Source organism: Sarcophilus harrisii, chromosome 1, assembly GCF_902635505.1.
Source record: "Sarcophilus harrisii chromosome 1, mSarHar1.11, whole genome shotgun sequence".
Lineage (NCBI taxonomy): Eukaryota > Metazoa > Chordata > Mammalia > Dasyuromorphia > Dasyuridae > Sarcophilus > Sarcophilus harrisii.
This window is the reverse complement of record NC_045426.1, coordinates 312,569,434-312,799,489: the sequence shown is the minus strand read 5'-3', so window position 1 is coordinate 312,799,489 and position 230,056 is coordinate 312,569,434. Positions and strand designations below refer to the sequence as shown.

General features: G+C 36.6%; 5 protein-coding genes and 1 long non-coding RNA gene across 18 annotated transcripts; 3 read left to right on the top strand and 3 right to left on the bottom strand.

Moving 5' to 3' along the window:
- Positions 1–8,485: 8,485 nt before the first annotated feature.
- On the top strand, positions 8,486–112,648 carry MGRN1 (mahogunin ring finger 1). 5 transcript variants are annotated; one of them, XM_012542997.3, is made up of 18 exons: positions 8,486–8,774; positions 41,884–42,002; positions 45,286–45,374; positions 46,955–47,101; positions 57,926–58,043; positions 68,956–69,022; positions 70,119–70,168; positions 73,813–73,860; positions 77,026–77,094; positions 78,552–78,711; positions 94,160–94,269; positions 95,880–95,945; positions 97,864–98,087; positions 98,273–98,396; positions 98,705–98,750; positions 102,257–102,361; positions 104,555–104,599; positions 109,501–109,635. In XM_012542997.3, exons 1-17 carry the CDS (start codon positions 8,687–8,689, stop codon positions 104,593–104,595), a joined length of 1,671 nt encoding a protein of 556 aa, XP_012398451.1. In that variant the 5' UTR covers positions 8,486–8,686; the 3' UTR covers positions 104,596–104,599; positions 109,501–109,635. The 5 variants fall into 5 exon arrangements, with proteins under 5 accessions (XP_012398451.1, XP_012398449.1, XP_003761779.1 ...); XM_012542995.3 differs by lacking the exon at positions 104,555–104,599 and having other exon boundaries at positions 109,501–112,648; XM_003761731.4 differs by lacking the exon at positions 95,880–95,945.
- A 3,477-nt stretch (positions 112,649–116,125) lies between these two features.
- LOC116420388 lies at positions 116,126–122,150 on the bottom strand. The gene is made up of 3 exons (XR_004230691.1): positions 122,062–122,150; positions 121,216–121,294; positions 116,126–116,714 (listed from the first exon to the last, which is right to left on the bottom strand). It is a non-coding gene; the product is annotated as an uncharacterized LOC116420388 (long non-coding RNA).
- NUDT16L1 (nudix hydrolase 16 like 1) lies at positions 121,329–124,506 on the top strand. Its single transcript, XM_031945204.1, has 3 exons — positions 121,329–121,702; positions 122,064–122,324; positions 123,356–124,506. The coding sequence occupies exons 1-3, from the start codon at positions 121,430–121,432 to the stop codon at positions 123,575–123,577; spliced, it is 756 nt and encodes a 251-aa protein (XP_031801064.1). The 5' UTR covers positions 121,329–121,429; the 3' UTR covers positions 123,578–124,506.
- A 2,596-nt stretch (positions 124,507–127,102) lies between these two features.
- On the bottom strand, positions 127,103–165,260 carry ANKS3 (ankyrin repeat and sterile alpha motif domain containing 3). 2 transcript variants are annotated; one of them, XM_003761738.4, is made up of 17 exons: positions 164,931–165,260; positions 162,204–162,375; positions 156,515–156,713; positions 156,221–156,342; positions 153,232–153,313; positions 150,267–150,402; positions 147,948–148,109; positions 145,916–146,044; positions 144,754–144,866; positions 143,541–143,714; positions 140,809–140,933; positions 139,397–139,538; positions 135,108–135,280; positions 132,530–132,615; positions 129,262–129,345; positions 127,890–127,978; positions 127,103–127,573 (listed from the first exon to the last, which is right to left on the bottom strand). In XM_003761738.4, exons 2-16 carry the CDS (start codon positions 162,371–162,373, stop codon positions 127,899–127,901), a joined length of 1,977 nt encoding a protein of 658 aa, XP_003761786.1. In that variant the 5' UTR covers positions 162,374–162,375; positions 164,931–165,260; the 3' UTR covers positions 127,103–127,573; positions 127,890–127,898. The 2 variants fall into 2 exon arrangements, with proteins under 2 accessions (XP_003761786.1, XP_023353373.1); XM_023497605.2 differs by lacking the exons at positions 162,204–162,375; positions 164,931–165,260 and having other exon boundaries at positions 156,221–156,338; positions 156,515–156,601.
- Positions 165,261–165,437: 177 nt separating this feature from the next.
- Positions 165,438–206,001, top strand: C1H16orf71 (chromosome 1 C16orf71 homolog). Of its 8 annotated transcripts, none has more exons than XM_031945190.1 (10): positions 165,438–165,714; positions 170,631–170,820; positions 174,171–174,269; positions 176,752–177,348; positions 180,193–180,310; positions 181,759–181,891; positions 188,054–188,245; positions 190,726–190,815; positions 192,695–192,933; positions 204,113–206,001. In XM_031945190.1, exons 2-10 carry the CDS (start codon positions 170,686–170,688, stop codon positions 204,148–204,150), a joined length of 1,641 nt encoding a protein of 546 aa, XP_031801050.1. In that variant the 5' UTR covers positions 165,438–165,714; positions 170,631–170,685; the 3' UTR covers positions 204,151–206,001. The 8 variants fall into 8 exon arrangements, with proteins under 8 accessions (XP_031801050.1, XP_031801048.1, XP_023353374.1 ...); XM_031945188.1 differs by having other exon boundaries at positions 192,695–193,034; XM_023497606.2 differs by lacking the exon at positions 204,113–206,001 and adding an exon at positions 198,062–199,134 and having other exon boundaries at positions 176,755–177,348.
- ZNF500 (zinc finger protein 500) lies at positions 201,166–213,586 on the bottom strand. The gene is made up of 6 exons (XM_012542984.3): positions 213,118–213,586; positions 211,358–211,853; positions 209,398–209,515; positions 208,707–208,798; positions 207,069–207,177; positions 201,166–203,044 (listed from the first exon to the last, which is right to left on the bottom strand). Exons 2-6 carry the CDS (start codon positions 211,757–211,759, stop codon positions 202,293–202,295), a joined length of 1,473 nt encoding a protein of 490 aa, XP_012398438.1. The 5' UTR covers positions 211,760–211,853; positions 213,118–213,586; the 3' UTR covers positions 201,166–202,292.
- Between the last annotated feature and the right edge of the window lie 16,470 nt (positions 213,587–230,056).

Below are 230,056 nucleotides of genomic sequence, written 5' to 3'. Positions count from 1 at the left end.
ATGGGTATGTGTGTATACACACATCCTTCCTCTTAGTCAATTGCCATTTCCATCTTACCACTCAGAGCAAATACTATCAAACTTGCTACAATACAGAGCACAGGTACAAAAGTTACCCATTCAACCCTGTGATCTATATATTGAACATCTTACACTATCCTCTAGGATGGGATGTAAACAATGTAAGAGAGTTTAGTTGGGGAGACAAAACTAAAAAAGATAATAATAATATGAGGCAATATCTGATCACAGCTGCTAAAGTGCTATAATTATCATGGTAGAATAGTCAGGACTCTATAGAAAAAGAGATACAAAAAGCCAGTCCTCAAAGAAGGGGTAGCATTCTGAAGGTGGGACAAGAAGGTCTTTTTAAACAAGAAAAGCAATGAAGGCAAAAATGAAGAGACAGGAAATCCAATTTATTTCAATAAATATTTTCTAAGCACTTACTAATTGTACCTATGCTTTATATTGTAGCGAGTTTGGCAATATTTGCTCTGAGTGGTAAGACAGGTCATTACAATGGGATGGAAATGGCAATTGATTAAGAGGAAGGATGTGTGTATACACACATATACAGACCCACATATGCACATACATATATTACATTTGTATAGCATACTACCGGTTAGAAAATTCTTTAAGGATCTAAGGCCTGGGGATATGGAGACCAAATTAAGACAGTTATTGCCTTTAGAGAGCTGCATTCTAAATGGGGGCCTGGAGAAGAAGTGGTAATAAAATGTGCTTAAGCAACTAAAACCAACATATGTACAAAACAGTACAAATTCATTTCAGAGGGGGTATAGAATTGTGGAATGCTAACAGCTTGAGGGGAGGAATCTGGAAAGATCTGTAAGAAGTGGTATTTTAGCTGCTCTTTGATGGAACTCAGGGATGGGATTGAGGAAGTGTATTTCATATCTGGAGGGTCACTTTACAAGGTAACCTGCAGGGAATGATGAATTTTTTACTTAATTATCCTGTTCATATTAGCTAAAGACAAGTCTAAGACATCTTTAAATAAAATAATCCATAGTGATTTTTTTTTTTTTTAGAGAAATTAGATGATGTTTGGGACACATCTTTGAGGTTTTTGTCAAGGAGAGCAGTTTTGCTGTTATTAATAAGAAACCTGTCTCTTGATGTATCATTTAGACTCCTCCGCAAGATAATCAAAGAGTTAGCCTAAGGGAAGTGAAGGAAAGGTGGTTCTCCCTTTCCAAGCCTGAGTGTTCCAGCAGAACAATGGAAAGAGCTTTGGCTCTGGGTTCAAATCTACCCTTTGTTCCTACCTATATAGTTTTGGGGGAAATTATTTAACTCTACACAAGCTTTAGTTTCCTCATTTCTAAAAGGAGATTAGGGTTTAGGTAGCTTCTGAGATCACTTTCAGTTTCAGATCCATGGATTTTAGAGTGGCTAAATTACCTCCTTAGTCCACTAAAAACTGTGTGTGTGTCATGATAATAATGGTGCTTATTGCTGTTCAGTTACTCCAGTAGTTTTCAAGTCCTTTTGGGGTTTTCTTGGCAAAGATACTGGAGTGGTTTTCCATTTCCTTCTCCAGCTCATTTTACAGATGAGGAATTGAGGCAAATAGGATTCACATATCTGTAGTGAGTGCTACACTAAAATCTTAACCCTGATGCCTTAACTGTTGCAACGAGATGACCTTGGTTTATCAAAAACTATGCCAGTGAAGTATACGCTTCACAATGGCAGGTCACCCACAGGTGGAAGAGTTTTGAATACTGGGTCTGGGGATCATCGAGGGACCAGCCTTGGTAAATGGAACATGACTCAGAAAGGTGATAGATTTTTTTAGCCATGAGACCTCATAATCTAAGGTGTAAAGAAAAGAGTTGTGATTGGTATCAGTAGAAAGGGTTAGTGTGCTAATATCAGTGTAGTCCTGGATTCTTGAAATATAGAAGTAAACAAACGGGCATCCGTGAAGGGCTGCTCAAAAGCATCAAGGTGCCAATCAATGATCCCCATCTCAAACTCTACAGATAGGAGTCAGACCCCAGGGATCAGACTCCCAACGGCACTGGACTTGGAATTAAGAGAGAACAGATTCTATCATCTACTGCTTTTTCACTTTTCCTTTTTGAGTTTCAATTTCTTTATCTGTAAAATATGAATAACAATATCTGTCATGTCTACCTTTTGACTGTTGGGAGAAAAAAATTACACAACAAACATATGAAATAGTTTTGTGAATTAAAGCACTATATACTCTATGATAGAGATGTCAAACAGGCTGCCACTAGGTTAAAATGTAATTCGGAAATAACAAAATCAATAAAAATACAATAAAACATGGATCATATATTTTTAAATCAAGGCAGTATGTTACCTGCAGGGGTCCTTAAGTAAAGATTAGTAGTGGCTTATGATTGACTCATGAATCTTCTGTAACTACCTATTTGTAAGATAACAATAGAAATTTCTCAGCTTGGCATTTAAGTTCCTTAACAAACTATTTCCAGCTTGCTTATTTCCCATTATTCATTATTAAATCATAGGCAGGAAAATCAATCTAGATCTAGAAGAAACCTCAGTAGCCATTGCCTCCAACACCCTCTTGTTACAGAGGAAAAATCAAAAATATCAGCCCCCAGGGACACTAGCTTGCCCAAGTTCACACAGGAGATAAGCATCAAAATAACGATTTGAACCCAGATCTTCTAGCTGCTCGATCAATACTCTACTACCTGCATCAACTCTAAATTCCAGCCAAACGGGTTTGTCTGCTATCCCCAGTGGCATTCAGTCTTCTGCTTCTGTGGCTTTGCATAAGCCATCATTTCACCCCATGCCTAAAATGCACTTTGACCTCATTTCTGCTTTTTTAGAGTCCCCAAGATTATTCAAGGTGCAGTTTATGGTGATATCTCTTTCAAAAAACCTTTTCTGATGCCCTTGATTTTAATGCACTTTCCTTCCTCCTAAAATTATTTTATCACTTGTTCCCTGAATAGAGCACTAGTTCCTTGAGGACAGCTCCTGATTTGTCCTTCTTTTATTATCACCAGTACCTAGCTCACTGCCTGACAGATAGTAAATGTTTAATAAATGCTTGTTGATTGATCAATTTATTTGTTGTCAGTATAACTCAACTACCTAGAGGTAGGCCCCTCTAAAATATGCCAGCTGAGAAGCTCCTTCCTCATCTAAGAAGTGGAAGAGCTATGAATATGGAATGTGATAATGTTTTTAGCTTCAATCACTATATTTTGCATAGTTGTTTTTCTTTTCTCTTTGGAAGAAATCAGTTGTTTGGGGGATATGGCTTTGAGGGGAAATAACTGATGTAAAAATTATAATGTGTTAAATGTTTGTTAAATTGGGTTATATTATAATTATTTTGATTATTATTACCTTCTGGGGTTTCATAGGCAACTCTTACCTGGGAGTTCTCATGTTACAACTCCCACAAGTTTATTCCTGAAAAGTAACTGATTGACTGGACAGGAGACATAGAAGAGGCAGGGTGGCTAGACTTTGAAAGGTCTCCGGACAATGAGAAACGATGTTTTGGCACACCTTCAGCATTCTGGATTCAAGGAGAAATCTGCCAGTCATTGTGGGCTGACTGGGTTGGAAAGCTAGGCATATAATGGGGTTGCTAAGCAGCAACAGATGACAAGCAGATATGAATCTCTTGATTCTGGAAACTCCAAAAGCAGGGTTCAGGAATAGGGAGCAAAGGCTTAAGAGGCTTCCAAAAGGCTGAGGCTATCTGTCATATGGAACTGCCAGGTATAATGAGCATAATCCTGCTTATACAAGAATTTGAGGGTTTTTTTTTTTTTAACTGTCTCTGTCATCATTTGATGAGATAGCACCACCAAGGAATGCTTTGCCTCTTCGTGGTATTGTGATGGCATGGGAATTTGGACCAGATTTCCCTAAGATACTGGACCACAGCTTTATATGCAGGAGACCTGGAAATGAAAGCCTCAGCAGCGTCTGAGAACAAAGAATGAATTCAGTGAGCTCTGGCGAGCTACAGAGAGGCCTCTGCCAGGCAAGAATCTGGTGTAGGGAATTAAAGGGCAGCCAGTCCTCCTGGCAAAGCTGGTGGGGAAAGGGTGGGAGAAAGTCGATCACCAGGCTACCACAGGGTAAGAATGAGGGCCAGGGAGGCAAGCAGGCCAACAAGATGCTTTTCTTCTCAAAGGAGGCAGAACCCTTCTTCATAATTTGTTTTTCTTTCTTGAAGGGGCAACACAAGGTGCCAGGCAAATGGATGCCAGCAATGAGAAAAGGAAATTCTCCCAGGCTGTGAGTCAGCCCTCATTCTGGGTGGTATTTATTGAAATAAAGTTCATAAGCCTGGGTCCTACTCTAGGGCTCGCCTCTGTGCTAGGCTGTTTTCCCACTGGACTCAGTGGTAACCAACATGACAGCAAAAACATGGGGGCCCTAAGGGAGGGGGTATGACAGGAAAGGAAAACAAAATTGTTTTCAGCAAGTAATGATTTGCCCTGGAGACTGGACTTTGGATTCCTCAGTCAGCTAAGCAGGGGCCTGACAGAGGGGCCTTGGGTTTCACTGGTTGAGTGTGCCCTTCTCTATGGCTGATTTTGTCATGATGGTAGCAGACTGTGGGCACCATTAACTGTTTCCTGGCACCGACAACTCCCTTCTCTCTCCTTCAGCCCCGTTAAGTGGGCTGTACAAGCACAAACTGCTCAAGGAAATTCAGGCATTGGTTTATGTTATTTTGTTATGAATAACACTAAACCCACATTACCACTCCTTTTTATTTTCCTAGAGACCAGCATTTTTATTCATTTAAAATACTCTCTACATTTTGGTGCTGCATATTGTTCAGCTTTGTCCTTTACCTCATCCAGACCTTTAAAGCAGTATGTAGGAGGACTTCTTTGTCTAAGAGACTTTTATTTATTTTTCAGATTTTCTGAAGATTTTCTAAAGATCACATAAAAGGGCAGATAAGTTAGAATTAAAACACAAGGAAAATGGTCTCCTACTTTGGTATATTTCTTATATGGCTGTTTTTTCCTACCCCTCTGAATATCTGAAATAGTTAAAATTTTGCCTTTAATATGGGCAGAATACCCTGCTAACCCATTCTCTTTACTGATTCAGTTGATATCTTTTTTTTTTTTATGCCTTTCCTAGAACTCCATTTTTCATTAAAGATGGTTTGAATGCTGTGGATAAATTCTTCTACCTTGACATTATACTTGACATTATACCTTGACAGTATACAGTATACTTTCCAAGGATGTCCACATTGATAATGAGACTGAACTATGCATTGCCAGAGCTAGCACAGGGTTTGGGAGGCTCTGAAGGAAAGTGTGGAAGAGCAAAGGTGTTAGATTGACTGAAGGTCTACAGAGCCATTGTGCTGACCTCATTGTTGTATGCCTGTGAAACCTGGACTGCAGATCAGCATCATACCAGGAAGCTGAATTGCTTCCATTTGAATTGTCTTAGGAAGATTCTAAAGATCACCTGGCAGGATAAGATACCAGACACTGAGGCCCTTTCTTCAACGAAACTGCCAAGCATTCCAACTCTAATTCAGAAAATACAACTTTGTTGGGCTGGCCACATTGTTCAAATGCCTAAGCTACAGCTTGTCATATATATTTTGACTATATATATATATATATGTATATATATATATATATATTATGGAGAACTCACATAAATGCAAGTGCTCTCAAAGTGGTCAGAAAAAGCAATAAAGACACACTCAAAGTATCTCTTAAGAACTTTAGAATCGACATGGGAAACACTAGAACAGGACTGCCAAGTGTGGCATGCCCTCATCAGAAAAGGTGCTATGCTTTATGAGCAAAGTAGAATTGAATTAACTCAGAAGAAATTCGAGATGCACAAAATTAGAGAAGCCACCCCAAATGTATCTGTATCTGATCTGTGGCAGAGCACTGAGCTCATATTGGTCTGAGCAGCCACAGTCAAACACATTGTAACTGATGTCATTTTGGTCCTCTTCAAGAACAAAGGATAACAAGGAAAGGATGAAGATAATTAGCGTTCCATTTCTCCTTCATAGCATTGGCAGGTCTGCAATCATCTCTGCCTTCTAAGATTTTCATCACCATAATCCTACATTTTTTTCAAGATTCAGTTCAAGATTTTACCTTTTTGAGTCAAGAAATCAAATCAATAAGGATTTAAGCACCTATTATATACCAAGCACTTCTATGTTGCTTACTTAGCCTAACTTTATTCCATAATAATCTTTCCTTTATACATTAAATTATTATTTGATACAAATTTTTTCCTTCACTACTAAGATCAAAAACTCCTTAAAGAGAGATTGCTACTCCATATCCTGCTATTGGATATTTAATTTTAATAAAGATTCTTTAAAAGCAAATGTTCATGAAAAGTTGCATGCTGTTTGGCAAATCAATCGCTGGGGCATATAAAGGAAATCCAGTCCTTGGAACTACAAGTCCCAGAAATCCCCGCCTCCGGGGCCTTCTGTAAAAATGTAAGGAACTTTGTAAAAATGAAAGGAACTGACTAGATAGCTGCTTGATGTTTCTTTCAGCTTTAATATTCTGAATCTACCTGTTTATATTATTGTATTCTAATCATTGATTATCTTTAACCTTAATGAAAGCTGTTACAAATGAAGTATATAAAGTGCTTTGCAAACTTTAAAGTGCTATATAAGTGCTGTTATTTTTCTAGAGAGAAATCTGGAGATTTCTGGCTGTTTGGAAATAGATCTTATACAATCTATAAGTAAATTCCATCTGTATTGCCTCCAGGAGTAAATACAAGATGCTCGGTTTAGCATTCAAAACCTTTCATAACCTAGCTTCCTCCTGCTTTTCCAGTCTCTTTAAACCATACTTGTCACCATGTACTCTTTCATTCAGTAACACTGCCTTTCTGACGTCCCATCAATAAGACATTTCATCTTTTGGCTCTGAGCATTCTTTCTGGCTGTCTTCCATGCCTGGAAGGCTCTCTTCCCTCAGCTTTTATTACTGACCTCTCTGACTTCCTTGAAGTCTCAACTGAAATGCCATCAGTCCTTCTTAATTTCAGTACTTTCCCTCTTAATAATTTCCAATTTATCCTCTATGTAGCTTGTTTTGTTTATAGATGTTTGCTTGTCTCTATTCGATTTTAAGCTCCTTGAGAGTAGGGACTGTGTTTTGCAGCTTTTTGTATAGTTCCTGGCACATAGTAAGTATTAGTAAATATTTTTTGAATGATTGAAGAACACACCAAATTAGTTCTATGAATATTGCAGTTCCAATGTAATTTCTATGGGTGCTTTTGACCCAGATTGGATTATCAATACAGTCATAGCACCAGTGTAATTTTTTTCAGGAATGAAGTTCTATTTCAATGTTTTATTGCAAGGTAGAGGCAATAATGGGCTCCTAAATATTATGGCAGTTCAGTAACAAACCCTGGCTGTTAACCAAGCTGGAAAGATTCCCAGTATGATGTGGTTGGTGGACTGGGTCTCTTTGTCACAGAACCAGCCTAAGAAAATCGAAGAATCTGCTCTAATTAGTTTTAAGCCACAACAATTGTAGAACTCTTACATGGGCTCATCTGCATGCACTTGTGGAGGGAATGCCCACATATAGGACATTAACCATCCAATATAATGTGAACTCTTTCCAAGCCTTCCCCAGCATTGTGCATAATACGTAGGCGGAGATACTGATTGCAGATCGTAGAATGCCAAGGTAAAAGATAATTCAAGTTAATTTCAAATTAGTAGAGCTTGCGTCTAGCTCCAGTTCTGCTAGTGCAACATGATGTCTTCTGTGCCTCATTTTGTTTACCAGTAAATTGAGAACCGCTGCCTTTCCCGGGTTGCAAAAGCACAGCTCCACATTTCCCTGGCCGTGTATCAGAGCAGCTCAAAGTTGTTCTGAATACTGACGCACGTCAGCGCGGTCCCTCCAAGCCGTATTTATTGGAGTTTCCGCAGGGCATCTTGAAAACTTCAGCCTTGGCTCTATCTTTCTTCATTCACATACAAGGTGAAAAGTGCCGAAGCACCCTCTGCTGGTCCTCGCCAGCAGAGCTGGGGCCCTGGCGAGCGGAGGGAACCATTGGTGAAACGGGGGTGGGATTTTCCATTGCAGGGAAGGAGGTAAGCGGAAGGGCTAGATTTAATTAGTTTCCCTCACAGGGAAGAGAGCACTATGTAATATTGCATAGAATGCCGATGTGTTCGAACTGAAGCAGGAAGGAAGAGTAACAGACTAAAGGGTAAGGAAAGACTTCATCCCCTTCGTGTTTTAGTTCCTCTAGTATAGCCCTGAGGGAATGTCAACAGTCTGTAAGGCCCCGGAGGCGGGGATTTCTGGGACTTGTAGTTCCAAGGACTGGATTTCCGTGTTGTGAGCCGGTTCACTCAGCAGCTAGAAAACTTTATTTCCCATAGCTCTCTGGGGCAGGGAGCGGGAGGGGAGAGGGCAGTGGCGTAGGGGCCAGCCTTGGAGATGGGGGTGGGGAGAAGGGGGCCGAGCCGCCGCCGCCGTCGCCGCCGCCGCCGCTGTCGCCGCAGTTGCGGTGGGTGTTTGTGTTTGGGGCCGGGCAGCTTGGACCTCGGCCGTATTATGTCCGTGTGAGGATCCCCCAGGGTCCCTCGACAGTCCGGAGCCTCCTCCGATTCCCCCCCACCCCTGGCGCCATGGGGTCCATCCTAAGCCGCCGGATCGCCGGGGTGGAGGACATCGACATTCAGGCGAACTCGGCCTATCGGTACCCTCCCAAGTCCGGTGAGAAGCTAGCTCTTCCTTCCCGAGCCCCGGCCGGCCCGCGGAGAGCCGCTCTTTGTCAGCCTTTCTCGCGCTCCCCACCCCACCCTCATAAGTAGCCTTTGCTGGGCCGGCTGTCCCCTCCCCCGCAGCCTCTGCTCCTGTCCCCGCCGCCCCCGTCGGGGCCAGTCCCGTCCCGGGGACAGCTGCTTCCTTGTCCAGGAATCTGGACGCGTGCACCTCGAGCAGGCAGGCTCCTCCGTGGGGCTCTCGTGAGGCAACTTCTGCCCCCCTGTCCTCAGACGAGACGCTTGCAGGGTTTGGGCACCAAACTGGATACAAGAAACCCACTGATTGACGCAGAACCCAAATATTCACCTTCTCCCGAGACTGGAGCCGAGGCAGAGAAAGACTCTCTCTTTTGGCCCCTTTAAATAAACAAAGCCCAGTTGGAAGCATATTCCTAAAATCATAGTTAAGTTGGTACCAAACTGGAAGATAGAGATAGTATTTGAACCAAATCCAGGTTCTCCGTTATGGTTGGGTTTCCTGATTCTTTTACCGGGAATTGGCACTGGAGTTCTCTAATCCTTGAGAAATCAGGGATCACAGGATCATAGATTTTGATATCCACGGGAACTATGAGGTGTAGCTTTCTATTGATGGTAAACTAAAGTCCATAGTAAAGTGGCTATTTGCTCAAGGTCACCCAATTCAAGATTTCAGTTAGATTCTTAATTCAGTGTTTTGTTCTGTTTTTTTTCCTACTTGGAAGGTGTCTTTATCTAATCCCTGCCATGTCAATGAAAACTTCTTTGACATTATTAAAGGGGTGTCACCTCTATTTGGCCTTTGGCTTGGGACCATTACTTTTTCTGCTTATCATACCTTGAAGTACTACTTAATTATGGTCATTTTTCCATCCATCCTACCACTTAATTTCCTTTAAGTCTAAGCCCATAGTCTTACCCATTTCCCCCTTCAGCCAGTTTATCAATAAGCCCAAAATATTTTTCTTGCTCAGATTTCTTTAATCTGCCATTTTGAGGTTTCCCCAACTGCAGGGTACTTCCTTCTGATGGAATGCCAAATTGGCAAAATTTGGGTATCATTTCCTGATCTTTTTCGAATTTGCTAGGGCTCACAAAAGTATCAGTAGAGGTGAGTGGGCCTATTCTCATTGCTACTGACAAAAACTAGGCAGTTTTTGTCTCTAATAGAACAAGGTTGTGCTGTGTTGAAGGCCCTTTGGGAGGAATATTTTTGATTATGCTAAGAGAAAGAAAGGAAGACTTGGGGGCCATGGAAGAGCTCAGATCAGGTGCCCCAAATCTTCCATGCTTTATATAACTCCCAGGAACTGTTTGTAGGGGAGAGGCTGGAATTGTGGGGAAAGCTTGGTTTTCCCCAACATATTGCTGTGATCTTCAGACACAGAGAGAATATTGACTCACCTGGTTATTGACCTTTGAAATTCATCAGACAGTATTTTAGTGCCTTGTGTCCCTAAGCGGTGATGCTAAAGGATAGTGGATTATATTCTTGTATTTATATTCTCTTACCATAGACAATGCCAGAGAAACAATTGAAAGTGGAAACTTCTTTTACCACATTCAGTAGGGTTCATTGCAACCGATTAGTAGTTTCCTAACTTGAGAAGCACAAAATACTTCTTACATAAAATAGAATTGTTCTCCCCCCCCCACTTTTTTTTTTACTTTGTTAGAATATTTTATTTTGTTTTTAAAAAGTTTTTTGTTTTCAAAACATATGCATAGTTTTCAACATTCACCTTTGCAAAACCTTGTGTAGAACATTGTTTAAAAGAAAATCTATCTCAGAATTTTAAGGTGGATAAAAGGTATTTGGGGAAAGTGGTTTTTGATTGTTGCTTTTTCACACTGGACAAAGCTAAAAGAGTATTGACTCATTGTAACCTCTGGGACTAGTTGCTCTTTTCCTTATCAGGTAGTTAGTTCTTCCACATGGTATAAGTGATTTTAAGCATTCAAAATGGTCATTTGGAGATTCATTGCAATTTTCAAGTAATTTTCTCTACTGATCTGTTTCCTGTTACAGAGAGTTTCTGTAATTGTTCTCCTTCCCAGACCTTTTATTTCTTATGTGAGTCTCATAGTTCCTAACATGAAAGATAGATGAATGGCTGGATGGATAGATCGATAGATAATAGATAGATAGCTCATTAATTGCACTAAGCATTAGGAATTCATGTACAAGCAGGAAAGATGATCTTTGACTTCAAGGGACTTATATTCTATTAGGTGAAGATGACACATAAATGGGAGCTAAAAAATAAGAGATAATACACTAGTATGGAGATGACTAAAAAGTGTTTGTGGAGGCCTGCTTCCTAGTAAGATAAAGCAAAAACTCTCCTTTCAGAACCAGAGGATTCAGGAGGGGAGTCCAAATATGCAATGGGATTAAGATGAGAATGATGGCTATAACATAGGCAGCTTGATGAGGAATTGTTTGAGAAGTGGGTTTCCAAATTCTACAAGAGAATTTTCAGTAGCTGCAAATCTAAGTTGAATGAATGATAAAGTAGTTGAGTATGGTTAGTCCAGAAACTTAGGACCCTTTTCTTCAGATGTCCTCAATTTTCCTCTATTTGGGGGGTTAAGAAATCATTTGGGTCTTGACTGATCCTTCTTTTAGTCTTACAAATGAGTACTAAAAAACTGAATTGCCTATTCAAATTTTTCACAGATCATTCTTTGAAGATTTGAGATGGCCAGAAAATTAAAATCAACTCTTTCTCTCTCACTCCTTTGATCTAATGTGATTACTTGCCTTATACTAGTGGATGAATGTCCATGGGACATTTTTCTGGAGACTTGACACACTTTTTTCCTGAGTGATTAGAAGGAGTAATATTGACCTGAAATTCTGGGAATCTGGCCTTTTTTGTGAAATTCCTCACAACAACTGCTTGTTGTGTTTCTTGTTAAGTGTTTTGACCACATACCAGTTAGGGGTATGATATAAAGATATATAAAGAATTATATAATATATACACATGCATATACATATATAATTATTACATTTTATATGTATCTATACACACATGCACATATAACCCATCTTTTGCTTGAAACTATAATTTAAAGTAGGTCTAAAGAAAGACAGGTGTGTTTAGTGGAAACTTGTAATGTGGTGTGCTCAATTTAAAAAAAACAGAGACTACATTACACTTTTCAAAATTCTTTCTTTGGTTATATTATCCCATCATAGCATTCTTGTGTGATAGATGAGGAAGGTGCTATTCCCCTTGGAAAGAAAATTAAGGCTCAGATGAGGTGATTTGCCTATGGTCATACAGCTAGTGATAGTTCCAGTGTATGTTCTTCTGTTCAGTAGACATTACTTCTTTATAGTTATTTTGATGCCTGAACAAGCTATGGCTTGTTGAGTTTCTTGAATTTAAAGCGATGTTTAGTCTCAGATGATTTTATATGGCAGTGAAAGATTATAACCATGACTTCAGACTTTGAACTCATTATGGTTTTTATTGCTAGTTTTCTTATAGTAAAACATCTCTGAACTCCTCATATGATTTACTCTGTTGTAAGTATACATGTGAGTTGTGCTTGGGTGACTGGAAAAACCTGTAGGATATTTTTGGGAATAGAAAAAGATGTTTTAAATTGATCACAAAATCACTTGATCAGTAAAGGCTTCATATTTCTTTTAATTTGTTGAATTTTTCAACATTACTTAAGTTTTACAAACTCTACAATATTACTATTCCCAAGCCAGACTGTTCTGAGCTTTTGCGGTTAAGACCAGGATTATTTGTTTTTTATTTTTTTTATTTTTTTATTTTTTATTTTTTTTATTTACAGGATATATGCATGGGTAACTTTACAGCATTATCAATTGCCAAACCTCTTGTTCCAATTTTTCACCTCTTACCCCCCCACCCCCTCCCCTAGATGGCAGGATGACCAGTATGTTAAATATATTAAAATATAAAAGATACATAATAAGTATACATGACCAAAACGTTATTTTGCTGTACAAAAAGAATCAGACTCTGAAATATTGTACAATTAGCTTGTGAAGGAAATCAAAAATGCAGGTGTGCATAAATATAGGGATTGGGAATTCAATGTAATGGTTTTTAGTCATCTCCCAGAGTTCTTTTTCTGGGCATAGCTGGTTCAGTTCATTACTGCTCCATTGGAAATGATTTGGTTGATCTCGTTGCTGAGGATGGCCTGGTCCATCAGAACTGGCCATCATATAGTATTGTTGTTGAAGTATATAATGATCTCCTGGTCCTGCTCATTTCACTCAGCATCAGTTCTGGTCATTTCTTACAGAACAATAATATTCCATAATATTCATATGCCACAATTTATTCAGCCATTCTCCAACTGATGGGAATCCATTCAGTTTCCAGTTTCTAGCCACTACAAAAAGGGCTGCCACAAACATTTTGGCACATACAGGTCCCTTTCCCTTCTTTAAGATCTCTTTGGGATATAATCCCAGTAGTAACACTGCTGGATCAAAGGGTATGCACAGTTTGATAACTTTTTGAGCATAGTACCAGGATTATTTGTTAAGCACAATGTGTGTTTACCTAACTCTGGATTTTTCTTGGTCAGTAATCGATCAACAAACATTTAAGAAAACAAATATAAAAAATGTGAAAAAAAAATCTTAGAGACACATATGGAATAAAAGAATATATATATATATGTATATAGAATAAAAGAAATAAATGTAGAGGAATTAAGTATAAGGTAATTTGGGAGACAAAAATATTAGTAACTGGGGTTATCAGGAAAGGCTTTGTATAGAAGTTGATATTTGAGCTGCATTTTGAAATTGAGGGATTCTGTGTGGCAAAAGTGAATAGGGAATACACCAAGGATATAAAGGCATGGGAAATGGAGTAACAGAGAGAAGGCCAGTTTGACTGAACAGTATAGTGCAGGAGGTGAATAATATTTAATGAGATTGGACAGGGAGAATCAGGTCAGGTTGTGAAGAGCTTTAAAAACTAACAGTTTATGTTTTGTCCTTGATGTAACAGAGATCCATTAGAGTTTATTGAGTAAGGAAGTAATAAAGTCAGATATACTTGAAGAAAATGTCTTTGGCAGATATTTGGAGACTGGGTTGGAATGAGGTGAAAACTTGAAACAATGAGGAGAATTAAGGACATTGGAATTTTATTGAAGAAAGAGAGAAGTGTTGAGGGATGTGTATATGTGTTTTGGATGTTGGGGGGAAAAGGATGTAGAAGAAAAACAGTTTGTATTTTAAAAATATTTGAGAAGCTCTTAAAGTTTACTTTTATATTCCTGCATGTTTAGATTTTTTTTTTTTCCATTTTACTGGAATTAGTAGCATATAGTAAGGGCCTTCTATGTGCTGAGCAGTGTGTTATATGAAAAAGGATTGCAAAAGAAAGGAAAGATCTTGGCCCTCAGGGATCCTCTTTACCTTCTTTCTAGTTCTCATCTCAGAGGTGGTTTAGGTTCAGTTCCATTTTTCCTTGCCCTCTTTCTCTTTTTTTAAAAATGGCAAAAAAAAACAAAAAAACAAAAAAAAAAAGGCAGCAGCAGAGCAAGAAAGGTAGAAATTTTGCTTTTTGGGGCAAGAAACAGAAGGAAACAGAAGCTGTCCAGAGCCAGAACTAGGAATTTTCAGCATAAAATCTGACTTTAGGTGGGTATCACATGTTGAAGACAGGCAGCCTGCAAACTATGAATGGAAGCCAGCATTACCTTGAAGGCATAATTAAGGAAGCCACATCACAGGCTAAGTAGGGATAAGAGGAAATCTGTTATCAGGAAATATCAGCTCAGAAATATTAGTTGATAGATGGATGATAGTCGATAAGGAGCTGACTAAACCTCAAGTGAAATTGTATAGAAACAAATGAATAGAGGATCCACAACAAAACCTTGAGGGACATACTTGGTTAATGGGCGTGACACAGATAAAGATCCTCCTGTAGAGTACTGAGAAAAGGAAGTTAGATCTGTAGGAGGATACTCAAGATATCTTAAACCCAGAAAGGAAAGAGCATCTAGGAGTTGACCAATAGTGTCATATGTTGCAGAAAGGTCAAGAATGAAGATTAAAAAAAGACCACAATAGATACCATTCTGTCATGATACGTATATAAGGGTTCTGGAGGGCTTAGCTTTAAGCCATTTCAATAAATGAATCCATTTGCTTTTGGGGTTCTTTATTGTCTTGACTCTTGCCTTCTTTTTTCGAAAGCATAGATCTGACCATATTAACATCTTACTTAGTAAATTATGCTATACTATGCTATGCTTATGTATAAACTTCTGTGGAATTTAAAGCTATTTATAACCCGTCCCCTTTATAGATTTCCACTTTTGTTATACTCTCCTTACTCTAATGCAGGGGTCCTCAAATTATGGTCCACGGGCCAGATGCTGCAGCTGAGGATGATTATCCCCCTCACCCAGGGCATGAAGTTTCTTTATTTAAAGGCCCACAAAACAAAGTTTTTGTTTTTACTATAGTCCGGTCCTCCAACAGTCTGAGGGACAGTGAACTGACCCCCTATTTAAAAAGTTCGAGGACTCCTGCAGTTAAACTGGTCTACTTGCTGTTCCTTACCCAGGATACTAAATCTTTTATCTTCATATCTTTGTATTAGCTATTTCCTATGCTGAGAATACTTTTCCTTCTCACTTCTACCTTTTAGATTTCTGGTTATTTTCAAGATTCAACTAAATCATTATCTTATGCAGGAGGCCTCTTTACTTCTAAAGTTTTTTTTTTCCTTTTTCTTTTCACCTTTTCTTGTAAGTTTATTTTTTTCCTCAATAGTATTTTATTTTTCCAATTACCTGTAAAGATAGTTTTTGACACTCATTTTTGTAAGATTTTGAGTTCCATATTTTTTCTCCTTCCCTTCTTATCTCTTCCCTCTGCAAGATAGCTAGCAATCTGATATAAGTTATACATGTACAGTCATTTTTAAACATATTTCCATATTTGTCATTTTGTGAAAGAAAAATCAGAACAAAAAGGAAAAACCATGAGAAAGAAAAAAGCAAAAAAACAAACAAAAAAGGTGAGAATTGTATACTTTAATCTGTATTTGGCTCCATAGTTCTCCTGAATGCAGATGCCATTTTCCATCCCAGATCTGTTGGAATTGTCTTGGGTCACCTGCATTGCTGAGAAAAACTGAGTGTATTATAGTTGATCATTATATAATTTTGCTGTTACTGTGTATAATGCTCACTCACTTCATTCAACATCAGTTCATTAACTCTTTCTAGTTTTTTGATCATTATTTCTTATAGAATAATAATATTCCATTACATTCATATAATATACCTTATTTAGCCATTCCCCAATTGACAAGCATCCACTCAATTTCTAATTCCTTGCTAATTCCACAAAAAGAGCTGCTACAAACATTTTTGCACATTTGCCTCTTTTTCCCTCTTTTATCATTGCTTTGGGATACAGACCCAGTAGTGAGACTGCTGGATCAAAGGATATGTATGTACAGTTTTATAGATTTTTGGGCATAGTTCCAAATTGCTTGTTAGTATGGTTGGATCTGTTCACAACTCCACCAATAATGCATTAGTGTTCCAGTTTTCCCATATCCCCTCCAACTTTTATTATTATCATTTCCTTTCATCTTAGCCAATCTGAGAAGTGTGAAGTGGTACCTCAGAGTTGTTTTGATTTGTATTTCTGTAATCCATCTTTCTAAAAATGCTTTTCAGCTACCTGGAATATATCTATACTTATTTATATATTATCTGTCTCATTAGAATGTAAATAAACGTCTGACTGGGACTGGTTTCACCTTTCTTTGAATTATCTTCTGAGATGTTCATCTCCTCATGGAGATTCACCATGTTTTCAAATAAGTAAAAACCGGATTTTGCAAAATAGATATCTAATAAATGGGGAGGTGGAGTAAAGTAATCACTTGGTTAAACATGAAGGGCTTTTTAAAGAAGATGGCACTTGAACTGATCCTTGGAGGGATCTTGGAAGGGCTCCAAAAGGTACAGATGAAGAGGGAAAGCACTAGGCATGGAGTATGGCATAGAAACCACAGATGCTATGTATTGAGGAATAGTACTTATTCCACTTTGGAGTGTAGAGGAGGAGTGCAGTTAATCTGGAAAGATGAGCAGCAGCCAAACAGAGGAGTTATCCTAGAGGTGCTGGGGAACTAAGGTTTTTTGGGCAGAAGAGTAATGTATGCTCCAGGAATATCATTTTGGCAGTTGTGTGGACAATGTGGCTTAGAAAGGGAAAAGGCTAGTTTAGAGGTCTGTTATAGTAATCTTGTCAAAAGATGATGAGGATTTGAACTAGAGTATTTGTAGTATGAACAGAAAAAGGGGACAGATTTGAGAGATATTGATAAAAATAAAATTGATAATACTTGGCAATTGATGAGCTATGTGGGATAGGGAGGGGACTATCTTGTCCATCCCTCTTAATTTACAAATTAAGAAACAGAGTCCCAGACTTAGTTAGTTTGGGTGCAGGAACTGTAAATCAGGTATTTTTTTCTCTGACCCATTGCCAGAGAGGCTGAAATGTGAGAAATTTGATAAACGTTAATTATGGAACATTATCCATTCTTAGCACCATTGGTTTCCCAACTCAGAACTGGAAGTGGGGATCTCTTGAATAAATGTAATGAATAAATTAATGAATAAATAAATAAGTAAGGGCTTACTATGTGCAAATGAAATCTATATACATAGATAACTACATATTTATTGATATATCTATCACTATAGATAGTGAAGAAAGGAAGTCCCTACTCTGAAGTTTACATTCTTTTTATGTGTATGGTGTGTGTTTGTAGTTTGAATGTTTATTTAATAGAAATAAAAGTGTGCAAAGATTTTTACTCATTTTCTTCACTCCTTAGTCTAACATTTGGAGTAGGGATGTTGATGGCTAGCTAAATTGTTCTTTCAACAAGGACTTTGGTTCTTAGAGGAAACATTGTGAGCACTCTCAGCACAGTAAGATTTGTTGCACATCAGGAGCACTTCCGGCTTTTTGACATTGTGCACCAAAACCTTCCTAATCCATTTCTTACTGTTTCATAACCAATATTGGGCATCAACATCTGTCCCTTGATTCTTCTTTGTACTCTGTTGTCAGTGACTTTTGGTTTATACCAGTTTTTCTTGATCTTGACATATCCGTCTGAGTGGGATCAGATGAACTTTTTGGTCTTCTTGAAGATTTTGGCTTCTTCGGGGTTAGAGAGCAGACATGATGCCAGTTAAGAAATATCAACCCCTCCATGGGAAGCTCCAAGGGAAGGAGATCAGAAGTTTACATTCCTATGGGAAAAACAATTTAGAGCACAGTGGCAAAGCAGATAGCAAGGGATTTTTTGTAATATTATTTCTGCTGATAATCAATAACCCTTGCTAATATTGAACCATTTGAGCACCAGCGATTTTGAAGTAAGGACTTTATTTTTCTGAGAAGGCAGGGGCTGCAGCATCTGCAGCAGTAATTGACAAGTCTTATTTCCACAGGCTTGCTTTCCGGGGTAATGGTTACATTTGAGATTGGTGGGGCAAAGGAAACTTGGCCTTTAGTAGGCAAACTATAGCCCTAAACACATTCACGTCAGTGGGATAGTTTATAGCCTTCTCAAGAGGAAACAAGACCATGACCAGTTATTCTAATCTGGGGTAGGATATTTGTACACCTACTGCCCCTACTTGTATTCTCTGCCCCATTGCTTGGGAAGCTGTCCTCTTGCTCTTAGCTTTAAGAATGTTGGCTCAAGTCCGTACTTTTTCCACAATAGCTGGGATAGAACTGGGATTAACCCCACCTCACTAAAACCTCAATCCTTCCTCCTGTGTCCCCAATGGAATTCTCTGAAATGGACAGTTGTTAAACCATTACCCCACTTGACAATATTTATAATCTTGTCAACAACCTACCCAAGTTCTACTCCATTAATCTTGTTTTCCTTCTTCCATAGAGGAGTAGTACAGTAAGTGCCTTCTCAATTTCCTAATCCTAGGCCAAACTCCAGTCACCCTCCTTTGATTCCAGGCTTTGAAGCTATATCCTTAATCCGTAAAATAGAATCTGAGTATATGAGTAAAGAGAACACATTTTTTTTTAAAGTCAAAAGGTTTTTTTTTTTTTAACCTCTAGATACAATATTTCTAATAGCTGAGTTTTAGTTATGTATAGAATAACACATGGCTTTTGTTATCTACTAATAGACAAGTTGTAATGGGTTGTTCCATCTGGCATGTGTTCTGTAGGCTACTTACTGTTTGGTTGCTGCCTACTGTACTCTGAAAGCATTGTTTTTCTTATGGTTGTCTGCCAGGCTACCTCTTTAATTTGCTTCTGCCCAGATGGTAGAGGCACCATGGAAGAAGTGATTAAAACACTGAGGTATAGACATTAAAAAAAGCTCATTTAACAAATTTTACAAAGTATTATGCATAAAAACTGAGGACTTAATATAAATAAGATTCAGTCCCTGTCCTCAGGGATCTTATAAAATAAGGTAGATATAGGTAGATAAAGACAAAGATAAGGTAGATAAATACTTACAAAATTACTATAATATAAAGTAGAAAATAAACACATAGCAAAGTGCTATGAGTTCTGAATTCTGAAAAGGAAGAGCTTATTTCCAAAGAGGAATCAAGGAAAGCTTCATAAGGAAAGTTTATTTGAACAGAACCTTGAAACTTTAAGTAGGATTTCAAGTGGCAGAAAAGGACAGGAAGGTGATTTTAATGATAAGGAATATCATCAGGGTGCCAGAAGTTGGGAAGAATTCCTGAAAGAAGTTTGGCCAAAACTAGGCTCTGAAAAGGGGAAGTAATATTAGAAACAAAGGTTGCATTCAGTTAACTAACAAGGAATTATTATGTGCCTTTTATATATCAAGGTTTAGTGCCTAGACAAAGTGAGGCAGTTTTAGTCCTTAATCAACTCCCATTCTGGAGGGGAAGAAGGTAGAGGAGGGAAAGTAACAACATCCTCAGAGAGATGGAAAGACAAAATGATTTTGTAGTTCTAGGGAACTCCTCCAGAGGATGCACATTCTACAATTTATAACAGTGATCTTAAAACTTTTGTACTCATGATCTTTATGCTATTAAAAATTATTGAGGACCTGTCCAAAGAGTTTTTATTTATGTGGGTTATATTTATCAGTATTTATCATATTAGAAATAAAAACTAATTTCGAATTTGTCAATCCTTGGAAAGGGTTTCAAAGGCCCCCAGGATTCTCTGAACACATTTTGAGAACAGAGGAATACCTGCTTTGCAGCTTATGGCCTTAAGAGTTTTCTGGAACCCTGAGAATTGAAGTGATTTGCCTACGGTCACATAGCCAGGAGTACTCACAAGCCTTGAATACAGGTCTTCTTGACCCTAAGGCAGGTTCTCAGCTATCATATTCCTTTGGCTCTTAAAAATACAAAATCGATATAAGGTAAATTCTATGGGAGAAAGTACTGGCAGTTGGGAAGCTCAAAAAAGGCCTGTAGAAAGTGGCCCTCCAACTTATTTTGAAGGAAATTAGGGATTCTAAGAGGCAGAATTAAGGAGGGAAGGCATTCCAGGACTGGGATCAACCAGTGCAGTGGCACAGATTGTAGATGAAGTATGATGCTTATGGAATGCTAAGAAAGCCATTGAACTAGACCATTAGAATGTGTCCAAGGTCATATAGGTAATAAGTACTTGAGCTAAGATTTGAACCTAGTTCTACAGACTCCAAATGTTATACTTTTTTGTATATACTGCAAATTACTGTGGGAAATTTCATTTATAGTCAAATATCAGGGAAATCTTCACAAAGGAGTTAGTATTTGAACTAGGTTTTGAAGAATGTGTAACATTTCAACACACAGAAAAGGGCATGATGAAGTCCAGAATAGGTTGGTAGGCAGTGAATAATCCGGTTTGAATAGAACAGAGCAATGTGAAATAAGGCTAGTTTGGCAGGACCTCAAAAGTGGGATTTAAAAGTTGAAGGGTAACTTGTAGTAATATTGGTTTTACGTCTATAAAAATTCAAAAATTGACAAAAATAATAAAGCAGAGATAGAATAAACTAGAGATGCTCAATCCTTGTGGCTCTTTTAATTAGTTTTGTTGTCAGTGAACAAAATTGTTGCTTAAGTGAAAATGAAATTCATAAAGAAGTTGGAAATTTATCTTTTTTCCCCCCTAAACCTATGCTACCATATTGCTAGAGGGATAGTATTGTGTTTAATCTCTCTAGAAATACATAGATTTAGTATTTGTCTTCCTCTGTAGGGTACAAAGTGCCCTACCTCAATGCCTCATGAAAGTTACCCTGATTTCTGAAAGGCTTTGAAACCAGAAGATAAGCTCTGTAGATCCTACCATTCTAAGAAAAAAAGGCTTTGAGTATACCTCTTAAGACAGACCAAGTTAGCTTTTGGAAGGCTAAGAGGCTCATCACCAGTTAGTTGGGTACTGATGGTTTCTTTGACCATGAGGATACATAAAACAATTTTAATTGCCCTGTAGTCGTGTTGAGTCCCATTTCATTTTCAAAGTAATGATGGTGATAGTAAAATGTTAGAAAAGAGGACAGAGGGTATTAAGATTCAAAGTTTATAGACTTATATAAACAATTGTAGGTGAATTGTTATGAATTTAACCATATCAGTATAAACTGGAAAGAAAACTGAAAAGGAAGCAGCATACTGTATTAGATTTAAAGTCAGGAGCTTTGCTTTCTTTGGTGTTGGGCAATTCGGTTCTGTGATGTTCTCTTCTTTTCTAATATAATATGATGGTTCTCTGTGAGAGCAGGTTTCTTGGGGGGCTTCTGGAGGCAGCCTTAGTTTCAGTTCCAGGTCATAATCACTTCAAATACAGCCAGCAGTTAAAATCCAATCTTTTATTGTCTCTTCCAAAATTAACCCAGTTAGCTTTCTTTAGTTCCTGAGAGCTCTCATTGCTAGTCTTTTGCCTTTTCCAGCTTCTGCCTCTAGCTCAACTCTGACTCCTGGCAATCTTCCGAACTGAACTGACTCCACTTACTCAGCTACTTTTTATACTCCTTTAGAGGTGTAGACTCAAAGGTTGATTCCTCCTCTGAGAGTGGGATTATGGGAGGTATGAATCTCATTCTTGTGAATCTCATACTGAATTCTGACTTGTGAATTGCCCAAACTTGTGAACTAATGTGTGTGAGCTAATGTGTGAATTCTCAAAGGTTCAAACCCAAGCCCACAAGCATTGCTTCCATCAATTCCAATTCCAATCAACAAATTAAACATTTATTTAGCACTTAATATATGCACATCATTTTTCTGGACTCTGAGGAAACAAGAACATAAACAAGTCTTGCTTGGGTTGGAGATGGGCATGGAGATAAGATTTTACATACAGAGAAATAAATGCAAAAATATATATATAGTAATTTCAAGAGTGGAGAGTCCCTTAATTTATCTTGAGTTGTCTTTAAAATGAAAATATTAGGTTGAAACCTTCTAAATCTATGAACATAGGATCCAATGAATAATCTTAATATTTCTGGAAAATTCTAGCTTCATGTAGGAATGCTAACCAATGCTGATTTTTGCTTTCTTGGTCACCATGGTATTTATTAGTTGTATTGTATGTATTGGCACTTATTTGAATTCAGTTTAGCATTTTATTATCCTTCTAATTCTCTTATATTGTTTTTTCTAGTTATTCCACATGAGTTCTTGATGTAATGGTTCTTGATAGTTACTTCAAATATAGGAAGTACATATATATTTTCTTTAGAATTGCCACCAATTGAGGATATCATGAGAGTTTATGTGCTCTCACTCTGCTGGTTCAGGGTATAACTCATTTATACCTTCTCATCCTGTATAATTCTAATCCATAAATCCAATTCTTTCAATGTACTTAGGGCAAGGATCTGTTCTGTATTGAACCTGACTTTCTCTTTTTCAGGGCCTAAGGTAGGAAAGGAAACAAAAGTGAGTGTTCAGAAGTATTTTAAAAACTGCATTATTGAACTCAGGGAACTCCCTAAAGTTTGGGTTTGATACTTTTAGATATCTTTAATTTTAGAGTTTTTTCAGCCTTCAGGATTGTATTGGAAATATGATACTAGGAAATTCAGAACTTTATGACTTTAACAGTACTTTTAGAAAATCCCCATTTTATGGCAAGAGAAATTAATAGGGGAAATGTCTAAGACATCTAATCTGTAAGAACAATTTTGTGTATTGATTTTTTTATAGCGTAAAGTGGAAAAAGGAGAAGTTTGGGGAATAACTCTTGGTGAGCTTGCTGGCTCCCATAGGAACAATTTTTGTGTCTGCATATGACTCCCTAGGTTGTCTTGTACTCTGATTTCTCTGCTGAACTCTTATTTTCATTACCAACTGCCTCCTGGAAATCTTCACCAACATATATCATCAGTATTTCAAACTCATATCTAAAACAACTCATGATCTCCACTCCATCTCATCTTTTTGACCCTTGCTCAAACAAATTTTCTTATTTCTATTGAGGACACCAATCACTTAAGTTCAAAACCTTGGTGTCATCCTTAATAGTTCTCTTCCTCACTCATTTTGTTGCCAGATCTTTTCATTTTCTCTCTATAATACCTTTTTTTTTCTTTTTTTTAAATCTTTTTTTAAAATTTTCTGTAATACCTTTTATTTGTGTCCTATTTTCCATTTGTAGAACCACAACTGTAGTCAAGCCATTTAAAAACTAATCTACACTAGAAAAGGCCATCATTTATCACATATTTCTTTTTTTTTTCTTTATTAAAACTTTTTATTTTTCAAAGCATATACATAGACAATTCTTCAACATTAGCTCTTGTAAAACCTCTGTTCCAATTCCCTCCTTCTTCCCCCATGATGCAGATTTCTAAATATATGTAAAAACCATAGTGTGCGTAATTCTTTTTATCAGTTCTTTAGTGATGGCTAGCATCTTCCTTCATAGTTCCTTTTTGGTTGATTTTAATATTTATAATACTCAGAATAACTTGGTTTTCACATTATTCTTTGAACAATATTGCTGTTACTATATATAACATTCTCTTGGTTCTCTGCTCATTTCACTTTTTATTATTTCATGCAGAGCTTTCCATATTTTTCTAAAATCAATCAGTTCATCATTTCTTATAGCACAGTACTATTCCATCTAAAATATTATCCAGTACCTACTTCCTTGAGCTGCCACATAACAGGACCATTTTTTTTTCTGGCAAGATTGCTTTTGAAGTAGAATCTTATAACCCCTTTCATATGTACAACAAATTTTATTTTGTGGCATTCTGTTAACTAGAATAGAACCCTATTAACCAGCATTTATGTCTTCATATTGACATTATGTGATATCTATGGTATAAAATGCTTATCCTTAAGTACCAAGAAATTCTGTGGTATCTTCTGAGACATCAGAGAAAACTAAAATTGTTTTCAGCTTAGTTTTAGTGTTAAATGTGATCTGTGGTATTTTTTTTTTAAATTTTTAAAAATCTGTTTTATTAAATTGTGGTATCTATTAACCCAAAAGTTTGATTAATCAGAATTTTTCTCCCTAATCCCCACCCCTTGCTGAGAATGATTTTTTTATATTTCCCCACCCCTTACTGAGAATGATTTTTTGTATTTACATACAGTACAAGGGAATAACTTGTATTTACATTGGGAAAGAGATTGTTGATGTCTTCCTTTCTGGTATCATCAAGTCATAGGACTTTGAACTGAAGTGGGCCCTGGAGATCATTAGTTCAGTCCCCTCATGTGGGAAATGAAGAAACATAGGTCCAGAGAGGAAAATGACTTGCTTGAAGTCATTCTATATTGTATATAAATCCAAATCCATGGATGATGTTTTTATATAAGGACCTAGATACTCAACTTGAGCTTCCTGATCAAGAGTTGTGCTTTTTTGGATTAGTTTCTTTAGCAAAAATTAACACAGAACTGCTGCTTCTGATGCCAAGTGCCATAACTTGAGATATTCAAGTTAATCATCAAATTACTTCTCTTTTACTCTTCTTCTTTGTTTTGGAGTCTAGAATCATGGATTTTTATTATTTGTTGAGGCAGTTAGACTTGATGATTAATATGCTTTATTGCTAGTGAGTTTATTTGAAAGAGTATTTTAACAATCAGAACATGTCTCCTGATTATTTAGAAAAAATTTCTGAATGAAAAAAAAAAGTGTTTTCTTGGTGATAGGCACTCAGCTAAATGATAGGGATAAGTTCACAGGTATAAAAGAAGCATAGCTGTTTTAAAGTAAGACTTTCTTACTTGTCTTTTAACATATATGGAGGATGTGATGTTTAATGAAGAGCATTTTGGTTAGGGGTGTCACAGGATAATGAGTGGAATATAAGACAATTGATTGGTGGACTCTTTAATGTATCTTTTATTTTAATTTTTTTCAGTTAACAAGCATTTATTTTCTTTGTAAAAATTTTTATTATTATTAAAGCTTTTTATTTTCAAAGCATATGCATAGATAATTTTCAACATTCACTCTTGCAAAACCTTGTGTTGAATATTTTTTTTTTCCTTTCTTTCCTCCCACCCCCTCTCCTATTTGGCAAGTAATCCAATATAAGTTAAACATGTGCAATTCTTCTGTACATATTTCCATATTTATCATGCTGCAGAACAAAAATCAGATCAAAAAGGAAAAAAATGAGAAAGAAAATAAAATGCAAGCAAACAACAACAAAAAAAAAAGAGTGAAAATACTATGTTATGATCCACATTTAGCCTCCACAGTTCTCTCTCTGGGTGCAGATGGCTCTCTTCATCATAGATCTTTTGGAATTGACCTTAATCACCTCATTGTTGAAAAGAGCCATGTGCATCACAGTTGATCATCACATAATCTTGTTGCTGTGTACAGTATTTTCTTGGTTCTACACACTTCACTTAGCATCAGTTCATGTAAGTTTCTCCAGGCCTTTCTGAAATCATCTTGTTGATCATTTCTTGTAGAACAATAATATTCCATAACATTCATATACCATAGCTTATTTGGCCATTTGCCAACTGATGGGCATCCACTTAGTTTCCAGTTTCTTGCCATTACAAAAGGGCTGCCACAAACATTTTTGCACATATGGGTCCCTTTCCCTTCTTTATGATCTCTTAGTATACAGGCCCAGTAAAGACATTGCTGGATCAAAGAGTATGCATAGTTTGATAGCTGTTTGGACATAATTCTAAATTGCTCTCCAGAATGGTTGGATCAATTCACAGTTCCACTAACAATGCATCAGTGTCCCAGTTTTACTACATCCCCTCCAATATTCATCATCTTTTCCTGTCATGTTAGCCAATCTGAGAGGTATGTGTGGTACCTCAGAGCTGTCTTAATTTGCATTTCTCTGATTAGTAGTGATTTAGAGCACTTTTTCATATGACTAGAAATGGTTTCAATTTTTTCATCTGAAAATTGTTTGTTCATATCCTTTGACCATTCAGTATTGGAGAATAGCTTGAATTCTTATAAATTTCAATCAGTTCTCTATATATTTTAGAAATGAGGCCTTTATCAGAATTCTTGAATGTAAATTCCCTTCCCATTTTATTGCTTCTCTTCTAATCTTGTCTGCACTGATTTTGTTTGTACAAAAACTTTTTAACTTAATGTAGTCAAAATTGTCCATTTTTCATTGCATATAATGTACTCCAGTGTTTCTTTGGTCATAAATTCCTACTCCACAGATCTGAGAGGTAGATTCTTCTTTGTTCTTCTAATTTGTTTATAATATCACTATGTCTAAATCATGAACCCATTTCGACCTTATTTTGGTATATGGTGTTAAGTGTGAGTCAGTGACTAGTTTATGCCATACTAGTTTCCAATTTTTCCAGCGATTTTGTCAAGTACTGAGTTTTTATCCCAGAAACTAGTTTCTTTGAGTTTATCAAACACTAGATTACTGTAGTCATTGAATATTGTGTCTTGTGAGCCTAATTATTTGACTAATTGACAGCCAGTACCAAATGGTTTTGATTTCTGCTGCTTTATAATATAGTTTTAAGTCTAGTACAGCTAGGTCATCTTCATTTGCATTTTTTTTTCATTAATTCCCTTGAAATTTTTGACCTTTTGTTCTTCCAGATGAACTTTATTATTTTCTCTAGCTCTGTAAAATAATTTCTTGGGAGTTTTATTGGTATGGTAATGAATAAGTAGATTAATTTAAATAGTATTGTTATTTTATTGAATTAGTTTGGCCTACCCATGTATACTTGGTATTTTTCTAATTGATTAGATCTGACTTTATTTGTGTGGAAAGTATTTTGTAATTGTGTTCATTTAGTTCCTGACTTTGCTTTGGCAGATAGACTCTCAAATATTTTATATTATCTACAATTATTTTAGATGGAATTTCTCTTTGTATCTCTTGCTGCTGGACTTTGTTGATAATATATATTTTCCCTTCCCCTCTAACCCTCAATGGAAAAAAGAAAAAAAAATTTCTGTAACAAATAAGCATAGTAAAGTAAAATAAAATCTTACAATGGCTGTGTATAAAAATATGTCTTATTTTAGATCTTGAATCTCTCTTCCCTTTGATAGGAGGTAGATAACATGGTTTATTGTCAATATTCTAGATTCATGATTAGTCATTGTGTTGATTAAAGTTGTTGATGCAGCCTAAATACTTAAAACTGCCATTCTGGAGTTGTAGACACATTTTATTATTGAGTATCTTATACCTAAGACGGGGCTTGAGTTTACTGATACTTGATTCCCTTTCTTTTTTTCCTCCCTCTTCCTTCTCTGTCTCCCTCTATCTGAAGCTAGCTTATTACTGACTCTCCCTGAGAGCTTTTTGAGTCAACCCACTTGTATGTAATCAGGGCTGCCAGTACTCATATTGAATATAAAACATATTTATTACAAAAATACACTAAGGGTTTATGATTTTATCAGTGGAGCACTGAGCAGATTTTAACCCTTCTGTGGTAGTCCTACTACTACTATAATAGCAACTCTAGTAAATGGTTATCAAGTATTTTGTAGATAGATATTCTAGATTATATAGAGATTAATTTGTCTGTGGACAAAAGACAGGTATACCAGAAGCAAAATTTGAACTGTCTTCTGATTTGAAGTCCAGCACTCTGTCCACTACAGCACACTGCTTCTCTTATTAAAAGCATATAATGACACAAATGAGACTTGACTCTAAATCTAGTAGTGAATAATAAAACCGTCCTCTTCCCTCCTTCACTTGCTCCCTCCTCTCTTCTTTCCTTCCTCCCTCCTTTCCTCCTCCTTTTCCTCCTTCCTTCCCTCCCTCCCTGCCTAGCTTCCCCCCCCATATTCCTTCCTTCTTTCCTTTCCTTCTTCCTTCTTCCCTCCTTTCTTCCTCCCTCCCTTCTTCCTTCTCTCCCTCCCTCCTTCCCTCTCTCCTCCCTCTCTCCTTTCTTCCCTCCCCCCTCTCTTCCTCTTTCCCTCCCTTTCTCCCTCCTTCTTTCCCTCCCTCTTTCCCTTCCTCTCTATTTCCCTCCCTCTTTCCTTTCCTCCCTTCCTCCCTCCCTTCCTCCCTTCCTTCTTCCCTTCCTCCCGCTCTTCTTCCCTTCCTCCTCCCTTCCTCCTTCCTTCCCTCTCTTACTCCCTCTATCTCTCCCTCTTTCTCTTCCTTCCTTCCTTCCTTTCCTCCATTTCATATTTATTTCTATATAAAGAAACTTAGCTCCAGTGAGCACAATCTCATTAGCCTTCTGAATAGGGTTTACCTCAGCCATTCTGATACACATGATACTAGTGGGTGTCATGTGTTAGATGAGTGGCAAGCTTCTAAAGGAACTAATCTAGGAATGCCTGATTCAGCTGCTGTTTTCCTGTCCTCGCCTTTCATGAAAAAAGTGGTTAACTTCAATGAAGATACATTTTCATACTGTATCATGGTTTACTTAAGTTCTGCAGACTGTTCTTTTGCACTCACTTTTATAAATAACATCCACCTTTATCCCGGTTCCGGTCCTTCCAGTCTCAAACTGTACCCCAGTCATTGTTACCTCTGTTTACTGCCATAACCTTGGATGACTTTCCTTAAGAATCTGCTTTCTTGATGTCAGCAGTCAGTCAATCAGCAATGCTTTATTAAACGTCTTCTATGTGATGAATAAAGAAAAAAAAAACTATCCCTTCTCCAAAGGAGCTAAGCAACCTGTTTCAATAGGTGTCTGGGTCTTGGACCCAAGGCATTAGGAGAGCTTTTTCTGTAGTACTCTGCCATAGACCTGTGGCATTATAGAAAAATGAGGTTTTTCCTGCTCCCTTCCTTCATTATGCATAATCATTACCTTTAATTGAATTATTGGTTAAAGTGAGAGATTTTAGGAAACCAAATTACTGGCTCCCATTATAATCTATTAAATAAGTATATGTTAGGATTTGAAATTAACACCAGACTAAATGTTTGAGGATGAAAAAAATTGTTATCATTAATGCTAAGTTTCTTAACAATTCAGAGTTTGAGTTTGAGGTCTTAAGTAAATGTCAATTTTTTTTTGACATTTTAAATGTCAAAACATTGCCCTGGTCAGTAAGATGGAGCTTATGGAAAGAGAAAGGAAGGACCTCCTACTCTATCTTTAAGTAACTATGTATCACCAGATTTGTTGTCCTTGTGTTATTTCAGTTGTGCCTGATTCTTTCTGTCTCCATTTGGGATTTTCTTGGCAAAAACCATTACAGTGGTTTGCCATTTTCCTTCTCATTTTACAGATTAATTGAAGCAGAGTTAAGTGCCTTGCCCAGGGTCACACAGTGACACACAGTGTCTGAGGCCAGATTTGAACCCAGGAAGATGAGTCTTTCTGATTCTAAGCTTAGTGCATCATCATCTAAGCTTAGTGCATAAGCATTAGCACCTTACCTTCCTGTGTTACCCAATAAATAACTCAAGCTTACTAAATTTTAATTTTTCCATTTGTAAAATGGCTATATCATTTTGTGCTTACATTGGCCATAAGCCAGAAGGTAATTGTGGCATATGCACTCACTTCTGTCTGTCATAGACAATAAAGAAATAAAGAGATACTTTGAAAAAATTGACAGGACTTCCCCATTAAGTCATCATTTCCTTGGATACTCAGAGACTTCATCATAAAGGTAGGAACAGGGAATAATTTTGATTAAGTATTTTGGAAAATAGAGATCTGCATCTCTCTCTTTTGTGACTTTGCAGTCTGCCTAAAATTATGTGTGAAAGCTTGCTTGCTCTCTTCTGTTTTTATCAAAGACTTCGTTGCACAAGTGTGTTGCCTCCAGAACAAATTTCTCCTTCATGTCCTTGATTTAGTCCAGCCATTCCTCATAATTTTTCTTAGATACTATTTCTACTTCCACATGGGACTGAAGTGTTAGAATCCAAATGTAGTGATTATATTTCCATTGATAAGGAAAAGGATATTGATATAGAAACACCTTTTCTTTTTTCTCTCTAGTCATTCTCATTTTGGCTTACTTAACTTTGTCTCGTGCTAATTTTACTGCAGATTTATACTGCTATTTTTTGTTTCCTGGGGGCAATGAAGAGATGTATGGTGGCTCTAAGAAGGCCACAGCATGTTTCAAATACTAACCAGGTATAAAAAATGACATTAAGATTATCATTCAGGAAAAAAGGATCAGTTTGGAAACAAGATATGGATAGCCAGATGTTGCACTGGTACCAGTAGAATGTATAAGACCCAGAGGAAGGCCTTTAGAATGTCATGTAGGTTTTTAGAAGATCTGTGGAAGAATGTGGGTGGTAGATTTTTTTAAAGAGAGTATCCACATTGATAAGGTCACAGATAACACTGAAGTATTTTGTTTTTTGTGTGCACATTGTTTTATTTTTAAAAGTTGAGACAACATGCTAGAAGTATTTTGAATTCCTTAAAGAAAAGGATTACTCAAAATATTTTTTTTCACTATTGTAAAATAGGCACCAGAGGTGGTAAATAGAACATTTTGGGAGAGCAGTAAATTGAAAAAAAAAAGGTTATTAAGTGAAAAATCATAATGGAGATTCTGTTTGCGACACGGACATCCATGACAAGACATCCATCAGAGATTACAAGATTATGCTATTTTGTGAACTCATAATTAACCAGCAGGAAGGAGACATTGGGGAAAGACAACATGAGGTGGAGATCGCCTCATAGCAGGTTTAATCCTGGAAAGGATTCAGCAAAAATCTTCATGATTATTATTTTTAAAAAAATCATTATCCAGGCCAGTTGAAAATAAGTAAGTTAAATATTTTCAAGATACATCAGGAGAATTATTGAATGGAAAGGAATAGCATTCTGAGCTGCCAATTCTCTTAGCCATTGATTTTCTAATTTCTTTCAAATCACAACCAGCATGATTTTCTGATAGCATTGGAATTAGATTGATTGTTCTGCTGTGATTTCCAGAACAAATTCCATATCCAATTAGATCAAATCACAAACTACAGGATCATTTCTAAGTGTCTCATTAGCTGTTTTGGTTAGAAAAGTTTTTTTTGTATAGTCTAATGTGCTTACATAAACTTGTATTCTTTATTTTTATGAAAGGACATTACTGCCTCTTTTCTATTTGTGACTATAAAGACCAGTGTCAAAAGAGCATTCCATTCTATGCTTCTCCCCCTTCCTCACAGTATTGTTTAGTGATTCATGGCTAGGTCTTTGTTTATAGAGCCTGGCACAGTTTATGTTGCTGCCTCTTAGACTAGCTGTTGACTCAAAGCCTTCATTTTGAAGATTGAGATTAATAAACTTGGGATCCATTGTTAGCCTATAAGAGGATTTTAGTTTTGTGTCTGGAGCTGGGATTTCTTTTGTTTGGAAAGTTGCAGGTGGGGAACTCCTTCTAACTCTTCTCCCCATCCCTCATTTGGTAGTCTTTGGTGCTTTAGGGCTTTGAAATGTTAAGTGACTTGCCTAAGGTCACACTGCTGGTATAGCCTAGGCTGAACCCCTACCCCACTTTGGTTCCTGTGCTGCCTCTGATGTGACAGAGATGTCCCCCAAGTTTAAGACCAAGATTCTAGGGAGTATCTACATTTACTACAGCTTGGCACCAAGGAATCCAGGTGGGAGGCCCACGTCTGTGGCACCCTTATCCCATGATCTTTTTCTTAAGCTTTTCTTCCTCTCTTCTTAACTATGTCCAAACATAGAGATGAGTAGGTGAGTAAAATCAGTTTTTATTTGCAGTAAGTTACAGGTGTAAATTACTTAAACCAAAATGATGTTATTAGGCTTTGGATTTATACAGAATGATCAGTTAGAAATTGGTTTTTGGTATTATAGGAGGATTCACCCAGAAGATACGTTTAAATAAAAAAATCAAACTATTATGACTCAAATATGATTGAAGTTGTACACCTTCTAGGTTAAGTTGAAGATATTTTATATATTCAGGAAATACCCAGAACAGATTCTAGTACTAGCTTTTTTTTTTTCCCTCTCAAGGAATTCTATGTAAATTTGCAGTGCTCAAACAAGTCGTTGATAAGGTTTAGGTTTTGGGGTTCCCTTTCATGGAACCAAATGATGAGGTCTAGATTTAGGGAACCAAAATGAGATTGGGTTTCTGGTGGTCAAGGAGTTAAGTGATAAGGTCTAGTGGCAGGTTTGGGGTTCAGGGAACCAAATGGAGAGGTTTGGCTTGCCTATACCTCCTTGGGATTCAGCACAAGAGTAGGGAATTTTGGGGATTCCCTTCTGGTGGCTCAGAGGTTCTCTGTAAAGGAATTTACAAACCCTAAAAGGCTACACTGATAAAAGAGGTTTATTATTGGCATTGGGAAGTCAGCCTTAACTATGCAAGAATAGAAAGGCTGAATTCCTTAGAGGCAAAGTCTGACAGAGAAGTAAAACTTCTAGTAGAGAGATCCCCACAGAAGGACATAAGTCTCATTAGGGAAATAGGTGAGGATAAAGAGAGGGTAACACTGGAAGAGAATATTATTCCATTGGGTAGAGGTTTCCTTGGCATATCATGTCATAGACTGGCATGTCAGGTCCTCTGCAAAGAAATGAGTTTTTAATCTCAATTTTTATAAGGAAGTCTTTGGCTACAGTTCAACCCAGCTCCATGGGGGCTGGGCTAGTGGGTGACGTTCCAACTTGCCTCTTTTTATCTATAAACTGGATTTCAGCTTGAGTTGGTCAATTAGTTTAAAAAAAAAAAAAGGTATTTGTCAGGCACTTACTATGCACCAAGGATATACTATTTTATTGTCTTTGTTCTTTAGAACCCAACTTCTTAAATCATGGTTCTTGACTCCATATGAAGCCCTTTTTTTTTTTTTTTTTTAATTTAGTAGCCTTTTATTTACAGGATATATGCATGGGTAACTCTACAGCATTAACAATTGCCAAACCTCTTGTTCCAATTTTTCACCTCTTACCCCCCACCCCCTCCCCCAGATGGCAGGATGACTGGTAGATGTTAAATACATTAAAATATAAATTAGATACACAATAAGTTTACATGACCAAAACGTTATTTTGCTATACAAAAAGAATCAGACTCTGAAATATTGTACAATTAGCTTGTGAAGGAAATCAAAAATGCATGTGGGCATAAATTCCATATGAAGTCTCATAAATGAATGAGTTGTGAAATTATGATTTATTATCACTAAATGAGTGACTTATATACCTGTTTTATATACCTATAAAACTGGGATTATATAAAAATTTCTTGGAGGAAAAGATGTTTCAGTGGAAAAAGTTTAAGATCCCTGCTTGAATCTCCCTTTAGTCACTCCAGAAATGCTGGAGGGGGAAGGTGGAGGGTAAGAGGTTAGACACTATGATCCATATTTTTCCTTGTTCATAGGCTGAATTGGGGGGAGGAGGAAGTAGATAATCCTGTGGGTAACTGTTCATTAGGAATGACCCCCAAAGACTGGCTTCTTAGGATATGAGATGCTGTTATATTCCTCTGGATACAGGTATTATTTTTTCAGAGGATAATTGATGTTTGGATAAGGCTGGAATTTATTATAGGTGTCTGGTATGGCTAAGTAAGAATTGAATTCCCCTAAGAGATCATCAACTTCTTGAGGGCAGTATTTGTATATTATTTATCTTTCTAAATTCCCTAATAGCACAATTGCTTTGCATATAGTAGGCTTTTAATAAATATTAATTGAATGAATAAATCATTTACCAGAACTCAGAAAGTACATACTAGAGACCAGTCAATGAAACAGGAATATATAATGAATAAAACGACTTGTTGAACTTTTTAGTTTTCTGCTACCAGTACTCATACAGAAAGACTCTCGACTGTTCTAGAGATAAAGAGTAAGAGGCTAATCAAAAACCAAGCCAAAGAAACAGTTGATAGCCCATCTCTGGGGAGGTTGAACTAAATGGCAGGGTTTTAGTTGAATATCTTCTAGAATGTCAGTCAGATGAGAGAATATGTTTTAGTAGAGCCGAGGAAGGCATCTGGCTTGCCCGCCACTCAACTCAAACCAGAAACTTTTAATAATAGTAATTCATACTTAGAGAGTGACTTACAATTTATGAAAAGCTTCCAGAAACAGCTGAGTTTTTTTTTTTTTTCTTCCTCCCTTCAACAATGGAAAGTATGGGAAGAATAGATCAGGGCCAGACATCAGAGAGGAGTGACATTTTTAATTGTCTGAGTTCCTCCCCTCCCCCCCAAATATTGTTAACGGTCATGACTACTTGGAATCCTTGAGGACTAAGAGTTCCAGATATCCATTTTAAAAATATATATATAGCTTTAAACAAATATTTTATAATTTTCACCATTTTAGATAGGTGAAATTTCAGGGTAGCTTTACATAAGTAAGGTGTTACTAAGTTACAAAAGCCAGTTTTCAAAAATTTTAAAACAGATTTTCTGATTCTACTTATCACTTAAAACTGCTGTTTTCAAATTCCCTGGGTCTAGTTATTAGCATTTAGAAATAAGAGACTTGGGAGGAGGAAGATTTACATAACACTACTGAATTGAAATTTTAGTATTCTATTTTATTCCCGAAGTGAATAGATGTTTAATGGCCGTTTCCACTTTGTGTCAATTAATTTGTCAGCAAACATTAACTTAAAATCTACAAGCTTGCTAGGATTGTGTTGGGTGCTTGGGGGTAGAATGAAATCAATGTAATCTGCTCTCAAGAAGTTTATATTCTTGTCAAAGAGTGTGGGAGAAAAATGGGAACCACAGTGATTTTATAGTATCTTTTTTTCTTAATAGTATTTTATTTTTATTTTTTAAAATACATATAAAAAGTTTTCAACATTCAATTTTGTACCACTTTGTGTTGCAGATTTTCCACCTTTTCTTTTTTATCTCCCCTCATATTACAACAAGTAGTATGATATAGGTTAAATATGTACAGTTCTCTTAAGCATATCTCCATGTTTGTCATATAGTACAAGAAAAATAAGACGGGGGCGGGGGGGAGGGGAGGGGGGGAAGGGAACCATGAGGAAGAAAAAGCATGCAAACAACAACAAAAAAAAAAGGGTAGAGTTGTAGTTGCGAACTGGGAGACTTAGAAGGGTGATAGTGACCTGAACAGAAGAGAAGTTAGGAAAAGTTTTGGGAGAAAAATAATAGTTTTGAGGTATTTATAAAACATCCAATTTGAAATGTTACATATGCATTCAGTGATGGGGGAACTAATATTAAGAAGAGAGGCTGAGTCTGAATATAAAGGTGAAACTCATTTGCATGGAGATGATCATTAAACCCAAAAGAGCTGAGATAAGAAAGTGTAGAGAGAGAAGAGATCCAGAATATATACACATACACACACACTTAGAGGACATAATATGGATGGCAGTTGAGACTGAGAAAGAGCATTAAGATAGGTAGCAGAAGAACCTAGAGAGTAGTATCATTAAAACCAGAGAAAAGTGGGTTATCCAAGAAGAGATGGGCCAATAGTACCAAATGCTATAAAGAAGACAAGAAATATGAGGACTGAAAAACCATCAGAATTGGCAGTTAGATCATTTGGTAATTAGGAAAGTGTAACTTCAATTGAGTGATAAAGTCAGAAGCCTGAATGATGAATGAGAGGAAAGGAAGTGGGAACATCCAGCACAGAACAGCTCTTTTTGGAACTTTGACTGAGAAAGTGAAGAGGAAGACTAGGTGATAGTTTGAGGGGATGGTGAGGTCTAATGAAGGTTTTTGGTTTTTTTTTTTTAAGATAAGGAAGACGTGGAAATACTTGTAGGCAGCAAAGAAGGAAAAAACCAGTAGATAAGGAGAGACTTAAGATTAGATAATGATAATTTAGGGGGCAGTCTACTGGAGATGAGAGCAAACATACACAGAAAGGAATAAGGTAAGGCTATCTTATTGTTAGAGAATGGAACAAAGGAAGGGAGTGCTGCCAAGGGATTTTCATATAACCAGATGGACCCTTATTTTTCAATAATGTATAAGGTGAAGTTCTCATCTAAGAGAGTGGGAGGAATGCAGTTTATGAAATCAGAAAAAGTTTAGGAATAGTCCCTGTGGAGAATGAAAATAGAATTAAGGAGGACTAAAAAGATTCTTAGAGAATGAACAAATTGAAGCTAGAAATCAAAACATAGATTTTTACGGTCCTGATTAGGTGCAGGAAAAGTAGATGACTAAAGAAATTTAGAGTTGGAGTTTGGCAAGTAATAAGACAAGTGTAAAGAGCAGAACTCTGAAGAAGTATACTTGAAAGATGTTAACTCAGTGGAATTGATAAGACAATGGTTATCTAGTTTAGCATGATGATTAATAGTTCTCTAGTTCAGTATGATTGATTTAATCTTACAACAAGGTATTAACTCAGTGGAATTAATATAATGATTCTCTAGTTTATATGTACTTAGTATAGTTAACACCTATTCTACAAGATTGACACCTACGATGATGTACTTATAATAGAGTATATAAGAGCCAACAAGGACTGGGAGAGAGACATTCCATCTCCCACCATATGATGGCTGACCTGTCCTTCATTTCTCCACTGAGACCAAGGCCCATCTAAAGGCTAGTCCTCCAGAAAGCTAGCTGGGCCCTAGTCAAAGGAGACAGATTGTGAAGGAGATAATAAAGATTTTGAACTTTATTCCTGACTATTCTTATGGTAATTATTCTGCTGAAACCAAGACTAGTCCCAAGACCTCCAGAAAGCTAACCAGGGCATTATAGGCAAGGGGTAAAAGAATTGAAAGTGTGAAAAGAATATGGTGTCCTAGAGAGAAACAGCCATCACGAACCCCTAGACATTCAGGCCTGAAAAATCTGGCTTGAGATAATTTAGAGGGGGATAATAGTACCTTTCTCATACGGTTGATTGTGAGGATAAAATGAGATAGTATATGTAAAGTGGTTTGCAAACCATAAAGTGCTGTATAAATGTAAATTATTATTTTTATTGAGTATGTCTGATTTCCAGGTACTGCCCACCCATTTCTCTATAAAAAGGTTGCCGAGACATTTTTCGTGAGCTAAATCAAGCCACAACGTCTGAATCAGCAAAGGCAGAAAGCCAAAAAAGGTGATAGTAACAGTCTATAGACAGTCTGATCTTTAGCCAATTTAAATTGTACTTTGGTTCCAAGCTTCCCTTGTAAATTTGTTGTGACTTATAGATCTGTAAGTTAGGCAGACTGTGTACTTTAAGTGGCTATGCTAAATGTACTAATACAAAATATATTAAAAAGTACTGAACAGACATTTTTAGAGGAAAAATTAAAAAAAAATCAGCATCTAAGAATTTCAGGAAATGATTGATGATGTTTTGAGAGTAGGAACCAAGAATCATTTCTGCCCTCTACATATGTGGGTAATTAATGACTTTGATCAGAAGTTTCCTGGCTTAATGAAAAAAAGACTAAAATTGAATATTCATATTTTCATTACAATTTCTCTTAGGTAACTTAATTTCCACAATTGTGTAATTGGCTTTTCCTCTCTGAATTGCTTTTTGTTGAAATTTAATATTTTATTTTTCCCCAATTATATGTAAAAACAATTTCTAACAATTATTTAAAACATTTTTTCCCAAATTCTCTTCTTCTCCCTTAAAGTAAACAATTCAATATAGATTTTATGTGCAATCATATGAAATATATAGTCATTTTGTGAAAGAAACAGACAAAAAATCCGGGAAAAATTTTTTTAAAAGCATGCTTTGGTCTGCATTCAGACTCCTTCAGTTCTTTCGCTCTGGATGAACAACATTTTTCATCATAAGTCTTTCAGAATTGTCTTAAAACATTGTTATGCCTGAGAAGGGCCAAGGCATTCACAGTTGATTATAATACAGTATTGCTGTTACTATATACAGTGTTCTCCTTGTTGTGGTCATTCCACTTTGCATCAGTTCATGTAACTCTTTACAGGTTTTTCTGAGAGCATCCTGCTCATCATTTCATATAGCATAATAGTATTCTATTATAATCATATCAAACAAGTTATCTCAGCCATTCTCCAATTTATGGCCATCTCCCGAATTTCCAATTCTTTGCCACAATTAAAAGAGCTGCCATAAATATTTTTGTGTATATAGGTCATTTTCCTTTTTGTTTTTTCTCTTTTGGATACAGCTTTCATAGTGGTATTACTAGGTCAAAGGGTATACATGCTTTTATGATACTTTTGGCATAGTTTCACATCCCTTCTAATGTTTATCATTTTCCTTTTCTGTCATATTAGCCAATTTGATAGGTAGGGGTGGTAGTTCAGCATTGTTTTAATTTTCATTTCTTTAATCAATAATGATTTAGAGCATTTTTTATATGACCTTGAAGAGTTTTGATTATTGAATGATTTAGAGCATTTTTTTCATATGACCTTGAAGAGTTTTGATTATTTTGTCTGACAACTATCTATTCATATCTTTTGACCATTTATCAATTGAGGAATGGGTCTCATTTTTATAAATATGACTCAGGTCTCTGTATATTTGAGAAATGATATCTTTATAACAGAAACTTGTATTTTTTTTAAAAATTTTTTATTATAGCTTTTTATTTACAAGATATATGCATGGGTAATTTTTCAGCACTGACCCTTACAAAACCTTCTATTCCAACTTTTCCTCTCCTTCCCCCCACCCCCTTCCCTAGATGGCAGGTAAACCAATACATCTTAAATATGTTAAAGTATATATATAACAGAAACTTGTAAAAAAAAATTCAGTTATGATTACTATGTACTTCCATCCATCCTATTTTCTGTTTGTCCTATTCTCTCTCCTTTCACCTATTTATTCTTTTTTTTTTAATTAAAGCTTTTTATTTTTCAAAACATATGCATTGAAATTTCTTTAAGATTAGCCCTTGCAAAACCTTGTGTTCCAGTTTTCCCTCCCTTCCCCTACACCCTCCCCTAGATGGCAAATAGTCCAGTATATGTTAAACATGGTAGAAATATATATTAAATCCAATATATACATATATATTTATATAATTATTGTGTTCACAAGAAAAACCAAATCAAACCAGTTTAAAAAAAAAGCAGAATAAAATGCAAGCAAGCAACAACAAAAAGAGTGAAAATGCTATGTTGTGAATATACAACAGTGTGGGAACCATTCAGTTCCCATAGTCCTTTCTTTGAGTGTAGATGGTCTCTACATCACTGAACAGTTGGAACTTGTTTGAAACATTTCATTATTGAAGAGAGCCACGTCCATCAGAATTGATCATCATATAATCTTGTTGTTGCTATGTATAATGATCTCCTGGTTCTGCTCATTTCACTCAGCATCAGTTTTTGTAAGTCTCTCCAGGTCTCTCTGAAATCATCCTTCTGGTCGTTCCTTACAGAACAATAATATTCCATAACATTCATATACCATAATTTATTCAGCTATTTTCCAACTGATGAGCATCCACTCAGTTTCCAGTTTCTTGCCACTACAAAAAGGGTTACTACAAACATTTTTGCACATGTGGGTCCCTTTCCCTCCTTTAAGATCTCTTTGGGACAAGCCCAGTAGAAACACTGCTGGGTCAAAGGTATGCACAGTTTGATAACTTTTTGAGCATCACCCTATTTATTCGAAAAGTGTTCTGCTTCTGACTTTCCTCTCATCTTATCCCTTCTCTTCCCCAAACTGAATATGCCATATGCTTCACCTCCATTTTCCCCTCCACTATAAAAGTCCTTTCTCTCCTTTATGTCAGATAATTTATCCCATTCTACCCTTCCCTTTTTGCTTCTTTCTCCCAGTGCATTCTTATTTCTCTCCCTTAAATTTTTTTTTTTTATATATAATTATCTTGTCACATGCATTTCACACCTGTGCCCTGTCTGTGTGCACTTCTAACTACTCTAATAATGAGAAAGTTTTTAGGTATAATCAGTTATTTGGAGGGGTGTAGAGGAGAACTCAGATAATTCCCTTGCCATTTCTCCACCATCTTCTCTGGGTTTTATTTTTAAAATGCTTTCCCTCTTATAATTACAAGTCAGAACAGTGTCATGGACATAATAATATGAATTTTTGTTTTTCAACTTAGTTAATTGTTTCAGCATTTCAATCTTTTAACATATATTGAGAACCTACTTTGTGTGAAGTGCTGTATATCTTGTTTTCTCAATTATATTGATAATTTTGAAAATTCCAGGAAAGTGGACCTCTTGCCTTACCTTCTTTTGGTAGCTAGCAGAGGTCTTATACACATAGTAGGCATTCAGTAAAGATTTTCTAAATGAATGAATGAATGATTGATTGATGGGATTATTCAGGGAAGGCCAATGAGCAGTTGGTGATGGGGGCTGGAAGGAAGCTCAGGAAGCAAACCTAGAGTTGCATATGTAGATCTGGAAGTTAATTGCATAAAAATGATAATTGAACCCATGAGTGCTGATGAGGTCATCAGGAGATGGGAAAATCTCCTGATTTAGGGCCCTAGGGAGAACTTTAGGTTATACTTATAAGTAGTGGGTGTGATGTGAAGATATCCAACAAAAGAGACTAAGAATGAATGATCTAACAAGAAGAAAGCCAGAAGAGAGCAATGTCATTAAAACCAGAGAATGAGAATATAGTCGTCAGTGTCAGATGTGTAGTCCAGTGATACAAAAAGATCAAGATTGAGAACAAACATTAGATAGATCAATTAAAATCATTGTTAACTTTGGAGAGAGCATCTTAGTTGAGTTTAATATGGAGCCAGATTATAGAAGGTTTAGAGGAGAGTGAGTGGAAAGAAAATGGAGTTACCAAGTATAAAAAACTTTTTCAGTGACAAAAAGAGGAAAAATATAGGACTGTATAGTTAATAGGCATAGTAGTATATTATATTTTATTTATTTAAACATTTTTAGGATGTTTGAAGGGAATGTTAGTAGATAGGGAAAAGTTGGAAATTGAAAAAAGGGGAAGGATGATTAAGCAATCTGATGGAGAAGATGAGATGGATCAAGGGAACAAACACATAGAGTGACTTTAAAAAGGAAAAGGTCTGTGTTTTGAAATTAAGCTATAAATCATATTAACTTTGACAGTCTTGTCCAAGGAGTCCCTTGGATGTTTGAATAATCTTTCATTTCCAGGTATTGGCTTATGTGTATCCCAAAAAAGTCAAAAAGGTAGAGGTGAGACAATAATGAGCCAAGCTGTACCTTCCACCAAATTGTATCAAAACTTGGCTGTACTAGCCTACGTGTAGTTCCAGAAATTGGCCTTGAAGTATAATTGATATTTTAGGGAAAAAAGAAATTTATATAACTTGTTTAAAAGGGATAGAAATTTATACATAGTAGATTTGTAGTTTCATGTGCAATCATCCTCTTTAAAAAATTATGTTATGGAAAAGCTTGTTTTATTCCATTAATTAAAAAGAAAATAATTTTTTAAAAAAGAAATGATTAACAAAGGTACCCTATTCAATTCTTTCTTTACTGGTCATGAAAGAAGGATAAAAAGGAGGAGGTTGTCAGAAGGGTCTAAAGAAGCAGCCGATCTAGAGAAGTTGTTCATTGTCTATGTTCTCCCAAAGTTTTTTGGGCTTTGGATTGGGCTCATTTTATCTCTGACACATTCCTGTCATACTCTGATGACCTGCATGATCTGAAGTTGTGTTTTTGTCTTTTTTAGGAAACTACTTTGCCACCCACTTTTTCATGGGAGGTGAGAAATTCGACACCCCTCACCCTGAGGGTTACCTCTTTGGAGAGAACATGGATCTGAACTTCCTGGGCAACAGACCAGTGCAGGTAAGTCCTTGACCTTGGGACGACATTACTGAATTCAGAGGGCTAGTTTGTCTTTTAAGATTTCATATATTGGTACACATAGAATTCTATTGTAATGAGAATTGTTGGAGATAAGGCTTGGCTTCTTGGCATGAAAGTAAGTTGTTATGACTGTCTTTTGCTGTGGCTTAGTAAGTTCCCTGAGTTTCCAGAAGCCTCATAATTAACCAGTGAAATTGAGGTAAATTGATATCTGCCTCCTTTCATGGATTCAATTATGACATCCTCCCATTTAATAAACTAATAATTTAATAAATAATAATAATGATTTAATAAGCTTCAGTATCACATCTAGGATGAAACATTAAATCTCCGGCATTCAAAACCCTTTATAACCTTTCTTCCTCTCACTTTTCCAGGCTTCTTTATACTCTCTCATGTATTCTTCAATCCAATGACACTACCTTCCTTGCTGATACTTCATCTCTAAAGCTCTAAGAATTTTCACTGTCTCTCCTGCATGCTTTGAATGCTCTCCTTCCTCATCTCTGCCTCCTGGTGTCCTTCAAATCTCAGAAAAAATCCTGCTGTATACAGGAAGGTTTTTCACATCCCTCTCAATTCTAGTGTCTAAGTCAGTTATTTCCTATTTGTTCTGTATATAGCTTGTTTGTACATAAATTGTTTGCTTGTTATCTTCCCAATTGGATGGTGAGTTCTTCAAGATTAGGGGCTATCTTTTGTCTTTCTTTGTATCTCCTGTGCCTGACACATGGTAGATGTTTAACAAATAGTTATTGACTCACTGACCACATTGAACTATTATATCAGAAGGAATGGGATAGGGGTAAAAGGGTGAAGGGTTAGCTGCAAAAATGATAGTCTTCCCTCAAGCTCCAATTAGTGCTTATTACATTATTTCAACTCAAGAACTGGGGTGGTTTTTTTCTTTGTTAGTTGATGTTTTTGTTTTGAGAGAAAAGTTGAGCAGCCCTTGATAATGGGAGTTTAATTTGAATCAGGCCTCTTGGATTTCATACTAGCTCCACTACTGACTGCCCATTATTCCCAATATAAAAATCTTTGTGATATGTTTCACCTTCTTATTCTTTAATTTTGTTTTCCCTTTTTATATCATTCATGATTTAACTGTCCTCTTCTGCTTCCAATTGAAATAGAAGGAATTGCTCACTTTTGTCAGTAAATAGTTTTCAAGTCTGTCATTTCTACCTTTGTAAGATCTCTCCTGTATATCCCCTTCTCTTCTCTGATACTGCAACCATTCTGGTGAAGAGACTAATCATATCATCCTTTGCCTGAATCATTTAAAATAGCCTTTCTGCCTCAAGTTTCTTCTCCACTTTAATTCACTTTTCATTCAGCTGTTAAAGTGATTTTCCTAAAATGCAAGTCTGATAATATTCTCTCTCTTTCTGTCCCTCCATCTTCCCCTTACCTCTCCCCACCAATTCAGTAAACTCCAATGGATCCCTCTTAGCCTCCAGAATCAAATAGAAAATCCTCTTTTTGATTTTTAAAGCCTTATTCACAATAAGGCCTTTTCTTACCTTTTCAGTCTTAGACCTTCCCTCCTTGTTCTCGGCAGTCCGATGACATTGGCATCCTTTCTGTTCCTAGAACATAGCATTTTCATTCCATGACTCAAGGTATTGTCACTGCCTATCCCTCAAGCCTGTGTCACTCTCTTCTCATTTCTACTTCCTAACTTCTCTAGCTTCAATTAGATCTCAACTAAAGTTCCACTGTTTGCAAGAATCAAATTCTCCTGAATCTTAGAGTCTTCCCTCTGAGTACTTGCATGTTGTCACCCCTGTTAAAATGTGAATTCCATGAGATCAGGGACTAATTTTTGCCTTTTTTATATACCCAGTATTTAGCACGAAGTAGGTGTTTTAATAAATGTTAGTTAACTGATTGACTAATTTTTGTGATTGAAAGAGAATTTGAATAAAGGAGAGCTTTCACTGAAATCACTCCCATTTTCAAAGCTTTCTTTTCTGACTTCAAGGCTTGTTAAGAGTAACATACTTTATTCTGCTGGAATAACTTTTGCTTGTTATCTAAATTTCTTTGAAATTTAGAATACTGCTATAATCCTTGGCCTAAATTATTCTTTATGGTGTTTGAACATTTTGGAAGGGAGGTCTATTGTTTCTTCAGAAGGGTGAAAATAAATTTTTGAAAATGAAGAACAAAATAATAAAAATAATGAAAAAGTCACATATTTCCAGGACTTCAGTAACTGTATAATTTTAAATCGGGTAAAATGCCAAGGGAGTCCATCTTTAAGAATTGAGTATGGAAATGGGATTTGATCATTTTTAATTCTAAGTCTTACTTAACTACTTTGTCTTTTTTCTTCCATTTGTAAGATAATCCTTCACTCTTTGGATTCTTGGTAGAATATGGTATTGATGGCCAGATGGAAAGTACAAAATACTAAATTGTTGTATTATGTGTTATACACTGAATGAAGTTCCTTCCCAGGAATCATATTGATGAGATTTAGGGTTCCTGGTGGTCAGGGAGTTAAATGAAGAGGTATGGCTCCCCTAAATCTCCCTAGGATTCGGCAGGGTAGGGAGTTGTGGGAGGCACAGAGGTCCTTCATAAAAGGATTTGCAAACCTGAAAAGCTAGACTGGTAAAAGAAGTTTGTTATTGGCATTGGAAAGTTAGCCCTTGCTCTTAATGAATAGAAAGACTGAATTCCTTGGTGGAAAGGTAAAGTTTCTAGTGGAGGAGTCCTGGCAGAGTAATAGAGAATTTCTAGCAGAGAAATCCCAAGAGAGGTATAAAGTCTTGTTAAGGAAATAGGTAAGAAAGAACCTTAAGTTGGCTCATTTTATTACAGAAACCTAGGCTAGCAGCTCTTGATGGGGGCTGGGTGTGATTTGAGCTGGAATCAGAGAAAATCTTGGAAATTGAGTGAGTCTCTGGGCTAATCTTCAATTCAATAGGGTTGGAATTCTCTAGCTCTGGACTCAACTAGCCCCACCTAGATAACAGAATGACTTTAGTTTGATTCCCTGGAGCCAGTCTTTCAGGGGAGAACTTCTCTGAGGGAGTTCCCAAATTTTCTCCCCAAAGTCCAAGAGAGAGAGAGAGAGAGTTTCAGGAATGCCCTCATCATTATGATTAAGCTGATTATATCTAGATGTGACTTTGGCTAGATGCAGTGAGACTTGTATACTTGTATTTGAGGATAGTCTAGCACAACATTTACCCACTATTCAGTATCTTTAGATACTTATTTCAGATTGGTTTTGATTTTTGCCTTCTAGTTTCCCTATGTGACTCCTGCTCCCCATGAACCTGTGAAGACCCTAAGAAGCTTGGTGAATATTCGCAAAGACTCCTTACGACTTGTGAGGTAATTCTTTTGAACATTGTCTTCTTTGAATACCAGACAGTGGTGAGAAGAGACAGTTGGACCCAGTGTTTATGAAGAATGAGCTATGTGAATGTGTGGTCAAATTCTCTACTAAATGGAAGGAGGCTTGCTATTCTAAATGATTCAGAAGAAAGGAAGGACAGAGTCTAAAGGGATTTTAAGCAATTTCCTTGATGATTCCATTATGATTTTTTTTTTTTTTTGTCCTTTCTTTCATATGAGCTGAACAGAAGGCTTTGAAAACTAGATGCAATTTCCACTGATTATTTGAGGGAGCAGTGTTTTTTATTCATTAATGTGAAACTCTGAAATTAGTTGTTTTGAAGACTTATAGTATCTAGAAGCTTCTCTCTGCTGAGAAGGAGGCACTTTTATTTCTTGAGAGAAAGGAAGGTGGGACAGGAGAGTCTTGATTTAATAGGAAAAAAGGAATTAGGAGTCCATTGAAAAGAGAGTGGTGTATCAAAATGTCAAACCCAGTCAGAGCTCAAAGATCTGATTATTTTTTGAAGAGGGGAAAAAAATTCTTCTTTTTATTCTGGGGTAAATAATAGCACTTCTGGGCAATGAAGTCATCCCATAACTTTTACCTCAGGATATGTTTGGAGCCGTATGTGGTTGAACCAAAATAATCACAAGAATCCTTTATCTACTTGAGACTTCAGATAAGACTATAACTGTTTTATAACCTACGTTAAAATCCACCAAGAAAGCCCTAAGACCTGCTTGCCCAAGGGTTATCTGAACTCTTGTAAACTATCCAGGCTTGGAGAAGAATTTCTTTGATAGCTCTGGACCTCTATAGGTTCTTCTTAGAGAACTAAATTCATCTAAATTTACACTCTTGGAAGAGTCTTCACAAAGATATAGCCATTTTATGGGCACAAAATAGAGTCTACCCTTGACTACTTAGTAAGGAGAAGGTCAATAATCAGTAAGCATTTAACAAAGGCTTACTGATTGACTTACTCTTCATCATTTAAACTAATGACCCTCTTTTTTACTGTATGCTAGTTTTGGAGACACAATTAAAGCAAAAAATAATTCTATTCCACTAAGGAATTCAGTTTAATGGATGATGAATGCCAAACTGGAGATTTTTTAGATAGGTGTGTTTTGTTTAAGTAGATGACAATAATCTAGTTCCAGTGTATCACTAATTCAGACATAGATATCTATTAAAAGATAATGTGACTTCAACAGTGACATACATTCAAGCTTACATTTAGGCCAGCCTTTGAGAGAAGACCTATTTAGAAAGAGACTTTTGGCCCAGAGATCATGCAGGATGATGTATTTCCTTTTCATATGAGCATGTTTCAGGCATTGGGGGAAGGGAAGCAAGTGAATGAAAAGTGGACTATAAATCTATTTGGAGGAAATAAGCAGTTTGTTTTTGAATCGGATGGTAACTACAGGGTGAAGTTTTGGTTTCCTTTCTTTTTCCTGGCATCCTGATAATTTGATAATTCTAAATTTGGCAAGTTTTCTTGTTTGGGATAGAATCTGTTTGTTGAAGGATTTAACTTTGCTATTCCTTTTGTCTCTTCTTTGTCTAGGTACAAAGATGATGCTGACAGTCCAACAGAAGAGAATGAGAAGCCAAGAGTCATGTATAGCTTGGAGTTCACTTTTGATGCTGATGCACGAGTGGCTATCACAATATATTGCCAGGCAGTGGAGGAGTTCATGAATGGGATGGCAGTGTGAGTCTCTGCTGGACTTGTGTGTGTGTTCAGGGACTAAAAGCTCTCTTGTTCTCATTGTTCTATTAGTCCTCCTGGGCCTAAATACTAGAATAGAAGACTGAGGTGATGTCTTAACACAGCTGTCAAATTTCAGGGTTAGACATGATTAAAGATATATTCCTTTCCCATAAGGGGAACCAACTTGAGAAATGAAATTTAAATCAGAAAAATATTTGATAAATAGATTCAAGGCAGAGGAAGATTTATATAATTTCTTAGATTAAGTTTGCAAGCTATCTGATAGTCACTCTAATTAGTCACTCTTCCTTGCTTGCCACATTAAATTAGAATTCATATCATTATCTTTTAAATCTAGAACTGGAACCAATTGTAGTGTATTTTCTCTTGAACTATATGGGAAACAAGAACAAATTCATATTTTCTATAATCCTTTTTTGAGATTTCTTGTGACTGACTCAGACAGTTAAAATTTTCAAATTTCTAATTTAAATCTAGCCAATCAATGAGGAAGAATTTATTTATTTATTTAAAGAGTGTTATTTTTCCAAATACATGCAAAGATAGTTTTTAATATTCACCTTTGCAAAACATTATGTTCCAAATTTTTCTTTCTCTCTTCCCTCCATCCCTCTCCAAGACAGCAAGCAATCTCATATAGGTTAAACATATGTAGTTCTTCTCAACATATTTCCATATTCATGATGCTGTGCAGGAAAAATCAGATCAAAAGGGGAAGGGGGGCAATGAGAAAAAAAAGCACAAGCAAACAAATAACAACAACAACAAAAGAAATGAAAATGCTATGCTTTGATCCATATTCAGATCCATAGTTCTCTCTCTGTATTCGAATGGCATTTTTCATCGCAAGGAATTGCCTTGAAGTACTGCATTATTGAAAAGAGCCATTTCCATCACAGATGATCATCACATAATCTTGTTACTGTGTACAATGTTCTCTTGGTAATACTTACTTCACTTAGCATCAGTGCATGTCAATCTTTCCAGGCTTTTCTGAAATCAGCCTGCTCATCATTTCTTATAGAACAATAATATTCCATTATATTCATATTCCATATTCAGCCATTCTCCAAATGATGGGTATCCACTCAATTTCCAGTTCCTTGCCACTACAAAAAGTGCTGCTATAAACATTTTTACACATGTGGATTCTTTTCCCTCTTTTATGATCTCTTTGGGATACAGACCCAGTAGAGACACAGTTTTATAGCCTTTTGGGCATATGAACAAGAATTTATTAAAAACTTGTTTTCTGTAAAGCACTGTGCTAAGCATTAAGACCACAAAGAGAAACCAGAAAAAGCCTCAAATGGAAAACACTGTCTGTGTCCAGAGAGAGAACTATGGAGTCTGAATATGGATTGAAGCATATAGTATGTTCGCTTTTTATTTGTTGTTTTCTTTGCTTTCTCATTTTTTTCCCTTTTAGTCTGATGTTTTTTTGTTTTTTTTTTTTACATGACAAATAATGGAAATATGTTTAAAAGAATTGCACATATTTAAACTATATCAGATTACTTGCTATCTTGGGGAGGGGAAAAGCAGGAGAAGAAATTGGAACACAAAATCTTATAAAAACAAATGTTGAAAACTATCTTTAAATGTTTTTGGAAAATAAAATACTATTGAAAATTAAAAAAAAAAAAAAGGCCCCAAACCTTCAAGGAACACACATTCTAATGGTGATATAACATGTTTATGGCTAGATATATACATACTGAATACATGGAGTGGAAAAGACCTCCAGTGAAGGTAGAATTAAAGTTGAGTCTTTTTTTTTTTTTTTTAAATAACTTTTTATTTGACAGAACCCATGCCAGGGTAATTTTTTACAACATTATCCCTTGCACTCACTTCTGTTCCGATTTTTTCCCTCCCTCCCTCCCTCCACCCCTTCCCCCAGGTGGCAAACAGTCCTATACATGTTAAATATGTCACAGCATATCCTAGATACAATATATGTGTGCAGAACCGAACAGTTCTCTTGTTGAACAAGGAGAATTGGATTCAGAAGGTAGAAATAACCCAGGAAGAAAAACAAAAATGCAAACAGTTTACATTCATTTCCCAGTGTTCCTTCTTTGGGTGTAGCTGCTTCTGTCCATCATTGATCAATTGAAACAGATCTTCTCTTTGTCAAAGAAATCCACTTCCATCAGAATACATCCTCATATAGTATCGTTGTTGAAGTATATAATGATCTCCTGGTTCTGCTCATTTCACTTAGCATCAGTTCATGTAAGACTCTCCAAGACACTCTGTATTCATCCTGCTAGTCATTTCTTACAGAACAATAATATTCCATAACAATCATATACCACAATTTACCCAACCATTCTCCAATTGATGGGAATCCATTCATTTTCCAGTTTCTAGCCATTGAGTTGAGTCTTTAAGAAAGCTAGAAAAACTAAAAAGATAGAGGTGAAGGAGCAGAATATTCCAGACATGGGACTGTTAGTGTAGAGGTACAGGTAGAAAGATCAGGTAGTGTTATAAGTTATAAGTTGTCTGGTATAACTAGGTCATAGCGTGCCTGGAGGATTGTAAGGTATAAGGAGGATAGAAAGGTAGGAGGGGCCAAATTATGAAGCACTTTGAAAGCCAAATGGATTTATATTTGATCTTGGTGGTAATGAGGAACTAAGTGAACTTTATCGAGCAGGGGAATGTCATGGTCTGATCTGAACTTTTAGCCTTTTGCACTAACCTGTTAATTCTCTTTCCAAGTCTTTCTTCCAAGGTGCTCATTTCTTTTCCAATTCGTTCCTTTCTTTTAGCATTTTCATTTCATTTACAAATTAATTTTTAATTCTTCAATGATTTCTTCCAGGAATTCTAGTTGAACCTTGTTTCCATTCTGTTTCCTTTGGGTTTTTAAGAGTTTTGCTGTCTTTTCTTTTAGCTTTACGTCTTGGGCATCCCAATCACCATGGTAGCTTTTTATGATAGGAACCTTTTACTTATTTTTCCAGTGTTATTCCTAAATTGGGGTCTTTTTTAAACTTATTTTTCTAGTCTTATGCCTAAATTGATACTTTGTGTTAGGGATAGGTTCTGCTTTGCACATTTCTGGAGAGACTATTTGGACTTTGTTTAGGCTGCTTTCTCTGAACATTAAGTGTTTTTTTTCTTCAAGGATTTCAGAGGCATCTCAAGCCAGGGATCTGTTAAGTATCAATATGCCTGACAGGATTTGGTTCAAGTTGAAGTCTCATTGTTGCCTGAATGATTTGAATTTTTCAAGTTGTGTTTTTTTTTTTTTTTTTTTTTTTCTGAAGCAATTGGGATTAAGTGACTTGCCCAGGGTCACACAGTTAGGAAATATTGTGTCTGAGAACAGATTTGAACTCAGGTCCTCCTGACTTCAGAATTGGTGCTCTATCTACTGTGCCACTTAGTTGCCCAATTTTTCAAGCTTTTGACTTAGATTTGAGTCTAGGCAATAAATATAGACCTGCTTTTGTTTGGAATTCTAAAGACTGGTAAAGGTCTTAGCTCTCTATTAGCTAGCTGGAAGGCTCTGAAGATTCAGAGTAAATCCATCTTGGTCAGAGCTCCTTGCCCTCATTATCCAGCTATAGGTCTCAGACTGTGGTGGGGGCTGAAACTAAGGGCTCCTACCCCTTCCAACCCTCTACCCATAAGTCAGAGGTACACAACTCCTGCATGTTTCTCTTTTTGCTTCTTGTCTAGTACACAGTCTGAAACCCATGATCATTTCTTGCTGTAAGTGCAATTCCCTTCCTCAGTCTATATTGGATCTGCAACTCATCTTTGAGATACAATTCTACATTACTGCCATTTGTCTCCTATTCTTGTCCTGCATGGTGTCAGGTGCATTCCTATGAAATCTTGGACTGCCTCATCCTATAAAACAGAACCATAGACCTCAATTTATTCCTTTTGCTGGAAGGCTCCCTGTTCCCAGTGTCCTCAAGCTTCAGTCTTTCTTCTATGCTGTCTGATCTGATTTGGAAAAATGACTCACTATGATTTTTTCTTAGATGTTCTGATCATAGCTCAAACTGGTGGTCTCTTTATTAGAGTAATTGTTTCTTCCTACTCTGCCATCTTTACTGGTCTTCCTTAGACCTGTATTTTAGAAAATAATCACTTTGGCAGTTGAATGAGTATGGATTGGTGTGGGAGAAGAGACTTGTGACAGGGAGGTCGGTCAGAGGTATTGCAGTAGCCCAATTGTGAGATAATTAGGACCTGAACTAGAGTGGTAATTGTGCCAGTAAAGAGGAGACCTATTTGAGAAATGTAGATGTTGAAACAAGATTTGGCAACTGATTGGTTATCAGGGATAAGAACAAGTGAGGAGTCACAGAAGATACTGAAATTTTGAGCTTGAAGGATGGTAGTGCCTTTGACAGTAATAGAGAAACATGGAAGAGAGGAGGGTATGAATTTGTTCTAAACATATTAAGTTTGGAATTTCTACAGGACATGTAGTTAGAGATATCCAAGGTGTAGGAATAGAGAAAGATTAAGGCTGGTTATATAAATCTGAGAATCATCTGCAAAGAGATGGCAATTGAACCCATAGGAGCTCTTAGATTACTAGGTACTATTACGAATAAAATTCCAGGAGACAAGTTTCCAGGTATTAATAATCAGTTTATTAACTAAGTTAGTCAGTAATCAGTAGATTGATGATCAGTGGTTTCTCTACATAACCAAAGATGGAGGTCTTGAATCATCTTAAATGCTTTTGCTCTCTTCCTGGAAGCACATTATTGGACCGTCTCCTGTCAAGTGAACAGCAACCCTAATTGGTGGATACTTAATAAGAAGGTAGACTAAGAGCTCTTCAGCCCTTCCAGTGACATTGTTGTTCGGGGGATGAAGGAGTGTCCACTGAGAATATGACCTGGCCATATTCTCCTAACTCATAACTCAATTGTTATGAGGTTTGAGTCCCCTCTCACAATTTGGGCACTCTAATCAGGTTCTCTCTGGTTTAATTCTCCTTCACAAGCCAAGCTCCAATGAAGAGACAAAGAACACACACATTTCTTTGGGTAGCAGCTCAGTTTGGCCTCAGTTTAAGAGTAAACAAAAGTCAGTGTCCTATTAGGGTGAGTCGCAGCCCAAGCTAGCTAATGAGCAGATGCTTTAGGGGCTAGGAGTGATCATGTTTGTGTTCAGGCTGTTCAGAAACAAATTGGTCTTTTCAGGAGTAGGGTCTTGACAAAAATAGGAGGAAAAAAGATTAATCACAAATTAATAATTGGTTATTACTATAATATTAATTTCCCTTTAGTCTTTTTCCCAGAATAGAATTGGGGGTGGATATCCAAATTTAGTGGGTATGACATGAATGAAAGAAGGACCAACAATGAAAATTGAGATTTGATAGATAGGAAGGAGAACCAAGAAAGAAGAGTGTCATGTAAACCTAAAGGAGTGTTTGCAGGAGAAGATGCCAGATGGTGGAATCAGCATGGAGAAAAGAGCATTAGATTTATCAATTGAGATATTTTCAGTTGAATGATGAGATCTAAAGCCAGATTGCAGAAAGTTAAGATTAAGAGAAAAAAGGAGGTCATGGAGTATAGATGGCTTTCTCAAGTGGGTTGTAGAAAGGATGATAGCTAGTATGGCTAGTTAGGTAAAATGAGGGTTTTCTAAGGATGGGGGAGAAAAGGGCATGTAGTAGATAGGGAGAGATGGAAGATAAGAGAAAGAGCAGAATTGTTAGTCCAAAGTCAGAAAGATTTGGGATCTAAGACAAATGTAGAAGGCTTTGTCTTGGGAAGGGGAAGGGCTGCCTTTATTACAATGGAATAGAGAAAGTAAGTAGCTACATTCAGATAACAATGTATTTAACAATTCATGTGGTTACAGAAACAAAGCTCTAAGACTGTCAGTAGCCAAGGACATTGACCAGTTTTTTACAGTTAATGTACAATTTGGAAGGATTAAAAAAGCAGGATTATAGGGATTGAGACACCCTCTTACTGGTGGAGTAGATCTGAGAGAGAATAGGATAGTTTTGAGATTGATGGAGGGGATTAGGAGACATGGGGGTGAAAGAGAAGGGTGATTTTTGTGATATTTGTTAAGTCAATGACATTTGGCAGAAGGAATACTCTTGTGACTTCTAAAACAGATGACTTCAAAAAAAGCTGAAACTTGGCTTCACAAAATGATAAAGACAAAATGGAGTCACTAATGCTATTTTTAATGTAACGTCTTCATGGAAATAGAAATGGAGGAGACGGTGGCAGAAGGCATCTAGGTGATATAGGATGAAGAGAAAGGGAATGAGAGTGGAGTTCTCAGGAAATGGTTTCATTTTGTAGAGTGAAATATAAGATGAAATCTTCATTTGAGAATGTGAAGATTTATCCTTGTCCATTGTTCCCTGCCCTTGCCAAATCTCCTGTACACTTTGGCTGTCTTTGAATTTTTGTTCCATCTATTGGGAAACAGTTCTTGAAAATTTGACCTTTGTTAAATTGGCCCTTTCCTATTTTTAACATCAGTCTTAAGTCTGGCTTTACTTTACTTTGGCTACTATCTTTCTGCTACAACATCTCCTGAAATTGTAATACATTCTTTTCAGTTATTGGGGAGAAATAATAACTACTTCTCAAAATAAAGTTTTTTGGATGAAGACTATATTTATTCTTTAAGTACTTTCATTCTAATTTTATATCTTTTATTCTTTGTTTCAGTTTTGGGAGTGACTCCCAAACTCTCTTCACCTTACTTGCTCACTTCTTACACTTGTAGAAATATCTACTATCCAAACCAGGCATTTCCTTTTGTCACTTTCTATCTATTGTTCCTAGTTTTGTCCTCTGGAGTGAAGCAGAACAAGTCTAATTACTATTCCATGTGACAGCCCTTCAAATACTTGAAAACAACTATCATGTATCTCCTAAATTTTTTTTTTCACCAGTCTACATATACTTGGTACCTTCAACTGATCTTGATCATGAAGCCCTTAATTATTCTGATTGACTACCTTTAGATACTATTTTCCTAAAATTTGGGACCCAGAACTGAACATTATATAGTAGACATGGTATGGAATTAGGGTAGAATATAGTGGAATTATTCCTCTGTACTATCCCTGTGTTTGAATATCAGATCTCCTTTAATGAAGGCAAAGCTCATATGACCTTTTTGGCTTCCATATCACCATGTCTAATCATATTAAGCTTGTGTTCCACTAAAATCTCCAGTTCTTTTTTAGATGATCTAATATCTAGTCACATTTCCTGTATTTTATGCTAATTTTTGAATCTAATAAAGGATTTTACATTTATCTCCATTATATTTATCATTCTTATATTTCATCTTATGAGATTGAGCACATTGTTGTGTCCATCTGTGTCTTCATGGGTCTACAAATGAGCTGACCCTTTGTTTTCTTTTCAGTTGGTTGGCTTTGTGGATTTTATTTTTTTAAAAAGCCAAAAATTACTAAAATTTGCATATATGCTAATGAAACACTCACCCACTCTTAACAGTACCTCTATCTCAGTTCCCCACAGCCACCAGTTTGACCAAATACCACCCTGCTAACTTCTTTCGCCTCACCTGATTTTTATGGCAGATATTGGTACATCATCCCTGACATGATTTTTATGGCAGGTATTGGTACATCAATTTGGCTCTCCATATAACTATATAGTTAATGTTTTAAGGCTTACTTAGACTTTAAAACACAGACTAGCTAGATGGTGCAATGAATGAAAACACTGGGCTTGAGTTGAAATCTGGCTTCAGACACTTAGGAGCAAGGTGACTCTGGGTAAGTCACCCAATTTTTTTCTTTCAGTTTCCTTATCTGTAAAATGGGGATGAAATAGTATATATCTTCCAAGGTTATTGTGAGGACCAAGTGAGATAATAATTATGAAATCTTTAACACAGTGCCTGGCATATAATAAGCATTTTATAAATGTTAGCTATTAGTATTAGCTAATATAAAATTATTAAATTGCCTCCTTTGGCTCTTGCTTTTGGATATCCCAGCACTTAGTTTGTATCTATGTTCTTTCCTGAGGTTAATTTAAGTATTAAATTAGGTAAATTAGGTTAAGCTCTAGAAAATCTGATCTGAGCAAGAAATATGAATAACAGTTCTGGAACATGCTGATCCTTTTATTGAACTTTTATAATATACCAAATAACAATTGGTTTGGAAAAGAACATCTCAGAAGTTAAAATTGAATAGCCAGGATGGTAAGGAGACTCAGAACCATTTCTTTGTGATGGTTTGTTGAAGAGATTGGGTATATTTAGACCTAGGGAAAGAGAGAAGAGAAAACTTGGGGTATAATGGCTGTCTTCAACTATTTGAAATGTTGTTGTGTGGAAGAAGAATTATACTTGTTCTGCTTTGTTCCACAAAACAGAATTAGAATTTAGGGGTTGAAAGTTTTAGGGAGACATATTTTAGCTGCAATAATCTAATCTGTGCAAAAATGAAAAGAGCTGCCTTGAGAAGTTACAGGTTGTGAGTGCCCCATCTCTGAAGACCTTTAAGGAAAGACTAGATGACCAGGGAGCAGAGCCATGAGTTTATGATATTATCTACTCTGACAAAGTTTCACTGTGCATACAAAACTGATTATATTAAAAATATAGGTATGATTTTTTTCTTATTCAAGTTCACAAAGACCTCTACACACAGACTTTTAGGTGTCACAGATTCTCACAGATCTTCAACAAAGGTAACTGAACTGGCAGGTCAGCCACTTTATAGTCCAGGTGTCATTATTCAGGTTTGGGCTATTGGCTCAGTTACAATCTTGAGTCCTTTCTTAAACTCCCAACTCTCTACTGCCACTAGATTGCCCATGCTCCTCCTAGATCTTTTCTCTTTCTGCACTTCCACATGTGAAATAATTTGAGCTTTAAGCAAGAGTAGTTATTTACAGGGGAAGAACAAATTCATAATTGATACACACTCACTTCCATAATTTAAGGACCTATGATTTCGGATAGATACTTCCACCAATCTATATCATAACCACACTGATTAAGAAGTTGTTAAAGTGTTTATTTGAAAGGATGTAGGTGAAAATTTTTTTACCCTGCTTTGGTGGGCCTCTCTGAATTTAATTTTACTGATTCTCAGCAGAGACGTCACCAGACTGGTGCTTGAAACTTTTCCAGCTTGGCAAGAGCTTGTGTTCCACTTCAAGTACATAGCCTTTAAGTACTCATACCACACTGAGATATTAGAATGGGATGTTACTGGAAGTCTAGTAAACATGTAAGAGAATAGTTAGAAAAATACCGACACTGATCTCCTGTGTAGCTCTTAATTTTCCTAAATCTATGTTTGTTTCCCCTAGCTATTAATGTTAGCCATGTCCATCTTATCAGGACTTCAAAATAATAATAATAACTAACATTTATATAGTAAAAAAAAAAGTACTGCAAGTCAGTGTGTTTTCTCTTCCTCTAGAATCAGCATAGCCACCTGACATAATTCCTTTAGTTCTGGGATACTGCTTGTGTGCTTTGGCTATATTCTGCTTCCTCTTCTTTAGGTGTAGCCAACTGGTGGATTTTTAATTAGTTCTGTAGGTTCAGAAAATTGGACATGATTCCTGCCACCAGCTTTGTCTTTATGCTATGGTTTACATACACACTTATGGGACCACTAACCTTTACCTAAAGTATGTGTGACACAAGGATTAACATAATTTATCAGTATTATCTCCTAAAATTCATAAAGATATCCCTGTACTAGAATAGAGAAACACTGGGAAATATAATTGGAGGAATCATTCTGGTAGCTACTATATACAGTAGAGAAAATGAATGCTCCTGTGTTTGAATGTCTTCTTGAATTCCCCTAAATTGGTTTCAATAATAAGTATTAAACATTTAGCACAGAACCCTTTGAGTAGTAAGTACTTAATGAATATTTACTAAGTTGACTTAAGGAGGGCAGAACAAAGAAAAATAATAAAGGTATAAGATGTTCCATTCTGTTTAAGATATGACCCTGCTTCCTATTTTTGCATAGAACTTGATACTAGGTCTTGTTGGGCTGCAGGGAAGCAAATGCTTGTCCCTCATTGTATATTTTTTGTATTCCGTGCATCCAGACCTTGAGCCTAGATTCCATCTACCAGGATACTTAGTAGTATTCAGGAAGGAAAAGGTTAGAAGAGGGAACATTTCAGATTTCAAAATGGTGAATTCTGCCTTTGAATCATTGACAAATATCACCTTGTTTTTTGTTTTCTTCCTGGTGACACCACTTAGTTCAGGCCATTAATGAAACAAGAAAAAAAAAAAAAGCTTATATAAGAAAGAGGAAGTGATTTCTTTAGTTCAAAAATTACCAGTTCACTTCTTAGGAACACTGAGCTCCAGAAAGGGAGATGTGAAGTAAGAGAAATGTAAGTTATTTTTTAGTGGTAAGAAATGAGCAGCCTGAATAAAGAAATAATAGCACAGTTATTTAATATTTGAATGTTTAAAAAGAGTATAAACTCTATGCATATTTGTGTGAATGATAATTTAAAATATATCATAAAAACTTGGGGAAAGTCTTTTGAAATGATGCTCCAAGTATTTGCTTATATTAGTTCAATAGAAGGAATTTAGAAACTACTGACCTTAATAAAATTTCACAGTGATAGATTATGAATTTGTGTCTGGAAGAAAATGGCTGTAGTTCAGGCTTTCTAATCTGTCATATGTGATTCCTGGAAGGCAAATAATCATCAATGACATACTACAAATTGGATTTAGAAGAGGCATTTGTTGCTGAAAATTTCACCTTTTCTTCCTTTCCCATCTCCACTGCCTTTTCAGATACAGCACAAAGAATCCTTCTTTGCAGTCCGAGACAGTCCATTATAAGAGAGGGGTGAGCCAGCAATTTTCCCTTCCTTCCTTCAAGATTGATTTCTCAGAATGGAAAGATGATGAGGTAATTCTCTTGTCCACTTTTTCTACTCCTTCCCAACAACATTGCTTAAATACCTTTGTGTTCATAAAATACCAAGGTTATTTAATCTGCATCTTAATAACTTGTTGTTGGAAAAAATCATTTAGGACAACTGATATGCTTTATTCACAAAAGGTGGCTGAAGAGTTGTGGAAAGTCATTGGTTGGGTTTTAAAGTGATTAATTAAATGAGAATGAAAGAAAAATGGAAGAAGTATGTTTCAGGAGGTACAAAGGTCCTGGTTTCTGGAATTGGCTAGAATCATGGAAGAAGGAAACAACGATTTCTTTGGTGAGTGCCCTTGTGGCATAAAGCTATGTTGTGGGTTGAGATTGAACTTCACTGTGGTTACCTCTGCTCAGGTCATACCATTCAGTCTTCTGAATAGAAAAACTGTTGTTAGTTTCCCTAGGAATAAACTGAGTCATGCAGTGAAATATCTATTGGTTTGATTTGTATATTAGGAAACCATTTTGTAACTGCTTAACATAAGGATGTACTTGGTGAATAAGTCAGAATACTCATGTTTGGTTATATGGGACACTATTTCTGGGATCATTGTATTTAGTAATTAAATTAATTAACAGAAAGTTGCTTGGTAAGCATGGAGTCAGAGAGAAGGATAATTGATTAGTTTTTAATAGATGTTTGTCCAGCCCATGGTTACTGTTGATTCATCCTTCCCTTCCCTTAATATTCATCTTCTAAATAGTCTATTGTTGTATATTTCCAAACTGGATGCTCCTTACCTTTGCATAGCATACTCAAGTCCTTCTGATTTCTAAGAGTATTAAGTCTTGTCTTATTTCAGGATTCAGGAACAGCTCAGACTGTTGATCTGTAATTTTCAGTGCTTTCAAAGTGGTCTGATTCAGGGTAAATCTGCTCATTATCCTCCTACTCTGAGCTTTGTAAATTCCTGTCCTTGGTTTGGGTCTGAGCAGTATACCTATGGTCTTGTTTCTGATTGGAGTACCAATAGTCTCCATAACCCTGGGGATTAGCTACTATTCTCCATCTGGAAATTTTTGCTGGTTTAGAGTAACAAGACTTTAAATTTCCCTTTATTCTGGATTCCTGTCCTGATTATTCTCCTGAAGATTTCAAATTGGCTGATGATTGGAACTCAGACCCTCATGTCAGAGCACATAGCTGATGTTTGTTTCTGAACCTGCTTTTTGCCTCACTGCTTAGCCAGGGATCTTTGACAGCTCATCATACAACACCACTCCTTAGAACAAGTCCTCTTCTTAGTCTCCTTTGGATATGTGTCCCAGAACTGGTAACAAGCAGTAGAGCTACCAGTGAGCAGCTTACTTACTGTGGGTCTAGGACTTGCTCCCTTGACTTTAACTTTAATTCTCCTTCAGTGCCTGTGCTGGAATGATCTGTTGGTCTGTTGCTAACAAGTCCCTGTTCCCAATGACCACAGGCATCTCTGCCTACTTTTTCTGTCAGCTTGGGTTGGGGAAATGAATCACTGTGAATTTCTTCTTGGCTATCACAGTCAGGACTAAATGGAGTTCATTTTTCAGATCTTTGTGGAGGAGTTGAGGGGAGGGACTTGGGGCCTGGCTGTACTTTCCCAGCTACTCTGCCTTCTTGGCCCGATCTCTTTCATTATATTCCGTGCAATATTGCCAGAACAGTCTTCTTAAACCAAAATGACCTTTTTTTATCATGTTATTTCCTTGCTCAAAAGCTTTAAAATATTGGCTTCCTATTTTTATAGGATAAAAAAGGATAAACTCCATAGTATTCATTTAATTTATTCCATATATATTCAACAAGAATTTATTAAACCCTTATTATATTCTAGTTCCTGTTCTAGGCTTTGGACATACAGCAAAAATCAAACAGTCCCTTGTTTCAAGAAGCTTACATTCTATTGGGGAATCAACATGTACATAGATAAAAATAAAATATAGAGTAAACATAATGCTTAGGTGTGTAGATAAGAGAGTACTAGTGCTAAGGGATTCAGAATAGGTCATAAGGCCTATTGGTAACAAGTGACATTTGAGATGAGTCTAGAAAGAAGCTAAGGATTATGAGAGGTGAAAAGAGAGTATTACAGTTGTGGAAGGTAGCTTGTGCAAAGGTATGCAGGCAAGAGATGGGATATTGTGTACGGAATAGTTGGTGGGATAATTTAGAATATAGAGTACATGAAAGGAACTGTCCATAATCAGCCTGGAAATAATAAATTAAACTTGCATTTCCCAGGAGCTTTAAGGGGTGTTTGCCTTTTATTCCAGTAGCAATATGATCATAATAAAAAAAAAAAAGAATTTTAAAAAGAATAACAATTGGATTAAACATGTCCAACCTATAATAAACTGCTTACCATTTGTCATTTTAGATTGTTTTTTAAATTTTTTTAAATTAAAGCTTTTTATTTTCAAAATATATACGTGGATAATTTTTGACATTCACTCCTATAAAACCCTATCTTCTAATTTTTTCCTTCCCTTCTCTCCCCTCCCGCCCAGTCAACAAGTGATCCAAAATGTTAAACATATGCAGTTCCTCTATACATATTTCCACAAATATCATGTTGCACAAGAAAAATCATATCAAAAAGGGAAAAAAAGGAGAAAGAAAACAAAATGCAATCAAACAACAACAAAAAGAGTGAAAATACAGTTCCTAATGTCCTCTCTTTGGGTGCAGATGACTTTCATCATCACAAGACCATTGGAACTGGTCTGAATCACTCATTGTTGACAAGAGCCATCTCTATCAGAATTAATCATTGTATAATCTTGCTGTTGCCATGTACAATGATTTCCTGGTTCTGCTCATTTCACTTAGCATCAGTTCATGTAAGTCTCTCCAGGCCTTTCTGAAATCATCCTGTTGGTCATTTCTTACAGAACAATAATATTCCATAACATTCATATACCTTAACTTATTCAGCCATTTTCAAACTGATGGGCATCCACTCAGTTTCCAATTTCTTGCCACCACAGAAAGGGCTGCCACAGACATTTTTGCCCATGTGGGTCCCTTTTCCTCTTTTTGATCTCTTTGCGATATAAGCTCAGGAGAAACACTGCTGAAACAGAATCTAGATTGTTTTGCATACATTATCTTATTTGATTCTGATATAATCCTGTGAGGCTAATAGTAGATATATGATCATATCCATTTTGCAGATAAGAAAACAGGCAAAGAAATTAGAAAGGATTTACAGGTCTCAGGGATAGAACTGAGTTTAAAACCAAAATATGCCCTTCTTGCTACCTTGCTTTTGAGAAGATCCTGCTTTGGGATTCATTTGATATTGTTAAAAGATAGTGATTGCATTTATTGAGGAATTTTTTATAACTTTAGCATTCACATAATGGAAATTTCATTGGAGGAGAACCCTGTATATTATTCTACTCAAAAGAAGATTTTTTTTTTATGATTGACAAGAGCAGTAAGATGAATTAATACACCTTTCAAGCAATTATGTGTTAAAAAAGCATATGGTCATTAGTTAGTGATTCCTCCTTGGCCATATTTTTTGGACTTACATAAATATCATTCTTACAGATAGCTTGAAAGCCCGTTTCTCAGTACTTTCAAAATTGTTTATATACAGCATGGATTTTTTTGTCTGTTTGTTTGTTTTGAGGCAATTGGGATTAAGTGACTTGCCCAGAGTCACATAGTTAGAAGTATTAAGTCTGAGACTGACTCTGAACTCAAGTCCTCCTAAATTCAGGGTCACTGCTCTATTCACTGTGCCATCTAGCTAACCCCTACAGCAAAGATTTTTAATTGATCTACTCAACTTGATTTGCCTAGCTTAATTTTCTTTCTTTTTTTCCCCTTTCTTTTCTTAAATATGTTGTATTGGTGCATTTTGTTATTCATCACAATCATTTCTGCAGTAAAAACCTTTTCTCCTACACCTGATAAAGTATACAACTCTCTGTCCTGTTAGTCTCCTATTTCTCTCCTAGAAAAAGGTATTTTTCATTACCTAATCTCTAAGGTAATCATTATCTTAAAAAAATTTTCCCCCAGTTACATGCAAAGATAATTTTTAATATATATTTTTTTTATTTTGAGTTCCAAATTTTCTCCCTCCCTTACCCCTCTTCCTTGAAATGGTAAGCAGTTTGTTATAGGTTGACTGTGTTCAATCCAATCATTATCCTTTTTAAATTTCTTTTTTTATTATGGCCTTATTATGTTTCTTTCTTTCTTTCTTTCTTTCTTTCTTTCTTTCTTTCTTTCTTTCATTTAATAGCCTTTTATTTACAGGTTATATGCATGGGTAACTTTACAGCATTAACAATTGCCAAACCTCTTGTTCCAATTTTTCACCTCTTACCCCCCACCCCCTCCCCTAGATGGCAGGATGACCAGTAGATGTTAAATATATTAAAATATAAATTAGATACACAATAAGTATACATGACCAAAACGTTATTTTGCTGTACAAAAAGAATCAGACTCTGAAATATTGTACAATTAGCTTGTGAAGGAAATCAAAAATGCAGGTGTGCATAAATATAGGGATTGGGAGTTCAATGTAATGGTTTTTAGTCATCTCCCAGAGTTCTTTTTCTGGGCATAGCTGGTTCAGTTCATTACTGCTCCATTGGAAATGATTTGGTTGATCTCGTTGCTGAGGATGGCCTGGTCCATCAGAACTGGTCATCATATAGTATTGTTGTTGAAGTATATAATGATCTCCTGGTCCTGCTCATTTCACTCAGCATCAGTTCGTGTAAGTCTCTCCAGGGCCTTTCTGAAATCATCCTGTTGGTCATTTCTTACAGAACAATAATATTCCATAATATTCATATACCACAATTTATTCATCCATTCTCCAACTGATGGACATCCATTCAGTTTCCAGTTTCTAGCCACTACAAAGAGGGCTGTATGGCCTTATTATGAACAGATATGTTCCATACACAAAGAAGAGAAAAGAAATATTGTATAAGAAGCTGTGAATTTCTATAATGTGCAGCTTGTTTGTTAAGTATGTTATACTTGTATTGTAAGTATACAATAGTACCAAACACACCTCTATTTGACTGTCCCGTTCTGAATTTCTTTCTCTTTACTCCTTTGTGTCTTTTTATGTCTCACTGATGCTTTTTTTTTTCTTTTCTCATCTCTTGGATCACTGTCCTTGCCCTATTCTTCTGCACAGTTCTCCCATAATACCCCCCCACATACACACAAGTAAAAGTTACCCTTTCTAACAAATAAGCATATTAAGGTAGTCAGTGCCCATTTATTAAGTGCTTACAATGTTCCACTGCATCCAGGGCCATCTCCAGTTGTCTTGATCTATAGCTGGCCACTGGACCCAGTGGTGGCTCTGGAAGAGAAAGTGAGGCAGATGAGTTTGTTCAGCCTTTCCTCATTTAAATCCATATCATTTGCATATCATGGAAAGGCCTTTCTGACATTGATAACAAGGACAAAATAGCAACAACAATGTGCCAGTCACTGTACTTTCTGTACTTTGGATGAGACCAAAAGATACAAAAGGCAGTCTTTGCTCTCAAAAAGCTTACAGTCTAACAAGGGAGACAACATGGAAACAGCTGTGCACAAATAAGATATAAGATTAAATTGGAAGTCACTAGGATTAAGGAGGATAAGAAAGGACTTCTTACAGAAGATGCGATTTTAATTTAGACTTGAAGGAAGCCAGGAGGCAGAGATGATAAGGGAGAGAATTCTAGGCATAGGGAACAGCCAATAAAAATGTAATCAAGATATAATGTATGTACGAAGTATCAAAGAACTTTGATATAGGTTAAATGGGTACTCAGAATTTCAGTGATTTACCTGTAGTCATATGGGTAAATATATTAAATCATATATTAAGTATCAGAGGATGATTTCCTAACTCATAGTCCAGGACTCTGTCCATTATGCAGTGTTGTTGATATATAGGTGAGAGGCTTCTAAATATGCTATAAGTCTTTGGCTTTTTTAATTTCTTAGCCTACAATCATTTTTTCCAACTTTTTTTTTTTCTATTGTCTTCAGGGACCATATTTAACATTGAAATCATCATGTATGAAAGTATGTGTTGATTTGGTTTGGAGACTCTTAACCATGTTTTTCATAGGATTTCTTCTTTGTTATCCTCTAAAACAGATGCTAAAGTATCAACTGAAATTATTTTCATTAGTCTTTTTTCATATGCTTATTATGTGAAGTGCATTACAAGATGACTAAATGTCCTATGAAATGATGTTTCTTATTATTTTTTGCTACATAACAAAACCAGCTTTTCCATCTCCCTTGAAGGGAGAACCTGTTAGCCATCTTTCCATTTAGCTGTATCTTTGTTATATCTTCTTGTTTTATTTATAACAAGAGTGACTATAGTTATATAGGTCAGTGTCTCCAGGCATATATTGATTCACTGGTTGTTGAACAAGAATCTCACATTTAGACCATTAGTTGTTAAGTTAATTTTATAAATGCTCTAAAACCAGTTCTGTTGTATATTCCTGCCTTGTTTTCTGCCACTTTGACAGTGTTGCTCCAGAAGAAGGGGTCTGTTTATGTGACATTTTATGATATTTTTCTCTATTCTTTGGGATTCCTTATTCATCCCTTTATGGTTAATGCCAGAACCAAATTCAAAATTTTGCCCATGTGGTAGAATCTTCGAGAGCACTTGGTCTTCTGGCATAGCCTTTAAGAACTCAGGGTCACTTGCATTCTATGAGATATTGGAATTTAATTTGAAATTGTCTTTGCCTCTTTCTTTCATACCTCTGGGCTTTTCAGTAGTTCATGTTAAAAAACTGAAGTGTTGAAACTAGGCCTTAGAGCAAAATCTGAGCATTATTGCTGAAAACTCTGAAAATCAGCTATTTCTTATGGCAAATGAATATTCTATCTTTGGTTCATTCCATTTGGTTTCTTCACAGGACCATTGAGAAGTCTAATCTTATATAAGTTAGTGGTGAAATAAAGTTTTTGGTGTGGAGCAGTCTTTTGTGGGGAGTAAGCTTACTATAAGAATAGACTTCCCAGAGTTTCCTTAGTTAGTTTTCATGATTTCTTCTGGCTCTCTCATATTTTCTGTACTCCAGATCTCAAGAGAGGTCATATAAACAGGGAATCTGAAAAGTGAATCATTGGAAGAGAGTTTATTACAGGAGAAAGAAGACTATAGGCTTTTTTTTTTTTTTTAAGGGAGGATAGGAGTTAGGAAAAGCCAGACCACAGAAAAGGCAACTGTCAGATGATGAAAGAGTTCCAGGGGTGATACGTTGCATTTGTGTAGCACTTAATGTTTATCAAAGACTTTTTCAGCCACCATATAGTTTGATCTTCACAATAGCTTTGTGATATAGGCAGCGCAGGGATTATTGGCACCATTTTAGAGCTCAGGAAATTGAGACTTTGAAAAATTAAGTGATTATAATAGGAAAATACACAGATTGATGGTGGAACTCAGTCTTCTGACTTAGCCATGAGTGAATGACTTTAGGAGACAGCATTATGGAATTTAAAGCTAAAAGGAATCTTAGAGATTATCTAGTCCAATTCCCTCATTGGACAGATGCAGAAACCAAGGCCCAGAAATTAGTTAAATTGCTCAAAAGATTGGCTTTACCCTAAGACTTGAACCAGCTTTTTTAACTCCAGATCTAGTATTCATTTTAGGAATACAGATTGGGAGAGAGGACCCATAATAGTTGCTCCTTTCTTTATCATATACTAAATTGCCATATATGTTTGTGCCAAACGTAATAAAAGCTTTGAACTGAGTTTTTCTACTCTATATTTTATCCAAAGCTATCAGGGCAAGAGACTTTTTGTTTTCACTATTCTCTTCCCTTCCCTCCCTACCCCCAAATGTATGAATATTGATTGCTCTTACTAATTACCTTCCTAAAGTTATTGCTCTTCTAAAGGCTTGATTCAATGCGTTAATTGCTCAGATATGCCCTTTACATGCTATATAATTAAGTGCAGGAAGCTAAAGTTAATGCGATATTAGATTTGGCATTTAAATGCCAGAGTCAGGACAAGTGAAAGTGAAGGTTCAACTAGTGAACTCGCCTACACTGCCTGAATTTCTAGTTTCTAATAATTTGAATTTTGGAATGAGATCTCCTAATGTATCTTGTTTCCATTGTGCCTGACTTCAGGTTTTTGCAGACTAGTTTACAGGGTATGGCTTTACCTATATGTTTTTCTTTGTCTACATATTAGTATACATGCATTCTAAGAAATGCTTATGTTTCTTGCTGTGTTTTAAAATTTGTATTGTGATATTTTTCATAGTTCCACTCCTACCTTAGATTCTTTGTCTCAAGTTCTTAGATTCTTAATTTGTGTAACATTTTGGGGTACTGTGGTCTGTCTGTTGACTACCTGTTACTTAAAAACATTTTTACTTTTATTTGCCTTAAAATGACTTTCTTCCTTATAGGAATAGCACACTAAGTCTTGATATTCTCAGATTTGTTCAATTTGCTCAAGTTTTCTTGTATTTTTTGTAAGTCCTAAGTATAGTATAGTAAGCTAATTCCCAGATATTTTACAAAATTTATATTTATTTTTAATGGAAATGCTGTAGAGTTCTTTTGTATCCTTCTACTTTATTAGTGGTATTAATTACCTTATTTAGTTTGTTGATTCCTTGGAATACTTTGCAAAGAGGGTTAATTTTGTCCTTTCTTTTCCATTGTTTATACCTTTAATTTTGTCATATTATTGTCATAGCTAGCATTTCTAGAATTATTGAAGAGTAACAAGGGATATTCTAGTGAGCTTATCAGCTCCAGTGAACTTATCTTTATAAACTCCCAAGTTTGTATATTCAACTTCCATCTCTCTCCTGAGCTTCAGTCCATTATTATCGCCTGCTTATTAGGCGTTTCATATTGCATGTTCCATAGGCACCTTAAACTCAGTATGTCCCAAATAAAATGTATTGTTTTTCCCTACAAACCCACCTCTCTTCTGAACTTCCCTATTTCTGTCATGTATACTTCCAGGTTCACCACTGTTGGTATCCTCCTCAACTCACCCCACATATCAAGTCAGTTGCACAATTACTCTTGCATCCACCCCCTTTTCTTTACCTATATTCACCAATTGGTTCAGGTTACCTTTCTGTCCTCCTGCCTGGCCTTGAAATAGTCTCCTTATCAATTTCCTAGATTCAAGTTACTAATGACTTTAATCCAACCTTCATCTAGCTGCCAGAGTGATTTTCCTAAAGCACAAGTTTGATATGTCAGTCGCCTTAGTAATTGTGGGTTGCTCATCTCTAGGATCAAATATAAATTCCTGTTTGGCATTTAAAGCTCTTCACAGCCCAGCCCCAACTTACTTTTTCTGCAATATTACATAATTATTTCTCTTCACACTCATGATGTTCAAATGGAACCAACCTCCTCAATATCCCTTCAACACAACACTTCATTTTCCTTCTCTGTGTCTTTGCAAGAGATGCCCTGATAAAAGATAAACCCCTTTAGGGGAAAGTCTGTTTTGTTTCTGGCTTTGTGTTCCTAGCACTTAGTACGATGCCTGGAATATAGTAAATACTTAAATAAAATACTTGTTGATTGATATTATCATTTGAAGGTTTAACTATTAATATATCACTTCCTTATCTAGCTAGTACTTTTGTACATGACTTTGTTTTATTTTTACAGTGACTTTTCTTAGAGATGATAATGTCTTTAGGATAGAGATTATTCTTCTTTCCCATTCCACAGTGCCTATTGTAAGAACTTAGTAAAAATGGTCATTTATCTTTTTTTCCAAGAGAACAAAGTTATTTATTGTTACACAGCTATGTATTGTTAAATAGTAGTTAGTGTTCTTTATTGTTCCTCTGCACATTTTTTATTTATAAAACATTAACAAAACTCCAAGGCCAAGGTTTCTTGCAGAATAGTGCAAGCAATTCCCACTGATTGTCCAAGGCTCAGCTTAAAACAGTCCCCTTTTACTTCTGAAGGGATGTAGATAAAAACAGTGCCAAATTTCATTTCCCTCACTGGTAAGTTTGATATTATCTGTTGCAAGATTTCACTGTGTGCATGATGAAAATGCACCCCTCCAGGAGTTTTCTTTTTACCATATGGTTCTAAGAAATAAGAATTTCGAACACTCAACCTCTAATTCCAAGAAATAATGCTTGATTACATTTCATTTAGATTTCAAAGTAACAATCAAAGTTTGAAGGAGGAACAAGTCTAAATCTTGAGAATTAAAAAAAGTCATCCTTTGACTTCTGAAAAGGGTATGTAAATGAAGTTAAGGTAACAAATCACAACACACACATACACACACACCAAGGATTTGGCAAGTGTAGTATATGCATTACTTTTTGCCAGTTTTTTTTTTTTACTGAAATGTTTTTCAGTGCTTAAAAAGAGAGGATGATCTGATAGATAGCCAGCCTTAAAAAATGTCAGATAGTAAACTGGAAATCTAGTTTTAAAGCCAACTCTCTTTCCTATAATCACAAATAATATCTGAGGATCTGTTTATCTTCTCATGAATCCATGTAATTTTGCCCAAATGGTCATTTTTTCATGATGATAACTCCTTAGGATATTATCTAGGTTTTTGTTTTATTGTAGCAATGGAGACCAGAGACCTGATTTGATTTGTGCTTCAGAGAATGTGATAAGAAATAAAATAAAAATAAAAATGTATGTTAAACTGTCCTATTGCCGTCCTGAGCTTTCATTGCAAGAAAGAAGACTGATAGCAGCTCAGTTAATCCATTTCTTTTACTCATTTGTCTCTTGAGCAATCATACTACATTCTCCTTTTTGTTTTGCTTTCTGCTTTTAAATTAATGCCAAATTTTCATTTAATTGGGCTAATCTTCCTACTGATTGAATTGAAGCTTGACATATTTCTTTTTCTTTACACCTCTAGTTGAACTTTGATCTGGACCGGGGTGTATTCCCAGTAGTGATCCAAGCTGTTGTAGATGAAGGAGATGGTAAGAAATATTTTTAAATTCACTTCTCCCTTAAATAATTCTCTTCCTAAGAGGCTCTTCAGGAAAGATTTTCTGTTTCAAGTTTCCCCTAACAGTGATAGTTTTTTCCCCCCAAATAATCAAAGTAAGTTTTATAAGCCTCTTTTTGTTATTTTTTTGCACTAGAATTATATATTTTTCTTTTTCATGGATAACTTAATTGATACAGGAAACAAGTTGAGATGAACCAATTTGCAGTTTGAAGTTTTGAACTACATTAGCCAGGCCATCAGAAAGAAAGAAGGGCAATATGGCTAAGAAATTTGCTGAACATAGAGGTAGAAAGACTGTACTAAGTCTGCTCCCCTGTGATTGTACATTTTACCAGTGTCCTAGATAATTATGTAAGGTTCAAATACAGAGCCAGTACTGGTCTGCATTAATAGAAGGAATTACTATACTAAAAGTTTCTTATGCTGATGAAATCACATATTTAGAATCTTTCCCCCCCAAAATTACTTAGACAACATTATTCCCTTTGGACATCAATTCATATCCAATTATCTGACCAATATTTTTGAGTATATTACTTTTTTTGTGATTGGGAATCTTAAATGGGGACAGCAGCAATTCCCCCAGACCTTAGGGGGAGAATCTTGAATCCAGCTTAATAGCCCAAGATAGTATGGTTGTAAGTTCTTGTCTATGATATTTGGTAAACTACATCTGGGCTGAATTCCAGGATCCCATATTCCCTGGCTCCCATGAATTTGTATCATAAAGACTTTTCATGAGCAAAGTGAGGAAACAGATATGATGTCAACCATAGGCAATTATGTATAAGCAACCTTTTAGGACAGGTGAAGTTTGGTCATTGGAGAAGGACCAGTAGAACACTCTGGTTGAAGGGGTCCCAAATCATGCCAGACCCACAACAAATTCCGCTTCTGATCTGAGAATCTGGAAAGGAATGAACTTTAAAAATGAGTGTGGAAAGAGCCAAAGATGGAAGAACAACCTCTTCTGCAATAGGAAACTAACCTGGTGCTTGTCATATTCTTGGATAGGAGAGTTGGACTGATGCCAACTGTGACTTCTCTCTTTTTCCTCCTGGTAGTTGTGGAAGTGACTGGTCATGCCCATGTATTATTAGCTGCTTTTGAGAAGGTAAGTGTTATTTCCATTTCCCTGGGGCTATCAGTATATGTATATAGTAAGCATTTAATAAATTTGGTAGAACTTAAAGAGTAGTCTTTGATTAAATTTAGGTTCAAGTCTGGAATGGGGTGGGGTGGGGTGGAGGTGAGAAGATCAGGGGTTTAGGATAGGCAACTGTCAGTCAGTCAATAAGCATTTACTAAGCTCCCATCATGTGCTAGGTACTGAGCTTATACACTGGAGAAGCACAGACAAAAGTAAGATAGTTTCTGCCTTCAAGGAGCTTATATAGGAGAAGACAGCATGTCTACAGATAGTTTGGAGGAGTGAGGAAAGGAGAGTCTCTAGAGGGTAATGATATTGGAAAAGGCTTCATGTGGTAGAAGGGGGTATTTGGACTAACCCTTGAAAGAAACAGAATTCTAAAAAGGTGGAGGTGAGGAGAGGCTATACAAGTGTGATGGAACATTATGGGTTAAGAACAATAAAAAAAGATAAATTTAGCTGGCCTGGATAATGTGTGAAGGGTAATGAGCTTGAAAAAAGTTTGAAAGGTAGGTTGGGGCCTGGTTGTGTAAAAACTAAATAAAAGAGTTTACATTTTATGTTAAAGATAATAGAGAGCCATTGGAGTTTATTGAGTAGAGAATGATGTGGAAATAAGAAAAATAACTTTGGCTGTTCTATGGAGGATGGATTGGTGAAGGAAGAGATCTAAAGTATGGAGGCCAGTTTGGTGGCTAATGTGGTGGTCAAAGCAAGAGCCGATGAGGGCCTAAACTAGCGTACTAACCATGAGATGGATAGAAGGGGATGTTTATGAGGGATATTTCAGAAATAAAATTATCAGGATCTAGCAGCTGATTAGATATGTGGAGCAAAGAAGAGAAAGTCAAGGATGAGTCCTCGGTTGCAAAGAACAGTGGTACACCAAATGGGGGGATTCAAAAGGACTGGGTTTGGGCAAAAATAGAACAAATTCTGTTTTGGATATGTATATGGAATACTTATGTAGACGATCCTTTAGGAATTTAAAATTTAAGGGCATGTGTATGAGTTCACAGAGTCAAATGAAGACATGATAATAGGCCAGAAAATAATTGCATTTTGTATATTTTATATGTGGGAAGCCAGACAGAGTAAGAAAGTTTAGTTAACTAAACACATAATTAGAAGAGAAATTCATGGAGTTTATTTTCTGAGTTTCATGAGTGAACTGAGCAAAGGAAAGGGATTATAGTCAGCTCTTATATCATCTATCTAAAAAAGAGTTTGCAGAATAGGTAGATTTTCAGAAGCTGTTTGATTGAAAAGAAAAAAAAAAGATACTACTTAGGCTGCAGGTAGGAATGGTATATGGTCCTGCTTTGGAAAAGATTCAAAGGCATTATTCTTATTGGAGAGAGAATAAGTCATTCTGAATTGGTAAAAAGCCTGTTTGTAGAGTATCTTTTTTTATTTGTTTATTTCAAAGTTTTCTAATTTTCTGAAAAAAAATTTTTTAAGAAATCTTTTTGGTTTTATTTTTATTTTATTTTTACATATTTCCATATGAATCAGGTTGGGAGAGAAAAATCAAAACAAAAGGGAATAACTACAAGGAAAAAAAACAAGAAAAAAAAAGTGAACATAGCATATATTGATTTACATTCAGTTTTCTCTCTGGATGTGGATAGTGTTTTCCATCCAAAGTTTATTGAGATTGCCTTGGATCAGTGAACCACCGAGAAGATTCATGTCTATCATAGTTGACTACTGCACAATGTTGCTATTGCTGTGTACAATGTTTTCCTAATTCTGCTTATTTCACTCAGCATCAATTCATGTAAATCTTTACAAGCCTTTCTAAAATCAGCTTGTTCATCATTTTTTTATAGAATAATAATTTTCCATTACTTTCATATACCATTACTTATTCAGCTATTCCCCCAATTGATGAGTATCCACTCAATTTCCAATTCTTTGCCCCCACAAAAAGAGCTACTACAAACATTTTTGCACATGTAGGTACTTTTTCTTCTTTTATGATTTTTTTTGGGATACAGCATCTCTTTTTAGAGAGAGATAATTTTGCTATTTTAAAGTGCTATGAATGCGTAAGTATTTGCAAAGACATATTATTTTTACTTTAACTTTGTAATCACCATGTTCCTAAAATATGTCAGTCCCTTTCTAAATTGTGTTTGTTATATCAGTAGGAATTCATTTTATAGTTTGGTTTTGCTAATGGTAAATGCCCCCATTATGCAACCCAGGGACTTTTAAGAGAAAGTTGTAGTTGCTTAGTAACCGAGACTCATTTGCTGGACATTGTAGTTCATTTTCTAATCATTATTTCCCATCCACTTATTAAACAAACATAAAACCTATAATGGGTACCTCTCTTTACTCTGCCCCTTCTAGGAACTCTATAATGGGCTTCCTGTGTGTTTGAAAATGGTTTACTTAATCATTCTCAATATTATCTCCATGTTATAGATGAAGAAACAGAGAATTAAAGATGTTAAGTGTTTTGTCCATGGTCACAACTTGGGCAAAACTATGACTAGAACTCAAGTCTTCTGAACCTAAGCCAATGTGTTCTCCTTTGTAGCAAATTGCATTTGTTTTTTCCAGTACTGTAGTGGGGATAGATTTATTTTTTTGTGTCATGCCTTAATGCTTCTTCTGTCTGTGAAAGGAGAATGAAGGCTTTACAAGACATCTGGCTGGGATTGAGAGATTTTTGTTATTATTCAGTTGTGTCCAACTCTTTGCCATGGACCATACTTACTCTCCATGGGGTTTACTTGACTAAGATACAGGAATAGTTTACCATTTCCTTCTCCAGTAGATTAAGGCAATCAGAGATTAAGTGACTTGTCAGAGCTAGTAAGTGTCTGAGGTTGGAACTAAACTGAGATCATCCTGACTTCAGGCCCAGCACTTTGTCGACTGAGCCATCTAGCTGCCTGAAGAGATTTAGTCTTTGGTAAAGCAAATTCCTGACCTTTACATGACAGTTATTGACTAGGCTCACCAACAAAGTTGGTGGAAATGTTAAATAATTATACTTCGATATTCACTTATCAGAGTAGATTATAATCTCTGACTTTCTCAAGACTTCTGCATTATTTTAAAACACAACATGACTTTAATTACATAATCTACTATCTAGAATCCAGTAGCCTTTACTAAATTCTTAAGTGCAGGTTCTAAATTAATTCTGAAAAAAATAAGTGGAGATTTCATAGAGCTAATACCTTGCCTTGTCTTTAGCCAAAAAAAATCCTTTGCTTTATCTTTGGTTCTTCTGAACAGCTTAAACTCTTTCTTCACTCAGAAATTTCCTTGTGTTTTTAAGTGTCTTTTAGTTCTATCCCTAACTATATTATGTTTCTTAAGAGCAGCAACTAGACCTTCACATTTTGTCTTCCACAGAACTGAACACAGTGCCCATTTACATAGTAGTCACTCAATGTTCTTGACTCGGGGATCATTCTTGGTAAACCAGAGAAAAGGCCAACGAACATTCTTAATCATTATAGGGGAAAAGGAAAAAGAGATTCGGTTCCTTTTCTAAAAATTCTCCCAGAAAACCATTATTAAAAAATGACGATAGTTGACCTACAGTATATTAGTCTTTCCATTTACAGATCTTTTCTCCTCTACAGCACGTTGATGGCAGCTTCTCTGTGAAACCTTTAAAACAGAAGCAGATTGTAAGTGTGTTATCTTTTTTTTAAATTTAAAAAATTTTAAATGTATTTGGTTAAAGAAAATATAATTTTATTACTGAAGTTCTTAGAACATAATATCTTTTTTTGCTTAAATTTCTAGAATGAGTTTACCTTAAATATTCATAAAAGGAGATGGAGGATACAAGTTCCTCTTCTGTTATTATCCCTATTATAGAGGATTACAAATGCTGAAACTACAAATCACAGATATTGTGATATCGTTTACCACAGACATGTTGCAATTGAGAATAGAAAAGATGAAAGTGTGGAAGAAGTAGGTTGCACAATCCCAACCAAATGGACCAAACCCAGCCTTTTCCAGAGGAAATTAGACAGTTGTCTTTACTGAAGTCAACAGTTCTTATGGAACTGGCTGTGTCATTTGAAGCCTGAAGCTGTGTTTTATCAGACCTCTGGCAGGTTCCCCTATCTTGAATCAGAAGGGACTACCTTATGTCAGGAGGACAATCATAAAACAAGCTCTTTCAGTTAATAGTCAGTTTTAGGACCTAGGGAAGAGTGTGTTTAAGGTGAGCCACCTTTGATTGACATATTTCAATATCCACAAATGTAGATGCCATCAGAAAGTGATCTTAACAAAATTAGAGCAAAATAAACAGAACCAGAACAACTATGACTGTAGCAATATAAATGAAAAAAAATTACTAAAAATAATCCCAAGTCTGAATTTAATGAAACTAATCTGTTTCTTTTTTTACAGAGAAGGGTACTCCTAGAGCAGAATGTTGTCAGATACAGTCACTGTGTTGAATGTTTTTGCATAACTCTTTTTCTTTTCTATATGGATGAAAATGTTTTAGGAAGTCATTATGATGTAAAACAAAGTACATCTATAAAATGTATTTTTTAAATGTATTTCTTTAAAAAAAATTATTTGTGGAAAGGAGCAAGAACTGTGATTTTACTGCTAAAGGCAACTTTTAATAAGGAAACTGCCTCTACTAATGGATATCAGTGACACTATAAATTTTAGTCTCAAATAGTTGCCTGGGATGAATCACGGCCAAAATGAAACATAGGACTGGAACCCAAGAGTTCCTGACTTAAGGCCCCAGTGTTATAATAGACCACACTGCTTCTCAATACACTTATCTTTTTTAAAGCAAATTATAAAAAATGTGTTTCCAATACTTCCATTTTTTAGATATTTAATGGTTGACTTTCTTGCATTTGGTACCTGGCTATTTGTAGGAGTCCAGTTTTCCATTGACACTTCATCTTCAGAATAGCACTGAGAAAATATTATTTTGGTAAAAAAAAAAAAAACAAGGTGGAGGCTAGGTATCAAAGATACATACCCACAATGCTCAGGCAACAAAGGCTTTGTCAAAGGCACTGAGATAGAGAATTCCAGAAATTCTGGAGGACATAGAAAGAGAAAAACAAAAACAAAAACTGAAGTACCAATGGATCTTTAATATTTTAAATTGGGATCTGACAGGGCAATTCAGCAAAGTTGCAAGTGTAAATCAGAAAAATTTCTGTAGGGAAGCATGGAAATATAGAAATTTAGTCTCAAATTTCACAATCTTTGAAAATGGTTATTGTGAAAAGTATAAATCAAATATATATTAAAAATTATAATAATATAAATAAACATAAAATAAAAAAATTAAAAATAATAAAATAGGAACAGCAGTTCATCAAAGCTAATAACATCAGCTAAATTCATTAATGTAAGTGAAGAAAATTTTCATAAAATTGTTTACTATGTTTCTTTTTTTGTTTGTTTGTTTACTATGTTTCAATCAGTTTCTTGGAAATGAGGGAATGAATGGTGTCCAGAGAAGGATATTTTAGATTATGGAGTAATCCTCTCATATCTTTCCAAGATTTTCCTTCAGCAACCTAAAATGGGGTTAATCTCTTTCATCTTCTCTCCTGAACCTAGAAGCTAATTCGATGCTCAAAGAAGTCTCTTGGAGAGTCTGAAGAGAGATTCCCCATTCAAGAATCTCCAAAGGGGTTAAGAACAGAAACTATATCTTGACAATTCTGCCCTGCCCCTCACTTAGGGCAGGATATTCATATACACCAAGAAGGAAAATCCCATATCAATGGGCTTTCAGACATCTTCTTATAGTCTTTGTTCCTTTACATTCTGTAGAACCATTTATTTAGACATTCCAATTAATGAGCATCTGCTCTGTTTTTAAGTACTATAGAAAGTGTTATAGATATTTTGATGTATGTTGGACCTTTCTTTCTATCTTTGACCTTCCTCTTGTCATATATGCTTAATAGTAAGAACTCTAGGTCAAAGGCTATGCCATTTTTATCACTTAACATAATTCCATATTGCTTTCTGAAATGACTGATACATTTTACAAATCAAGTATATTAGTGTGCCTGTCTTTCCACAATTCTGCCAATATTAACTATTCCCATATCTTGTCATGTTTGCCAATTTGCTAGGTTTGAGGTGAAACCTCAGAGTTGCTTTGTTTTGCATTTCTCTTACTAATAGTGATTGGAATCATTCTTTCTTATGGTTCTTAATAGTTTGTAATTCTTCTGAAAACTTTTTTCAAATTCTTTAATCTTTTATCCTTTGAAGATGACTTTAAATAGTATTTAGTTTTGTGGTCTTCAACCTGGAAATTGCTTCAAAAAAGATAAGAAGATATTATCTTATATATTACATAAGAAAGAGATGATGAAAAAATAACACATTTCATCTGTATCTCTTGAAAAGCCCAAGCCAAGAATAAAAAAAACTCCTAACTAGGTATATGTCCTACTAATAAGAGAAAATATTCTGGTGCCTAATGAGCCAGAGATATTTATCTTAAGGCAATATTTGAAAATTTTAGAGACTATCATTAGAGACCACACAAAAAAAATTTTAGGTTATTTATAGAAATTGGGATGAATTTGCATTTGCACTGTCACATTTGGTTCCTCTTATGAGCAACAATAATTTGTTCCTGAGATGCCTAGTTTAGTCTGTGAAATCATCTGTGCCTGTGAAATAGAGTGAAACTAATTGGATCATAGCTTATTTATCTAGACCAACATCTAATGCCAATTGGTATTGAGAAGCTCTCTACAATAACTCTTTCCTCTATAAAATAATTCAGTTAAGGCAGAGTGGTATAGAAACAAAGTATTTTTTTTTTTTTCTAGGTGGATCGAGTCAGCTACCTCCTCCAGGAAATCTATGGTATTGAGAACAAAAACAACCAGGAAACCAAGGTAGGTTTGTGAGTTAGTAACTGTTTATTGAGTATTACTTGTAACTAGGTTTTGAGTGATGAGACTTTTTTTGAGGGAGAAGGAAGTAGATTCAGATAGCTCCTGTCTATATAACACAATTACTCCAAGACTCACTTTTCTCTTGCCACCTTAGCCTCTCAAGGAAAGTAGACATTTCTTTTGTGTATGGACTGAGTACCTACTGTTAGTTCTAGGCCTTTTTACTGTTTTCTATCCCACCTGAGACAGAAATAGGGAATACAGCAGTAAAGGTTTCTGAGATCTTTTCCTGTCAAACAGTTGAGTAATCTAGCAAATTACTTCTCTCCTCTGCCTAATGAGTTTTCCCCATCATATAAGAAAGTTTTATGCCGTCTCTACCATTCAGGAATATGCTTAGGTGTAAAAGACTTTGAGCTCCTCTAAAGTATCTTAGTAAGTGGGAACTTTGCAAAACGTGTCTTTCCACAAAACAGAATTAAGTACAAAACAGATCTATATTTGACCCCATTTGGGGGTATAAGGATTGCTAAGAGGATTTCATTGTAAGGTAATATAACACATGAAATGGTCTCATAGCCCACCATGATATTAAACAGTTGTATAGTGAGTTACTAGCTAAAAGCACTTTGCAGGCTCTCTTAAAGATCATTGTTGTGCATTGTATGAGGATTTGCTTTGTCTGTTTCCTCTCACAACCCCTACTTTCCCCTCTCCTCAGAAAGATAGAGAGTGTCAGGATGGCAGAAGTTTTTTTTTAAATACTCCTGAATGTACCTGCTCAGCAGGTCACTTTGTCCTGGCCAGGGTTCAATGCTTCTCGTGCTTAGATCCTACCAAGGATGTTCCCCCTTGCTTGAGTAAAGAACATTTGATAGAATGGCAAGAGCAGGGTTTCCATGTTGGTTCCCAGGATTGATGGTTTGCATGGGTTAATGATTCATTTAGTAGTTTGATTTTGCCACTTCAGCAAAGAAAATTTAAATCTGAAAATTGGTTTTAGCTAAGAGAGAACAGGTAAATTATATTTCAAATTTTAAACGCAGCTAGATGGCATAGTAGATAGAGCACCAGCCCTGAAGTCAAGAGGTCATGAGTCCAAATGTGACCACAGACCCTTAATATTTACTAGCTGTGTAAAAAAAAAGCTAGTAAACCCCACTTGCCTTATCAACAAAAACAAAAACAAACAAATAAAAAAAATTTTTTTTAATACCTAACTTCAAACTTTTGGTCAGGCTTGAATGATTCAAAATTTGTCTTGCACAAAGTAAATAAGACTGAAGCTTAGTTTGTTGTCTAGCCCCAAAACTGCAGATCAGAAGATCTTGCTCTGGCTGGAAAGAATCTGCCTTCTCTATGGTTTTTTTCTCCTTGTTGCATTGTATTCATCTGCTGCCTCCTATTTTCCCTAGAATCTTATAAAAAGCTAATTTGGAAATTATTTGTTGTTACAGCCCTCTGATGATGAGAACAGCGATAATAGCAACGAATGTGTTGTGTGTCTATCTGATCTGCGAGACACCCTGATCCTTCCCTGCCGACACCTTTGCCTTTGTAACTCATGTGCTGATACTCTACGCTATCAAGCAAATAATTGTCCCATCTGCAGGCTACGTGAGTATTCTGGGAAAAAATGTGGTCTCCAATTCTTATTGAAACCCAAATACTAATTCTCAAAGAAACAAGAGTACTAGTTCTGCCTTTGTATGTAGGCCCTAAGATTGCCCTGTATTTGATCTGTATGTGTATTTTTGTTTTTACTCATCTTTGCATTTTTATGTTGCTATAGTTCCTGGGTGTTTGGGGGATGGTATGATACAAGATCATTGTGTCTTTAGGGTAATAATGAAATAATCTTCTATTATAAGTAAGTTCAATGCTGAAGGATGAGTTTCTACTTGAAAGTTTGTTTCTCTTGTTTACGACTAAGAATGTAACATTCCAGTCTTGAACATCACATACATAAATATTAATTCTGATTCCACCATTGCCATGGCCTGTGAATTTGAACAATTTGTCTCATCTATAGACACTTGGATAAAACTCTCCAGTGGCTCACTGAAGCTCTATTTATGCTGCTTCTCTGAGAGTGGGATTGTGGGATATCTCCCAGCTGTGCTCTCTAGCCCTAAGAGCTTCAAGGGAGGTGTGAATTCAGATATCTCATACTAAACCTTGAAATCTCCCAAATGTGTGAACTCCAATGAGTACTTAAATACTTCTTGCTTATAAGAGCTCTCTAAAGGTGTGAACACAAGCATTATTGTCTATCAGTATTAGCAACTTATCACCTTGTAAGGATTCACTCTAAGGTGTGAACCAATAAGCATTGTATCTAGTCCATTGAGTTAACACTAGGATTCTGACATCTCCCTTGAGTTTTCACCTTGTTTCAAGTTGAGTTGACACTAGGATTCCAACAGTACTTAGTACCTTGTTTCAAGTTCTGGCCCATAACATCTCCTTGTAAGATCAAATCAATCATATTGAACCATACTAAATTAGATAATTATTGTCTCTATCAACTCTAATGACTTAACAGTTTGTAAAGATTCCAGCGTATATCTCCTCTCCTTTGATACTGCTACCACTTGGTTCAGGACCCTACTGTCTCACACCTGGACTATTGCAGTAGCCATGTTCTGCCAAGTCTCTCCTCACTACATTATACCCATCAGCTATCACCTCTAGGACCAAATATAAAATCCTCTCTTTGGCATTCAAAGTCCTTTCCTTTCCTTTCCTACCTTTCTAGCTGTATAGTTCTTCACACAATTTGATCTACTGACACTGGCTTCCTTATTGTTCCTGGAATAAGATTCCAAATCCTGACTCTCATATTCATTAGATTTCCTCCATGCATGGACTTCTCTTTGTTCATCTTCATTTCTTGCTTTCCCAGCTTTCTTCAAGTCCCAGCTAAAACTACTACCTTCTGCAAGAAGGTTTTCCCAAATCCCTTTATTCTAGTGCCTTCCCTTTCTTGACTATTTAAAACTTATCCTGTATATAGATTGTTTGTGCATAGTTGTTTGCATTTTTGTCTTCCCATTAATCTGAGTCCTTGTTTTTTGCCTTTCTTTGCAATTCCAACATCTAGCATACTGCCGGATACATAGTAGGTGCTTAATAAATGTTTATAATCGGATTTTTCAAATATTTGAAGGTTGTCACATGGAACAAGTGTCATACTTGTTATGTTTGACCCAGGGTGTAGAAATAGGAACCAGAGGTAGAAGTTGCTTTGAAGTAAAGAGGAAAATCCCATTTTTGTTGAGAATACCACCATTTTTCTGGTCACCCAGATGACTTTATTTCCAATCAGGTACCAAATCTTGTTGATTTTCTCTACAAGACCCTTCACCTTCCTTGTTTTCTCTCCTTATATAAGTAGAATAGGTCCTCTAAATCTTTCAACAGAACTATTACAATAGCTTTATAATCTTTCAGAATTTTGTCTCTTCCATCACTGAGTTCTTCACATATTTACTAAATTGGTATTTCTAAAGCACCAAGTCTTGCTCAAGAAGCTCCAAATTTGAAACACTTATAAACCAATTATATACATTTATATATTCTAGTTCTTAGAGAAAACTGTTCCTGTTCCTTTTTCAAAATTTAGTACCCCGTTTAACTTGAAAACTTTTATATTACATCTTTGTCTGCAAACTTTTGTCTAATTTCTAAGAGAATCTTCATATCATAACTACTAGCAAAGGTGTGGCAAACCCAAGAATTCATTTACTTATTAGTTGCTTAGGATATGAAATTGCCTAATTCAGACTGAGATTGGTAATATCTTTTATATTTATATACTGTTATTGTAACTCAGAAATGTTTTGGCATTAATCTTTTAATTAATAGATTTAGTATTGGAACAACAAAAATTCTGCAATTCACCTGCTTTGAACACAAAAATGTTCTATGAAAAGGAGTGACATGGTTATAACTGCATTAAGACTAGTCCTCACTATGCTCAAAAAGCTATCAAACTGTGCATACCCTTTGACCCAGCAATGATACTATTGGGCTTATATCCCAAAGAGATCATAAAGAAGGGAAAGAGACCCACATGTGCAAGAATGTTTGTGGCAGCCCTCTTTGTAGTGGCCAGAAACTGGAAACTGAATGGATGCCCATCAATTGGAGAATGGTTGGGTAAATTGTGGTATATGAATATTGTGGAATATTATTGTTCTGTAAGAAATGACCAGCAGGATGATTTCAGAAAGGCCTGGAGGAGTTACATGGACTGATGCTGAGTGAAATGAGCAGGACCAGGAGATCATTATATACTTCCAACAACAATAGTATATGATGATCAATTCTGATGGACATGGCCATCTTCAACAATGAGATGAACCAAATCAGTTCTAATAGATTAATAATGAACAGAACCAGCTACATTCATCGAAAGAACTCTGGGAGATGACTATGAACCACTACATAGAATTCCCAATCCCTCTATTTTTGTCCACCTGCATTTTTGATTTCCTTCACAGGCTAATTGTACACTATTTCAAAGTCTGATTCTTTTTATACAGCAAAATAACTGCTTGGACATGTATACATATATTGTATTTAACTTATACTTAACATATTTAACATTTAACATATATTGGTCAACCTGCCATCTGGGGGAAGGAGGGAAAAATTGGAACAAAAGGATTTGCAATTGTCAATGCTGAAAAATTACCCATGCATATATCTTGTAAATAAACCCCCCCCCCCCAAAAAAAAAAGACTAGTCCTCCAAGCCTAAGCTTCTGAACACAGAATGACTCAACATAAAATGTCATTTGTTCTGTTTCATTTCAGGTAAGGTTGTAGTTATTATCTGGAATGCCAATTATTCAGCAAAGTTTTACATTACTCACATTCCTGTTCCAAAAAAAAAATTAGTACAATGGGGAAACAAATGGAGTCAAGAGGATCCTAACTCTGGCCATGCCAAAAGCCATCGCCCCAACTTTTACCAGGGACAGATATCCACCTGTGATCTCAGATCACATTCTCTTTTGATTAGCTCATAATATTACTCTCACATGGTGGATTACTGACTTAATAATCATGCACACATTTATACCCAAATTTAAAACTCAGATATTATCAAATATTATAATACCAAGAGATTTTTATCTCAAATATCAAGTTTCACTAATCACAGTTTAGAGCTAGATATAGTTATTATTTCTCTCATGTTGTTTCAATAACAGTTAGCAATAAAACACAGTTACCAGATCTTGCAAAATAAAATTACTCAGCATTCTTTTCTTTTTCTTGTTTTTCTTTTTGAATTAAAATTCATCATGGTGTAAAAATCAGTAATTAAAAATCAAGAAAATAATTATATTCTGGAATTCTATATAGAGAATATATGAAAAAAAATCCGTATTTTTGACATAAATCTCCAGAGTAACAGATATCAATCTCTTCAGGTGTTGTATATTAACCCCTGAAGGCAAAAATAAAGTATTAATTTTGTAATCTATTGAGTTTAAGTTGGCCCAAGATGTAACTTTAGTATATACTATGATCATAAATCATTAAATCATTTCTTTTTTTAAAGAGTCAGAAAGACTTGAGTTTATTTATTTTTGCTCTATATACATAGGTATTTATTGTACATGATATATAAATTACATGTTTATATGCTAGGAGTGTGTATATGAATGTTCTGTATATATGTATGTCTTACAACATTGATTTAATGTAATGGTTTTTTCCATCAGTGTAGACAACTCCTTGCATGGAATCTCTTTTTTTTTTTTTTTAATTATAGCTTTTTATTTACAAGATATATGCTTGTGTAATTTTTCAGCATTGACAATTGCAAAACCTTTTGTTCCAACTTTTCCCCTCCTTCCCACCCTCTCCCCGAGATGTCAGGTAGACCAATACATGTTAAATATGTTTAAAGTATAAGTTAAATACAATATATGTATACATGTCCAGTTATTTTGCTGTACAAAAAGAATCGGACTCTGAAATAGTGTAGTTATCCTGTGAAGGAAATCAAAAATGCAGGTGGACAAAAATAGAGGGATTGAGAATTCTATGTAGTGGTTTATAGTCATCTCCCAGCATTCTTTCGCTGGGTGTAGCTGGTTCAATTCATTCCTGCTCTATTGGAACTGATTTGGTTCATCTCATTGCTGAAGAGGGCCACATCCATCAGAATTGATCATCATATAGTATTGTTGTTGAAGTATATAATGATCTTCTGGTCCTGCTCATTTCACTAAGATTCAGTTCATGTAAGTCTCTCCAAGGCTTTCTGAAATCCTCCTGCTGGTCATTTCTTACAGAACAATAATATTCCATAATATTCATATACCACAGTTTATTTAGCCATTCTCCAATTGATGGGCATCCACTCAATTTCCAGTTTCTGGCCACTACAAAGAGGGCTGCCACAAACATTCTTGCACATTCTTTCTTTAAGATCTTTAAGATCTCTTTGGGATATAATCCCAGTAGTAACCCTGCTGGATCAAAGAGTATGCACAGTTTGATAGCTTTTTGAGCATAGTTCCAAATTGCTCTCCAGAATGGCTAGATGTAGACACAATTCCACCAACAATGTATCATCAGTGTCCCAGTTTTCCCACATCCCCTCCAACATTGCGCATTATTCATTCTAGCCAACCTAACAGGTGTGTAGTGGTACCTCAGAGTTATCTTAATTTGCATTTCTCTGATTAATAATGACTTGGAGCATCTTTTCATATGGCTAGAAATAGTTTCAATTTCTTCATTTGAGAATTGTCTGTTCATGTCCTTTGACCATTTATCAATTAGAGAATGGCTTGATTTCTTATAAATTAGAGTCAGTTTTCTATATATTTTGGAAATGAGGCCTTTATTAGAACCTTTGACTGGAAAAAATGTTTTCCCAGTTTATTGCTTCCCTTCTAATCTTGTCTACAGTAGTTTTGTTTGTACAAAAACTTTTCAATTTGATATAATCAAAATTTTTTTATTTTGTGATCAATAATGATCTCTAGTTCTTCTTTGGTCATAAATTTCTTCCTCTTCCACAGGTCTGAGAGGTAAACTATCCTATGTTCTTCTAATTTATTTATAATCTCATTCTTTATGCCTAGGTCATGAACCCATTTTGACCTTATATGGTACGGTGTTAAATGTGGGTCAATGCCTATTTCTGCCATACTAATTTCCAATTTTCCCAATGATTTTTGTCAAACAGTGAGTTCTTATCCCAAAAACTGGGCCCAGTCTTTGGGTTTGTCAAAGACTAGATTATTAAAGTTATTGACCATCAAATCATTTCTACACTGTAAACAAACTTATAAGTCTTCCCTCTTCCTTTGGCAAGGGGTGTTTGGATCCCATTTTCTTATTAAACTAATTCATTGTTTTGGAATTGAACAATATTTAATAAGTTCTTTTACAGGACTGATAAGAGTTTATGATCTTGCCAAGCAAATGATTCCAAAGAACCAATATACTCAAATACTAAGCAGGTTTTAACATCATGAAGTGGCCTCTATTGAAGTTTATTATATACATATTGTAAATTAAATTTTCTAACAGTATAATTTCATTATCTCCTTAATAAGTGGATTCCCCAAAATCATAATACAAGAAAAGTTAGAAACACAATAATAACATATATACAGTGTCTTGTATTTGAAACATGAAACAAAACTTATTACCAGTTAAATGATATCATTTCAGTCAAATGCCATTTCCAAGTTATAAAATATTACTGAGGGGAGAAAAAGAAAATTATTCATTTTTATTGCCTTTAGCATTTTATACTAATTTTATTTAAAATTCAATGTAGAATTACCCAGTGTGGAATAATTATTCAGTTAAGGAAGTAATAACAACAGTTAACATTCACATAGTGATTACTGTATGCCAGGCACTATTTAGCATTTCATAATCATTACATCATGTTGATCTTTAAAATAATCCCAAGAGATGAGTCATCATTCATAATACCAGGAACTGAAATAAGCAGAGGTAAGGTAACTTGCTTAAGGTCATTAGACTAACAGATCTGACATAAGGTTTTACTGATCTGTGATCATCTTCATGCTACATAATAATTATAGTTTGTATTAGGTTCTAATTTTCCACAGTTATCCTATTTAGTTTCAAAACAAAATTCCATCCAAATCAAATCTGAATTTGTAAATAATAATGGTAATAATTTAAATTTCAACAACAAAAAATCTTTCCCCCAAAGGGCCATTAGTTGGCAATACTTCAAAATTTAGAGCCTGTTTTCAATTAGATCAGTTTCAAAGATTTGTGGTGACATTCCTAGTTTCTCAGAACTTTCTTTTAAAGTTCCTTTTAAATTGCCCAAAGACCCAAGTCAATTATTTCTGTTTTTTCAACCTAAACATACCCAAGTACTTAAAGAGGGTAGTGGCATCTTTTCCAGAGGCATCTACTATTCTCTCGATATATTTTTTTTAAACTGAAAGGGCTTTATGTGACAACTTCATATCTCCATACCTCCACTTTTAGGAGCTATGAGGATTTTATATTCCTCACAAAATAAATAAAATATGCTCGTCTAAGGGTCCTTTGAGAACAGAATCTTAGTATACTATCTTTATGTAATTTCATTTTGCAAATATATTATTACAGTCTCTGTATCATAAAGGATAACCACATAATTCTCATATCCTTCTTATCTCAGGAAATCAAAAACTTCTCCCAAATCTCTTTTCAAAATTCCAACCCCTTTTACTTTCAAATTCTATTTGTCTAAATTTCCTCTTTTCTTTTCTCTTGATATGTTTCCACTGGACTTTGATTAAATCCCTGCAAAACTGGACCTTTCTTATTTTTATCTGATATCTCTTCCACTTTCTCAGTTCCTGCACTGTTCATTTCCCAGTCGTATTCTGTACTAGCTGTACAACCCATCTTTACTCCACTGTATTTCTCCTTTGTAACTTGGCCCACAATTTTTTTCTTATATAACTCTTTAATTATAATACTGTTGTCTTTAGGGTTCTTTAGAACTTACAAGAAATTAATGGTGATCACAAGGAAACACTCTTCCAAATTAGATTTTATTTACTTTTAAGTAGCTCCCTGATTTAAAGGCAGCTTTTCTCTTTCTCTAATCAGTGATTGTGACTTCCCCTATTAGCACTACAACAATAAATCTGCTACTCTCCAAGGAAAGAGTAATAAAGGTCTAAATATTGTTTTCATGTATCTTTCACAAAGTTATTCTTGTTTTTCCTTAAAACAAATCTTACAAAATATTTACCTAAAATTCACTAAAGGATTTCGGTATTTATAAAAACATTATACCACATTTTAAGAATTCACAGCAATTACAAATTTAGTCTTGAATTAATTTAAAATGCCATAAATTTCTGCAAACTAGCCAACAAAGATTCCCACGTGGAACTTTTCTTCTATATCTTGGTTCAGTTTGGGCAAGGGTATGCTGGGGTGATGGTTATAGAGACTTTTTTTTATCATTCCACCCAATCATCAGTGGCTCTAAGTTATTCCCTTCTGGCTGGAAAGTGTTTCTATTTTCAGACTTAAGTTATTCCCCAGTCTTTTTCTGAATAAGAAGTGTCACTTCCTTCTCACCAGTTATATCAAGAACCCCAGAATTTCCTTCTCCAGCTCATTTTACTGATGAAGAAACTGAGGCAGACAAACATAAGTGACTTGCTCCAGGTTCACTCAGCTAACAAACATGATGCCAGATTTGAACTCAGAAAGATGAGTATTTCTGACTGCGGGCTCATTGCTCCAAATACTGTGCCACCAAACTGCTCAAAATCTCTGATGATTCTGAAGTACCTTCCTACTATACTGATGTGGTGCAGCCTTTGGGAATGATGTAATCACCTTGGGAATGTCGCTATTGAGAGTGATATGGCACAACTTTGGAGAATGTGCATGAGAGAAAGGAAATTGGCCCTGATATCTTTATTCTACTAAACCATCCTTCAAGATGTCTGGTTTGTCATACAGAAGTCTAAGCTGTTACCTTGCACCTGGACACAAATAATGAGCACTTTTTAGTTTTAAGGACTTTGTATTTGAGGGAGTTTCCTTCCTCCTAAGCAGGCACACTAGATTACACAGTTGAGTTCACTCTTTCTCCAATTCTCCCTAAATTTCTAGACCTCACCGTTGCTGTCCCTCTTCCTCTCTGCCTCTGACTTTTAAGTAGAGTCTCTTTATTCTCAGTCCGTTAAACCCTTTTTGATTAGCCTATGTGCCTTTCATGAAATAAAGTGCTCTTTTTGGCTAGGAGAACATGCTGTCAGTTTTTCACATTCCAAAGCAATGTCCTAAACTAGTGCTTCATCCATACCATATATATTTTTAAAAACCTTATCACTTCCATATTTATTACTGCACCTATCAACATAATACATAAAAACAGAAGAGACTTATGTTCCTCATCAAGTTTCTGAATCTTAACAAACACTTACAAAAAGGTAGGACAATAGCTTGGCGAGGTAACTAGATTTAGTATGGCATAAATTCATATGTCATCTAATTGGCAGTTCTTAACAAGTTGAGCTTGGCCTGTCTCTTCTTTGAGATGTACCAGATCTTACTGTTAATGAAGAAGCAATGGGATTAGCTTTAGCCCTTGCCTTATACCCTGTCCTGTGGGAAATTTTGGCTGTTTTGGGAGATAAACATGACTGACCTTATTTACTGACATTTTTGAAACATGTAGCACAACCCAAGTGCCCTGACCTGGCTAAATGGGCAACTGCATCCCCATTTCTTTGTTCTTGGCAGTTACTTGTCCCCATAAGAACTAACTCAGCCTGAGACACCGGGCCAAGAAACTTCTATAAATATGAGACCCTTTCCTTAGCTTGTTACTTGTCCTCTAAGGACTAAGCCTTCTCACTGTTTCCAATAAAATATGTCTTAGCTGAAAATTGACTTGCTCTCTGAAATTCTTTTTCCTCGAGATACAACTGAACCTAACTGATCCTCATCAGAAGTTTAGTGAAGTTCACTTTCCCATCTTGTTCTGTCTTTATAGTACATAGTATAACATCATTTTATGAGAACCTTGTCAGCTTAATCTGTATACTGGTATGAAATCCTTTAAAACATTCTTTTCAAAGGCTTAACTCTTTCTAAAACGAAGTCCAAATTCAGAGTAATACTGACATTTTGTGTAACTTTCCTAAATCATGTTTCTTTTTCTCCAAGTTAAATTCAGCAGATCATAGGTTCAGAAGTTGAGTTTTCCTCTCTGAGTTAAGCTTGAAAGTTCAGTTTCCCCTAGAAATCATTTAAAAATAAACCTATTACCTTTATACCTAGTGTCCTTGACCAATTAAAGTAAATGTATTATCTAAATAACATTAGTTATTCTTGCAGGTGGTAAAAAAAGAATGCCTAGTGACACTACTGATTGGAGAAATGCAACTTAAGACAACCTCTCAGGTTGGCTAAAATCACAACATAATGATAAATGTTGGAGGGGATGTGGGAAAATCGGAACACTAATATATAGAGTTGTGAAATGATCAATTATTCTGGAGAGCAATGTGGAAATCCCAAAGGGCTATAAAACTGTGCACATCCGATCCAGTAGTCTTACTACTGGGATCCAAAGAGATAATAAAAAGGAAAAAGGACCCATACATGCAAAAATGTTTGTAGCAGCTCTTTTTGTAATGGCAAGGAACTAGAAATTGAGTGGATACCCATCAGTTGGAGAATGGATGAATAAGTTATGGTTATATAAAGGTAGAAGGATATTATTGTTCTACAAGAAATGATAAAGAGGCTGAATTTAGAAAAGCCTGGAAAGACCTACATGGTCTAATGTTGAGTGAAGAGAACAGAACCAGGAGAATATTGTATATAGTAACAAGATTATGTGATGATCAGCTGTGATCTCTTGTCAACAATGCAATGATTCAAGGCAATTCCAATAGACTTGGGATAAAAAATGCTAATCACTGGCTAAGATGACAGGAAAGGATAATGATAAATGTTAGAAGAGAAGTGGGAAAACTGAGACACTAATGCATTGTTGGTGGAGTTGTGAAATGGTCAAACATTCTGGAGAGCAATTTGGAACTAGCCCAAAGGGTTATAAAACTGTGCATCCCCTTCAACCCAGCAGTGCCATTACTGGGTCTATATCCCCAGGAAATCATAAAGGAGGGAAAAGGACTCCCATGTACAAAAATGTTTGTAGTGCCTCTTTTTGTGGTAGCAAAGAATTAGAAAAGGAGTGGATACCTATCAATGGGGGAATGGCTGAACAAATTGTGGTACATGAAGGTAATGGATTATTATTGTTCTATAAAAAATGATGAACAAGCTATTATAGAAAGGCCTGGAAAGATTTACATGAAGCAAAACAAGCACAATCAGGATTATATTGTACACAATAACAGCAAGAATGTGTGATGATCAATTATGAAAGGCTTGGTTCTTCTCAATAGTTCAATAATCCAAAGCAATCCCAATAGATTTTGCACAGAAAAGGCCATCTGCCTCCCAAAAAAGAACTATAATGTAAATCAACACATGCTATGTTCACTTCTTTTTTCTGTTTTTTTTTTTTTTTTTTATCTCTCCCAGGGTTTTTCCCTTTTGCGCTGATTTTTCTCTCCCAACATGATTCATAAAGTAATGTGTATTAAAAATAAATAAAGTTACTATAATTAAAAAGAAAGAAAGAAAGAAAGAAAATGCCAATTACATCCAGAGAGAGAACTATGGAGACTGATTGTGGATTGAAGAATAGTATTTTCACCTTTTTTTTGTTTGGTTGTTTTTTCTTTCTTTCTCATAGATTTTCTTCCCTTTTGGTCTAATTTTTCTTGCACAACATGACAAATATGGAAATAGTTTAAAAACATTGCACATATTTAATCTATATCACAGTGCTTGCTATCTTGGAGATGAGAAAAATTTGGAACATAAAGTTTTACAAAAATGAATGTTGAAGACTATCTTTACATGTATTTGAAAAAATAAAATACTATTTAAAAAAAAAAAGAATACCTAGTGACAAAATGAAGTGAGAAGTTGTTAGCCACAAATTCCTGATTTCCATCCAATCATATTTTTTCTCACGCCTATGTTAGTTTATTCCAGGGGTCCTCAAACTATGGCCTGCGGGCCAGATGCGGCAGCTGAGGACGATTATCCTCCTCACCCAGGGCTATGAAGTTTCTTTATTTAAAGGCCCACAAAACAAAGTTTTTGTTTTACTATAGTCCGGCCCTCCAACAGTCTGAGGGACAGTGAACTGGCCCTCTATTTAAAAAGTTTGAGGACACCTGGTTTAGGCTTTGTAACTAATCATATTGTTTCCCTATCTATAGTACCGCCTTTTTTTTTTTTTTTTTTTTTTTTTTTGTCTACTTCTTTTCTCTCTAAAAATGATCTGTACACTTTCATTCAGAATTTTTGGCATGCTGAGGAGTTAAAAATTTTTATTGGTAACTGCTAGCCTAACCAATAAACTGAATGAATTGCAACTGTTGGCAAGCCAGCCAGGAGGCTAAAAAAGAGACCCCCAACTCTGGGATTCCCTAGAATGCTCCCACTGAGGGACAGAGGGATTTCTCTGCATAGGATTGTCCTGGAGGCCAGATTCCACCTTGGTCAAAACGCTTCTAAATCAACCGCCTTCTCCCTCCCCCCCCATTCCAGAAATTGTAACTTTGCTTTTATGTCTTGGTATCATGTTTGTGTTTAGTGTATTTGGCAAGAACTGGCAAATAAAAACCTAGAAAACTCCCCAAATTGATAAGCTCCTCAAAAAACAAAAACCAAAAAAAAACTTTTCTCTAAAAGAGGCTTCCTTTAAGTCAGAGGAGTGATCAAAAGATGTCTATCAATGGAACCACTTTAATGAAATCATAAACTAGATCCCAGACCCCTCACTACCACTGACAAAAAAATAGGTTAAATTCTGGAGTTCTTGATATAATTGGTGAGAAGGAAGTGACACTTCTTATTCAGAAAAAGACTGGGGAATAACTTAAGTCTGAAAATAGAAACACTTTCCAGCCAGAAGGGAATAACTTAGAGCCACTGAAGATTGGGTGGAATGATAAAAAAAAGTCTCTATAACCATCACCCCAGAATACCCTTGCCCAAACTGAACCAAGATATAGAAGAAAAGTTCCATGTGGGAATCTTTGTTGGCTAGTTTGCAGAAATTTATGGCATTTTAAATTAATTCAAGACTAAATTTGTAATTGCTGTGAATTCTTAAAATGTGGTATAATGTTTTTATAAATACCGAAATCCTTTAGTGAATTTTAGGTAAATATTTTGTAAGATTTGTTTTAAGGAAAAACAAGAATAACTTTGTGAAAGATACATGAAAACAATATTTAGACCTTTATTACTCTTTCCTTGGAGAGTAGCAGATTTATTGTTGTAGTGCTAATAGGGGAAGTCACAATCACTGATTAGAGAAAGAGAAAAGCTGCCTTTAAATCAGGGAGCTACTTAAAAGTAAATAAAATCTAATTTGGAAGAGTGTTTCCTTGTGATCACCATTAATTTCTTGTAAGTTCTAAAGAACTCTAAAGACAACAGTATTATAATTAAAGAGTTATATAAGAAAAAAATTGTGTGCCAAGTTACAAAGGAGAAATACAGTGGAGTAAAGATGGATTGTACCGCTAGTACAGAATACGACTGGGAAATGAACAGTGCAGGAACTGAGAAAGTGGAAGAGATATCAGATAAAAATAAGAAAGGTCCAGTTTTGCAGGGATTTAATCAAAGTCCAGTGGAAACATATCAAGAGAAAAGAAAAGAGGAAATTTAGACAAATAGAATTTGAAAGTAAAAGGGGTTGGAATTTTGAAAAGAGATTTGGGAGAAGTTTTTGATTTCCTGAGATAAGAAGGAAACTTATTCCAGTAAATTTGCCAAAAAAAAACCCAAATGGGGTCACAAAGAATCAGACATGATTCTTTCAGTCATATCTGACTGAAAGGATTAAGCAACAGCCATTATATTATTCTTAATAAATGCAGGGAGTATGTTAGGATTTAAAGACTTTCTTCAAAGAGCTGAGGTAGATGAGCAGAAAAACTCTTGCCAAGGCCTGATTGCATTGTACTTCCTGATAACATGAATCTAGAGTGAATCAATTTAAAATCTAGGACTTTAATTTTTTTTTTTTTGCTACACCTATAGAAACAGAGACAACTGATTAGATGGGGACTGTTAACATGAGAAATTGGCAAAGTGAGTTTCTTCTAGCCAAAGACTTATTTGAGAGTTTAAAAGGAGAGGTCAGTGAATCATTCACTGGATCACGAGTCATTGAATATCATTCAAACATTGATCCATATGTAACTTAATGTAACTGACACAGAATTACCGACAACTTTGATGTTAGCTTGTGGGGCAATGTGCTGAGAACTGTAGTGTTAGGTCCTGCCAGAAACTCATCAGTCACTGCAAAGTCTTTCAAGTAAGTCTTCCTGTTTCTGTTGGAATACAGACAGTTGTTACTTTATGTAAGCGTGCTGTTCTTCAGACTCCTGTGTAAAGTAACTTTTAGGTAATGCAAATTTGCCCTTACCTACCACTTCACTTAGCCTATATAGAAGAGGCATACACTGCATAACATCTTCGTGCAAGTCATTGGTGTCTGGAGAAGAGAGGAAACTGTTGGAAAACATCCAAATATACTGATCTTTGGGCCTCAAACAAATGATGCAGGCCGAGAACTTGTCTTTTTATTTCCATTTCTCCTGTCTGAGAACCTTCCTGTGGAAGAGCCAGGGAGAAGATTCAGCTGAAGATTCAGCTAATTTTAATTGTTAAACAAACAAATCATTGTTTAATGATCTTCCTTGATCTTTTATGACTTTAACATGTAACATGTAACTTCTATAATTTATTTCTGATCCTTAACCATACAGGATCAGCATGTATCTGTCCTCATTTTCTTTCTTTTTCGCTTGCAAATAAATATGTGTGTATGTGCCTATGATGACATATATGTAATACATATTAATAATTTAAAACATCCCTAACTTTATAGGGTGGATTATTGGGATAGATAATATTTTCCATTTACAGACTTGAGAATTGAGGTCATAGAGAACTTCACTTAACTGTAGTAACAAAGGAAGTCATCAGCAAAGCCAGAAACAAGAGTTTGGGCTTTCTGATTTCCTGTCTGAGAGCCCTCCAAAATCCCCATAGCATCTCAGCATTGTTTTTCATCTTTTGTTCTCAAAGAGGGTCAATGACCTCATGAGAGTATCTTGACTTGCACGTGAATTGGATTTAAGTGAGGCATCAGCTCTACTCTATGTCAGAGTCACTGAAGTCCAGTGTCAAGCTGACTGACAATGGCCTGGGGAACTCAGAAGCCATCAACTCCAGCCCATTCTGAACAGGAATGTACAGCAGACTCAACAAGTTGTCATCCAGCGTTTGCTTAAAGACTTCCAATGAGAGGGGACCCATCATTTCCTGAAAAAATCCATTTTAATTAGCTTGAATTAGAAAGGGTTTGGGTTTTTTATTTGTTTTTGCATCAAGACTCTCTTTGCAGCTTCCAATCATTGCTCATAGTTCTGACCTAATGCACCAACTAGAGCAAATCTAATCCCTCTACCACACAATATTAATTCTTCAAATGCTAGACTTCATGTTGCCTACCTCTGACCCTCCCAAGTACTCTCTTCTCCAGCCTAAACAGCCCTCATTCTTTCAACTGAATTTCATATGGCATGGACTGGAGGCCCTTCACTATGTCCTCCTGGGTGCTCTGGATGTTTGGGTTTGATCATCTATAAACACATGCTAAATATTAGGCATTTAGTCCTAGGCACATTCCAGCAAGCTAAAGAAATCTGACCAGTAAATTTATAGATCAGTTCTTTTTTAGAACAACATAAAGATCAGCTAATAGACCTACTCAGTCAGTCTCTGACTCTAAAATACTTGTTGGTGGGAGTCATGGTGATGGATTGCATATTTGGTACCACAGACTGTGGTGCACATTCTAAATAGTAGCAGGAGCAGTTGTTACCATGATTGATATATTTTACCTCTTCTTCTTTAGCTTTTCGGGCCCTCCTACAGATCCGGGCAGTGAGGAAGAAGCCAGGAGCACTGTCCCCTGTCTCATTCAGTCCTGTTTTAGCACAGAGCATGGATCACGATGAACACTCTGTAAGTGACTCATATTTGGCTGAGCCATCAGAAGGAGAAGTTTCTTGGCCAAAATGGCTTGTGGCTTTAAGGCTTAAGAATGAGGAGCAAGAACTACACTTAAGAGACTGGCTCACTACTCAGAAACCTAGGACCGTCTACTTATGTCATGCCAAAATATCCAGGTTATCATCCAAATGTTTCTAAATAATCAGCTGTTTGGCATAGGAAAAGCAGAGTCTCTTAAGTTGTATGGGGCCTCAGTTTCTTTGTTAGGACAGGTATTTGAGCATCAGCTGGGATGAAGTAGTAAATAACTGCTTGGAAGAAGCTTTCCTTCCATTGTATCTGGCAAATAATGAATACCTGTTGCAGCACTTCACTTCATAATACAATCTGAGGGACTGAGCCTTCTGACAGAACTCCCTTCCCATTCTCAAACAAATTAAGTAGATGCCTATAAGTCTTGTAATAAGATGTCTCATTTCTTCCCTGTGAATGACAAGTAGTTAAGGTCTATGATTCCCTCTCTTCTCCTCAGTCCTGAGTATTTCCGAATATAGGGAAATAGTTACTGCTGATTGCATCAATCCAAGTGCTCTTAATATTGATAATGCAGGTGTCCCTCACTTAAATCAGATCCTGAAAATCCACTCTAAATTGAAGAAATTCCTCTCTAAAATGAAGAGTTTGAAACAGGTTAAAGCTCAGAAGTGCTATGAATTAGGAAGGCTAATAATTGCTTCACCCAAGTATTCTTTGTTTTACAAAGCATACTGATGTACCATAACATAGCAAGCCATTCTAGTACAGTAAATAGGCTGTGATTATTTTCAGACTTGGATTGTATACAACTCTCCAGAAACATATGTTAACATAAAATGAAACACATTTGTATGATTAGTTTTTTTAAATGTAATTTTTTTTTTTAAAGATCTTTGATATTTAACCGAAGGACTCGGTGACCATATTGTCTTTTATAACAACCCAGTGTTTCTGCTGCATGTAGTTGAATGTTTGTTCCATGGCTTGATGTCCTGCTACTTGAGTGCAGGGATGGGCACCTTCCCATAAAGGTGATAAATTAAAGGGACACTGTCAAGCAATGCAGGCCTCAAATTTAGATTGTATATATTTAAAAAAACTCTTCGTATTCTTCAGTGTTCAAAGCTTCCCTTCCCACCTACTTTTCCTTACAGAGATTCTGATAGCTTAATAAATAAAATCCATATCCTTTACCACTCATCTGGCATAGATTATTTGGACTTCAGACTTGGGACAAATGGCTCTTTATAAAAACTGCTCTCAGATAACCTAATATGAGCAGAAATTAGTACCTTTCTCAAGTGGTCAGTAATGAGAATGTAGGGTGGTGGGATTGTGCTTAAGATTGTTTTTGTATTTAACAATTACTCTTACGTCATAAACTCCCTGGCTCAAAGAACTGATGAAAATGGACTAGTTGTGTGTTGTCATTCAGTGCCCAGAAAGTGGGTGGGGGATGTGTGGGGGTGGGTAAGAATCTATCACATAAATAGTCATCAGAAAATTGGGAAATTCCCTTTCAGAAAACTCTAGCATTGTTTGAGGGATGTTAGTTATTGTAAAATATATGATTTTTATCTTGACAGTGTCCCTTTAAAAAATCAAAGTCGAACCCTGTCTCTTTGGCCAGCAAGAAACCTAAAAGGGAAACAGTAAGTGTATTTGGTCTATATGGCTACGTTATTGCCCCATCCCCCAACCAGAAAACAGATTCCTTTGGAAAGTCATTCTCTTCCCCAAACATTAGGATTTACTTCCATAGTATGTTTCATTTACTTAATCCATTAAAGCAGGATCAGTTCCCTGGTAGTCACTCTGTGCAGGTACAGGAAGAGAGCTTTCTGAACCAAGCTGCTCCTTCGAAAGATGAGACCGATGGCCTGTAGGCAAAGGAGCTCCTTCCTGCTAAGAGTCAGTTTGCCAAGCCATGAGCTACAAGTTCTCTTGCCAGCTTTGCTAAGCTTCTTTTGTTTCTTTTAAATGCTCTTGTTCACCTATTTTTTTTCCTTGCTGGCAAGCGGAACTAATGTTGAAGGTGGAATTAATGTTGTTGCTTTTTTTTTTTTTTTAATTGCAAATGGCATTTCTTATAAGTGTGTGTTTTTCATTACCCTGCTTTCTGCACTTGGTATTTGGATTTACTGGTTTTTGTCTCAGGACCTGAATTTTCCCAGAAGTCCTTTGTAACTTGAAGAACAGGATAGGGCAGCCCAGACATATAAATGGCACTTAGAGATAAGTCTCATTGAAATGTCACTCGAATTGCTGTGTCTCCTAGTGGTCACTGATTAGATGGGAGGATAACTCCACATTGGCTTTTTGAAAGGAATCTTAACTTCAAAAGTTGTAATTGTTAAAATAAGAAAATACCTGTAGGAGTTATTAGGAGAGTAAGTATCTACCTTTAAAGATTAAATCACATATGAAAGAGAGGATTGCCAAAACAAAACATATTACAGGAAAAAATATAAAAGAATTTTTTTGATTCACCAAATGCTAAACTGAATCTGACATTGATTAATAGAAATGTTACCCAAGCAGGAAGGGTAACCCTAACCCTAAATTCGCGCTCCCCATCAATTGCCTCCCTTTTTTATTTCCATTTTCCACACCATGCCTCACCTTGGTTCCTTCTTTTCATCTCATTGAAAGAGCTACTCTGTTTCTGAAAGAGAATACTTGTTATATCCTACCCCAAATCCCTACCATCATAGCCTCATCAGCCTACCACAAGAGCTTTTTGCTCTCTCTTTCAGAAGGTGTAGAGTAGGTAGTATGCTCCGATCCCAAGCGTTTGACTGAAACACAAGAGTTTCAGATGTATTTCAGATCCATTTGATATGTATGAGAATCTCTTGCTTTGCCCTTCTAGCTCTCCTGTTTTCCATTTTTCTACTAACTCACTAGCTCTCCATTCTTTCTTTGATTATAGATACAGAAAGCTAGGAAGGAGCTCTTAGCCCTAGCCTGAGGATGAATTTTCATATATTCTTCAGTAAATCTTCCTTTTTTCCTCCCCTATCTAGCTTGATGCCATATAGCATGGCCTCTGTCTCTGCTTAGATGCAGGCAGCCTCAGGGAGGGTTAAAGTTAGGGCTAGTGATATAATGATCTTCTCAGAGAACAAGAGAGAATAAAGAGAAGCCTTTCCTTGACAGTGTAGATAGTCAAAAAACCCTAGAACACATTCTCTCTTCTTTCAGGTAGAGGAGGAAGTATTGGCTTTCTCCTTCACCTTGCTCCTCTATTTATTGTGCTTTTCATAGGTACTTGCCTTTTTTTCCCCCTTAGCAACTAAAGGACTTGTTTTTCAGCAGCATTTGAAAGGGATCTGCAAGGAGGGTGGTTTCCATATTAGTGAAAACAGTTCAAGGGTGATGTCACATATTAGAAAGCCCCCAATAAGGAGTACTTTCCAGCTAGAATTAGATAGTTCCTTAGAGAACAGATTCTCAGAAGTACAGAGCTATTTTAAGACAGGAATCTCATTTTGGGCCCCATGTCTTAAGGGCTGCATGGTTTTCTAAAAAAAGGCCAGTTTTATTCTGAACTCTTCCTATAATTCACAGAACTCTGACAACATCCCACCTGGATATGAACCCATCTCTTTGCTGGAAGCTCTGAATGGCCTTCGCTCCATCTCTCCTGCTATTCCTTCAGCTCCTCTTTATGAAGAAATCACTTATTCAGGGGTTTCTGATGGGCTCCCTCAAGCTGGTTGTCCTCTTGCTGGGCTCGATAGAGCCTTGGAGAGCAGCCTTCAAAAAAACAAGCCAAACAAGTCTCCAGACAGGTCAGTATCTCTGGGTGTGTGTAGTGTTCCAGATACCTTAAAGGGCTGGACCCTCCCCAGATCTTCTGCTCAGTGAGGACCATGGGAGAAGGAGTAATGTGTGCCCATCATCAGAAGAGATGGATCTGTGATATCCAAGCATCTAACACTGGTTTTGTTTTTTTGTCATCCTTACACCACTCTAGCACATTGCGTTCTCCATCATCTCCTATCCATGAAGAAGATGAAGAGAAACTGTCTGAAGACTCAGACTCACCTCCCCCGCTAAGTGGGGCTGAGCTCGCCCTTCGGGAGAGCAGTTCACCAGAGGTATGCTCAGTCACTGTGAATCTGTCAGCCTAGTTCTGGGAAGCTTACCTTAAGATTTTCTCTGACACGGTACACTAAGGGGCATTTACTTAGAAGAAAAAGCAAGAAATGGTTATTTGTTAATCATTATTTAAAGTGGGGGTGGAACACAATAATTCTTGACCTTATGTGCCCATTGTTCTTTTTTACCCTGGTAGCTTGTGGACTTGGTTAAGATGTAATTTTGTTCTAGGCCCTTGGCCATGATAGCAACTCACGTATACAGGCAAATGAGGTGGATTTTTCTTTTCTTCTCCTTTTTTTTAAAGAGCTTCATAACTGAAGAAATTGAAGAAGTGCCATCTCTAAAGCAAGGTAAGCTATCTTCTACTTCCTTTAGAATTGGAGCATGCACGGGTTCTAAATAAGATTCTTTTAGTGCTAGCACTTCTGTTGTCCTTATTTATACCCTCTGTTTGGAAAGGTTTCTAGTCTCACTGTGGTCTGTTACCCCCGGAAATACATCTGGCTGAGCCGACTTTTGGTGTTTTTCCTTATTACTCTGCTCATTAGCAAAAGTGTATCTAATGGGAAAGGGCTGCCTGAGACATCATCTTTTATTGAACCAGACTCAATCCTAGTGAATTACCTAGGGTTTTCTCTGCCTTACTGTGAGAGAAAAGGTACCATCTCACTTGATATCCGTATCAACCTGGCCCTGTAGAAATAATACACTCTTGGCTTATATTAATTGATACTCCTTTGGGGAGTATTCAGACTGTTACCTTGGGTTTTCAGCCATAATTCTCTGATAGTTGTGAAGTCTTGTTGATTCTTTTTCTTCAGCATCCTTTATACTTCTCTTTACCTCTCTACTCACATCATAGCTCAAATCCAGACCGATATCACCTCTTACTTGGATTGCTGAAATAGCCTCCTAATTGTTCACCCTGGGTGCTAGGATGTACCCTTCAATCCATGTTCCACTCGCTCAACAAATGTATATTGACTAATTCAGCTACCAGATTTATATTGTTATAAGTCTGATGGGACTCTCACTTTCATGCTTGGACAGTTATCCTTACTCACTTCTGCATCTGGGAGTCCCTACATCCTTATGAAACTCAGTTCAAATGCTGCCACATCCTGAATTATGTAAAAATGATGTGTGCCTCCCTAGCAGAATATAAACTTGAGGGCAAGGAATGTCTTGCTTTTATATTATGATCCCTAGGACCTAGCCCAACAGCATGGCAATAATAGCATGGCAAAGCATGGCAATTACTTGTTGATTGATAATAGTATGTCAGAAAATAAATTTGTGCTTTAGGAACTCTTGCGTATTATCTCAGACTGCATATGGTGTCAGATAGTGTTAATACATAGATTGGTTTTATTGAACTAATTTTTTTCTTCTTTGTTATGAGGAAAGGCTCACCCTTGGGGATAAGGGGAAAGGGTATATATTTGGGAGTGACTATGACATAAAAACAAAAGGCATCTTTTAAAACTTGAAAAAGAAATAAAAAGAAATCTTCTCCTAGATTTTGAAAGCCATTGGGCATCCTAACTTTAGTGAGTTAAGATAAGGAAGGGAACATTGTTTGTGGGCTTATATTTAAAGACTCAGATTACAAAGGAATGTCCAGTTAGATACTTAAGTGAACAGTTTATCCTATAATGAGGAATGTTACATTGACTATTTAACAAAACACAGAAATAATCACTTTTAATATCTTTACACTCAGATTTCTCCTTCCATATTTATTTTGTTTGGCAGTGATATCTGCATTCAGACCCTGGCTTTGCCACTAACTGGGCCTGTTTACTTTGGGCAAGATATCTCTGGGCATAATGGAGAAGGAATTGTGCCAGATGATCCCCAAAATCATTTGAAACCCTAATATCCTCCTGGTCTAAACATCTGATGCTCATTTTCATTTCCTGAATTGCTCTGGTTTTGCATAAAAGTGTACATTGACCCTTCCTGACCACCAGAGGGCCAGTAGAGACTACCATTACCCCAGTGAGATAAACCAGCAAATGTTCCATATGCTCATAGTCTTGACCTCTCTCTGGAGGCTTATCACCCTCTGGCTATAAATTGGACCCTACATGCTTCTTTTCCTTTGTAACCCCCAGGATGGGCCAGGTCCCATAGTGCTCACAATTCAGGAATTAGAGCTGTTTCCCATGCTCTTGTCACCATGATGCTTGCTATCTATTGAAGATGGGCTTGACCTCCTTTGCTTTGGCTATGTGTGAAGTAGTGTCCAGTCTCACTTTCTTTGGTTTCTTAGTAGTCTCCTCCACCTCCAAACTGGTACTATTTTATAGAGAAACCAAATATAGTTCAATTAAATTATTTTCCATTTAAGTCTGTGGCCTTTCTATAAAAATATTAACTCACATTCATGTTTGTTAATACATCCATCATATCCCATTTCAGTTAGACAATTACCCTATAAAGGAGGTAAGGTAAACTTAATTTTAATATTTTCATTTCACAGATGAGTAAACTGAGGTTTAGAGAAATAAAGGGATTGGTCCAAAATTCTATGTCTATTAAATAATGAGGCTGGGCCTTGAGCCCAGCACTTACCACCCAGAGCTCTTCTGAGGATTAAATGTAATAATACTTGTAAAGTACTTAGCACAGGACAAGTCTAGGGCTTTTTCACTTAATATTCTGCCTCTTTATATGCTAAATTCAAATCCAGTTCTAAAATATTTTTTTGAGATAGTCTTTAATGAAAATTCAAGGGAAAAGCAAAAGTAGTTCAATATAATACCATCGTTTGAGTACAAGAATACATTTGGGAACTGTTGTCAAAGTGCAAAAACATATTTTGTAGTCGACAGCAAAAAGAATAAAGACGTGCTAAACCCTTTTCTTTAGTTTTAGTCAAAGTTTACTATACAGTAAGAGTTCAATAAATGATAATTTATTTTTTGGTTTTTTTATGTTTTTTTAATTTTTTTAATGTTCTCTCTTTTCCTGCTCAGGGACAGTTAGGTGGCACAATGGATAGAGTGCTAGACCTGGAGTTGGGAACACTCATCTTCCTGAGTTCAAATCCAGCTTCAGGCACTTAGTAGTTGTGTGACCCTGGGTAAATCACTTGTGTTTGCCACAGTTTCCTCATCTATCAAATAAGCTGGAAAAGGAAATGGCAAACCATACCATTATTTTTGCCAAAAAAAAACCCAAAAGGGATCACGAAAAGTCAAATGTGACTGGAAACCTTTTTTCTCTGTTCTTCCTATTGCAATATACCATCACCATATCAGCCTTTATTCAGACCCCCATTTTTTACCAATCTTCCCTTGATTTAATAGGGGCATTCTGACATTTGATAGTAAAGTGTCCTCTTTTCCATCCAAAGCAAGGACAGGAGAGTGAGGAATAAGCTGTTCTTTCTACTAATACCCAAATAAGCAGTCTTCCTACCTTAAAATATCTGGTGATGACTTGCTTTTTGCAGAATTGTTATGAGCACTGTCACTATTCATCTAATGTAATCCTAATAACTCATTTCTTTCTCCAAACACTCTCCCATCAAGACTAGGTTTCTAAACAAGGTTGGAGAGGAAGTGGATTTTTTGCCTTTTTATATAGAAACCATAGTCCCTTTTTAATCTTGCGATCATTATGGATCTCTAACCATTATTTCACAAATAGTCTTTGTGTTAGGCTTTGTAAATAATATGGAGAATAGTCTAGCTCCTTCCCCAGTGATGAAAGTCATGCTATTTCCATGGAAATAGACAAAGAAGAATTGTTCTGTCTCAATCAGGAGAAAAGGGGGGGAGATGAGAAGGGAAACTGTTGGCAATCATGAAGACTAGTCCCTAATTTGATTCCTTTCCATTTGAATTAGAGAGCCAAGCCCCATCTATAGAGGACGTCTTACAAGACAGCAGCACTGAGCATAGAAGCCTTAATCAACCTGGGATTGATCCTCCAGCTGACATATACTTACCAGGTAACAAACAACCAGCTTTCCCCTTTACCATATGGCTAGGGAATGGGAGATACATAGTGGAGCACAGGACTTAGAAAAATAGCAAAAAGTTGGACCAAGCCAAAGTACTGTATCTCTGGTTCAAGAACAATTTCAGCACTCAAGATATAGAATAAGGCTTTAGAAATCCAAGGAATCTCTCCAGATTTACAGGGATTAAACTTGGATTGGGGGGGGGGGGCGGAGCTTTAGCACAGGCAGATTTCAATTATCAGCCCTCATTTGAGAGCTTAATTTTCAAGTTGGAGACCACAGCTGGAGAAACAACCCTCCATAAAATCCTCTTCCAAGGATAATGCTTCTTCCTTAACTAGGATTTTAGCTATGTATATCATTTCCAGAAATGTAAATAATGAAGCCATACTATGAAGACAATTTAGAATGAACTATAAGAAATTTCAATTTGGCCATTTTTTCCTAATGTTAAAAAAACTTCATTTCAGAGAATGGAGAGCATGTCTCACACTGTTATATGAAATCTCAATCAGAATTCTAAATTCATTTTAGGAATTGGGAAAATTGCCAGATTTTTATATAATACCTGGAGGTAGTTAAGTGATTGAATTTTAAAATTGCTTCCCTTTACCACTGTCTTGATTAGAGTCAACAATGATCAACAAAAGACTTAATTAGCTAATATTAGTTAATAATAGTTAATATTAGTATCTAAAGACAAAATAATAATTTATTGCTAAAAGAAAATCTGACCCTCAAAGCAAAAGCATTATGTTGAAAAAATGCAATATTGCTAAATTTTATAGTAAGATAAAATGGGACAATTCAGGTTGAGTTCATTGTAGCTTTGAAAACATTTTTTAAATGGGCAAAACAACTTTTTAAAAAAAAACCTAAGGGGGCAGCTAGGTGATGCAGTGGATAGAGCACCAGCCCTGAAGTCAGGAGGATCTGAATTCAAATTTGTCTATGTGACCCTGGGTAAAGTCACTTAACCCCACTTGCCTCAGGAAAAAAAAGTAAACAATTTATAATTAACATTTATTACTATTAAATATTTATTATTTATGAATAAACATTTTACTGTGTGTCAGGCACTATGCTAAGCACTAAAATATAAAGTGAGGTAATAGCCCCTGCTCTCAAGGAGTTCACTATCTAATAGAGGAGTTAACATGCAATTAACTATGTACAGACAAGCTATTTATAGGGTTAAATGGAAAAAATCAATGGAGGGAATGCATTAAAATTATGAAGATTGGGAAAAAGACTCCTTTCTGTGGAAGATAGGGTTTTCCCTGGGACTTGAAAGAAGCCAGAAAACAGAGTAGGAAGAAAAAACATTCCAAGCATGAGGGACAGTCAGAGAAAATAGCAGGAGGCAGTGTCTTGGAGGAGTAACAGCTAGAGTCAATAAGGAGAGTAGGCACTAATTATATGCTCTTTCCCTGAAGCATATCTATAAAGGAGACCTCTTCTTGCCAGAGGTCAGAGACGTTCAAGATACTGATTTGGCGAAGTATGACCTAGGTAGAATTCTAGAAACACTTGCCCTGAATTTTCTCATCTGTCTGCTGATTTCTCTGTTCCTCTTCCTGACTTTAAACAATAGTCTGATTAGACAGTATCATCTAACAGGCTCAGTTCACCTGATAGATCCATAAGAATCATTAGAGAGGCTCATTTACATGAACAGTAATGAGAGAAAGCAAAAGTTCATTATTTAATAAAGAGTAAGAGAGTTACGTTTCTCATAATGAGGTACTTAAAATAATAGGAACCTGAGCTTGGATTTCCAAAAGCTATTTTCCCTTTTTTTCTATAGCTCATAGTATAATAATAAATATCTAGATCTTTGGGAGTATCTCTTAATAAACTCTCTGACTGTAGTTTATTTGTCCCCTTTTAAGCATAGAAGTAAGAAACCAAGAATTTTATTTTGACTTATATGCATAAAATTTGTCCTAGGATCCATCCCTTTTTTTTGGCAGATAAGGGAAGAGAAAATTATGATTTTGCTTTTTCTTCTTTGCTTCTACAAATCAGTATGTTCAGACTGAGTACATTGTTTTCATACCTCACATCCCTTTCATTTTATTCTAACTTTATTCTAGTTGCTACAAAATTTACAAGACTATTCTAAGTGCTTTTCTAATAATTCCTTCATTTTCTGTCTCTCCTGCCCTCCTATCTGGATAGCACTGGGTCCTGATTCCTGCTCTATTGGTATAGAGGAATAAGATGGTATGTTTTCTCCTTTCATATGCCTAATTGGGTTTTTGTCTTGTCTGATGAATTCAGTCTAGTTGAATATTAAGTTCCTGCTCCATGTAAAACACTATGTTTTTTGGGTAGTTTATTTGGGTGGCTAAAAAGTTGAGATAAGTTGCTGAGAATATAAAATTATCTAAATAGTTTGATCCATTAGATAGGAGTTTCAATCATTTCTTCTATTCCTTGTCCTGTATACAGTCCTGATTTCACGACTTTTACATCCAGATCTTTTCCATGTAATATAAGTTTTAACTCACTGGTTAAAGGTCTGGTCCTCAGGAGCTCTTAATCTTATTGTGTCCTTGACTCCCTTGGTAGTCTGTTCAAGCCTGTGGACCACTTCTCAGAACACTGTTTTTTAAATGTATAAAATAAAATACTGAGAATTACAGAGAAAACCAATTATATGGATACATAGGCATAATTTTTTCCCATCTAAATTGGCCATCTTCCATCTATCTATAGGTCCCAGGTAAAGAATCCTTGTTGTAAAGGGAACCCCATTTGAGGAAAGCCCAAGTGACAGTTTACAGGAAAAATAGGGTCAGATGATAGAATCAAAAGCCAGCTTTTTTTCTCTCCTATCTGAACGAGAGTAGTTCAGTTTTATGCTTTTCGGGTCTCAAAAAAGAATGACTCAGCTAACTGTGTCACCTCATGTGACTAGGAACAACAGAACCACCCACAGTGACTTGAAGCAATGAAAAGAAAAGGAATGAAATTAGCAGAGCTCATAGTTGCCTCCTAAAAAGAGATTTGGAATCCAGCAACTTATTGTATACATTTTTGTGTTTTTGTTGGACGTTACTGACTGAGTCATCCAAGTGGACAAAGCTCCAATGTAAATGAACATGTGGCTTTTCTCAGCTTTTTTCTTTCTATCAGTATCAGAGCAGGAAAAGTTTTACTGTTTGTCCACTATTCTTGTTATACTTTATAAATGCTCTCCTTTCTCCTCAATCTTGATGTCCTTGTTTGAACTGAGACATTTTCTCACCAGCTTCCAGTGCTGAGAATATTGGGATTTATAGTTGGAAAAGAACTTAGAAATATTTTAGATTTAATCTGTTACTATGAATATGATGAAAAGGAGACCCCAAAAGGCAAGGTGACCTCCTTAAGATCACAGAAATAATAGCTAGCAAATCCAGGATCCAAACCCCAATTCTCTGACTTTTACATTTAACATTGTAGTCACCAAACCACAGCTGCCCCACTGGTTCCTCTCTGGGCCCATTTGACTTTTCTGTCATTAGGAATCTGCCCATAGACTAATCCTTAGATAGAGATTTTCATATATACATTAGAAAGCAATTTTAAAGACAACAGGACCAGCCTTAAAACAGACTGTGCCAAATAGAATATTTATTGAGCCTCCTTAGTTCCTAAGGCCAGTGAGAGGCCAAGTTATCCTGTCTGTATTGAGAACTAGCTTGTGTTTGAAAAGAAAATAACTCCACTCAGAAATTCAGCACAGTAGAAAACTCCATTATAACATAAATATAAGAAAAATTGCCAGTTTTACAGTTTTCTGTTATGCAAACCTTAAAAAACTAAATAAATGTAATATAATAATAAAGCTAAGGACTTAGAAGTGGGAGAAATATAAGTGGTTTAGGCAGATTTAGGCAGATACACATTTGTGTGCTCATATAAACTCCTTCCTCCTAGCTACTTTCTTTTTTTTTTTTTCTACATTATTTAATTTTTTATTTCTTTGAAACTTACTTCACAATTGTGTTCTTGATGCACTTTATTTATTTATTTATTTTTAAATAACTTTTTATTGACAGAACCCATGCCACCTCCTAGCTCCTTTCACTCTAGTCACTCAAATGTTGGACCTAATTAGATATGAAATATGATAGCCTTCAATTTTTCTTCTGGAAACTAAACCACCAGAAAGCCAAAATATCTTCCAAGGAAATGGAAGAAGATATATTTATACCTCCATAAAAGTTTGAGGAAAATAGTCTCAACTAATTTTGTAGATTTTCATGCCCCTCAAGATAGCAAGAAAAAGAAAGTTTCGGACTTGAAAATGTATAATTTCCTGGTTTCTTCTGGCTACTAAAGAGTATGATCATTTTTAGAATTAGTGGTGTCTCTCTCTCTCTCTCTCTCTCTCTCTCTCTCTCTCTCTCTCTCTCTCTCCCCCTCCCTCCCTCCCTCCCTCCCTCTTTCCCTCTCCCTCCCTCCCTTTGTGCTTTGTTCCAATATAGGTAGACCCTGCTTTTATAGTCCTGAGGGAGTAAAATCTGACTGATTCAGATAGTATTATTATCTAAGATCATGGGATTTAGCCCTAGAAGGAACCTTAGTGATCGCTCAGTCCAGTGGTTCCCAACTTATGTAACCCAGAGTTATTATAAGGGGGCAATATCCAGCCAAGATAGTAAGGAATAGGACTGGAATTTGAATCCAGATCCCCTAACACTAAATTTAGGGCTCCTCTATTCAAGGAATCTGGTGGTCAAAATAGGTGACTGGAAGTCTGTATTCATATCAAATGCTCATGTACTTGACTCTTATGTTGAGAAATAGTTTATGTTTCAAGTCAGAATTACTCCTGTTTGGAATTGAATAGAAAATGGGTAGCAGGGAGCGAGGGTGTATTCTTGTCACCCAGAGCTTCTTTACACTTATTTTGGCCCAGTTCTAACAAGCTTGATTATGTGACCTCCCAGCCCACAGAGGATGGGAACTAACAAAGCTGAATTTGGGAAGGATTGGGGCAACTAAGAGTGGCAGAATTGGTGAAAGATAGCAGTCTGATCATAGAGAAAGGGGCAGAAGGAACTGCATAAATTAGACCCAAGGATAAAAAGAATGAGAATAGTCTAATTGGGGAAAATAACTCCAGACGGCAAGGACATCAGCTCACACAATACTGCAGTTTATCTGTCTGCCCAGTGAGTGACCCAGGGCGTGGGGGAAAAAGTAGTAGAGCAGGGAAAAATATGAGCATTTTGGAAGAATTTTTAAGTAAACGAGGAGTAAAGATGAGTTATTTATTGTGGATTGTCCAGATTTACACAGAAATAAACTGGGGTTGATTCTCTACTTTATAGAGGGATTTGTCGTGTTTCCTTTTTAGGTAGTGGCTTCCTTAGTACTTTTATCAGATGGTATAACTAATGGACAGAAATCTGATTTATGGCTAAAATCTGTAACATAAAATGTTGCAATAATAGTATCTGGCTTGGAAGAAGAGTGTCAGTATATCACTGTCCTCCCCCATGCCCTGAAGCATATCTTTTCTGCTTGGAACCCCGGCTGTAGACACTTTTCCTCTGCCAGCTCCTGAAGCCTCATACTCTCTCTGCAGAAGGAAGGCCTTTTCTCTTTTCATCTCTGAAACTTCCAGAATAGGGGTGAATGCCTTACACTACAGGTGAACAGTTGCTAGACCTTCACACTTACCTCAAATATTTTTCCAGCTCTTATTTGATATGAAGTATTGGTGACAAACCAAATAGAAACCATTTCTGTAACTTGGGAAACTATTTTATTTTATAACTTTGAGGTGTTAACAAGAAAAAGGTTTATACTCCATGTAGTTGTTGGTGCTAATTATAAAACTTTGCTTTGGAATGGAAACACAAGCCCCATATGTGTTTGTATGCCTTCCAAAAAATAGAATTAAATTGGCCTTCCTTGGGTTATGGACCATGTGTCTTTAAAGCAAAGAATCAAATCTGATTTATCCTTTTGTGAATCTAGTTTTTCTGCCATGAAATGAATTTTCCAAATAGCTCTTGTTTATTCCTTGAAGTACCAAGGTTTTTGTTTGTTTTTTTTTAAATAAATTATTTTTCTAATAATTATAAATTAATCAATTCTTGTAACTTGGATGCTTTTACTGAAACTTGTTCCCCACAACTGGATGTTAATGATAGGAGCATGATTTTTCCCTGTCCATAAGAGCTCTTTAATTAGATGCTGATTTGGTCATCTTTTGGACATATTTTCACTTTAGATTTGTAGTTCTTCTGGTCTTTGCCACTGGTCCTAGATCTGTGGTTTCATCACTGTGGAAGAAACTCCTAGTATATAAACTCCCTTTATTGCTGTCGATGAGCTGCTTGTTTGTAATTTATATTAAAGAGTTACCTGGGAGATTGTCACACTCACCTATGTTCTCGTAGTCATTATATGTCAAATTTGAATCCGGATCTTCTTGACTGCAAACCTAGCCCTTTATCAATAAATGTTATATTTCATCTCATTTTCTATTATTAGGATATTATATTAGCTTAATTCTGATCTGGTTATAAATTTTCATAAACGTTTCTTATTCATAGTCAATAAAATTTAAACTAGAGGAAAGGCCAAATGTTCTGTGACATAAATGGGCCATTTTCATATCATATAAGAAAGCCTACAAATAGATCTGGGAGTTGTGTTCTCTACTCCAAAAGAGCTTTCTCATCGAGAAAACCAACAAATACAAGGTAGTTTATACTTTGTTCCCGTGTTCAAGTTGACTCTTTGATGTTCTCTCTGCGCCCTTCTATCCAGAGTCTCAGTGGTCCAGTAAATACTGCTGTTGTCTTATTGAGCCCCACACAGTGCCCCTCACCTGCCTCACCACCATTACATTCTGCTTTGGCTTTTTTCTCAACATTTGACTTCACATTTTGCTGATGGACGGAATTTTAAAGTATTTGTTTGCCTGGGACCCATATATGAGAACCAAAGAGTCAGTCCTAGGGGAATCTGTATTCTCACTCTGACAAAGATAAATATGAGAAAGCTATTATTGTTATCTTCCCCACATTATAGACATTTTATATTTATCATAAAAATGCAGTAACTGGTATTTTCTCCTTTGCTTACATTTTTTACCTTGTTTTCTCTTCCTCTTTTAGGAAGTTCAGCCTCAATGGAAACTCCCCAAAGCCACAGTGTGAATGGTTCTACTCGGCCTCCAGTCTGTGACCCCAGCCCTGAGTATCGGGAGGCTGAACTGACTTCTCTCTAAGATCTCAACCAGGGAGTGGTTTGGAACCTTCAGCTCATTAGGCCTTTGTGAAAGGGCCTTTCGATCTGGACACCAAAATACACGCACAGACTCTTCTTTCTCTCCATCCTCTGTGGGAATACTAGGCTCTGAGATGCCACACAGACTTTGACCAAAAGAGCACAGCTAACCTTACACTCTGATTACTTCCCTTTTTGTATGTTAAATTTATTTGTAAATGGTACACGATGAAGGACAGCAGCTTTTATCATGCAGCCATTGAGGGCTTTTTTTTTTCCCTGTAGGACCCCATTGTTTGGGGTAAGCAGGACTCACGAGGTAGTTCCTTCTCCTAGAGCAGAAATAACTGCTTAAAAGGCCAGCCTGGAGTTGGCACAATTTGCATTTTTAAAGCCTGGAATATATCTGAAACTTGGGGTTCAGGACTGGTAAGCTCCCTATGGTGGCATTTATGTCCACAGCAGAGATTTTAGGGGGTAGGTGAGATATTTTCTTCTAAGGTGGTTTTGAGAGGGAGATTTTAAATTTGTTTTTTGTGGGAGGGAGGAAGAAGAAACTTACAAAAGAAGGAGGGGAATCAAATCAAAAGTGTATGAAGGAAAATATAGTGTATATTTTGTAACACCCAGTGGCTCATGATAGCCTTTTGCTGTTGCTGGTGTTTGCTTGACAACATGCTTGTTTGCCACAAACATGATCCTCCTGCAGCAGCACCTGTCCATGTAGTGTCTTCTTATTCATGCCTCTTTATGATGTGACTGCTCTCTTTGCTTTGTATTTCAGCAGTTGGCCATTTGGGTTTAAAGCAATTAATCCTGTCCTCCAAGGGGATTCTAAGATCATTTTTTTTCTTCACCAAGACTTTTCAGGGTGAGATTTCATCTAATTGAAGGATGCTGATTTTAGAAGCAAAACAGACTCTACCAGGTCTACTTAATGAGCTCCAAGCTTGAATCAAAATAGCACCCTCTTCTCTGGGAAAATAGTTAAGACTACACGAATCTGAGTTGAGATCTACCAGGAAAGTCTAGAGATGTTACGTTCACTTGGTGTAGCCTCCCTTGCAAGTGCCCGGAAAAGGGAACTGCAGTTTGAGAATGGATTTTGGTTAAGATTCAAAAGCACAGAAAAGGAAGATTTGGGTTTTAAACAAAGTCCGCACTTTGCCTGCCATATGCATTTCCTAGTTAGGTGCCTTTCTCTGAGTGCTGAGCTTCATAGAAGTTTCCAGAGTGTCTAATTCATATAGTGGATTAGGAACTCCTTTGACGTCAGTAGCTGCCAAATTGGCATGGCCAGCCCTGAAACAGAGCTTCTCTTTCCCATGGAGAGAGTACCCGATACGCCTCCTGTCCTGATAGTCTAAAATTGCCCCCTGGGTTGGTTTGGGGTTTATTAGGGGAATTTGTTTGAGACAGATGACTCCTCCTCTCCCATAGTTAACACGGGCTGCCTAGGATTTCATTATCCTCATGATCTCACCCTCCAGATGGTATTCCATCTTCCAAGATAACCTTTCCTGCATTACCATTTAAAAGGAAATGTCTTGACCAAAAGGAAAAATTCTGGGAGGCTGGTACTCATTGCGAGGTTTTCAGTTTATTGTTCAACAGCAGCCAAACAAGAATGCAGTCAATCGCCTCTAACAAAAAAGCAGTGGCCTCAGCAGTGGCCCTCTTATCCATGGGTAAATTTGGTTCTATTTTAGTAAAATGTGAGACCTAACCCATTAGTGGTTGGAATGGATAAACTCTTGTCTAAAATATAATAGTTTTTGCTCACCAACTCCCTCTCCTGGACCCTCAGAATCTGGAGTCTTTAGGCAACTGATTTTCAGAACGCGATTGGACTTGGCAAAGACAGCTCAGAAAGAGACCAAGCCTCATGCATGGGGCCCTTTCTTTGACCTCACGTAACAAAATGTCTGGCATTTCTTGCCAGAAGTTGGGCCCCTCCCATGACTTGTCTCAAGTATTCATTTGGAACTTGATAGACATCCTGAGGCACAAGTCATATGCCACAAGTTGAAGTAACCGTCCAAGGTTGTTTTCCTGAACTAGGCTTTTTCAGAAGGTCATTAAATGTTTATGCTGAAACTGACACAAAGATCCTGCCTGAAATATGAAGACCCTTCAGTGGGAGGCATCCCAGCATTCCTCATAAACCAAGCCCACCTAAAGGCAAGCAGGTCTAAGGAGGTGGGGAGAGGCCTGGCCTTCCTTTTTAAGCCTCAGTTAACAATAAACCTGAGGAATTGCACTCTAGTTAATGCTACTGGGTTAAGACAGACAATAGTTATGTTCCAACTGAACTGCAGGTACAGATTTCCGGCTGAGAAAACAGGCTATCAGAGTCCAGATGGAGAGCCAGAGTAATTGGCTTCTGGAAGTGGCCTTCTCACAGCATGTTTGTGTGTGTTGTCAGTAAACAGGCAATATTTTTTCCCTCTATCCATCCTTATCAATGCATATAGTTTTGTCCAGAGACCTTGTATAGGGTGCCTTGTTTTTTGCACAGTGGGACAAACTGGAGTAGAGTTGTATAATTGAAGACACTAATTTTTTTTCTGTAATTGCCACTTGTGAATTTTGTCATGTGGCTCCTACTCATGACTCTTTCCTGCCTCTGGAGACAGGTTACTTTGTGCACATAGCTTTGTTCACAGCACCCCGGGGTTTTCCCAAATCCCAATCCTTTCTATCCAAGCTCCCCATAGACATAGTCTGGCTTTCTCCTTCCTGCACGCTGCTTCCCTTTTTTCCCATCAAGCCCCTTTAAGACCTTTTCTCTTTCATTTCGGTGCCAGTACTTTGTTTAAACAATGGAACGAAGATTTGTTCATTCTGGAAACATGCTATTATTTGATGTAGTCTGATTGGGTAGTTTTTTGTTTATATATTTATAGTAATAAATTCATGCAGCAATATACCATGTGTTTATCATTTCCTCTGAATAGGAATCAGATGAATTGTGACTGGATCTCTAGTTGAATGTTAACTAATCAGTTTTCATTAAATTTTTACCATTCTATAAGATTTTTATTGTTTAAGAGCCTCACTTATTAAAATGGCTACCCCCTCCCAAAAATAAAAAACAACTCACTCCTCCTTTTTTCCTTCCAAAGGTCAGAGCAAGCTGTGGCAAAGAAACTAAAACTTTTACTAAACCCCACTTTAGTTTGTTTTAGAAAATAAAGCTTTGATTTCCAGGTTGGAAGAAAAAATAACTGAGGTGTTAGTCTAAAAGAATCAGAATTCTACCCAAGTCAGGAAAAACTTCCCCTCCTTCACCTTTCCAGACAACATAGACAATGTTTTCATTTATAACTTTGCTAGGACAAATGAACATTTTCCTGTACTGAGATATGACAATTCATTTTCTTGGCTCTCAACTCCAGCATTTTATATCTATTCCAACGTAATCATATCAAAAAAAAAGTTTCAATTAAATGGAAATTTATCTTCTTTTTAAAAAGTATCTTCTTGCTTTGTCTTTTTTCTTTTTTAATGTGAGAAACTTGCCTCTGGACACTGCCCTTTAGGGTCACTGGAGAGGGTTACATTCCTTCATCCTCTTTTGCCCAGAATAGACATTCATTAACTCTCTCATTTTTCTTCCTCTCCCTCCCTCCCATTTCTTTTATTCACACACACAATACTATCTAGACTCATAAAGGTGACTGTGAGTTTGCTATCTGGGTCTAATAGGTTTATTTCATTAGTGTAGTTATCATAAGTGCCTACTACTGAAGCTATAAAAAAAAGTAAAATGGCTCAGGGTACACAAAATAAATTTGAGAGGTGCAGGCAGCTGCAGGCATCAGGAAAGACCTTATGTAGAAGTTGACAAGTAGAATTTTAGGGATTGAAGAGAATCTATGGGTATGTGTGTTTGTGTGCCATTCCCAAATCTTTCTGGAATTATGCCCTAGAATTACTAAAATGTGCAAACCCCTTGTTTGCCTGGGGCTTGGGAGTAAGTGATGGACAATACACCAAAGAGATCAAAGAAGAGAAAAGAAATTTATATGAACAAAAATAGCAACTCTTTTGGAAATAGCCCCAAACTGGATACAGAGGGGCTGTCCTTTGATGATTGGAGAAGGGCTAATTTGTAGTATAGAAATGTGATGGAATACTATGTGATAAGATGTGCCAAAAGAGGCAGTGTCAAAGGAAGTTGGAAAGATTCCTTTGAACTGACGCAGAGCAAATGGAGCACAACAATCACGTGGTGATAGCAACATAATAGAAAAAAATAATTTTGAAGGCCTTTAGACCTCTAGTCAGTACAATATTTTGAAATCAGAGGATGCGAAGATGTAACAGCATTCACTTTCAACTAGAGAAAAGATTAGACTTAAAAATCAGAGAGAATAAGTTTTTGGACATGGCCAATGTGTATATTTGTTTTATTAGATTGTACATGCTAAAGAAAAGTTTTGTTTTTCTTTGCCTTTTTGTTGTTGTTCCAAAGGCGGGGGTTATGGAAGGGACAATTATAAATGCATATGAAATTTTTTTTAACATTGGTCCAGTAATTCTAATAGATTTTGGATAAAAATGCTATCTGCCACTAAGAGGGACACTATGGAGACTGAATGTGGATTGAAGCATATTTTCACTTTTTTTTTTTTTTTTGCTTTTTCTTTTGGTCTGATTTTTTTTTATTAAAGCTTTTTATTTACAAAACATATGCATGGGTAATTAATTTTTCAATACTGATCCTTGCAAAATCTTGTGTTCCAAATTTTCCCCTCCTTTCTCCCACCCCTCCCCTAGATGGCATGTAATCCAATACATGTTAAATATGTTAAAATATATGTTAAATCCAATATATGTATACACATTTATACAGTTATCTTGCTACACAAGAAAAATCAAAAAGGGAAAAAAAAACAAAATGCAAGCAAACAACAACAGAAAGAGTAATGCTATGTTGTGTTCCACACTCAGATCTCACAGTCCTCTCTCTAGGTGTATATGGCTTTCTTCATCACAAGATCAATGGAATTGTCCTGAATCATCTCATTATTGAAGAGAGCCCTGTCCATCAGAATTGATCTTCATATAATTTTGTTGTTGCCATGTACAACGATCTCCTGGTTCTGCTAATTTCACTCAGCATCAGTTCATGTAAGTCTCTCCAGGCCTTTCTGAAATCATTCTGCTGGTCGTTTCTTATAGAACAATATTATTCCATAACATTCATATACCATAACATATTGCCATTCTCCAACTGATGAGCATCCACTCAGTTTCCAGTTTCTGGCCACTACAAAAAGGGCTGCCACAAACACTTTTGTACATGTGGGTCCCTTTCTCTCCTTTAAGATCTCTTTGGAATATAATCCCAGTAGAGATAGTACTGGATCAAAGGGCACGCACAGTTTGATAACTTTTTGAGCATAGTTCCAAATTGTTTTCCAGAATGGCTGGATCCATTCACAATTGCACTAACAATATATGAGTATCTCAGTTTTCCCACATCCTCTTCAAAATTTGTCATCTTTTCCTGACATCTTAGCCAATCTGAGAGTGTGTAGTGGTATCTCAGAGTTGTCTTAATTTGCATTTCTTTGATCAATAGTGATTTAGAACACCTTTTCATATGATTAGGACTGGTTTTAATTTCTTTATCTGAAAATTGTTCATATCCTTTGTTGGTCTGATTTTTTTTTTTTAACACAACATGACAGATATGAAGTATGTTTAAAGGGATTGCATATATAAAACCTATATCAGATTATTGCTGTTTTGGGCAGGAAGGGAGAAAAAAAATTGGAAACACCAAACTTCCAAAAATGAATGTTGAAAGCTATCTTTACATGTATTTGGAAAAATAAAATACCACTGAGAAAATAGTTCAGACAAAAGGTAATAAAAACGAATTCGAGTAGTAATTATGTGAAAAAAGAGGGGAGATTTAATTGTGGAAGTAAAAGATTTATTAATTGGATATATGGCATGCAGGAGAGTGAAAAGACAAAGTGTGCTATCTAGTTGCCCTTTTGCCAAGAACCCTCTTTCCCCAAGAGGGGAGGAGTCATAAAGAGTTGGACATGACTAAAAACTACTAAAACAACAACAACAACAACAACAACAACAAAAAAACGCATGGCATTGTGTGTGAGACTCTGAGAGATATAATGATTAAAAATAATACTTCTTACTTATAGAATGCATACATTTCACTGGGGAGAGGCAGCAAAATGTTATACAGATAAATATAATCTAAGGTAGTCTGTGTGGGTAAAGGAAGAATCTCCTCAGTTTCCTAAGAATATTTGAGAAAGAATAAAAATATCTTTGAGAAAGAAGAGAAGAATCAGGGAAGTCTTCATGGAAGAGGCAACTTCTTTTTTTTTTAAATTATTATTATAGCTTTTTATTTACAAGATATATGCATGGGTAATTTTTCAGCATTGACCCCTGCAAAACCTTCTGTTCCAACTTTTCCCTCCTTCCCCCCCATCCCCTCCCCTTGGAACAAGGAAACAAAGATGGACAGCTTTGAACACAACATGTAGTATTTATTATATAGGATTTCTTAAAATGGAAATTTCTTTAACTATTTTGAATCCTCTCGTGTTCTGCTGTACCCATGGCCATTTTTTTCTATTTTCTATTTAAGTTTTTAATTTTTAAAAAAGAAAAAAAAGTGAGGAAACACTTCCAAGCCAAAGTCTACCTTGCTGAGAAAGAAGGAAGGCTTATTAGCTTATATCAGATTGATTTACGGCAGGATTAGGATATTTAATCCTGAGAACCACAAGAAGGCAGCACCTAACCCAGTCATTCTTAGATCACGAATAAACAGTTCCCACTTGTAGGTGCTTGTGTGAATATTTTTCGGACAGTAGTCCCGTGGGAACAGCCCTTAAGGCGTTAGAATTTTTGCATAAGAGTTGATGAGCTTTGTGATACTTTGAGTACAAAACCAGAGTTAGTGTGGTAGGAACCGGAATGAAACACCTGATTTGGTTCCTTTAGTCGTTACAAGCACAGGGGATTCAGGAATTGTTAGCATGTCAGGAGATTTTGATTGATCACTTTCTGCTGCAACATGTAGGCTGCTTCTGGCTCTCAGGTCTCTGGGAACCTAGGATCAAAGCAATATACAAATTATGTGATTTTGCTAAAGAGTGAGATCATCCAGAGATTGAAAGCAAAGGAATGTTTTGTGCCAAACTCGGGACTTTGCTTGCTTTCTGGGCCTTAGCTTTGGAAAACACGGTGTTTCCTAATATCTTGATAGGTAGCAGATTCACTTTTAGAAATAGTCTAGTTTTACTGGAATGTAAAATGAGTCAACAAAAATAATGCAAAGTTAAGTTGGAAATATAGGTTGGAGACAGTTAACTTTGGTTTTAAATCCCAAACTGAGGAGTAGCTTTGTGGAACAGCGGATTGCACAGGGCTTACAGTCAGGAAGAACAAAGTTGAAAGAACCTTAGATATCTTACTGTGTGACCATGAGTAAATCACTTAACCTCTGTGCCTCAGTTTACCAATAAAATAGAGATTAACACATGGTTCCAGGGTTGTTGTGAGAACCTAAGGAGATAACATGTGTGAAGCATTTTGCAAACCTTAAATGTTTTTGTTCAGTAATATCAGTCATGTCTGACTCTTCATGACCCCCTTTTAGGTTTTCTTGGTAGAAATACTGGACTAGTTTGCCAACTCATTTTATAGATGAGAAACTAAGGCAAACAGGGTTAAGTGATTTACCCAGGCTCTCACAGTTGATGTGATTTAGGAGAGCTAGTTCTAAATAATGTGTCTGAGGATTTGATCATGTAAAGAATTCATAATGGCCATTCTTTTTGGCAAAAAAGTAGGTTTATTTAGGAGAAGAGGATACAGACAAAATGAAAAAATACAATAGACATCAGGAATGGTAAATATGAAATAGAGTGGGAGAGCATATAGTTAGCAAGATAGAGGTCTTAACAATTAATGAAGGAAAGGGCAAGTTCCTAGTGAAACTCACAAGTAACCAGGAGAAAGGGAGCATCCCATGAGGATGGAGTATGCCCTTAGTTGGCAGGCTAAATCCATAGAGCAGTTTAGCACCCTTAAAGAGCTAACTATAAGGAGGAGGAGGATACCATGAGGCATGGGGAGTGATGAGAGGAAAGATACATGGTATGGTGGGAGGGTAAGAGGAAAGACCCCATGAGGCCGACGGCCATGGCAGCCTTAACCCAAAGGGTGAACGTTCAGCAAGGATGGCGTGAGTGAGCTGTGGAAAATTTATAGAGGACATTTAATCTCAGGAGTTTGACATAACTCAGTTATCTGACTGGACTTGGGAAGATAATGCTACCCATGATCTCCACAGAAGGTGGGACCATAAAGTTAAACTGATTCCTATCAGTGTCCTTTCCTGCTTGGCTAATGAAGTAATTTTATCAGTATTTCAGTCTCAGGGAATCTTATCAGTACTTCAGGCTTTCTCTTCCAACCCCATCTAGTTATCCAGGATCCACCATGTGGTAAGACACTTTGCCTTGAGCTCTGGGGATATACAAAGGCAAAAAAGACTTATGCTCTCAAGGAGCTCAGTCTAATAGATAACATGTGAACTACTAAGCACAAGTTATTGACAGAATAAATTTGAAATCCTCATCAGAGGGAAGGCAAAATTAAGGGGGATTAGGAGAAGCTTCCTGCAGAAGGTGGGATTTTAGCAGAGATTTGAAAGTAGCCAGGAGGCTGAAATGAAAATAGGAAAGCATTCCCTACATGGGGGGCAGCCAATAGAAATGCTGAGAATCTGCAGCTGCAGTGTCTTGTTCAAGGAATTTGGTGTCACTGGATTACAGAGTTTGTGAGTGGGTGCAAAGTATAAGGAGACTGGAAAGGTCCAAGTATGAAGGGCTATCAACACCAAATAGGAATTTGGTTTTGATCCTAGAGGCAATAGGGAGCCCCTCGAGTTTATTGAGGAGATGTTAGGGTTGGACTTGCATGATAGAAGATCACTTTGGCAGAAGTGAGGAGGTATTGGAGTGGATGAAAAACCTGAAGCAGGGAGACACACTGACTGTTGCAGTAGTCCAGGTGTGACATGATAAGGTCTAACATATAGGAAGCACTGTCAAGAGAAAAGGAAAGGGCAGAGGTGAGAACTGTTATCAAAGTAAAAGCAACAGGCTGTGGCAACGGATTGAGTGTGAAAAGTGAAAAGAGTTGATAGCACTTAGATTGCAAACCTGGGTGATAAAGAGGATGATAGTGTCCTAAATGATAATAAAAAGGTTTGGATAGGTTTGGAGAGAAAGACAATTTCAGCTCTGGGCAGGTTTTTTTTCTATGTCTGTGGTTCAAGATGTCCAATAGGTAGTTGGAAATTTGAGCATCTAAGGCCAGCAGAGAGGTCAGGGCTAGATATTGAGACAGCTAGGTGGTACAGGGGATAGAGTGCTGAGCCTAGAGCCAGGAGGACCAGAGTTCAAATCCTCCCTCACACTTAGATCTGTCTCAGAGCAAGTTACTTGACTCAGTTTCCTCAGCTGTAAAAATAATGATAACAGCAGCTTATCCTTCCAGGACTATTGTGAGGATCAAATAAATATTTTTAAAGCACTTAGTACAGTGCCTGGTACATAGTAGATGCTATATAAAAGCTATTATTACAGTTTTTAAATATAAGATTTAATGAATCCAGTGTAACTGATTTCAAGGGAAATAGTATGGAGAAGAGACCAGGACCCAGGACAGAACATTGTGGGACTCTCATGATAATCAAGCATAACCTGGATGAATATTCAGCAAAGACCATGACTCTGCAACTTTGTGGAGTAGAGGTAACCCTATGGATGAGGAGAAGGGAATAAAAGAGGTGTGTCATCAACTAGACTTGGCAGTTGGATGGGGAGTGTGGCATGAGGGAACAAGAGTGAAGAATGAGGTCGTGCACGAATCCAGGTCATTCTGATAGTAACTGGTTTGAGGAGACAAGAATGAGTTGTTTGGAACATGTTTAATTGAGAAAGCCTGCATCTAATGGCTATTACCCGATGCAAGTCTGAAGCTGAGAAGCATAAGATGAGCCTTGGTGCTGGTGGGTATGGCCTGAGGGATAATAGAAAACTTACTCCTTTTTTCTAAGGGCCTTTTAGGTTGAATCACCAGAGGAGAGAACAGTCGTTAGAATAATTTTTGTTGTTAGAATTTATTAGAGTTGTTAAAAATAATCTCATTTTAACAGGCATTTATTGAGGACCTCCTACATCCCAAGCATTGACCTCGAGTCTAAACCAAACTAGGAGTTCACTTTCTATTGGAGGAAAATGACCTTCATATTTGCTTTAATTCCAGAAGACACTAGCAACCGAGTAGGAAGTAGGGGGAGAGGGAGAGATCCCTGTATGGGAGTTTTCTATGGACTAATATTTGAGCTGAATTTTGAAAGGAGGTGTGTACTCCTTTTTTGCTGCAGCTTGTTCAGTCGCGTTTGACTCTTGACCCCGTTTGGGGTTTTCTTGGTACAGATATTGGAGTGGTTCACCATTTTCTTTTCTAGCTTATTTTTACAAATAAAGAAACTCCAGACAGAGAGTTAAGTGACTTTTCCAGGGTCACACAGTCAAGAATCTTTAGACAGATTTGAACTCATGAAGCTAAGTCCAAGTCCAGTGGTCTATTCTTTGTGCCAGCTTCCTGCCCTAATGGCCGTGATAATTTAAAAAATATATATTATCTTTATTTTTATAGAATCATCAATTTTTTAATACAGGGTGTCCCAAAAGACTTTGTGCAGCTTTAAATATTAATAGATTAAAAGTCACGGTATTAATGCCTAAAGTTACACTAAGATTTTCAGGAAAACTCTACCCTCTCAGCTTTACCCTAATAATTGAGTTATTCTTTGTAATAAATAAATGGGGGAATGAGGATTCTTAAACAACTTTGGGAGATGAAAAAAAAAAAAAAAAAAAGTATCGGTTTTAGCAAAACAATGAGTTTGACAGCGCGCTCAGGTCAACACCCGCAAGTCCACCACTTGTAAACGAAGGCGAGAAATGAAATTTTCACGGCTTCTCCCCCCACCCCCCTTTGTTGTTCTTCCTCTTAACGTGGTTGGAATCCTTCTCGGGTACAGCCAGCCATTCTCAATCCCGACGCAGTTTCTCTGAAGCCCCTTTTCCCGGGAGAGTCGCAGCCTTGGGGGGGGGGGGGGGGGGGGGGGGGCCCGGGGGGGGGGGGGGGGGGGGGAGGGGAGGACCCGAGGGCCCTTACGCCCTTGGCTTAGCTGAGGGGGCAAAACTGGCGGACGAGCAGGCTCCGACCCCGCAGCGTTTCGGGTCGGAGACAACGGGCACGACCTCGCTGGCAGAAACGCTATGCGCCCCGCACCAACACCGGGGGAAAGGTTACGGGGAAAGCGCTGGGAGAACGACGAGGTTCACTACCGCGACGACCCAGGACCTGCGCCCCCTCGGTTAAACTGCCCAACTGGAAACGGAATCTTTGGGCGGCGGAGAAGCCGCGTCCAAAATACAAACATTCCATTGGCTTCCGCCGGCAGGTAGGTGGGGCTAGGGGCGTTGTATTTTGGCAATCATAGTCTCGGAATCCTCCCTGAGACCAACCTCCAGAATCTTCCACGACGATTGGCCTGAGAATGAGTCAATCATCTAGACAACACGCCTCCCTCCGCTCTGTCCCCGCCTGCAAATGACAAACACCGAGGAGAAGACTGGAATGCGATTGGCTACTTTTTAGGACAAAAGCAAACCAAAAGCAAGATCAAGCCTATCGATTGGCCACGGTCTAGCAACGTGTTCCAGCACTTGGCGAGATTAGATGCGGGGGGGAGGGAGAGAGCTTGGGCTCTCTTCCGGGGATTGGTGGGAACACGAGGGAGGGGGGCGGGAACGCGCCTACTTCTCCGCTGCCTGGGCGTGCTGCATCCTGGCGGGCAAGATGTCGGCTTCGCGAGTGCCGGAGCTGAAGCAGATCAGCCGCGGGGAGGCTATGCGTCTCGGGCCCGGCTGGAGCCACTCTTGCCACGCCATGCTGTACGCAGCCAATCCCGGACAGTTGTTCGGGCGGATCCCTATGCGCTTTTCGGTGCTGGTGAGGGCGGAGGGGGAGTGAGGCCGGACTGCCGGGCGGAGGGTGGGCGGGGCCGGGCCGAGCTGAGGGAGCTGGGAGCCGCAGGCTGAGGCGCCGGGAACGTGTGGGGGGAGCGGGATGCGGGGCCGGGAGAGGGGGAGGGGCGATGCCGGGGACGACCCGGGAAAGGAGCCCGAAGTGGGCGAGGTCGCGGGGCCGAGTTCTCCTGGCCCCGGACAGCGAGAGGCGGAGCGAGTACCGGTCGGCCTGGAGGAGGGAGAGCCGAGGCCGAGGCCGGCCGGCTTGGGGCACTCTGCCCGCGCCCGCCCCGAAGCCGGGTGCCCGCGCTCGGGCCCACTTAACCCGTGCGGTTCTCTTACAGATGCAGATGCGCTTTGATGGGCTCCTTGGCTTCCCTGGGGGGTTTGTGGATCGTCGGTACTGGTCCTTGGAAGACGGGCTAAACCGGGTGCTGGGCTTAGGCTTGGGCTACCTGCGCCTGACGGAAGCCGACTACCTGAGCTCGCACCTGACGGAGGGGCCCCACCGCGTCGTGGCCCACCTCTACGCCCGGCAGCTCACCCTGGAGGAGCTGCACGCGGTGGAGATCAGTGCAGTGCACTCCCGGGATCACGGGCTGGAGGTGGGGAATCCTGGGGCGGGAGGCTCGGATCCCCACCCCCCACCCAGGGACTTGGCACTGGCCATTCGGCACCGTTGGGGTAACACAGCCCTCCCTGGCGGCTCCCGGGGCGCCTTCTGTTTGGAGCGGGGCAGTTGAGGGGGAGGGGCGGCTTTCTGGTTCCGTAGCTTGGAGGGGCGCCCAGGCATTTCTAGCTGCGGGGCCGTGGTTGCAGAAGAGGGGAGGGCTGGGATCGGGGCGTGCGGGCCCGGAGCGGGACTCGGAGTGGGGCAGCGGGACCCGATCTTTGGGGGCTCTCTCTGGGCTAAGTGTGTTACAACTGCTTTGCTTCTTGCCACTGCCAATCCCGGGGGTGGGGAATAGGTGGGGTGGGGTGGGACCAGATGTACTCAAGTAGTTTATTTGGGTTGGGGCACGGGGCATTTCCCATTCGGACTCCGGGAGGGAAATGGAGGAGTGGGATTTGGGAAGGTTGGGATTTTATGGGATCGAGAATGGCTGAGGGACATGGGAAGTAAAGAGGGGGAGAAAGGAGTGTTGAATTTGGGTGTGTTTGGAGCTTTGGCCGGGGAAAGGGGAATGATCAGGTTTTAGGACCGTGGGGGTTTGTAGGCTAGGAAAAGAGGGAAAGCAAGGGCTTGGAAGCTTCCTAGACCAGAGCCTGTATAACCAAAACTTGGAATTGAGGAAGCTGTGGATTTGCAAATTGATGTGTAAACTGATCCCCTTAGCTAAGATTCATTTATATAAGAAGGCTCGAAATGACTTTCTGTAAAATGTTTCTCAAGGGGTAATTGGAACCTTGAATTCAAGCCTTGGTGTCTATAAGTGGTGAACCAACTTGTGTTTCATCAGACTGATGCCTTATGTCTCCCTCTGGGCTTCTGGCATACATGACTGCTTTTTCACTGCCTTGGAAACTTGATGTGACTTCCAAGTTTTAAGAGTTCCAGGCCCCCCTCTCAGCAGGAGGGGGCCCAGCCCTAGTTTTCCAGCTGGGTTCCTGATTGCCCTATCTGCTCTTGTTGCAGGTGCTGGGCCTGGTCCGGGTTCCCCTGTACACCCAGAAGGATCGAGTTGGTGGGTTCCCCAACTTCCTTAGCAATGCCTTCATCAGCACTGCCAAGCACCAGCTGCTCTTTGCCCTGAAGGTGCTGAACATGATGCCTGAGGATAAGCTGGCTGAGGCCTTGGCTGCTGCTACTGAAAAACAGAAAAAAGCCTTGGAGCAACAGCAGACAGCTTCATCATGAAGCTATACAGTCTCCATCCCTTAGGCTGAGTTTTCTCTCCCTATTTCTTCTCCTTGCCCTTTCTTTTCCTCCCCACATTTTGTATGCCCCAGGGGCTGAGAAAAGACTTGAGACAATTCATCATTATTCCTTAGAGGTATGGGTTTTTTCCCATTTTCCCCCTTATGACTGAAAAGGAGTGCATTTCATTCCTGTCTTCAACCTATGCGTAGTCTTTCTTTTCTTTGGCCTCCTTGCAAAGCAGCAGCAGCAGCCCAGGCTGGCACTTCAGGTTTGTTGTATAAAGGGGTAGATAAAAGTCACAGGGTAAGGAGCAGCACTTGTCGGAGGTTTTGAGTGACCCATTTATTAGCACTAGCTTCAATGTTTGGCCTTTGGGGTCAAGATCAAGACCTTTCCATTTTTCTGCATGAATCTTTTGTTTAAGGGGCAGTTGTCAGTTTGGTTCAGGCCCCAGATATGAGGGTGTTCTGGTTTAAAAAGGTTCCTTAGTTCTCAAGGATGCTTTTGGTTACATTGACATATTCCTGCTGTGTTCCATTTCCTCAGCCCAAAGAAACAAGAGAAGGAATCAAGGTTTTGGTGGGATATGGCTGGGGGTTTTTGGGTTCTCTCTCCTTATTTTGGAATTGTTAGGTTTTATACTTATGTGGAATATGAGATTTTAAAGTAACTTTTACCTTGCCTTTGCCTATTTTGAAAGAGCTTGGGCAATTTAGCCTGAGTAAGGTTGAAAAAGGGATGATTCCTTCCCCAAAAGCCAGGGAATTTGGGGAAAGGGACTAGGGCTTGGCTGTGTGTGCTGTGTGTGGTGTGTGTGAGTGTGCAAGTGTGCGTCTGCACGCGCCTGTGTTGGTTCATTCTTGAGCTTGAGTGCTCATTGGAGCACCAATCTGAGAAGGAAAGAAAAATAAAGTAGCTTGACAGCTTTTTGGTGTGGCCCTCCTTTTATCTCTAGCAGAGGGGATGCTAGAGTCCCTATCCCTGGGATCCTGATACTATTCCTAGCTGAGAGCACCAAAGGTTAGGGATAAGTCTATGAAGATGCTGTTTTCTTGGGAGCGGACTAGGTAGTCATCACTGAGCCATCCACATCCTTTCAAATCCCTGGAATCGTGTGTTTTGAAGAAAGATGACTAGAACTATGGGGACAGTGTAGCTGGGGACTTTTTCTTTGTTCACAGCTCACTTTATCAAACTTGTGACCTTGGACTTATTAATACCATACTCTAATCAGGTGAAATAATGTTTTGACCCTGGGATACTTGACAGGGAGAAAACTTAGGTCACAAAGAAAGGCTACCTTGTCTTAGTTTTGAGTAAGAAGAGATGGAAATTGGGTTATGATGATAGATTGAGAAGTTGAAGGTGCAGGGTTCAGGATATTTTAAGAAGGTAATTGTATAGATTTGATCTCTTGCATACTTGACTGCAATCTGAAGGATTTCTGTACTGGACTTTAAAGGCATCTGTTAAAAGTAAATCTCAAGCTTCCTTTCCTCATAGTGACCAAGCTGAAAAGAGAGGGACTAGCTTGAACTATATTGTGGCTGATGTCTCTTATATTATTAGGCCAGTGACCATCAGCTTTTCTGTAGTTATAACACTCGTTTAGTTTTAGAACATTTCTTCTACCCCGTTCCCCATTTACACCAAACAAAATCCAAATTCTACAAAGTATTCTGTACCATATTTCTTTTTTAAGTTAGAGAAAATTTAATTCTATGAAAACTCTGGAATGAATGAAATGGGGAGTGACTGGGCTTGCAAAAAGTGTCTTAAGGCATCAATGCACTGGGCAAATGCCCAATAAGGTGAGAAGAACACTGCACTTTAGAACAGTGGTTCTCAAAAACTTTTGTTCTCAGTATCTTTATACTATTAGAAATTATTGAGGATCTCACCAAACAGTTTTTAGGTGGGCTCTATTCATAGATATGTACCACATTTGAAATAAAAACTAATTTTGAATCTGTAGACCCCCTGAAAGGATTTCATGTCCCCCCTAAATCTCCCCCTCCCCCCCCGGTCCCCCCCCCCAGAATTCTTTGGACCACTCCTTGAGAACCACTGACTTAAAGAAGCCTGAGCCACAGCTCAGGTAGTTCAGAATGCACAAGTAGGAGAATTTACATCCTTTTCTCATTTATTAGTTAATGTGACCTAGATTAAAAGAAAAGTCAAACAGCCCCAATAGAGCAACCATTTTGTTCTTCTATCTTGTAAAGAAAGATGCTGACTTTCCCTATATGCTGCTGGCTAGACATCTTATAACTCGGGAATTTCCTTTGCTAGGGAAGGGTAAATCTAAAGTGATATGACAGCTAAGATGATGGTAGACCCAACAGAGAGAAATACTGGTTTTATATAACTAAGTACCCCAAATGGGAGCTAACCTATGTTAACATAAGGGCAGAAAGTGGTTGTGATGGTTTTCACATAATAAAGAATAAGAGGGGGTAGATGGCATACATGGGATGCCAATTATCACAAGAATAAAAGGACAGGCGCTAGGATTGGGTTAATAGGTTCACAGAGACTTGGGGTTACGTAGTAGTTTCTAGTTTATTGTGACTGGGTAACTTTGAAGCCAAAGGACTCTGAATGTAGCTTCAGGTTCACATCTTGCTTCACTATTCTCTGTAAAAGATTGGCATTCAGTTTTGGAGAGATCAATTTTGGGAGACCCTGAACATGCCCTTAGAATTTGGTTTAGCTCACAGCTTGGGTTGTATGGTCGTCACTATGAAAAGGTGGGTGAATGCAGCCTCCATCTGAGGATGGGGGCTGAGGAATCTGAGCCAAGGAGAGAAAAAACCTCAAAGGCTTGATAGAAGTTTTGTTTTAAAAAAAAACAAAACAAAAAAAACCTGCTGACTTAATATACAAAATAATTCTCCTTGGACACCTGCATGTTATCAGCCTAATGAAGCCAGATTGTTATTAGTGATTAAAAAGCAGTCTCTTGTACAGGTTAGCCCAGTGAAAGGATTTTCCTTTATGCTTCTAGTGGGCAAGCTGGTTAACAAAACTTTGTAGGGGTTCATCTTGGGCTCTGAGATTGAAGACACTTATTTGCAAGAGAGACTAGGGCCTAAATATGGACAAAACTAATGCTTTGAATGTGTCTTGATTTTTTTTTTTCTCTCCCATTCAGTCTCCCCTCAAAATATACTCATTTCACTTCTCAATCTGGCTTGGGAGATCTTTCCGCTTGGAAGAGTATCCTCATTCTTGAATACCCAATTCCATACCAGCTCTAAAAGAGGGCTGTGGCCCCTGCAGCAGCATCTGTCTAAAGGGGACCATTAAAAACCTGGTGTAGTAGTTGGTCAACACAATATTTGGTGGTTAGCAGCAATAAACTGAAACGATGTAAACAGGGTTGGGGTAAGGAGAGATTGGGAAAAAGCGAAAAGGTTTAGTGTGTGATAAGCCCTACCTGAAAGCCAGCAGTTCCCCATAGGGAATTTTCTCTGGAAAATCTGTTCTTAAAAACCAAGATGAAACAATGACTCCCATAAATTGCTGACAAATTCAAGTTTTATTTTACAGAAAACAAAGGAAAATCCAGATCTGGTCCCTGTGTTAGTATCCCAACTAAAGCCCAAGTAGCCACCTGCTGTGGGAAAATAAATGCTTTATAGCAGCCATCTGCATCTAGGATTTGTCTTTGTGCTGCAGGAATGTATTTGGACTCTTTAATCTGAGAAGGAAGCCCACAACTAACACAGACATTCACATGCCATTTGATAGGCTCTCCTTCACTTGCTGCACCTTCTTGTTCTTCATTGCTCACAACTGATACGCCCTCCCTCAGTGGATGGGGCCTGCTCTCTGGCCTGAGGATGGCCTTGTTTCCTGGGCTCCTGGCAGCCTCACTCCACCACCCCCCTCAGGGTGTTGCAAATAGAGAGGGATGAAACTCTTGGCCCCAACCCACTTATTCTTCCAGGCACACAGTTTCAGGGTGGAATGGTCACCCGACGTCAATTTCTGGAAAGCAAGTTTATGATGATATAGGTCTATGCCAAACAAAAATAATTAGCACATGTCTATATACATTTAAGTTCTTGACCTAACTTGTACTATTCTCTCCCCTTACAGTACAATTTGGCTCTTTGAAGGGGCCCCTAAAAGTAGAGGGCCCCCTTTTACAACTGGCTTGCTAATTAAAAACAAAAACAAAAAACTTGTCAGTTGAATGAATTAACACCCTCAAAAACAGTTTAACTTCATATCTCCCTGCTCCAGTATAAAGAAAAGACCTATCTGTATTTTACTTGGAGTTCAATGCTTCTTCAACACTCACCATATTTGGTTATGGTTCTCTCCAATTCTGCTTTCCATTTAGGACTTGCAGCTTTTCTAAGCTCTGGCTCATGGAACATAGAGCTTTCCCTAGGGAGAAAATATCCCCCAAAAAGTTTATTCCTTAAACCAATTAAATTCTTAAAGAAGAATCAGCAAAATTTTTAGCAGAGAATAGTGGCCCCACTTCTAACCTTCTAGATGAAAAGCTAAAATGTGATACTATATAAAATAGTAACTTCCAATTTTGTAGTGGGAAGTTAGTGTTCAATTCTATATACTAGAATTACAAAAGGGAGAAATGCCTCTTAGATCTTCCTCAGATTCTTAGGTGCTCTTAGAGGAATATGTCCACGACAACACTGAAGTCCAGGTACTTCCACGGATTACATCACTAGGTAAAGTATTCTACAATACAATTTCTGAAGATCAGCCAAGTCTCCAGAATTGCTCTTCCTAATAGAACTATGTCAATAATAGATCTAGGGTCTCTTATCTCTGGACACAAGTGGTGTTACACTTAGAGCAATAACAATACATGGAGGGTTGTTATGAGATCAAAGAGAACAATTTGTAAATGTTAAGGTGCTATACAGATTATACCTCTACTATATAAACCCTGATAGGTTGAAATGATTTGGCTACTGCCCATCATTCAGTAAAATGTACCATATAAATTATAATCAATTTTTTATGTACTCAACTATAATAAACAAAATATATTAAATATTGGAACAAAAGAACCCCATTATTGTGACACTCCTTTTATATAGAATTGATTTTTGTGTGGACTTATAACTACGGATGTTAGTCTCTACACCTTGTTTAAAGAATCCAGGATTCCACAATATCCAGCTATATATGACAAAGGAGCATGGTAGCCTTGGAGTAGTATTTGTCTACAGGGGGCTATTAGGTACCTACTGTGCTATTTGGTCAACACCAATAAATTGGAACCTTGGTTTGTGAAACATGCTGTCTGCAAAACCTTCAAGTACCAACTGATCATCTGCTACATAAAGTATTCCTTTCAACACTTGAAGAATTAAGCCTCTCAATTTCCTTTGTCAACTTTAGGATTAAGTTTTTCATACAAATGCCTGCTTTGTGCAAAGTATTATCAGATGTAGAAAATACAAAGACAGATGGACCAGTTCTTGCTCTTAAGGAGCTGAATGCTAGTGGGTTCTTTTAATAATAATAAAAAAAAAAAAAAAAAAAAAAACTGCCTGCCTATCCAGTTCTTTTTACTGTTTTGTCGAATTTCATTTTCTTAAAAACCCATTTTAGATAAGGTTTTGTACTAAGTTTGATGTGTGCTCTGAGAAAAACAAAATCGCAAGAAACTCTTCCCCACTGTATATGAATCTCACCCATGTTGCTGACACAGTCCTCTAGGGCTCCTGATAACTCAGACAGACTCATGGACTTCAGAGAAGCCTGCCATCCTTTGAAACCTGAAAGACAAAAGACCAGTATTGGTTCTGGGTACCCTGTCACCTACACAGCATTAAGTCAGATAACAACTAGCTACATTAAGAAGGAAAAAAACTTTCATATTAGATCAAATATAAAGCCAAGTCTGCAGCAAACTGGCACCATTAGTGAATGGATTCCAAACTTCACAGTCAAGAAATTACTCCAGATGATTGAGAAGCTCCCTTGCTCTGGGGGTCCCAGCACCAAAGATTTTTCAGGTTAAGCCATTCCCTCAACATTCCTTATTGAGTTCAGTTCTTGGAACCTCTGCTGCACTTCCTTCTCAACACAGCAACTGGATACAGCTGGACAATGCAATTCAGCTCTTGCAAACTACCTCCTTGATAATGGGTAGAACAAGGCTATGTTATTAAATAAGTTATGCTTAGTGCATCTTATTTCAGCTATCAAAGTCCCTTCCTCAGAGGTCAGTCTTCTGAATGTGAACTTTCAAGGAAACTGGTTTCTTGGGTTACAAAAGTATCTGAGTACTAATTAACACATCATGACTTGGCTGGCAGAGTAAAAGGGAGCTTAGGAGGAGGGTAGATGGAATGGGATTGATGCAAGGGAACTAGGTATAGATAATTCTACCAGAGGTGATGCATGACTTATGATAGCAAGCAGAGTTACCAATTGTGGGCTGCTTAGTTCTAGTGGTCTGAGAGTACTGAAGGTCCCTCTAAAACAGGCAAAAGGTTTAAAAGTTCTATAATTAGAAAAAATGTGACATGCCAGCTAACTTAAAAGCTACTTCAAAACTGAACATGCATTGGTTTATCAGCCCTAAATCTTTTAAGAGGAACGAGGTTATGGATATTTCAATGAAGAAACCTAATCATGACAGATTCTGAGAGCCTAAAGAACGTATGATTTGGCATAAAGATGACACATGGAAGAATTGTAAAAATTAAGTTTTGCCTTGGGTCCCTTTCCCTAGAACATGTATTTGCTCTTGGTGTCTACAAATCTTCTAGCAATTGTTATCAAAGATTCAGCTGTAACCGAATAGATCTTTTTCTCTTTGTCCCTAATCTTTCTCAGATGTGGACTTTGTTATATACCAATTTTTCCTAACTGATAAGCTTTTACAGCAAGGATTACACTGAGAGGATGAGTTTGGTTAGGGAGATTATTTTGCTGAAAGCAGCAGTTAACTGCTCACAGATTTAATAAATTAAAAAATAATATAGAGTACAGAAGGCACCAGTATTCTAGAATTCAGTTGGCTTTGGACAATAATTCAAAACTTTTAGTTATTTACACTGGCATATTTTGTCTTATAACAAATAATTTGAAGAGTACAGGGCACATGCCAAAGGATAATTCAACAACAGGAAGAGTACTAGTATAATTATGTAAATAATCACCACATGATTACTTTAATGGATCCATGATTTGACAAAATACTCATTTATAAGAACCTAAAAGTACCTACATGAGTCCTTCTATATCATCAAAATCATATTTAAAATTAGATTTATAAGCACCAGAAACTTTTCCAGTTCTAGATTTCATGGCTGTAACAATAAGATCAATATTAAAAGTAACCAGTGATTCAAGGCAATTCCAATAGATTTGGGATAGAAAATGCCAATCCCATCTAGAGAGAGAACTATGGATTTTGAATGTGGATGGAAACAATACTATTTTCACCTTTTTGGTTTTTTTCTCATTTTCCCCCACTTGAGTTCTTGCACAATGTGACAAATATGGAAATATGTTTAAAAAGATTACACATATTTAACCTATATCAGATTGTTTGCTATCTTGGAGAGGGGAGAAGTAAGGAAAGGAGGGGGGAAAAGTTAGACACAGTTTTACAAAAAAGTAAATGTCGAAAACTATCTTTACATGTATTTGGAAAAATTAAATATTATTGAGGGAAAAAAGCGACCAGCACGAAGAAACAAATTTATTCCTATTTGCAGATGGCATAAAATGCTTTACTTAAAAAAATCCCAAGAAATCAAACTAAATTTAAATGCTCTGTAGCTCCAGTAAAGGCTTCAAAATAAATCCATAAAAATCATTAGCATTTGTATGGGGTATAACAAACAGTAACACAAAATGAGAATAAGAAAAATTCTATTTGGCATAACTGCAAAATACCTAAAATATCTGAGTTAGTCTACTAAGACAATTTTATAGTAATATAACTACAAAATATTTCCTATCCTGAGAGAAATAAAAGAGTTAAATATAGTGATTCACTATTCATACTGGAGCTATTCCAAGAAGATAAAAATTATATTTTATATTAACCTACAGATTTACTCCTATTACAAAATTATCAAGAGGCTACTTTAGAAAAAAAAAGTAACTTCATTTGGAAGAATAAAAATAGTTCAAATGTCATTATAAAATAGTAATAAAACCTTTTTGATGCCAGAAAAGCAGTTCCATGAAACAGCATCAATCAAAAAATAGCCTAGTGTTTGATTAACCCAAGAATATACTTTATTGTGGGAAGGACTTTCCTTTCTGCTGTGAAAAGTAGAAATCAGTTTGGCAAAAATGGATATCTTTACCCAAATGTTAAAAGTAACATATCAATTTTACCAAGCTGATTTCTATTTTTAATTAAACCAATTTAGATTTTTTAAAAAATCATATAAATCTGATTAAAGAGAATTCTTAACCAATGGATAGAGACCATAAAAAGCAAAAAAAAAAAAACAAAACAAAACATTAAACTGAAAATTTTTTCTACTGATTAAAGAATATTTGTATCAAACATCGAGATGTATAATGAACTGACCCACATGAGGCCAAAAAGGATTTTCCTGTAATAAATAAGGAGTTAAAAAATTTAAACATTTAAAGAAAATTGCAAACTATCAATGACCATTGAAAATATGCTCTAGTAAATCACTAACAGAAATGTAAATTAAAATTGAAGTTTTTATCTCACATCATTCAAATTGGCAAAGGTAAAAAATTATGGTTAGTGTTGAAGGGATGTGGGAAGAGAAATCTACTAATACACTATTGGTGAAATATTAGTTTCAGATATTCTGAAAGTCAATTTGGAATATGAGGGGAAAAAAGACAGTGTTCATATGCTTTGGCCCTGTTCCAACTAGTAAAGTTTTCCTCTTTTAGATGACCAGCAATCTCATTCTCTCAGATTCCAAAGGAATCCTTGAGCATTTCACTTACCAGCTCCCATGTGTGCTTTTGTCGATGGTACCCGACCTAAGGCATCTTCCTCTTTTACCCGAGAAGACAGCTCAATCTGACAGGCTCTATCAAGAAAACCAAGCCCCATTAAATGAATAACCCACACAATCTAAAAAAAGAACTGCTCAGCCAAGAAGAGCAAGAAGGCCAACTTTTCATCCATTCAGGCAAACATTTTCTTATGAAGAAGGCAGATTACATTGGGTCTAAAAACTAACTTAAAGCAAATGAAAAAACAAAGCATAAAGATTAAAAAACAACCAGCACCCCAACTAAGTAAATAGCTAAAAGTACCACCCCAAGATACTATACCCCTGATATTGAGTATTTCTGAGTAAATCCTGCCTTACCCAGCCATGGTAGAGAGTCCTAGAGCTTCTGTGGAGGAACAGAATCGATCTCCATTGCTTTTGCATTAACTGAGCAATATCTTCAAATTCTTAACATACCAAACCCCAGTCTAATTTAACTATAGTGAAACTCCACAGGTTTCTCAGCTACTTGGAGAACCAATAGCTGTAACCTTCATCCTAATAACAGGTTTTCAAGCTAAGTGTTTTACTCAAAAGCAGGACATCAATTATGACAAGATAGTAATATGAACAGACACATGACAAAAAATTTCACAATTCAGTTAGCAAATCTATTCAGGTCCTCTCAGCCCTGGTCGTCTTTGATATGCTAAAGACAAATGTTTGAAAGAGAGGTGCCCAGGCAACTATAGAAATGTACTGCCAAATACTTCAGTGGCAAGATTTCTAACATTTATTTGACTTGAAGTATAATTATAAACCAAAAAAAAAAAAAAAAAAAAAAAAAAAAAAGATCAAGCAACTGGAATATTTTCATGGTAGAATCCATCTGAATTAAACTGAGTGTTAGTTACATACTTAACAAGTAATGCTAATCCTGTTCTTCCAGTACTTCTTGTATATAATGCAAGGACTGAAAGAATGGGAGGAAGATGGTGGCTTCACTGGATGAAGGCATCTAAAGGCAGTGGTTCTAGGAGCTAACATCTATCCAACTTTTTTTTTTTTTTTTAATAGTATATATTTAGGGTCACTTAATGAAGGCACTTTTGAACTGCTATATTCTGTCTTTGTTCACAGACCAGTTAGTCTCCAGTAGATAGAGGAACTGCTGCTGGAAACTAACCCAACTTGCTTTCTCTGGCTGAAGACTTGTTCAGAATTTTCTGATATGTTGTTTTTTTGAAATTTTCTTTCTTTTAAAAAATTCTTTATTATTATGGATAACTCTCTGGAAGGGGTGGAGGAGGGATACAATAGGAAATATAACTGATATAAAAACAAAGCTCTCCAATGATGGACAGAAGCAGCTACACCCAAAGAAAGAACACTGGGAAATGAATGTAAACTGTTTGCATTTTTGTTTTTCTTCATGAGTTATTTTTACCTTCTGAATCCAATTCTTCCTGTGCAACAAGAGAACTGTTCGGTTATGCACACATATATTATTATCTAGGATATACTGTGACATATTTAACATGTACAGGACTGCTTGCCATCTGGGGGAGAGGGTGGAGGGAAGGAGGGGAAAAGTCGGAACAGAAGTGAGTGCAAGGGATAATGTAAAAAATTACCCAGGCATGGGTTCTGTCAATAAAAAGTTATAATTATGTTTAAAAAAAAAAAAAGATATCAATAAAAACTTATTTTAAAAAGTCATTTGGGCCAGATATACATCATACTTATGATCTTATTTCCTAATATAAGAGAAGCAATTTAATTTATACAACCCATCACGTAATTAATGTGCCTTCTTTACTTTTCTTGGAAGTCCACCTACTTTAAGGTGTTCATGTGGTCTTAGCTGCTACATTAGACCTAACCTTTTCTTTCCCTACAATTTTCTGCACAAGATATTTCTGGCAAACATGAAGTTTCTATGATATTTGCTAATTAAGATTTATTTAACATAAGAACTCAAAGAAAGATCAAGACGGTAGTCCTTCTAACCCAATGTTTTCCAATCTTTTCCAGGCTGACATATCTATGAACTTGCTAAATCACAGTAAGAGAACCATACTCCTCCCTCTCACCTCTTTAGTTTTTTTTTTTTTTTATCAATCATCTACTACGCCACCTTGTTTTCTATTCCCAAGCAGGACCAATAATTCTCCAGACCTCCACCATGTTCTCTCCTGTGTTTTAGAATTACAAAACTTAAATAATCAAAAATTGAAATTATCTTTCCCAAGTAGCAGTACTGGATCTAGAACCATTATATCCTAACTCCCCACCTAGTATTTCTTCCACTATAATATTTTGCCTTTCCACCTTCTACCTCCACCGTCTGAAATCTTTACAAAGTACCACAAGATTCTACACTTTAGATCTGGCACACCAATGAGTAGTTAAAACCTGCCTGGGACATTAATTTAGCTACCTCTTTCTTCACTGAGGTCAACAGAATTTTGTGTGTTCATGTTCAAAAAGCAATCTTTTACAGTAACATCAACTTTACTGGACATTCATTCCACTGGGGACACCCAGGTTATAGGCAGAGATTACCCAAGGGATTCTTTACTTACTTAAGTTGATCCAAGATCAGCCCAAAATCTCTTGTGACAGTCTGGGTTTCCTCAAGCTGGGTCTGAACACCTTTCATGGCTATGTTTTGTTCCATTAGACAGCTTTCCACAATAGCCCGCAGCTCTTGTTCTTGGGATACCTGACCCTTCAACATTTCCAGTTCCTCATATCTCTAAAGAAGAGATCAGTGCTTAAAATGGGGGAGGAGTATGGAAATAGATAAGAAGATCTGCTTGTTAAAAAACTCAAGTTTAATATGTAACTATTTTTAAACAGGCTAACAATTGGCAATTTTGGTTCTCTCACTTCTCTCACAGTGGGGATCGGTTAAAAAAAGAAGACACAGATATGATAGCACTTTAAATGATGATGACAGGAAAAGACTCGATATATACTTGGTTGACATGCCATTACTACAGCCACAATTAAGTCAATTCTGAATAGAAATTAGCACTTATGCTACCATATTATATACTATAGTACTTCTGTACCAAATCAGCAATTTGGATATTTCTATCGTTATTATAATCCTCAGATTGAAATTACCCAAATCTCATGCTGTAGGTACATTAGCATTAATTCTTGGATAAATGAGTATTTCCCAAAACTATACATTTTCAGAAGGAAGGCCAAAAGCCAAAAAATGTTGGCTTCAACTGTCTTCACTATATCAAGACTAACCTGTTTTCCATATAATCTTGCAGTTCCATTTTAGATAGTTAATGCTGATCTTATCCCTTGGCTAATGATAAGGCCACATGTAAATAAACACACCATTCCTCATGTACAATTATATAGAAAAACATTTTTTTTCTTATATTCTCTTCTAATAAAATAGTGTGGTAGAGCAAATAATAGTGCTAGACTTGGAGTAAGGAAGATGGAGTTCAAACCTTATCCCTGATAACCAGTATAATGACTACTAAAGGCAAGAAATTTAACCTCTCTGAGCCTTAGTTTCCTTAGAGAATCTGTCTCAAAGGGTTACTTGTGAGGATCAAATAAGATAATATATTTTATATGCATTATTAGAAACCTTTAAAGCACTAAGCATCAGACGTTACTATTTTTGACATGTAGCCTATGTAATAGAATTTTTAAACCACAATCCACAGAAAATTTGATTACTTTATAAAGCTTTTATTACTGAGTGGTCCCTTTTTTTTTTTTTTTTGAAAACCTATAAAATTTTTTTAAAAGCTGACTTTTTTTTTACAGAAGAGCAAGCCAAAGGAAGAATATTAGCAGAGAAGATCAATGATTCACAAAAGACAACGTCCAGGATGATTCGCAGCAATAAAATCCATTGCCTGGTATCTTTACACAAATATTTAACAATATGAAGAATGAGATCTATTATTTTGTATTAATAAAAGGAAGTAAATTTGACCTCATAGCAGTGAATCTTGATGGATTGTGACTTATAATTGAAATATGGCAGTGGAAGGATATCCCTAATTTTAAAAGAACATGATAAAAATAGATTAATAATAAATAAAGACCATATACTCATGTAAAGAAATCTGTGATCTTGAAGGGAGATAAAAAAAAACATTTGATTGAATATAAATGGAAGAAGGAAGAGAAATTATATGTTATGATAATATATCATATACATCCCTCAATCTGAAAAAGAATATGGACAATAAGGTCCATATTGGCAAGGAAATAGAGTAGTAATGGAGGACTTCAAGTAATAAACATCTGCTAGAGTGTTCTTCCAGATAAGAGCCACTAAGCTGATCAATTTTTGACTTCTTTAATGACATGCTTTCAAAAAGCAGAATAAGTGATGAAAAGGAGTGCATTTTGGACCTGATTGGTATAACAAGAAGGGACTACAAATCACTATTGATCAGAGAAATGCAAATTAAGACAACTCTGAGATACCACTACACATCTGTCAGATTGGCTATGATGACAGGAAAAGATAATGATGAATGTTGGAGGGGATATAGGAAAACTGGGACACTGATACATTGTTGGTGGGACTGTGAATGGATCCAAACATTTTGGAGAGTGATTTGGAACTATGCTCAAAAAGTTATCAAACTGTGCATACCTTTTGATTCAGCAGTGTTACTATTGGGATTATATCCCAAAGAGATCCTAAAAGAGGGTAAGGGACCCAAAAATGTTTGTGGCAGCCCTCTTTACATGAACTGATATGAAATGAACTAAGCTAAGTGTGAAAGCTAATGTGAAAAGCTAAGTGAAATGAACAGAATCAAGGGATCATCATTCATGGCAACAAGAAGACTATACAATGATCAATTCTGATGGAAATGGCTCTCTTCAACAATGAGATGATTCAAACCAATTCCAATTGTTCAATAATGAAGAGAAATCAGCTACACCCAGAGGGAGAACTATAGGAAATGAGTGTGGACGTTAACCCAGCATTTCCACTCTTTCTGTTATTGTTTGCTTGCATTTTGTTTTCTTTCTAAGGTTTTTTTTTTCCAGATCCGATTTTTCTTGTGCAACTAGATAACTGTATAAATATGTATACATATATTGGATTTAATATATACTTTAACATATTTAACATGTAGCCATCTAGGGAAGGGGGTGGGAAGGAGGGAAAAAATTGGAACAGAAGGTTTTGCAAGGGTCAATGTTGAAAAATTACCCATGCATATATTTTGCAAAAATTAATTATTTTGGGGGGGAAAAAAGAAAAATGTTTTGTATGATTATAGAGTCTAATGTATATAAAAAAATAAAATTATATTTTAAAAATACATAAATACCAATATAGCTGTGTATAATTATTTAAATAATTGTCAAAGAGGATGCTGGAATGAATAATGTAAGGTAAGCTGGGTAAGATTAAAAAGTTTGCTTCAAGAGAAGATTCTATAGCAGTTTTTAGGGGAAAAAAATTACCCAAACCAGTAATGGTGATGAAAGAATACCATGGAGCTATATAGCTATCAAGCACAAGTAGCTATGAAGAGAAGATAGGCAGGTACTTAGTGGGTCAATTGAAGATACAAGCCTAAAGGCACATTTTCCCAAGCCTGAAAAGTATTTACTTGGTTTTCTTACAAAAACAAACAATAGCAACTTGGAGGGACCTTAGAAATGTCTTTTCTTTCATTTTATAATTTGAGAAAATTGAGGCCTTAAAAGAGGTACTTGCCCAAAGTCACACAGGTATGATGTAGCAAAGCCAGTTCACCTGACTCTAAAGCCATCATTTATCACTCTACATAATGCTTCTCTCAGTTTGGATTTTAGTTAGGACCCACTAATCCATTTAATTCTCACTGACAAGTTCGGAGTGATTTGAAACCCATATTCTCTTTTTTGGGCAAGTTCATATGTTCACTACATGTATTATGAGAAATAGCTGTCATATTCCAGAGAGCACCTGCTCAGAGAAAACTGGCTGAATTATTCATTGAATGACTGATTAACAATAATTCCTTGCCTTGCTGAGAAGAAAATAAACAGCAACATTCTGCATCAAGAGCAAAAGAGGCAACCCAAGAATTTCAACTCTAATTGCCTCTATTAATAAGGTCAGAACTAAATTTTCCAAATGTTCTCATTTAGCAGCACAATGGAGCTAGAAGACGATCTTGGCCCCACATTTTCTGTTCTCTAATTCTAAACCTCTGAAATGCCACTACGAAATGATCATAGCCATTCCTGAATTTAACCTTTATTCCTATAAGAATGAACAGCTGTTCTGGGCAAATCACTTAAACCCAATTGCCTCGCCAAAAAAAATTAAAAAATGAATGAACTGAAGGACAGAATAGGGCTACACAATGAATGCTCAAATACCTCTGAGAAAGCTACAATTAAACCAATCTCAGTGGATGGGTATCTATTTTATTCTACAAAACTTTTAGGTATAACTATTCCATAATTTCTTTGGTGATCTATTTCTAATCCAGTCAGATGTTTTCCTTCTATTCAATTTAAATAACTTCTATGACCATATAAATACTTTTTTTTGATAGAAATATGATCTTCCTTAGTTCTTCATCATGACCTTTCTTCATCAGGTTAAATAACCTCAACTCTACTAATCTATAACCCTATTTAAAAAAACCCCAAACCTTCCTAATCTCTCTTAAAACCTTCTCCGTATTTTGCATCTCCCTCTTAATTATGAGCCCCAAATTAGGCCTAATATCTTGATAAGGCAATGACTATTTATTATCTATATGTATAAGCTAATATGGAGCTCTTATGTTTTGTGGTGTTTTTCCTTTTAAAAGACAGTAATACTATACTGTACCTAACTACATTTCTTTATCATACTCACACATACTTTGTGTAGCTGAATGGCCAGTTCCTGCATTTCAGCTTCAAGTCGATCTGCATAGGCCAGCTCCAGAGCATCACTGGGTGGGCGGGCATTACTGTGCCATCGAGCAATGGCAGAAGTCATCTTGCGCTTGGGCCCAAACAAACTGCAGATGTAGAATAAGAGGTAAACAAATCATAATAAAATATAAAATATATTATGATACAAAAATATTTAAAATAAATAAATCATATCAGCATGTGTCCCTATCCCTTTGGAAATATCTTTCCCTACTTGGTTTTTTATGGCAGTCCCCACAATACATGATCACCTATGCATGAATCCAATTATCTTGAACTGAAGTGAAAAATAAACATATATAAAAAAGTAACAATTGTTTCTAAAAATATATTTTTATTAATATGCTGTTTTTATGTTATCTATATTCCCAATGTATCTTCCCCCACACCTCCCAGAGAATCATATCTTATAACAGAGAAGAAAAAAAAAAAACAATTTCAGCAAAAGTAGTCAACAAATCAAAACAATTTAACATTATATGTAGCATCCCCCCAGTTTCCTGTCTCTGCAAAGAAACATGGAGAAAACACCCTTCATATCTCTCCTGAAGCAGTTGGATTCAATTACTTTATTGCTTTTTTCATTTGTATTGGAGTTGTGTGTTTTGTTCTTCTCACAGTACTTCATTCTTTATCAGTTCATAAAAGTTTTTCCAAATTTTTTTTAATTCTTCATAGCAGAAAAGAACTAAAAGCAAAGAATAGATACCCAAATACTGGGAAATGGCTAAGCAGGTTATAGTACATGAATATTAAGTGGTATATTATTGCAACAGAAGAATTATGTAAATAAAGAATTTGAAGAAATTTGGGAAGACTTTTACAGACTGATGCAGGTGGATAAGCAGAAAAACAATGATCATAATAAGGTAAACGAAACCAACACTAAAAGACTTGAACTCTGATTAGTGTAATGTCTAATAACTACAGTGCTATGAGAGTGAAGCAAGCTTGCTACCTCTCTGCCCAAAGATGGTGAACAATAGGTATGGAATGAAGTTCATCTCTGCAGATGTCATCTTCAATTGGTTAATTTATTCTGTTTGACTATATTAACTGTTTACAAAGTAAGGTTAGGGGCTTAGGGTGAGGAAAATCAGGGACAGTGACTTATAAAGAAAAAAGAGCCACAAAAAAACTTATTTTAAAAGAAACTGACAAAACTTGCATGGTGCCTACCACCACCTACCTAGTTCTACTCAAATATAATGTTTCACTTAATGAATAGTTAAGCTGCTCTGGAAAGAGAGATATGCTCATTTCTTTTAATTTTGGGAAGTAAGAATGAAATTTACTCTGAGTATCTTGGCCAAAACAAGATGGGGAAGAAAACCCACAAATATTTCCCATACTCACGTAATGCCTATTTCTTTCAGATCACTTTCTGTAAGGGTCAGAAAGATACGGAGGTCCACATCCTGTTCTTCAAAAACTTGCAGGTATTTCAGACACCCAATCTGCTCCAGAAGAGTTGCAAGGTCCTGGGATCCATTCAACCAAAAATGAAGAGGAAGAAGAGATATCATCCCTAAAGAAAAGCGGCTACATGAAAAGTCAGTAACTGCATAATCAGGTTAGACCATAAGCCAAAGCTACTTTCCGATGAGGGAGTTTAAAGATTAATGTGAGTCAGGAATTAACTTGGATATGTGCAGAGAAACAAAGTATATACAAATAAGAAAACATTTGGGGACCTCCAAGCATTTCTAATTTAGGAATGCTGGGGACATGGAGAAGAGAATGCCAGACTGAAACAGTTGCTTAGACTCATAAGAATGTCCCAAAATTGAAAGCAGGGACACTAATACATTGTTGGTGGAATTGTGAATACATCCAGCAATTTGGAACTATGCTCAAAAAGTTATCAAACTGTGCATAACCTTTGATCCAGCAGTGTTACTACTGGGCTTATATCCCAAAGAGATTTTAAAGAGAAAGGGACTTGTATGTGCAAGAATATTTGTGGCAGGTCTCTTTGTAGTGGCCAGAAACTGGAAACTGAGTGGATGCCCATCAATTGGAGAATGGCTGAATAAATTGTGGCATATGAATATTATGGAATATTATTGTTCGGTAAGAAATGACCAACAGGATAATTTCAGAAAGGCCTGGAGAGACTTACATGAACTGATGCTGAGTGAAATGAGCAGGACCAGGAGATCATTATATACTTCAACAACAATACTATATGATCAATTCTGATGGACATGGCCATCTCCAGCAATGAGATAAATCAAATCAGTTCTAACAGAGCAGTAATGAACTGAACCAGCTACACACAGCGAAAGAATGCTGGGAGATGACTATGAACCATTACATAGAATTCCCAATCCCTATATTTTTCTCCACCTGCATTTTGGATTTCCTTCACAGGTTAGTAGTACAGTATTTCAGTCCAATTCTTTTTGTACAGCAAAATAACTGTTTGGACATGTATACTTATATTGTATTTAATTTATACTTTAACATATTTAACATGTATTGGTCAACCTGTCATCTGGGGGAGGGGATGAGGGGAAGGAGGGGAAAAATTGGAACAAAAGGTTTGGTAATTGTCAATGCTGTAAAATTACCCATGCATATAACTTGTAAATAAAAAGCTATTAAAAAAAAAAAAAAAGAATGTCCCAAAATTAAAAATATGGTTTTGAGGATTAGACATCTCATTAGGCATGTCTCTATGTTAAACAACTGAGTAAGTGTCCGAGTGGCTAAGTATGTTCTAGGGCATGAAATATACTGGGATAGAGAAAAAAATCTAAAAATGGACAGGTCCCCAGGAGTAGTGGTCCTATATAGAATTTGTCTCAAGAAAATAGGTGCAGATAAGTGGTTCTAGAAGAGGTTTCTTATGGAAAAGTTTTCTGGGTATAACTCATGTTCCTGAGAAGATTTTGTTTTGCCCATTTGTTTCTTTTTCTCTCTCCCAAATATTTCCATTCCGCCTTGGTTCCAATGAGCATTTTTTTTATTGCATGTTTAATATCTTGAACTTTGGAAATTTTATTTCTCCTCTTCTTCACATATTTGATTTTTCAGAGGCAAGTATGAATTCTGTCACTGGCTTCTTTACAGACACAAAGATGTCTAACATTCAATTAGAATTGTAATGAAGGTAAGTGCTACTTTGGGTAAATGCAGAGTCTACCCATTATTGTAGAGAAGAATAAAAACTAATTAGACTAAATTATATGTATATAAATTGGCCATAAAGTCAAAAGACATACCTTTAATTCTGTCCTTGAACTCAGAGTCCTAAAAATCCCTATATACAGCCAAGATACTTACTGCTCTAAAAAAATCCTTGAGATCAAGTTAAAAATAGCCAGGAAAATTCCACAAGAAATCAGAGTGTAGATTTTAAATTGTGAATCAGGCCCAATATACATGATCAGACTTCTGAAATTCTATAAACAAAAATTAAATCCCAAAATTCAGACCATTTCTAATAGGAGACCAAATTTACCAGTGAATTTATTATCACACTCTTTGCTGAGTCTTTCTCACTGGGTCTAATTTATCCCAAATGTTTATGTGCCCCAAATTAAGGCTGCACGCACAAAGCTTATGGAAGATATTTTTGACAAGAGTCATTCAGAGTTATCACAAAGGGACTAAATCTAGCAAAATATTACAGCTATAGCATTAAGCTTCTTCTTTAAATAACAAAAATGTAAATAATGGCCAAATCAGAACTCAAAAAACTAAGACTCCTCAAAGAATTCCTTAAATAGGGTAGCAAAGTAACTTATTCCATCCTATTCCACATTTTTCTGTCATATTATACTAATGGGAAGTTATGAAGCCTAAGGAATAAGAGACTTTTTCTAAGGAAAAGCTGGTCAAAAAAAAAACCAATTTTTTTTTTCTGTTAATCTATTATTATGGAAACTTAAATCTTCATTTGAATAGGAGTGCCAATTGACATTTAACTTTATAAAGAAGCATTTTAAAGCATTAAAAAAAGATGACAACAGCTTTAGTCCTCTCATTTAGAAAAGCAACTATTTTGTTAAGCCAGAACAAGACCAGGGAGGTCCAATTTTCCAATTAAGAGTTAAAAGTAGTTTGTATATCCCTTTTCTTACCTGGGGTCCTGAATAAGTGGGTCTCTCTGGTTTGAAGATGGAACCAGAACTAGGTATCCCAGAGGCTCCACTGCTAGGAGGCCACTGGCTTTCATTGTTGCAATAACGATTCTTAGCCTTTGTGTAATTTTTAGTCTGTTTTCTAACAGAGCTTTTGTGTGAATGATCTGAGTCCTGTAAGGTAAAAGATTTGTGTTTAGAAGAAGGAGGGAAGAATGCCTAAGCCAGGAATAGAAGATGGACTTTTTAATAGTTGAAGCTAAAGACAGATAGTGAGTTTAACAACTAATCAACTTTTTATAATTAAAATAAAACAAAAATAATTGATCCAATAATGATTTGGGGCTCTTTGTTATCACATAATATATGTATATATTACATATTTCATATACACAATATAATGTAATTTAATATAAATGCTTCACTGAATAAAGGAATTCCGTAACACATTAGCTTAGTGCTTCTGACTCCATTGCAAGTTTGTTGATACTATTACCAATCTTCATTTTTACAGTACAGGAAACTAAAATAAACATTCAATTCAAGATTATAAACAGGAAGATCCATAACAATTGAATTCACAAATAAAAAGAGGTATACATGTGTATATTCTACCCCAGGGTTAATAGTGATAACTAGAAAAATTGAATGGTTTTTATCATCTGAATCCAACCCAAGTTAAAGGAAAATGATGTAAATAACATATTCAAGCTCATGTCAAATTTCACAAAATTGATTATGTTAAACGGCAAAGACATTTTAATGTTCCAGAGATAACAACGGGTCTGTGCAATATGACCATTCATAATTTTACACAGTTAAGATTGAAGTCTCTTTCTTAATCTTAAATAGTTCAAGCTAATTCTCATCTTCTTTGCTTATATTGTTCCCTTTAAAATATCCTCCCCCTCCATTCTACCTATCTATAGCTTACCCATTCTTCAAGGCCTGCTTCAAGTCTCCCTTTCTCTTGGAAGCTTTTCCTCCAACCAAGGAAATATTAATATTTCCTTTCCCTAAATTATGATAGAATATATCATCTATGCTACCTAATTTGACACCCAACTACCATCGGATTCCAAATCTTTCACTTTTGTTATCCTCCACAATACTTTCTGGCTGAATGATTGACTCATTTGGAACATTTCAAATTCCTACACAATGTTATGAAAGGATAGAACAGAGAGGAAATGAAAAGAATCAAAATGCTTACCTCATTGCTCTCCAAAGAAGCCTCACTACTGACCCCAAGGGCTTTAGCTAGCCCCTCACTGCTACTACTGCTACTCCTTATGGTTAGTAGATTGGTACAGAATGGATTTTCCTCTAGAAATAGAGGACAATGAATAAAAAGAATGATTGAACAGCCTTCTTCAGAGATCTCTGAAAAACAGAATCCCTATAAAAAGCAAACCAACCAATCCCCTGAGAAATCTGATATATTCCAATCAATGTAAGGTCATTTTAAAATGTGGAACATTGATTGCAATACATGGAAAATATTATGGTATCTCAAATTTGCAAGAATAAAAGGAGTCAATCACTAATAATTCAATACATATAAATAAAATTTATTCTGAGATTCAATCTTATACCAACAAGCCTGGTAAAGATGACAAAAGAGGAAAATGACAAATGTTAAAGGAGCTGTGGAAAAATAGACACAGTATGAATTAATCTATTCTGGAAAGTAATTTGGAACTAGGCCTAAACAATTATAAACTATGTATATCCTTTGACCCAGTGACATCATTACTAAGCCTAGACTGCAAATAAGATAAGAAAAAGAGGAAAAGCATCCATATATACAAAAATATTGATAGCAGCTCTTTTTGTAGTAGTACAGAACAAAAAACTGAAAAGATTAGTTATAGACAAGGAACTTTGTCATGGTTGAATGCTATAAAACACTGAAACAGGGAACTTGTCCAGCATAATATGATATAATCTTCCATGCCAAATGACCTCTTGTCCATCTATTCACATAATTCTAAACCTACTATTTATTGACATGTGAGCCAACCCAGGTGAAAGATTCCTTTATTTCCTCCTCATTTAGAAATAAGTCGCTTTTCTCTTTTTTTTTTGTTGTTCCATTGTGTTAGATGGACTTTTCATGGGATTAAGCCCCATCAAAAACAAAAAACAAACAAAAAAAAAAAAGCTGCTTTAACGCACAGGCTGCTGTTACAAATGATTAATTATTCTTGTATCTCATAGTAAACATCCTCTGTGGAATGCTGAATCCCACAAGCATGGAACTGCAAATTGAGGACTCATCTCAGGAGAATAAAATTTCTTGTATTTATATCTGCCACATAAGCTGACTAAAGTTAAATATTCAATATTTGTCAAAAAACCAAACAGTGCCATACCTCTACTACTGCTGCTTTCCACATCTTGTTCATTGATTGGAGAAGTGACATCTCGATATCGAAGATCTTCCCCTTCAATACTATTCCCTTCATTGTTGTTATTAAAGGTGACATAGCCTTGTGGAGGCTCTATGGATAAGATAGGAGTAAGACATAAACACAAGGCACAGCATTACATCTTTCAAACAAACCAAACCAATAATGTGAAGAAACTTTCTAGAAGGTATTATCAATTTTAAAAGGCACAATGTCTATAAAACAAATTAAAGAACAGTATTACTTCAAGTGGAAAATGATTGGTAACATTTCTGTACACATATGTCCCCAAATCTGAGTGTGTATGCATACTTCTTTTGTACCAGATCTGAGATTTCATTGGTATAAAACTCCTGAGGAGGAAATCCCTTTTATGATTACCTCTCTGACACTCAAGTCTGAGAGAGCTACATGAGACACTAAAATTTATGTGACTTGCCTAGGATTATATACTACAATACCACAAAGACACACACACACACACACACACACACACACACACACACACGCCTTTCTTTCAGTGGGAATACTTCCTTTTGACACATATGATTCAAATAGATTTTGGTAGGATGTACTTATTCCTGTATATCCTCTGATATTTAGATTTATGGTCAACCATGCAAACAGCCACATATCTTTCAGGTAATATTTTAAAAGTTATCAAATTAAATTTTAAAAACACACACACAAGGCTATAGCTTTTAGAGAAAAAAGAAAAAAGCAAACAAGTTCATCAACAAAAAATGAATGAATGAAAACATAAACCTTATTTGTGCCTAGTCCTTAGTAAAGCTGAGAAAGCCTGAGCAGAAAGCTGTTCTGCCAAACAGCTATGCTTTTGAAGCAGAACCATTCCTTGTATTTAAATGCTTAAGATCAGTGGACTTCAGTTTCTCTATATCTCTGTCACCAAGACCTAGTTCAGTGCATGGTACATATTGAGCTCTTAATAATTGATTACTGACTGAATGGTTCTTGTGAAAATGAAGATTCAAACATTTTGGAAAGAACAAACCAAAAGGGAAAAAGCACTATACCAATCTATTCTCATAGCTTAGGCCCAAAAAACAGTCCTTGATACTTCTCTCTCTTCTCACATCCTCAAAATTCTCTTGAAACTAAACATCTTTGGTCATGTACACTTATTGTGTATCTAATTTATATTTTAATGTATTTAACATCTACTGGTCATCCTGCCATCTAGGGGAGGGGGTGGGGGGTAAGAGGTGAAAAATTAGAACAAGAGGTTTGGCAATTGTTAATGCTGTAAAGTTACCCATCCATATAACCTGTAAATAAAAGGCTATTAAATTAAAAAAAAAAAAAGAAAAAAGAAACTAAACATCTCAGGTTTTCAAAATTCAAATATTGACAACATGGTTATTTAACTAGCAACCTACAACAGGTAATCTAGAGAACTCCCACAGTTTCAGAAGAATCTTGTGACAATTCAAATCTTTCAGATTGTAAGAGTTAAAATGACCAATCTGCAAAAAGAGATGAAAATACAAATACCACTCTTCTTTTTCCAGCTGAAATACAAACTGACAGCAGCAAAAATGCCTTAGGTCAATTGATCAGATGAAACACAAAGCAAGAGAAAGGACTTTGTAATGTCTTTCCCTGATTAGCTGGCTACCCTCTGAGATATCAACAAGAAGAAATGTGAAATTGTTACCATTACTATGTTCAGAGAAAATATTTTGAACTTTTAAATTTAGCTGGTAATGGGAAATCACGTAGAAGGAGGGAATAAATTCTCAAGACCTCAGCAATACAACAATATTATTTCTGTAACTGTGAGCAACTTAAGCAAAGATGAAAAACACAAATCATGTAACGTTGGACTCTAAGTTAAAAAATGATGACCCACATTATAGCAATCAAAGAGCTGAAATCCCTTCAACAAAACAGATACATTAAGCAAAATATTATAGAATAGAAAAAAGGAACAGATTAAGAAAAAAGAAGGTAAGAATTCCTGGTCCAGGCTCACCACAGCAAGGCTGGTGCATCCTGCCTCCAATTCCTATGGCTGTGATCTTTGCCAAAGCCTGGGGCCCTTCATGGATGCTAAGGCCCTTCATCTTTCTCAAAGGCCTTTGCCTTTGTGGGACAGAGCAGGATTCATCTGATGAACTTAGATCTTCATATTTTTCTGTGAATCAAACACAAAAATGGAAAGAAATTTGCTCAGCACCATACTTAATTACCAGCTCAAACATCAAAAATAAACTGGAGTAAAACAGTTGTCACTGGTTTTCTTTTAAGAAAAATGTGTTGCCCAGGGTCTAACCCATAAGAAATGACATAGCCACTCAAATTTTATATGGCTAACAAGAGATGTTTCTTCATGTGGTAGCTAGCATGGGAAGACCTCAAAAAAGGATAGATTTCTCCTTTAGATGATAATTTTAGAGAAAGTCATCATTATAAAGTTAATTTAAATCTTTCTCTAATCTCTACATATTACATCTCTCATAAAAATCATAATCTTGGAACCAGCAGGAACCTCAGAGATAATTATACCACAATGAGTTTAATACCAAAAGTATAATTCATAACAATGATTTTCTTTTTAATTTTTAGTTTAGTTGCCCTCATTCTAATATTCTGGGATTTGTAAAGCAAGACCCATGAGGTAGCAGCTGTCTAGCTGCTGTCATCCCCAGCCTCAAACACAGTGTCTTAGGATTAGGGGCCTTACATATGGTGAGAACATCATAACATTTTTAAGCTGAAATAATAAATAAATACATACCCCCTCCTATCTATGCTTCTCATAAATTTGTATACTTTATCATGTCCCCACTAATGTAAGTTTATATATTTTATGAACTTCATTCTGTATTCAGTATACAAATGAGAAGTTCAAAAGTGGCTACAGTTAAAGAATGGAAGCTCTAAAAGGAAACAAAGAGATTTAATTCTAACCCTCTCATTTAACCAGGAAGGTATCTTTCTTTTCAATTTAAAATAGGGCAGGGACATGAAGAAGATGTGCAAAGTGTGGACAAAAGGCACAAGCAACAGAATAAAAACATGACTAAATAAATGCATAAATGAATATAATCAGCTCTTTATTTTCTATTCAAGGGTTTTTTTTTTCCCCTTCTCAAATTCTTGCGGATGCCATTGGTTTCTTGATTATCTCAAGTTGTTTAAGAACAACATAACTATTTACTTTTTGAGCTAAAAAGAAAGCCAAAGGAGTATATATAAAAGGAGGTAGATTTAGAATTCTAAGAGACCTTAGCAGTCATCTGCTCCAACCAATCCTCATTTTACAGAGAAAAACAAGAACTAGAGAGGTTAAATGACTTACCTAAAGAACAAATAGGGTATAAATGCTGGGATTTGAATTCAGTGCCTCTGACTTCAAATCCAAAGCCCTACTTGGGACACAATCAAAGCTCCAACATTCAGGAGCTAGAAGGATAGCAATTTTTAGTAAAAGGACATCTATGCTTAGGCCAGTACTTTATAGTACTTCAAGATGGAATATTACCTCCAATGTGAAGCAAGAAATAGAAACCAATCAAATAGGAGAAAACAAGATAGATTTTTTATACTTAAGTATTTAGTATAGTTTCACTTTTTAAAGTCTGAAATATATGTGAATTTTTCAGACTATTGGCTATAATTATCTGGGACAGCTGGAAGAGCTACCATTACCAGGAGCACCCTATCTTCTCTTTCCCCCACTTCCCTGGCCTGGATCCTCCCAGAACTTGCCAGGAATGCCCTCTTCCTAGTCTGAGCTGCTTATTACAAGGTTGGAATATAATGAAAGTTAATAACTTCATTCCTTATAAGATGGAAGACCACCAGACCTTGCCACTGCCTAACCAATGCCTCCTGAAATCTTCTGGGGCTACCATCTGCCCTTCTTCTTATATCTTCTTAACTACTTAAGCAATTGAACAATCTTTGGAACATACTCTTAAGCTTCATCCTTAGGAATTCTGGACCTTTCCATCTATTCTGCCGCCCAAACCTTTTGGACAATCCAACCCTTTTGAATTGTCTCCAATTAAACTGTGAGCTTCTTGACAGTAGGGATCAGTTAGCATTTTCTATGTGCTCTCAACCCTTAACACAGTATTTGGCACAACAGTGAACACGATAAATTTTTTATTCATTTATTGACTCATTAATCATGGATTTTGATTTATACAGGGTTTAGCATGATAACATGTGTGAGTATAAACATACATGAGAAAGTAATGATGACTAGTAAAAGGGTAGATAGTTCTCTCTACAAGTTCAAATTAACTTGATTTCAACACAATTCTAGATATAGGTAGTAATTTACCTGGATTTCTGTAAAGAGTCTTGGGCAGAGAAGCAGTATGAATGTCTATTAAATCCACTATCTTCATATGACCATATTTCATGGCTAGTGCTCGGGCTGTGGCACCGGTATAGTCTCCTACATCTACTTTCACTCCCTGTTAAGAAGAAGAGTTAAAAAGAGTCAAGAACACATACTGTGATCTGACCTGAGACACACAGTCACCTGTTTTAGTAGATGACAAAGTAGAGAAGAAAAGAAATATACATTTCATAATATCCAGTTCTTGATTTCAGAAAAACCTGGAAAGACTTACATGAACTAAAGCTGAGTGAAGTGAGCAGAATCAGGAAAACAATGTATACAATAAAAGCAAAACTGTGTAATGACCAACTATGATAAACTTAGTTCTTCTGAGCAATACAGAGACTCAAGACAATTTCAAGACTTTGGATGGAAAATGCCATCCACATCCAGAGAAAGAACTATGGAGACTGAATGAAGAGAAAAGCCTACTAATTTTTATCCTTTTTTTGGTTTTTTTCCTTTCTCATGGCTTTTCCCTTTTGTTCTGATTTTCCTTTCCCAATATGACTCATATAGAAATGTTTAAAATGATTGTGTATATAACCTATATTAGATTGTTTACTCTCTTGGAAAGAGGGAGGGGAGGTTAAGAGAAGGGAGAAAAAAATTTAAAATTCAAAATCTTATAAAAATGAATGCTGAAAACTACTTTTACATGTAATTGGAAAAATAAAGTACTATTAAAAGGAAAAAAAAAGAAATAGGGAAAGCTGAGGTTGAATTCTGACTCAGATATTGTGACCCCTGGATAAATCACTTAACTTCTCTCAACCTCAGTTTCCTCATTTATAGAAGAGGGTATAATAATAGGATTATTCATAAGATTACTCTGAGAAGCAAATGAGTTCAAACCAAATGAAATAACATATGGGGAGAGTTTTGCAAACTTTAAAGTAGTAAGTGAATCTTATATATTATTGTGACCATCCTCATTATTATTAAAAGAACTTCTAAAGCAAAAAACAAAAATATCCTGCCCTTATTACCTTGTCCTACTTGTTCTATGAGGCTATCTCCAAATTTTCCTGATTTAGAGAGTATCTGTTAGAATGAATTTAATATTTTAAAAAGACAAGAGGAAAAACTCTTATTTAGAAATGGACATTTCTTCTCTTACTCACACGTAATTAATGAAATTCATCCATCTACTTAATATACCACTTCTTGGACATGTTCAATATAAAATATAGCACTGTGGCAGACGAAGGAGAAAGAGATCAAAATAGATCAAAGACAGAAAGAAGTATGAGCATTATCTTATTGCAAAATGAGATGAACATTTTGGATATGGAAAATGTGGGAATTAGTTTTACTTGATTGCATATTTCTTACAAGAGTTTCATTTTTCTTATTTTTTCCTTTTCATTTGAGGGTAGAGTGGGAAGGAGACTATAGATGCTTATTAATTGAAAAAACAAAATGAAAGATAATGTTAACATTTTAAAAATATATTATCATCTTACATTTGTTAAGCCCTTTTATATTATTTCATTTGACAGGATATTTACTTGTCTCTATTTTAACACATCACAGAATTGCAGAATTTTAGGATAAGATTCTTTGAAGACCCTTAATTCTAAAGCTTCATTTTACAGATACAGAAAACCAAGACTCAAAGTGTAAAGAAGCAGCTTGTTTGAAGTCACAACACAAGCTCCTGGGATAACTATGTGAATAAAAGAGGAACACACTACCATAAAGAAATCAACCTTCAGTATAATGCATCTACTCTCTTAAAAGCTTCTAAAGTTTTCTTCTAAAGCCCATCTAAAGCAAAAAACAAAAATATCCAGTCCTTGTTTACATTGTTCTATGAGGCTATCTCCAAAATTTCCTGATATAGAGAGTATTTGTTAGAGAATGAGTTTAACATTTAAAATTACAAGAGGAAGAGATCTTTAAAGAACAAGACCATTTATTAACGAGACAACTTGTTAAAATTAGAATCCAAGGCATTAACTGAAATTAATATATAATCCAGCTGATTAGATCAAGAACATGGACCACTTCTCTGTGATAAAAAAATCAGACATGAACATAATAAAGCCACTGTCCTGATACAGACTGGCAGAAAGAAACTTTATTTCAAACAATCTATTTGCCATGCTGGATCAAAGCCATATCATCATTCCTAATTGTTGATTTTGCTGACTGAAAGATGCCTGGGCTGCGAGGTCTGAGTTTACTCCCCAGAGAGAAGCTCTTCATCTGACCATATTCTGAGCTTTGAAGCATGCTGATTGGTTGGTAAGTAGACTGCTGCTGAAAAGATAAAAACTGTCCCCAGAGTAAGATTTTGCAATACTCAGCTGTCACGCTGTCTGGTTAAGTTAGAAACACTGTCCTGGGCTATGCCACTACTTGATCCAATAGGAAAGCAGAATAAGTAAAAAGCAAAAACTTCATATGATACAGTCATTTAAACACACACACTAAGCTACCGTTGACTACTGCCAACTCTTGATGAGTAGCACTAATGAAAGAATAGCTGCAAACACACACACACACACACACACACACACACACACACACACTAACAACAACAAATCTTCAAATACTTTAGTATACAATTTCTGTACCTCACAGATATAGATTCATTTGCACACCCATAATGACTAATACTGGGAACATAATCTGCAGGTAGGTGGAAAAAATATTAGAAACTAGAAAATAAAGGAAAGCAGCCTTAGCACCTACTTAGCTGCCAATGGATCATGAGTTACATAAGTAAAGCTGATAAACAATAATTGATAATAATTCATTTGTATGAAATAGGCTACTATAAAATCATTGTGGTAGGAGAGAAAATTCTGTTTTTTAATCCAGGAAAGGTAGTCTACTGCATTTAACCCCAGATGCCAAGATTTCTTACTAGCTATGCTTAAACATACATACTTACATGATTCAGAAGATATTGAACAATTATTTCATGACCAGAAGCAGCTGCTTCCATCAAAGGAGTAAATCCATAAGTTGGTTCCCTGCAAGATACAGGTTAAAGTCTGAGTTATATAGAATGAAGCTTTCTATTTTTACTCTAACAAATAACATCAATCTTCTCCCATCCCCAAAGACAAAATCAAAACTTATCTCCTATTCCCCTCTGAACTCTTATAATATTCTTTTAAGAATTTACCATATTCATTCATGTATTATAGATATTCGTCTTGTCTAGATTGACGGGATGATTTCTTATCTTTTTGTCTCTCTTGGCACATAAAAGGCACTTTAGCACTTACATGTTTGCAGATTCTAAAGAAATTAAAATTTCATTCTCTCATATTTCTCTCAAAAATACACTCTCTTTTACAAGTATTAAATTCATTGTATTTACTTCTATCAGATTCCCTTTCCAAAAGGAGATTCTAATACAATTTCCCTTCATAATAATTTCAAAGATTACTTCAGAGTATTAATAGACCTCAAACTATATTATAAAGAATAAATCTTTAAAACTATTTGGTACTACTTGAAAAATAGATAAATGTAACAGACTAGATACAGAAGAATCAGAAATAATTGAGCTCAATAACTCATGTTAAACCCTAAAATATGAACCCTGGGAGGGAAAAAAAAAAAAACCACCTTCCTATTTAATAAGAATTACTGGGTAAGTTGGAAAGAAATTTGGTAGAAATTAAGTTGAGCTGAGAAAATTTTTTTACATCCAAGGGTTTTAATAAAGGCCTCATTTCTAAAATATATACAGAGTTGACTCAAATTTATAACAAAGCAAGCCACTCTCCAACTGAAAAATGATCAAAGGAGATGAACAATTTTCAAATGAAGAAATTAACAGAGGGAAAGGCACTAGCATTAAAGAGAATTGGAAAACAAAGAACTAATGACAAAACATACAATTTTTTCATTTTCTTCCACTCTTCTTTATTTAAGTGACAATTTATTATTATTTTATTCTTGCACAAAATGACTGATATGGAAATGTTTTACATGATTACATATGTATGACCTCTCTCTGATTACTTACTGTTGGGGGATGGGGAGAAGAAGGAAGAATACATTTTGGAACTCAAAATTAAAACAAAAACCAAATAATTTAAAAATTGTTTAAATATGTAACTGGATATGTCTCTCTCTTATATATATCTGTACATACTGGGAAAGACTTTTTGTAGAAGACAGGACTTTAGCTGGGACTTCAAAGAAATTAGGGAAGCTAGGAAGCAAAGATGAGGACAGAGAATTCTAAACATGAGAGATAATGAAAATATTCTAAGAAGGTAGAAATTACTAAATCGTGTAAAATATGAGAAATGAAAATTGAAGCAACTCAGATTTTGTCTCATATCCTGCAATATGACAAAAGATAGAAGTAGTCAATGTTATAAAGTCAAGCATACTATAAACTAAAGGTAGAGTGGTGAGTTCAGTTAACAAACATTTACAATGTTCCAGGTACTGTGGTAAGGACAAAAAAAATGTCAGTCCCTTCCTTCAGGGAGCTTACTTTCCACTAGGAAGACAAAACATAAAAGGAAGCTGAACTGTATGGTGAGTAGGGGAGAAAGGGCATGATAAAGTCTGGAGAAGCAGAAGTAGAACCAGGAAAGAAATGAAGTATGTCAAAGCTTCAAAATAGAAGGTTTGAGAAGAATTCACCAATAGAAGATGGGGGCAATCAGAGCAGATTTTACCAAAAAAAAGTCACTATGAGATTAAAAGATTCCATTGCTACATATAACAGAAAAGTCTCATATAAAACAAAATATTTGTAGAAAACTTTTTTTATAATAGCAAATCTTTGGAAACAAAGTAGATACCATAGATTGGGGAATAGCTAAACAAGCTGTGGTACGTGAATAAAATGAATTACTGTTATATGCAAAATAAAAAATATTGATAAATATAGAGAAACATGGAAAAGATTTATATAAATTGATTTTAGGTAAAGTAAGCAGAACCAGGAAAAAAGATAATGACTATAATTATAGAAATGGAAAGGACAACAATAAAACAACCAAACCTCAATGATATGAAATTATAATGACCAAGTTTGGTCTCAAAGATATAAGAATATACCTTCCCCATTTTGTTACAGAGGTGTAGAACAACGCATATAATGTTAGACTACTTCTTTGCATTGTTTAATTTTGCTTGTTTTTGCCCTTTAAAAAAAAATTCTTTGTCATAGGAAAAGCTCTCAGGAAAAGGGAGAAAGAAGACTACATTAGAAAATTTGGGATGTAAAAACAAAAAATATCAATAAAATGTATTTCATAAAATGGATTATTTTTTCATATCCTTTCTCATTAAAGCAGAAAAGATATTTAAATCAATGTCAGTGATGCACTTGAATTTTTGCTTTATGTTTAAAAAAGGTTAACTATCTTTCCTGACACCAATTTCTCATCCCCAGCCCATCATGCTCACAGTTGCTAAATAAACTGTTAAAAAAAAACCTTCAGCATATCACTCTTACACTAAATATTCATTGATTCCCAACATGCTCCCCTGAAATGCCCTCCCTCTTTCTTTCAATATCAATTCTACCCATCCTTAAACTTCTATTATCTCTAGTCCTATACTTTCCATGAAGCCTTCCCTGATAAGTTCTCTTGCCCATTCTTGACCATCCACAATAATAGCATTTGATTACATTCAATTTGTTTTGTCAACCAAAAATGATGGTAAGCTAATTAAAGGCAAAAACTATTTTGTATGTTTCTTTTTAAATCCTTTTCAAGGTGTTCAATAAATACCTATAACCAAAAGTTATTCTTTATGAAATATTTTAACTCTTATTGGCATATGATAGAATTTCCAAAAAAGGTTGGTTTTCCTTATGAGTGGAAGAGACAGAAGAAATTTTTATGGTCATCTGACACTTTGAAAGAAAAATAAAGAACTTTCTGTTGATCTTATTTTACCTTAAGTTGGCATTAGCTCCACTGTCCAAAAGAAACTTGACCATCTGCTGGTGCCCAGCACTGGTACAATGGAAAAGAGCAGTCCAGCCATGAATGTCTTTCATTTCTAACTCTGCACCTTGCTTTGAAAAAAAATGAATAATAATCATTAATTGCAAAAGATATTGATTAATGGTATTTCATAATGAGATAATTTAGAAATGAACTATATCTAACAAACCACTGCATAGTTAAATTCTGTGCTGGAGTCCCACTAGACCCCATTAAGAGTTCTGAATGCAAATCTTGACTCACCTGGAGAAGAAAGTAGGCAATGCTCTCATTTCCACAACTAGACGCTAGCATCAAGGGTGTTTGGCCTTCAGGGGTCGGAATGTTGACCTTGACTCCTGCTTCCAGCAGCAGGTGCACAATGGTGTCATGGCCAATATAGGAAGCATACATAAGAGGGGTCCAGCCACCACAGTTCTTCTTATTTAAATCCAACTCTCTCCTAAGCAAACAAAAGTAACACTAAGTAGTTCCAGTAAAAATGGTCTCTTAACCACTTACTAAAAAAACAAAACAATAAGAAAAGCCAGGAAAGAAAAGACAAGGAGAGAACTGTGATATGGAAAATGACTATAATTTTAAAAAATTAATTGTTTTTTTTTTTTTTTTTTTTACTATCATTAGTTATTTCCTTGAATTGGCAGCCAAGGAAATGTTTCAAACTTGTTTTATAACCAAAATAGAGGTTCCCACATCCCTCAGCATCTAGTTCACAAATCTAATTATGATTTCACATTTACATTTTTCCATGCTTTCCTCCTTTTTCTGATTGCTCCTACCTGCTCCCCCAAAACAAAACATTCCTATCCTTGAAGTCCTGCTAGCTTCAGCCAATCCACTAAAAGATCAAAAGGATACGTTTCCTCCTCTGAGCCCTCTCACCATTTTGTTTTCTGTAATTCAGTCCAAAGTATATGGCATTGTATACTCTGGTCAATAACAGCAAACAAAAGGAAAACGTTAAATTTTAAATTTTAAACAAAGTGTCTCTGAGTACCAGTCTTTAAATTTTATTCTCAGCCCTTTGTGACAACAAGTATGGGGTTTGGGAAAGCAAGATCCAACCAGAAAAATTATTTTTTGGCCAAGAAGTTGAGGCTGAAAAAACTGTTCTGTACTTTAGGGTAGAAGAGGAAATCTGATGAGTTGTCTTTTAGGGAGTTGAAAAAGAAAACTACAGACAAATAATGATTTATCATTAGAAAATAACAAGTTAAGTAGTAGCCAAGAGGCTAAAACAACTCATTAAAAGGATTATAAATTATGGCCACCAGATCATCATTATATACTTTAACAACAATACTATATGATGATCAATTCTGATGGACCTGGCCATCTTCAGCAACGAGATGAACCAAATCAGTTCCAATGGAGCAGTAATGAACTGAACCAGCTACACGCAGCGAAAGAACTCTGGGACATGACTAAGAATCATTACATTGAATTCCCAATCCCTATATTTTTGCCCACCTGCATTTTTGATTTCCTTCACAGGCTAATTGTACAATATTTCAGAGTCTGATTCTTTTTGCATAGCAAAATAATGGTTTGGTCATGTATACTTATTGTGTATCTAATTTATATTTTAATATATTTAATATCTACTGTTCATCCTGCCATCTGGGGGAGGGGATGGGGAAAAATTGGAACAAGAGGTTTGGCAATTGTCAATGCTGTAAAGTTACCCATACATATAACCTGTAAATAAAAGGCTATTAAAATTTAAAAATAAATAAATAAATATACAAATTTAAAGTGATAATAACAATATTTTCCTGCTTATCTGTGTCCCCTTCTGAAAGTCCTTCAACTCTCTTCTGTGTATTTAGAAAAAAAATTTTTTTTATACTGAATTTAATAGATATGGCTCTGCTGACAGTACTCTGATTTTCTTGTTCAGCCTTAATCTCTCTCTCCTAACTTCCAGGTTTGCATCTCCAACTATCTACTAGGCATTTCACACCTAATGCCTCACAAACATCTTAAACTCAATATATTCAAAACCGAACTCATCTTTCTCCTTAAAATCCTCACTCCTTGAGAACTTTCATAATAACTATTCAAAGTATCACCATTTATTCAATCACCCACACTCACATCCTAGATATCATTCTCAACCCTTCCCTCCCTCTCTTCCCCCACAGCCAATCTGTTGCCAAGTCTTATCAATATTATCTTCATAATATCTCTCCTACATGCCATGCCCATTTTCTTCTCTGACATGGCAGTCACCCTGATCTAGGCCCTCATCATCACATGCATGGACTATTGCAACAACCTGTTGGTTGGTCTTCTGGCCCCAAGTTTCTCCCTGGTTCACTCTATCCTTCAACTCGCTGTCATATTAATCTTCCTAAAATGCAAGTCTGACCATGTCATCCTTCTAGCAAATAAATTACAGTGGCTTCCTATTATTTCTAGGATCAAATACAAAATCCTGTTTGGTTTTCAAAATCCTTCATAACATGGCTCCTCCAAACTTACCAATCTTAACATTACTTGCCTCCACATACTTCACAATCCAGTAACACTGGGCTCCTTAGGCCTCTTCACACAAGACAGTTCATTTCCCAACTCTCTACATTTTTAATGCCTACCTATGCTTGGAATTCTTCTAATTTCTGCCTCCTGATTTTCTTCAAGTCTCAAACTCTCCTGACCCCTCCTTAATGTGAATGACTTCCCTTTGTTGATTATCTCCAGTTTATCCTTATACATCTTGTTTGTAAATAGTTTGCATGTTTTCTCTCCCATTAGACTTTGATCTCCTTGACAGCAGGGGCTGTTTTTTTGTCTTTGTTTGTATCCCCAGTGTTAGTGCCTAACACATAAAAAGCACCTATTAAATGGCTATTGACTTGACATCAGATAAAATGAGCATTAACATGTGGACAGCAACAGAGAAAAAGAGTACTTTACATAAAATTGAAAATCTCTATTATGTACAACTATTCTTTTTAAGTATATAATAAATTCAACATGTAATTTTCAAAGAGGTCCCTACTTATCTGTGGAACTTTTAGGTTGGTTATGCCTTCAGGAGAATTTGAATTAAGATGCTTTCTTGAAAAAGAGTAAAGAATTATATGTACAAAAATATTTATTGCAGCTCTTTTGGTGGTGGCAAAGAATTGAAATTGAGGCCACACCCATCAGTTGGGGAATGGTTGAACAAGTGGTGGTACATGCTTGTGATGAAATACTATTGTGCTATAAATGACATGGAGGATGGTTTCAGAAAAGCCAAGGAAAACTTATGAACATTATATACTACAATAGTAATATTGTAATAAAGAACTGTGAAAGGCTTAGCTATTTTGATTAAAACAAGGATCCACTTCAATTGTAGAAGACTCATGATAAAAAATGCTATCCACCTGATGAATTCTCGCTACAGAATAAAGTATGTATTTTTTCACTTTTTTTTTGGTTACCTTTTTTGGAGGAGAGAGGGGCAATATTGTCAATATTTAAATGTGTTTTGCATGACTTCACACATAAAATGGGTAGCGTATTGCTTACCTTTTCAATGGGTGGGGAGCCAAAGGGTGAAAATTAGGAAGTCAAAATAAAAAAAAAATGAATGTTAAAAAAAGAAAAAGATGTTTTCTTGAAAAGAATTTCAAATACAAAATTGGAACAAGAGGTTTGGCAATTGTTAATGCTGTAAAGTTACCCATGTATATATCCTGTAAATAAAAGGCTATTAAATAAAAAAAAGAAAATAAAAAAAAAAAAGAAAGAAAAGAATTTCAAATACAAGCAACAGTTTGAAGGGCTAGGCAAAATTGGGAAGCACATGAAGTCTGTCTTTTTTTGCTGTGTTCTCAATTTTTCAGCCCTAATTTCTTCTATGCTTCCCCTTTAGGAAACTATCCTCTTGTCCATTGTGGCAGTCTTCACTCTTAGCTCCCTCACTTTACATCTGTTGCTCCACCTGCTTCGAACTAGGTGAACTTCTTAATTCAGTACCATGCTGCTAACTCAAGCCTTGATGGACTCTACCTCCTTCAGCCTTTTCTCTCCTTTGACTGGAGGGCTGAAGGGTGGAGTCTTCTTTTATAGAAGGCAGAATGTGGACTCTCGGGTCTCTTAACTTTGCCTAATTTCAACTCCATGGAATAAGACCATGGGAACCCTCTGGTGTTCCTCCCTCCCCTTTCCCCTTTCTCCTTTTGTGTGGTTATCTCCCCTTTGGTTTATATAAACTCCTTGAGGATAAGGATTGTATTTCTTTTTTATTAATTATATTTTCAGCACTTAGTACAGTGCCTAGCATATAATAAATGTCTATTGGAAATTGTAACACTCAGAACAGACCTAAGTATTAATCTGTATTAATCTTCCCGTGCGTATTTATATGTCGTTGTTTAGTCATTTTTTTCAGTCATATCCAATTCTTTGTAACCTCATTTGAGGTTTTCTTGGCAAAGATACTGGAGTAGTTTGCCATTTCCTTCTCCAGCTTATTTTATAGATAAGAAAACTGAAGAAAACAAGATTAAGTGACTTGCCCAGAGTCATACAGCTAATAGGTTTCTGCAATTAGATCTGAACTTGGGAAGACGAGTCTTCCTGATTCCAAACCCAGTATTCCATTCACTGTACCACCTAACTACCCCTTGTATTTTATTTTTTATTTTATTCTTCTTAAATCATGAAAAATTATGAGGTACATGTAATTAAATGATTTCCATCAATAGTATTTTGAATAAGTATTAGTTAAGTCATGAATTTGCTAGTGTCAAATGTTAAGTCAAATACTAAAGCTATTAAAATAATTGTAGTTATCTTGTATTTTTCAAAGTCACTTCAACTCTCAATATACAGAATTCCTGTTAGAATGCCCAAAGTAGCGACATTGCAAACATTTACATTCCCCATATAAAATGATGTGTACTATACATCTTCAGATTGGTACAAATATATAAATATATACAAATAAATATTATTAGCACTATTTTATAGCCAAGAAACTTAAGGCTCAGAAAGAGGGTGTGACATGCCCAAGTCACAAAGCTAATAAATTCAAATCCAAGTCATACCAGATACACATAAGGTGAGACCTTGTAAAGGAGGAATAGCTCTTTAAAAAACTTTAGAAGGCTCCAATTCATTTTCTTTTGAAAAATTACACATTTACTTGAATAGTTAATAATTTTTTTAAATGTTGTTTTTCAAGGAGCATTTTGCTGCTTCTTTTAAGATTTTGCTTCCATTCCTCAGAAGCCAGAAGACTCATCTAGGTAATTATGGCTAGCATTTTGGAGCAAAAACAGAAGAAATTAAATATATCATATGAAATAACTTCACATAAGTTGAGAGGCAGAGTTTTGTTGTTGAAAGAGCCCTGGATTTGGAATCAGAGAACTGTGATTTGAAGTCTAGCTCTTCTGTTCATCATGGACAAATCATTTCACTTGTCAGGCTTCAGTTTTATGATCTGTTAGATAAAAGGATTAGACTAGGCTAGTCTACAAGGCTCTAAATCTCATGAAACATAGGATGTTTTAATACATACAAAATTTCATATTTAATATTTCAGAGAGGAACAAATTACTGACATTGACATTTTCTCATACAATTTCTATTTATAGGGTTTCTTAACAATATGATTAATTTCTACCTTAGACTTTTGTGGAAAGGGAGATGCTTAAAAATTTTTGCAAGTCTTAAGTAGAAATTATAGAATTACCCAATCTTGAAAATAAAATACAAACATTTATCAATTTAAATATCTTTTTCATTGGTTTTACCCTCTTATCACTAGGAATAAAACCCACCTTATTTCTTACAACAGCACAAATGATTTACTGTCCATAGACAAGTGAGCATTCATTTACCCAACATGATTACTGCACAACTCCAATTTGCAAAATAATGGTAAGAGAAAATCTTAAGAGAATTGACATTTCCCAATGAGACCTCTTACCGCTGAATACATTCCTTCACCACTTCATATTGCCCAATTGAAGAAGCTGTATGAATATCCAGGGGAACATCCAACTCTTCTCGACAAACTAGATGACCTGGTCCATGCCATATGGATAAACTACGGTTGAGCAGCTCAGATTCACTGGCTTCATCACTAAGCTCAGACATCTCTACAGTGAAAGAGAACATATAAAGTTCGCCTTTTTTCCCCATTCTGGGTGCATTTTAATATCCAAATGCTAATTCTGAAAACAGTTTAAATTCACTGTTCTGATTTTATTTATGTGTATGAGTATGTATGTATACATATATGTACACATATATTCACATATACATGATCAGGATATATATATATATATATATATATATATATATATATATAAAATCACAGAATAATAAGTATTTTATATGTATATACTGTATTTAATATATTATCCTGTGATTTGATTTTCTCCTTCATCCACCTTCTTTTACATGGCTATCACATCAGTGTGGTGAGCCAATATACTCAAGAAAGTTAGGTGTATAAAAAAAAAAAAAATTTCCAAAAACAGAATTTCATTTTCTTTCCAATTCTCATTTTAAATACTCACCAACTAGGAAGACAATGTTTAGTCAGCATAGGAAGTATAATCTATTTGAAAGGATTCTCAACCCATCAGTCTTAGATAATTTTATTATCCCACTGGGTATCCCATCTCTACGATGGAGGAAATTTGGATTCTACAATATTGAAAAGACAGATACTTCAAACTATCATAACTACAATTCTTTTAGCTAAGTATGTGCTATATCTGTCCTTGTTTCCTCAATTTCAAAAAATACAAATTAAATTAAATCACTAAAAGATGATATTTATGTGATATCTTTATAGAAAATCTGTTCCAAAAGTCAGAGAAAGATCATCTCCCCATGTTTCACAAGGTATTCATAAGATTTGAACCACATCATTGAATGCTTCTTCTCACAATCACTGATTCATGAACGAAAATATATCCCCAAATGAATTTATTTAATGTTTGAAGCAAATGAATTATATCATTCAGTTCTGTATTTATATCCAAATACATTAGGAAATAGAAAATTATTAAATTATCAAATAACACAGCCTTGCAAATTATCAGTCACTCTCTGGGAATTTATATGGCAGAATTATTTTTTTAAAAACAGGCCAGCTTTGATTAAAAAAAGCCTTCTGACAAGAATTGCAAGATGTGGTTAATTTTGTACTTGGTCAACTGCTCTCCAAAATACATCTCCAAAGATGGCTAATTATCCAAGACTAACATTTTCAAAAGGACCTAAATGAGATTTATGAACTCTTTGCGAGTGCTCCAAATATTGTTAACTTCAAGACTTCTGTAACTAAATAATAACTTGTGATTCTATGATAAAATTTCTATTTTCAGGATCACTGAATTTGACTATCCCTAGGATAAATACAAACCTGTAAATAGCTCCTTCAAATAGGCTACAAAGCACATTTTACTTCATTGTCTGAATTGTAGAAGCACAAGAGGGTAAAGATGATATAGTTCAACCTATTCACTTCACAAAGGGGAACATTGAGATCCACAGAAATGAAGTGATTTGCCAAGATTATCCACATTCCAAATGACAAAGAGGAAACTCAGCTAGCATAGCAGATATTGGCTATTCAGTTGGACATTCAATTCAATAAACATTTAATAAAAATCCCCTAAATACAAAAACTACTGTTAGATACAAAAATGAAAAGGGATAATTCCTACCCTCACAGGTCTTATGATCTAAACTATGCTAATTTTATTTAATGTGATAAGACCAAAGAATAGGTATAAAAAAGTGCTACAGAAAATGTGGAGAGGGAAGAAATCACTTGAGGTTACTTGATACAATGAAAAAGTGCTGGAAGACACGGAACCTGAGTTCAAATCCCAATTATGACAATTTACTGTGTGACTTTGAGGCAAGTCACTTGACTTACATAGGCCTGTTTTCTCCTTTAAAATTTAAAGTTCAACCTAGAAGACCTCTTAAGGTCCTTTTCAACTCTACTTTTACCTGGGCAAGGGACAGAATCATGCAAAACTTGAGGTAGGATTTCAAAATTCAAATTCAGAAAACCTTCCAGAAATGTAGAAATATGACATACACAAATACATCCATTTTACAGATGAGGAAATTGAGGCAGACACTTTGCAATAAAACACTTTGCATATACTATTTCATTATATCTTCATAACAACAGCTATTATCGGCTAAGAAGAGATTAGGGCGCTGGACTTGAAATCGGGAAGACCTGAGTGCCAATCCACATTAGCTGTGTGCTCCTGGGCAAGTCACTCAACTTCCGCTGCAGCCAGTTTTCTCACTTGCTAGATATGGATACTGACAGTTTTACATCCCAGGGTTCTTTTGGGAATAAAATGACATAACTTGCCTAAAGCGCTTTGGAAACCTTAACGCTAGACTTTTTAACCTCGTTCTACAGATGAGGAAACAGGCTGAGCGAGATCAAGGGGCTTGCTCAGGGTCACGCAGCTATGAGAGGTAAGAGGCGGGGTTTGAGCTCAGGTCAGAGTCCAGCGCTGTCCACTCCGCCAGACCGCCTCCACTGATCCCTGAGGTCCCTTCCAGCACTGAGCGCAGAAGACAGCTCCACGTCATTCCCGCCTTCTGCCGCATCCAGGCCCCTGGGGCCGATCTGTAACAGCACGCAGGTGTTCCCGCCCCCGGCTGGTACCTGCGCAGGGGACTCATGAGCCTGGAGGCCTCCGTCGGGCCGGGGCTACGTCCAACGACAACGGTCCCTCCTCAGCTCCTGCAGCCCGTGACGAAAAGGCCCACGCTGTGGAGTCAGGAAACGAAGAGGAAATCGGCCCGCCGGTCACTCAACGCCTACGTGCCCCGACGCTCCCTTCTCAACCGGGCACATCCAAGGGCCGGCCCTTAGCCTTGTCTTAGGCGACCGTGGCTCCGCCGGGACCTAAGGAAGAGGGACAAGTGCCCAGCTCCACGCCTCGAAAAGAGCGCAGCGGACAGCAAGCGGCCGCAACGTCCGGAAGCCACACCCAGAGTCCCACACCGGAAGTGAGTAGAGGGACGCAAGGGACGCTGGGACTCTTAGTTTCCCCTTACTCCTCCTCTGATCCTTGAGACTGAAATCTCAGGTCTCGGACTTGTCCAAAAGGATCCATGCCTATCTCGGTCTTTGACAAGTTCGTCAACCAATAAATAGTGATGACGTGTAAGCCCCGCCTACTAGGCGAGAAACAAGTGGACCAATTGTGTTTGGAGAGTGGGCGGGATCTTCGCTGTCTCGGAAGGGGAATGGAATAAAGGAGAGGGAAAAGACGCTAACGGAAGGAAAACAAAAGTTATTGTCAGAAGCAAAAGATATTCGTTGTGCACCCTCGACTCAGAGGGAAGGGACTCGACTTTAATGATGTGTTTCTATTCGGATAATGGTCTGTGCTATATTCTCCTAACCGGACCACAGTAAGAGATTGGAATAAAAGAAACTCGAGGTAAATTAAGGGGATCCCAGTTTCACCTACAGGTAAAGGTGTCGTATGCTTTGAGGAGAACATGTTAAAAAAAAAAAAAAAAAAAAAAGGATGGAAAGATGTGAGGAAAGAGCAAGCCAAATATATATAAAAGAAGAGTGAACTGCTTGGGAAGGCGGTTGGCGTCTGGTTACCATGGCAACGGTCGGCTTGGTAACCCGCGTAGTAGTGAGTTGAAGTAAGCCGGAAAGGGGGCATAATTCTGTTACTTCACGAACTTCCTTCCACTTCTTCTCCCCAACGGTAGACTCGGACAATAATTGGTTAATCGTTGCTAGTTTTACACCGTCAGACCTCAGATGGTAGCCTCGATTTGCAACTAAAATTCTGTAGAGCTGGGTCCAAGTCACTGCCATTCTTTTTTTTTATTGCTCCCGCAGCTAGTTAGTGGTCCAAGGGCAGCCGACTCAGCTGCTGCCTGCGCACGCTTGATCTCTCAATGCCTAGTTTTCTTTTCTGTTAAATAATAGCTTGGAGAATGTTGTTGTAAGGGTGAGATTACATATGTGAAAATGCCGTAAGTTAAGGCTCGATATGCAGAATGTCCATTCATTAAATTATTGTTCTTATTGTTTACTGCATTGGAAGAAGGAGTTACCATACCAGGAGTTCCTTACACCAATGATGTCACAAAATATATAGGGTGTCCCCAAAGTCATTGTAGCACACAGCTGAAATATCTTGTTAACAGCCACACCAGCTTACAGTTATACTGAGATTTTTGGAATACTTTTTTTTTCACAATAAATATTTATAACTTTATTTTTTTATTTTAGTAGAGAAGAAGTAATGTATTATGATTTTATTGGTATGGAGATATCCTAATATGTAAACTTTTTTCCACAGATGCAGGTGTTTAATTTATCTTTATTTATTTATTTATTTAAATTTAATAGCCTTTTATTTACAGGTTATGTGCATGGGTAACTTTACAGCAATGCTGTAAAGTTACCCATGCACATAACCTGTAAATAAAAGGCTATTAAATAAAAAAAAATAAAATAAAATAATTGCCAAACCTCTTGTTCCAATTTTTCACCTCTTAGCCCCCACCCCTCCCCCAGATGGCAGGATGACCAGTAGATGTTAAATACATTAAAATATAAATTAGATACACAATAAGTATACATGACCAAACCGTTATTTTGCTGTACAAAAAAAATCAGACTCTGAAATATTGTACAATTAGCTTGTGAAGGAAATCAAAAATGCAGGTGGGCATAAATATAGGGATTGGGAATGGAATACCTTTAATGTCGATGTTTTTATTTCTACAACTCAAGACTATTGTAAACAATTCTTTGATTAATTTGTGTGGCGGAAAAATTAATTGATTTTCATAATTATCAGGATATGTGTAATAAGTATGCTAATAATTCAGATTTCACAGAGTTGCCTCTGCTGGCTTGGGAGTCAAGAGTTTTACAATGCAATTTGAAGTGATTGATCAATTCTTGAGAATGTTAAGTGAAATGAATCAAAGATTGCAGAACCTGTTCCTGTCACAGAACTCTGGTCCTGTTCCCCATCCAGTATTGATCCTTGATTTGAAACACTCATTTTAAGAACCGTTCTCACAGGACTGGAAAACACCCACCTTGTTCTGCATCTAGGGGTTTATTATGGGAAACCTCTTCAGCCCTGAAAGTGATTGTATTGTGATCCACCTTCCCTCTCCCTTCCCATTTATAATTTGTATATGTGATCTCTAACTTTCCTGCCCAGGAGAACTTCCAGTTTGCAAACCATATTTCTCACTGTGAAAGTGGTTTTAAGCTGCTAATTGATCTCTAAAACCTGTTGATATTTTGTGTCTACAATTTAGAAACTAAGACAGCAAAATTCCATTTTCAGCATACTATATCATACAATAAGCTTTTTGAGCCTGAAAGCAGGGACCTAGATCAGGTAGTCTCTCATGTGTCTTTCCATTGTTAAAATTCTATGAAAAATGATGATTTAATAGCTTTAGAAGTATTGTCTTCTGAGATATCCTCCAAACAAGAAGTGTTTCAGTTTCTTAAAATGTTAGCAAATATTATAGAACCCCAGTTTCACATGATAAAGCTAGAAGATCATTGGAATTCAGAGATTATCTGGGCCAATTCCCTCATTTTTCAGGTAAGCAACTAAGCTCCAGGGATGTAAACTGACTTTTTTTCTTGAAGTGTATAATAATAAAGAAGAGCCCCAGTTCTTTATTATGTCCAACTAGCATGTGTGAGTTCAGTTCTATATATTTTCATATGCCCAACATTGAGTTAGCCTTTGTTTGGTACCACATGATTTAAGGTGTTTTAAAGAAATTCAAGGGAAAACCAATCATGCTGTTATATACCCATAATCCCAGGTTTGGGGGAAACTAAAATTGGTGGATCTCTTGAGTGTGAGTTCTGAGTTGCAATAGGCTAAGCCTATTAGGTGTTGTCACTATGTTTGGCATCAATATAGTGAGTGTAGGAGATCAAATTGCCTAAGGAGGGGTAAAATGGCCCAGGTCAGAAATAGAACAAGTTTGAGTTCTGGTACAAATCCGTAGTGAAATTGGATTATAATCCTTGCTCTTCCAGCCTGAAGCAAGAAAAGGAGATAAAAGAAAAGAAATTCAAGGAAACTGTCATGATTAGCCACAATAATATAATCTATAAGCATCCAATCTATAATCTATAAGCATCCATTATTCCAAAGAGTTGTCAAACACAGTGTGCTGTTATCCCCAACTCAACTGATTTGTCCTCATCTTTGTAAGACTCTAGTCCTACATCAACAGCTACCTGTTGAACTTTTTTACCTAAAAACTCCCAAAATGGAACTCCTTATTCCTCATCCCAACTGACAACCAGCCCTTTTCCTGATTTCTTTGTTTCTTTACTAACATTGTTTCAGTAATCCAGGTTTACTACTTCAATATCATTCTGGACTGTCCATTCTCAATCATACCCTTACCACTAATATCAATTGCCAAGTGTTGACAATTCTTTCTCTATAAGCTCTTTGATGTCCATCTCTTTCTTGTTTAATTATCACCTTTCTTATGAACTACTACTGCAATAACTTAAGTCATTAGACATCCCTACCATATGTTTGACCATGTCTACTCCTTTGCTCAAGAAGTTTTAAGTGGCTTCCTATTGCTTCTAGGGCGAATATAAACTCCAGTCTTTAACATTAAAACTCTTCATAATCTGATTTTAGGCTATCTTTCCTGATATACCTTAGTCTGCCTTTGGATACTCTGAGTTTTGACCACCTTGGCCTGCTTATGATTCCTAATGTACAATATTGTACTATCATTCATTTGCAGAGATTATCCCCCTTCTTAGAATTCTTTCCTTCCTCTTAGAAACCCAAGCTTCCTTCAAAAATCTAGTTCATATACCACTGTCCTCACAAGAACTTTTATGATTCCCTTTCCATTCCCCTTTGTGTTCTCCCTTTATCATCCCCTAAATGACTTTATTTTCTGTGTGTGTGTGTGTGTGTGTGTGTGTATACTTGATACTTATTGTGTATGTTTCCCCATAGTGGATACAAACTCTTTGAAGTTAGGGATTATTTTTTGGGGGGGGAGGTGGGGTGGTTTTGAGTGCTTTACTATTTCTTTCTCCAGCTCATTTTACAGATGAGGAAACTGAGGCAAATGGGGTTAAATAACCCAGAGTCACACGGCTAGTACAGTTATCCCTTCCACACTGAGGAGGTTGGCACCTTGGACAATCTGGAAAATCCATGTAAAATGTTTTGGCCTTCCCTTTGTGCCAGAGAAGTATGAATTATTTTAGTATTAAAAGATAAAATATGTTGATATACAATATGATGTATATTTTTATACATTTCTGAGCTTCTAGACTTTTTTTATATTGTCCGCTGGACTTCATTTGTAACCTGTGGTTTCTGCAAAGTTTCCCCAAAACTTCCCATTTAATTTCTTATGACAACCTGCAATATAAGGAAACCATGATGAGGAAAAGTCACAGTATGGAAGGGATAACTTAAGTGTCTGAGGACAGGTTTGAACTCATTAAGATGAGTCTTCCTGATTCCAAGCCCCGGGTTCTTTCCATTGCACTACCTAGTTGACCTTCTACTAATATTATCTATGTTCTAATGTGGGTTTTTTTTTTAATTTTGTTAACTATTTCCCAATTGTTTTTTTTTAATATGGCTCAGGACCCTGCTTGGAAGTGTAAGAGCTACAAAGCAATTTGCAGGGCTAGGTTTGATACTCTGGTCTAGAGCTCAGAGAAATTATTTATCTGGCATCACTTAGTATGTATCAAGAGACAAGGATAAAGCCCTAAATATAAGTGCCTTCCTGTCCAATCCCCTCAGCATTATACCATTTCTTAGAATCCATCCACACAGTAAGTGTTTAATAAATGTTTAAGGGAGTTGTCTATTCTAGCTCTTTTGAAGAAGACAAAAGATAGTAACAGTAGAAAGATGTCTGGTCTTGAAACTGGGGAGATGATAACATTGTGTAGGATCACTAGAGATTAAAAGAGTGTGGTGTAGTGGATAGAGGGCCACATTTGGAGTCAGCTAGGAAGACCAGGGCTCAACCCTATCTTGAACAAGTCAGACTGTGATATTTAATTTCTCAGTGCCCTAAAGCAGTCCTCTCAATTGCCAAACTAGTTGGTAGAAGGAGCATCTACCCTGGGAGTTCCAACACACTAATGAAACCACAGGTTTGGACCAAATACCACTCCCTATTTTATAGAAATAACTTTACCTTTGTACATTTGGTTTCCCACCTATAAAATGAAGAGATCAGATGATATTTCTAAGGAATTTTAAATTTTATTATTAAATCATCCAAACTCTGTATATAACCTGTTATAGTTTTATTTTCTTGCCTCTTGTTTTTTTTTTAGGGTTATCCTTAAATGATTTCATGTGGATGGGGTATCTGCATGGCAGTTGTTTCTTATGGCATCAAATGATAAACAAGATTGTCTCACTGGCCACAATCAATGTCCTTGCCTTTATGATACATCAATGTGGGGATCTATCTTGGCTTCAGTGAAAGAACAGCTCCCATCTTTTGACTCAGATTCTTCCTCAGTAAGTAGAGGTTGCTCAATGTGGACTGCATAGATCAGAGAATTTTTTTCTATGATGAATGGAACATTGGCTTAAGTGATCATTTTTCTATTCATGCAAGTTTTATTTTTTACCTTTTTATTTTTATAAATTTTCACAAATTATAAATTCGATCATATTCATCCTTTTAACTTGGCATAAATAATGTTGTTGTCCTTAAATCTTTTCTTTATTCAATTTTATTTTATCCCCTCCCCTTTCCCTTCATTGTCATTGTCTAGGTTCATCTATTGTTGCTTGCTTTTCCTACGTGATGTTTCAATGCTTCTAAGCATCCTATTGAGAATTCATGTTATAAGTCATGCTGCTGAACTGAAGATGAGGATGGTCTTTGGCAGCAATTACTGGCAAAATTCTGCTGGGGTGAACTCTAGTACTGTTTTCTGTCCTGATGAATGAGCCATAGTGTTTGCTGATGTGGTTACAACAAATTCTGTAAGGCAAAGAATAACAAGATGGCAATTGTTTTCTTCAACTCCATATTCTCTGCAAAGCATCTCTCTGTAAAGAAAGTACTTATTTTCATATGGAGGCCATTTACAAAAATAGGAACTTTTACTACTTGGGCCTCTATTGCTCTATCAATAAGTTTAAGGTGTTGGGATAGATGAACTTTAATCTAACATTCTTTGTTTATTTACCACACTTTTTTGATTGCTTACCAACTCCAAAGAGAGTGAAGATGTAACTGAGTTCCTAAAACTATATCTGTTCTTCTGGCAAGAAACCATTATCCTTCATACACTCTCACATCTCAATTGAAGTATTACTGGAATAAGTGCTTGACATAGAGACGTGGAGCTTTTGAACATAGATTGAAACTGTTTTCATGACAAGCTACTTCCTATCCAGTTTTCATAAACTGAGATTATCATTTTTAACAAGTTACTCATTACAGGAAAGCAACACCATAATGACATCACCATTATGGGACTTGGTCTTACAGGAAAACAGTGAAGCAGACTGTGGTATGAGTTGAAGTCAGGAGATTTGATTTTGAATCCCAACTTTGACTTGATGTATCTGCTTTATGTATCATTAAAATAGAAAACCTTTAAATGTAGGAACTGTTTGATCTAATCTTTGTGTCCCTGGTGCCTGATACATAGTAGGTACTTAATAAATGCTTGCTGATCATTTAATCTCTTGGAACCCTTCTGTGAAATTGAAGAAAACTGTATCACATGGTTATCTTGAGGAAGCTACTTAGTAGCTTCACAGAAGTGGACTCTGATTGTGTAACCCAAGCTCAGCAGCTCTGCATTGCCACAGGCCTGAATTTGTCTTGGGGGCTTCTCAGTAATTTCCCTTCATCTCTTTTTTAGCACATGCTTCTACCCAGGATTCTCTTGGGAACATTAAAATTTAGCTCCTTTTGCACCCCCTATCCCACCTCACCCCACCCCTGTTTCTCTTAGAAACATCAGAATTTGACTGTTGTTTTGTTTTGCTTTGTTTTTGCAGGAGCTAATAAAACACCAATTTACAGAATTGGTTTTTATTTAATCCAGTAAAAATGTAAAGGACCTTTGTTCAAGCTCTTTCCTTCTCAGTATTGCTAACAAGTCAAGCAAGTTCCTCTCTCCATGCAATCCCTTATTTCTTCAGAGACCCATACAAAAAATTTTTTTTCTCTTCTCTCCCAAACAGTCCCTCCTTGAAAAGAGAAAGAACTCATGGCTAGAAAAACAAGCCTCCCCTGTTTTGTTCCTCAGGATGGATAAAGTACATGATTATCAAGATCAGGAAAGGAACAGGACCGGCTCTTCCTCATTGTGTCTTTTTTAATCCTTTAAGCTGTTTATCAGACAGCAGCTCCTTTCCTGCTTCAGGTCTTCTGATACCAGTGTTTCCTACACAGACACATCAATTTGTAGTTCTTCCTCCAGGTGTGCAGGCAGCCTCAGGTCTCTGTGAATTCTCCCTCAGGCTTCTAATGTCTTTGCCTTCAGGAAGACCCTTCCACAGTCTGCCCTCTCTTGGATGTAGCTAGCATTGGTTCAGTACAAAGAACACTGGATCTGCAGTCAGAGAATCTGGGTTTGAATTTGAGTTCTGCTATTTTTTTTTTAACTTTGAGCCTCTGCTGCCCCTCCTATAAAATAAGGAAACTACTAGGTTAATGCTAAAGCCCCTCCCTCATTTAAATCTTTGGTTTTAGGAAGGAGGAAGGACTTATTTGGGTCTTCTGGGGGAATTCCCAGGCCCAACCACCACAATTTTTATTAGGCCTGATTATTGAATAACTGATTATTGAATAATTAAAAGCTTACCTATAGAATTTTATAAAACTTTCAAAGTACTTTGCTCATGACAACCTGTAAAGACTAGTAGTCTGAGAGTTATTTTACACATTTTACATCTTGGGACATTGAGACATTGGCTTGCCTGTGGACACATAGCTAGAAAGAGTTGGAACTTAGATTCAAATGTACATTTCCTGACTAAATCCAGTGACCTTTTACACCACCACACTGGCCCCTCCTTAGCTGGTATACTGATTCCTCAATTTACATACAAAGAAGAGCCAGCCATGCCCAGAGTGTATTGCTATAGAATTGTTTCGATGGGGAAGTATGTGATAATTTTTAAATAACTTTTTTTGTAAATTAAGGACTTCTTATATGGTTTATGGCAGGTATTAAAATGTGAGTTTGATAGGGATTGAGCAATTGTGATTCCAAAAGTCCAAGATGTGGCTAATCAATCCTCAGCACAGGAATACATAGTTGTTGACTAAAGTTTCCACCTAACCTATATTTGACTAATTTGACTATTATTTTATCACAGAAATCATTTGCTTCTTGCTAATGTGTCATACTATTGCTGACAATTTTTCTTTTGGAAGCCCTGTTGGAGACAGGATTAAAAAATTAGTAGCATAGTCACTGTTCACTATCAGGAAAATTTTACTTTGACTTTAAATCAGTTTTTCACTTTACATATGTTCCAGTATGTACCACCATGGTCTGCACACAATAGATACTTATTATATAGCTGTCTAGATCTAAATCTAGATCTAGATAATAGATATATTTGGCATGAATGAATGGACCAATGGTTTGTATGCTTTCTTATTTTGGTGATATGAGAGATAAAGCTGAAGATATGTGAAAGCCACCAGATGGCTCTGTTTCCATTTCTGCAGGAAGTAGCTAAGTGAAAAACAAATTTCATGGATTTGCTTGTGATACTTCTAACCCTGACTGTGATCGTCCCCATCACAGTTTTAATACAGGTTGAGTCCTTCAATCCCTCTTCTGTACAGCCACTTCTTGTGCTGATCCTAAATATCCATTGTGTATTGACAGTCAGATGAAGAAGATGGGGAATTATTCATCTTCCAACGAGATGAAGAAGATCTGATTCCAGATTTAACTGAAGAACTGGCAGATGATCCAGACATTCAGGTTCTTTTTATACTCTGCCTTTCCTATTTTACTCTTCTACTTTATAATCTCAGATCTCCATGACTCAGCCACTTTTTCTTTTTGTATAAATCCCCACTGGAAAACTTTGTTAACTTGTGGAAATTGCTACCAGTTCTCAAAATTTTTCTCATTATTCCTGTTTTATCTTAATAACACCAACCATAATATCAATGTTATGGGTCATATTTCAATTTTTAACAGAATAGATATTTATTTTGTAACACCACTATTAGAATATAATGATAAATGAAATTAACATTAATAAAATAACATACAGGATCATTAATGCCTGCATTAATTATTTGTTAATATGCCTTAAAATCAAAATTCATTGAATAAAGCCATCAAAAATACAAGCAAATAATTATAGTAGTTAAGGAATTATTTTCTTATTCCCCTATAGTTCAATTTCATACACGTATAAGTCCTCTTGGTCAATATTTATATGATTATATAAAATTATTTTATATTCCAAGTATACTATGATGGCAGCCATTTTGTTGCTACAGATCAGAACCATGAAAGAGTAAGTAAGGGGTTCTACATAAAGAAGATAGAATACAATACTTGAAGGATGATAGGGAGTTAAGCCATTCTCTAGCTATTTCAAGCTATTAAGTTAGGGTCTCTATAGAATCCATTGTTTTGATCAGATCTTTTTTTGGGACCATGTATCTACCTAGGAATGTAACAAAATTATTTCTAGAGTAAGAATACCTTTTTGAGTAGATTCATAATCAGTGTAATCAGTAGCACTGTACAGTAGCATTACAGACCTGTTTATGCAGCCTGTTAATTAGTTTTAGCCACAAGCCAACCGCCTAAGCCAGATTTTAAAAACATTAAAAACCAAACAAACAAACAAACAAAATTAGCCATCCATGTTTGGCTGTCTTGATATGGTTAGATCTCTTGTTTTCAGTAAAAAAAAAAAAAAAAAGTAGGTAACTTGCTTTTCACTTCTAAAATGTTGGATTGTCATGTATACACAGCCTTATTATATATGTTTAAACAGCAATGAAGAACCAGCTGGTCTCTTTTGAAAAATCATTTGTGACATCCCTAGGTCAGGAGAATTGAATCAGGACATTTGCCTTAATTAATTAGGATTATCAGTAATAATAATAATAATAATAATATCATTGTCATTCCTCAGATGAAAGTGATAACTCATTATAACATCAAACCAGTACATGGGAAATCAGGAGAATACCATGGAAGGAGCCTGGGATTGAAAGTCAGAATAACCATGCTAAGCCTCATTTTTTTCTCATCTATAAAATAAAGGTGCAAATGACCTGTAAGGTCTTTTCCAGATATGACTCTAGGATCATTTGATTCTATGGCCTACTGGCCAACAATATGACAATATGGTGAGGTAGATGTCTAGAATACTCTATTGACATCACATGTCCTATTACATGTACCCAATTTACATTAATGTCCAACCAGGATAGATTCCTTGTTCCTTAAGTCAACAGGTTTAGTTAGAAACATCCTACTTCACTTTAGTGTTCTCTTATTCTAAATTTTACATATATAGTCAATGCATTAACAGCTTTGTCGACCAGCAGAATAAACTTTTCTGATGGCCAAGGCTCTTGTTTTCTTATTCCATCCTAGGTTTCTCTATAATAGGTATTTTTAAGGTATTCCTAGGTTTATAATTATAATCTTGTTCATTAAGATGCATTTATTTACTGCTTCTTAGCAATAATATTATGCTTATTACTATAGATTCAATTATTTCAAGTCAAACCCTGGCTAAAACAATAGTTTTCATTATTTAAATTTTACAGCCTTAGTATTCTCAAATCAGAAGATACAATCCTGTAGTCTTTGTTTTATTTTCATAGCCAAGTTTTTCAAACTGCAACATTTGTCATAGCCAAGTTTTTCAAACTGCAACCTTTGTAACAGAGTATCATTAAACTATCCTTGGGGCAGCATTTCTAGAAATTTTGTATTTTTGTGGCAGAAACATCTTAAAGCTTTGTACATTCTGTTTCCAGAAATAATAATTTAATGTATACTTTCAATCTCAGTTCTGACTTTTTTTTAGGACAATTGACAATCCCATGAGGACAAATGGACAATCTCTCCTTCTGTTCTAATTTTAATTTATTTAGCTTTTGATGTTAACTGTGTAGGGCTATAAATTTTATAAGCAGCTCAAATTAAAATTAGATTATTATACCAATTATTAGTTAATGAAACTTTTTAATAACTTGCATAAAAACTGAAAAGAAGGAAACCTGTACATATTTTATTTTTGGTGCTTCACTTTGCATTCTCAGACCAGGGGTCCTAAAATGCCAACACTGAATTATCATCAGAGATATTCTACAATCTAGAAGATTTAAACACTGTAAAAAATATTAAGATAAAAAGAAGTTAGACTACATTATGTTCTTTTTTTACTTTGTACTTATAATAGACCTTTTTTTTTTTTTTTTGGCAGCAGCTTCTGGAATCTGTGAAAAACACTGGAAAGAACTGGTATGAAGAAATAAAGGATTCAGCTATTCTTCAAGGGAAAGACTCTAGGAGGCCTTTGCTGATTAGCCCAGCATTTGGAGACAAAGATGAAAATCAAACAGGCATTTATTTCAGAATCGCTGAAGAGAATACCAAGTGGCAGAAAGGAGATAACTGGGACTTGTTTAGGTCTAGATCTCAGGCTCTTATCACAGGGCCCCAAGTAGAAGAGTTTCCAACTTCCACCTATAAAAAAGATCTCACAATTGGCAATTTAGGGACTGGTAATTTATCTCCTTTTGAAGAGTCTGATTCCACAAACATAAAGGCTATCAGAAAAGAGAGAAGAAAGATGATAGAGAAAAACATACTTCGCAAGGAAGTCAAGGAGTTTCCACTTGAAAATTTAAATTATTCACATTTCACAAAATCCATATCCCATGAATCCACTGAGTCAGGGGATGTAGAAGAAAAGATGCCAGCCAAACATGAAGGCTTGAAACTTGAATCCACTGAGTCAGAAGTTGTAGAAGAAAAGATGCCAGCCAAATATGAAGGCCTGAAACTTCGGTCTCTTGAGGTAAGCCCAGCAAACTGCTGCACTTACCTTCAGGACCTCCTGGATTGTGTTCCCTGTGTGGCTGGAGCTCACTGTCACTCTTAGTATTATTACGTTAACTAAGAAAATCCAGTTTTCTATCTCTTAAATCAAAGATTGACCTCTTTTAAAATAGGAACTATTATGTTCCTTAAATCAGGCCAACTTATTTAATAATCATTTATCTCTATGCTTAAAGCTTTGTTATTTTAAAATGAAATGTGTGTTTGTTGAGATGCCCTACCTTCTACTGTCACTTTCAAGAATATATGACTCCCTACAAAGTTCAACTTAAATATCACTCCCCCCTGTTTTTGATAGATTGTTGTCTTTTATTGATGCCCACCAGTTGCTGTCCTCTAAAAATTACTTTGCATTTACTTCACATATATTTTATATTTACTTAATATGAATCAGTGATGTTTCTCCAATAAAATTTGAGCTATTTGAAGACAGGGAAAAAAAAGTAAAGTGAAATGTGTAAGCCTTTAACAGTAGACTCTGGTATACCTATCTACTGTTGCTCTGGGGAGAAGAAACAGTGCCATTCAGTAACTTTCAAATTGCTCCCAACGAGGGAAAAGCTTTGGAGTGGGGAGATCCAGACTCACTTTTCTCTGTCAAATAGCAATATGACTTCGGCTTAAGCTTCCTTTATCTGTAAAATGTGTGTTGTGGGGGTAGGTATGGGAATAGTTCAACTAGACAATCTCCAAGGTCCTTTCCAGCACCAAATTCTTTAAACAAATATTTACTGAATCTATGATATGTACTCTGCTCTAGTTCAAGTACTGTGTCAGGTCTACAACAGTTCCTCATAGCAATACAAAACAGACAATAATAAATCCTATAGCGTTGATTTAAAACAATATATGTGCAGCTTTTTCAATCTGGATTTTCCCTTCTATCTTGCAAATTTTAACTTTAGCAGTCTAATTATTTGCCCAATGATAGTCCTTTATAATATTTGATTGTCAAATCATTTCTTTCCTAAAAGTGGAGTTTTTTAACCTCCTGCAGTCAATCTATTTTTTAAAGAGTTCAAATGAGTTTTCCCCCAATTTAAAAACTCATATAAATAAATTAGTTTTTAAAAAAAATTATGCCATAGCTTCTATCTACTTTGAATAAAGTATTTAATGAGCAATGGATATACAGTCAGAACCTTCATTCAAATCATCACCCTGCGTGTCTGACTTGCTCTGCTACTTATTAGTTACCAATTTGACTGTGAACTTAAAATCTCTGACCCTCAGTTTCCTCATCTCTTAACTAAGGGAAATTGTACTTCATAAACTCTCAGGCATTTTCCATCTTTAAATCTATGATCCTATAATCCATTAGTAAAAATATGGAATCCTCCCAGAAAGCATTCCTTTTTTCAAAGGAGAATTATCGCTGTTTTGCAAATTAGAAAAGGTTTAGATTGGCTGAGTGCAGTTAGCAGAGAAAGATTGAAATATTGCCCCAAAACAAACAAGGAAGAGCACTGATGGATATCAGTTTAACCTTATAGCCTTACCTCGATGTGTCCAATAAAGAAATCCAAGTTATATCAAACTCCTAAAGCCCCTTTTTGGAGGTCCCTACCCTCTCCATCTCCTCTCATCTCCAGATGAATGGCCCCACTTTGCTGTGTCCAGCCAAAAAAATCCCAGGCATGTCCCTGAGGTTAAATTTCACCTATAAAATCTGTCTATGACCCATACCATCTTTACTGAACCCCTTGGGTCAGTCCACCATAGCATTCTGCCTCATGATGTCTTTCCCTTCACCCCTTCCCCTTGCCATGTGGTATCTTTCCTTTCATTTTCCCATTATGCTCTCTTTCAACCCTCTACCCCATGTCTTAATGGGTATTTTTTTCCTCCTTATAATTAACTCTGTTAGGATGCTAAATCCCTTTAAAGATTTTGCCTGCCAGCTAAGGGCATGCCCCAACCTCATGGGGGTGTTCCCTTTTTCCTGGATAATTGTGGGTTGCAACAGGGAACTTGCCCTTTCCATTATTCATTATTAACACCCCTTTTTTTGCTAACTGTATGCTCTCCCACTCTATTTCATATTTACTATTCCTGATATCTATTGTATCTTTTCATTTTGTCTGTATCCTCTTCTCCTAAATCTTTTTGCCAAAGAGAATGGTACTGTGAATTCTTTACATGAGCGAACCTCAACATTTGATGCTCTTCTAAACAACAATTTGGTGTCTACAGCAAGCACAACATTTGCTACATCAACCACATCAAGATAGATTGTGTTGAAACTTAGCTTGGATCTTTGATTTCCTTCACAAGCTAATTGTACAATAATTCAGAGTCTGATTCTTTTTGTACAGCAAAATAATGTTTTGGTCATGTATACTTATTGTGTATCTAAGTTATATTTTAATATATTTAACATCTACTGGTCATCCTGCCATTTAGGGGAGGGGGGTAAGAGGCGAAAAATTGGAACAAGAGGTTTGGCAATTGTTAATGCTGTAAAGTTACCCATGTATATATCCTGTAAATTAAAGGCTATTAAATAAAAAAAAAAAAAAAAAAAAAAAGAAACTTAGCTTGGGCAAGGCAGGGACATTTTATTTAAACATTCATTTGTACCTTTAAGATGTTCTATGCTATTGGAACAAGAGGTTTGGCAATTGTCAATGCTGTAAAGTTACCTATATATATAACTTGTAAATAAAAGGCTATTAAAATTAAAAAAAAAAAAAAAGATGTTCTATGCTTAATCCAAGAGTCATTGGGTTAGAAATTGCTCATTTTTGTGACAACGTAAAACTTGCACATAAATTTTGGCTTACCAGGTGGTTATATTTTTCAGATACTTGAAGAGTGGGATTTAGATGAGCTACTTCAAAATCTGGAGGCACAAAAAGGCCAGGGAGAATGTACAAAACGAGCCATGTGCTGGGAAGTCGAGCCACCTTCTAAAGGCCGAGGTCTAACCTTTTTTATAAAGCAGTAAAAATGAATTTTATGATATACAGTTCCTTGTATGAATTTTTGAGAAGCCTAAACTTCACTAAAAAATACTGTTAACTGATTCCTTGGTACCTTTTTGTGGTTCTTACTTCATTCTTCCTATCTATTTTTTTAAAAATACTGTTTCTGATTATCTTAAAATGCACACTGCTACAGCCAAATCCTTTTCTACCTCTCCTAATGTTTTCTTATTTATCTCTTTCAGTGATTTATGACTTTAATGACTGTCCTCCTTTTATCTTACTTCAATCAGTAATTAAACACTCTTTTAAAATCTAATTCACCTCCACCTCACTTCTCACCATAGAAAACTAAAAAACAAACTGTTTGTAAAATAAAACAAAAAACAAACTTTGTAGGCTAAATGGAAAAGAATTGTTACTGCTCAGGAGAAACTTGTAAATAAAATAAAAATACTCACCTGATCATCTCTTAGACACCCATTCATCCTCTATAGTTTTTAAAAGTATATAGAGGTGGTCAGACTAGGAGGAAAGAATATAAGATTAAGAATAGCTAGCATTTATGCTTTTAAGATTTGCAAAGCACTTTACAAATATCTCATTTTATCCTTACAATTTGGAGAGGTAGGTGCTATTATTATCTCCATTTTACAGATGAGGAGACTTTGAGACTTGTCCAGGGCCACACAATAAGTATCTGCCCAGATTCAAACTTGAGTTTTCTTAAGTCCAGGTCCCGTGCTTTATATACTGAGTCACCTAACTGTCGTGAGTGATCTTCATTGTCACACAGAAAATATTAATACCTTTTAGTGGTTTATACTTTTAAAAATGCTTGAACATGTTTTATTTAACTTGATCATCACAACAAATTGGAAAGATAGTAAGGTAGAAATTATTACCTCCATTTTACAGATGAAAAATGGGAAGACTTGAGTTTGTCTAAGATCACAAATGTGACCATCCCTTTATGTGGAAGAACTAAAACTAAATCTTAAGTTTTCTGATTCTCAATCCACTTCATCCACTTCCATTATGCAAAGCTCTTTACCACATAGCACACCCTTATGTGGATCTAGAAGCTGGACAGGTAGTGTGGATTGTCTGTGCTCTCTCTTTCCTTCACAACACATACATACATACATACATACATATACATACACACACACACACACACACACATACCACCTTTTCCTTATATTCTTGTAGTCTTCTTTTTCTACAGCAGGAACCAAACAGCATTGGGGGTGGGAGTGGGGCGGGCTGGAGTCCAGTAATTCACAGTGGTTTCAATTAACTTTATTATTGTTAAAACTTGTACCAGGCCTGTAACATCAGAGTTTGAAGGCTTGTGGTTTCAACCTAAGAGCCTGGTTTATAAAGGAAACAGAGGAGAGCTGGGCAATCATGAAATATTTTTGTTCTTGTTCCCCATTCTACAGAAAACTTTGTGTCCAACTCCCAGGACAAGCTTATGGAGCAACTAGTTGCCCTGTGCGCCAGACAATCTAAAAGTTTATCCTCACCCTATAAGAAGATATCTGATGAGCTCATGGAGAACCAGATCAGAAACAGGTAAAGCTTTGTAGCATTTGTTTGAATCAGTTCTGACACCTGATCAGTTTTACCACATAGTAACAGTCATACTGCAGAAACTCTATAATTATTTGTGAAATTAAATCAGCACAAAACAGTGTTAACATTAGGAATGAAAATGTCACAAACAATTGAATTCTTAATTCAAAATCTAATAAAAAATGAATGTTGAAAACTTATCTTTACATGTAAATTAGACAAAAGAAAATGCTATTTACAAAAATAAAATAAGAGGTTATTAGACTACAGGAAATGTTGGCAGAAAGAAAAATGAAGTAGAACAATAAGGTTGGACTAGATAACCTCTGAGATCCCTTCCACTTCCAGGTCTCTTGATTCTATGAAATTCCATTTCAGGCATGCCATGCCATTCATTTTCCCTTTGATTTGATCATGGCAAGCTGGATTGGAGTGATCACATCAATTTCATAGAATCATCCCATTCATAGGTCATCCCATCCAATTCATACCTGAACAGGAATCTCATTCCCAACAAGCCACTATTCAATGTCTCAGACTTCCAATGAGATAGGGCTGGCTACTGCCCCAAGGCAATTTATTCTTCTTTTGAAAATCTTTTAATTATTTTAGAAAATATTTCTCTTCTTCAAATCTAGATTTGCCTCTCTGCTATTCCCACACAATTGGACTAGATGATTTCTGAGCTCCTTTTTGGCTAGAAATCTATAATTGTCTTCCTAATTCTGTACACTATACCATGGCAGCCAGGAGCTAAAAGTTCTGATCTTTTATTGTCTCCAAGAAACCATTGTAAATTATTGGACTCCAAACAAAATCTAATGCCTCAATTCAGAGGGGTTAGGTAAATTGAAGTAACTCAGGTACTTCAGAGGTGGGACTCAGGCCCAGTCCTCCTAACTCTTTACTTCCAGTTCTCCCAAGTCCATGCTGTCTCTTAAAATAGAGCATTAATGAAACTTGTAGTATGATTCCTAAGTAGGACTCAAAGCCATGACCCCTACTTTGGGGAGGTCGATGGCTAATTCAATAACTCACTGTAGGTTAATAAATGTTTGATGACTTGATTTGAATTGAATTGAATCTTTAGATTACTTTTTATTTGGGAGGGTTACTTTTCTCCCTTAATAGGATATGATCTGCTAGACAGGACTGTCCAAGCAAATCATCCAAAGACAAATTTCATGAGCCAGTTTGGAGCTAGAGCAGAATGGGATCAAAAAGAAAAGGGCATTTGCTGGTTGTCAAAATGCATATAGCTGTCAATTGTTATGGGTAGACAGAAAGATAACAGTTTAACAGCCAAACATGGACACTGTATATGGTTAGAATTCTTTCCTATAGCTGGAAGGAATTGACAAGGAAAAGACCTCACAGTTATTGGACTATCCATTTATTTCCTCCTCAGGGTTTCTTTCTCTGAAAAATCTTTACAAATAGAACAAGTCTCCAGTTTTTGCCTAGGATGGCTACATTTAAGCTTAGGATAAAGAATTTTAACTCCTAACTTGTCCAACATAATTTGTCATTATTTCCCTTCATATGCCCTTTGCACCAGTCAAGTTCATTTGATAGCCATCCCTGACTTCTATTCATTCTCTCTTCCTACTTACTGATAACAACCTTTTCCTGGAAAATCTTCACACCAATCTGTTTCACTTTCTTCAAAATCATCCTAAAGTGAAGATGAAATGAAATAATTTATGTAAGACGATTTGCTAAATGACCAGGCCAGTGCCTAAGCAGCCAATCCCCAAACCACAACAGATTGTTTTCATGATTACTGCTATATAATATCATTTGAAATTTAGTACTTCTAGTGTGGTGTTTTTCTTCTTTATAATATAATATAAAATGGTTCTCTCTGGGAGAAAGGTTTCTCGGGGAGGTTTTCTGGAGGCAGCCTTTGTTTCAGTTAAAAGTAGTAATCATCCAAAGGCAGCCAGGAGCTAAAAGTTCTGATCTCCAATATAGCCCGGTTAGTTTTCTTAGAGGCCTCTCTCTCTCTCCTTGGTTCTAAGAGCTCTTGCAGCTTTGTCCTTTGCTTCTGCCTTTGCTTCTTTTAGCTTCCAGCCAGCACCAAGGTGAATCTGTCTTGCCTCTGAGAGAGGGCTTCTGGCTCTCAATCTCCCAGAGTGCTCTGTGTCTGTCCCAGATTGTTCCTCTCCGACCTCTGGAAATGTTCTGAAGTAACTTTCTTTAAACTCTTAAGAGCTTCCTCTCTATATATAATCTCCCAAAGGTTAACTCCTCCTCTGAGAGAATGGAATTATGGATTTCTCCCAGAGTGCTCTCGGGCCTTAAGAGCTTCAAAGGAGATGTGAATTCAGATATCTCATATTAAACCCTGAAATCTCCCAAATGTGTGAACTCCAATGAGTACTTAAATATTTCTTGCTTATAAGAGCTCTCTAAAGGTGTGAACACAAGCATTATTATCTATCAGTATTAGTGATTTATCATCTTGTAAGGATTTGCTCTAAGGTGTGAACCAATAAGCATTGTATCAATTCCATTGAGTTAACACTAGGATTCTGACATCTCCCTTGAGTTTTCACCTTGTTTTAAGTTGAGTTGACACTAGGATTCCAACATCTAGACTCTTCTCTTCACATTTTTAAATTGATTCCCTTGATATTCTTGAGTTTTTGTTTTTCTAGGTGGATTTTATTAGTATTTTTTTCCTAACTCTCCAAGATAATTATTTTATAGTTTGATTAGTGATCCTGTGGATCTATTTAAGCTTTCACCCTCTAACTCCTCTTTCTATCAGTGCTAAACTTTTTTTTTCAATAATTATGACTTTTTATGACAGAATCCATGCCTGGGTAATTTTTTTTACAACATTATCCCTTGTACTTACTTTTGTTCTGATTTTTCCCCTCCCTCCTTCCATTCCCTCCCCCAGATGGCAAGCAGTCCTATACATGTTAAATATGTTGCAGTATATCCTAGATACAATATATGTGTGCAGAACCGAACAGTTCTCTTGTTGCACAGGAAGAATTGGATTCAGAAGGTAAAAATAACCTGGGAAGAAAAACAAAAATGCAAACATTCATTTCCCAGTATTCTTTCTTTGGGTGTAGATGCTTCTGTCCATCATTGATCAATTGAAACTGAGTTAGATCTTCTCTTTGTTGAAGAAATCCACTTCCATCAGAATACATCCTCATACAGTATTGTTGTTGAAGTATATAATGACCTCCTGCTTCTGCTCATTTCACTTAGCATCAGTTCATGTAAGTCTCTCTGTATTCCTCCTGCTGGTCATTTCTTACAGAACAATAATATTCCACAACATTCATATATCACAGTTTACCCAGCCATTCTCCAATTGATGGGCATCCATTCATCTTCCAATTTCTAGCCACTACAAACAGGGCTGCCACAAACATTTTGGCACATATAGGTCCCTTTCCCTTCTTTAGTATCTCTTTGAGATATAAGCCCAGTAGTCAGTGCTAAACTCTTAAAAAGGCTGTCTGTTTCTTTACCCACATTTACTCTTTAAACTATTTGCTATCTGGTTTCTGATTTCTAAAATTACTGCTAAAATGACTTTCTCAAAAGTCAACAGTGATCCCTTTTTTTTTTTCTAATGATGTGTGATATTGTGGATAGATAATTGACCTCAAATTCAAAAAGATCTAGCTTCACATGCTACCTCTATCATTTGCCAGTTGTGTATAACCCTACACAAATCACTTAACCACTCAGTACTCTAGGAAATTCCCAAAATCATATAAGTTTCAGGGAAGATTCATTTATAAAAGAAGTTTCTTCACAAGGAAATTTCCTTGTACCAGTGAAATGAGAAGTCTAGACTCTATCCTTATTGCTACAATCCTTTCAAGGTAACTGCTTTATTAATTTAATTTTTAAAAAAATTAATAACTAGAAAATCATCAACAAAGGCAAACATTTCTTAACACAAAGAAGGTAAAAATGGGAACTGAATGTGAAACTGCAAATTTACTACAAATGCCTTGTGTCTTTTAACATATTAAATTTAATATGATTTGCCAACATTACCCTACTTGTCTGTGTTCAGCCATCTCTATAGTCTTTTGTTTGTATAGTTCATTAATGTTTTTCTTTCCTCCCTTACAACTTTTTGGTCACCACTATTATTACTCCTACTCTTACTCTTTTCTTCAACTCTCCCCTCCTTCCCCCCCAAAAAAAATATCTCTTCCTTGTGACAAAAGTATAGTCAAACAAATACAACTTTTTGTTGTAATGGTCATGTCTGAAAATAAATGGATCATTTTTTTATGTCTAGTTCATCAACTGTCTGCCAAGAGGTAAGAGGTATATTTCATTATTAGTCTTCTGGAATCATGATTGGTCAGAGTTCTTAAGTCTCTCAAAGTTACTTTCTTTTACAATATCATTGTCATCATATAAATTGTTCTCCTGGTTCTTTTTACTTAACTATATCAATTCACTCAAGCCTTCCCAGGTTTCCCTGACATTGCTTTCATCATTTCTTACAGCACAATAACATTCCATTATTACATTGATAAGCCATAATTTGTTTGACCATTCTCCAATTGATAGACACCTCTGTTGACAGGAACCTAGTATCAGCACACACACACACACACAAAAAAAAAAAAACCTGTTATAAAATTTTTATACATGTGGGTCTGTTCCCTTTTTTCTAAAATATCTAAAGAGTTAGTTCATCCATGATCAAACCAGAGGTTTGAGTATCTGTTGCCTTCTTCCTGTGTTTAAACACTCCAGATGTCCTCTCAGCCTTGCAATGGACTTAATGAGTACAAAGGCATCTAAGAAAGATGTTGTTAGTTCTGAGCATTTTCTTCTGAGGAATGAGAGACCCCAATCCAAATTTCCACTGTAGATGTATCTTGGGGTTTGTGTTAAAAAAAAATCTCTAATCTTCCCCAAATCTTACACAATATAATTTTAATTATTCTACATAGAATTATTTCAATGTGTTATTAAAATATTACTAAGTAGTATTTTTTTAATAATAGCCTTTTATTTTCAAAATACATGCAAAGATAGTTTTCAACATTCACCCTTGCAAAATCTTAAGTTCCAAATTTTTCTCCCTCCCTTCTCCCTACACCCCTCTTAGACAAGTAATCCAATAATGTCAAACATGTGAGATTCTTCTATACATATTTCCACATTTATCATGCTGCCCAACAAAAATCAGATTAAAAAAAGAGGGAAAAAAAGCAAGTAAATAACAAAAAAGTGAAAATACTATGTTGTGATCCATACTCGGTTCCCACAGTGCTCTCTTTGAGTGCAGATGGCTCTCTCCATTGCAAGTCATTTGGAATTGGCCTGAATCACCTCATTGTTGGAAATGAGTGACGTCCATCAGAGTTGATCATCACATAATCTTGTTGTTGCTCTGTAATGATCTCCTGGTTCTACTCACTTCACTTAGCAACAGTTCATTTAAGGATCTCCAGGCCTCTCTGAAATCATCCTGCTGATCGTTTCTTATGAAACAATAATATTCCATAGCATCCATAACTTAATTGAACATTCTCCAAATGATGGACATCTACTCAGTTTCCAGTTCCTTGCTACTACAGAAAGGGCTGCCCCAAACATTTTTGCACAAGTAGGTCCTTTTCTCTCCTTTATGATCTTTCGGATACAAGCCAAGTAGAAACACTGCTGAAATCAAAGAATATGCACAATTTGATAGCTCTTGGGGCATATATTCCAAATTGCTCTTCAGAATGGTTGGATAAGTTCACAGCTCCACCAATAATGTATTAGTGTCTCAGTTTTCTCACATTCCCTGCAACATTTATCATTATCTTTTTTTATCATCTTAACCAACTTGACAGGTGTGTAGTGGTACCTCAGAGTTGTCTTAATTTGCATTTCTCTCATCAATGTGAGAATTCTTTAGTGAATATTAAGATAATGATGAAATATAATTGGTAGTGCTATTTAAAGTGTTGGGAAACCATTTCTGGAGTGAGAGGATGGATGTAAAATCTTGGAATAGGGTTCCCAACCTCTTATACAACTTCCTAAATTTAAATTATCCTAAATTTCCTTATCCACTTTGATTCCAGAATGATGACCTCTAGGAAAATTTTTGTTCTATGCCAATTAATAATTTAAAGGAAATTTTTAAGAAACATTACTTTGTTTTCACAGAAGTTCTAGCTGTATATCACATCTAACACCAGGACAGAGTCATGACATGACTAATGGCACAAAGCTAAAGGGGATAATAGAACCTCCCACAGTTTTCATTGACCTCAGGCAACCTGACACGAAGAAATCAGTGCCTGTGATCAGGGCCTCTGCGTCAGAATACAGATTCCAGAATCAAGTAGAAGAGTTCAGGTAATTACAGCAAAGAAAAGCTGTGCTTTTTACCTCCTGTTTGTTTGAACAGATTTTTTTCCTCATGGGATAAGTAATTTCAAAATGGAGGAAGGAGACTGCTTTTGAAAACTAGTAGAACTTTAAAATAGTAAATAAAGAATATATGGAGTTAGTTACAATAGTATTGGTTAGTAGGGAGCACAGGACTAAAAGCTATGAATTTAGAGACTAGTCCCAGTCAAATCAAGTCAATCAATATTTTTAAGGGCTTACAATACATTTCCTTATCCTCTGAGAGACAGAAAACACAGAGTTGGCTGAGAAAGGGTCCCATGAGTAGATCTACAAGATTACACACAAAGGCCAGGGATCCTTATCATTACTACCCCATGCTAATACAGACACAATTCATAAATTTGGATGGGGATATTTTATCTAAGCTGCTATTGCTTTTCATCAATCAATCAAAGTGCAGTTTTATCAAGTGTTGGAGCTGAAGTCAAGAAGACTCACCTTCCAGAGTTCAAATCTGCCCTCAGATAGTAGCTGTGTGACTTGGGGCAAATCACTTAATTCTGTTGTCTCAATTTCTCATCTGTAAAATGAGCTGAAGAAGGAAATGCTAAACCATTCTACTATCTTTGCCCAAAAAGTCCCACAATTGAACAACTAAAGTACAACAACTTTAATTTATTTCTTTATGTAATAAATGGGAGTAACTGTCCTCAGGGATAAATGGAATAATAGATAAAAAGAAGCAGTGAGCTCTTTAAGAGAAAGGCTTTGTGAAATTCAAGTCTCTTTTTTATAAACTTTTTTTTAAACTGTGTTTTATAAATACAGTGACTACCAAGAATGTTCACTTTAATATAACTATAACTTTTAACAATCGTAGTTTAGGACCACAAGACTCAGACCTGTAAGCGACTTTAAAGACCCTCTAGCCTAGTTTCTGTTTCTGTCTCCTCTTAATTTCTCCTCCTCCATCCTTCTCTTTTTCTCTTTCTTTCTCTGATTCTTCTATCTGTCTCTCTTTTCCCTTCTCCCTCCCTCTCTTTTAACAGACAAACTAAGACCCAAAGAAGTGTGACTTGACAAAGGTCATTTGTTCTTTCTAATCACTCAATCGGTAGGCCTTTGAAGGAAAGAACAATATGGGAAGTAAGGTTATGAAACTGAGACAAATATAAAAGACAATTTTTTTAAAAAAGGGAATAAGAGTAAGTCAATGTGGTATAATTGTAGTGGAAAGGGAAGAATTGTATTCCATGCTCAGGCACTATAGGCCCTATAGGCTATAGGCCTATCTGACTTCCCCTTTCTGGATCTCAGTTTCTCCATCTATTAGAAAGGTGATGAAGATTTTCCAGCTCTAAAATGTTTATCATCGTAAATCAAAAACTCATCAAAGGTATTGTTATAAAAGAAGAAATTTTAGGCATATATATGGAATATCTATATAAACCTTTGGAATAGGTTTGATCTTTTCCTGGAATGGCCCCTTTCCTTCTCATTTTCATTTCCAGAAGCTAATTTTGGTATTTCTGCCGTTTGTGCAATTGGTGTTCCTTTCATTTATTCTGATAATTTGTATTTTATGTATCTTGCATTTTTATACTTTTAAACTAACTTTTCTTCTATTTTTATAAAGTCTTCTAAATCTCAACAATCACACCTATATGATTTCTCATTTCTAGATATATTTCTTCTTTTGAAAAATTTTAGAAAAGCAAATTGTCTCTTCAATATCAAACCAGTCAAATTGTACAAAAAGTTATTTTATTTAAAAAAAAAAAAAGGCATAATTAAATCCCTTACCTCTCAGAACTACTCAGAGAGGGAAAAGAAGAAAAGGAGGGCATAAGATCTGTTATAAGTACAAAAGCAAAATCTATGTCAAAAAAGCAGATTCTATAGAATTTAAATTGAATAAATTTCATTAAAAAGACAATAGATATCCAGCCAACAAGCACAGTTTGCAAAAATGTCAAGTAGGAGCTGAAATAAGCAACTTCATCTCAGTAAGGAGGAACATGGATAGATTCAAAATTATTTCAAGTTGAAATATGTTAATTCAAACCATTATTATACACGCGCGCGCGCACACACACACACACACACACACACATACACACACATAAACACACATTCATACTCATACAGTTGACTGGCAGCTCAAAGTACTGAACTCCCTTCCCAAAAAGGTATTTCCAATTCAGTTCATTTTTTTTATCTATGGATTTGTGTGTGTGTGTGTGTGTGAGAGAGAGAGAGAGACAGACAGACAGACAGACAGAGGCAGAGAGAAAATTATATTATTTAATAAATGCATTTGACCACTTAAAAGGTTTTTTTAATACTTGTGCTGTCCTTCTTCTCCACCTTCCCACCTCACCAAGAACATACTGAATGCTGAAAGTATTAACTCATTGATTAAGTTGCAGCATTTTGGGGCATGCTATAAGATGATCAAATTAATTTGTTTCATTTCTTTCTAGCTCCAGTGATAGCTCTACAGAAAGTGAGGAGGAGACTCCAGATATGAGATTTGAGAAAGGACCCAGAGGGAGAATTTCACAAAGACCAAGGTAGAAAAAGGAAGGGGTTTTCATTCAGCTCTAGGAACATGATCCAGAAAATTCCAAGAGTGACATCTTGGGACTTTATTTTTCTTCTCTATTAGTGATTTTTTCCCCCAATATCAATATCACTCTGATAATTGAAAATCAAGCTATCTCTTTCCTGCATTAACTTTTTTTTTTTTTTGGGGGGGGGCAAGTTTTTTTTTGCTATAATTTTTTGAATTATATGAATATAATTCATATATAAATTATATGGTTATCTCCTAATGCATCAATGCTTTGTGTGTTTCAAAGAAAAGTTAGTTATCATTCAAAAGAATGTCTCTTGGAGTCCATATTCTGTTCTCTCCCTTTTTTGTCAGGATGTGCCATTCTGATGAACCTCAAAAAAAGAAAGGGCTTTCTAGTGTACCATATGAATATGTATACTTCCTGACAGTGAGCATAAAATTCCCAAATAAACTTAAACATTTATGGAAGCTTCTAATAATAGCTGAAATATGATGCAATAGGGTTTTTTTCCTAGTGTTTTTGGCAGTGGTTGCTTGTTGAGAATCATCTCCATAACAGTTTTATATACCCAAGATAAAAATGTCCTGTTAAAACTTAACTTTGCAACTTAAATAGATTCATCCCATTTCAAGTATTTATGATATTTTGCATCTTTACCAAGAACGTTTTTTTATTCTAAGCTATTACACTGTTGAATTTTACATAATTGTTTCAGTCATTTCTACACTTGTTCTCTCATAATTGACTGAATAAACAAGGATTTTTTTAAGCAGCACCTATAATCACCTGTTCTGAACAAAGTACTTTGGAGGTATAAAAGAAGTCAAAGAAGTGATTCCTGTTTCTAAGAACCCCACAATCTAATGGGAAAGATAGAACATATATACATCAAAAGCCTGGAGAACAACAAAGCAACAGATAACACAGTTAAAAAAAAAAACAGCATGTGCTGGGAGCATATATTGATATACACCAAATATGGCTCATCTAGATATGCCCAAATTTTAGCTTGTTCCATCACTCAACACTTTATCTATATACATTATACAAATACTAATGCATGATAAATTCTGGCATATCAAGATGTTCCACTGCACATACTTCCAATAAATGAGTAGGCACATTGGCACTTGGCTAAATTTGTAGATTTAATATCTATAAAACTCTCAAAACATTTTTTTGTTGGTGGATTCATACAGTAAAGTTCTTGAGAGCAACAGCTATATTCTCATTTTCATTGTAAACTCCTATAATCTTAAGATTCAGTATAAACAGTATGAAATTTATCTTTCAAGATTATGAAGTAGAAGAATTTTTGTTTCCCATGTCTCTAAAACCCTTTTATCTCCTATAGCCAGTACTCTTTATTTTCCATCTCTTGGCTCACTTTGGCATCAAGCTGAAATGTATTCATTTTTTCTTCTCAGTTTCACTCTTTAGTAAATGACATCTAAAGATATTATCCCTTTTGGTAGAAAATTCCATTTTCCCATTGGAATAACTAAGTTAAAAGGAAGAATAGCACTAAAGGTAGAATTTGGGGGATTAGCCACTTTTAACAGGATTGGCCCTTATAGTCTAAATTAATTCCCCTTCAAGTAAGACAGTTCCTGCACATATTGGACATACAGTTTGACTAAGTGATAACTATTAGTGTTCTGGGTCCCTAATGTTATATTCAAGTAGTTGCTGGGAGGTCTCCTGAATGAGTTAGAAGAAAGTTACTTTCTTCTTTATGTGAAAAAGTTGTTGAAATTGACAAAATGCTTTTTCTTCTCAAATATACTGCTCAGCCTTTAATAACCATGAAGAAAGTGTCAAAATGCTTTTCTTTGATTTGTCCTTGCTTTTCTTGCATTCTGTTTCTTACCAGGGACCAGACTGGGAAAAGTTACCTGTTACAACAACTCCGTGCCTTCCAGAAGACCTCTCAGTCATGTGGCACTGAAACTAAAGTAATTACTCAAGATACTCAGGATACTGAAACTTTTGAAGACATGGCCAAGGTGGGAATCAGGAGAAAACAAGTGGTAACAAGAGAGAGACATCAGAACATTTCAGAAAGGCCACTGGCATCCAAATACCTTCCACTCCTGGACCAAGAGGCCAAAGGTAAAGGAAAAAATAAAAAAGGGCATCAACAAGATTCCAAATTCAGAAAAATTCATTGTGGAGGTGGTGGCTCCTCTGAATAAAACAAGAAAAACTTCCAGGTAAAGTAATTTGAGAACTGGGTCGATAATGTGGCTTTTAAGTAATAACTATACCCAGTTCTATGTATGGGTTCTCTTTGCTCTCTTCCAAGTTTTTCATGAGTTAAGATTTAGACCATGTGTGGTACAATAGTATATTTATTCAGGTAGATGGCATTTTAAGATTAACAAAGCTCTTTGTTTACAAGGTTGTTGAGTTATTTCAGTCATAGCCAACTGTCTGTGACCCCCATTTGGGGTTTTCTTGACAAAGATACTGGAGTGGTTTGCCATTTCCTTCTTCAACTCACTTTACAAATGAAGAAACTGAGGCTAATAGGGTTAAGTAACTTGCCCTTGGTCACCTAATTAGTAAGTGTCTGAGGTCAGATTTGAATCTTACATGTCAGGCTCAGTGCTCTTGTGTAATGCATCTTCCAGCTGCCCTACTCAACTTGTAATGAGCCTCAATTTCCTTATTTGTAAAACAGAGATGATATTTGCAGTACCTATTGCATAGGGATTTGGGAAAGACCAAATAAGAAAATGTATATAAAACGGCTCTGTGAACCTTAATGTACAGATAAACTGTCAACTACTATTTGGGTCACTTTCAACTATATTTCTGCAGTTCCTCCTTCCCCTTAAAGTTCTACTTTCATATTTCTAACAACCCTTTGGATATCTCCACCTGGATGTCCTGTCAGCATTTTAAATTCCATATGTCTAAATCTGAACTTATTGTCCCCTCCCTTATAATTCTCCCTTCTCCTACCCAATTCTTTCTACTGGTTATGCCACTATTGGTCCCAAGTACTCAGCCTTAAAACTTAAGAATCATTTTTTATTCTTCTTTTTCCATTATTTCTTCTCATCATTTAAATCAGTTACTAAGTTCTATAGTTCCTATGTCAATAACAGTTCTCACATCTCTTACTGGGACCACGTCTTCATTTTGTGGATGATAGCATCCTCATCGATCCTCTTACATCCAGCTTCTCACCAGTTCATGACCTTACTATTGCCCTGCAATCATCTTAATTTATGTAAACTCTTCTATTCATAAACCCTTAGTGGCTCCCTTTTACATACTGAAGTATGTGTATGTCTCTGTCTGTCTATATTATCTGTGTGTGTGTGTGTGTGTGTGTGTGTGTGTGTGTGTGTATGAATGTCCTATCCTAACATTTAAGGCCTCCAATAATCTGACTCCAACCTTCCTTTTTAGCCTTCTTTGACACTACTCCCCTTTTTGTACTTTGTATTCCAGCCAAACTGGGCTTTAATAGTTAACTATTCTTCTTTATCTTAACCCTCTCCAGTACCTATCTGTGCCTTCAGTCACATATTTGGAATAGACTAACTTCCCCTTTCCCCAATCTCTACCTATTGATATTCCTTCCTTCCTTCCTTCTAAGCCACACTGAGGAAATACCAGGTCCACAAACATGTTCCTGATCCACCCTGCCCTGCCCTGGAAGTGATCTCTCCATCCTCAAATGTCTGAAAGCACTTTGTCCAAATCCTTTTTCTACCTTTATTCCATTTTCTGTTATATGAGATATAGTTGTGGATGGCAGAAGAGACAGATGCATAGTGGATAAAAGGCTGCTCTCAAGTAGGAAGATTTGGGCTCAGATTCTGCTTCTGACTATTATTGTAGACTGTGTGATTCTGGGCAAGTCACTTAAATTGACTATTAGTTTACAAGATGCTGACTGGCATTGATAGAGGGAGTCTCTTCATTCTGGAGTTCCCTATACCATTAAAATTAAAATGTTCTATCTCTGTCGCATTCCCTGTGATAGTATTTCCCCCATTTGATTATAAGCTATTTTAGTGCAAAGACTTAACTTAGTTACTTTTAGTTCTCCCAGGACCTATAGAGTGCCTTGAATATAATTTAGTATTATATTATTTATAGATTTAATAAACATTTATTCAGTTTAAGAGAAAGCAGCAGTCCTGAATAAGGAAACTATGGGGAAGTGAAGACAGACCTAATGTGCTTTTTCATTTGGGGATAAGTCTGACTCTGTTCCTCTCCATTTTTTTCCCCAGAGGATGATTGTGTTAAGCATGCTTCAAATAGGAACAATATCTTGGACATAGTTTCTCCCTTTTTAAAAAAAGATTTATAGAAAGAGGCCTAAGAATGATGACAATCAACTTTACTTCTAAAGATAGTTCCTTTTATTCATTAATAGGCATTTTAACTCAAAGAATAAGTACTGTCTTCTAGGATAAACTTTGTCAGGTTTTCTGCATATGGTAGACATAGTAATTGGGGAATATATATTAGAACAGAATTCCAAACACTTTGTCCAGAGGCCGTTTAGCTGGATTCCAAAGTTTGGAAGGTATTTTTCCCCTCAGACCTGTGATTCATGATTTCTGTAAAAAAAAAAATTCCTTTTACCAAAGATCAACTGTTCTGCGACTCAGATGTTACCAAGAGATTAAAGCTTGACTTTGGTCTTGATTCCATTACTTCCTGTTAGATATCATAAAGGGCACAGAAGAAATCAATCAGTAAATATTTCTTAAATGACTACTTAGTGTCAAGCACTGTGCTAAATTCTGGAGATACAAAAAGGGGCAAAAGAGGATCTCTGCCTTCAAGAAGCTTATACTCTAAGGTGGGGGAAGACAACATGCAAATAAATACATATTTTAAAAAAGCTATATACAAGATAAATAGGAAATAATTAGCATGGGGAAGGCACTAGAATTTTTTTTCTAGTCAACAAGCATTGATTAAGCACATTGCCAGACTTTATGCTAAGTGCTGGGGATATAAAGGAAGACAAAGTCAAAAGATAGGATTTTAGTTATAACTTAAAGGAAGCCAGGGAGGTTAATAGGTGAGTAGGCCAGTAGGCCAGTTTTAAATTTGAAGTGAGAGAACATGATTGATTCTATAGGCTTTGCTACTTTTGAATTATTTTTTGCCAGTTGCTTCATCCTGGGCCCTGTTTCCTTATTTGTAAGACTATCTGCCTTCAGAGATCTTTTCCTGAATTAAGATATGATCTTTTGGTTCCCTTATTGGGTCTGTGAAGGAGAGGTGCTGCCCTTTCTCTCTCCTTGCAGTTTAGATGTGGTATAAGGATGGTTGAAGGAACTGGATGTTTAATATAGACAATGAAAGACTTAAAGAGGAATACTGTCACCAAATAATTGAAGGGCTGTTAGATAAAAACATAGTTCTGTTTGACCCAAGAACTATAAACAATAGTTAGAAGTTGCAAAGAAGCAAATTTTGGCTTGATATAAAGAAAAAACATCTTAATAGAGTTATCCACAAATGGAATATGTATTAGAGCAGAATTCTATTCCAGGGTTACCATAGAAATTCATAGGAATTAGAAATTCAGAATAGAAGAGACCATAAAGAACATCACAAGGTGTTTCCCTTTACTATGAGCAGAGTTTGGATGATGTTTTATGTTCTGACATTGGGAGAATCCTCATTCAGGTATAGGTTGCACTAGATGGCCACTGAGGTCCCTTCTAATCCTGAAATTCTACAATTCTATGATACCAAAACCAACACAATGCCTTTGTAGGAACTACATCTTCTCCACTTATAGAACAGGGACTGTCATGATTAAACAGTCTAATCCAACAAACATTTTTATTGAGGCTCATTTGAAGCTCCAGACTTTATATCCAGAGAATATAAAGATGAATGAGTTGGCAGCCTCTGTCTATATGGAGCTTACAGTCTGGTAGAAGTATATGATCCTCAAGAATAAATAATCTATTTAAAATATTTTTGGTAGCCATCTCAGTCATTTGACAGAAGCTTTTTGAATGCAGGGAAGAAAGTTCAAAGAATATAACGGACACTGGATTCAGAAATGCTGCTTATTCAGGCTGGTCTTAAGCTAGCCCCAGGAATCCACAGATATTGTTATTTTCATGAGGGACTTTCAGAATCCAGGAAAATTCATCCATCCATCCAACAAACATTCACCAAGTCCATACTAGTGCCAAGTAGTGGGCTGTAGGAAGTCACAGAAGTTGTTGTCAAGAAGTAATTCCTTTTTCAGGCCACAGTTGGAACAATAGTTATGCTTAATATAATCAATTAATTGTTCAGTTTTAGGCAGTAGGAGATTTTATATTTGAATTTATATTATATTTCCTCATAGCCAGAATGCACTATATACCAAATTGTCATGTGATATAACTCTTTGAGGTAGATATTAAACCTTGCAATGTGTGTTCAAGGTGGTGGTGGGATATGGAAGAGGGTTTAGTAAGGAGGAGGAAGGTACCAAATAGGAAATAGTGTGAAATTTGTTTTTTCCATTTTTCTTCTGCTTCCGTTAAAACAAATATGTCCATTTGGAATTTCTAAAATCAACTCCACCCGTAATAGACTTGAACAAATGCAAGCTTTATTTCCAAAATCAAAGTACATACAATCACTAATGTACAGTAAGAACTGAGAAACTGAAAGGAAAGTTGGCAGGAAATAGTGGTACAGAAAAATGATCTTTTTTGTGCATATGTGTGAGGCAATTTGGGTTAAGTGACTTGCCCAGAGTCACACAATAAGTATCTGAGGCAGGAGTTGAACTTGGGTCTTTCTGACTTCAGAGTTAATGCTCTATCCATTGCATCATCTAGCTGCCCCTATCATCCCTCTTTTTATCTGGAGGGGGCACTTAGATAAAAGTTGAAGCACCTTTTAGAGAGAAATACTAGAAATGGCCATATTTTTCCCTCCTCAAATGGCATGCAGTCCCTAGGTGAGCTGGAGAGACAGAAGCTGAGACATAAATTAAAGGCATAAATATGAAGGAATCTATTGAATTAGAGATTTCACTTCCAAAAGAAACCCCAGAGCAAAATCTTGAATACCTTAGGGTTTCACCAATGTGATATCCCACATTAATGGGGAGGGGTGGGGTTAGACCCTAGGATCCCTTCCTGTACAATGATTCTAAAAGTCTGCGACATCAACCAACAGGAACACAAAATGATCCTGTTTTTTCAAAGCCATTTATCATTTTCATTTCTTGTCCTCTTTTCCTCAGTAGTTGGAAGAACTAATGTGGAATGTAACTGTCTGCTAACCTTCAAAAGCATTCACCAACATGAAGCCCACAACTTCTCTCAAAGAAGCAATTCAAATAAGCATCTCTTGGCATAACAAAATGAATTGACTTCATGGAAGGAGTAGAAAGAATTTCAAATCAGTGTCCTGCACTGCACTAGATAAAAGCTCCTGGCAAAGATTACAACCTTCCAAAATGGCCACTTACACCATGAAGAAGCTCTTAAACCACTTCATTGACAAAGGAAGCTTTGCTTTCCCATGGCTTGGGATGCACTTTCATGTGTTTGCCCTATATCAGGCAAATGAGGAAACACGTCACAGCCTTTGATATCTGCCAGGATATGAGAGCAGCAAATCATAGGAAGCATTCTCCAGTCATCACTTAGATTTCCTTTTGTTTCTTGGAAGTAAAGAGACCTGGGTCATGGCTCATAAGCTCTTTCATCTCTTTTCTATCAGGACCCTGACTATGCAGGAGCTAGGGAGGCAGCAGAAGACTCAACCATCAGCCCAGTAAACCTAGTGGTTGAGGAAGATAATTTAAACTAGTTTACAAGAAAATCAGAAAAGGACTTCTAGTCTTGACTGTGACCAGGAACAAGCCCAGACTGCTTTGAATAGCTATGGCTTCCCTGAACCCTCTATAACCTCTACCCACATCTGTATGTCCTTAGACTACCATAGGACCAGAACTTCCATTTGATGTTGGCATAGAGCTGCCCAACATTTTACTACTTGGTATTCAAAGGCTTCTTGTTTTTAAATTCCAGTGTTTCTCTTTTCCCTTTTAGTATCAACAAATGTATTAAAATATTTATTTCTCCAATAAAGTAATGGAATGTCAACTTTTAATTCCAAGTAAAGTAGATGTTCCAGATGATCTATTTGTTAAGAAATTAAGATAGAACCAATGGGCTGGGAATTGGCTCTTAGGGCTAAGTGCCCCTAAGCAAAGATTATCTTTTGCAACATTTTTAAGTACACCTCTTAACAATCTGTCTAGTGATATGCTAATAAATGTTTAACAACTAGCTCTCTGAAAAACCATAACATACTTTAATCTATATTCTTATTTCATCCATTATTTTCTTAAATCTAGACAACAAAATAAATCCAGCTCTGATTTGTGGTCTTTGATGATTTCCAAGGCATAAAAGTTCACACTGAAAATTTACAGCTGACTGAGCCAATATACACTGGTTCCAGCACACCCCTAAGTATGTCCCACTGCTTTAATTTTTTCAGTTATTGATTTGACCAGTTAGTCAGATTGTTCTGTTCTTGTGATTCAGGCACAGTCCTTCACATAGTTGCTATTTTGTTATATATCACTGGCTGTTCTTTGTAGTTTTTGTGTTCAGTCTTTTATCACCCATCTGAAGTCCAAAAATTAATGTAGAGTCAACTAACACTTACGCGTAAATCTTATGTTCAGTTATTTCACTTGTCAATTATTTCCTATATTTATAAAAACTTTTTATAAAGAAAGCATAAAATTCTTCTCAATGAAAGAAAAATAGGAAATTTGTATTGCCTTCCAACAAACATATACTCAAGTCTTGACCTCCTCCTTGACTACTAAAACATTTTAAAATTTAATTTGTTACACGTCTAGGAGATTTGGAAAGAGACTGAAGGGCTGCTCTACCATAAGTCACATGCCAGGGGGAGATCAGATCTCTATTCCCAGGGAATGGAGATCAGGTGTTCTTAATACTGTTAATGTCTGGAACTAGTCCTTTGGGGGGAAATGGTGATTAATAACATGGGTACAGGAAGAATCAGAAGAGGAAGTGTCAAAATGAGGAATTAAGGGCTCTAGGAAGTAGGAAGCTGAAGTAAGAGTTATGATGCATTGGAGATGGAATGTCCTCCTGAATCCTAAACTAGAAGAGAGCAGGCAGAAAATGCTAATAAACCAAGGATGTAACATTTTCTTTTTAGACTGTGCTATCTCATGAGATGGTAGTTAAAATTATCTGGCTTACTAATGTAGAACATCCTGACCCATTCCTTCAAAATCTAGGTGTACTGGTGACTGCTTTAGAAGGGTAGTCCTAGGCTAGACTGTGCTGAGGGGCCCATCCAATCCAATCTAGAGTGTTTTTGAGAAGTCTTGCTTGTATGGGGTCAGAAGGGTAAGTTGTGAGGTTCAGGATTATCATTGGTAGAACGAATTACTCACATATTCTATTTGATGCAAGAACTATGAACTCAAGAAGCCCCTACCCTTTAAGGCCAACTAATAGCTTGAAGTTTGAGGATAAGTCATATACTGACCGAGCTGCATTCAAGTCCCAGTTTTCTCAGTCAACATGATACAATGGCATCAAGAGATCACCTTCCTGATGTCATTGGTCCTCTTCGAGAATGAAGGATAAACAAAAAAAACTAGCATCCAAGGAGAGAAAAATCTTGGACCCAATTGATTAGGGACCTCTGAACTACATAATCAATTACTCACGAAAAAATTAACATGTGATGCTTCCAAACCAGGGAGCAAACTTAAAACTTTGCATAGCAAGGCATACTAGAATGTACTAAAAGCTTCGTTCATAGTGATTCCCATCTATTCCAAAATTTCACTACTTTCATGCTCATAAAACTCGACTTAAGAAAGAAGGGAGGAAGAATTGGGTTGGCAACAAATCAAACCAGATTGAAAGATTTTTTTTGGTTTCTAAATTTGTGCTATTTAGAACAGCTTCTAAACCTAAACTGGGAAGAGGGATTCATCACATCCAACTTAATATTTCTAATGGTCTGGATTCTTGAATTATGGACCCTTCATTAATGAGCTTCATTGATAGATTACTCATTATGGGCAAACAATCTTAATTACTCTCATTCAATTTAGTTCAACTGATTCTTAGACTCCACAGTTCTTCATCAGGCCACACTGAAATCTCTCCAAGTTTAATAGGGCTTGCTAGTACTTTGTGTGTACTGGGATAGCTTTCATACAGCCAAGGTCACCACTCCCACCACAATGAAGCACCATCAGAGGACTTAAAATAACATTTAAGGGTCATTTAGAAACCACTCTCCAAAAAAAAAAAAAAAAAAAAAAAAATACAAAAGCAAGGGGAAAAAAAGTATTGCCTTTATTAAAGGAATGAAGAGAGATAGGTATATGTTTTAAAGTCTTACCACAGCCCAAGGCTAGGTAATGAAGGTAATACTGTCAAATATAAAAATACACATATGGATTTGGTGATGGGAAAAACTAAAACTGAGTGCCTTTTTCTTGGCTGCCCCAAGAGAGGAATAGCTAGAACTATTCTAGAATTAGTCCTTTCCTGCAAAAACTGAGAACAAGTTTAATTGGTTGTTACTGGGAAACCAGCTCTTTGAATCTAACAGAAGAAATCGTCTCTACTATTCCTCATGAGCCATACACCAGATTATAAATACTAAATAGCTAGGAGAGAACAAACTTTAGGTGCCTAGACAGGATTGAGAACTGAATTGGAAACTCCAGACTGATCTTTTTTACTTTGGAAAGATCCAGGAATGGATGGCTATAAACAACCTAAAAACTCACAGATAAATCCAGAGTTAGGAAGAGGAGATGGTCCTTTAACTCCAAGTTCTCAGATTCAACAAGAACAATTAAAAAAGGAACATTCAGGGCTTGCTAAGCTGGATAGGTAATGTGCCAGCATGTAAAAATGATCTCTTCATTGGCTATTTGCACCTGAAAAATATCCTTCTACAGAACAGATAATTTTTAGCAAGACTGGCAACAAAATACATTTCTATAAAGCAAACCCTTCTTTTTCAATGACAACCCCCAGAAGATCAGAGATACGTTCTTAGGGCAAAAAAGTACAAAAGACTTGAGTTAAAAATGATTGACAAGAAAGAATCAGAATGGTGATTAGGCCTGAACCATGCAGTCAGTGGAAATAATATTTTTGTGCCATTTTCCCTATCAGAAATCTCTTCACCTTCATAAAACTTCTTAGCAATCTGTAATAAAATCAGACTGTGATATGCCATGGTAATAGCTACCATTTGATAACTCATAATGTATTCAAATTTTTGTAAGTTAATGGTTTCTGATTCTGTAAAATGAATAGCATAGTCCTATAATCATCGTTATAAAGTTCAAAATCCTGAAAATAAATGTCCCTCAAACAAGAGGAGGGCTGTATATTATATCTCTGAAAAGCTGAGCTTGAGTGGAAGATTACTCCAAACCTCATTCAGTGAACATAACTCTCCCCTGCATGAACCTCCTGATGTGTTACAAGCTGGTGTTTTCGTGTGAAACTTTTTCCACATATCTCACATTTATAGGGCCTCTCTCCTGTATGTGTTCTCTGATGTTTATTAAGGTCAGTGCCCCGACGAAAGCTTTTCCCACAATTCTGGCATGTGTAGGGTTTCTCACCTGTGTGGGTTCTCCGGTGTGCGCTAAAATGAGAGCTATTATTAAAGCTTTTCCCACATTCCCCACATTTATAGGGTCTTTCTCCAGTGTGAGTTCTTCGATGTATGACAAGGCTTGAGCTCTGGCTGAAGCATTTCCCACATTCATTGCATTTGTAGGGTTTTTCTCCAGTATGAATTCTCTGGTGGGTACTGAAATTGGAACGGTCACTAAAGCCCTTTCCACATACAAGACACTTATAGGGTTTCTCCCCTGTGTGAGTTCTCTGATGTTTGATCAAATGAGAACTTTTGTTAAAGCTTTTTCCACATTCAAGGCATTTGTAGGGTTTCTCTACTATACAGACTCTCTGAAGACTTATATTCCTTTCCTGAACAGGAGTTTGGCTCTTTCCCTCAATCAGTGGATAGCCCTGATGACATTCTGGTCGAATTAGACAAGTCTGCCCCTGACAAGCTGCCTGAAGACCATGTTCCCTGGACTTCTCTGGCAAGGTTCTACACAATTCCATTTTCATGGCTGAATCCTCCTTGGAATCTTCTTTCTCAATCTTGATCTCACATCCTAGAAGAAAGGAGAGAAAATGAAATCCTTGATCCTAGAGAGTAATAAAATCAAGGTAAAATCAGACAGTCAATCTAAAAACATTAAGTGCCTACTATCTGCCAGGTGCTGGGGTTACAAAAAGAGGCAAAAAATACTTCCTACTCTCAAAAAGCTTACAATCTAATGGACAAAAATCATGCAAATAAATACAAAGCAAGCTATATACAAAATATGAAATAACAGCAAAAGCACAAGAATTAAGACTATAGGAAGGTGGATTTTAGCTGGAACTTCAAGGAAACCAGAAAAGGTCAATGGTCAGAATGGAGGAAGGAGAGCATTCCAGGCATGGGGGACAAGCAGAATACCCAGAGCTTAGAGATGAAATGTCTTATTTGTGAAACAGGCAGGAGGAGGCCAATGTCGCTGAAGAGTCTATGTCAGGGAGTAAGGTTCAAGACTAGAAAAGTAGAAGGGAGCTAGGTAAAAGGAAAAAAGTTGGAAAAATTATACTTGTAACTTTTGTAATTACATTTGAAAATTTGTAGGAAGACTTTTAGAACTTGTTACCATTTCATTCTTTTACATCTACTCCTAAGGGAAAAAAAGTATCTAAATAAGTTTTAGGTTGCTAAAAGATAGCAGTTAATCTTCCACTATTAACAACTTGTAAGACACACTTCAAGGTCCTTGTGGCAATTTTTTCTAAAGGTCTCAGAAAGGGAGGGCTCCCATGTTAAGTGCACCATATAGAATGACTGAGATGTGGAGTGGAATCATTCACTAATATTTTGAAATCCTCAATTACAAGGAATAGAAGAGTGTGGAATTCTCAATTTCCTGTTGAGTGTATCTGCTATCAGTCTCAAGGGCAAAAATTCTCCTTCCAACACAAATTTTATAAGACTTAAATGTGAACTAGACTTTGATAACCATGACTAATGTTAAAATCTAGATTCAGTGAATCGAGCAAAATGAGGCAGGAACCAGAGATGTTTTTCCCTTTTCATACTTATGAGGTTCTCTGAATGTCAGCCATTAGGAAGGACCCAATTTTAATTCTTTCTCCTTTGTCTTGAATTTCAGATTTTCTGTTTCCAAACTACTGTTTCAAAGTGGAATGATTTCAACTTTCATTTATTTTATTCACACAATAAACATTTATTAAATGCCCATCAAGTACAACGGGTTCATACTGAAGAACATACAAAAACAAAATACTATTCCTGCCCTTCAAGAGCTTACAATCTAATAAGGGTAACAAAACACACACACAAATAAGCATAATAAAAATCTATGCATAAGGGTTCAAAATGCTGAGATAAGATAAGAAAGTAATCTGAGGTAGGGGAAAAGGTCACAAACTTTGGAGTCTTTTCAACTGTACCTTGAAGAGGAAGCATGATGTCAACAGGCAGAGATGGGGACAAATATGATTCAAGTGTCTGAAAATACATGTCATCAGGACTTGCTGATTCACAGAATTTTATATCAAAAACTTAAATCTAATTCCAACTTCTTTTCCTATTAAGACTTGACTTTCTGCTTTATAAGTTGTACAAATATGCTCAGATGACTAATTTTTGGCAAAGGATCAAAGCTTTTGTCTTTTTAATATTAGCTTTCCATCTCCATGTAAAGGATAAATGCTTTTCCAGATCTTACTGTCCTAAGCCTCTTATACAGTGCTCTGCACCTAGCAGATGTTATATAGATGCTTAATGACTTGAATGATTCTTTTATATTGCATTTTCCCCTCAATTATGTTCCTGTCAACCTGTGGTATTTTTTAGTATTTGCTATTATTCACCTGGCTTAGTTTCTTCCTTTGAGAGTTATTTCCCCTTTTAGCTCTTTATAAAGTGTTTCATTTAGAAAAGCTAATTTATTACTTTCAATGCTACAAATCAAAACACCAGCTTTTTCTTGTGCCTTAAAACTTTCATTAGACACTATTCATCTTAGTCTCTCATTTTCTCTTATCTTACATGAGGCAACATCTCATTAGCAGAATCTTCAACACTCAAACTTTGAAGATAGCTGAAATCCTATTGTTCTCCTCACCTGTGTGATTATCTCTTGGAATATCTCTCTCCTTGAAAGATTGTAGATTCGAGTTCAACAATCCTTCCTTTTGATCCAGGTGGGCAATTAGATTTGGTTTGGGAATAGGAAGCCCTGTCCATAAGGAAGGTCAGGGCTCAGTAAAAGAAATAGGAAAAACTCTGTTTACATACAGAATCTGCCTCCAAATAAGGGGGTAAGTTCAGGATCCAGAAATGTTGCATGTAATTTTTTTCTGGAAACTTCCAGGATAGCCAAGATGGAAAAAAAATATGATTAACCATTAGGTTAAGAACTTCCATCATTTAAAAATAATTCACATGCCCCAATGTGAATTCTGCCATTAATGCTGAAAGGTTATGCAAACCAAATTCAACAAGTATAACTCTTTAGGAGTTTATAATTTACAGTAGAAAACATCAGTTGGGGTTAAATAACTTGCTCAAAGTCACACAATTAAGAAGTACCTGAGGCTGGATTTGAACTCAGCTCCTCCTGTCTAAACAGCCAGTGCTCTATTCACTGAACCACCTAGCTGTCCAAGACTCTCTTTACTCAAAAACAAAAGGGTGTGGTAGACAGCTAATCATACAGAAATCAGCTTGATTTTGGTTCATAAAAAGGAAAAAATGAACAATTCAATTATTTTAAAAACAAATGTGCCTGTAGAAACAATTATATCAATATCAGTTATCTGGGAAAAGTTCCTAAAAGAAGGCTGGATTTTAAGTGTTTTTGATTGATAGAAAGGAACACAGTAAACTAGGAAATTCTCATCACAAAGGGTTGCATAAGAAAAGACTGAGAAATGGGAGTAGAAACGGATAAAGAAGTCTCAAGTAGGTTTCCTTGTTGGATAATGCAAAAATAAGAAATAAAGGACATTAAGTTAACCAGGTGAGAAACTTGAAGGTGAAGCAAAAAATCTTGTTCCTGAAGCACAATGTTGTCCTTTCTATAAGACTGACACTACTGTATAGTAAAGCTTAAGTTAGAAGCACATTCTCCAATAGTAGTGACATATTTTAATTAATTCCATCTCTTATCCAGTCTTCCTTATGACCGATGGCACATGCTGTGAGATTGCCAGATGAGACTAGAGATGCAACTATAGAACAAAAGAAAGCTATTCATTGGCTCACACGGGAATCAATCCATGAATGTGCTCTAATTATCATGTTATTGAGCAGATATTCATCCTTTTGACAGTGTGGTGAAGCTTATGGACCCCTTGTCACAGAGCATACAAGAGGTGACAATAGAAGGTATCACTATAAATATGGTCTGTAAGATAGACAAAATAAAAACCAGGTGTGGGATGGTACACTCCTAGTATATCTGGTAGTGGGGCAGGCTGAGGCTGGTAGACTACCTGAGCTTTGGAGTTTTGAAGTACAGTTTGGCAAAAGACAATCCACATTAAGTCTGCACCAACAGTGAGGTCCCCCAGAGCCAGGAGTTACAAGGCTACTCAAAAGGAGGTATGAACTGGCCTCAGTCAAACATGGAGCAGGTCAAAGCTTCTGTACTGATGGGCAATGGGACTGAGCCTATGAGAAGCCACTGTACTTCCAACCTGGGCAAGACAGACCCAGATCCTCCCCTCCCAAAATGTAATAGACTATTAATGAGGTATCTCACATACCTCTTAAATTATTAGTATTACTCATATGCTCCCTTGAATTGTTATCTTTTTGTATATATGTCTTATTTCTTACGAATTAGGCCAGGAGCCTCTTACATCTCCTCCTAATTCCATCACTTAGCACAGTGCCTTACACATATTATGTGTCTATTAAATGTATGTATTAAATGTAGCATGCTGACTGATATACACTGGGATAAAGTAGTGAGGAAAAATGGGAGAATATATAAAAATGATACCTGTAGAAACAGGTGTAGAAACAGATTACCATCATAGACCTCAGAGGTTTTAAGCCAAAGGGGAAAAAGGCTTTAATTAGCAGAATCATGTTACCATAATTGTCCTGCAGGACATCCCTGTAGTGTTCTTTCTGAACTGGTTCCAGGTGCCCCAACTCCTCCTGGGAGAGGTACAAAGCCATGTCCTCAAATGTCACTGGCATCTGCAAAAAAATCACAGAACTCCACTCTGTCAGAGCTACCTCAGGTACACTCTTGGTCCTGGCTTAGGGTAATCATCAATTACTCTCAAAATGATCTACAGTCTTATCAGTAATAACCCAAGAACTCTTGGGATCACTTTTGATTCTCCTACACTACATATCTACTCTGGATCTAAATCTCAAAACTGACTTTCATATGGCTCAGTTGTTATAGTCATATTTGACTCTTCATGATCCTATTTGGGGTTTTCTTAGCAAAGATTACTGGAGTGGTTTGCCATATCCTTCTCCAGCTCATTTTACAGGTGAGAAAACTAAGGCAAACAGAGTAAAGTAACTTGCCAAGGGGCACCCCGCTAGTGCCTGAGGCTAGATTTGAACTGAGGAAGATGAGTTTTCCTCACTTCAGATCTAGTGCTATAATCACTGTACCACCTTGCTGCTTCCATACTTTTTACTTGAGCAACCCTTTCGTCTTCTCCATTTTTGTATAAAATCCACAGCTCACTGAATTCCTTTTCAGACTCCTGTCTCAGGGCTTTCAGTTACCTTACTATTTTGCTCCCTTTTCTTTGATGTCTCTTGCTTTTTCACGCTCTTTTCCCACTGATACCTTAGGCTTCCTTGCCAATATGTTCCTTAGTCCTGCTGACAGTTCTCAGGGCAAAAGAAATTGCTACCCAGTTCTACAGCAAGGACTACTTAGTAAGACTTGGAATGTAATAGAAGTATGGATAATTTGGCCGAAGTAGCAACATTTCCTTGGACCTAGGACAAAGTGCCAGGAGTATGAAAACCGATATGAAAAAATGAAAAAACAGGAAGACCAAAAGAACATTTTAGAACAACACCTGAAATATTCGAAAAGAGCTGGATAAGCTAGATGATATGTTGGAACAGACAAAAGAGACTTAATTGACCATGCCTAAAGTGGTGAGTGGCTACCAGGAGCAACAGAGAGTGACAGAACAATGTTCTTAAGTAGTATAAAACAGAGTAGAACTGATTATTTTTCTTTACAGAGGAGAAAAGAATATTGAGGGGGGGGAAGCTTCAGGAAAGATGAAGACAGCAATCTGTATATGATAGCTTAAAGTTTTGTTTGGATTACTATGTATAGAACAATTTTTTTAGAATCTCATTTGTTAGAGACTGATTTCTACCAAGAATCAGTCTCCCATAGACACACACAGAGGAAACATGGCCCATATGGATTTCAGTTCAACATGAAGCTTATTGGCCCAAAATTCTTGGCTACTTTTGAGGTAACCAAAACCAGGAGGACAAAAGCGGTTAAACAGAATCCTTAAACATCTGGTGCATAAATTTAAATAAAATGCACTTGAGTTTAATTACTTGAATTCTGGATTATTAAAGATGACTGATTCTAGGATAATAAGATACCTTGAGATGATTTTGGAGTTCCCAGGATAATTAACCTCTGAACACTGAACTAATACCTGTTATTTGTATTGGAAGCAAAGACAGAGGTGGGGCAGGGTGGAGTGGGATAGGGGAACATGATTCACCTGGGACCAGGCAGAGATTAATGCACTTGCTGTTTGCTGTTCTCTAGTGCTCTCCTCCCTGAAGAGGGCAGAAACCCGGGAAACAGGTGAACCTATGGAATGAAAACAGTCATTAACTGAGTCATTCCTTGCTGAGGGCTGCCCTTTCTCATCACTGAGTTCAAGATGTCTACCCTAAACCATCGAGAAGTTTGTCCTAGCCCTTTACCACATGCTGTTCTAATGCCAAATACCTGATCAAAGTGCTGGGTGGAACCAATAATTCTTCCTGTTTCTAATATTTTTTTATTTACTTAGGTAAATATTTCCCAATTATATTTAAATTTTTTGAAAGAACTACTAAATTCTTACCTCATAATTAACTCTATGCCTATAATCGTAGAATTAGATATAGAGCTGGAAAAAATCTCAGAGACTTTCTAATCCAGCCTCTTCATTTATAAAATGAAGCCCAAGAAAGTTACATAATGTGCCCAGAATCACAAAGGTCACAAGAGTCAGAACTGTGATGTGATGGGTTGTGAATTGAGGTCCTCCAATTAGAACCAATGCTTTTTCCATTAGGACACCTCCTATTCTTGTCCATTTCCCAGTCTCACTGAACTCAGACACCTGTCCTGGTTGTTCCCACATAACTTTTTTTCTTTCCCTCCATGCCAAGCATTCTTCCCCAGGAAGGGCAATTTCTTACCTCTCTTTGGCCGCAGTTGGAAATTCTTTTTGGATCTATAGTGTGGCTGTTCCTGTGGTCCAAGACAGGACTTCTGTGCTCCCTCCTCTTGGAACCTGGCCTCTTGCCGCGTGACTCCCTGGAATATCAAAGATTCCTGGGTTCTTCTCTGGGGTCCACCATCTCTTCTGAGAGCACCTCCTGCCCTGGCACAGAGACTGTAATCTAGGAACAGCCCACATCCCTCCTCCTGTTACAAAGAATCTGGGAAATTGAGAACTAGATTTCCTCCAGGCCCTTTTCAGCCTTTTACTACCACTAAACCCCTTCTCACTTTTCCTCTTATCTCAAACTGTTTCTTCTCCACTTTCTATTCTCTCTTCTCTAGTCTCTAGCCTTTCTCCCCCCTTAGTTATAAACCTTTCCTTCTCACATTTCAATCTGTGCCCAATCATATTCTCTATTCTGTGATGGCTAGAATCTCTTATTCTTCTTCCTAGTTCTTTCCTAGTCTCTCCTTAAAGTTGAGAATTTACTTGGTGCAGAATTTATTAGATGCAGAAATAAGTGCCTTTTCTAAGGTAAAAGATAAAATTAATCAGCTCTGGCCCCAGCAGCCCTACTCTTGTTATAGGTGCTGTTTAGTAGGGATCTTGAAATCCCAACCTCAAGATAAATTTGTGGAAAACAGATACAAAACAGCTGTTAAGGAGTAATTGCAAATACTGAGAAGTACATCCCTAACCTAAACTAGTTGATTCTTTTAACAATGCATTCCTTTCTGTCACTTGTAGAGACAAGAGTCATCAAGTAGTTAGACAATAAATCTGACCCAATATAATATTTCTGATACTTTTATGAGAGTAATTAACATTCTTTTGGAACTGTATTACTTTATTTTTGATACCTTCTCCCCTTTTGTTAAAAACACTATATACCATACATTTAAGGAACATTTTATAGATATATTTCGTTTTGTCCCAAGAGATTTTCCAACAAACACCCGAATTATACTACCACAAAGAATATTCCCCAAAACAGTTATGTAAAATCACTTAATTGTAATTCATAATACATGACACTTTCCAGTTATGAAATTTAGCAATTTAACAAAAAAGAAAGACATGCCATTAACTTTGATAATCTGGTACCAGTCCTGTGTTCCATCATAAATTTATTTTTTAAATTATTATTAATTTGATTTTGAGAGTTTGAGAATCTTGCAAAAACCCTAAAATTATGAAATATCCTAGGATATCAACAAAACTCAGGAAATAATTATCTCACACTTCCTCAATTAATTAGCATTTCTGGGTTACTGTTGCTTGCTATTTGTATTCACTGGATGCCTGGTTCTACTCTTCTCCATTTGGTGATACAATAACCAGTAGGAAAGTTTGGTAAGTGATTGGAAAGTTAGATACAAAAGTATTTAGAAGAGAAAGAGAAGTCCTGAGAAAAGACATCTCCAACTGAACAATGAAATCAATGAGAGAAATATTTGTTTAATTAATGTAAACTAACTTTACAGGAATGTATCTGTTTTAACCAAACAAAGCAAAGAACATTACTGTACATTACCAAGAGGAAAATGAACAGTTTTGAGGGAGAGGGAAACAATATAGGGTATGATAAGCATTGTGGGAAGATTTTTTTTTTAAAAAGGGAGGGGGGGGATCTAATTCCTAATTCCATGGAAGTTATTGATTGAAAATAAGAGGGAATAAGCACAGAATAAGAGCCTTTCCCCCCTTCCCCCAGGTCTGTATGGACTTGATTGGGCTAGATGCAATTCTGATGATGAACTAGGAGCAAACTCTGATCTTGGTCAACCCTTAGTGAGAGAGTCTATAATTTTAATATCTCAGCTGATGCATGTGCCTAAAGAGCTTAAGAATTGAAAGAAAGCAAAATGGAATGGATCCTATCATTGAGTAGTTGATAACACCCCAATCCCTCAAAATTAAAATCTCTTCCTCACCCATTGCCTCTGCTTCCTGGGTTCTTTCTGCAAACCCTCAACCAGGACCACTGCCTCTTCACCACTCTCTGGCTGCTGTTCCCGTACCCATGTCTGGATCTCCCCTGGCAATACAGTCAGGAACTGCTCCAGCACCAGCAGTTCCAAGATCTGCTCCTTTGTACGCATCTCTGGTCTCAGCCACTGACAACAGAGCTCCCAGAGTCGGCTGAGAGCTTCCCGAGGGCCAGCTACCTCCTGATAGCAAAACAGCCTAAAGAGCTGACGGAAGGTCTCTGGATTGGGATCCTTCCTTTGCAAAGGAGGTTCTTCTTGCCAAGGGAAATCTTCTTCTACCTTCACAATGAGGATCTCTTCCTGCTCCTGGTGAGACTGAAGCTGCAGACCAAGCGCTGTAGCCATGGTCCTGAAGTGACAACTCTGAGGATCCGCTCTGTGCCGATTTTGGAAATGGCAGGACCTTTTGTGAAAGGAACCGTTTTTCCTTTTTGGGACTCTAGAGAAGAAACGGCAAAATCTGTGAAATCAGAGGCCTAGTTCTTATTTCCTTCCCTATCTTAACTCTACTCGGCTCTCTGACCATGGAAAGACCACCTAACCAGGCCCAATGAAATGTTCTCATCTGCAGAATCTGATTGCCTTAGATGATACAGTGGAAAGAGCCCGGAAGTCAAAGGACCTGTCTGTCAACTCCCTAGGCCTAAGCTTCCTCATCTGTAATATAAAGGAGCTGAATTAGATTAGAGGCTCTTAACCCGGGGTCCATGGGCTTGGATTGGGGGGGGAGAGAAGGGGAATCACATCTTTATTTTCACTAAATTCTAATTGAAACAGCATTTTCTTCAAATATTTAAAAAAAAACAAAAACACAATTCTAAGAAGGGATCCATAAGATTCCCCAAGCTGCCAATGAGGAGGAAAGGAAGAAATGAGCATTTATTAAACACCTATTGCATGTCAAGAATAATAGTAGCAGTAATAATGATGATGATGATGATGATGATGGCTAACATTTAGATAGTATTCACTATGTGCCAGGCACTATAGTAAAGGGTACTAAGTACTCTACAATTATGTCACATGATACAACAAACTCCAAGGAACTAGGTGCTGTTAATAATTCCATTTTTTCAATTAATTTTTATTTTCTGAAAATGCAAAAAAAAAAAAGGCAGTGGAGTTGCACCTGGAGTCAGGAAGATGCAAGAATTAACTCCGTTTTACTGTTGAAGAAACTGAGGTAGATAATTCGTCCCGGGTCACAATGCTGGTATGTGTCCTGAGCAAGATTTGAACTCGGATCTTCCTGACTTCAAGCCTAATGCTCTATTAACACTTTACACTCTCTCTGCTATAGTATATACTATACTATTCTACTACCTACTCAACTTTCCTCAAATAAAATGCTATGCCATTGGGAACCGAGGCATACGGAGTTAGGGGCATGACTTGCCTAGGATCACACACCACTAGTATCCGAGGCCGGGTTTTAACTCGGGTCTTATCGCCTCCAGGCCCAGTGCTCTAAGCATTACACCACCGACTTCCCTCAGTTTTCTCATCTGAAAGACGGGCCAATATGAGTTATCAAAACAGACATTTAGTACTAGCCCGATGCCGTCATCCTGCCCTCTCTGCCCTAAGTTGCAGAGAAAAGGTCCTGCTGGGTCCCGGCGCGGCGCTGGAGCCCACCCCTAGACAGAGGCCCAGGAACGGGGTGCAGGGCGCAGGGTCGCTCCGGGCCCCCCTCCCCCACTCACCGCTCGGGAGTCGCCAGGCCGAGAGAGGGCAGGAGGGAGGGAGCCTCCGGGCGGAGCGGGGCGGGGCGGGGCGGGGCGGGGCGGGGGGCAGAGCTCCTGGGCTCGCCGGGCGGCCGCAGCGGGAGCGCGTGAGGGCGCGGAGCCTCCACTCGGCCCGCCCCTCAAAGGAAGAACCCCGACTCCCGCCCCGGCCTGTCCCGGTCTCCGAGCCGGCCAAACGACGGGATAGTGATTGATTGGCTCGAGCGGGGTGTCAAGGGTAGAGAATGAGGGGCGACGACTCGGTGTGGTCCGGGGCACTCTGGGTATTGTAGTTCCGCGGGCGCTGAGAAGGCTCCCCGCTTGTTAACTGGGCGCTCAGGCTCGGCTACAAGAGGTTCTTCCGACGTAATAGAACTCTGACCCCCCGGATCTTTGGGGGCGGGGATGGACCTGCGTTAGAAAAACCCTAAATCTCAATCCCCTCCCGGCCCTGAGAGAACTACCTGGTCCCCGCGGGAATCTCCCACCTCCAACTGATCCGGGGATCCCTTTGGGAAACGACCGCCACCCTTATTGGGTTGAAAATTAGCCCCTCAGTTGCCCCCTATCCCCAGGCATACTAGGCTACGTAAAAATCAGGACTCGGTATCCCAAACTTCCGCTACCTCCCTAATCCGGAAGCGGTCCGCTGATTGCTGCTCGGTGAAAGCAAACCCATTTTCGCCCAACTGCCTCCCCACTATTTACGGCCAGCCTCCATTTGAAAAAGATCATCATCGCTTTTCATGCATTGGAAACTATTCCTGTCCTCCACGACCTTACATGCTGTTGGAGGGGTCAACAAGTGCACATAAAAATACTGAGTGAGAGACACCCTCACAGCCATAGGGTCCTCGGGCTGCTGTCGCAGGTGTTTGCTCAAGAACTCGCAGTCCGCATCTGCAAGGGAGATTTTTGGCAAAAAAAAAAAAAAAAGGGGGTGTTATTTTCACTATTTCTTCAGCGTTCTACTTCCTGGTTAGGAAGATAGCAAAGGTGTGGGTACGGAATCTTGTTTTTTATTATCCTGATAATGGGTCCAAATCAATAAAGCGTGGTGATTGTTTCCCAGATCACTTGGGAAGTGGGAGATTCCCGTGGGAATCAGGTAGCTTTCTCAGAGCTGGGAGATTCAGGTGGGTAGGAATCATTTTTAGGAATTTCCCCAGGCCAGGTTTCCCACCCTCCACAAATATCAAGGAGACACAGTTCTATTACATCAAAAATATATATAGCGTAAATATAAAGCTAATAAATACACACAGCAAAGCAGTTAACTTATTAACTAATTTGGGAGAGTATTAGCAGCTGCCATCAGGAAAGGCTTCATATGGCCTATGAGCCAGGGGTTGTATCTTGAAGAGAGACTATGAAGCAGAAATGAAGAGGGAGTGCATTCCAGGAATGGGGGATGGCCTGGGGAAATGCTCTGAAAGGGGAGATAGAGTATCCTCAATGAGGAACAAAGAGAAGATCAATTTAGCTGGATCACAGAGGACAGAAGTAACTTTTAATGAAGGTGGAAAGATCAGTCAGGGCCAAGCTAGGACTGTAGAAACCAAAAGGATAATTTTGTATTTACTTTCTAGAGTCAATAAGAATCCACATCAAAGCATAATTTTTTCACTTTTTTTTGTTGACTAGTTTTGTCCTTTCTCCTGATTTTTCCCCCTTTTGGTCTGACTTTTCTTGCACAATATGACAAAATGTAAATGTGTTTAAAAGAATTGCCCATATTTAACCTATATCAGATTGCTTGCTGTCTTGGGGAGGGAGGAGGTAAGGGTGAGAGGGAGAAAAATTTGGAACTCAAAATCTTACAAAAAACGAATTTTAAAAACTGCCTTTATATGTATTTAAAAAAATAAAATACTATTGAAAATTAAAAAAAAAAAAAAAAAAAAAAGGAATCCACAAAAGCTTATTGAGAAGCTTATAAGATTAAGGAAAATTACCTTGGTGGCAGTGTCACTACAGGACAGTGAGCCTTGAGGCCCAGAGACCAGTTAGGAGGATGTTGCAATATTCTAGGTGAGTGGTCATGAAGGCCTTGACTAAAGTGATATTTATGTGAGTGGAGAGAAGAGATAGGATTTGAGAAATATGCACAGGTAAAAATGTCAAGATTTGACAAACTGATTGGATATGTTGGGTGCCATAAAATGTGGAATCTGGTATAATGCTGAGATTACAAACCTGAAATACTGAAAGGATAATGGTGTCTTTGATGTAAACAAGGAAGTGGGAAAGAAGAGGTGGTTTAGAGATAAAGATAATGAGTTCAGGTTTGGAAATGTCTAAGATATCTCAAGAGACCTCCAGTTTTAAATGTTCAGTGAGCAATTGGTGAACTGAAACTGGGGGATTAGAGGAAGGAAGGAATATAAAATCAGATGAAAAATGGAAAATAGTTAGAAAACATTTATGGAAGACATGAGAAATCTGGGGAGCAATTGCAATAATGGTTCAATTCTAAGACTAAGATATACTTACAGGGACAACATCAAGTCAGTGTTCACCAATATCTCCCTATTTCAATCAATTCCCAATTAATTTCTTTTCTCTTTTTTGGGTGGGGGGGTCATGGTGATGAGGCAGTCACACAGCTGGTAAGTTTTAAGTGTCTGAGAATGGATTTGAACTGAAGTCCTCATGCCTCCAAGTCTGGTGCTATATTTACTGTGCCACTTAACTTTTATCCTCCCTCCCCACTTCCATAATCAATAGCTCTGAGTGAAAGGGGAGGGAAACTGTTCCATTTACTGAAACTGTGTTCCCTTTAAGATTATCGCTCTCAAACTGTATTTCCTTTTGATGTGTTATTCCTTTTGGAGTCTCAGCCCCTCCTGGGGAAGGCATATTCCCCCAGATAAGTTGTCTTTTGGGGATGCCAGACCTTTGATTCAATTAGAAATCCTGGTCAAAAAGCACCCCTTTGAAGTGTTGTTAATTCCAATAGGAGATCTGGGCTGAAAACTGATAAGCATCCAGGCCTGGGAACCCTGGCAATTGGTGAGAAAATGGCAAATGGTGAGAAAATCTCTGGCAAATTTCTCAGTGCAAAAATCCATTTCCCCAATAGGATTTTGCCACTATAGAAGTCAGTCTCTTAGCAAACTGGTTTCTATCCAACAATAAACTTTCATTTCTGCCATTAATAATTCAGGATAAGTGAATTCTTTCACTGTAAACCTGTGGCTGACTTAAAAGGGGGATTTTTAACAACTCTCTTATTGCCTCATCACTACCTGGAATTGAGAGGATACAAACCTTATCATGAAGGGAAAGGATCTCTTTTTCATAGATTGTTAGAACTGAAAGGGACTTTTGAAAAATCAAAATCAAGCCTTTCCTTTTACAGATTGAAAAGGATGTCATAATAGAAAGAGAGGTGGTCTCCCAGTCAAGAAGACCTGGTTTTAAATGCCTGCTCTTACATATAATAGCTTTGTAACCCTGAACAAATCACAGAATCTCTTGGTGCCCTCAGGGAACTCTTTTAAACTCTCAATTGCAGAGAAAGTGCATACCTGCATTGGAAAAAATATTTTGCTAAAGAAAGAAGTCATGTTTGGAAAGAAAAAGGAAGAAAGGAAAGAAAAAAGGAAGAAAGAAAGAAGGAAAAAAGGAAGCAAGGAAAGTAAGGATTAAAGAAAACGATAAAAGGTTGGGAAAGAAAGGAAATCAGAGCACATCTAATCTTCCCTGAATGGGGGTATCATGAGAAATTTTTCAATTTTTTATTTTTGTTAATTTTTATTATCTGGAGGAAGGGTGTCAATGCTATTTCTCCCATAAGAAGCTTACTGAGCTGGCTGAAACTTGTCCCACAGGATGTGATATTTTACTTAAGGCCTCAAAGTTCCTTAGATCCAAAGGGAGTAAAGACTTTCCAAAATAACTTGACTTCTTTTCTTGCCTTATTTAAGCAAAGATCCCAAATGTCAACTGTACCAGACTTTTTGGTATCTTGGTGACATATTAATTCCTTTCTTTCAGTCATCCATTTGAACCCTCTAAATGTAGTTTAATCCATAACATGACGTAGTTTATCTTTAAAGTCTTATTTGTTTTCTTAGGTGATATATGAGATTATGATTCTGATTGGCTAAATACGTTCAATTTTTATATCATTGAAGTTTAAAACATGAGATTACAATTCTGTTTTAACCTAGCCTAAAAGAATGTATGAAATTGAAACATGTAAAAGAATTTATTTATGTCTCTGATGTAATTTTCTCTTTAAAGCTTATCAGAAAGTCCAATCTGGGTTCAATTATTTTTCTAAATCCTGAGTTTGTGATTAAGCATAATAAAATTTGGGTCTTTGATCACTATAATGTCTACTTTGTGGTAGATTTATTTTGGCAGTAGTAATCTGCAGGAACTCAAAGAGGAGTTATTTCTTTCATTTCAGCAGAAAGTCATTCTACCAGTCTAAGGAAATAAGGTGGTGAAGAGAGAGACAGACTGTTGTTATTTGTCCTTATTTCTCAAAGAGGACCAAAGACATCCTAAGTGACGTTTTGACTTGAGAATGAATTGACTTTAAGTGAGGCAGAACAGCACAAAATCATCAGTCTCATTCTTTCTTCCCAAGTCATCAAAGTCCAGTGGCAGGATAATGCAGTGGATGACCTTGATATCTTCTATGCTTGACCAAGCTCCATAGGTCCTGCTTCAGCTGCCTTTATGGCCATTGGAACAAATTATTCTCATCTGCCCATTCTGCCAGGGTAAGTCTTCACATGCTTAGAGTAGATATTCCCTTAATTCACTAGCTGGCTTGAGGTATGTTGGTTTCTCTGAACCTGGTGGAGCCTATCTACTGAGATGATTTTGAATTTTGAATTAAGCATGAAATTTTCTACCTGCGGACAGTCAAATTTGGAAATTCCAAGGAATTCTGACAAAACTTTGCATTGAAAAGGTTTGTGTCATCGCTGGTACATTCATTCATGTGATAAAAGGATGTAAGATTTGTGTATCCTGGTTTTTGTAGATCCTGGAGGCCCTTGTTTTGATTTGGAAATGAAATTGCACTTCTACATAACTGAATCTCTGGCAACCAACCCAGCTCAGACTACTAGTACTGGGGAGAATACATAGACATATGGGGGTAGGGGGGAAAGATTGGGGTCTTTTTTTGTGTGTTTGTGACTCCAATAGTATTTTATTTTTTCCAACGACATGTAAAGAAAGCTTTCAACATTCACTTCAGTAAAATTTTTAGTTCCAAATATTTTTCTCCCCCCTCCCCAAGACAGACAATCTTATATAGGTTTTACATGTATAATCATTTTAAACATATTTTCCTATTTGTCATGATATGAAAGAAAAATCAGTAAAAAAAAAAAGGAAGAAAAACAAAAAAGAAAAAGCAAACAAAGAAAAGAGTGAAAATAGTATTCTTTGATCTGTATTCAGTCTCCATAATTCTTCCTCTGGATGCAGATGGCATTTTCCAGTTCAGATTTATTGAAATTGTCTTGGATCATTTTGTGTACAATGTTCTAGTTCTGCTCACTACGTATCTTTCCTTTTTTTTTTTTCTGAAATCATCTTGCTCATCATTTCTTATAGAATAATAATATTCTTTTATATCCATGTAGCATAACTTATCCAGCCACTCCTTAGTTGATGGGCATCTAGTCAATTTCCAATTTCAAGATATCACAAAAAGAATTGTTACAAACATCTTTGTACATGTGGGTCCTTTCCCCTCTTTTATGATCACTTTGGGATATAGAACAAGTAGAGACACTGATGGATGAAAGGGTAGGCACAGTTTCTTTGGACATAGTTCCAAATTGTTCTCCAGAATGGCTAAATGAGTTCACAACTCCACCAACAATGATTGTTGGCCCTGTTTTCCCATATTTCCTCAACATTTATCATTATCTTTTCCTGTCATCTTAGCCAGTCTGATAGGTATGAGGTGGGCTGTGAGGTTTTAAAACAATAAATCAGTCCAATCCATTAAGCATCAACTGTGTGCTAGGCACTTTTCTAACTATTGAAGCTATAAAAAGCAGCAAAAAGATAGTCTCTGTCCTCAAGGAGTCCACAATCTAAAGTCTAAAGATGTAGAAAAAAAGGCTCTGAATTCTTAAATATAGGGTGAAAACAAAACCAGCCCAAGTAGATCAAATAAACCTAACCCAGAGGTTGGATGAATTCTCTTGGAATCTGGAGTTATACTCATGAATATTCATACTTCACTATTGACAAGTCCTTTCTGCTTTGTGGGGTGAAGGAATAATAAGCTAAGGAAGCCTATACCCACACTTTTGCCCTTTGTTTATAGAAAGTACAAAGTGAACCTTAACTTTAAAAGGATATCAACATTGTCCTTTGCATTTGACCTGAGTTCTGTGACCTTTTAGCATTGTCTTTTCATATATTACTGTAATTATTGTGTATGTTGTCTCTTAGCTCTGCTTTCTTTGCTCTCCATCACTTTATACATGTCATCCTATCTTTTTGTAAATTATTCGCATCTGTGGTTAGTTATGAGAATTTCTGGCCAGACCTACATCCTTAGAGTTGAAAACCTAGTGGTGATATCAATAATTGCAGGTAAGTATAATAATGTTTTAAGGGTTCACATTTTAAAAGTGATCTTGATACAGTATCTATTCTGACCCTTTCACAAGGTTGAAACCCACTTTATTAAGACTGTCAATAGGACAAAATCTGGAACCAAAGCAATAAAAGCATTGTCCTTTACAGAAATATCAACATTTTCATTCTTTTAAAAGTTATAATAGTAATTACATTTTCCTTTAATACACAACAAAATTTATTTCACATCTTTTTGGCTTTCACTGGAAATGTTATTTTGTATTTCAGATATTATGGAGATTGAGGTTCAATTTAATTCAATTCAGCAAACATGTATTAAGCACCTACTATGAGCCAGGCAAGGCACTGTGTCCTGGGGACACAAACAAGAAAAGTTAAAAGACAAACCTTGTCCCCAAGGTCAAGTGCAAAGAACAATGTCTTTATCATCTTACTAAATTTAAATTACATTTTGTGCCCATCTGTAAACAAATGATTACAAGTATCGGCCAATCAAAGTTAAAGTGTACTTGTTCTGTTATGTAAACAAGAGATAAAAGATGAAGGTGCTATTTATTGCAGGTTAGGTTACAATTGAATATGGATAGACAGTAAGGGAAAGAAATCAGAAAAGTTCAGAGCCTGCATAATGGAAGGTTTTGTTGTTGAATTGTGTCCAACTTTCTGTGAAGTTATTTGGGGTTTTCTTGGCAAAAATACTGAAATGGTCTGCCATTTCCTTCTCCAGGTCATTTTAGGAATGATGAGGAAACTGAGGCACTTGATTTCCAAGTCAAGTACTCTATGCACTATGCACCACCTATCTGCTCCAAAGAAAGGCTTGGGGAGGAGTTAATTATTCCTTCCTCCAGCCATGTGATCTGAGGCAAAAGGCAACTGAGGGAGATGAAAATGTGCTGATGATGTTTGTCCTACCTTCTCAAAGAGGAGGACCATGACATCAGGGAGGTGATGCTCTGACATATAAGTATATTGGATTTAAGTGAAGGAGGGCTGGACAAGGTCACCTGCCTCACTTTCTCCTGCAGAACCATACTTGACCACTGGACCCAGGATGACTAGGGATGGCCATGCAATGGAAAACTCTGACCTTTTGAAGCCAAGGTCTTCCAACAGGTGTCAGTTTAATTGGGGCAAAGGAAGATCTCCTTTACCTAATTTTTTAAAATCCAACCTGAGAGGGAAAGAGCCTTGGGATTTTTGGCCAAAACAGAAAGAACTGCCATTTACATTTATTCTAAGCCAATCAGGATGTTGAGGTGTGAGAAATTAGGATCAGAGATCTCCTGGTTGGTGCCACAGGTTTGTTTGTTTTGTTTTGTTTTGTTTTGTTTTTAATAACTTTTTATTTACAAGTTATATACACAGGTAATTTTACAGCATTGACAATTGCCAAACTTTTTGTTCCAATTTTCCCCCTCCTTCCCCCCACTCCCTCCCCTAGATGGCAGGATGAGCAATAGATGTTAAATATATTAAAGTATAAATTAGATACACAATAAGTATACATGACCACACTATTATTTTGCTGTACAAAAAGAATCGGACTCTGAAATATTGTACAATTAGCCCGTGAAGGAAATCCAAAATGCAGGCAGGCAAAATATAGGGATTGGGAATTCTATGTAATGGTTCTTAATCATCTCCCAGAGTTCTTTCTCTGGGCGTAGCTAGTTCAGTTCATTACTGTTCCATTGGAACTGATTTGGTTGATCTCATTGCTGAGGATGGCCAGATCCATCAGAACTGGTCATCATATAGTATTGTTGTTGAAGTATATAATGATCTCCTGGTCCTGCTCATTTCACTCAGCATCAGTTCGTGTAAGTCTCTCCAGGCCTTTCTGAAATCATCCTGTTGGTCATTTCTTACAGAACAATAATATTCCATAACATTCATATATCACAATTTATTCAGCCATTGTATCCACTCAGTTTCCAGTTTCTGGGTGCCACAGGTTCTTAATGAAGCGGGTTGTGGTCCCTTTAAGAAACTGCATTTGTGATTCTTTTCAAATTGATCTGTGATTCCTTTCAGATTCCCTCTTGGCTGACACATTTTCAGTTCCAGGATGCCGGACCTTTGATTCACAAATCCTGGTCAAAAGCACCCTTTTGAATTCCAATAGGAGATCCTGGCTTGTCCCAGCCCCCATCAGATCTGAGCCAACTTGGTATGTCCTAGCCCCCATTCTGATGATCTGCTGCAAGCAAATTCTAGCCCTCCTGAAACCCAGGGAGGACCCAACTTGGGCCTCCACCCTTGGGCCCTCTTTAGCTAAATCTCTAATTATAAAAAGAACCAAACTAAAATCCTCTCTTTGCAGAGGTTCCAAACATGCTAATTATACCATGTTTGGCATCCCAAGGAGCCTGTGCCCACTGGAATACTCTTTTCCAGTACCATATTCTCTTTACCCTCTTTCCTCCTTAACCACACTTTAACCTTACTTCCAATCCCCATAATAAACCTCTTTTATTAATCTAGGTTTTCAGGTCTGTAAATTCCTTTACAGAGAACTTCTTGTGCTCCTAGAAGGGGGTTCCCCAAACTCCCTACCCTTGAGCCGAATCCCAAGGAGGTGCAGGGGAGCCAAACCTACCCTAAACCCTGAACCTGCCACTAGACCTGACTACCAGAAACCTTAATTTCATTTGGGTTCCCCAAATCTAAACCTCATCATTGTGATGAGGTTTGTGGCAAAAATGGGGTTATTACACTGAGAAACAACTGCCTCAGTGAGCTAAATCCTGAAAGGAATTTTAGCAAAGATTTGGGGGTTCAGCCTTTGACTATATTGGGGTTTTGTGGCCTAAAGCTAGAGAGCAGATAAATTTGAGGGACTAATTTTCAATTCAATAAAGGATAGTGATTATGCCCTAGGCTAAGATCTCCAATTGAATTGTAGGTGGATATTACCATCTAGGAGTTTCCCCTAGGAACAGGAGGGTGGGGTTGCTCTCAAAGATCTGAAAGGGTGGGGATTCATGGCTTTTTCAACCTAGGTCCACCCTTCTCCCCCAAAGATCAGGGGGACAATTTGCATCAAGGCCCTCAAAAATGACCAAGTGGGGCTTGTCCTGGGACCTTTTGTTGACCAATCAATGATTAAGGTTATGTAAGAAATTATGTCCATCTCTTATCTCCAAACCTTTGCATTGGCTGTCCAACAAAGCTTAATGTACTCTCTCCTCTCACCAGTCTCTTGGAACCTCTGGTTTTCTTCAAGGATTAGTTCAACACCTTCTTCACAAAGTTTTTCATGGTCTTACTAGCTTATAGGTCCCTCCCTCCCAAGGGAAGTATATATCTACTTTGTATATATATATTTTGTAGATCTGTTTTGTATCCCTTTAGAGTGTAAGTTTTTTGAGGACAGAGGCTTTTTATGCTTTGTCTTTGTATTTCTAGTTCCTGGCACAATGCCTGGCACATAGTAGGTGCTTAATAATTTTGTTTAGGTTTCAAAGAATGTTTGCTTAGATCAGTAGGATTTTTTGTCTACAATACAGCTCCCACCAAATTAACTTGAAATGTATTTAAAGCAATAGAAAACCTTATAATTATACTTGGTGAATTGTAATAGCATATAGAATAATTCTCTTCAGGTCATTGTTTTGCTGTATTTTCTATATCAAAGTAAAACATAGAAAATTCCAGATGTATATTAAACAGAGAACAGCTAGTTGATTCAGTGGATATGATGAGGTGTGAGAATTGATGAGTACAGGTGAGAGGTTTATGGCAAGAATGGATTTATTTACATTAAGAAAACAGCTTTCTTAGCAGGCAAACTCTTGATTAGGAATTAGCTAAAATAGGTTTACACTGAGAAGGACCAATTTCTGAGTGGCCCTTCATGTATAGGAATTAGCAGAGATGGATTGGCAGGCCTTGATTTTATTGAGTTTGTCCTGTCCCCAGCTGGGGCTAATCTTCAACTCCAGAGCAAAGTTGACCATGCCCCAGGCTGAGATTTCCAATTGAATGAGATTACTTATCTCGGAGTTACCCTCATGAATGGCTGTGGCCTCTCCCAGAGGGTTTGAGGGTCTGGAGCACCCTTCCCCACAAAAGTTCCTTTCTGACCCTTCCCCCCAAAAGGGGGCAGAGTTTACATCAGGCCCCCTCCCCCAAAGATTAAAGGGGACCCAGTTTACATCAGATAGAGCACTAGAGAAATGGAGTCAAGAAGATCTGAGTTTAAATTTAACTACAGACACTTTATACTAGCCGTGTAATCCTGGGCAAATCACTTAATCCTGATTGCTTCAAAACCAAAACCAAACAAACGTGTATACCAAACAACTAAAATAATGTATAATTTGAGGATTATATTAAAAAAACATAAAAATGGGATCTTAGAATTATCAACATAGATTATACTTGAGCACAAAAGAAAAATATGGAAGGCTACAGTCACTGAGACATCATGATGTAACAAGTGTTAAGACTGTTGCAAGAGTGACAGGATTATGGAATGTTCTTGTTTCCTAACAGGCCAGAACTGACTCCTTCCTGAAAACAGTACCTTGTCATTTTGTTTGTATTTCCTCATCTTTTTACTGTTACTCTGTTTATTGAAAAGTACCTTGTGAAAGCTAACATGACTAACAGGAAATTCCCACACATTCTGTCCAATTTTGAGATTCTGTGAATGTACTACTGGAACACTTTGGTTTCTGACACCAGCAACATAGTAACATTGGCAGAAATGGGTGTAGGGGTTTCCTTTTGAAAAAATTCTCAGAACCTTAACCAGTAATAAAGAAAAAAAGAATACATAATGGAATGAATCAAAGAAGGACTTTTTTCTTCAGAACCAAGGACAGGCAACTATCTGCTATGATATAAGGGCATTATATATATAATAGACCATCAGGTTGCAGAAACTGATGAGGTCCTGGTGGGACTAGCAGAGAAAGCTTGAAGTGCTGATAAGATGACTCCCTGTGAGGCAAACAGGGAAGGGCACTGATAGAGATCAGTTCAACCTTGTAGGCTCAGACCCTGTGGAGGTCTTGGATAACCCCACCTTGCTGTGTCCAATCAGAAATCCAAAGTTATGTCAAACTCCAAAAATTAAATTTCTCCTATGAATCTGTCTGTGGCTCACATCTTTGCTAAACCCCTTTTGGTCAGTCTACCACATTCTGCTTCGGGGTGAGTTTTCTCTCATTTCCTCAACCATAGCTCATGGTAAGTTTCTCCTAAGCAACTCTTTTAAGGATGCTAAACTCTATATATTTAGCCTGCCAGTCAATGGAGTACTTGCACCTCATAGTGTATTCCCTTTCTCTGGTTAATTGTGAGTATTTGGGAACTTATCTTTTCCCCTTGTTAATTAACAGGGGAATTGTTTAAAAAAACAAAAACAAAAAAACCCCAAACCTTTCCTTAGTAACTATATGCTCTCCCAATTCTATTTCATATTTATCATTTCTAGTGTCTATTTTTCCTCTTCATGTTGTGTGAAACATCTTCTCATACATAAAGGTACCTTTTACCAAAGAGAATGACCATTATGAATTCATCATATGACCAAATCCCTACATTTGGAGACAAACCCCAATTGTTCTTCTAAATCTCATCACCAAATGGTACTGAACCTCAAACACATCAAAACTACTTGGAGAAGGCATTTGCAACAGAACTACAGCACACAATGGCATAACTAGCAAAGACCAACGGTGCAAAGAAGTGAAAAGGCCAGTCCATGGCTTTGTTTCAGAGCAAACAAAAGCTCCTCCCAAAGCTTAAAACTATGCTGGATATACTAGCCTATAATTATCTTAGGTATAAACTGTTTATTTGTTCTTGTCACTCAAAAGGGCTAATGGCACAGGGATTAATATATACAGATTCCAAGACTGGGAAAGCCACAAGTTAATTAAACAAAATAAGTTTGTTGAAGACTTGCTATATGTAAAGGCACTGAAGAAGAGCTGGCTGGAAGAAGAGCAATGTGATTGCAGCAAATAATTTTAGCTTTGTAAACAGAACTCATCTAACTGGCTTTTTAAAAAAAAACTTTTGCATTTTAACATGTTTTATATTTTTGTGACTCTAAACTCTACTGAAACACATTTTTGTTTGAGAAGAATTAGGAATAAAAGTGCAGTCTTAGAAATAGCTTCAATTTATACAAAGGAAAAAGGATGTCTATTATCCTTAGTAATCTTAGTACATTGCTCATTTCAGAAACAATTTTAATATCTGGTCTTATCACAAAATTTCACAAATGTAGTTTAATAAATACTATTCCTAAGCACTTCACATAGTAAAACCACAACAAAAAATGAGCTACAAAACTTAGACAAAAGCAAAAAATTGTAAATGCTGCAATACTCCTACTTTGGTGGGCCTAAGGCTTTTTTTTTTTTTTTTGAATATATGTATTTACTTTATTATTTAAAAAAAATATAACTTTTTATTGACAGAACATATGCATGGGTAATGTTTTACAACATTATCCCTTGCACTCATTTCTGTTCCGACTTTTCCCCTCCCTCCCTTCACCCCCTCCCCCAGATGGCAAGAAGTCCTATACATGTTAAATATGTCACAGTATATCCTAGATATAATATATGTGTGCAGAACCAAACAGTTCTCTTGTTGCACAGAAAGAATTGGATTCAGAAGGTAAAAATAACCCGGGAAGAAAAACAAAAATGCAGTTTACATTCATTTCCCAGTGTTCTTTCTTTGGGTGTAGCTGCGTCTGTCCATCATTGATCAATTGAAACTGAATTAGATCTTCTCTTTGTTGAAGAAATCCACTTACATCAGAATACATCCTCATACAGTATCATTGTTGAAGTATATAAAGGTCTCCTGTTTCTGCTCATTTCACTCAGCATCAGTTCATGTAAGTCTCTCCAAGCCTCTCTGTATTCCTCCTGGTGATCATTTCTTACAGAACAATAATATTCCATAACATTCATATACCACAATTTACCCAACCAATCTCCAATTGATGGGCATCCATTCATTTTCCAGTTTCTAACCACTACAAACAGGGCTGCCACAAACATTTTAGCATATATAGGTCCCTTTCCCATCTTTAGTATTTCTTTGGGATATAAGCCCAGTAGTAGCACTGCTGGATCAAAGAGTATGCACAGTTTGATAACTTTTTGGGCACAATTCCAGATTACTCTTCAGAATGGCTGGATGTGTTCACAATTCCATCAACAATGCATGGGTGACCCAGTTTTTCCACATCCCTTCCAACATTCATTATTTTTTCCTGTCATCTTAGCCAATCTGACAGGTGTATAGTGGTATCTCAGAGTTGGCTTAATGTGCATTTCTCTGATCAATAGTGATTTGGAACACTTTCATATGAGTGGAAATAGTTTCAATTTCATCATCTGAAAATTGTTCATAACCTTTGACCATTTCTTTGGTCAATTTGGAGAATGTTATCAAACTGTGGCATACCCTTTGATCCAGCAGTGTTACTACTGGGCTTATATCCCAAAGAGATTATAAAGAAGGGAAAGGGACCTGCATGTGCCAAAATGTTTGTGGCAGCCCTTTTTGTAGTGGCTAGAAACTGGAAACTGAATGGATGTCCATCAGTTGGAGAATGGCTGAATAAATTGTGGTATATGAATATTATGGAATATTACTGTTCTGTAAGAAATGACCAACAGGATGATTTCAGAAAGGCCTGGAGAGACTTACACGAACTGATGCTGAGTGAAATGAGCAGGACCAGGAGATCATTATATACTTCAACAACACATATATGATGACCAGTTCTGATGGACCTGGCCATCCTCAGCAACGGATCAACCAAATCATTTCCAATGGAGCAGTAATGAACTGAACCAACTACGCCCAGAGAAAGAACTCTGGGAGATGACTAAAACCATTACATTGAACTCCCAATCCCTATATTTATGCCCACCTGCATTTTTTATTTCCTTTCACAAGCTAATTGTATAATATTTCAGAGTCTGATTCTTTTATACAGCAAAATAATGTTTTGGTCATGTATACTTATTGTGTATCTAATTTATATTTTAATGTATTTAACATCTACTGGTCATCCTGCCATCTAGGGGAGGGGGTGGGGGGTAAGAGGTGAAGAATTGGAACAAGAGGTTTGGCAATTGTTAACGCTGTAAAGTTACCCATGCATATAACCTGTAAATAAAAGGCTATTAAATTAAAAAAAATAAAAATAAAAAATAAAAAAATAAAATAAATAAACTCAGGTCAAAAAAACAAAACAAAACATTTTTTTCCACCTTTCTGGACTAAGCCTAACAAATTAAAAGAAATTTGAAGAAAAACTTGTTGTGAAAGGATTCAAATTGAATCAAAAGGCCTTAAATATAGCCTTAATATCTGTGAGTTACAGAAAAGTATTGAGGAAACTCAGTGATTTGTAAGCCCAAGGAAGCTTGTGGGGTGAGTTAAAATTGTATCTTATTTTGGTACCCCAATCATCTCCCTACTTTTAGTATATAGTAAGTAGGTTGTATAAAGTAACAATAGCAAGAAATAAGATTGTACATTGTGAAATGATCAACTCTTGTACTTGGCTCTTCTCACTAATGCAAAGATCCAAGACAATTCTAAAGGATCTGTGTTGGCAAATGTTGACCACATCCACACAAAGAACTATGGAGTCTGAAAGCAGATTAAAGTATACTGTTTTCACTTTGGTTTTTTTTTCCTTCTCATGGTTTTCCTCTCTTGTTTTGAGTCTTCTTTCACAATGACTAATGTGGAAATATAGGTTATATATGTATAACATGTATCAAATTACTTGCTGTCTTGGAAAGAGAGGAGAGGAGTGAGAAAAATTTGGATCTCAAGATATTATGATGGATTGTAGTGTGCTTTCTAAAGCACCCAAATTAGGGTGCCAAAATATACTATTCAGGACTAGCCCAAGTCCTTGGTCTTAGCGGAGGAGTGAAGCAGCAGGGGAGCCATGAGGATGGTCAAAGATGAAGTCCATTTATTTCAAGTCCTCTCAGTCCCTAAATACCTTAGTACCATGATATCACTACAGCACACTGAGCATGTGCCCACTATAGAACCATTACATCACCACATCACCACAGTTAACAAGTGCTTACTATAGTAGCATTACATCACCACAATACACTGTGCAAATGGTAACTATATGCACCCTGCTATTGATATGTTAATTCCTCTTACTATAAGTATCCTTTGTTTTAAGTAGAACACAAGTGATCATGCCCTCCTTGAATTCTCAGGAAGGGTGAGAGGGAAATGGGGAGCCAAAAAAGACATTGTCAGCAGGTTCCTTTTGGGCTTATAAGGTCTTATACCTTACCTAGAGTTCCCCTACTATCTGTGGCCCTCTACAATGAATGTTAAAAATAACCTTAATATGTAATTGCCAAAAAATACGATTTTTAAAAAAGAAGATTGCAAAGAAGAACCTAGGAATCATGTACAGACAACCTCAAAGATCAAAGGAACATAATTTGAATGCACCAACTCTGAAATCAGGAGGATCCGAGTTCAAATCTGACCTCAGACGTTTGACACTTACTAGTTGTATGACCCTGAAGCAAATCATTTAACTCCAATTGCCTTGTAAAAATAAACTTTTTTTTTAAAAAAGGGAACATAATTTGCAAACTGTCATATATATAATTTTTTTATATTGTACATGTGTTTTTTTTTTTTTATATATATATTTCCATATGAGTCACATTGGGGGAGAAAAATAAGAACAAAAGGGATAAACCATGAGAAAAAAAAGGAAAGGAAAGGGAAAAAAATATGAAAACAGTATGCTTCAATCTGCATTCAGTCTCCATAGTTCTCTCTCTAGATGTGGATGGTATTTTCCATCCCAAGTCTATTGGAATTGCGTTGAATCATGGCATTGTTGAGAAGAGCCAAGTCCATCACAGCTGATCATCACATAACCTTGTTGTTACTGTGAACTATATTCTCTTGGTTCTGTTCACTTCACCTAGCATCAGTTCATGTAATGCCTTGGCCCGCGAGGCAGAGTGTGTGGACCCTGGAAGAAAAGAGATAAGGGCAAGAGAGAGGGGATGTGCAAAATGGAGGCAAGGCAAATCCATCTGATCAAGCCTCATTTTAATGGGTGCAATAGTACAGATATATATAGCAGTAGGAAAGAAGGCAGGGTTGTACAAACACAGTACAGGGTGGGGGTCCTAGACAAAGGGTTGGTATCCCACCCAAGGATGAGCTGCTCAGATGTTTCTGGTGGCAGGAAGCTCTATGATGTGATTAGGGGATGCCTAGATATCTGCCTATTCAAAGTTAGGCTGTGATTAGGAGATTCCTATTCAGGAAGTCTTTGGTA

What these genes read in the sequence shown, in the direction of transcription:
- MGRN1 (XM_012542995.3), top strand. Translation starts at nt 8,687, where the DNA reads ATGGGGTCCATCCTAAGCCGCCGGATCGCCGGGGTGGAGGACATCGAC. An exon ending in AGAAACCTAAAAGGGAAACA is followed by an intron (nt 95,946 to 97,863) that starts GTAAGTGTATTT and finishes TATAATTCACAG; the next exon opens with AACTCTGACAACATCCCACC. An exon ending in AGCTGACATATACTTACCAG is followed by an intron (nt 102,362 to 109,500) that starts GTAACAAACAAC and finishes TTCCTCTTTTAG; the next exon opens with GAAGTTCAGCCTCAATGGAA.
- NUDT16L1 (XM_031945204.1), top strand. Translation starts at nt 121,430, where the DNA reads ATGCGGGGGGGAGGGAGAGAGCTTGGGCTCTCTTCCGGGGATTGGTGG. An exon ending in CTATGCGCTTTTCGGTGCTG is followed by an intron (nt 121,703 to 122,063) that starts GTGAGGGCGGAG and finishes GTTCTCTTACAG; the next exon opens with ATGCAGATGCGCTTTGATGG. An exon ending in CCCGGGATCACGGGCTGGAG is followed by an intron (nt 122,325 to 123,355) that starts GTGGGGAATCCT and finishes CTCTTGTTGCAG; the next exon opens with GTGCTGGGCCTGGTCCGGGT.
- ANKS3 (XM_003761738.4), bottom strand. Translation starts at nt 162,373, where the DNA reads ATGTCTGAGCTTAGTGATGAAGCCAGTGAATCTGAGCTGCTCAACCGT. An exon ending in GGAAAGCAGCAGTAGTAGAG is followed by an intron (nt 144,867 to 145,915) that starts GTATGGCACTGT and finishes CTCTATTTCTAG; the next exon opens with AGGAAAATCCATTCTGTACC. An exon ending in GGACTGTGTCAGCAACATGG is followed by an intron (nt 127,979 to 129,261) that starts GTGAGATTCATA and finishes TTTTCTCCCTAG; the next exon opens with GGAAAGCTCTATGTTCCATG.
- C1H16orf71 (XM_012543001.3), top strand. Translation starts at nt 170,686, where the DNA reads ATGGCATCAAATGATAAACAAGATTGTCTCACTGGCCACAATCAATGT. An exon ending in CAGATGATCCAGACATTCAG is followed by an intron (nt 174,270 to 176,751) that starts GTTCTTTTTATA and finishes TTTTTTTGGCAG; the next exon opens with CAGCTTCTGGAATCTGTGAA. An exon ending in TGAAACTTCGGTCTCTTGAG is followed by an intron (nt 177,349 to 180,192) that starts GTAAGCCCAGCA and finishes TATATTTTTCAG; the next exon opens with ATACTTGAAGAGTGGGATTT.
- ZNF500 (XM_012542984.3), bottom strand. Translation starts at nt 211,759, where the DNA reads ATGGCTACAGCGCTTGGTCTGCAGCTTCAGTCTCACCAGGAGCAGGAA. An exon ending in CCAGGAAGCAGAGGCAATGG is followed by an intron (nt 209,516 to 211,357) that starts GTGAGGAAGAGA and finishes TTGATATTCCAG; the next exon opens with GGAGTCACGCGGCAAGAGGC. An exon ending in CCAACTGCGGCCAAAGAGAG is followed by an intron (nt 208,799 to 209,397) that starts GTAAGAAATTGC and finishes TTCATTCCATAG; the next exon opens with GTTCACCTGTTTCCCGGGTT.